Genomic DNA, 288,358 nt, shown 5'->3' with positions numbered 1-288,358 from the left:
TCATTGAATGAGAGCTGACAATGCATTACTGTCAGACTGTGCTCATGACTGTGTGTGCGCTTGGGTCTCTCCCCAAATGTCAACTATTCATGCATGTGTGTGTGTGTGTATATATATATATATATATATTGATCAATCAATCAATCTATCTATCTATCTATCTATCTATATATATCTATCTATATATATAAGAACCACAGAGACACAGGTGTGTGCATGAATGCTTGTATACTGTATACTTGTCTGTCTTTGTGTGGTATTCTCAGAATATGGTGGCCAATATCAGTGTGCATATTGCAGTGAAAGGTTATGTGGGGGCCGTCACTCCCACAGGTAAAGACAGAGCAGTCCTCCTAGCCACTTTCTAATCTCTCTTTTATTAGAAGTTAATATCTCGCCTGCTCTTTCTCACTCCACACTCCCACCTGCTTAGAAATGGCCCCGCTCCATCTTTTTAATTCAATTATATTAGCCACCCTCTCTCTCTCTCTCTCTCTCTCTCTCTGTGCCCATAACTCTGCAACTCACATCTCTCTCTCACACTCAATCTCTCTCTTTTTTTTCTCTCTGTCTCTTCCCATCTCATCCCTCCTTCCTTTGTCCTCAAACGTTCCATTTCTATTCGTAATCCTAGATGGAGGATAGACTTTGGCCAATCAAGGATTTGTGCAAGCCGCTCTCCCTTTCACCTTGTTGGCAAAAACATATGATGGCTAGGAGGAGAGAGAAAAAAGGGAAGGAGACGGGAGGAGGAGAAGAAGAAGGAGGCGGAGGGCAGGACCCCAGGGGCGAAACTTTGATTGCTAAAGTAATGAGACTTGATCAGATTGAGGTCTCTCTCTCAATAGGGGCTCTACTAATATGAAAGTCCAAGGCTTAAGCACTTATTTGAAATAAAATCACAAATCTGATATTCTTTCTTCCGGACTTCCAGCCAAGGTCCTATACTCCCCCACTGGAGAATTAAGACTTCACACAGACCACATGGGAACTTTAATCATCTCTGATGGTGGCAGATTTGGAGATGAGAAAAATCGCCGTAATGTATTAATTATGTAACAATATTATGGAGTTCTCAAAGTCAGCGCCATAAAGACCTTGGACTATAGCAGGGATTTTGACAGACATTGGGCTCTTTAACTAGCTGCCTGGTGGATAGATCAGACAGGACCTATAGTGGGTGCAATTATGAAAATGTTAATAAACTGGGTATACAGATTATTTAAAAAGAATATTAAGCAATGCAACCGTTTTTGTTTTCGCTAATAATAATGTGACTTTTATGATCTGAACATACTTTAGTAAGTGATCATTTCAATGATGATTTAGAAACTTTTAAGACCATAAATATCACATTGCTAATAAAACTCAAGACATTTAACTTTCCACGGGAGAAAAAAGCAACACACTGTGAATCACTAGCTGACACGGACAGACAGTCTAAAAAATCTTGAAAAAAAGTCCCTATTTTATTAGTCACTTTACTTTGCAGTTACTTTTGTCCTGGGTGGGAGGTGGGGGGGGGGGGGGGGGCAAGCACACACTGCTGCATCAGCTATTGACACATTAACTGTCTTATGCACTTGCTCGCATTAGTTAGCTTAGCTACAGCACATCATTTTAACTAAGATGACATAGAACAATCAGTATATTTATTTAATATTTTCTCTCCATTTACTTTTATACATAGTTAATACATAGTTAATACATAGTTCAAATCTATCATGAGCTTACTGACCTAGTTAATGTGCCAAATGGTATAGTACATTCTTAAAGCATTAGACCTGCTTAACGGCACGTGTTTATTTGAAATACTCTGATATGTTCTTTGACTCTGGTCCCTAGTCTACAAGCAGCATATTTACTACACACTATTTCAGTAAATCTCAAGAGGAAGTTGAATTATCTCATTAAACCAGGACACAGAATATACTGTAACAATGAAATAGCCAATTGCGTACCAGTGAATAAAAAACATGATATGATGCTGTTTTCCTGAGTGTTTTTCATTTTCACTGTCATGTGCATAATTATTAGTAGCCCTGTGTGAATGTGAATTGATTGAATTGTTAACGTTTCAGTTACGCCTTCATTCTTTGTAGAAATAACTTGACAAATATGACAAACAAAATAGCCGGAGAGTGCTACACACTAGACACAGTCACAATATATTGCACAAACCTCAAAACAACATGTTTTATGACACTTGGGCTTTATGTAAACATGAAAAGAGAAAAGAGAAACAATCATGTCATTTTTTTTGGATGTGTTATGCACAAAACAATGCATACAGGGTTTATCAAACTGTGTTCCTGTAAATGTTGTAGCAATCAGGTAAATAATGCCAGGGTTTTAATATGCAAAGTTAACTTAGAGGTCATCTTGCATGAGAAGGTTTGTTTTTCACAGAGTCGTCCTGCTTTCTTGTGAGCATTTGCAGTCACTGAGCTCAGAGTTTTTCAATCCTGCAAGTACCTTAGACTTAAGCTTATTTTGTTTAATGCACATCCTCAATTATATGCTTTGCACACTTTAAAAAAAACATAATGATGTGGATTGGCAATACAGTGATATGATGGTGGCAATCAAGGTTTTGGATATAATATTTGGATATACTGCATATGATTTCCTGTTTTTGGTCTAATGGAATGAACTGCAGTCAAAAGTAAGTACAGTAAAAACAGTTGCAGTAGCTGAATTTTAGTAAGATGTAATTTCTTTAATGTAGTTAAACATTGATGATTATGAAATCAATGTAGCAAATGTGCTCTTTTGCTTCATAATCGTTTTTCATCTGAAATCCCTCTTGCACTATAGATGGGTTAGCATAAAGAAGACGAACTTTTGCCCACTTTTCTAATACATTTAACTGCGCTTTTGCAGTCTACTTGGCTTTAGCACTGAAATCCACACATTATTGTCTCAGTTTTGTAAAACTTATTTTATTTCCCAATAGTGACACTAAAAGTGGTGGAATATCCAGATAAAAGAGTAATTTTAATTCACTCTTGTAATACGGCCCTATTGCTTATAATTGTTACCATCTATTAGCCATGATGTGGATGAGTTAACTCCATAAAAGACCACCTTTAGCTCACTGTTACAATACGTTGGATGATATATATACTGGATTGTCTGGAGAGCTTTCTAAAAGAGGCAGAGGAGGCCTGTGTCAGTACCAAGGCACATGTCCAGAACCACAGTCTGCTGTTAGAGGAGACAGCGAGAGAGTTTAAGAGATTATCAGCAGTTAAGAAGAATACTGCACTTTAGGAACCCTCTATGTGTGTGTGTTTGAGTGTATATTGCATGTGGTTATATCTTAAATCATCTAGTCTGACAAAAATGTGTAACGGCGTGGGTACTTGCGCATGCATGTGCATATAAAAGTGTGTATGTGTGTGGGTATGTAAATGTGATTGTGAGTGTGTGTTTACATGTGTGTGTTGACTGTCTGCGGAGTCTCCTTACTAATCTAACACAGGGCTCATTTAACACAGTGCTAATGAATAGGGGCTTTGATTTGGCAAGGGGTTCTGAACCACAGGCCCACACACACTCACATTCATGCATGGGGTGAGGAGTTCATCCACTGTCTGCTTCCTTAGAAATAATTAGTCTCTTTCCCCCAATAATTAATCAAGCACAATTTATTTACAGTAACACACAACAACAGTTATTCTGTTTTAGTTTTCAACTATTTATAGATAATAGTCATGTGCTTTTTTCCATGGTTCTGCATACATGCATAGATTGTGAGTTACAATTTCCATTTTGGAGGTTTACGATAAGCGTATGGGTGTGTCAGTTTTAAACAGACACCATGAGAGTTAGACTAAAAGATACTTTTTCCAGACGAAATGCCAGAGACCTAATACGCATGATAAAACATGTTGAGGTTTTTCCACTTTAAATTACTGTATCTTTGGTACATCTGCCAATATTATTGGACAGACTATTGAGATCTGGTGCACACAAGAGACCGTCTTTCACAAGATCTTTGGCACAAGCATATTTTCTTGTACACACCCAATGGATTGCAAGAAAACAAGAAAAAATTAAAGGGGACGTATCATGCACATTTCCAGGTCTATATATTTCATCTGGGGCTCTACTTGAATACCTTTGCATGATTTACAGTTCAAAAAACTCTTTATTTATCTTATAGTCGCCCTTTACCTAGCCCTTCAATTTAGCCTCTGTCTGAAACAGGTCGCTTTAGCTCCTGTCTCTTTAAGACCCCCCTCCCAGTCAGCCCACTCTGTTCTGATTGGCCAGCTGCGTCTCTGCAGACTTCAGGCAGTTCTGGAGGCTACATAAACAAAGCCTTATTTTTTTTCCTACCTGCATTCTGCGAAGACCCGCCCTACTCTGCCTCTGATTGGCTAGTACTTTTTGCCTTCTTTGGTTAGGTTTGTTAGGTTGGTTAGATTTAGGCATGAGGAATGGGATGGTTACGCCTGGGACACACTGGATGCGTGAACCTCAGCAGTGTGTGTGCGTCGCTGAACTGCTGCGTCTCTCACGCTTGCTGCGTCCACATTGGAAGCGTGTCTGCTGCGGTGCTTCTGCCACTAGCAGCCCTATCTTTCTCGTTTTCCCTGTCTATTTCTGCTGAGAACTGCGCGTGTCACGCGGAGAAAATAGGCGAGATTTCGAATCTCTAGATGAAGCGACGCAGCAGCCGGCAGTGTGGCCGCTCTAACCTGTTAACATGAACACCGAAATGAAAAGCAAGAGGTTCCGCGACGCACATGCATCCAGTGTGTCCAAGGGGTTAGGGTTAGGGCAAAAATATCAGAGTCAGAGCCAATCAGAGGCAGGGAAGGGGCAGGTCTTCACAGAATGTGGGTAGGAAAAAAAAATAACGCGTAAACAAACAGTAGGAGTAGAATTTCAGTATTTTTCTTGTTCTTTACATGAAATGGAAACTTCTCAAATACATCTGTACATGTTCAAGCCTGAATCTAGTCCAAAATGCGAGTGGACAATGTGAACAACCCATATAACAACCTTAGCCACAAAGACTATGGAACATACAGCCGCTTGTGAGCATGCATGGACAATCTGACATCATCATGAGGAAGAAGTAGAGGTAACATTGCAAACGAAGTGTTCAGAGAAGGCTGAAGCCTGGGCTTTTGACTTTCAGGGAGCATTTTTATGTATGTTCACCTCAAGTTTTAGAACTTTAACCATGTCTAACATAGGCATCTGACATCATAACAGTATAAAAAATAACAAAATCACAAAAATCATGACATGTCCCCTTTAAAAAAAACAATTTGAGAGGCTCTGTAGGGGGCAACCATAGTGGCCATTGTACAAAAAAGCGATATGAATTTCTCCTATTTGAGTCATGAAATTGTAAGCAAAATGTGAAATCTATGAAGTAAACATACTTTATTTCATTTGATATTTTGACAATTGTTCAGATTCAGTGGAAGTACTAGCTCTACTTAGCGTAATCTGAGGCATGAAATTAATAATAAGGTGAAAAGATGCATCCAAGAATACTACTTTTATTTGCCCTTTTGGTGTTTGCATAGACACAAGGGAGGTAAAATCTACAGGCTTTAGTATTATTAAAGACCAGGAAAGGAATGAAAATAACGTAGTGTATACTAATTTGTGCCTTAACTGTATATGTGCATATACTGTACACAATGTTCTGCTATGTGTGTGTGTGTGTGTGTGTGTGTGTGTGTGTGCGGCACATGCCAGATGAAAGAAAGAGAGGAGCATGTGAGGCACCTGGACCAGGATGTGGTTGGTTTGCAAGCCACACAGGACTCTCTGAAGAGAACCTTGGCTATGAAGGAGAAACACACACAACAGCTGGTCCAAGACAACACACAGCTCGAAGACAGCCTGGCTGCACTGCAGAGCAAAGTAGGTGACACAAACACACACAGGAGGTAAGCTCTTCTTAAATAAGGAACAGAATTGGGCAACCTTCTCTAAATCAAATCCAGTCAGGTACATCGGGGAATTCTCCTCATTTTTTACTTCCTTCACAGTTAATCATCCGTCTTTCTTCCCCTCCTCCTCTGCCTTTCCTCTCTCAACCTCTCTCCATATTTAATAACTCATCGCCACCATTTTACCTCCACAGAGGGTTGGCTCGTTGTACAATAAAGAACCATGTTCTTATGAATATCACTTAGCCAAGAGAGGGACTAAGAGTGGAGGAGGGGGGTTAAATCTTGTTCTGTTTCTCTTTTGTTCATTGGTTATTTTTCTTCAGATCATTCTTTCTTGCTTTCCTTCTTTATTTTTTTTTCTTGTCTTTCTTTTTCTCTCTCATCTCCCTTGTCCAGTCTCACTCTCGCCCCCAATGAGAACCAATGGTAATGAATGGGAACATTAAAGAGTCATACGCATGATGAATGGTATGGCCTTTAGGTTTTGCTCGTTGTCCTTTCTCTCTCTTTCTTGTGATTCTGTCCCTCTCTCTGTCTCACTCCGACTGTATTTCTTTCTCTCTCCTTCTCCTCCTCCTCCTCCTCCTCCTCTCGCCCCTCTAGGTATATCAGAGCGGCGCGTGGCAGTGATGTGTTTTAGGTTTAAATTAACCCATTTACTGTGTCCTTGACCAAACCGAGTCATTCATCTGCTACTAGTGTTTTAGTGATGCGAGTGCTTGCCAGGCAACTAAATGAAGTACATTCAACATAAAAGCATGTTACTTGACGAGGGAACATTCGAAACACTTTCTCATGTGCCGACTTTGTGCTCTTACTTTTCTAACACTAACTTAATTTCCCTGTTACTTAATTGACATTAGTGATGTATTTGGGACACGGCAGCAGTTTAAATGTGATCATTTTAAGATTGTATTCCCTCATATCTTGATGCACTGGGGCTGACTTTGCATACTTGCACTGTCAGGGATTTGAGTCTGACTCAAATTTGTCTTTTCCTTTTCCCAATAAAAAGCTTGTTTATATCAGAATCCAAATTAATTTGCCCGCACAAGAAATTTATATTGGAAGGATTGATTTAGTAGGTGATGCACAGGACCAAACAGGTCACATATAGTGCTGACAAGATGCACTGAATGATAATAGACACCATCATTTACATATACTTTCACCTCCTAAGTATTATCACTGACACATCGATATTTTAAATAGCTTACACTGGTATCCATTTGAAAATGTACTTGGATCTGTTTGCCTTTCCAGGGTTGTGTATACATAGGCTTTGAAGCATGATTTCATTGGACAGGGAAAATGTAGTAGCCTAGCTAAACATCTAGAGAGGGAAGGTAACATTAAAGAAATATGGTGTTTTCCAAGGACCCGTGTTAATCAAAGCATATTGTTTCTCTTGTCTGATGGGGAGCCAGTAGAAAAAAAAGACAGCAACTCACGAGCCTTGCCCCAAGGTTTAAGAAGCACTACGGTAGTCTAAAGTTAGTGCCCTACAACTTTATGATTTGTAGACTTGCAGTTTTATTGCTCCTGAGTCAAAGCAGTAACTGTAAGGTTCCCCAGACTGGCACAATGCCTTTATGATGTTCCTTTTCAGTGCCATGGAGACAGAGAAGAGGCAAACATCCCTAAATTATACTCTCATCTCCTTCTTGTTGTAGCTGTAACGGTTCACCCATTCTTCTTCTGTGCCTCTCTTCCTTGGCATCAGTCTCTACAGCTGTCTGTGTGCCTGCCTGCCCCTCTCTCAGCCTTTGGAGTAGGTTCAAACCATAGACAACCACACATACTGAACTTATTCTTCATCTCTACCCCCCTCTTTATCTATTTCTGCACACCCCTCAGTTACAGACTAGTGAGTACATGGTGAGTGACATAAGTGAGACCCTGGATCAGGCTGAAGCCAGTCTGAACGTGGAGAGGCAGCAGAGGCAGCAGATTCAGGACCAGTTCCACCATGCAAACAAAGAGGTGGAGCGTCTGCAGCAGGAATTAACTAATGCACGTCGCACCACTGAAAAGAAGGTAATTGCTTTCTTACTCAAGACCTTCATTCACATATTAAATACATAACCACTTTATTGCAATAATTTAACTGAGACAAGCGCATTTGACTTCCCTGTTGTCGGCCATGTATTGTTGACACTTGATACCAGCGTTATCAGCGAGTTCGCTGCCTCACAAGGTCACAAAACATTTTCTACATAAAGTGGACAATGCCAAGAGAAAAAAAAAATGGTTAAACTAAAAATACGCAATTTCTACAGGATGGAGATGAAATATAATATTCACTTTAATGTAATGCATTGTCTTTTCCCACAATGGGACTGATAAGAGGGATCGCACAGGTGAGGGATTCATTTAAATGTTCAATTTTCAAATGTAATATTCTCTGTGACAGGCATTGTCTATTTCTACAATAGTGCTGATAATAAGGTTTTAGATAATGGGTAATGGGATGTTCTGATATTTAGAGCCTTATTAAAAACACACACTTTTGACAAAGACAGACAGAAAATTTGGGATTATTCTGCTAAAATGGGATTTTTTCCCCCCCTGCTAGGGCTACAGTAAAACTAAAAAAAATCACATGCTGCAATGCTTTTTAGACCTTTTTATGCTCTGCCCTTTTTGTGATACAGTATGCCAAAAGCATATGTTAGTGGTTTGTATTTAACCTTCAATTAACCAGGTTGGAAAGATACTTTTCACAAAGCTATTGGTGAATTTCAAGGGCTTGGATTTATCAAAAAAAAAAGAAGCAGCCCACGAGGTTCAGTCCTTTTCACTGGCAAACCTCTTCACTGACAATATTCATTTTCAGAATATTTTTCTGGTTAGGGTTAAGGTCAGGATTTTGTTGGCTATCACTGAGGCTATTGTTACAACAGTCACCCAGTTATAGACTACATGGTCTGTAGCTCATGTTATATGAAAGTGAGTGGCCTTTGCTAAAATAACACGTTTTGATTCAAAATTTTAGAGCATATTTTAACCTCTTGTCATTCACTCTCGTGAATTTAGTTGCCATCCAGCAGGATATAACCAAACTGTTGAATTGGGATTTCACTCCTTCAAGACAAGCCATTATCAACTGTGTAAGATGGTCAAATGTGTGTTTGCACCCATGTTTGCGTGCACCCAGGTGTGTTTTTCCTTCATGTTTTTTGGTGTGGATGAACACTACACTGCATGCTACTCAGTTGTACTGTATTTCTTTGTGCATATGTGTGGTGTATTTGTACGAGAGAGTCTGCATGTGTCCTTCATGTTTGGATCGGTTAAGTCAGCGGATGGACCATTACACTCCGTCCAGGGATCCGGTTTCTGCTCCACATCTGGCCCTGCTTTATACACCAAAACTGCTGTTTCTCTGATCTGTTACAAGCTCTCTCTCACACACACACACACACACACACACACACCCACACACACACACACACACACACACACACATATTATTATTGTATGGACAGTTGTAGTAGTGTGTGTGTGAGAAAGAGTGAATGTGCCTACTCCCACTTGAATATTGTGAAACTGAGAGGACTTTCTATTAAGTATTTTCCTCCGCTGCTCTAAATGTCCTAACATTAGCACAGCTGAACAAATACTGTCAAGACTCTCTCCTTCATCTGAAATGTACTCTGCTGATTCACTCTCCCTCTTACTCTCTCCTCCTTTCACTTAGACTTCTTTGCTCAGAAGAATAGGAAATCATTTTTGCCTTTTTTCTTTGTAGAATGAGTAGCCCACTCACTATTATTTCTAGCTTATTCACTGGAGCTGCTGGGAAGTCGACAGGAACAGGGAGCAGAGGAGAGGAAGAGGCGGTCTGACTTTAGTCCTAGGGGGTTCCACAGGACAATACTTGACCACTCAACTACCTTTGAGCATGGGTTGAATTTCTTTTTTTTTGTTCATAAGGTTAATTCTGTGAGAGTCTACTAAATAACATTAGTCAAATCAGTGGTAAATTGGTGCATCCACACAGGCTTAGATACATGTAGAGAGAAAAGAAAAGGGGAGAGAAAGATGGATCAGACTGAAAGGCTGCATTTTACATGAACAACAGTACATTCCAATTGTTATTCTACTTGGTTATAATATAAAGTAGTGTGTACTGTACTGCTGCTATATACATTATTTTAATTAAATTCTTTGTTTTTTGTTGTATTTTAGAAACCAATCAAATCACGTGTCTATAATTTTTTTTGTATTATCATTTGTAGTTTTCTTGACAAAGCAGTGGAGGAAACAAAAATAACATTTGAAATTCACTAAATCAAAGCAGATGTTTCCTCTTTTTTTGACCAACAATAATATTTTTTAAGCACAAAATACTTTTTAATCCCTTCCTGGTTCATCTGTGTGTCTTTCATCTTTTACTCGCTCTCTATCTCTATTAGTAGTTCTCTCCATCTCACTGACTCACACACATCATCGTCAGGCAAATGGCCACATGTTGCTGTAGTTTTAACATGTGGTTAAAGTGTTACGCTGTTCCAAACCGCCCCATTGAGGGACTTGAAAGTATAGTGAAACCATTAACATGACAAGAAGCTTTGTTTCTGGGATGATCTGCTTCATCTTCCCAGGACCAAAAATCTCTCTCACACACACACACACACGCACGCACACATACGCGCAGTTCTCTGGAGGCTCTTCTTTTAAATGTGCAGGTCATAAATGTACACAGGAAGGAGTAGAAGACGGAATGAGACAGAGGGAGGGGTTTTGTGTGAGAAAAGGGGAGAGAGGTTGATATTAAAGGGCATCCTTTGTGATCCAATTGGTTGTGTTATCCATTCACAAAAGATTGAACTATGGTCATGAGAATCATGAGATTACAGTAGCCAAAAATCTATGTCATTGTGCTTTAGTTTTGTTTGGGGAGGTCACATTTCTCATATCAAAAAGGGTTTTTTGTCACGTGTTTGTGATACTGAATACGCTAGTGTGAGCTGCTCATTGACTTAAATCCTCATGGAAACTATTTAAAGCAAATCAAATTGTGTGTGAAAGAGGAGAAAAATTACTGTAAATATAATGTTTGGGATATTTGTTCCATTTAGTTGTGGCATAAGAGCTTGTTGTGTTTCAATTCTGTGTGCTTACAGGATGCAACATGAACAAAAAACAACAAAAAATCAGTGAATGTTAGTCCAGTGTGTGATGTCCAACCTTTTTATTTATTGTGAAAGGGAAACTTAAGGATTTTTCAACCTGGACCCTATTTTCCCATCATTTTGTGTCTAAGTGACTAATGGGGACAACAATTTTTGAAATTGGTCCAATATTGAGCGAGAGCGCTTCAGCTGGCAGCCATGAAAAGGGCAATGTAATCCTTTTGGGGCAATAGCACCCCGTCAATGTATGTCCACTAAAAGTGCTGGTTTTTGCCACTGACATGCTCAGGTTGTCATTATAAGTGTCTGACAACATTATAGAAGGATCCCTTCAGAGAAACAGAACTTTTTTTCTTTACCTTTCGCTTGATCCGGTCTTGTTGTTATTGTATCTAACCAAGTCTCGCTCAAGGAGAGGTCTCACTCTGATGTCTTGCGAAAGTGGAGTTGTTGTAGGAAGACAACGGTGGAAACGCGAGTGAGAGTAAGAGAGAAGAGTGCTCGGAAGAGTTTGTGTGTTAGAGTACAGGAAGCATAGCTGAGTGTTATCTAAAAGATTTTCAAAGTCATGGCTGAATATTTAGCTGTTTATTTAGGTGTATGGTCCTTTCCATAATGTTGCCAGACACTTATAATAACAATCTGAGCCTGTCAATGGCAAAAACAAGCACTTTTTAGTGGACATACATTGGCCGGGTACAATTGCTCCAAAGGATTACATTGCAGCCTGTTTCGCGGCTGCCAGCTGAAGTGCATGAAATTTCAAAAATTGTTGTTTCCATTAGTCACTTAGACATAAAATGATGGGAAAATAGGGTCCAGGTTGAAAAATCCAGACGTTTCCCTCGCACACTCCAGCATAGTGTTGCCTACAGCTTCCCCACTGGGACTTGAGTTTAAAAGTATGCACTCATAGTTCTTCTGTAAAGCGCATTGGGAAAAAAGAATTCAAATTGCATATTATTTGAAATGGACAAGAGCGGCTGTGGGGGGGGGGGGGGGGAGGGGAGGGGAGAGTGAGAAAGCAAACAAGAATGAAAGGAGACAGAAAGAGCAGTACAGTGAAAGGTAAGCAGTATTGTGGAAGGTTGTTCAAGTCTTCAAGGTTGGACTTGGACAAACATCGGTCCTGCTCACAATGCTTTACAACCATCAGAATAGCTTACTGATTTTTCTCTCTCCCTGCTTTCTTTCTTGATCTCGCTTATTGCTCATTTCTTTTCTTGCCTTGCCACTTCTCTCTTTCATCCCCCTCCCCCCCCCCCCCACCCCCCCCCCCCCATCACCAACCCCACCCCCGACTGTTCAAATATTATTTCTCCCCCTCCTGTCGTCCTCTCCCCCCTTTTTTCTCCCTCTCTTTATCTTGTCATTGTCTGTCAGTAGGGATTCTATCTGCGCTGAGTGTTGTGTGCATGCGTACATGCGAACACATTGAGACTGAGATACACTTAAGAGCTCATTGATTTAAAAATACCTTCGATATTGGAGGTCCCCCTCCCGCAGATTCGTTCAGGAGCTTATCACACACACGTAGACATCCACATAGAGACATGCATAAACCAAAGCTCCACTCCAAAGTTTCTCCTTAAACTTTGTGATTGACCTAGTTAGCGCGTCGTTTTTGACAAGTTGTCTGTTTTGACACGACATCCTCCGGTGTTTATCAACATCCATTCTGCCTATCACATGCTCACATTGGGAATTCACACGCACACGCAAACACACACACACACACAGGCTCAAAGATAAATCAAGCTAAGATTTAAAAATTGGCAGGAAGTGAGTGTTGTATTTGCTGTGGGTAAGTGGAATGACTTGTATTTGTAACATGAATAAATGATCTGGTCATCCGTTTTGTTTCCACAATGTGTGTTGTATTATTTTATCTGATGTCTATAGATACTGCATTATAGCTGTCCAGGGTACTACATCTATGTATGAGTGTGTTTTACATGAGCATTCATTTGTGATTTCGCCCGTATGTGCATGGCAGTATGTATGTAGTGTTTTTTTTTTTTTTTTTTTTTTCCTTACCCCTTGCCGTAGCTCAGGTTTAGTGTGTTTAGCGAGCCTGGCTGCTGACAGCCAGAGGTGAGAGGTCAAAGAGCCAAGTTAACTCCATCAATCCCCTCGGACAGTTACAAACGAGCCCTCAACTCTGGTCAAAACAATCCCTGGATCATGCAGGACGGACTGGAGGTGGGGAGGGATGGAGAAAAAGAGAGTGAGCATTTGACTCAATTTGGCATGAAGGACTGTTGTATATATAAATAGAAAGTGGTAGCTGGGTTTGCATAAAATGTATGAACCAGTAATAAATGTGCAGCACAAATTAGACACAAAAGGTACAATGGTTTTATTTCTTTCCACATTGTGGAGTACGACAAGGCTGTGATCTTATTTCCATTTTATTCAGTATCTGTATACAGTAAATTAACTTGTATATATTACAACAGTCACATTTCTTGCATCCAGATGCCTAGATATGCAGGTGATGTGGTTCTCCTTTCAACCTCTAACAGCAAATTCTGAACATCTTAAAAAAAAAAGTAGTCAGACATGAGCGCTGACCAAAAAAAAAACTCCAGAAATAAATTAGAAACCTTTTTAACACATGCTGGCAGATACCTGGCCATTTTGACTGACCTCAAACAGAGAAAAACCTTGACAAGATACAGACTCGATGAACTCAAAAGAGAAGAGATAAAGAAGTCGATAACATTTCCCCAGCAAACTTGTGAGGACTCACACATGAAAGCACATGCAGACTTGCACGCACACACACATGGGCGCAGAACTGAAGTGGGTAATTAGGGAAGGTCACCAAGGAAACAGACAAACACAAGCAATTGTCAGGCACACTGTATACTCAAGAGAAGCATAAACAACCGTTTCTTTGTACTGTACGTATCATCATCCACCCACCACCACAGTTACCTTAAAAACAAATCTGATAACAAGACTGGAATATTTTATCTCAAGTTTTGTAAACAGTGACCTAAGTTCCCCAGTTTCCTGAGATACAGTTTGTGTTGACAATAAGGCTTGACAATAATATTACATTTTCAAAATATAATCTAAAAGAGCATCTGTGTTTTGCAATTAAAGAAGCATCTTGTAACATCCTTAATCTGTGAGGGAAATGTTTTTGTCCTCCAGATTCAGAAGAGGGAGATTAAGATGTGCGCACTAGTCAAGGAGCTCACAGAGAGTAAGACGCAGCAGTCTGATTGTCAGAAAAAGGTAAAGACAATGACTTCACTATTCAGACTGATTTTTTAAATGCTCATAATTCATACTGATTCTCTTCATTTAAGTTAATATTTATATGATAATCAAAATCAGAATCAATTTAATTAAACATTTTGTGTATATTACATTAGATAATGCTGAAAGGGTTGTGTGATCTTATAATCAATATTGTTTTATATGTTTGCCACCTATTATCTTATTTAAAGTTCATTTTTTTGTTTTCTGTATGTGTTGGTATTGAAGTGCTCTGATACTGCAGCAGTATTTGAATGGCTTATTTTTCTTGTTTATTTTTCCAGTTGCTGGGTAGAGAGAAGGATTTGGAAAAGATACGTGAGGAGAGGGATGAGCTGAGAGCCCAGATGGAGGACAGGAGCAGGGAGTGTGTCCACCTCAACCAGACCAAAGAGAGACTGGAGGCTGACTTGGCTCTGAGCCATGAGAAACTCCACACCTCACACCTCGAGGTTCATCTCTCTGTGTCCATATATCTGTGTGTGTGTGTAAGCGTATGTGCTTTTGAAGGTCCGAGCTACACAGAAAATGAACTAATAATTAATTAAACTCAATGTTGTCCACTACATATTTAAATAAAGGAAAATAATGGCCACAATGCCAACATATTTTACTGAAGTTATGCAAGATTTACTGGAATTTTCTGCATGTTTAGGTACGAAGCAGAGATCAGTTAATTCTGCAGTTGAGAGCTGAAATGAAGACAGCTGAGCAGAAGCATCAAGGGACACAGAAACAGGTGTGGTGGCTTGTTTGTGTTTTTCCTGTCATTTTTATTCATTTATGTCCTTAGCGGGGCTTATTTGTCTGTATTTCTGTTTGTGTGTGTATGATTTGAGCATATTTACATGTTTTAATATTGCAATTTTGACAGATTTTATACTGTACCTGCTGAACAAAGTACAATTTATTACATATCGAATGTACCTGTATATTTTGTATGAATGTTAGAGTGGACAAAGACAACAGATAAAAGCTTGTTACTTGTTAAGGGCCATGGTGTGCAACTAATTTAATTTCTCTCCCTTTTCTTATTGCCAATTTAACATCTTCCAACTATGCTCCATGAGAAATAAGGGTTTTACAAATTTGTTTCCTTTTTTTTTGGGTTTAAATTTGTGTTCAGGCTTTTTAGGGAGTAATACAAGGGTCCTTAACCTGTCTTTCTATTTTTTGTTTTTCCTTTCATATGCTGAGGCTAGGCTGAACGAGCACCCTTGTGTTGTTGTTTTTTTTTTTCCCGACAATGCCCTGCTTTACACCCACATCCACCCGAGGGAAGTGCCCAAACCAACTGCAGTCTTCTACCGTTGGCTACTGAGCAGCTCCATTAGAGCAGTGGGAGGCGTAGCACCTTGCTCAAAGGCTCCTCGAAAGTTGGAGCTAAGGAAAGGGGAATCGTTACTCATTCATGTCTGCTGTGCCCACATTTTCCCATCTGGTCCTGAGACTAAACTGGGAAACTCTCTGACTCAAGCCTGATTCCTTCACTTTTAGGCTGTTGCCGCCCCCTCGCTGTCTTTTCTGTCTGTCTGTCTGTGTGTGTGTGTGCATGTGTGTGTGCTTTGTATACCTACATAAAGTTTCCTCAGTTGTTCCATCCCCATCCTTTTCACTTTTCCTCTCCCTCTCTCATCTTGCTCAGGTGATAGCACTGGAGGGTGAGGTCAGACGTTTGAACCAAAAGATCAGAGGTCACAAGGAAGAGGCCTGTCAGTTAAGCAAAAAAGTCAGAGATACTGAGCGTCTTAAAGATCAGAAGGAGAAAGACCAGCAGCAGCTACATGATCAGCTCTGTATTAGTCAGCAACAGGTAACACTCTCCTCTCCTCTCATCACCACCTCCCCTACAGGTGAAATCTCTAGTAAAATCCATAGATCAGTTGAACTCTGACCGGGAAACTGTGAAACAGGCTCACAAGATTGATGCGGAATGCTGGAGCCACAGAAGTGTCCTGCTTCACAGCCGATTGAAGCAGAACAACTCTGAGCTCAGCCAAAAAACAGAGCAGGCTGAAGGATAGAGAGTCGGAGGTCATGGATCTCAAGGACAGTTTTAATCAGCAGCACACAGCCACAGAGAAGGCAAGTTTTTGTGCGTTCAGTTGTCAGTCATTTGAGCCATGACCCTACAGTAAAACAATCTACTGTGTTAATCCGGTGAACATAAAAAGCAAAATCAGAGGCACTAATGCATCTGAATGCGTGTGATCTAAATCACACTAGACAATCAAATAGTCAGTCTTCTGCCAGGGACAACAAACTGACCCGTTTACAGCAGACAAGCTTTATTTTGCAGTCAACTCACATATATCCCCGTCTACATCATCTGAATTACCAAACAAGACAGGATGACCCCTCTGTTTGTCAACCTCTCACATCCAATTGGTCCCAAACATTAATACAGAGAGGAAAAGATAGACCGAGAGATTCAAAAAAAAAAGAAGAAGAAGAGGAGAATAAAGTTATTATCAACCAAGGGCGGTCATGTGACAGCCATGAATACTCGGCAGGCCAAATGACGTTCATCAGGTCATGAGGGTCAAAGCGATGTGTTTTCCATCATATTTAATGAGGGTTGTTTGATTCCCCAAAGCACAAGCTCCTGATTATGGTCACAAGAAAGCCATGGTGTTCCCATTAAGCCTTGTTATGAGGCCTTTCATCCAGTGACAGAAAGAAATGCTAAATCCACTAATAGTGTGTGGACTGTTGGGTAGTGGATACATTAAAGGGAAAGAAATACTGGCAGAGAGGGAGCAAGTATATAATATACGGCTATAATAGGTAAAGTTGACATATGACACCTCACTTTATGTTGTGTATGTGCGTGTTACCTTGGGTAACCTTGGGTAAAACATTCACCATTACACTTTATTAAAATGGAGTGTGCCTAAACATGAGCTGAGTCAATGGTTTTAAACATTCCACGCACAGGGTCGTACACCTACACAGGCTGTTCAGTTTTTGAAAGTAGAGAACTAAAGTTTACGGCGCACCTCCATCCTCTCCTCTCCTCTCCTTTCCTCTCCTCTCCTCTCCTCTCCGCGTCTCTTTCTTCCTTTGCATGAACAGGTTTTCTACTCAGTCATGCTACCATCCAGCAAGTGTTACTCTTAGATGGGGCCGAGCTAATCCATGGTTAAACCAAGCTGCGGTGAACCACTGAAATCTAACTAGTTGGCTGTCATTAGTTGTAAACCCTCATGTTCTGATCCAGATTACAGCGGGATTAACGTGGATGAACTCAAGCTGAGTGTTAGAGCGGGTTTAACTTTCTCAACCTCTCCCCTTGAAAGGTGAGCTACGGTAGGATTCCTAGTGTAACACCAGGATTAAGCCCGGTTTCACTTCCTGGGTTCCCCTTTCATTATGACAGAGGTTACTGTAGAGCAGCACTGTGTGTTTCACCATGTTAGGCAATGTTGTATACTTGGTATACTTGTTTTTTTAGTTTTACCATATGTTTGTATACTGTATCTATCTCTTTATCTTTTCTTTTTGGCACATAGAGTCCTGATTAAACATAACGTCAAGTACTTTTATTCACAAGTCCACTCTAAGAGAATTTAAGGCTACAGCAATTCCACTAAATTATAGAGCAAAGATTTACTCCCATCTACATGCATACTACATTTGGCTGTATTTGCTTTCAGATTGGAGCATCTGAAGAGAAGCTGAAAAAGCAGGTAGTTGAGCTGGAATTCCTTCATCAGCAGCTGAAAGGAGCCAAAGAGGAGCTGAAAGAGGCCAGTTTGCAAACCCAGGAGCAGAAAGAAACAGTTGCAACTTTTAAACAGAAGTACACAGCAGCAATAGAGAAGGTGCATAGGGTGCAAGGGAAGGCTGAACTTTTAGAAGAGGAGCTACGGTATTCACAGCAACAGGTAGATAACGTTTGATACCATGTAGATTGTACTGTATAGTAGCACCATGCTATTACCATGATAACATTTTTGCTTTATATCTATTCTACATTTTATATCTTCAGTCCTGTGAGTGAAGCCGCAGTGTAAAAAATATTTCATTGCTCTATTCACTATGTTTAATTGGCAGCTAAGAGAGTCCCAATTAGCAACTCATTCAGTGAAGGAAGAGCTAGCTGAGCTGGAGCGGCGGTACCATGAAAAAGTTGGCCAATGGGAGAGCTCACAGGAGTCTCTTGACCAGTTGACAGATGAACTCCAGGCCAATCAGAATCGACTGAGGGAGAGCCAGCAAAAAGCGGACCACTACAAAAGCCTGATGGGTACCCTGCAGGAGCAGGTGGACACACTCAAACAACAGGTCAGGCCACACATGTACACACATCACATGGCATGGTACAGTTAATCATGTAGCTCTCTGTGCAGATGCCAATTTGTTTGTAGCAGTAATGAACAACCTTTTTTCAAAGATCACTTAATGATTTTGGAATACGCCTGTTGCTACACAGTTTAAAACTGCTCAAAATGGTGTTTTTCGGGTTATTTTTTCAGACATTTCTTACATTTCCGTGTAGGAATCAACAAAGCTGCTGCATGGTAACATAGAGAGATGATGTGGGGGCAGTCTTTCATTTCAAAACTGCATATGTTGCACATATTTTTACAGTCTTCACAGCGGTGTTATGTATTTTTTAAGAATGCAGTTTTTATGGATCCCCACCCTAGTTCTGTCAAAGAAGATTTGGATTTTGTATATAACGTTAATGTTAATTTGTGTCTTTGTGTGCCCTCATGTGTGCCCAGGTGCTTCCCAGCTCCATCACTGTGTAAGTGGGTATATGCCTCTGTGTGCACATGTCACTGTACACGTGTGTATGTGTGTGTACAAGTGTGCGTCGGTGCATGTGTGCACTGGCGCGTGTCACTTAATATTTTCTCCTCTTTCTTTCTGTTTTATATTTACTACATCAGGCAACAAATGAATCATCTTTATTACGGAGAAATTTAATTTGGATGAACTTAACTGCTGCCGCCAAGGTCAGACGGGCAGAATGTCATTTTAATCCAATCAACTTTAATCTGTTGGTTATAAAAGAGTTAGGCTGTTGAAGAATGGCTGTATCTCAGGCCCTTTATTACACTGGCTAATGACTTTGATTGTGAGGCGCCTATCAAGAGGTTAGGAGTTCTTATGGAGCTTCACGTCCTGCTAATTCTCTACCTCATGCCACTGTTGGGCTCAGCTAATCCTATGATCACTGTTTACAAGAAAATCTCAAAAGTGAAATATTTTTATAAATTTAAAATGAATATTAAATTAATGTACGAGTGATAGCAGTTCATACTTGAGCAAAAATGGAAATAGAAATGGAAACCTGCACAGTAGCCTGAGTTTAGTATCTTGCTCTGCTATCTCAGTTCTAGTCCATTTGTATTCTGACTTGGGAATATTTCACTCCAACATAATCCTATGATGATGTCTACTTTTGAATTAGTTACATAATTTTGCCTTTATAAAAGACAGCAGATAATAGACCAAGATTGAGGGTAACGATGAATTAAGCTTTTTTTCTGCACAGTGAACATGGGCAACATTCTTAGCAATGAGCTACATTGTCTTTTTTTGGAATTTGTTTGTAATTAAAGGAACAATGCTAGGATCCTAATGTACTATTGGCTGTTGGAGTTTCCCAGACTAGATTCATGTGTTAATGTTATGCTAATTGTGTTGAAGTTTGTCATCTTTGCTTGGAACATCAAGGCCACATTTCTCTGTGCTCTGCAACAAATCAATACACAAATGAGTGTAATACATAACAATGTGTCTCCTTAATGGCATATCAATGTCATTGTCATTTATTAGTAAACCAAAATGCATATAATCTGTTGAAATTAAATTCATTATATAGCAAATCTACCATTTTGTGACTTTTCTTTTTGAGAACAATATTTGTTACAGTTTTTAGATCTGCTTCTGATTTCAGAGGCTTCACAGATTTATAACTGAATTCCTGCTGAGAAGGATTCTTGTTTTATAATGTGAACTACTGATATTTTTATCAACTGTGCAAAAATCAGCCCACCAAAAAACAAGGGATTTTTACAGTATTATTAAGTTTACCAACTACTAAACTACCTTTTCTTCTTTTACCTTTCATTTGCTCTCTCTACTTATAGAATCTGATGTTTGAGTGTGACCTAAGGCTGTATCAACAGAGTCATTCTCATTCTGATGAGGAGTACCTCAGCCTGCTAAAACACAGACAGCAGCTAGAGAAGGTAAGGCCGTATATTTCCTACACATAATACATTGCTCGATTCTCAGATTATTATATACTAAAACAATTGACTCCATTCACTGTAAAGTTATATTGAGAGATTTGGGAATTTGTTTACATTTTAGCTACATTCAAAAGTAACACAATCCATAGTTTATGGGTTCAGATTCACACTGACACGTAATGCATAGGCTACATTCCACTACCCACATTTTCTGTGTGCGTATGTGTGTGTGTGTTTCAGCGCTGTACTGAGCAGGTCGAGCGCCTTGCGGAGTGTGAAAAGGCTATTCTTCAGATGAAGTCAGAGCTGGAGAGACAGTAATAACGGAGTCTATAAAACTCTCATTCTCCTCTGCTGATCCTGGTTCTTGTCCTTGTCTCTCCTCTCATGCCCTTCCCCTCTGCCTCTACCCCCCACTCTCTTTTTCATTCTCTTAACAGTCTACATACTAAATGGCACATAGCAACTTTATGTTACATGCAAAATTTAACATAATCTATTACAATCGCTGATTTTAATTTAGTTGATATAATTAATTTAGTCATCCTTGTTTAAATTTTGTTGTGTTGAAGACCTTTTTTCTTCCACTGCGTTCATTGGTACTATGCACTGCTGTATGCTTACACAGCCGTTCGGACAGGCCATCGGACAGTCACTGTTTGCTCTCCTCCCCATAGAAATCAGGAAAAGGTGGGTCTGAAGCAAAGTCTTGTTGCATCCCATCATACACTCCAAACCAATCGCAGCCAGCTGGAACAAGAAGTGACACGCCTGAATAAGGAAGTTACACGCTTAGAGCTTGAGCTGGCGGACACCCAAAAGGTATGAAAGTAATGTATATCTGCTGACCTGTCCTTTAATGTAGTGACAGCTCATATTATTTTGACTCTTTCCCCCCACTACTTTTACATTCAGGCACATCCATTGTTCTTAAATATTGCTTATGTATGCATCACAGGACAAGAGCATGAGCTGGAGATTCAATTCAAGTTTCTATAGAGGAGTACTCAAACCACCTCCACCTCCACCAGCATCACACACCCACCACTCATGTGACTGTCCCGTGATTGCCTGGCAGAAACAAATTGCCTTGCCATTAATTAAAGCACCAAACGGTGGCAAGGCTGGTGAAATTGACTCCAATTAAGAGCTCAATGGGACACTAAATATTCAAATTACTCAAAGTGGTGACTGTAGCCTGGCAGAGTGCCAACATTGCTGGCAGTCATAGACACATCCTGCGTGTGTGTGTGTGTGTGCGCGCGTGTAGCCTTGTATGCGTAGGTGGAAGTGGGAATATTTGAGTTTACACATTAATTTGTGTGTAAACAAGTGATTTGATCGTGCTTACCAAGATCATATGCATACACAGATGTGTACTCTCACAAACACATGCACATGTAGGCAACCAGAGTATATTCTCTTCTCGTTGTCAGGTCTTGTCCGTTCAGTCAGTCATCTTCCCTGTGGAATTTCACATAATGAGTTTGTGCCATGTAAGGACACATGTATAGAAGGCTACATCTATATTCGTCACATGCATTATGCATATACACATTATTAATCTTGATCATTATGCATATATACATAATTATACAAGAGTTTAATGCTTTGTGTGAATGTTCAGTCATACATACTCCGGCTGAGTTCAGAGCTGTTGACAATAAAAGGTTTTTGAAGGAAACACAAAGAGGGCAATTAAAAAAACATTTACATAATATGGCATATTGGATGAACCAATCACAAGTAGACAAGTCTTAATACATACGTGAACACACAGAATACATATGGGAGTACGGTTGCTCAAGCCACATTCACAAGTGGTCAGTGACACTTGTTTATACATACAAAACAGACTATATATATATATATGGGTTTTTTTTCATTTTATTTTAAAGTTTCAGTCAGTTCCCCATGGATAAAAGCAAACGTAAGTGGGAAAGCAAAATCTAATAATAAATATTCACTCCAGGTGTTAAGTGCATTCTAGACACAATCTAGAAAAGATACTGTGTCTGAACAGGTCCACGAAAGCAACATGTGTATACACATTAAAAACACAGTCACTCATTCTCTGTTCATCTTGGCCCTTACTTATGCTGCAGGTACGTGTGATGCTCCTCAGGCAGTCAGAGGAGGAGCTGAAGGAAGCCAGGCGAGAGGCTGCCAGAAGGTGCAGGGAGGTGGATGTTCAGAAAGGAGAGGTACAGAGACTTCAGGAAGGGTTACAAAAAGGGGAGGAGAAGGTGATGAGCGCCCTCAGAGAGAAACAGAGCCTGAGCAGTCACATCAGGCAGCTGAGCCAAGAGCTTGAGGAGCTGCGCAGCAAGCATCATCTGACAGGTAGCAATCAGTCAATATATCCATCAGTCCCTTATGTTATACATCCTTTCTAGTCTTTCCATTTATGCTTCCAACAAATAACTTTTCATCCAACCAGATACACATGTAGAGGGTATACACATTTTTTTCATTCATTAGTCAAACATACAATTATTTTGCCTCTATTTGATAGTGATTGTAGAGACAGTGTGACAGAGAGGAGAGACAACATGCAGCAAACCAGGATCAGCATCTTAAACCCCTAAACAATCTGGCTGGGCAAAACCATTTATTTTTAAATAAAGCTAGCATTTGACTGGTGACCAGTGAGGATTTCACACCAGTGAAAACAAGTGGTGCCCAAGCAAATAGTTAATAAATGTATGAAAACTGAGATTTTATGTCAGTTTAATTCACTGTTTGCTCTGATTTTCTTGTTTGGTTGCTGTTGAACTTTTGGTCAATGTTGTCCATCAAAATCCCATCGCATGCAAAAGGAGCTACAGGAGTGTGCCATGTCTTTTGTTGCAGAACCAACCACAATGCTGTTAGCTCAATCAGTTAGCTTAAATTAGCCAGCAGTGGTACAGCAATGTGGTGATTCAGTTGCTAGCTGTCTGCACGCAATGTTAACTCAGACACACACACACACACATACACACACACACACACACACAGTAGATAGAGGTTTGATTTAATGGCACACTGCTTTAGCTGTATGGTAATGATCTGGTTTATGTGTGTGCGCGTGTGCACGGTGGTGGCCTTTGTAGTAGTGTGTCAGTGCAGGAATGGTGATGGCTGGGTCTCTCTGGGCACAGAAATGTCTCATTAAGAATTAACGTACACATCTACGGTCACGCCAGGCAAACACCTCACATACACACACACACAGCCATTTCTCCCAACTCCCACTGCTTTAATTAGCACATACACACTTGCTCTCCGAGGTACAAATACACACACACACACACACACACACACACACACACACACAATCACCTATTGTCCGCAGAGAGATGAATCTGAGGTCTCTCTCTGTGGCAGACAGTGGCTGGCTCGCTCGGTGAACACTGCTCATTAACAAGATAGAGACAGAAGGACAACGCTGTGTAGCTTGGCCTTTGTCTGTGATCAAAACGCATTCCCCCAACTCTATGCTCCACACAAAACCACATATTATTCAGCTTTTACCTTCAGCAAATACAATCCAGCAATGTAGAGCCTATTGTAATGACTTAAGAAGAATAAAGATGCATTATTATAACAAAGGGGGCATTGTTTACCTGGATATAGCAGTGGCCTGAATAGACTGGGTGAGGAGTCAGCTTGAGAAATTACTGTCATGAACAAAAGGCCTTTTTATTAACATGAAGCCCTTGTCGAGGTTTTTCTGTATTATGAAAACATCGCCTTGAGTGGTGATGATTCTTTTTGTTGCTTGATAACAGCAGATCTGCTCCAGTTGTAGTATTGAAGTAGTAGATTTTGAAAATGAACAGGTTAGAATTCAGCCTGTTAGAACAGTATGGACAGACACAAAGAGGTATAAAATGATTAGAAAAAGAAAACATGCGGAGGAGTAGACACTTATCACCAAAGTATATAGCTACAGTATCAAAACCATTTAAGACCCTACTGCATAATTGTATTTATTTATGCACTTTGTTAACTTGTTATAATGTCACATAAAGTGGGTATCCAGTCATTCATCTATTCGCTTTTGGCATCCTGTAAAATTACAGAATTATTCATCTGGTAAATAGAGTAGCAATGAAATATTAGCATGGTAACAGCAAATATCAGCTTAAAAAATCATGGTACCATTCCCTTATTATTTTTACTGCTGATTAAGAAATTGGCATCTTCGTGATCTCTGTCACAGCATTCCTACTTGTAAGGCGACTTGTCAGGTAACAAGAAAACTGGCAACATGTTACCTGAACCCTTCAGTTAACTGGGTGTTTTTACATAACTGTCGTTGGGATGTGATGGATATTATATTAAAAGGTTGCTTTGGCCAGATAGAGAAAAATTGTCAGAGAAGGAAAGAAACAGAGGATAGGAGGATGAGTAGGGAACCAGGGAAGTGTCACAAGGATGAGATTGAAGCATCTGAAGGCAGCTGGATTCAATCAAACTGTGTCAAGAGAGGATGAGGAGACGGGAAAGAAGGGGGTGATTAAAAAGAAGTTAAAAAAAAAAGTCCTTAAACATTGCGCATGACTGTATGTGTCAAATTTATCATCGCTATTTGACAGCAGACATTTTTTGCATGATTCTCAGTTCAGTAGATATCCTGTTTCTTACAAAATACAGTAGAGTCTAGAAAGTAAATCATGCAACACTTAATAAGCTGCTGTATATATGATGCTAAAAGTATACCACTGCATATACTGTAGACAATGTAGCGTATATAGTGCAGTATACAGCATGTGGGTAATTAGAAATAAATACTTGATGTACATTGCAACAGACATGCTGAATTCAAAAGAGAACGGATCATTTGTGATATGATTTTTTAAACTTAAGAGCAGCTGTGCAGAAAATAAATAGAGAAGTGTAGATAAATAAACTGTGTTCATAATCTGTATTATATAAAAATGTACGTGGTAGATTCTAAATGGCTGGTTAATTGTTTTAGAAAAAAAAGTGTCCTTAGCACCTACCTGTGACATCATGTTTAAAATATTCAAATGATATGGCTGATAGTGTCATCTTACATCTTAAATAAGACGTGTTGTAAGGTTGGCTGTAATGTGAAATAAATGTGATACTGTGTGACAACAAATGAAATAACCGCATAAACAAAAACACAATATCCATATTTCCACACTTGCACTAAAACAGAAATGTGATATTACCACCCCTCTGTGCTGCTGATGTGCATCTGCCTAAAGATGATGAAATCATTATCGTGTGCATGTGTGTGCGCGCATGTATATGTGTGTGTGTGTGTGTGTGTACTTCTATCCAATCTGGATCCCTGGACGCACACGTGCACAGGCCTCTCTCCTCCAATTCACCTCTATTACTAGCTATAATCCCATTTCACACTCTATCGATCCCCAAAACTGTTGTTCACCGGAACCAGCAGCAAACACTGGCATTTCTCCCCATCATTTCTACACCATTGTTCTTTATTACACAAAGAAGCCCCCCTTTGTCTCAGAGCAAACTCAGCCCCGCTGAAATATGAATTATAAATGTATGGCTAATAAAAGAGAAGGGGGAAAGGAGAGAGAGAAGGGGAGAGAGATAGAGATAGAGAGAAGTGGTTGGTAGAAACATCAGAGAAAATGACTCCTTTACAAGAGTCTATTGATCAGTTTCTATCAAAGGGGGATGTCAGACATGAGATTACCTGGCAGTTTGAGCATTAGGTGCCGTGTGTTATAGCCCCGGGCCCTTGTACCGCTGCCAGAGGATTGTAAATAAAGCGGAGAGGAGAGAGCAGAGGGGAGTGTGTTGGGGTGTATGCGTGTGTGAGTTTTAGATTCTATGTGTGTGTGTGTGTGTGTGTGTTAGTCTTTGTGAGTGTTCACTGTTGTGTGCATATTTTTTTTTCTTGTGGTGTATTTGTGTGCATAACGTTGTGCGGCTGTGTGCCTACACCTTTTGGCTTATACCCAAAAGCAGTGTTGCAAGCCCATGAAACTTCAGAAAGAGAGAGAAAGAGTCTTGGGAGGCTTTGGGACGTCTCTTGGGAGCACCTTAGCCCGCTACGAATCCCGCAACAAAGCCAAAGGAAGCCCCTATGAAGCCTTATGAAGCTTTTATGAGGGCCAGGCAGGGCCCAGCCTAGCCCCAACTTCTGATTCTGGGTTAGCCGGGTTTTCATCCTTCTCATGTTAAAGGTTAGCTGTGAGAGCAGGGTAATCTGACTGCAGATCTGTGATTACAGGCTGATGCTGTATGATGGGCTTTGAAGCTCATATGAAGGCGTTGAGAGGGAGAGATTGACAGAAAGTTAGATTATGGACTAATGTCATACCTTAAGTTGTGAAGCCAGTATAAAAGGGTCAAGAAAGTGAGAGAGTAAGGGACCCAAGATCTTAGATTGTGGACTAATGTCATAACTTAACTCATGAAGCCACTAAAAACAGGTTGTAAAAGACCCCAGACCTTAGAATATGGACTACCGTTCTACCTTAAGCTGCTATGAAGTGTTGAGAAATCCAGAATCTTCTGTGGATCCTCATTTAATGTGGAAAATTGTTGCAGTATTTGGTCATCAATCCCTTCTAAGCTAAACATACCCCCCATCTTATCTATTTTTCTAAAGTAAACATCTGGTGTGTGCATGTGTAAGTGCTGCTGTTTGCTCTCTGCTTTTGTGTGTCTATCATTTTTTTTTTATACCTCCAGAAATTTTAAGTTTTAGAGCAAGCCGTCTGCTTTTCCACTTAATTTTTTTGTGTGTGTGTGTTTCAGTTGTGCGTGTCTGTTCCTCTGACTATGTGTGTTTGGGCGCAAATAGAAGTGTTTGCGTAATCGGTCAGTCTGTGCAGCTAATTGCTCTCTCAGTGGTGGGAGGTGTCACTGAGGTCACCTCAAACTAATGCCTTGAATGTGAATTTGATCCCCACCTCAAGTTTTCACATCTCTGCTTTATTGATTATTGAGATTCATAGCAAACTTTCACCTTGAGGTTCAGTAAAATAGCCAATGTAGGATGCATACATACACACACACACACACACACATTCACACACAAATAAAAGTGTTTGTGCATCGTTAAATATTTAGCAATTTCAGTTACAGCTTCAATTTTCCTAGGGCTTCAGTTTAAACAGTTTGGATGCTGCAAAACCATAAATTAATCATAGTTTTATTAAATGTAGATTTTCTTTTCTGTATTTCTTCCTTTCTGGTATTGGTTTTAGCTTCCCCACCATTCAATTTGTCCCGCCACTACTATAACAACGTGGTGCGTGGCCCTAAAAGCATTACAGCAATGCCCTAAACATTTCTCTACTTCTATTTCACACACTCAAATACACATGCACGCTCACAAAGTCAAGGTCCGTCCTGTAAATATTAAACAGAGCCACACACACACACACACACACACACACTCAGGAGCGCCCACACCTCTACATATTCAGTGCACACACCTTCTCAATATTCACTAGCCTTGGCCACCGATGGCTGACAGTTTATGTTATATTCAATGAATACTGAATTTAGTGAAAAGGTTTTAAGAGCTATGAAGAAACATTGACTCACAAAACAGCATACATAACAAAAAAAGGGGGGAAGGAAGCAAATCCTAAATTTTAAATTCAAACTGAAAAGGGTCTGCAAAGCAAACCTAACCAAGGAACCTGACTAGTGGTTTATTATGCACCCGCTCAATGTGCTAAACTAGTAAGTGTAGGACAATGGGGTTTTATTGCATGTAGACGGAGGAGAAGGCTGAAAAGTGAATGTGATTGAAGGGCTGCAGTCAGGAATATGAGCTCAAATGGCCTGCTCAAGGTAAAGAGTGCCATCTATTGACAAAGTTGGGGAGCGCTTCTTTTTTTTTTTCTCTCTCAACAAAAGGACTGTTGCCCCGTCTAAGTGTAAGCAGTGCAATACGTTCACTCCCTCTTTCTCTGCCCCTGAAAGGCATTCAGTGCCTCCTCTGTGGAGTTCTTGATTTTGCTTTGAAGGTGACTCACAGTTCATATTTTCCCACTCATGCTGAACTTGACGAGAATCAATAATCACCTCTGTGTATACATGTTGTGTAAATTATTCTATTAACTTCAGTCTGATGGATGATGTGAGGTATTATGTAAATGTTTTAGATAGATTTCCTTTAAATACAGTTAAAAAACAAAATCAACTCGGACACAAGAGCTGACACTATTTTATTAATATCTCAACTGGAAATTTTCTTTTCTTTCTTGCCTTCTGGCCATTTGAATTAGGCCTACTCTCTAATGAATCTTAACCAAGAGTGTCTGAAGTGAACTGTTGCTCTTTATCTCACACTTTTCTTTTTCTGTCTCTCCTCTCTCTCTCCTGCTCAGTGGAGGAGTTGGCAGCCTGTGCAGAGGAGGCGAGGCGGATGGCGGGGTGCCTGAATGAGGGAAAGCTAGCAGAGGAGAAAATAAGGTAAGAAGGGAGAGAGGGAAAGAGGCTTCCTCTCTTATCCCATTTCCCATCGTCCCCTGTGTAAGCTCAGTAATCAAAAACATTTAGATTTTTTACGTGCAGTGTACAGTAGGCTGTTTAACTGAACATGTGTTGAACAGAGCAGCCTTAAGCTTGAAATACTTACATTGTTCAAGAGGGTGTACAAAGCAAAATGCGTAACTTTTTACTCTGTCAAACATTAAATGATCATTTTTGGAAGATTTGAATATCAGATGATGTCAATAACGACCAGTAATTTCTATGTAGTTTATTACTGAACAGAAATATCCGAATGTGTATTGATGGGACACGGTAGGTAAGCAGATGTTAGGTCGTGGAGTTCAGAGTTCAGAGGTGAGACCCCTGGTTGACCCCTGTGTGTCACCAGAGCTGCGGTGATGACATCAGCAAGCATGTATCACCCAGTAAGAGTGTGTGTTTGTGTGTCTGTTTGTGCATGCATAGTTGTGGTTGTGGCTTTGGCTTCGACATGACCTCACTGCAATGGTCTCCGTCTCAGGGAGTTTCTCGGTTAAGTTGAGCCATGGAACATTTTCATCGTCAACCGACAATTTAAAACTCGGCATGGAGACTTTATAGGTTACATTCTGAATTATTACATTTTATTACATTTAAACCAATTTTAGGTACTGAATGGTAAAACAATCGCTGTGTCTGCATATTATATCCATTTGCAGAATCATGCTGTTTACTGTTAACCCAGTATTATCTAATAACTGCAAAGACATGAAAGGTTTTTAAGCAACAACACCATACTAATGGCTTCCATCTGTGCTGTGGGAAATCCCCTCCTTTCTCCACAGGATGCCTCCTCTCTTTCTTTCCTTTCTCTCTCCTACTCTGTTCATCCTATCATGTGTTCTCTCCATGGACCAATCTATCAGGCATTTTCTTTCTTTTTTGTTTTGGCTGTTCTGCTTCTGCTTCAGCTTTTACTACCAACAAGTTATTCGATTAGTATCTACAAGTTCACTGCTGAAACATTTAGTTGATGTGTTTAGACACACAAAATAAGTCAGCTGTAATTTTTTTGGGATAAAATATTTAGAATTAATGGATTTGTTCTTTCTTTTTAAACTGCCTACACAACTTGTAATACTTTTTCTCATGTTTTTTTTTTTTTTTTTTTGGTGAATATCTTGAGTTTTTGATTAAAGCAAAAGATGTAGCATCATGGAGGTGGGTGTACTAGTGGCCTCAGCGTTTAAGATGCTGAACAATAAAATTGCAACGTCCCCCATTCCAAGTCCAGCTGGGGATCTTTGTTGCATGTCATCTTTCACACTGCTCATTTCCTTTCAAGCTTCTACTGTTCACTATCTAATACAGGCAAAAGATGCCCCAAAAATACTAAAAAATAAAAATTGAGCATCATTTTTAAAAGTAAAAATATTAATACTTGGTAGTTTTCTTCATTTGCTCTCATAGTAAATTTGAATACCTTACAAAATACCATAAAAAACAAGCATTTTGAAGGTGTGACTTTGTGCTCTGGGAAATTTTGATGGATATTTATTTTTCACTATTTTTGACACTTTTTAGATCAAACAATTGAGGATATAATCAGCAGATTAATCAGTAATGAACATAATCAGTAGATGCAGTACTAAAAAAATGTAGGATCCAGTATTTTGTACTACAGTTGGTCTGTTTTTACATTTAATAAACTGAACAGGTAACTAAAAAATAAGTAAATTATATATAGACTCAGAGGGATAAATATTGGACTGTGCATTTATTTTCTGGGATTTTTTTTTTGTATTCGTCAATTTAACAGAAATGCCTATAAAAACTAATGTTCAAATACTGACTTTGTGGTCTTTTTCTGAGTAGTTATTAGTTTTAACTGTAAAATCTATAATATAATAACTTCAGCTCACTGTTCCAAAACTTTTGTCTGTACAAGGCCCAAATATTTTTCTATTCATAAACTTGTAATTTCTCATTTTTATATTTGCTTTTAAGGGTTTGGGTCAAGAGTGGGGGTTGTTTGTTTTGGTCTGTGAATGTGTGTGTGTGTGTGTGTGTGTGTGTGTGCGTGTGTGTGTGTGTGTGATGGGGGTTGGTGGGGGTGTTGAGGCTCACTGAGCGGCCGAAGTGAGGCTGTGGAGGGAGGTTTGTGGAAATGGTAATCATTTGTCGTATTGATCCCGCTGTAGCCAGGGCAGCCGGCACACACAAACTCCCTCACACACATGTACACGCACACTCGCAGACACTAACTGACTCACATACACACAGACGCACAGTTGCGTGGCAGGAATAGACCCCTTCGTATTGATCCCCTTCACATTCCCTTAGCTCGGCTGCCACACACACTCACACATACAGTACTTCCACACACACACACACACACACCCACACACATACTCACACTTTCTGAGCCCGATGTTAACCGATCTAGATTTGCTAAAAACTTGATACTGGAATACTGGAATTAAATATTTTAAATCTTTAAGGTAATAATGAATATAAAATAGACTGATTTAAAAAAAATGCATCTAAATATCAGGATGACTGAAATCGAATTACTGATTTTCAATAAATGTTAACTTTATTTATAGTGATAATAATGCCATTGGTTTATTTGTGTGCAGGTCAATGGTTGTGAGGCTGGAGACGGAGATGGCAGAGCTCAGGAAGAACCTCCAGCAGGCTGTCGATCAGAAACTCAAGGCTGAGAGAGAGAAACAGGATGCACAGGACCAGGTAAATAAATACACACCGGGCCTGAGTGACATAGCCTCGGCAAATACTTCAGAGTGTTTGTTTAAACCGGCTTGGAGCGCAGCACGGGTGGGGTGTTTGCCATCTGAACCATTCAGATACTGTCAGGGATATTGTTATACTCACAGAAAACTGTATCAGTTTCGCCTCCTCATAACATTTAAATGTAATTGTCAGCCTATTGATTTTTGTAGCTGACCATACTCAAGTTGGTTTAAATATGTGCCATTGCTGTGTGAACCGGGTCTGTACTGCACATATGAACATAAATACTCATACATATATGTTAAGGTGATGTTGGTGAACTAAACCCTTGCTGATCCTCTCCTCTCCTCTCCTCTCCTCTCCTCTCCTCTCCTCTCCTCTCCTCTCCTCTCCCATGCCAAGGTCTCCCTCAAGGTCTACCACACCTCTCCTTCCTTCCTCTTCTCTCTCCCTGCACCTCCTCTACCTTTTTGATGATTAGTGGCATATATCCGGTGCTAGAGCCCGGATTATCTTGTCCAAGAGAGGGAGGGGTGTATGCGGGACCTAAACCTGGCAAGGTGATTTGGAGCGTTAATTCCTGGGTGTAATATTCCCTGATATTCCCTAATGTTCTGGCTGGGAGTGGGGGGGAAATCTCAGGGGAGAGCAGTTGTCAGAGCTGAGCCGCCGCTGTACAAAGGCAGAATGGATAATTAAGGGTAAAGCCAGGACGGGAAGTGATGTTCATTTAGATTCGACAAACTTTGAATTCTGTCTTAAGATTCTGTGCACTGTGCTGTTCTCTTGGATCTTGATTTTGCATTGCTTTGCTTTGCCTTGCCTTAAACTTTCTAATTTTCTGTCCTCCTGCTTGCCTCTGTTTCTGTCTTTCTGTCTCTATTTCCCTGCTCTCCTTTTTTCCTCTTCCTCTCTTTCTCAGTATTTCTTTTATATGTGTTTCCCAGTCTTCCTATCTCTCTCTCTCTCTCACCTTACTCTTTTTCCTTCATTCTGTCCTCGTGAATAATGCAGCCTATGTAGCGTGGTTCTTCTTTTTTCTCTCAGCATTAGTGCACCAGGGTTTGACAATAGTCATTGCCCAGGGCCAGTAAGACACTGACTTGGGTCAGTTGATTGGTCAGTCAGTGGCCAAGCAAAAGGAATTCTCCATCTTTTTCTCGACTGTTGAAAAACCTTTAATCTTTGCCTTCGCTGTGCGACTGGCCCTCTTTTCTTTTGCTGTACATTTTCTGATCAAACATATTGCACGACATGTCAGAGTCAGTCAGGGGTCTGTCAAGTCAAAGTCTTGCATGGAGAGAACGTGGTAATGGCTATAGTGTATGAATTATCAAGCATAAAGCATAGAACTGTTGCTTTTAATGGAAGCAACCCTTTCCTTGGGCTGAATTGTTGATTTGATTGCAATCAATGTCACAATATTAATGACAATGTTTTTCTGATATTGATATATATTGCAATATGGCAAAATCTAATATTAAAATAATCAACTTGATGTTATTTTCATTGAACTGTGTTCCACTGTTATGAATTACATCAGGCAAAAGTCTTCAGGCATGTAACACAATAACATTAAGAACTAATTTAGTTTTTAATTACGTCTTGCTTTCAGTAATTAATTTGGGTTACAGATTTTTTGAAAAGATAACATGATACGATTGTATCATCACAATACAATCAAACTATAATATTGAAAAATTGCCCAGACTTGCCTTAAAATAGCCTGTTTTCACTATTTGCAGGCAATCTCCAGATCACGTTTCCCGTTTCCACTCTTTATGCTAAGCTAAGCTAACCGGCTTCTGGCTATAGCTTCATATTTAACAGACAAATATTAGAGTAGTATAAATCTTCACATAACTCTCGGCAAGAAAGTTAATAAGCGTATTTCCAAAAAAAGTCAGACTACTCCTTTAAGGCAGTTATACCACAAACGGATGCTTTAACAACAGCAGCAGCATCTAGTCACTGATGATGGTACAACCTACATTAATTTAGCAACTCACCACTGTCATTTTGTTTTGCTTATTACGATTTAAGAGAAGCTTCAGTTAATTTTTGAGTTCTGAAAACTCTGTATGAACACTGTTTTCAGAATGAGGGCCATTTGATAGTTGGTCTTTTTAAAGTTGGTATAATCTTAAATCAATCAATCTCATACATCTTGTTCTTTTGGGTTTCTTTTAGTCTGTATTTGTTTGCTGTTTTCGAAATCTGTGCATGTACTTCTCTGCGTGCGTCTGTGTATCTGTGTATTCGCTGGCTGGCTCCTGCACTCGTACACAATCCTTTGCATCTCCCCTTTGAATTCTTGCGGTCTTCCATCATCTCAACAACAGATGAACTTTTCAATGAATTTGACTCCAAACAGTGTTTAAAAACCAGTGTGATGGCCGCTCTGACTATGACTCCTTCATTAGGTCCCAATCTCTGTTATTGACCAGCAGAAGATGAATTATCCGCTGGTGAAAAAAATCAAAGGGTTTGAAATGGTAAATGGTACACTACAGTGGCCTATAGAGGAAATCTATATTACAAATTGCCTCGGTGCACAGTAGCTGAACCTCAGATAGCTCTGTCTTTCTGTATGTGTACATCTTTGTATGCACAGCGTGTATGATTGTGTGTGTGTGTATGTGTTTGAGGTACATGTGTGACACGTATAGTTATGTTTGTGTTTTTTTTTGGTCTGTTTAGTCTCTTCTTCTTCTCTATCTTTTAATACGAAGAAAAGGATGCGCATGTTAGTCATGCCAGTCAATTTTGTGCCTGCGTGTGTCCCGTTCAGCACACACGCAGACACACACATCACTCAATCCTGTCCCTCTGCATGAGTCCAGTTCAAATACAAGTCATCGTAAACATGAGGCATGTTTTTGTGACTACTGCTTCAAACACACACCATAACCGATCAGATCTTCTCTCTCCCTCACTCTCTCTCTCTCTCTCTCTGTCTGCCACACACACACACACACACACGCACACACAATCATAGTCATTAATGTGTTTACCTCAACTTCTTTTAGCATGGAGTAAAAGATTTCAAACAGCTTTAATGAGTATTTGCAGAGAAGTTTTCAGAAAGCAAAAGTTTATGAGCATGTTTTCATACTCATAAACTCTTCTTAGTTCCCCAAAAACTTTACAACTATTGATGTCATCCTATAGAAATACAATTAGACAGTAGCTTTTAATCACTCTGTGTCAGTAGGGTGCCAGCCTAGCGATTAGAGAGACAAGCCTGGTATCCTTGAGCCCTGAATAACAAAAAACTCCAATAGACTGTTTTATTCTGTATAGTAGTTAGACATGGAGGTGGGCAAAGTATAAATGTTTCCTCAATTTTCTTGACCACTCCAGCTGTGATAGACAGTGGTTAAGCTGCCTAATGTAATTACTTTTGGGTAGGATACACGTATTTACATCTTTACTTGTTCAGTTAGTTTCTGCGTTTGTTTTTAGTTGCGTGTGCACACACAGAAACACAGCTGTGTGGATGCCCTCCGCAAACATGAGCGTGATGTGTTTTCATTTCGGTGATGCGAGGGAAAGTTGGTCTCTGGAACGGTCTTATCTGTTCATTGATCTCACTCATTATACCTGATAGAAGCCCCAAGCCTGGCCTAATTAGCTTAGAATGACCCACACTAGATCACCGTTTTTACACTTACACACACACACACAGCTTTGATGATGGAGAAATGAGAGCAGACAAATGAAGCTCATTTGTTTAGTTGATGAATAAAGAGAAGTGGTCCAATTGTCTGACTGTTTAACCGTGGAATGGTATTTGTTCAATTCGTGTGCACGTGTATGTGCATACATGTGTGTCCCATCACTGTCCCACACAGCTCATTAAGCTACAGTCCTGTAATTCATTTGAGAGATGGGATGGACAGTCGAGCAGGCAAACTGATCTCTGTCTTTCTCCTGTCGTGCTTTCTATATAACTTTCTGTCTCCCTCTTAGCTGTCACGCACAATTTTCCTTAACCAAAGGACACACTTCTTTGTTTTCTGTGTGTGGATGTAGATGCAAGTGTTTTCTGTCACTATGTATATTTTTAGTGTGTGGAAACATATGTCAGAGCAAGAGGTGCGCTTCAATCAATTAGTCAGATCTACTTCAGGAAGTCAGGACAAGACTTTGAAAGAATCCAGCGTGCAAAGGCTCATGGGAGGGGCTTTGTATTTGTCTGTTTAAAATTAATGTAGCAAAAGATGGAAGAGGAAGAGGGGAAAAAAAAGAATGAAACTCACAACACAGATAGTTAAAGGCGGTTTCTCTCTCATTCTCAGGTCATGCTTAGTTTTATTTTATGGATAAAGGGATGAATTACCAAAACCTTTTGTTCTCCAAATGCTCATAATTTCTATTTACCTTGTTAGTTTTGGAAAGATGCTAATGAAAAGATAAGAAACTCATATCAGGCAAAGTTCTAACTCTTCACATTTATACATTTATACTGTGTGTTGAGTGTGACTGTGTGACTGTGGTGAAAGTTTACAACACTTGAGGAAACGAGTCACACCTGACATTCTTTGAGGAGTGTCTAATTTATAAAAGTAAGTGAGAATGCTATCACCGTATTATAATTATTCAAGGTTAACCTTTAATCATCTCACTTTGGCTGCAGGTTTTACTCTACTAAAAATCATCTTAACCAATTCCAAAAGAACTGTGTAATATCTCCCGATTGAAAATTCTTCCTTTTGAAAGAGAATAATCTTTCCTGCCCAAAGCAATAACTTTCTCCAACACCTCTACAACACTTCACCTCTGTCTAACAGAGAACTCTCAGAACTCTCAGCTGGATAGTTTCTTTTTACTCCTTCAATAACTTTGCATGTGATGAATTTGCACATCTTTATACTCCTACGCTACCTCATTTTTAAAATTTCAACAACTAAGCACACTTGTCTAATGTATATAATATGTTACCCTATGTTTATATTTTATATTCTATTATATTTATAGTGCATACTTTTTTTTCTTATATTCTTGTAATGAGCTATTTTATTTTATCTATTTGCTATGCTTATTTTTCTATAGATATACTGTATATTTCTCTCTTCTAGTGCTGATATGTATATTTACTGTGTATTTACTGTTCCCCTGCAATACTTGCTGCTCTATCTATCTATCTATCTATCTATCTATCTATCTATCTATCTATCTATCTATCTATCTACCTAAAACCTAAAAGTGATATGATTAATAGCTTCGAAAAATTCTAAAAGCGTGGGTTCATTTTTTTCATTTTAGCTTTTTTTCACAGCAACATCCATTTTTCCTTGTGTGGCTCACATCTCTAATGAATGCTTCTATTCAAGAGAACATGGAACATAATACCACAAGTGAATAGAGCGATGCTCAGTGTTGACCCAACATTGCTGATATGTGGTCTGCTTTACTGTTCTGTACAGGAATAGATAAGACATAATATTTAAGTGAGGTGAGAGCCTCAACACATCTTTACAGAAACTGTGTCCTATAAATCAACATACATGGAGGAGAAAATAAATAATTAGAGTTAAATACCTGCCACCACCACATGATGTTTTTCCTTTACATTTTACTGAAGTGCTAAAAAAAAAAAAGAAATCAAGTAGAGAAAGCAATGAACACAGCGTTGACAGCATTTCTCAAACTCCTGCTGTATAAGCTGATCACTAAACAATACAGCAACAATGGAAATCTAAAATTGTAAAATGTTCTTTTGTGTAGCTGCTGTCTGCTGTGCTCTGTTGCAAACCAGTCACCTAAACATCAGTTAGTCTGCCAAATGGGAATCCTTCACATCCAGGACATATTTATGGGGTTTTACTGTGGGAGAGAGGTTTATAACAATTGTAGCAGTCTTAGAAGCAGCACTACACGGGTTGCATGTTTTGCCAATCCTGGTGCACTTCTTTAACCACAAGATTTAAGTAAAAAAGAATGAAGAGCTAATGGACTAACACAATGAAATCCAGTCACTTCGAAGACTGGGATTTGTATTAAATTTGCTAATACGATACCTACGGTTTGATACAATACCAAAACCAAATTTATTTATTTTTTACTTTTTTTCCATTTACAAAGTTTTTTTTAAAATTAAATTAATAGTTATATAACAATTTTATTATAACTATGCAACTTAAAATGTTCTCTGAAAACAAGCAGCAATACAAAAACGTCGCTCAATTAATATACAGTATACAGCAAATATAGTGTCAAAGAAAGTAAAAAAGTACAAATCTTATCAAGTATTCAACGCTAGCTTTTGGTGCCTGATGGTTTTTCATACTCTGGGCTATGAACAAATTTCTGATGGGTTGTTACAAAATGGTTTTGAAGTCTTCTGTATATACAGTATTAAAATGATACCTATTAGATGAGAGAACTTCATGTACCTGGGAAGTGGTGGAGAATCTTGTTCCAAGGCTGTAGTTAATGTAGTTGTGCTCATGCAGGCTAGATGCAAGATAGGGGACTTCAATAATGGCAGCCGCTGATAAACAACTCGGCAGCATGCGTAGGAGAGTGTGTGATGAAAGGACTCAGGGAAAAGGAGTCGGGCCATGCAGCAGCAGACGAAGGTAATTAAAGAAGCCATCATCAGCATCATTAATATGCTAGATCTGCTGTGGCCCACTGACTAGTCTAATGGAGAACATGTCATCATCGTCACCATTAGGGAGAGTGGGACACACATAAACACACACACTCACGGTCTTAATGTTGGGTCACGCCATGATTATCACCATTAAGTCTAGAGTGAGAAGACCTGCTTAGGAAACCTCATTCTCTAGTGCCATCGTACATGCACACATACAGTACACACACACACACACACACATACACACACACGCTTGTAGATCTTTAATTCAGACCCTGTGAGTGATAAGTATGCATATTTAAGTGATGTCAGGCCTGTTGGGTCTTTTAATTAGACAGAATGAATGAATGTTTTATAAAAACGTGTTTAACAATAAATGTGTTCATTAATTTGATGAGAGGATGTGCTCTGATGAGCTGAGTGGAACAGAGTAATGGCTCATATTCAGCTCTGGCAGTTTGATGATGATGGTGGCAACAACCAGGCAATCTGTTTCTGATTTTGTCCTCATTTTCATCTTCCTCTCTTTACCCAGTGAAGTTTACTTTGAATTATGTTTATCCCGTGACCTTGAGCAGGTTGGTCTGTTTTAGTGAAAATGCACTTCTGTCCTGTGCAGCTAATGTGCAATGTGATACTAGTCCACAGCTCCATGGAGAACAGAAAAGATGGAAAATCCATTAACTGCTAAAGTCCCCACAATCATTTTTTTTCTGTCTGCAGGTAGGCTTTGAGGATTGTCATGAAAAGTTCATTCAGATGTATAAGTTCAGAAAGATTGTGTGAGTCCACAAAGTCCATCTTCCATCTTTTGTCAATGAAAAATGTGGAGTGTGGACTAGACAACTCTGCCTTCTTTGATAGAATAAACTATCAAAATGATAAATACTGTTCCAGCAGCTGTAAAGATTCCAAATCCTTCACCAGCACCGCATAGTCAACTCGTATTTTCTAGCATATAACAGAAAGGACCAGTGGTATCACTAAACTTGGTTGTAAGTGTGTCCCAAATGCATTTTGTTGCCCCTTTTAGCCCCCATCATCTGCTAAAATATTTGTGCAACAAAACCAATCTAAATGTTAAGCAGGTTTGCTACTTTACTCCTCCCCCTGCTTCGAATCGCACCTCCTTGTCCTTTTCCCTTTTTCTCTAAATGTCCCTCCCTCTCTGTCTCTCTCTCTCTCACACACACACTCTCCCCCCTCTTTTTCACACACCCTTTCACTACCTCCCTAGACTCTGGTGGAAACAGAGTGATGGTGTGTAATTTAGTCCTAATCACAACATCAGACTTGCGCTGCGATTTACATCCCTCCACCAGCAGAGCCAGTCAGACAGTCAGGAGGGAGATGTTAATGTGAGACCACAGGTAATTACTGTCATTACAACACGCCACAGATCCTGCCAGTGTGTGTGTGTCTGTGTGTGTGTGTGTGTGTGTGCAGATGTATTGTGAGTATGGGTGTGTTTGAGCTTTTGAATTGTACAGTTTTATGGTTTTGTGTATATAATTAATAATGGTGTATTATTGTTTGGTTTTGGCCAATAAGTTCACAGCAGAAGTTGCTTCAAGTGACGGTGTGTCGATGCATGAGACAAAACAGGAATGAAATCCCAAACAACAGGGGATTCACAATATTTATTTCACCATTGATAAATGTAATTACGATTGATGCCCTGACTCAGTTTATTCCTCAAAATTCAATGATTTGCTTGATCTAATTTCATTCTTCCCACACTTTTTCTTCATTGCTTTATTTGTTGAAACGCAGTGCTTCTTTAATCCAAATGTAATTAAAAGCGTAATTCTTCATCATGTTATGCAATTTGAATTATTGATTATGTGCCACTTTCATCTTCACAACTTCCTTTCACATCTAAGGCTGCCTATTCATTTGTGTTGATGAAGAGTAATTCTCCACTTGAAATGCACTCACATTATTTCACTTTACTGTGACAACTGAGAGTTTCCCCGAGTCGCATGCTACATCTCACAGACTTTGTAAATATTGGACAAAGTCGGACCTCACGGTTTTTGTTTTGTCCAAATCTGTCTTTACTGAGAGTCGCCTCCTCACTGCGCCTTATACTCCTGCATGTCAGCATGCTGATTTGCACTGGAAGTTCTGTTTCTTTTGTATTTCTCTCTGCAATGTGTCCATTTATCTGATATCAAGTATTAGTAAAACAGGTACAGTATTTGCTCATTTAGCAGTATTTGCTCATTTAGTGTGCACGCCTTAAACATTTGCAGCCAATGTTAGTATTACACTGTACATTATGCTTCAAAAAACATAGGCAAAACCCCTTGTGTCCCACTCCTAGATCATGTGACACAAATGATGTTCAACTTTTGCACCGTTCAACTTTTGAACTGGCTGTCCTCTCTGTAGCCCAGGGCTGATGTGGTACAAGTTTAGACTGACTCATCTTAGGTTAAGTTGTAAATAACTTAAAAGCTTACATCTCTCCAGCCTGGCATTTAGCTACGGGCCTCTTTTTTTACCTCAGGCAACTAAAAGCTGTCATATAGGGGGATGCAGAGGGAGCGGTCCTGTAGCCCATTGCGGCTAACATATTGACACACCGTATTTCGGATGTTCTGTTTAATCACAAACAATCACCAGATCAACAGACACTTTATAAATACTACAAACATTTCATAATTCTCTGTGTTGTCCTGTTCACTGAAGGCATTTGATGATAAAATGAAGGATAAGGGTCTTGTCATACACTCTTTTTCTCTAAAAAAAAAAAGTCATCAGTAACAACAATACTCCAGGTTACATCTGTTTTTTTCATTCAGCTCTGCATCGGCAAAGTCTGCTGTCTCTTTATCTCTGTCTTATATTTAACTCTTCTAGATGCATATCAACAGAGAAATATTTCGTATACATGGTATTCAAAATACACACGCAGACATACACACACATGCACAGAATTCATCTCACAAAGCGGTTGATTTTCTGACATTTCAGGTTAATCATATGACATTTTTGGATACTTAAATCATGGCCCACATATTGGAAACTTTTTTTTTTTTTCATGTTTGCCCAAGTCTTTGTGGGTAGATGGTATGGTATATCAAGGTGTTTCCATGTCGATAAGGGTAATGTGTCAGGGTCCCCAGAGTTTAGGCCTGGAAAGGTCCTGACTGATAAGCAGAATGAAAAAGTCAGCAGTTTGTCCAGTGCCATCCCGTCCCTGTTTTTCACCCCACACCAGTCTTCTCCTCTCTGCAATCTTGTCTTCAGTCTTCACCCCCCACCCCCACCATCCACCATCTTTCCTCCTTTGCACCTGCTTAATACCTCACCCTGCTATTTATACCTGCATCTGCAAATGCCATCTGCTTCATCCCCCATTATTCCCCATTTAACTAATTTTTCTCTTGTATTGCTATTATGCTCTATTTTTGACATTTATTTTTGCCCTTTATTTCCTTCCCATCTATTAGAGCCTCACTTATCCCCCTTTTTTACCTTCCTTTATTTCACACCTTTGGCTTCCTCCACCCCACATTTATATATATATATTGTGTGTGTGTGTGTGTGTGGAGAGAGAGAGAGCGAGAGGAAGACCTAAATCCCTTCTAAATGAAGAAAGCCAGTGTTAGATGTTAATATTTTCCTATATATGTATTTTTATACTGCAAACCTTAAGAGTACATATTAAATATGAATAGGGTGAGAGTTGGTCTTGCAGATTCTGTGCTCCACAAAAACACTCAGAATAGACAAATGGTTTTTAAATTTAGGAAAATAATTAAATAGAGGGGAAACATGAAAAAGCTATGCACGGCATTTTACATTGTTTGGCGTATTGCTGGCTCTATGTTGCAGGTGGACACACTCAGGTCTGAACTTGAGGTGATGTGGTCAGACAATGCAAACCTTCGCCATGAGAGCCAGCTGGTCATGGCTAATGTCAACCGTTGGATCACTGAACAAAAGTATGAACATACTCACCACGTGATGTGTTATAAAAAGCAAGTTGCAATATTGCTCATGTTTGCATCGGTACTATTTTGCATTTTTTCATCTTTTTTTGTGCATTTTGACGTCAAAAACAACTACTGTAAATGAATTTTAGTGTTCATTAATTAATGCTGTAAAATACAGTATAGTAACTGGCAGGAGTATACAGTATATCTTCTTAAAAATGTTACCTAGTGAAGTTATTCTCTTTCAGGGCTTCCAATGAGAGCCTCACTGCCCAGATGAAGGCCCAAAACAAGATGCTGCTCATCATCACTGAAGAGAAAGAGTGAGATTTTTTATATTCACTCTTAATTGGTTCATTTTTGTTTGTATAATTGGGCATCTGTGTGTACATGTATGTCTCAACCCTGTGCAGTATATTTGTTTACTACAGATGACTAAAGATGTGGAAAAAAAAACATCTCAGCTAACCATTACACCTGCAATAGGTCACCTTTCTTAGCAGAAGTTTGTATGTGTATGTGTGTGTGTGTACCAGGTGTTCCTCATGTTGTGGGGACATAAATCTGTTTAAACAGTCATGTTGTGGGGACTTGACTCCCCTATGAGGATAAAAGGAAAGTCCCCTTAACATAAATCATTGATTTTAGGGTCTAAAATAAAAAATTAAGATTAATTTATGGTTATGTTAAGGTTAGGGTAAGGGTTAGGGTTAGGCAAGTAGTGGTTATGGTTAGAGTTAGGATAAGACTCTAGGAAATTAATGTAAGTCAATGTAATGTCCTCTGAAATGATGGAAACATGACTGTGTGTGTGTGTGTGTGTGTGTGTGTGTGTTTTTATGTACAGCATGTGTGTCTGTGCATGTGTTGGTGTGATTCAAGTGGACTCTTTAACATACTTGCACCTGACAGTCTTTTCTGCATGTGTGCATCATCATGACTCACACAGGCACACACACAATACACACAGACATGGGCGTGCCATATTCCTCTTTCTAGAGATCAAAGTGGTCTAGCCGTCTTCTGTCATCCCACCCCCCTGTGGTGCCATACCTCCCCGAGGCCCGCCCAGCAGCACCACAACTGTCTGTGTGTCTGCTTTTTCCTTTCTCTTGAAACTTTCGTTGTGTGTGTGTGTGCGTTTGTGTGTGTGTGTGTGTGGGGGGGGGGGGGGGGGGGGGGGGGGTCTTTCATAGGCTATTTTCGGGGATACATTTCAGACTAAAGACCAGTTAATTGGGAATGGCTTGTCCAATTGGAGACAAAAGCCGTGTCCCCCAATTGAGAAAAAGCTGATTTTAGTGTGTGTGTGTGTATATGTGTGTGTGTGTTTTTGCAATGGTAACCTGTGGCAATAGTAACAGACTTTATACACCTGGAACACAAAGGTTACATGCAGTTATATCTCCTCTTATACTCAGCACCTTCCCTGAATATGCAGAATGTGATATTTCTGTGTCTGCTCTGATATTGTAAAACAACTTCATGCTTCAGATCTGCAATTTAATAGTACACTAAACATGTAAATAACAACTTCTTTTTAGTAGTTCTGGAGTCTGAAAATTGGTGGCATAATAAATAAGTAAAACAAATAGCCACAAAGGTAGGTGATAAATAGCACCAGAAATATAGCATTTCATTATAATGGACCATGATATGTGTACATGTGTTTGTGTGTCTGAACTGCTGATAATGCCTGAATTGCTAGTTAAAGGCTCTTCTCAACACTGAGAGACATAAGCACCATTGCCGTTGTGTGGCGGAATATTTTGTCTGCCATGTTAACAAGAGTCTCTTGATGATAATAGTGTCTTGTCTTTCTCTGTGTGTCTGCCTCACTATGTATATTTCCCTGTTTAACTCTGTCTCTGCATCTCCCTCGCTTTGTCAGACATCTTCAGGAGGCTAATGACACACTTAAAGTGGAGGTAAAGAGACTGAAAGAAGTGGCGGATGAGAAGGAGAGAGAGATGGGACGCTTCAAGGTGAACAAGTGCAGAGGGGAAAAGCAATGAAGTACAAATAGGGAGAGACAAAAAGAGAGTCGATCACAAACAGGTTTGTTTTTCATTTTATAATTGTTTGCAGGCCCAGATCCGAGACCAGGGCACATGGCAAGACGAGAGAATGTGAGTCATCTGTGTGTGTATGTGTGTGTGTGTGTGTGTGTGTGTGAGCGTGTGTGACTGTACATATAAGTACATACATTTGTGTGCATCCACCAGCTGATCAGAGTTTAGCATTCACATCCAACAAAAGCGTTACCCACCATGTTTCGCTCTTTCACACACAATCTAGCCCAAACAAAGCTGATGATGATAATAACAGCAGGAGTGCCAAGTTGTGAATGAAACACCCCCTGGGCCTAGCCACCTGTGTGTGCCTGTTTGTGTGTGCGCGTGTGTGCGTGTTATGTCTCTTCTTCAATCTGAATGCGTTATTCATGCTGTGCCTTTAACAATGATTACACTCCAATCAAGGGCCCATCCTCTCCTGCTTGCCACCCCCATGGCTGTCAAATAGCATTCATCAATAGAGAGGAGATATATTTATTATGTTCATTAAGGCAATGAAAATGAATGTGGCACAGATGGGATTGGGTGTAGGATGGAGGTGAGAAAGGAGGGTGTGTGTGTGTGTGTGTGCGTGAGAGAGAGAGAGAGAGAGGGTGTTTGTGGGGGCACCTGCCTGCAGCAGTACTTCCCATACCCCCAATGTGACCCCCTAAGGTCTCCCTCATTAACAACCCCCCCCCTCCACACCTCACCCCCGTTTTACACGCATACGCACACTCGTGTTGCGCCCCTCCCCTAACGAACCACCAGGCTCTGTTTCCAAAACGGATCAGATTTGTTTTGACTGGGGTAGGTTTTCCAATGCTATTCAAAGCTGTCAGTCATTTTAATGATATCATTAAGGGGCCGCGACAGAAAGATGAATCGCTTTTCTTTGTCTTTCCCTCATATGCGAATGAGCGAGAGAGAGGGACGGAGTGAGAGAGGCAGTTCATATAGATGTATGCATAAGAGGGGTTTTGATTGAGCCGAATATAATAACATGGAATGAGATAAAAACAGTGAATGAAAGCCTCTTCCATAGTGTCTCCTCATCCATTCTCTCTTCTTCTTTTTCTTTATTAGGAGGATTCTTAATTTATTTCATTTCATTATTGTACCCCCCCACCCCCCCAACACACACACACACACACATATACACACACACACACACACCCAAAATGCCATATGTATGAAAATCATACATCTATAAGGCAACAGATATGTCATGATATTTGCATGGCAGCCATATACATTCAGTGTGTAAATCTCATTACTGGTGGCAAAGGGGATATCTTCACAGTGTCACTATCACTGACAGCAATCAACACGGTGTGAAGGTTTTGTCATTAGATATGCCTTTATTAAAGAAATTTATTATGATTACATGGCCTACTGTTCCATAGCAGCTGGAGCTTCATGGCTTCACATTGCGGATGGCATTTTGTACTAATAAAACCCACAGAAAGCTGAGGAGAAATTTAGATTGATAAAAGAATGAGGTGATCTTGGAAACAGCGGTTAGGTAAAGACTCTCACCACAAGCTTCCTTTGATAGTAATACTAAGAGGACAGTTGTGATGCATTTGTTATAAAAAAAATACAAGAACATTTGTCGGGATTGGCTTGTATATCACAGAAGAAAATAATGTAATATTTTGCTTGAGAACAATACTTTGTAGCTTTAATATCTAAAAATACATGGCAATAAATGCACAATGAAGGCACTACCTGGTGATCAACAACCCCATCAAAACCTCTCAGATCATGTTCATGTTGCTCAATGTGCCTGTAAAATCCTTCTCCAAGGTGCTATGTGTAGCATGGTGTGTTTTCACTCCTTGTCTTCCCTCCAGAAGTGTTTAATATGAAGAGCAAGAAGAAGGATTAACTCAGACAAACAGCCCTTACAATGAAAAAATGGATCCTGTTTTGTATCACGGAGCAATGTTTGTGCTGTAAAGCAATATACAAGGATTGCTCCGAAATCCAAATGGCAATTATACTGCAGTCTCAAACTAATTAAATGATTTGCTATCAAAATATTTCTCGTTTCACCTCAAAGTATCTCAAATAATATCTCAAAATGCTAAAATACCAGTGCAAATTGAAATTCAAGCAGTGGTGGAAGCAGAGATTGATGATTTTCGCTGCCGGCACCACTGACTCAGTGACTGTGTGACACAAGCCATCTGGGGGAAGTGCTCATAAAGCATCAGGCATCATCAGTCGCACCACTAACGATGTGCTTCCAATTAAGAGCACCCAGTGATCACAGCAGAGGATTTGTACAAACACAGAGAACTGAAGAGACAGAGAAACAGAAAGAGGAGATAAGAAAGAGACCGTGTAAGGGGAGAGTCAAGTCTTGCATAAAATTTACAGCAATATGAGAGCAGTAAATAAGAAAGATGAGAGCGAGATTGGAGGAAGAGAGGAACCATGTAGTTTATTGCCTGGTTTAGAGAGCATGGCAGCTTGGCTTTGACACTAATGACTGTAATTATACACACACTGATTGGGTTAAGCCACTAATTACACACATCCATGTTTGCGTGTAAACACAGGAACACATGTTTACACAGGCGTCATGCCAAGTGCTCAGCGCATCGCTGCATGCCTTCTCACATTGGGCGCATAAATCTCACACAGTTGTCTCAGTGGTGGTGATGTTTCATGATCTGCTGAAGACCACATTACCATCTACGAAAGCGTTTAAATCATGCGAGGGATCTTTATGTAGTTGGCTCGTGCTTTTGAGTTTATGCGTCTTGTTTTTTTCTTCGCTGTAGCAGTAGAAACTCGTGGAACACATATTTTAAAAGGCATTTACAATTTAAATGATCAAAGGAAATTCCAGAATTTCTACTTATTAATGTTCTTTGTATCATCATTATGGTGTGAAATTAAAAGATCTGGAAGGGTCAGTTGCAATTATGTTCAGTTTATGAATGTCATTTTCAGGAAATTAGGTTTCTTTAAAAAAAAAAAAAAAAATGCTTACATTGGCCGGGCTAAATGAGTTAGTTGTGTAATGGGCAGTGATTCAGATTATGGTCTGTCAGATGGTGTATGTATGGATTTTTAAAAAATGAATAATGTGGTCCATTTTCTATTTGTACATACAGTCAAAAGTTTGGTCATACCTTCCCATTCCCTTCAATGAGAAAGCGTGTCCAAACTTGAATCTGATACTGTATGTGGAAAAAAAAATAAGAAATATAAATATCTTTGTATTTGTCAGAATGTGCTTTATGAAAATAACTGTGTGTTAAGTGACACATTTGACAACTCAGACAAATCACTGGATCATATTCATTCCTTGAAAGACTTTTTTACTGAATATGAACTATGAGGGCTGCACATCAGTGCTTCACTACTGGTTTTGTTCTTCTTCTTTGGTTGTTTAGAAGAAAAAAGTTTTTTTTCAAGTGCTGTCACTCAAAGTTGCATCTTTTTCCATATCAGTATCTCAAAAAATTTAAATGCATCAGTATGATTGATCTGCTCCCAAATCAAAAGAGAAATAACTGTGTAGAGCTGGTTGGGATAGTTGACTGGATAGCGTTTGTAGGAAGTAGTGTTACTGCCACTGTTGCTTATTTTCTTGTTGTCTCTTGGTTGAGGTTTACCATCAGTGGTTACAAATACATGGAAGCTGAATAGTTTCACTAAAATGATTCTCATAAACTTTTCAGACAAAAATGTCAGTTCATATATTAGCATTTCCTTCAAGTGTCTCCTCGGATCTTAAATGTTTTAAGTTGTGGCTAATAGGGCCAAAAGTGTGTGTGTGTGTGTGTGCGTGTGTGCGTGCGTGCGCGCACATCTCAGCTCACACACATCTACAGGAACAATGATGCCATTTATTAGCGTTTCGATGAGCGTGTGCGTCTTCTCAACTGAAGCAAAACGGGACCGTCTTTCCATCCGCTGCTCTGATAGAAAATCCCAGCTTGCTTTTTTACAAGAAAATTAACATTGGGGAGGTACAGTGGTACTTTAATGGGCTAAGAAGTCTTCAATAAAGTATTTAGAAGGTTTTTCCGAATGCTAACTGGACAGGTTCACTGGGGCGTGAAAGAAAGAGCGTAAAGCGGGGGCAGCAAGCTCTTCAGCCCGTACAGAGCACCATTATCCACCGTCATTAATTTAATAGACATTCCTTAGTCAGCCCTGGGTCTGAAGATAGCAGACCCTAACATTTGTTTGTCATTTCCCAAAACGTTTTTAATAAACAGTTAAAATCTTAAATGGCTTCTTGTACTCTTAATGTTCCCTGGCTGCGGTTGTGTTCGTTTTGTTTTTGTATACGCTTTCATATATAATTTAATGATTTCTGGAACCCATTTGCTCACCCATCTTTGAGTTTAGTAATAAGTTATTATGAAGATGGTTATAATGAAGATGATGTACGCCAACGTCTTTATGCCCCAGATTTTGAGGACATTTGATTGAAACTGTTTTGCAAGGCAAATACATATCATTATAGTAGAGTTTAAAAGTTTACCTTGATGCAAGCAAGTGTATACTTAATATACTTTTATGTATTAAACTGCACATGAACCAGTTTCTCTTAGTCTTTAGTTTTTATCATTCTGCTTTCTTAAACTACTGCGGGATTTAAAGATGTCAAAGTTAATATCTCATACATGGTTTTTTTTGTGTGTGCTTGTGTTCCAGCGTGGAAAAGCAGGGTTGTGTGGCTCTAAATCTTAGCAAAATCGAGGACATGCAGACCAGACTGCGAAGCAACCTGGAGGCCATCGGAATGCTAAATCAACAAGTAAGAGCGCGTGCGCACGCGTGTATATAGACACACACCGGGTCCTGACAGTCCTTTTACCCGACAGATACAAACACACACCCACACACCGGCCCACCTGCTGTTGAGCTCACACAGAAGAGGAAGCTTTCATGCGTCCAACTTCAAAACACACACGCGCACTTACACACAGGCGCACACAGACATCCATTTCCTCTTCCTACGATAAAAGTGAAAAGGCGGCAGCGGGGTGGGGGTGTGTGTGTGGTGTGGGGGAGGGGAGGGGAGGGGGCGGGGAGGGGAGGGGGGGGACAAATTGTATCGGGAAAAAGCAGTGACGTTTCTTTCCACTGGTAAATGATTTCCCTTTCATGAGACTAAGAGAGGGATGTATATCAATACAGCCGTGCTGATCTCTCCATGACAGCGTAGGGAAATGGCCCGCTGTGATAAAACAATGTGGGGGGAAAAAACACAGAGGAATATTCTGAGGAAAAGCTGACATTTTTTACTGTGTTGAACTTCACAAGAGTCAACAAATCACCAAAGGAGAAAAGAATCAAAAGTACTCTTCAGCCCCCTCAGTTCTCCAAAACTCCTGGGCCTGGGGAACAGCTCACCCGACTTTTGTTAGTTTGTGAAATAGCCCGCTGATTGACAGGGTACGACGAAAGCTGGTACTTGTTGAAGTTTGAATATAGTGTTGTTTCAGTGAAAAGCAAACGGCATCAGCTATATATATGTGTGTGTGTGTGAGAGAGAGAGCAAGAGACAGAGGAAGGTGGTGCAGTGGAGAAAGAAAGAGCAGGAAGACGAACAGGAAGAAGAGACGTGTTGTTTAACAGGTCGGGTGTGTAATAGCACCTCTTAATCTCTAGTGTGAATCATTACACACATCGATCCAACATGGACAGTCTACGCACACACAAGCGGAGTCGGAAAGGATAGGATATAGACAGTTCATTTACACAAGGCTATTCCCTTCACTGTTCACTGGACACACACTCACGTACGCACTCACACACACACACACACGTACAGATATCAGTAAAGAAGCTGAATGGAATGTCTCAGTTTATCTATGAGAAAGGCGTCGGGTTATAAATCTGGTCTGTGTCTCTGCTTTGGATCAGTTTCATTTACTCATAGTCGCAAACTGGTTTAGTGTTCACCCACAGGCGCATGCTATATTAACGCTCCGTATACAACGTACGCACACACATGAGCCACATTTCCGTCCAACTGTCAAGCAAATTTCATGCAAACTTTGAGAATGTCACGCAAAATTAAATGCAAATTAAGTGAATTTCCATCAACTGGGATGAAGATGAGCATCAGAGGGGGAAAAAATGATTCTTTCAGGACTTGATTAGCATTAGAGAAACTGTTATTGTTCTTTAGCGTCAGCTAATGTCCAGATTCTTTCATGTTTTCATGCAAAGATGAAAAAGGAATGGATTAAGCAATGGACAGAACGAGACAGGTATTGCACAGTATTTCCAAATTTCAGGTGCTCCTTACATACAGTACAGCATAATGGGTTTCAAACAATTTGGTGGGCAGATCGTCCTACGCCAACTGAGCCAAAACTCAAAAATAACTGAATTGAAAAACTTTTTTGCCAACGTGGGGAAATTTCCTTTTTTCTTATTAAGCTTTTCTAGCTCAGTAATTTTCATAATTTGTATTAAAATACTTGAATGGAAACCCAGCTATACAAATGAAAAAGTGCAAACACACTCATTCCCTAGCATTAAAACACCCCCTCTGTGCCTTTCTGTCTTTCTCTTCCACCCCACCCCCTTCTACCCCCCCCCACACACTTATACACATCCTTTTCATCCAAACATACGCACACCAGTTCACCCACAGTATGTGAAGGTTGAGGAGACAAGCTGTGATTTTTAATTTCACCCCCCTCCTTTGCAATTAGGAAAGCATCCAGAGCCACCAAAGACGAGGAAAATTAAACAGGTCCCCTTGAATATACAGTTAATTATAAATGTCAACCTCAATGTTTTTCATCTAGAAATTCTATTGCTTTTGGCATAATATAAAATGAACACGTTTTCATATGTTTGCCTGTTGAAGATAGTAAATACTCTTTAAGCGTCTTAGGATAGTTTTGACACATCGACATGTCATTGGCTCTTCGAGGGTTAAGCCTAAGACCCAGCTATTTCTAGTCATCAGATGTAATACATTTGCTCAGATTTATTGAGCGTGTGTGTGTGTGTGTTTGTGTGTGTGTGTGTGTGTGTGTGTGTGTGTGTGTGTGTGCATGGTGTCTGGAAGGGTAATGTTAGCGGAACCATCCGGAAATGTGTCTGTCTCATCTCCGTTTGTGTTTTTCCCTCTCCCTCAAACACACACAAACACACAAGCACACACACACACACACACACAGACGTATGCATACACATGGCCAGACATGTCGATGTGACATCATTCTTGAACCGCAGCTTTCACACAGACGCACACACACGCACTAAAAAACAGATGTGGATGAGTGCAACTGTCATTACCCGACATGTCTCTTTGTCTCTCCATCCTTTAACTTATTTTACTCTTCATCACAGCTAAAAATACATTATTTCAAATCTTTTATACTCTTTTATCTGCCTTATTACAATTTTTAGACTGGCACATTTTGCATATAATTACCACGCTTTACAACAAATGCAAATGCTTTTATTTCTTTTGCATTTAAAGCCACTTTTTAACTCACACTCCTCCCCTGCCTTTACCCAAATGTCCTTGTCAAAAAATAAAACACCCTCAATTTAGCTAGTCTGTAATTGTGTTTCAGGGAGTCCAATCATGTTCTGACGATGTGCGATTTGTTTTGTGTCACGGATGATTTTATGTCAAATCGACCTCTAATGATCGCTCAAATTGGTTGTTTTCATGTAGAAATTTACACCGTCGCATGACTCCCACTTGCAAACATTTCAAACTGTGAACAGAATACTCTCCTGAAAACCCCTTTGCAATTTTCCATTTGCATTTCTGTTTCAACAGGCATGAAAGCAACTGTGAAAGATGAATTAAGCACATAATGGGATGTCGGCTACTTCATCAACATGATAGCTGTTGACTTTTGATGATTGATATTTATTGGTAACTTCCAATTGAGTTTTGTACTTTGGTTGATTTAACTTAATTGTGATATTTAAACTCGCCGATTTTCTTACTTGAAACTTCCCCAAATATAGTCCCTCTTCCCCCCTCCTTCAATCTGTTTCATGATCACCCATGAAGGTTCTGTTTCATAAATATTATTATTCTCTTTGTCCGTAAAAGTCTCTCTCTGTTTCCGTATCTCTCTCAATGTCTCTTTCTTTCCCTCTCCAGCTAAACGCCCTCAGCAGAGAGAATAAGCGGTTGCGTAGGCAGCTGGAGGAGGAGAGGTCCATGCGTAGACAAGTGGACCGACTGCTCCCTCCTCCTCCCACCTCCCAGCACTCTTCCTCCATTCACCTCCCCCATTCCCCAAGTGCCCACCCACCTCCTCTCTCCACCTCCTTTCCCTCATCCCTCCGCCTCCCTCATCCACTGAGCCTGGACCGAGCGACTGGGGACACTGAAGGGATTCTAACCCAAACTAAGCTGAGCCGAACTGGGGTAGAGAGACCAGGTGAGTCCCAGGCTTTGGGTAAAGCGTTCTGGACGAGGCCGACTGCAGAGCGCTCTGTCTCAGCCTCTCTGGAAGATGGTTGGTCTGGGAGGACAAGCAGGGATCTGACCAAATAAAGCCCCCAGAAGACTTTGACCTGTCATGACTTTTTGACCCCCATCTCCTCACCAGGGAATGTACTCAGTATGAGGTTAATGTCCTGCAGGTCAAAGTCAAGTCCCAGGGTGCCTTTTGCCTGAGGGGAGCTCCAGAACCAGAGAATAATGGAATTCCCTCAAATCTTTCAAAAAAATCACCTTATTCTATATTCTTACTCTATTCTTATGTATCTTACTCTACTACTATGTCATGAAGACTTTTAGATTTAAAATCTAATACTTTTTACTTGAACTACTCAAAAAAAATCCATCAATTGCGTCCTCAATGCTCTGAGCAACGGTACCTGAAAACATTAGCATTTACTTTTTTAACGACAAAACTCTAGCACTAAACACTGAAACTTACTTGAAAATGGAGACAGCTCCGATGAAGTATAATCAATATAAATAGGCAAATGAACTAAACAGAGGAAGTGACTAACTGAGGATTCTTTAGTGTTGATGAATGTGTCTTACACTGGAGATGAGTCTCACTGTGGATAAATGAGGGACGGCACATCATCAGTATCCACAGCCATACCTCAGATGTTGATCTGAATGGCTGTAACACAGTCTCTGATTACGCTGCAGCTGTGCGCCATGTGTCCCGCGTCTACTGTGGTAAATGTGGCCGTGTGTCTTTATGTGTGAGTACATTATGTGTCTGCGTGCTTCTGTCTCTCTCTACGTGCCTGCGGGCCATTGTGTGCTCGTGCAACTGAGTGCATTAGGTGTTTAATATTGTAGATGTTTTATATTTTGTTTTATACTTTTTAAAAACTATTTATTGATGTTTCCCTGTTGCTATGTTTGAGCCCATGTGTTGTAATGACAGAAAAATAAAAACAGATACATTTGTAAGCGGTTGAACATTTCTTCCAATTTTTATTCCATCTGTCAATAATTTCTGCCAGTTGGATGCCTGTAACAGCAAGCTAACAATGCTACCTGCTTCTCTTTCTGCTGGTTTGCATGCCATATTTAGGAATTTTTACAATTTTACATGACTGCTGAGACAGAGAAAGATGTTGACACAAGTAACAACATTGCTAGGCAGCAAAACCTTTTGAATAAATAATCTAAATGTGTGCTTGAAGCAGGGATGACAGAACACATATTGACCTGCTGTCTTCCCACGTGCATCTACAGGTGATTCATGCCTTTCTTTATACACAAGAGCATTCACACCTGCAAATTTACACAAGCAAAGACAAGGAAAAGATGCATGCAAATATCTGAACTTAAACAGAAAAGGCACCATTATACTGTGATAATGAGAACTGTGGGGAAAGCAGGTCTCAGACCACAATTGGCTTCCTCATCTTGCCATCACCCCCCCTCCCCACACACACACACACACACACACTCCCCCACCTGTCTTGCTTTTTATCTTTCATTGGTTCTGTATAAACATAACTGTTATATAGCTGGTCATGATGTCGTAGGCTATATTTTAATGATTTTGAGCAGAACTGCATGTCCTTGTTAGCTTAGTTTTCCTCATTTGCCATGTCACACTCAGAAATACCCTTCTTTTATGTGCAAACACACATGCATGCACCCACTCACACATCCACACGCATTTATATTCTTTTGCAAACACACACACTTACACAAACGGCACAGTCATTAAAAATGAAACCACAGGCTTTTTGAAAACTCCCAGGACTGAGGGAAAAGTCAGCGGCGCAGCGGTGAAAAGAGTCCCCCTGGAAACAATGAGGAGAATGATCATTTGTTGTTCTTGAAAACCCGGTGAGGTTTCACAGAGGTTAAGCTTCCCTTTGATGTGTTTTTAACTCGTTTCAGGTCTGTGGAGGGATTAGTCAGCCTCTCACACACACAAACACAAATGCACACATTCGCACACACGAGCACATGCAGGCTCTTAATTTCCACACCGTGAGCTCTTCTCTCACAAAGAAGGAAAAGCACAGAACAGACTCCTTCCTAACCTAATTTCATCAAATAAGCGTGTGTGGTACTTTGCTGCAGTATGTGTGGTCCCTTGGAAATCTGCGGTAAACCAGCAAAATATTGCAAGTCAGTATTTTCTTTTTATCCCAAATTAGCGTTGGGCTGTTTGTGAACAGTGTGGGCCCCCAACCACGAGAGAGATGGAGAGAGAGAGAGAGACGGAGTAGCTGTTGATCATCACAACACTCATTACAGTGTTTACGAGGCATTATTTGATCCCTATTTCAAGATACAAATGATTGGGGTGCTTGTGCCCATGATGTGTGTTTGTGTATGTGTGTGTGTGTGTGTGTGTTATCCGCTCGAGTCCTGGCTTCCCTGTAGGTCTCTGTGTGGTTGCCCATGCTAATAATCACACGAAAAGCTTGCGTTCATAGCCTGTGTCGTAAGCAGCTCTGCAACAAACAGTGAATGCAAGTGATTCTTAATGTTTGTTTTTAACTAACTTGGAGTGCAGTCTATCTCCACCAGATGGGTGCATTGATAATAAACTCACTAATAAAAAGTTATTTTATGTTTATTTGTTGTATCACATCCCTATAATTTGCTGAACTTGTTATCAGCTGTAAGATTCTTGCAGAAACTCGTTCTCTGTCTGTATTTGGTGTGCTTGAAATCAAAGCAAAAATCTTGTTTTTCTTGATTTTAGCAAACACCAAAATCTTGATAAGTGGTAAATGGTTTGGCAAAACAGTTGTCCAGGACCTCCAGTCTATAAGAATAATATTTACTACTTTATACAAACTGATGGTACATTGTGTTGACATAAAATCCATCAGTTCTTGTGCATCTGAGAATTATTCCTTGGGAAAAAGACCTTACAACAAAAACTTTCACTTAAGGAATTTGATAAATATTGTTAATATAAATAGCCATTTTTAAAATTGTCATATCATGACAACCTATATATCCAACACCTGGAACAGGCCTTTAGTCATGTGAAAAATGGTTTAGCTGGGACTAGCCCAGTATTCTGCCACTGTTAAAAGGACTTTTAATGGGAGGGGCGTTTCTGTCACACCATGAGCAGAAAATGACAGAACAGCCAGAGAGGGTGAGAAAGAAATAAAACTGACAGGAGTGCTGGCAACATATCTCCTCTAAAAGTTTGGTCACTCAAAAAATGGGCAAAAAGAAAAAGGAGACAGTTATTCACACAATGTTTCACTGTAAAAAGGTGGGTTTTTGTTATGTGGTTACTTTTTATAGACTGTACGGCTACAGAAAATGCTGACATTCTGTTGGTGCAGTTGAATTTAAACTGTAGCTAGAGATTTGTTTTCACAATGACAAAATGTCCCTGCAGGAGCCATCAGTTCCCCAACTATTATCTAAATTTTTCATCTGTAAACATATTTATATAGCCTCTAAAGTTAACAATAAGTAGCATTAATCCTGGGCTTAATTTTAACATTTTCTAACATTTTCTTAAGTCCTGCTCTACTTTAAAGATGGGAAAATAAGTCCAATAAATTCCAATGGTTTTGCACTTTTAGCTACGCCTCAGTTATTCATTCAGTTGCTGCTTCCATGTCACAATTACATTCATGTACAAAATATCCACCCATTATATTCTATAAAGACACAAACAGGTGGCAGCGTTTACGATGTGGCAAAAGTAAGATGCATTAATGTTATGAAGAATAAAAACTAAAGACTAACCACCAGTGCATTATTTTTATTCAACAGTTACAATAATGTGATTATAAATAAAGCCCAATTCAGTATAGAAGTGTGTAGTTCATTAAAAGTGTTTTTAACATCCTCAGTTTACATGGTTGCATACAGTAATGATTTAATTTGCAGCATGTGCTGGCCTAATGGGAATTGAACCTTTTGCATTGCCAATGCCATGCTTATGTATATTACATTAAACAACACAAGACCACAACATAAACTCAAATATCCCAGTGGAGGACTTGAAGCAGCCATAACCAATACTACTTATTTAACTCCCATGGCCATTACAGAGTTGTAAGAAAAATAAAACAAAAGTGAAGAGATATTTTTCTCATTTGTAAAGAGAAACTCTCATATATTAGCCATTAGGAAGTCTTGAGGTTCACTGTGGTGTAATTGTCAGTTCTGTTGTTGTGAAATAGGATGCGGGTACACCGCCTACTGGAGTCTAACTCTGATTGGCTGGAAAACAAGAACACAATGCTTCTGCATTACACTGCCTGGCTGTTTAACTGGCTGACTGATTGGATCTGTCCTCTTAATTGGCAGGATAAGGCTATTCTCTGTATGTAGTAATCAATTTACTGACTTTTTATATAGTTCCAATATCCAACTGTATTTGGCAGGCAACAGTGCAGATACAGTGAATCTTTTTTTTTTTTCATTTTGTTGGGTTTAGTAGTGTTGGGTTTGTAGCTCAGACACACATGAAACATGAAGCAACATAGGGAAAAAGTATAGAAAAGCTTTTGAGCTGATTGGAGGTGAGGGAACACAGTGGGCGAGTCATGAAATGAGAAAGGAAAGGACAACAATAAATCTGAAAGAGTTCACACATAAAATGCAGAGACTTTACCCAGAGGCACTTGGAGTGATGGATGGACAGCGCCAGTGTGAGATAGTTGGAAACTAACAATCTGTGATACCCCTCTGATCCCTGTGGGGAGGTGAGACTGCAGGGTCGGCAAAAAAAAAAAAAAAAAAGCCTACTCTATCGATAAAGGAGCATGAGCTTGCTGACACTTAAAACAATACAAAAGCAAAAGGTTTGGCAGGATACTGGCCAGTTGGTCAACAAACATGTTAAGTAATGAGAACAGTTGATATAAGAGGTTCAAAAGTTTGTTTGGAGAGCACAGTTTTATATGCAATTCAACGTGCTGTCAGACTGATGACAGCATTTTAAGAATATGCACATACACAAAATCAGAGTAAACAAAATCACACACATTATGTGTCTTCTTTGAGCCAGTGTTAGTGGGTAATATAGCATTATCACAAATGAGAATTAGCACAGCCAAACCAAATCTATAGTAAATGGGGAGTAGTTGTAAATAAGATGTTTGTAAAATTAACACAAAATAGATATATTGAACTTTGGTTTAACCCTGAGTTTTACAGCTATTGCCCATGATGTAAGTACAAATAATGTTGGTTAATTAAACATCAGACGTTAAGCTGTGCCTTAAAAAGACAAGGCCAAAAACCATTCTTTTAAAAATGAAAATGAAATGAATATTTTTGATTATTACTGTCAGATGTTGTGCTCTGTGAGTGAGAAATGAGAATTAGTGTTTTTTTCCAACTCTGTTTTCACTTTCATTGCCGGGGGAAATGGGTCTTAAAAAATCCCACTTTTAGCTCATAAATGAACAGGATCATAAATGTATTGCCATGCAATCAGAGTGAAACAAGAGAGGAACACACTGTCCTATTTTCCACTCACAAAGTACAGGGGTGACTGATAAAGATCAACACATTGTACTCTAATGGATAAGTTGACCATCAGGCCAATCTCTCAAAAAACATGGTGTGTTCCCTCAAGGAGTAGATGAGGAGGTAAGAAGAAATGGGAAAATGGTTCAGTTAAGGACAGTAGGAAACCTAGATGGAAGAAGAGTTTACAAGACAATTTGAGAGAAAGAAAAAGAAAAAAATGTAGTGGAAGAGTTGGGGACTACAGGGAAAGAGGAAGTAGTGAAGCAATGAAAGAGGGATGCAGTGGGGGAAGAGACTGAAAGAACGTTGTTGGGGATTTAGGGAATAACTTTGGGAATGAGGGGGAAATAGCAAAGTGAGAGACAGATGCAGAGGGGAGACCGACAAAAGAATGAAGGGAAGGTGGTGTAGTGTGTGATTTAGAGAGTAGAGAGGTTAAGATGGGAAAAGGAGGAGAGAAAAGAGGCAGAGAGTAATGGGACATTTAAGGAAAGGTGGTGAGATGGAAAGAAAAGTGAAAGGTGAGAGGAGAATGCGACGGGGCGGGTGGGGGGGGGGTGGAGGAGTGAGGGAGAGACGCTGGAGATTTAGCGAGAGAGAGTGGGGAAAGATGGGAAAAGAACAGAATGAGAGAAAGAAAGAATGAGAGAGTTGTGGGAGATTTAGGGTATATATGGAAGAGAGAGTGCCAAAGAGGAGCATATTGTCCTTATCGGCCTGCTCCAGAAAGCCTGCTCCCTAATGGGGCCGGTGTGAAGGGGAAATGAGGACTAGGCCTGATGCTACCTGATTAGCCATCGACTCAAACACACATCAAAGGCTGGGAGGGAGGAGTGCAAGGTGTGTGTGTGTGTGTGTATGTGTGTGCGGTTGTGGGATGAAGGTGAGTCACCATCACCTCCTTCAGCAGGACCACGAATGAAAATCACTCTCACTTTCCCCATATACACAGACACATGGCCATTTTCTTCAACCTTGAAAGGGAAAGCTGCTCTGAATAAGGAGATCCTCTGAATGGGGGTACGGAGGAAGAGGAGGTGGAGGGGGGGGGGGAGAAGGAGGGGTAAATAGACAAAAAGGCGGCGGGAGGCGTGGATATGGTAGAAAAGGGAGGGAGCGGGGAGAAAGAAGAGAAGGGGAGGGAGACATCAAAAAGAGTCATCATACTCCATATTAGAGAAATAATGAAATTTGCCTTTTAGCTAATGACGTCTTGGGACAGCTCTGTTAGTTTTCACATGAATTACAGCAGGCCGGACTGCGTCTCTCCCTCGCTGCCTCGGCACAAAGCCATCCACACAGGCACACACACACACACACACACATCTATGCCTGGACACAAGGAAAACACACACTCGTCCAGAGCGATCAGTGGCACAGCGGCGACCAGTCACTGTCCCTGTTTGAAATTCAACACTCTCAGAGACCTACATCCCTTTTCTATCCCACACCCTGAATTCATTACTGTCACACACACACACACACTGTCGCACCTATAATCATATTCATCATACTCGCCGGAGCCTCCCCTACCTCACTCCCTAAATTTCTATCCAAGGGAACCCCAATATGGCTGCTGATGACCTTCATCAGTCTCCCCTTTCTTTCTCTTTCACGTCTTACCTACTGTATTCATTTTTCATCTCTCTCTCAGTGTATGTGTTCACAGACATGTCCTCATTTTGTTTTTTGTTCTCTTTCTTATATTTTTTGTCACGCTTCCTCTCAGTCACACATTTTCAAACACTTTGTTTCATGTCCCTTTCGCTCACATACTCTTTCATACGCCATTTCCTGTGCCTTTCCTTCAATTTCTCTCTTTTCTTCTCCCTCTTTTTTTTTCATCTGTCACTCATTTCTCATTACTCCCTCTCTCTGTTTCATTAGCATACAGAGTAAGAAGATGGCGCTGGGGGTAATCTGCGCGAGTCGCCGGTGACAAAATGGAGGGCGTCATCAGAGGTCGCGGCGCTGTCATCAACCGCCAAACCTCCGCTGATGTCTGCCTGTCACACGCACACACACACAGACTCATGTATGCATCACACATATTTGCAGTGCATGAGGGAGAAAGAAGGAAACATGTATCCATAAATAATCAGGTGTGACACATCACAGCGTAAATGCTCCAATCTCACCTGACAGAGACGTACACACTCACACACATGCGATGTTTGCGTTGTGGACCACCGCGACAGAAACAGACATTGACAGGTAGCTGAGTATATTCAGAGATGTACATAACAGCAGCTTTAATGAATACAATACAGTTTGTTTTGTCTGGGTTGTTGAATTTCTGATTTCTTTTTAGTCTGTCAGGTAGTCATTTTCCATCTTTAAGTATCACTGAAGAATCTGCTTGGTAGACTGATGGTCAAAAAACTGCTTCTAATCAGTTTACTGAACATCACTTGCATCAAGATCTTTATAGTTAGGACATCCTTTGTGTTCAGCAACTGACAGTATATCTGTCTTTTATCAAATACACATTTATTTAATGCATGTTACTTTTCTCTTTGCCAAGGAACATGCTTTAAGGTACATTTACGTTTAGGCTACTGTAGGTAAAACAGGTTAGTTACACACAATATGATTACAATATCTACATAGATCTTATCTTGAATATACAGTATGCATGTAGACAGATTTTTATAACAAGTTGCTTCTCTTGATTGAACTGCAGAAGCATCACATCATCATGAAATAATAAAAAATGGCTGACAAAAAATATGTTACTGTAATTTCTTCTTCTGTCTGGTGACTCTTGCCACTTTAGCTAAACTAACTTGAAACATTAAAGCTAAGCTATGTAACCTTTGCTGAATAACAACCACTGTAGCCACAGGTGACAATTACGGGATAAAAGGAAATGGTAAAATGTAGTGTAACAGCAGCGCAAGTGGAGAAAAGTCATAAGTGATACCAGTTACAGAGCAAGGGTGTATTTTCAAACCCTCAAACCACAACCCTTAAGTGTCCGCATTTTCATTCATGCATACATGTATGCGCTAATGCACGCACCATAGGTGTTTTCATCAGGATCGGGGACAATTATTTCAGCGCTTAGCACACCTACGGAGCACACCTTTCAACACCATGGACAGTGCCTCAGCAGACGAAAAATAATGTTTTGTCTCCCAAAATCCACCAAGGTATTTGTCAGAGTGCACAAATGCAGGCTGCCAGCCAAATGGCTGACTGTGACATATTCTCTGCTAACTTTAAAAAAATTTTTTTTTAAACAAACAAGGTACAAATCTCATTTTAACCTATAAATAACTTTATAGGCTGTACATAAAAATAACTTTAACTTACATCTCCACAACACTATTCCAAGAGGTGATCACGAGTTCACAAAGATTATAACGTCAAAACATTAAATCACAATTGCACCTCGTTAATAACAAAAACTGAGAAAGACACACACACACCACCCTTTTCCCAAGTCCTGAGTTGCACCTGTCATGTAGAAGAGATAGAACCTTATGAACGGACAAGGCGTAGACCAAAACGCTGTCGTGCATATGTCCTTTCACACTCATCCCACTGAATAAGTCCATAGACACTGCCACACCATGTGTTGAATGCGCTTGGACGACACTGGGGGGGTCCTTACCCATCTGCCTGTAAGCTTGGGAGATGAACTCACAAAACCAACTAGCCAATCCCACCTGCATCAGCCTGTCCCTCTCAGGAGCCAAGCCTGGAGAGGTTGGCCCGATGTGGGCAGTGTGCCTATTGAGCCAGCCACCTGGAACAGAGCCCCCCATACTTGGGATAATGGACCAGGGCTGGACATCATCTAGGTCACCTCTGCATACCACAGTGCTGAGCGGCAGTCTGGGGCTATCAGGATGTCTCACTCTCTCCAGCAAAGGGGGAATGAGATGAAGAGGGGGAAAAGGGTAAAGCAGCCTCCTTGGCCATGTGCAAATGTGTCCACTCCCAGAGGTGGATTGTCTTGTGTTGTCAGGGAGAATCAAAATGAGCAGTGGGTGTTGTTTTGACTGGCGAACAAGTCCACCTCCATCCTCCCAAACTGGTTCCAAATCTGCTGCACAACCTTGGGGTGCAGCATCCATTCATCTACCAGAGGGCCACCTCTTGACATGAGATTGGTGCCCCTGTTCCTTGGACCCGGAATGTGGAGGGCTCTCAGAGACAGGAAGTGTTATCAGGCCCACACCAACAGGTTCTCCGCTATCTTCAACAGGGCTGCGGATCGGACTCCTCCCTGCCTGTTGATGTAGGTGGTGCGGTTGTCTGCTCTCACCAACATGTGTCTCCCCTGAACCAGAGTCAGGAAGTGTTGGAGAACCAGGAGCACTGCCTGACGTTCGAGGAAGTTGATGTGTCATTTTTCCCCTTAAGGCCACACACCACCTATTGCTCTCCCCAGACAGGTGCCAACCCACCCCGTCAGGTAGGCATCTGTGAACACTGCTATGTAGGAGGTCACTCGACCCAACGGTGTTCCTGACAACAGATGTTGTGGTGAACCCTAGTAATGCAGGTCCTCCTGCACTGATGGGGGAACATTCACCAAGCGGTGCTTGTGCCTCTTGGGATGCAAGTGCAGACTGGCGAACCACCATTGCAGGCAGTGCATGTGCAGGAGCCCCACTAGAATGACTGGATGGCCTGCCACCAATAGCCCCAATGCCTGCATGACAGTCAAGCTGTCATTGCCACTCCCCACCACAGTCTGAGGACCACCTGCTGTCTATCTGGGTTCAGACAGAGCAGCCTGCAGCCTGAGTCAAGGATGACTCCCAGGTACTCCATCTACTGGCATGGCTGGGGGGTGTTCTTCTTCCAGTTGATGGCAAAACCTAACCAGGTTAGGTGCAGCACCAACCTGGCTGTGTGGAAAATGGCCCATTCTCTGGACCTGGCCATGACAATGAGGTTGTCTAAGTAAAAGACGACCCTCATGCCCTGGTCAAGCAGTGGCTGCAATGCCGTGTCCACACATTTGCTGAACATGCATGGAGCCTGTTGTACTCGTAGGCTATCCCCTGGAAGGCGAAATGTGGATCTTCCTGTGTTTCAGCGCCACCTGAGGTGAAATAAGTATATTTCAGGTCGATGGTGGTGAACCAGTTGCCTGGTTGAACCAGTTCCAGCAATCTGCTGATGGTTACCATGTGGAACATCTTTCTGGCAATGCATTGGTTCAGAGTGCGGAGATCCAAAAGGTCTTCTTGGGAACCAGAAAGTATGCGGAGTAAAACCTCTTCTGTCTGTCATGAGTGGAAACGATTGAGAAAGCCTGTTTCACAAACTGGTACTCGATCTGGACGGAACTGGTTCTCTCTGCATGGTCCTGTCCGAGGCACTCGAAACAGAGGAGATGCCCACCGACAGCATCGGCAATGAGACCAGGGCATGACGGGCAGGAACGAGCTTGGAGCAGTGACTCCATTAATGGAGAGGTAAGATCAATGAGCTAATTTCACCATCGCTAGAGAGAAAGGGCTGAGAGTTGCAGTGAGGTGCTGCCTTACATACTGTTTGAGACACACGGAGTCGGTAGGTGCGTCCTGATTTGCTGCCTACGTACATATAAATTTCAGTGGGCAATTTCGTGCGTGTGGTTGGAGGAGAGTATTACCTATAGAATCCAGAGGAGAAGTAGAAGGAGTAGAAGGAGTAGTGAGATAGAATGGGCTCGCTATACATACTGACCAAGAGGATAATGTGGTGTGTACCATTCTGTCCTAACATCTTTCCATATGATATCACTTGCAGTATCAGTTTTTGAAAAGGGTGCTTTTACACAAAATGCAGGTAACATTTAACACTTTTAGAGAACTCTGCATGCTGTCAATTGGTCATAGCGTTTTAGTTCTGCAATCAGCAATGAAGTGAGTATGTGAAAAGTTTCATTTCTCTACTAGTTGTATCTGCAATTGACAGCACAGCACAGCACAGCCATGCGCCACATTTAGTTTGGGAAGTTATGACCAGCAGAAGACTTTAAGCAGAATAATACACAACTCACCCAGTCTGACAATACTATCTGTGTAAACTGTACTTCTGAACTGATCAAATGCATCAGCATTTTATAGTAAGTCAAGCAAGAACTAAATTCATCCTCCGACCTTCATAGAAACAATGATTTTCATTTATAAATCCTGTCATGTTTTAGCTTTTCTTCCTGTAGCAGGACAATAACAATGAGTGTGTTGATCAGTTGATGGCCTCCTACTCTGTTCTTTATTAGAAATTGTACACATATTAATATTTGTGCTTGCTTGACAAACCAACAAAGTAACTCGTATTGGGTTTAGAGAATAAGAGGGAGAGTGTCTGTATAAGAGGATGGAAGAGAATGGAAGAGAATGGAGGAAAGGAACAAAAAGCAAAAGAAAAAAATGTTATAAAGAGTGGTAGCCATGGAAAGGGAGAGAAATAGGAAACAAGAGGGGAAAGAAACAGAGAGGACAAACAGAGAGTGAAGGATGAATTCCCAGGAGGCAGTGTTAAGTTGTATTGGTGTGTGAGCTTGTCACTAATAGTGTCCCTGCCATGGTTATGAGAGCTGGAAATACTTTGGTGCTAATAGACAGATTATGGAAAGAAACGAAGCATGTCCTGAAATCCTCTTAGCAAGACTTCACCTTTTTATTTATTTATTTCCTGCCATATTCCTTTCTTTCTTTCTCTCTTCCCCTCTCTACCTCGGTGGCCTCGGCATTGTCTCGTTGAGCGTTTCATGTTTTGTCTGACGCTTGGCGGTTAGTGTTGTCTCTCTCTCTCTCTCTCTCTATCTTTTTCTGTCTCACACGTTTTCAAAAGGCACTTTATTTATTGTCCCGGGGGAGTACTACATTATGCATTAACCTGTTCAATTATGCATTCATTTATGCAGCCGTTGCCTTATGTAAATGCACTTTATGATTAAACAAATTGTTTCGCTGTTTGGCCGTGTGTTCCCCACATTGAGTGTTTGCCAGTGACATCATGCAGCAGTAGCAAGAGACTCCATGCCTCTAGTGTGTATGTGTGTGAGTCCTATTTGTGCCCTACTAAACTGGTGAAGGGACCCTAGAGAGTGCAAGAACACACTGTGGGCTTTACAGACTGATACTGAACAGAACAGGGAAAAGGAAAGGTTTCCTCAACTGCTGTCATTGGTGGCCTCTGATCTAGAAGGCCACTAAAGAGGCCAACTATTGAAAAGGGTACATGTTGGTCCTTTATACTGCATTAATACAGAGACATGAAGTATTGTAACCCATAGTGAGGTTGTATGCACTGAAAAAGTTTTAAGAATATAAGAAAGCTGCATTTGAATTACACTATTTACTACTTTCTTTAATTAATGCAAACATTCAGAAAAGACTCATTAGATGAAGAGGGCAAGAGTTAAAAAAACTGTGAAATTCCACCTCATTTTATCAGACCTTATCTACCTGAAAATGTTTCATAAGAATCATATATAATAATAATAACATTTTTCTAGATTTGAAAATAAACACACCAATATATGTAACAAAATGTGCATAATGTACACTCTGATTAAATGTCAGATATGTGAATTCCCCCCTGCTGTGTAAGTCAACATGAATAAACAAAAGGAATTTCTTGAAGAGGAGACAAAGAGGAACATGTTAATCTTTTGAATACATGTACCTTAAACCTGTTGCGTGAGTGCATGATCAGTTTGATGTCACCATTAACATTTAGAAAGGTTCATTTATGACTCTTGCTTTCTATAATTACAAGCACACCTTACAAACTTTTTCTGAAGTACATCATTGCAGTATTTTGCATAAAGTGTCAGAGTTTGCACTTTTCTCGGCTTCATTTTTGTTATGAAACAGTTAAATCATTATGGGTACCTCCAGCCAGCCAATATTTATACTTTCATGAGATCAACTCAGCTGATGTGTGCCAAAGTATGAAAGCAGTATCACAGAGTCAAAGACATGCACTCATATAAGAATGCAGGACCCTGAAACAACAGCTAATTTAAAACAAATACCCTTAATAGGCAGTGTTACAATGTCAGGAGAGGCCTTGGAAGTCTCCTATTGACTAAAGACTAAGAGAGTTGCTCCAGACATCTTAATCACAGCTATATATAGCCTTTCCCCTATCTGACAAGAGAAATGAGCAGCCATTTAAGACAGATGAACTGTGTCTGGATGGCGGGTAGACTTATCTAAACCGCAGCCACACCTTTGATCTACTCCAGAATCTCCCATTGGTTTCCATCTGATACAGGCTATCTGATTTACTCACACCACTGAGGAATGAGAAATTGTAGAGGAGAAAAGATGAATGGAATATGCATTAAGACACCTTGACTACAGTCACTCTATTTTTCCGCTTTGGTTTTCCCCTTTTTTCTTCTCATATGCAGCCATTCCTCAATCATGTGGTTGTAATGCTGTGACTGCACACCGCTTCCCTCCACCACCTCTTTCCTCTTTCTCTCTCTTCACTTCTATCTCTCCCTCTCTCTCTCCCTGCCTCCTCCCTCGGTGCGCCTCACTCTCTCCCCGTCTCTGCCGTGGTGTGAGTGAGTGATGGAGTTTTAGTGGACCCTGCGAGCGGCCCTGTGGTTTTTCAGTGCCACACTTCAGAAGCAGAGCATTAGCCCTCTGCATGCTTCAGGAGTTTGGCTTGGCAGAGCACCAGGCCCTAACTACCTCCTCTCCAGCACTCGCTGCTGCCAGCGCAGGCCAGACAAACTACCTAAGCCCCTTTCGCAATATACATGAAATTATGCCCATGTCCCACTGTTTATATTTATATTCATTAACCTTTATAAGGACGTATGTGTGTTTTTATTACATTCATTTTCTGAGTGTATCCTGAGTTTATATTGGCTGTTTTGAAGGAAAGTGTGTCCCTATCTGCATAATATACTGTAAATCTTCATTATCCAAACCTCCATTCAGACTGTACAGACTGAATGGTTGAAGGAACAAGCGTAATGAAGAGAATATGCACAGCAATGTAAAGTTATAGTCTGGTAATTTTGTACATTAATAATGAAGCTACCTGGGACTTACATCTTAGAGCTACTGTATAAAATTACGTGAGCTTTATAAGAAACTCGGTCCTGGTGGAGTTACTGGACCAAAGGAAAAACGAGAAGTATAAAAAAGGGATGATAAGGCTCGTGATGGTGTGTGATTCATGTAGTTTCACATGTGTATACACTGGTGACTTCTGTGTGTGAGACAGAAAACCTTTTTCAAACCGCCTGCAGCCTCTCGTGCTGTAACTGTAATTAAAGACAGATGAAGTTTGAAATCTGGTTTTATAACACTGCAGGTTCATATTAGTATATGAGTGTTGGATAGAATCAAACATAAACATTCATTTATTATTTACCACATATTAGTGAGGATTCTCTATGTGGTCAAAACTGCTGCTTTGACAATTCTAACATCCGCTCTGATTGCAGATATTCCTAAAGTTGATTTTATTTCATTTTTTTTATTATTCGGTTTTATAAAGCAGGGGCTTTGTAACTTTTTTTAACCATGAACAAGAAGACATATATACTCACCCTTGGACCCTGGGTCATTAAAACAAAGTAGAAGTCTTCTCATTTGGGGACCCACATGAAACAAGCCCCTGACATTTTTTTTGTCCTGAGACATTTTTTAAAAAAAACAGCTTTATTGTGACTGACGGTCTGACGGAAGACAGAGGGCGTCAGGAGTCACTACGGTAGACAGATAGCCTCAGGCTGTGCCACACACCGCCAGTGCTGCCTCTGCTTGTTTGTGTCCGCTGGCGTGTGTGTGTGTGTGTGTGTGTGTGTGTGTGCGCATGACTTTGTGTGTGATTCTGCAGACTTACAGCCTATACTACATGTGTCAATACAAAACACATCTCCAAAGCTTGAATTTTAATTATGCTGCTTTATTAAATAGTAATCATTCAAATGCTACATTCGTATAATTTATTACATTTCTAATGGGACAGGGAAATATGCACACTCCACACATCATGTTCCAGCTAATTCCTGGACATTACATTCAGCTATTACACATTTGAAACAGCTCTCTGGTGGTGTTGCAACAGAATAATTTATCAAAACAAATGCTCCATTTTATGCTGTCCCTCAATTGAATGTGACCAGCACTAAAAGATGCAATACTTGAGTATGCAATATGCATGGAATTATGCTAATGCACAACACTTGCATTCATATATATCTGCATATGGGCATATATGTGTATTTTTATTATTGGTGTAGACTGATATCGAAAGATTCACAATAAAAGCAGACTCAGCACCTTCCTGATTACTTTTCATCAGCGAGATTGAAAACATATTAAAATGAAGGACTAGTGTAAAAAGTAACACATACACAGAAGAACTTCATCAATCCAAATTCAGTGAACTGTCCAAGTGAATTCTGTGGTTTAAGAAGGAACCATTTTATCAGAATATGCAGCGATGCAAAAATATACTCAAGAATTATTGGAACCCTTTAAACTTCTTGCACTGCACAGAGAGATTTCAAGTTTTTTGTGGATGATTCCTTGCGGTTCAAATCAATCAAGCATTTCAATATGCAATTTTTTCATGTGTAGTGATCTTTAATATTTCATGGCTTCAATCACCTCCAGCAAGATTTTTTTTTTTAGCAATGATATTTAGCCATATTTATATTGCTGCATTTGAATCAATCATTTAAATAGATGCAAATAACAGGAATCTATATCTGAACAGGAGCAACAACTTCGAAAGTATCAGTATCAGTTTATCAAGTCAAATGCTATACCTATATGCTATTTAATACTGCTTAACTGAATGTTTAGTAGCACACACACACACACACGCACAGACATATTGCAAACATTTAGTATGCTGGTGACACCTCAGTAGTCACATGCTTGGCTATATATCTATGATAATGGTTACTATGCTGATGATCAGAGCTATTTACTTTAAATGGGTCATTATCAGTAGAAGACTCTACCTTGTGATGGTGATGAGGGTTTTGACAGATATATTGCCAAGCGGGAATAGGTGGTGATGATGAGCCACAGAAGTGTACTACTATTCCAAGCTTTCATTCTCTCCTTGTGTCTCTCCACCTCATCGTCACTTCACCTCTTTGTCCTTTGGTTCAATTTTCAAATCACAAGTCAGGAGCAGTCAAGTGCTGCCATTCCGCCGCACAACGGCGTGTCTCAGAATACTAATAGAAGACAGTGAAAATGTATTAGTTACACAAAGTCTGTGCTGTGTTTTTATTGAATTATGAAGAATTTATGATAGCAATTTGATCTGGTGTATCACTTTCAGCTCGGCTCTTGTTCTGCATGTTTAAGATATAGTGCAGCACTTGAGTATCTGTCTCTTTGGGGAGTTGGCAGGGAGCAAAGCATGCTGTGTGATGCTCTGCTCATCCCAATCACAGCTTTGAGTCTTCAAAGAAAATACGATGACTCAAATTCATATTTGACATGGTAATAATAAAACTACTTAAAACTATAAAGTCTCTCCCAATTCCCCCATTTTCATAAGCCCATGTTTATCTCCCCGTTTTAATTAGTAAGTGGCATTAATTTCTGCTTTTGCTTTTATCACCAATCATTTACAAGCACAAGGATGATCATGTTAATATTACCGAATTATGGAATACATTCCCTAGGTTAATTAGGTTGTTCTTTTTAATTAGAATGTAATTGTGTGAATTGGTGTCTTTTCAAGGGGAAATGCAGGCAGTATAGGCGGTGCAGACTTTTAATGTGGCTTAGACTGTAGGCAACAGTGCCCTCTAGATGTTAAAAAGGGAACCACATTAATGTTACTGTGTGCTGAAACTGGCCTTTTTTAGTGTTGGTAAGATGGTTTTGTGAGCATGTGGGTGTTCGTGTCCTTTAATAAAGCGTGTTTTTTTTGTGTCAATATGAAAAAAAGATCTAACAAAATCATTGAACAGTGAATCACAACACTCATAATAATAAGAAAATCTATTTTCAAGGCATTTTACTTGGATATACTTAAAATGTGAGGGAACAGAATTTTCTCTGCTAAAAATTGATGTTGGATGTTTTGTAATGACAATAACCTTTGTGTAAAGTGTGCTTGTGTTTGCAGAGCGGTCTTCCCACAGAACCAAAAAGACAAAATTTCCATTTTGCTTTAGAAATAGTTTGGCTCTTGCACCGTCTTAAATCCATCTTAGAACTATTCTGGATTTGTTTGATGGAAGTTGAATTCAGCCAGCGCGCGTGTGTGTGTGTATGTGTGTGCATGCATGCGTGTGTGCGTGCGTGCATGTGAGAGGGAGAGAGAGAGAGAAGGGATGGCAGGTAAGATGAGGTTTCAGGGTTTAAGCTTAAGGGTCAAATTAGGTTTTGGAAATATTAGGGTTAGTTGATCATCAGAATTTGATTTTAGGGTTAAAGTTAAACTAAGAATTCAATTTAGGTTAAGTTTTTGCTATTGAGAACACCTTGGTAATGTGTTTGGGACTGGTGGATTTAATCACAGGATTTCGACTTCTTACTATCTATGATCACACCCATATTACACGTTATTCTTTTATGACTGATTCTAATATTTTAAGTGTAAACACCAGGCAGTGTAGAAAACACTTTAAAACAACATTTAGACCATAATGTAAAGAGAAAAAATGAGAAAAATGGAGCCTTGTGGTAGTTCAGGCAGGCACAGATGTTCCATACACCCTCCAATCATGTATGTCCATGATCTATCTCTCACAATAGGCAGTTGACATAAACATTTTGTGCTCATTCAAGCTGTACACAACAGCGCTGAGCTCTGCGTCCTCGCTGCCACACTACTGTCCTCTTTCAAACGCAGAACTCCCTCCACCTCCACAGATTCTCTCTGTACTTACATATTGTTGCAATAAATGGTTAAAACTTGACATGAGTAGCCTTAAATGAATTAATAAAAAGTGACATTTTATGATTTGTTTTGAAATACCCAGTCTTTCTAAAAAGAACCTCACAATTCCTATCATGTAGGCATGTTTGTAAGGTAAAGATTGGGGTTTAAGAGTAACATACAGTATGTGTTCAACAGAAGGTCCTCACACGTTTTGTGTCTATTCATGTGTGGGCGTTTTTCCTTACCTTCATCTGTCTGTCTGTATACCTTTGTGGGTTTGCTTACAACTTACACACATCTGCTACCAACTTAATCATTCAGTGCAGCCTCTCTACCTCCATCACACCCACAAACAGCAAACATAGCAGGCCACAGGTAAACAGCTATCTCGAGGCCAATCCCTCACATGGGGTAAGGCAATTACAAACTCTGCATGTCACCCCACCATGCCACTTACACACACACACACACACATCTATGCACACACTCAGAGACACACCCCTTAGTCTTGAACCACCCCGCACTCTTTCTCACTATTTCATCTCTCTCTCATTCCCTCTCCCTCCCTCTCTGCATGTCACTCTCTGTCACTCGCCTTGTGCAAAATTGCACTGAGGCGAGCTGCCACAGTATTGAGGAATAGTGTCATATACTGGCAATTTCCTCCCTAGGTGTCAGGCATACTTTACCTTAATATGTCTGCAGCGACTCTTAATAAAACAGTCTTGTCTATATACATATCTCTACCACAGCCTGGCCTGTGCCACACTGCACACGGCACTCAATAGCATGCTGTTAAATATTTACCTCTGCTGAATGTCAATGGAGGAGGAGTAGGTGGAGAGGAGGAGTGGAGAGAAATGGAAAAATGTGTCCCCGGTTGGTGTTTTAGCTGTCTGGATCTGTTGCAAGGCAGTCTGGGAGAAATTCCATATCAGCCAGCGGAATGTTTTAGGATATCGTGATGCCATATCAATGTAGTCTGCTTGCTTGAGTGGGAAAAAAAAAGATGGTGAGAATTGGAAATTGAAAAAATAGTTGAGTATTTGTGAGTCAGACAAGAAAGAGAAAATATTTGGATGCGTAGAAATTTACTGTGCCTGTCTGCCTTGTGTTCATGATCTTCAAACCTTGTGTATTGTGTCAGACTTTAGTGTACTGACAAGTCTCTGACTCAGAAATGAACAGTGCTGTAGGTCCCCTGCAGAGATCCTGGGCAAAAGTTATCAACACTAAGCAAGCATGACTGTTGTGGGTTGGGAATAAGCCATGTATTGCATGATTTCACTGCTAACCATAGGTTTTCTACATAGTTTGTGTTTTTTATTTTTACATCCCACATCTGCAGAGCTGTATTTTGTTTGCAGCTGCTAAGGATAGTCTTGAAACCACAGTAAAAAAAAAAACTGCAGGGAGGAGTGACACAAATAGACATTTGACACTTGACCTTAACTTCCAAGGTTCTGACAGGCATGTTTGATGTCACCAATCTCAGATTTGTCTTAGTTTATGGCTTGTTTTAGCTGGACTCTCTGGCTTTCTTCAGTGCTGTCACATGTAGAGAACTGATAAGAATGCAATACACAATGTGTGTTATATTTTAGTAAGATAACACAAGCAGTGCTGGGTATGTGTCTTAGCTTTCAGAGAACTGGTAAGCTGAAATAATCCTGCTCTACATACAGTAGTTATCCTGGATAATCACTAATACTGTGAATTATCAATCCATTCTGAGTATTTACTGAACATTAGCCACATGAAAACTGAAAAATCTAGTGTCCGTCCCCTCAAACTTTATCACTTAGCAGCAGTATTCATTTGAGTGGAAGTTAGAAAAGTATCTCATGGATGTTAACTATGTGGCAGGTGATCCTGATAATAATCATGAGCTTGAAGGAAGGAAAGCTAACATCTCCTTTAAGTGCAGATCCTCCATCTCAGACTTAGAGGCAGAAATACTCTCAGTGAGGGGAAACAGAAAAAAAGGAAGAAAAACGGCGGCTGGGTTTTTAATGACTTTCTGCACATTAGAATAATCTGTCATTTCAATTAGCAGGATTGTCATCTATGAGATGTCTCCCGCTGCACCCACACATAGACACACCCACGTGTGCGCACATACACACACACACACATACACACACATACCACACATACCTATACCTTGAGGTTGTCATCTGTACCCCTCATGGGAGAGAAGCAGGGGTGTCAAAGCACCCCCCCCCCCCCTCCCTCACCACCACCATCACCACCACACACACACCACCAACACCACCACCACAACTACACACACACACCATCTCTAAAAAACAAAGCGAGGTTTCAAGGGAAATTGCTTGACAGCAGCTTAAAAGCCAGTCAGGAATAACTTATCAGGCGAGGGCTGCCATCGTGCCTCGCGGGGTCATTTCATTACGATTACCTTACCCTCCTTAACTCAAAGAGAGTGAAGAGAGAGAATGAGTAAGAGAGAGAGAGGGGGGGGGGAGATGGGGTGCAGGTGGTAGTGGTGGTGATGATGGCAGGGAGGGGGTAAACTCTTCAAGAAAGATAGATAGAAAGGAATCCGAAGTTTCAGGAAATGCTTAACTTTTACTTTTCTTCTTTCTCACTCTCTGGTTTTTAAACTTGTCTCAGTAATGAGCTTACATCTTTTTTTTTTCTGCTCCCCACCATATACAGTATGTCATCTGCTGTTTCCTCTCTCCTGCAGGTATTATGGGATGTTTCAAAAACCCAAGCTGTAGAAATTAAAAAAAAAAAAAAAGAAAGAAAGGTGAACAGTTTATCTGTTTCCTTATATTGTCTGGTTTTTAAGGTCAACATTTATATACAGTGGAACATATTTGACCCAAGACCTTATTTCCCTGAGGGGCTCTTACAGTGTGTGCAACAACAGGGATTTCAAGCAGAGAAATAGAACTTGCCCTCATGTCCAGTGCAGTAACTTCATTAAACTTTTTTTTTTGTTTATTGAGGATTACTTGACCCACTTTTAAGCTGTTATTACTTCTATCTAATTATGTTTTCTAGGGTAAGGAAGTATGTATTTCTTTTTTTTCTTCTTCTTTTGTACCTCAAGGCAATTAAGTGGCTTCCAGAAAATAAGGCAGTATGGCATGTAGGGATGATGTTATGATTGCTAATTATGCTCTGATGCGGCCCTGAGAAATGCTCTGTGCTCTGGCTTTTGTCCGGCCGGCTTTGCCAGGCCCAGATAATATTTATGAAATGTAGACATTCTTGGGGCTAAGGCAGAGTCTTTATAATGGGAGACAGATGGGGTCTGCTTCGGATTAAGAACATCGACTCCACTATCTGTGGGAACACCTTCTCTCCCCGTGTGTGTGCACTTAAATTTACGCGCATGTATGCCTGAGCGCGTTTGCATCTGTGTGTATGCGCGCCGAGGTGCTCGCTCATGTGTGAATATGTGCGTGTGTGTGAACGCAATTGTCTTTGACAGCTGCAGCGTAGTTATTTTTTAATGCATTTCTGGGTTATGATAACCATCGCACAGTCTGCTCCTTCCAATGGCTTATATATCTGACAGTGGAAATGGGAATAATAGTACAAAAACGCTTCTCAATAACAACAAAAAATCCCTTACAATTACATAGTTGGAATTCATTTGAGCCAGAACTTTGTTATTGCCAACAACCAAAGCTATGTTTCCTAGTAAATGTTTCTCCAATCCTGATTCATCAGAACCAATGAACCTACAGTACCTAGTTGAGATGAAGAGATATGCAATACAAAGGCAAATTGCAGATAATATTCCCCTGACAAACAACACTATACACCATAGTGTATTGTTTATACTGCTAACATGCCATCCTAATGACATCAAACTAACACACTAATGATAGCATGATAATTCCAAATGCACAAATGATCTTTAGACTAGTTCAGCAGGCAAAATGTTCTATCTGTGTATCATTTGCTGTTACTTAGATTTAATTATAATGATGTAATTCCCAAAAAGGGTAAAAGCAAGTAAAGGCATCATGTAATGTTTGGTGCCATGATCGAACTGTATTATGTTCATTAGATTCCAGAGTAACCATAAAATCAGATGAAGTATCCATATAGGTGTTTTCTGCTGGCACTGATGATAATGACAACGTGTTATGGCTGCCTTTCACTCTTTCTCCTTCTTTATCTCTGTCCTTTTTCTGTCCTTTCCCCCCTTGAGTCTGCATGTCTCCCTCTTTCTCACCTCTCCTTCTTTTTTTCCCTTTCTTTTCCTCTTCCTCTAACTCTCTTTCTTCTACTCCGTTCCCCTCTTTCTCTTCCTTCCTCTTTCTATCTCTGCCTCTCAAACACCTCCCCTCCTCTGGAGCGAGGGTTGACAGGATAAGAAACATGTTTCAATAAGACAGGGAAAGGAAGGATTGATAGTGAGACAAAGGAAGGCTTTACTGCAGTATATATATATATGAAAACACATGTGTGCACGTTCAGTATATGTGTGTATGAGAGTAATCTGACATGCACGTGCTCCCGTCTGAGCCGGTCTTTCAGCTAGAAGAGACAGAAAATGGAGTAAAACTTGGATGATTGCATTACCATTGAACGAGGCTCAGATTCGACCAGCAAAACACTGCTTCCATGAAATACGTTGGCTGAAATTCATAAAGACACTAACACTCCAGACCTGAGCAAAGTAAATCAATATTTTTGAAAATATTTTCTCTTGTTTTAACTACTTTAGGAGTGCTGGACTTCACTTTTCTTACACTTCAAGATCCTAAAAACTCAAAACCTCTCTTCTCATTTAAACAAACCACACATGTTCGTGTCTTCAACTTCTCTGCTGCAGTGACTGCTTTAATATGCATTTCTAAGACACAAATCTCCAGCTGGCAGTTTCAAAGACAAGAGAAACAAGGTTGAATCGAGTCTCTCTTGCCCCATATTAATACTCATCCTTCGCCAAAATGAGCAGATGGAAATTAAGTGAATCTATTGAGGCCATATTAGTCCCATTTGGGTAAGTGTCATTGAAAAGATAGTGAACGGAGCTAAGTCGAATGACACTTTCAGCTCAATGAATTAGGCACAGTTAAGGATTAGCCCACAATGGAGGTCAATTGATTAACAGTGCTAAATGTTAAAGTTTGAATAAAGAGAACACAGAGGGAAAGCGAGGAGGGGGGCGCAGATGAAACTTGAGAAGCCTTTGTTTTTTTTGTTGTTTTCCTATCACAGGTCAGGTTTGCATAATCTCACTTTCCCAACTAGTATGTTTTCTCCCCTGGTGAGACTCTCTTCCAGGAGTATCAAAGCCTTGGATCTTCCCTCTTTCATCCTTCCTTCCCTCTCTCCTTCCAGCCCTTTATTCTTCTCCCCCTCCACCATATCTTTTCTGTCATATCCCATCTTTTGTCGTTTGCCTGGTTTCATCCCCCAACAATGGGGGTGAAAATTACATTTTAGCTGGAACGTTTCATGTTGCAAAGCACCAGCCGGTGTAATCTTTTTTGCAGAGGTGAAAACATCAGGCTGCATTTGCTGCACTTCATGTATGTAAATCAGAACAGTGATGCACACCTTCCGAGGCCGGCTAGACGATGTGTTTAGACTGCTTAGAGAGACTGATACAATGTAAGCTCTCTGTGTGTATGCGTGCAAGTGTGTGGTTTTGACTGTGCATGTGTGTGTGTATGTGTAGGCCTGTGTTTATACCCTTTAGTGACAGCTTCAACATAATCTGGGCTTGCACTACAGGCATGGTGGGATGATACTTCAAAGTAAGTACCTGCTAACAGACATTAGTCCATGTAAACAGGGCATACTCTACCTAAGCTGGGTGTGTAGTGTGATGTGTGTGTGTTGGCACATATATCTTGTTTGTGTGTATGTGCAATGGCATATTAATGTAATTATAAACTGTTGTGTGGTGTAGGTTTATGTCAGTGTGTGCAGTTGTAAAATTATGTCATGCTGCGGTGGACGTTTTGTGTGTATGTACGAGTGCTGTATGCGTGAGTGTGTGTTTGCATGTCATATTGCCTCCGCGATGGCAGGTGAGGGAGTCAAATGTAATGAGGCTCTCTCCCTTATGGTTTAAACATGAGTATGGAGAGATGGAGACAGAGAGAGAGAGAGAATCAGTTTAGTTTCTGGAGGCACAGAAACACAGAGGGACTGAGCCTTCAACTGCGGAACAGTTTACCACATTTTACTGCGAGGAAAACCCTGTGGTAAAAAAAGATGCATTTTTATATCTTTGCATGGATTCTTTTTACAGACTGTTTATAGCCTGTGTTGGAGTACATGGGGCATAAAAACAACACAACAACAAATAAAAACAACAACTCAAACTGGATATACTGTAAAGGAAGGAGGTCCATTAAGATGGTTTGGTGTACAAACCACAGGACTTTGACTCGGAGAAAGTGCTTCATTTCCGGGGTTTTTTTTTTTTTTTTTTTTTTGGCTTTAAAAAACCTAGTACTTGAGGTTAGGAAGGAGAGTGGTTTGATAGAATATTGAAAAAGCCATGTCACTCTTCAGGATGATTTTTTCAATATTTAAACAATACCACAATCTTTCATTAACCTTAGTCATAACCACAAAAAACTAATTATGCGTCAGTTGAAGATATTGTAGGGAAAACAAATGAAATTATAGTGAATGTTTTGCAGATATGTTCCATATGACCATTTTGAATGAAACATTTTGGAGATACATATAAATGTTTGCTCATTATGGTGATAAAAAAATGTAAATAGAAACAGCATGTTTCTTACAAAGTGCATTTAAAAAAGTGAAAGTTAATTGTATATGAATGTAGTTTTTAGGGGACAAAATATGGCAAGATACAGCTAATCTGTCCAATGTAGTACCATCACAGATCAAGTCAACAAGAAACACAATCCTGGATCAAGAGAAGTAATCTGAGTAACCGGATCAGAAACAAATCATATGATCTCATCCCTCTGTCATTTATTTTCATTTGAGTTGATTCAATTTATTTTCACTTTTTTGTGTGAGAAAATGTGACACAAAGGCTCTATATGATTCACTGACTTAGATTATAAGTTAAGACACACAACCTCCGAGTCCAACACCTTTACCCTACTTCCCAATGTTGCAGACAGGATATATATCAAGTGGACTTATAAAATACCATTATCACACCTTCGGATGCATTGATGGTTACCTAACTTGCCCAAACCAGCCAATTCATCCCTCACCACATCACCACAGCAGATGTTTTTTTTTTTTCACTGATAGAAATGAGAAAGCAGATGGGAAGAGGGTGTAAAAAAAAATTACAGCGCAGACATCATTCCCACACTGAGACCTTTTTTTATGATTTGCCTTTGTGTGTGACTTCCATCCAACATACTTTTGCACTTTCTCCTTTCAGTCCCTCCTCTGTTCTTCTTTTCTGTCACTTCTCGCTTCCCTCCGTGTCCCGGCTCGTCCCTTATCACTGCATGTTGAACACAGACTGTGGGACTCCTCTCCCTTTCTCTGTCCTCCCTCTCTCCTTTCCCTCCTCTATCCTGCCAAGACAATAGGTGAGCAGGATAACCCCTTACTCTAGAATTAATTATCTGCCCCTTTAATTCTGGGCCACGCTGATTAGCTCTGTATGTAAAATGGAGTCCATATTAACATAATATTTGGCTATCTCCTCTAAGCTGAGGTCCCTTGACCTTTTCAGCCTCCTAAGTCTCTCTCCCTCTCTCTCTCTCTCTCTCTCTCTCTCTCTCTCTCTCTCTCTCTCTCTCTCTCTCTCTGTCATCTTTTACTCTCAGGAGGTACCTGACAGTCCCAGCCTATGAATGTGATTTGAAGGGGTAAATTAGATTTTGCTTCTCTCTCTCTCTTTCTCTCACGTTTCCCATCCCTCCCTCCTCTGTATGTGTATGAAACTAACGACAGTTCATTTCGAGGCCCGGGTATAATTATGTGTGCTTTTTTTTCTCTATCATTGACTTGCTCTGATGGCAAGGCTGATATGCTGTGTTAATATAAACGTTTAGCCGGGTTATTATGAGCCCTGAGAGTCGTAAAGGACAGCCAACCTGCACGCTGATTGTCTCCCATACAGGAAGTCCACCTTCACTGTCGGCGGCTATTCTTCCCTTTATCGCTGTCCCCCGTCTCTCTGTTCTTCTATTTATCGCTATCTTGTGTCTTTTTCTATCTTTGTCTATGCCTGATGTAATGTGTCCCTGGCAGAATTAGAGAGACTGCAGAGTACTTTCAAATCAACTTTCTCGAATGGTCATGACTTAAGGTGGCTGCTGTAGGACTTGTGATAATGTCATTTGTGGAAATGAACATTGGCGTATTGGCTGAGATCAGGCGAGCTGACTTGCCATCATGGCATATTCGGGAACAGGAAGTGTTTTAAAGAAAAATCCAGCCAGATACTCTTTAACTGTTAGATATTCCTTTAAGATGTCTGATGTAGGGCTGAAGCCAATGGTTTATGTTATTGATTAATTTGGCAATTTATTTCGCAATCATTTAAAATGTCAGAAAATAGTGGAAAATTCCCATCGCAACCTCCCAGAGCCCAAGGTGACATCATCAGATTGCTCGTTTTGACACAACCAACACTTCAAAATACAAATATATTACATTTACAATTATGTAAAACAGAGAAATGCAATCCTCACATTTTAGAGGCTGGAATCAGGGAATGTTTGCCATTTGTGCTCAATAAAAAGCTTAAAGGATTAATCGACTATCAAAACTGCTGTCGACTTATTTCTGCTCATGAAGTTCTTCATTAATTGACTCATTTTCCGGTTCAGTGAATTCTGTTACATTGTTGGCATACTTTCCCACCTTTGTTCGGTGTCTCCACCCATCACTCACATAGCAGTAGGTTATATGTGTTTATGATCTTTTGACATTGTCAGTGGAGGCATTGTCTGTGTTTTCTAAAAGACTGCATACCTGACATTGCTGTTGTACAGCAGGACATTACCTTGTGGTGGGAAGCACCTTCCAAAGCTTGACAGTCAGCTGAACAGCTGTTTCTTTATTAGAAAAACTTGCTAACTTCACAGTGTTGTTTTTCTGAAACCCAGTGTGTGCTTTTTGTTTATTTTCTGGATTTGATTATCCATCCATAAAAACAAGCTTGTGATTAGAATGACTTTTTGGCTGTCTGAGCTTTATACCAGTACTTGAACACATAAAATGGGATTGACCTTCAGACATAGAACTGGAATCAGAGAATGCTGTTAGGCCATTTATCAATTAGTCAACTTAATGTTGCTATGTTTGCTACTATGTTTGATTTTATTGTAATTTTTTTTTACATATTTGCTCATTGATTTTGACTGTTCATTTTGACTTTGAAAACAGCATTTGACAAAACAATCACCACTCAAGGTCCACTTACTGTACTCGATTTTAGCTTACTTGTAATACAATTTGCTTCTGCTTTAACAGCAGTGTATCCTATTAGCTGTTGCAATGACCCACTTTTAAGTTTCACTCAAATGTATTTAAAAATCTTTTTGTGAACATTATTAAATGCCTCTGGCAACCCTCTTACAGAAAAGTATTATAGTCCCCCTGGAAATTCAGTTTCTCTTAAACGGCCCAATGGTCCAGAATGAAGACTTTGTCAAAATGTTGGACAAATAGTTGTTTTGGTTATACTGTATGCACATCAAACTACACACATAACCATGCTTAAAGCTTTTTACACCACTCACTCTGTTGCTCACTCACACAGAATTAGCAAGCTGTTACAACATCCACAATATCAGCCAAGGAAATAGAACTTTAATTGCCCAGTAGTGTGTGGGAGATTTGCTGTGTGTGTGTGTATGGCTGCACTTTCTTCCTCCTCCTCCTCAACCCATTAGATATGGTGTATGTTGTTTCAGCTCTGGGCAGGTAAACAGTCAGAGGGACATTAGCTTCCAATCAGCCTGCACTATATCAACTAGAAGTTTAATTAATTTCAATCCATAGGGCAATGCAGTGTATGGAAAGTCTGCTTTTACATATGCGTGTATGTGTTTGTGTGTGTCTGTTTCCATTTGGACTCCCTTATAACCCTTTCACGGTTAGGGTGTCTAAAACTGCTGGAAAGGTCAGCACATAATCACTCTCTTTAGCCTGCCTCACATTTTAATTGACTCTATCCCACGCGCTCTCCCCACGTACACAAACACACACATGTACTGTACATACACACACATACACACACACACACACACACTCCCCCATCATTATGGTGGGTATGGATCCCAGTATGAATTGATGATCTCCTATCTAAAACCTAATCACTCTGCAGGACCTTAGGGAGGCTCAGTGATCCGTTTCCCTCTACTACTCCACAGGAAACTCACACTCACACGCTGAGCCTGTTGATGAGTAGAAAATGAGCATTCTACCTGGTTTAATATTGTAGTTCATCACAAAGTCCTGTGGAATATTGAAACGGACATAAAATGGCACTGGGAGACAGGCATCAAGATTGGAAAGATTGGTGGAAGTGAAGGATTAATAGTAGCATGCAGAGGCAAATTTAGATCAAAAATTCCATGATGATTTGCCTCTTATTGGCAAGTAATCATAAGTAATAAGTGCATATAGATATAAAATCTGTGAGGTAATGTGACAGAAAGACAGACTGACGTGCAGTTATGTAGATCATGAGTTGGCTTTGATCATCCACGTTAAAAGATAAGCGATTTGTTAAACCAACTAAGGATACATTTATGGAAAAAATATATTTATTCACTGAAATGTAAAAAAAAAACCCCACACATTCAGTGATTAAGAATGAACATTATTTGTAGGTTCTTGTATGCAGCACATTGCAGGTCATTCTGTGGTGAAAGCTGCCACATTCTCCACTAGTTAACTTGCAGAGGATGAAGATCTTTGTCCTTACAGGATAAAGCTGCTACTGTTTACAATGGTCTCTTGTGTGTTCAGTGCAGTTTTGGCTGGCTAGGGAGTCAAGTATGGACCATCATCATTATACTTTACTGGCAGACGCAACGGGAGAAACAATTAGGCCAAAAAAAGAGAAAAGATACACCAGTGAAGGAAAATGAGGGTGAACATGTGGTATGTGTTGGCTTTGTGGGTTCTGAGGATGGACAAAGGACTTTTGAGTGACAATAAACTTGGCTATTTTCTGTTCAACAAGTTAAATAAATAAATGAATCATTCATAATTGACAAATGTATCATTTAAGTAATCTGATAGGGGACAGTATAGTCAAAAAAAGGAATTTCTCTCTCTTTCTTTAAGTGGAAGAAAGAACGATCAAGGGAAATACATTTTAAAATTACATAGTGCTCCTTTAAACCTTGTAAAAACAACATATAGATCAATCATTGTTTTTTTTATGTTTAGTTGTTAAGATGATTGAGATGCAGACAGAATTATAGAGACCTAGATATATAGACAGACCCTGGGTGGCAGCTATTCAAACATCTACATAATGCCCATTGATGCACCATTTCCTGAAGGAGCGAGACAGGACTTCTACATACACACGCACACACACACACACACAAACAAAACGGCAATAACACAGGCCTGCTTTTGTCTCAGCCTTTTGGAAGTAGAGAAAAGGGGAGTGTGAAAATGAGTGAGCGAGAGAAAAGAAGCCCAGGATGAGGTGTGTTATTCATTCTCACCACAGGGGGTTAGGACAACTAGGAGACCAGGAGAGTCTGCCCATTGTCCACACATGCCACACACAAACACACGTACGCACACGCCGGACAGAAAGCAGGCTCCGCCACGGCAAAAACCCAATATGTTGCAACATTTGTCAAAGAAAAGTGAAAATGAGTGTAAATTGAGGTTATTTTCTCCACCTCTCCCTCACTACCTCACACTTGTTATCCAGTCACCCTCAGCTGTGACGGGGGTTCATTCTACACCCCTTTCTGTGTCTGAGGTTCAGCACAGCCATATGCAGGTGCCACCAGAAATGTAAGTAAGGAACAGGGAGCTGGAATTACTTTTTGCTCAACTTACTTTCATTCTGACATAGATTTCTCATACAAACTTCAAATAAAGCAGCCGATTGCCAGCTTGTGATCATCCTTTGTTTGCATGGTACACATTAGACGGTCAATGTCTCACTCATGGACGCTTCACTATATGAAGAATATTCTACTGTAATCTCTCTGACCACCAGGCTGCACTACTGCTACCAGAGGTATACAATATAGTGCCATTGATCAATGACCATTGATCCATGACCAACATGTTAGATTGTTTAACAACAATGACGGCAGCATGTAAGAGTGAACTGTTAATCATAGATTGTCTGTTTCAGTCACATTTGTAAGGATGCTCAACTTTTAATGTCTTAATCTCAACAGGACAGGCTAGTGGCACGTTCATTACTGTAAGCAGTTGTATAATCAGATTTGATCTTGTGGATTTTACCACCTATTTAGCAATCTTTGCTATAGCGCTACATTAAAGACCAATTTGCCTGCTCAGGAAACATATAATCATTATAAATTACAATATCTTTCCATTGTAAGTTTAATATGGTACCTGAGAGATGTAGTTTGAGTTTTAATGTAGTTTGAGTGAAAAAAAGGCTTTATTAATATATTTCCACATTTTTAATTTTGATAGAGACATGTTGGAGTCCTTGTCTCAGCTGCTTAGGAATAACACAGTTGCTTGCCAAAGTGTTTGTGGCACCCTTTTATTCCACTTTTAAGACAGTCAAATAAAACCCCCTCTTGGCAACAACCTCTACGAAAGAAAATGCCAGGTTTTGCTTGTTGGATTTGGCTGTTCACGCATTGCTACAAACGTGTAAATTTATAAGTCTGACAACTGATTTAGCACCAACCACATAGGTAAAACTCCAATCAGTCTTTGAAATTTGTCTCAGTTTGTTCAGTTTACTTTCCACAGCTTTCCATTTCTGGCAGTGGTGAGAGTGTTATATTTTTCACTACGACTTGAGATATTTTGCATTCAATAGCAACTCCAGATGAGTAATAACTGTGAATAAGAAACCTACTGTACAATTGATTTTAGCACTGGTGCATTTAAAACACTGATGAGACAGGAGCTGGTGTCTTGCATCAATACACTGCTTGTTAGATTTTTATAATCTATATAAAACAAATAGTATAGACATTCTTAGCAGTTACTGTATGTTAGAAAATATTCATATAAATTTTATCTCAGAGTAGATTATCATAACATGGAAAAAAATATATAAAATGATGAATATGAGAAACATTCTTGGCAACACATTCTAACTATAACCAGATAAAGTTCTCATGTTCAGCTAGAGTCACAATTTCACACTTGGAAGAGTTCTCGCTCTTACACACCTCAGTGTCACTCTCCCCATGAGAATCAATTACAACCAAAATATTGCACCTGTTAGTTATGGGAATAAACACAACCACATCATGATTCATTATAACATTGATCAGTTCTCATAGGTTTGGTCTCTTTATTTCATACATGTCATTCTGTGGTAGCACCACAATAAACAAGTACAAACTGTGAGGTATGAGGTACTGCTTTTTGGAGGATGTTGATGGTGAGATGATGAGAGTATTGAACAGAGGAAGTGATAGAAGAGGAAGTTTGCTGAATAACAGGATAATTCTAAATATGATGTGTTATATTTTAATGGTTGTAAGGGCTGTTAAGGGAAAAAAAGTGATTTTTTTGGGAAGTCATAATATTTAAATAATAATAGCGTCATTTTGTTGGAATAAAGTCACAAATTTTCTAGAAAAAAAGTCATAATAGAATCAAGTAGATTGCTTTCAGAGCAAAATGGTCTTATGTTATGCTTAAATAGTTTGAATGGATCACATGTGCATGTTTTAGCTTTTCCTGACAGTCCATACTGTAGCATACCATTATTATTTTTACTTGTGGTTGGACTGCAGTGCTGCTATGTCACCTCTGGTTCCCCCTACTGCAATGGAGAATGAAAATCTAGTTACATTATGATTTTTTTTTCTTATAATATAATTACTTTTTTCTTTTTTTCTTCAAATATTACAAGTTTGCTATTTCTTCATGATATCAATACCCATGTGAACCCTGAGGGGTACTAACTCCCAGGTTGCTCAACAAAAATACATCATCACATCATCACATTTCATTACACGTACTTGTATGCATATGTGACCAATAAAATCTCTTGAATCTTGAATCACTGTGTGAGAAGCAAAGCAGTTGTCTGGTGTTACAAGACTAATACAAATCAACACATTCCAGTTGATACATGAAAATTTGCTGTGCAGGCTGTTTGTATTTTGCCCTGCTTTGGCTTTACAAGTAGAAATAAAATAATTTTGTGCTCCATTACTGCTCAAAACCCTGTTTTGCACCTCCAAAATCATTATTTGTAGATTTTGTTTTGCGCAGACTTGTGTAGAGGTCAAAAAGAATCCAGAAGTAGCTGATGCATAGTTGTTTATGACACATGATACAGTTGATCTAGGCCTGAGCATATTTAATAGTGTATTAGATGTACTGATTTTTGTGTCATTGATAGTCATGTTTCAAGATAGTCTTTAAAACAGGCTTTTTGCTCTCTGCCCTGCCAAAATTCAGTCGAAACCAAGTGTGCAAAATATTGGGAATGTGTGCTTTTTCCCAGAGACAGACTGATCAAGGGATTCCACTTGAAAGCTTCGATTCTTTATTGATTTCACCTTTTTAAACTGCTTCTCTCTTGGGGATGAGATTCTGATTATGAGAAAGACACGGGTTAAAAAAGGATTTGCAAATTGACACATGGATTGTGAAAAACCGTATGGAAGTCATTATTAAAATGCCATTCCTAATATTTTGTACACTCAGTGTTTATTAGTGAAGCTGAGGTCCCAATTTTAACTGTCTTCATGCATACATCATATTACAAGACACAAGATCTCTTTTCCTTTTGGTGTAAGATACCCAGTACAAAGTGGGGACATGTAACACATCTGGTTGCTTTGAAAAAAAAGTTGATATGGGTTGATGATGATATAGAGAACTACAGTAGAAACTGTCATCATTTGTTCTTTGTGTAGCAGCTTCCAGTCTCACAAACTCCAAACCAGAGGCTCTCCATTTGTCTCCAAGCATTTTGATCATTCAGCTTTATCAGTTTCAAAGACAATATTGCAAAAACGTGTCACAGGAGCTAGGCAATTGTGACACCTGGGAGAGAAAAGATAGAGCTCTGATGAAGGTGTTCAATGTTGTTTGTCTGTCTGTTTGTGTTCTCAGTCTGTGCTTTGCTGGTGGTTTATTCCAGCTGGTCCAATGCTTTAAGTAGGTGAATACAATTTGTAAATGTTGACTTCTGTCAGGTAAGTTTTTGTGTGCTTTCACTAAGTAAGAAAGATGTCTTTGAGCTGCAGCTATGCAGATTTAAACCTCAACAATATATATATTTTTATTTTCCATAAATTATTGAAGGAAGTGTAACACAAGAAATGTTGCATTTGTTGACTCTGTATGTGACAAATTGACAGTTTTAGTGTTCTCTTACAATGCACATGTACATTAATATATACCACATACTTATGTTCTATCAAATTATTAAATTCTATTATCAGAATGAAAGCAAACTGCTTGCAGGAGGGACACAAAATCGCTGCTCAAGAATACTCCAATTGGTCTGTGACATTATGAGAAAAGAATATGTGACCACTACAACCCAAGTCCTCATCATTTCACATTACGACTGTCACTTAAACTGATGCACAGCCATTGGCTGGGCAAATGTTCCATAATGTGCTTAACTGTAATGTGTTCATTATAGGTTGATTTGTGAGAGATGGAAATGAGGAGAGGAAATCATGTTCAGAGAGAGACCAAACTGAGATGCTCAAGAGGAGAAAAATGGTGATCAATCAATCAATCAAACTTTATTTATATTTTATATTATTTTATATTATTTGTATATATGCAATTCATACATCAAATGTAACTCTAAGTGCTGAACATAAAAAGAGTTAAAAAGAACATTCATTTAAATAAAAAACATTTAAATGAGTAAAGTATAATGTAATAAAAAAAATAAGAGATAAGAGTACAGTAAACACACTCTCTACCCCCCTCAGGTCTTCTGGCAGGTCTCCAAAGGCTGGGGCCATGGTGGCTAAAAGCGGCCTCGCCATGGATCTTTGACCGCACCATAGGAAAAACCAAGAGACAACTACCAGAGGACCTGAGGGATCTAGTGGGTACATATCTTAAAACAATGTCAAACAAGTAGTCAGGAGTGAGACTATTTAGGGATTTTTAGATCAATAAAAGAATCTTAAAATCAATTCTAAAACTAAAAGGTAGCCAGTGCAGCTATTTTAAAACAGGTGTAATGTGCTCTCCTTCTGGTCCTGGTTTGTATAAGTTGAAGTTGATCTATGGCATGTATGGTCTTTTTTGGTGGACCAGAAAGGAGAGCATTACAATAATCCAGTCTACTAGTGATAAAAGCATGCACTAGTTTCTCAGTATTGGCCTGGGAGAGAAACGGATGCACTCTGGCAATATTTTTCAAGTGATAAAAGGCAGATTTGGTCACATTCCAGATGTGGACATCGAAGGTCAAATTGAAGTCTAGGATGACACTTAACTTTTTAGTCTGGTGCCCGGGACTAAGTGCCAGTGACTTCAGTTTAGAGGTACTCTGTTTTATCCCGGCTGAGTTGAAGGAAGCTCTGAGCCATCCAAGCATTAATGTCTAAAATACACTTGTGGAGAGCATCTATAGGGCTTGTGTCATCAGGAGACACAGCAATATAGAGTTGAGTATCATCGGCATAACTGGGAAAATTGATGCCATGTCTCCTGATGACACTGCCAAGGGACAGCTTATAAAGACTGAAAAGGACCAGACCTAGGATCAAACCTTATGATATGCTACAGTTGATAACACATTTCTTAGAGGAGTGTTCATCAAATTATGTAAGATGTAAACCACTTAAGAACAGTGCCAGAGAGGCCTACACATTTATGAAGTCTGTCTATGAGAATATTGTGGTCAACTGTATCAAATGCTGCACTCAGGTCAAGGAGAACATGGGCGGAGAGTTTTTTTGCGTCTAGGTTAATTCTAAGGTCATTCAAAATCTCTACAAAGGCTGTTTCTGTGCTGTGATGGGCCTGAAAACTTGATTGAAATTTTTCAAAAATGTATTTCAAGGTAAGAAAATCATTTAGCTGCTTAAAAACTAATTTCTCTTAAAAATTTTGACTAAACAGAACATAAGAAATTGGTCTAAAACTGCTAACAAAAGATGAGTCAAGGTTATTTTTCTTCTGGAGGGGTTTCACCATAGCAGTCCTAAGTGTGGATGGAAAAACACCTGTCTGTAAAGAATAGTTAATAATAGCTTGGATCTCATCTGATAAACAGTTAAAAATTGTTTTAAAAAAGGTGTTGGGGATGGGATCAAGAGGGCAAGTGGAAGGCTTAAGCTGTGATACTACCTTCAGGAGCATTTCAGCGTCAACCTGGGCAAAAGACTCTAGGGTTATCTCACATAGTGAGGTATGGGATTCTGGGGTATCATTCCTTAGCTGAGTAATACCAGACCTGATAGTGGTTATCTTATCCCTGAAGTATGCTGCAAATTCTTCACATCTGGATGTGGATGAAAGATCACCAGAGTCTAAGGGGATAGGGTTAATCAGACGGTCAGTTGTTGAGAAGAGGATTTCTGGATTATTCTGATTATCACTGATCAGTTTGGAGAAATGAGCTTGTCTAGCATTTCTGATTGTACACATCAAGATGCTCCTGGAAAACGTCATGGTGGACATGTAATTTAGACTTTCTCAATTTTCTTTCTGCTGCACAAGAATTTCTCTTTAATTTAGTAATTTTGTCATTTTTCCAGAGGACTCTCTGTTTGGGGTTGGCCTTTTTTTTGTTTGACAGGGGCAACAGTGTCAATAGTTGACAATAGTTGAATAGCTGAATAGTTGAAAAGTTTGGTAGTTAGGTGATTTACCAGATCATCACATGAGGAGGGTAAAATAACTGCTGTTATGCTTTCTAAACAGATCATGAAATTTGCAACAACCTCAAGGGCAAGACAACATTTTTTAACAAGGCTTTCTGTATTTTCTGTGCTGTGCAGGCTAAAACCAAAAAAAATACACAAAAATTATTAGACATGTCCATATCAACAATATTTTTTCCATGATATCAGACACCTTAATGCCTTGAAAGCAAAAAATCGCCGCTGATTTTCTCATAATGTTCCTCACAATTTAGTCTCCACGAATGAGCGTGAATGGGGGGGAGTGGTTGGTGGAGAAAATTTCACCCGTGATGACAGAATGGATGGAGAGCAGTGGACAGAGAGGGGGGCAGGATGTCAATCTTTTCTTTAATTGTCAGGAATCAAGAGGTGTGTGTGCGTGTGTGTGTGTGTGTGTGTGTGCGTGCGTGTGTCTGCATCTGCACCTATATCTCCATATACTCCATCACACATGTGTGTTGTGTGCTGTATGTTTATGAGCACAGTGTAATGATAGATTCACAAGCTGCTCCCGCTGGACTGCTGCGCCTCTGACCTTTGACCTTGAAATCTCCAGTCAGGTTTAATGATCCAATCCTCTCACACCCAGGAATATGTTACTGTGGAAACATAGCCTTTTCCCCCACTCATAATGCAGGAGAGTTCTCCATCAGTGTCTAATTCAGTCTCAAGCCAAGTCGGTGACCTCTGAAGAGATGTTTGCATTCTGATCAGTATATCCACAGATGTACTGTTTGTCTTCCAGAAGCTGATGTTAGGATTTCTTCAGGTTAAATACTGCAGTTAATATAATCGTCAGGGACCTCTGCAAAGATACCCCATGCAAAACAATGTTCTCCCATAAGGCTGAAGCTGAAAAGACTTTCAAAGCATTTATTATATGATTAAAAAACATCTTCAAAATAACTGTTTTTTTTATGTCTGTTATGTTATTTTTCTATAAAATGTTTTACCCCGTTGAATATTTAAAGGTAAATTATTTTAGGGTATAACCAGCGACTCTGGAAAATTCTAAAACTGAGCATTTCAAGTCAATGTGTTGGCATACTGTGTCACTGCTGAAACATCGGCTTAAATGTGATAAACACATTGTTCAAAAATGGTTTCTCTCAAGTTTGATTCATGTATTTGAGAAGACAAATAATTTGATTATTAATACTAATGTCCTCTTGCACATAGCTGCATGACTTTAAATCTACATATTGCAGATTCATATTACCTTCTACATTAAGATGGGAGCAATTAAAGTCAGGGCAAACTAAATGTTAGCCAGATAAAGTTAACAGTGTATGGATTCTGCATGTCCAGCTATTGGGGAGGAGGAAGGAATGGTCCCTTTTAATCAATGTGAGTAATATTTGCGTCTGTGAGCTGGGGACCAGCCACATTATCATGTCAAGTTACAAATTAAAATGCCCGGCCGCTAACAGGCTGGGGATATAAATGGGCCATCATGGCCATCTAAGTGTTCTAATGACATTTTTCGCCTGCCAGACAATTAATTCTATCAATCTGCATAACCTTTCCCAAAGCTCAGAAAACAATGGCATTTTTATGGCTCAAAATGAATGGAGTCCAACTGAAAAGTATGCTTAGGCAATCATTACATTATTTAACAAATGTATTTAATTGGATTTTGATGCCTGGGTGTCTGTTTCTGGAGCGCCGGGGCCAGCGCGCTGACTCCAGCTCTGGCTAATTCAATAGGCTAAATGGAATCACTGGAAACACTCTGCAATCATCACTGCATTAGGACGCTCATTCCCATCATGTAAACATTGCTTTTGAGCTCTTGCCATTTATCTTCTGGTCTCTCTGTCTCTGTTTCCCCTTTATTTCCACCACTTCTCAAGACATTCTTTCATCCGCCGTTTAATGAAAGTTGAGGTTGAGTTCCGTTTTGGACTCAAGTGAATTCACAAAAAGCAATTTACCAAAAAGCTAGCACTTCTAGACATATGAACTGCTTAGCTCCTCACTTTTTATGAATTAGGGGTGGAAGGCTTCCATCAGACAGGGTCTCAAAGGGATTGGGAAGGTGCTAAGCACATCTGCCTTTAACGGAGGTGAAAAACAGACTAATTCATTAAGCATTGATCACCCCAAATGACAGCAAAGTGCTTCGACATTTAGCGGGCAAATAACTGACAAATTGGCACACAATTTTTGTACATTTCCAACTCTTTAATGGGTAAAGTATGGAGCAAAAAGGCAATAAAAATGTTAGCAGACAACCCGATGAACCCACACCCAGCCCATTATGTTCACCACTCCTTATGGCTAAACGCCCTTAATGTCTTAAACTGTGGGCAAGGGCTGCCCTAATGATGCATTTTGGTGAGTGTTTCTTACTTTTTGATAAAAATTACATGTTTTATTTGATTCTTTTAAATGCAGTTTGTAACAGGAGCCCTATTATGCAGTTGGGGAATGGACCCATTATGAAGGGTTAGGCTTAAAGTACCTGAGTATGTATTTGAGTAAATGTGCTTAATCTTGGATGGCCTAATATAATTTCTATCAACACTGCACCCTGTTCCGGCCTGTGAGATGAATACTGATATGACCTCATTATTGTATTATCATTGGTTGGGCTTCATGGCTAGCAGACACACACAGGCACACACACTTTCACCCGCCGACTAACAGAAAAATGCCTCACGCAAGCAAATCAAATGTATAAAATTCGGCAGTGCACGTATATGCAGACACATTTACAGATGTATAACTACTGATTCTGTATTTTTAACTGATTCGGCCTTTGGAACAGCTTCTGCTCAAGGACAATTAAAAGGGGTTAGGCCATGTCAGTCTACACAAGAATGCTGGCAGACAGCAGCGAACGTGTGTGAGTGTGTTTTTGAGAGTTTGTGTGAGACTTGAGCTGTGCTAGATGAGCAGTGAGCTGACCTGAGCCCCAGCCAGACTTTATTAATCAAGGCAGGAAACGTGTGTAACCTCTCAAGCTTGGCCTAAAGACTTTGCTTGCTGTCTTCCCTGTGATGTCTGCTTCCCCGTCTCAATGCTCTTTCTCTGTTTGTGTTGTCTGCCTTTTTCCCTCGTTTCTCTCATTGTGCTGGCAATGCCAAACTTACTGTCTCTCTCTCGCATGCTCTGCTGATAAATTTTGTCTCTGAGAAGATCAGATAGCAGTGTAGGCATTTCAAAACAATACCTCTTCAAGCAAGGACCCTGAAAGGTGGTAATGATTTACAACATTATACCTGCGGAGACTCAAGAACTCCTGTGTCTCCATGATTCATCTGTTTCATCGTCTCATTACATGGCCACAGATGGATTGATGCCCTATTCCTCTTCCCTTAAAACCTTGTTGTTTGTGGTATTCTGAGCTAAGTTGTGCTCATTTGCAGTATTTTGTGGTTGGTTTTGATTAAGCATTTGTGGCTACCTGTGGCTATTTTACTATTTGGTGCTTATCAAGCTTTTTTTTTTTTTGTGGTATTTTACAATCAGTTGTGGTCGTTTGTGTAATGCTGGTTGTATGTGGAAAAAATCATGTTTTCCATAAACCCTTGCTTACTTAAACAATGAACTACTTTAACAACTCCCCTATCCTTTCATTGCTTTGTGTCTGTTATGTTACTATTTTTACTTAAAAGAAGGTGATCAGTGCCAACACTGATGTTAAAAGGATGTTTCTAGTAGATTTTCTATAAAATCTTACCAGTGACACATAGATTCAGACTAAAGGCTGCTGGAGACTGTCACTCCTCTCATCAGTAGTTTCATTTGTACATGCTGATTATAGGAATGTTTTAAAATTAATTTGGTTATAATTTATATATATTAAAATATCAGACAGAAAACCTTTGGGCTTAAGCTCAATGCAAGACCCCATCTACTTTTCCTCGCTTTTATTCACAAAGAAACCTCATCGTCAGCCTCAGTAAAATAGATGGAATAAAGAGAAAAATAGCTTTGAAAAGTCACTTTGTTTGAAACTTTGAGAAATCTAATGGCAGTTATCAGTGACTATTGCTCTTACTGAATATTACTGACATGATTTGAATAGTATGCTGTCAAAAGAATATGTTGAACCAGATGTAGCTGTGAAGTACATTTCACTTGGGGGGTCTGAACATTCTTATACCAAATGATGCAAATAAGGCAGAGAGGAATGATTAATGTGATTGCATGAGTGATTGCAGGATTGATTGATGGTTGGCCTCTTTTAATAAAAAAGTTTGTGACAAATAATGTATTTTTCGTCACAAGAAAAAGGAGCAAAAGTATAGCAGAGTTGGAAGGAAAGTACCCCGACAAGTTGGTGCAATATTGACTGTGCCATCTGTGATGTGTGTGACTTCAAAGCTACAATTACTTTGAGCGGTTTTAAGACTGATACCTGCTCATGTTAAGAGGCAGCCTCTCACCTCCGGAGAGCTGCCTGCCAGACGAGAAATAATTCATTTTTAAGAAACTGAGGCAAGGGCAAATTCTGCCAAGCAGCTCTCTTCACATCCATCTTCAAAGAGAACCAAGTTCCTATATGAAACAATGGAATATTTGGCTTCTTATTCATGTCGTGGGGCTTTTTGCCAGTGCAGGGTCCTTTAATTCCTCTATTGTTACTGACAGGCCCTACTGGGAAGGCCTAAGAGGCTTTTTGGACCCCACTGGACACCCTTAAACATAGACCAATCAGAATGCACAATAACAAGTTGAACACTCATTCCAGAACTGCAGGGATTTTGGTATCGGGATGATCTCCATCTTTAGAGAGACAATAAAAAGTCCCAAAGACATCCTGGGTGTTTCCACGAGAGGCCATTTTGTTCACTGCAGCTGTTTCCTCGTGTCTCTTAAATGACAGCTTTGCTGCAGCCATTAACATGCCTGCCACTGAAACAAGTATTATAGTTTAATTCCTACCATGAAAAGCTTCCAGAGGCATAAAAACGGAGCCACGATATGGAGGGGGTGAGCAAAGACAGACAAGCTCCAGAGGCCTCATTGCTTGTGTGTTGCGTTGACTTAATGGCAAATGGATGTCATTCGAATTTCGAGCGAGGCAGCAAGATCTTATCGTGCAGATAAATGAATTAATATTTTACACTTCAGCTGGATTTTTTTTTCTGCTACAAGAAGGCTAGAGTTGAGGGGGGAGTCAAGTAAATTAAGAAAAAAGAAAAGAGAATGAGAAAGAATAGGAGAGAAATAAGAGCTTGGGATGTGAACTCTCCTAATGTTATTCAGAGGCAGTGAGTCATGTAAGAGAAAAGGATCTTTTCTTGTACCAGTCAAGGACATTATCTGCTCCTGCTAGCAGTTATTAGCATTAGCATTTATATATTCAATGCAATTTTGAGGTCTGGTGATACTCTGAGGGGTCAGGAGAGAAAAACGAAATGAGGGAGGAAGGATAAAAAAGGTCTTTTCTCTGTGTGCAATTGGCGCTAACCAGGACAGAATAACCAATGAGGTAAGACACAAGGACATTTCATGCTGGAAATCATTCTGTGATCAGAGCTCAAATTCTCTCCATCAACAGGAGGAAGCCGCACCATGGAACAAAGCAGAAATGATATGGACAATTCAATTGCAGTATGATCAAGTGATGGCTACTCACAATCTTAAAAATCACGTGCATTAGTTCAATTAAAAAGTACATTATGCACTTATTAAGTAAATGATAGTGTATAAATATTCTACCTTTAGCAAGTTAAACTTAAGATCTTCACATTAGATGAAGTGATAACATTTGTGGGTCAGACTGCATTCGAAGCAAATGGTTTGAATAATTGAAGATTGAGTGTTAAATTGTGTTGTCCATGAAAGAAAAGTGGGGGAGGTGATCCAGTTGATGGACGCACGCACACACACACACACACACACACACACACACACACACACATACACACACACACACACACACACACACACACACACACACACACAAAGGCTGGACATAGTCAGCTAATGGGTTATCCCCCAGCACCAGAGGGTCAAAGATCATGAGCTCAAGCACTCAGGCGGTTTGACGCAGTTAAATGCATCATCTGTTCAATTTAAAGACAATAAAAGACAATCAGAATTTTTCAGAATATACAGCTTGATTTATAGATCCTAAATAAGAAAACCATCCTGTTATTTGTTTGAAAAAAAAAACCCCATTCAACCTGTCAGGGAGAGCTGAAAATACCAAAAAAATATGTATCTACTTATACTTCAAAAATACACCTTCAACCATATGATTTGCATTGTTCTTTTAGGCTGGCATGATTTTATTTAATTAACCTATAGTAAATTGTTGTTGTGCATTGTGAACATGCCATTTCAATTGCCTAAGCACCATTATACACTGTACTTTCTTTGACTTGAAAGACAATAGGTACTCCCACTTCAGTGATAGCTCCGCATTTCATGCACCTACATCATTTTGAAGGCAGATGGGATGTAATGCCCATCATTTTCGCTGGCAATGTGCATTAAGGAAGAGAGAGATATGAGCTCTGAAAACAATATGGGCTTTCTTTTTCTGTAGAGACAACAGAGCTGAAAAAAAAGGAGAAAAAAAAACCTTTGTGACTAAAACAGCTTCAGTTCTTCATTTTAATATAGAGCAGGGACAGATTGAAAGAGAATGAGAAGCTGCAATCCATGAATCTGTTATCAACATTTATATTTCAATATAGCATTATATACCACCTATGTGAAATATCATCTTTACGTAAATGCATCCCTTAATGTGTCCACAAAAGTCCTCTAATCTCAGTTATAATGAGTCTCTTTATTCTTATCATCTTTGTGTTTGTTCCATGAGTAATTTGGGGGGCCCTAAGTGTCACAATTTGCAACCCCCCCACCCCACCTCCACACACACACACACACGCAGCCCACCTTGTCCTAGACAGTCATTGTGCAGTTGTATTAAGTGGTAGGGGGCAGAAGAGAAGGGGATGGGGCACAGTGAGGGGGGCACATTCTCTTCTGAGGCTGACTTTGAGATTGTTATTATCATTTTCAAAGCATCAAAGCTTTCTCTCTCGCTTTCTCTCACTCTCTCTCCATCCAAGCTTAAAGAGATGAAAGTTTGCCTTTGTTCCATCCCCTGCTACATTACCTCTATGCATTAGGCCTCCTCTTTATCCGTGAAATTACCTTTTAGCTTTCTCATTCAGCGCAGGCAGTCTGCATGCGACGAGATGGCTCGCACTTTTTCACCACATCATATCCCCCCTGCACACACCTCTCTCTCTCTCTCTCTCTCTCTCTCTCTCTCTCTCTCTCTCTCCCTCTCTTCAAAAAAGATTGTTGCATTTACAGTTTGATTTTGTCTACACCTCTCTCTCTCTCCATTTCACTGTATTTCTCTCTCACTCTCTCTCTCCACTTCATGTAAGGTCCATCTGTCCCTTCATTATATGGTTAGTGTTGTTCTTTGATCGTTCTATCTCCAAAGCAAACACAGGGGTCTGTGTTGTTCCCCCCATCACGCAGATGGCTCGGAGATGATGGCTGAGATGCTTCTGTTCTCGCTGCTGTTCAGAGAGCCACTTTCCCGGCCTCTTAAAGCGCTCTTTGAAGCTGACAGGAAGCACTCTAAGAGAGAAAAGTTGCTTGATCGTCATGCAAAAACACTTTCCTCCCCGCTTTCTAGTTATGAGTGTTTTTATCCCTCTTTGATTGAGCTGATCTTTGTCTATCTATCTATCTATCTATCTATCTATCTATCTATCTATCTATCTATCTATCTATCTATCTATCTATCTGTCTGTCTGTCTGTCTGTCTGTCTGTCTTTTTTGCTCCAAATGTTTCTTTGAGCCTCTAAACTAGTTGCGGTTGAAATGACTTTATATGACGTTTGTATTTTACAAGCCACAGTAAAATATTCTAAAAACTCCTAACCAATAGCATTACAAGCAATGAATAGGACATAGTGTAAGGGTCAACGCCTCAACAACCAGCGCCAAGATTTACTGCAATAAATGTTCCCCATCCATAAAATATTCGTATAGGAGTAGCCGGTGTGTTTGCTTTGCAAAGCAATACACGTGAGTAAAACTCCTTTCCACACTCATAAACTCATCTCCCGAGAAGCACTTACTGGGCATTGTTTGGCCGCAAGACAGAATTAATATACAAATGAGCAAAAGTGTATATTTGTAAGGATGGGAGACACACAGACGGAGATACACACACATATTCTACACAGCTGGAATGACTCTTCCGCAGACTAATGTAATTAATAGCTTTTTATCCATGTAGAATTTGAAATGAAGATGTAAATTGTTCGTTTAACATAGCCATAGGACATGGAGGCTTCTGCTGTCAAAGTCAATTACAGACTCAGCATAGTCCCAGACTTTATGAAAACCTAATCAAGATGTGGTCTGCGTCTGTGTGAGTGTGTGTACGTGGATGTGTATGAGTGTGTCTGGACATGGAGTGCGAGCTTGTACATATGCATTTGTCTGTGTGCGTGTGTGCGTTTCTGTGTGTAGCTTCTGTCTTAGTACAAGCAGAATGTTTTACATTGATTCTGGGCAGTTACGCTGATATGAAAAAATATCTACAAACTAAATCTTATCAACAGAGATAGAAGTTAGTTCTGTTTTAGCTTCTGTGATGGAGGAGGGTTATAATCTTTAAAAAATGTTTTGACTTTTACTGCCACTGGAGCTGTATTCTAGTCAAGCTGCTTTTTAATCTGTGTAATGTGAGTTTAATGGTTGTAGCAGTATATGTACTATTGTACATTCACCATATACATTGCAGTTCTCTATTGAATTGATGTATTGTGCAAAAATGTGAATGCCCGAAACCTTGCACGTACAAAATAAAAGTAAAATATATAGATTACATATGTTATAGTTGTTTCAAGTTGTTATAACCTTGTGCATAACAGGTAATTTGCAGTTATATTGTATACATAAGTGTTTTTCTATAGATTCTACACTCACACAAAGCCACTGCATTAGTAAAATTTCATCTAAATTTTTAGATGTTATTCAGTTTTTCATCTGCTGATCATCAACTGGAACCCATTTTTCACTCGTTTTTCTATTTACCAGTACAACACTGTTTATCACTCAAAAAGTCCAAAACCTTAGTGAAAAATCTTGTCAAACTTTCTAATGCAACTTGTCATGCCAATGGACAACTGACACAAATTCTGTTGACAGAACTCAAATACCCAAATGAGCTCAGTGGAGTAAGCCATGCAGGCGGAGGTTTGCTTGTGTGGAAAGTCATTTATAAACGCCAAGGGTAGCCATTCATGCTCAGTGATTTAGGACTTTCAAAACACATTTCTAGCTCATTTGAATAATAATGGTCATAAAAAACATTGCCTGAGGCGCAGCAAGCATACATCAAGCAACAACAAATGCCTTCTGAAGTTGTCGAAAGGCCCACAAACACGAAAACAATTAGGACACACAACTTAATTTGCGAAGGGTATGTTTCTCTGTTACACCATGCTCATTTTAATGAGTTTGAAGGCAGTAGTGTCCTGTAGTTGGTGCTGCTGATTGATTGACTGCCGCAGCCATACAGAGCAGGCTTAGACAGACCTCTATTAAACCTCAGTATGTGTATGTAGGCGTACACACTTACGCCTGTTTACACATGCACACACAAGAACACATTCTGCTCTCCCTGATTCCTTATGCCTGACTTAATCGCATCAGGTAGCTGATGATAAGACATTCAAACACCCACATGCACAGAAGCCACACAAAGATGGATCAAACAAATCTATCCACTTCAAACAGATGACCTCATGATTGCCTTACATCAAAACTAGCATGCAATTAAGGCTGAGTAGTGTTCATCAGCCTTGCTTTGCTTTGTCCAGAGGCTTTTCATTGTCCAGCACACTTAGCAGCAAACATCACTGTAGAGAATCAAAAGATGAGTGCAATTACATATTGTCAGTGTCCTGTAAAAAAAAAAGAAGCAACCTTTAACTCCTGATTAAAAAAAGACTTTGACATACATTTTGCCATGTTTTTGTCACTATTGGCTTGACCTTAAAGACATGAAACATGAGAAAAAATATCAATTTGAGCTACTACACAAAATAAACTTCTATGATATAATAAAACTGTGTTTATAATATGACTGAATTGGTTTGAACAGTTGAATGCAATGGAGGTGTATTACTGTAATTGAATCATCACTGTGGCTAAATGTTAAAAACCAATGTTCAGCATAAACTACATCCAAACATTCAATCACAGAGACACTACATTATTTTGTTGTTTTTTTTTTACAAGTTTTGAAAATGAGTCACAAACTCAATAATTTCATAGAGAATCTCACCACTCATGCTTGTGCCCAAAAGTGATGCTTCAGACAGTTACATGCCCCAGTGTTGTACTGTTGCACTGTTGAGTCATAACTATCATCACCTCTGTGAAGTCATTATAAAAAAAATTACATTTGATAATCACTTGTCCTGATATGTATGTTTAAAAACGTACTGTTTATAGGTAGTGTCTTAATCTGTGTTTGATATAGAAATATACTGCAGGTATTTACAGATCCATGATTCAAATGGGAGTGAGAACATTCTTTATAATATTTAAGAATTTTCTTTGAATTATGTGATCTGTTTTTTCTTTTTTACTTAAAAAGGACCATGATTCCTCTTTGCGGTCTCTTATTTGTGAATATAAGCTGAAGTTAATTCCTCACAGTGCTGCATTTTTGTAGTTTGGTGATGTGCAGTGAAAATATAATTGGCTGACCAGGTATTGTGATTGAACTTACTGAAATGCTCAAGTTAGACGCTGTTTACATTGTCAATCAGACCGAACTGGCAATCCTAATCAACTGCTATTCATTCTGAATAGCAGTGAATGTTGAGCATCCCTAACCATGTTAAATATGCTGAAATTTTTCAATGGGAATGCTTAATTCATTTTTTGCACCATGCCAAAAATGTGCATTTTCATTTATGCTAAGTGGAAGAAAAAGGAATGTAAAATAATGAGAAAAGCTTGAGAAGCAAGGCAACATCTCATAATCATGACAATAATTTAGTTTCCACAAGAAAACATGGCAGCTTGTTTGTCAGGTGAAAGCTGCATGTCCATGGTTTGAGCTTGAATCGCAAAATGATGATTTTCCTGTTCCATAACTTGTCATACACAGAGGCCTCAATGATTGGCTTTTATTGCGTGTGTAAAAATGACAATTCACACATTGTCTGTCTCCGCTGGAGACCATGTACATGCATCCACACAGTACATGCATCCACACATAAAACGACATATGCACATACACTCACTACGCAAAGAGGATAATACCCACCGCAGCCTAGGTGAAACTGACACAAACAAACACGCACAGCTCACTGACTAAAAAAGCTCCCAGCAAACAATGCAAAGTGAAAAGAAATTAATATTTAAATAGATCATTTGCAAGACTGGTATAATTAGCGGCTCATATTCATGTATTCACTTCAGGGATATCACATTGAGACATGTCTACTTATTCAAATAAGATGCAACATGTCACAGAGTGCATATATGCAAATGCACATATGCCGCTAATTACACATTGCCTGTCACAAAGAGAGAGAGGCTTTCAGCAAAAATGTTCAAAGTTTCCTATGAACTGTTCAACCAGGCTGCTCAGGCTGCTCAGGTCTAATTAAAACATGCATGTCCCCAAGGCCTTATCAAAGCACTGTAGAAATATGTACATCTCAAATAGAGGAGAATTAGCTAAATAAAGGACCTCCCTGGTGCTTTTGTCCTGCTCAGAATCCAGGCTCTGCACTAACAAACTTTATTTCTGATTGATACTGATAGTCCACCACAGGGATTTGAGAATATTTTGACCTGAGGCGGGGGACTTTCATTTTGACATCTCCTCCCCTGGCAAAATCTCAGATTTGATAGTCTACTTGACACCAGCTGTACTGAAAGCTGTTATGATGGGGATTGTTATTTTAATGAGGTGGAAATGAGAGGTAAACCTTTTTGGAAGTGTTTTCTAATTAACCAAATGATTTGGCCTACAGGACTGGCTACTGACAAATTATACATTGTGTACTGCACAAGACTGATAACAGTATTTATCTTAGGGCATCAAAGAAAATCTGAAATCATTGGGTTCTTTACGAGAGTAGCTCAAACTTTTGACTTACTCTTAATGAGAATATCATTTCAACATGGTTTGATTTGATATAATAGACTATGGGGAATCGTTTATTTATTATTTTTGCATGATCAGAAATTCTTTTGGTATCAAAATATTTCCAAATATACCTCACCTGAAAGTGGACATATTTATAGCACATATAGTTTTTCCACCTTGCAGCAAGGTCTGCAAGGAGTAAAAAAGTTTCATAATTGCCAAAACAGCTACTTAAGTATCATTTCATGCATTATATGAATAATAACATGGTTGACATGTTTACGGCTGAACCAACAGTGGTTAAAACATCAGCCAGGTCTCACTATTACTCTTTTCATTTTGTCCTTTCTTTTTAATCAACTCATCTCACTTATTTACATGTTCAGTGAGTGTAGATTAGCAGACAGTTTATATTTCCAAATTAGCTTTTTCTAACCTAACATGAAAAAACAAAATAATTTGAGTGGATTGTCTAAAAGCTGACAGGTGTAACAAATGCCTCAGTCAAAAATGATTGCTGAAAAAGGACATTTGTGTCTCACTCTCATGCTTTCAAAAATATATCCATTTATGTTAACGTGCATTTGCATTTGCACACACACATACAAAAAGGCCACTCTGGAGAGCTCACAGTGCAGAACTGTCCAGAAGGCTGTCTGTGTGAGGAAAATGTATGCAGCTCAAATCAAAGTGATGTTGCACACAGTAATCTTTCTCTATTAAGGATGTCACTTTTTGCAATCTTTTTGCAATTGCGGCCTAATATCCTTTACCACTCCACTGCTGGGTTGGTGAGCTTCTGCGAGCACACATACACACATGCACTCACTGTTTCATCACACACATCCACGGTGTGTAGGTATCCTGCTGAAGGAGTCAGTCATGTGTGTCTTTCAGATAGGAGTTGAGAAAGCCCTTGATTAGGACAGGAAGTCATGTGTGTAAAATTCACACTTTTTTTTAACCACTGCTGTCTCTCTATACATAGTGTAGGCAGTGTGTGTGTGTCTGTATGTAGCGCACACGTCTATAGAGATCATAATTAACTGACGTAAAGGTAAATAGTAATATAAAATTAATTACACGCTTACAGTGAATTCCTTTGTACCTTTTAAAGTGAGCTCAGTTCTAATTTCGGGGTAAAATAATTAGATCCGGAGCTGTTTTGGAAATGAAACGCCTTGCCTCCGCTATGAAAGGCAAATTATTTACACTTGGTTTGTTTCTGATGATAAATTTCAAAATGGGAGACCCAACAGTTGTGTGAACTGGAGATAAAAGTGGCTATTGTCTAATTCTACTGATCTTCCTCAGGTGCATTTACATCTTTTTTTCTTCACTTGATTAAACTTCATTTACTCAGAAAATCCCTTATTCACCCTGATAGTTCCACAACATCCTAATGTTTATCAGTAGCTGCCTCTGCTGAAGCAAAAAGTTCACCCCAAGATAATCTAAAGCATTTTTATACATTTATACATTTTCTTTTTTATAACCTGCTTAACCAATGTCTTTTATCGACTTTGTACATTTCCCAAAATGCCATTTAAAAACCAACAGAGAATGTGCTTGGATTTGTTGCATCTAGCTGCTGGGTCTTGTGTGTGGGTGGAGGGAGCAATGAAGATGGAAAGAGCAAGAGAACAAGCTTTTCCAGTTGAGAAAAAGTGAGGGTCACCAATTACTCAAGACACAACATGTCTTGTGACTGCATTATCACATTATGGACTATTGATGCGACTGTCACAGGAGAAATTGCCACCTCTGCCTCTTCTGTGATGGATTTCTCTCTGATTGCTGAACATGAGAACGCTCAATCTGGAGAGAAGCCCTTCCTCTTTGATTCTCAGGGCCTGACAACAGATATCTAATATTTGAAGATGATGTTTTAGATTTTTCAGTTTTTTAACTCCATTGTATCTGTGCTGGAAACATGTTATCATGTTGTTTGTTTTTTATCTGCAAGAATAAATTACATAGCACTAATCAAACTTCACCCATAGACCAATGAAAGATATAGGGTTCTGTTTAATTCCCACATTGATATATAATATGTCTTTTTTTGCCATGCTAGCTCTGTGGGTGGCAATGTTGGTTTGTCAGTCAGTCAGTCCACCATCTTGGTCAAGACTGAAATATCTCACCAACTATGGAACGGATTGCTGTGAAATTTGGTACACACGTTAATGACTTTGGTAATCCACCATTAGGTTTTGTGTGAGACATCATGACAACTATTATGATACTTGGCACAGACATTTGTGTTTCCCTCCTAAATCTGGCACCATCATGTCAAAATATCAGTTATCCATTACTTTGCTGTATGACTAAATACCTGCAAAATTTATGGTTTTCCTAACAGCCTCAGCTTTACTAATTTGCAAATGTTAGCATGCTAACATGCTTAACTATGATGGTGAACATGATGTAAACATTGTACCTGCTAAACATCGACATGTTAGTATTGTCACCATGAGCATAATAGCATGCTGACGTTAGCATTTTTCTAACTCACAGAGCTTAACTAAAACATGAAATGCTAACTGAAGGTCACAGGATGGACTCCTGCATTAGCCAGTTTGTCCAATCCTGTTAAATACAGGCTGTTGGGTCTGCTACTAAATGCTCATAAGCAGTGGGTCACTTTGAGTGTGAAGGTTGTCTGAATGAAACATTACACCATCTTATTTGACTGAAAAACACAACTTTGACCGAAAAATTGGGAGTAAGAAGCAAAATCAGCTGCTTGTTTGGTTAGACTGAAAGCCTGCAGACTCTTTGGCCTGCATGTCACATGGTGAAAAACAACTGTAGCGAAGGCATTTTCAGAGAGAGGTATTTGGGCATACTTTGCTTTGATTCCATGCTGCTTAGTGTATAAATAAGGGCAGTATTCATGCACCCTTATTACTGTTTAATATCACCTCGTATGGTGCAAAACACAGCCCACCTACACGCAACAATTTGCAATACATTTACTGTTATTGACCAAGGTCCATAGGCGCCCTATAATTTAAAATACCAAGCACGGACTTTTACTGCGCTTCACTACAGGGTTCCTAATATCCTTTGGATTGAAAGGTGCTTTAGTTTACACTGCAAACCAGCAAAAACATTAGAGGGGTTAAATGGTAAGCATTTCCTCAATGCAGATGGCGTTATCTGAAATCATGGCTCTAGTATTCAGTCCTTCTCCCTCCCCTTCTCCTTCTTCTTCCTCCATCTCTCCTCTTCTTCTCCTTTTCTCTCTCGCCCCTTCTTTCTCAATTGTGTCCCTCGCCTCTGGCAAATGGGAGTCATTTGTTTGTGTGAACTTCCCATAACCCGCAGCGCGTGAGACACTTATCATTCAGAGTGGGGCTGCTTCGTCCTGAGTTGTAATACCTCTTCTCTTCTCTTCTCTTCTCTTCTCTTCTCTTCTCTTCTCTTCTCTTCTCTTTTCTCTTCTCTTCTCTTCTCTTCTCTTCTCTTCTCTTCTCTTCTCTTCTCTTCTCTTCTCTTTTCTCTTCATCATACATGAGTCCCCATCTTTCTCCAGTGTTTCACTCCCTTTCATGCTCCCAGCTCCCCCATTTCCCCCTCTACAATATGCCCCTTTCTCTCTCTCTCTCTCTCTCCCTCTCTCTTTCTCTCTCCCTCCAATCTCCTTCCCCGTGTAATCTCGGGGTACACAGGACCGTTTTCATTACGGCACTACTCATCTGATCATCCAACCTGTCATCTCCTCTGTCTCCTGTCTTTTTTATATTCCTATTCCTAACAAGTCTGCATCTCAGAAGCCATCAGTGGACCACCCCTTTTCATTTCCCTAATGTACCCCACCAAATACGCGCACACACACACATCAACACACGCACCCTTGCCTGGCCCTAACCCCTAATTTCATTCCCCTAACCTGGTCCCCATCATCATAATGTAGAGCACACACCCTGGCTCCCTGCAACTGTGTAAGCCACTGTGTGTGTATGTGTGTATACTCCTCTATGCCTTTTAAAATGTGCTATCTGTGTGTGTATATCTCTGCAGGCAAAATCAGTATAAAGAGGAGCAGATAACCTAAACAGAGAATGAGAAAAAAAAGGGCAAAATGAATGAGTGAGGCAAAAATAAAGATGGAGACAGAAAGAGCCACGCCGACAGACAGAGAGAGGAAGAGAGTGATTTTGAGGAGGGAAAGCTGTCATTGAAGGCCGAGGTGAGCCCTAACCCTCTTGCTTGCTTTAATCCCTCATTTATGTGAACTCAGCTTTGGAAATGAAGCTGTCACTGTATTTTCCTTCCCTTCACCCATGCTGTGGTATAATCAGAAACCGCACACGCATGCGACACGCACACACACACTCACTCACACACACACACACACACACACACACACACACACACACACACACACACACACACAGAGTCACAGGACGGAGACAAAGAAAATCACTCAGGAGAGGTTTTAAATTCATTCCAGAGTTGGAGGCAGAGATTCATACAACCTCACCTTGTCTCCTAGAGGAGGAATCATCGGATATGTTGGAGACAGAGGGGAATTATGAGTAAATGCACTGGTGAGGAATGATAGTCTGCAATGTCCGGCTCTAATATGGGATCGCTGACACATGCCATTCATTTCAGACTGTACCAATATTCCCCCGCATGGTGCAGAGTCTATATGTGTGACTTTGCAATCTTTCTGCCTTTTTGACCCAAAAATCTATCCAAACACTTTACCCAAAATGACTGGAAACGAAAATGTAAACTTAGATTAAAAATGACTGAAACACGCTCATTACCATTATAATCTTCTTTGTTGTTTGGCTAATCTCAGTGCAACTTCCTTAATATGTGCGATGAACTGCACATGCATGTAGTCATATTCTATATCTTAAAAACATGAACCATTAACTGTACGTCAGAATGTTTCTTACTTATGCTAAAAAGATTTGAAGAAAAAAGAAAAGATACACACTGACATCTTACCGTAAATGTTGCAAGTAAGCACTTAGGAGATGCTCAAGGCATCCAAATATGATTAAAGGTGTTTTAGTTATATTTAATTTTTTTAAAAAATGACTTAGAATGGCAGAGGAAGGGCAAAGTACATTGATAACAGCCATTAAAGGGCAATTTGTCTATTGTGAATCCACAGACTTGTACTGCCATCTAGTGGTTATCATAATTATGATATGAGAGAAAGAGGATGTGCGGATGGATGGATGAATGAATGAATGGATGGATGGATGGATGGATGGATGGATGGATTGATCAGTTACTTTAAAACAGGTGGAGAATGACCCCAAAGGTTGAAATACATTTTTACTATCAAGGTCCAATTTTGCACATTTTGCTCACTTTTTATCATGAGTAAATAATTCATGCAAAATGGAAGTTAATCAATACCCTGATAGCTCGATAATATGAGTAAACTTACTTTAGGAAGTGAGTGAATGTCTTCAACAATGTAATTTCATTAAGCAGATTAGTTGAGAGTACATTAAAGCCTCATGATATCCTGAGAATTTATTCATCATTATATTACTTTCAACTCATTTGCACCAGTTTCAAAATTGAGAAAACAATGCACAAAAGCACCACACAGCTTCAGTAGAAAATTGTATATTATTGGAAAATACAGCTTTAATTAACAAGTAAAACAAAGGCACAAAAAAAAAAATTTCATATGCTTGTCCATCCTTTGCCCCTCCATCCCTCTATCTCTTCATCCCTCTATTTCTCCCCCTCGTCGTCCTCCTCAGGTGGAGCGAGCGTCACACTGGTGTGTAATAGCGTGCTGTCAGTGTGGGCCGCGGCGAGGTGCGGGGAGGAGAACGGTGCGTCTCAGATGAGATATGTGACTGGCATGCTAACACACAGTTTTATCTGAGGAAAAAGAGAGAGACAGGGCCCCCACGTCTCCTCTCTATAGGCCTTTGATTAAAGCTCCCTGGGTACACACACACACACACACTTCCAAAAACACATATATAGAAGTGTACACACATGCACCGGCACACGTTATAAATAAATTGCAGGTAGGAGCATACACACACATACAGTACACACACACACACATCCCCCCGTTGTGGGTGGTGTTGTTTTGACCTAAGCCAGGTAGCTTGTCCATTATGGAGTTGATAGCAGGATTTGGCCATGTTGATTCTAGACAGCATCATCTCCTCTGCCATAAATAACCTGAGTGTTTTCTCTGAGTCACACAACAATATACAGAGAATAAGAGCTCTCAGCTTTATCCCCTGGTCTCATCCGCTGCACATAAATGCTCACACACACACACACACACACACACAAACACACACACAAACCCCAACAAAATGATTGTGTGTGGATGGACATAAAAAAAAAAAATTTAAAAGTACAGTTTGCCCCAGTACACCTCAGTTTCAGCTTAAATTACCGTTTTACATTCCTGCTTGGCTTTAGTGTTTGTCTCAAAGTGTGTTTTCTCAGATGGATGGTGAAGGAAAACTAGTTTGATTTTAGATGAGCAGCAGCATCCGGCAGTGCGGTCTCAATAGCTTGCCAATAAAGCTTTGGATAGAAACTGTATATCCCTGACCAATGGAACTGTGTGGGAGCATGATGACTTCCATGAAGGAAGTAATGGACAAACTACTCAGTGTTATTGCATGTGGAGAAACCATATTGAAATACATTTTTTGTCAATTTATCATTATCTGCCTGTCTATATTGTGTTCCTTTCAGGATCAAATATGAAAAAAAAGTCAATTTCCATTCTTTTTAGCAATATCAACAGAAATGATTTGTTGTGGCTGTGTAGCAACAGATAAATGCTTGATTGGAAAGGAATTTCTCTTTTTCCATCTCACACTTTGTTTACTTTTCCCTATTTTATAAACACAGGAAAATGAATGAATACTCATTTCATTCAGTGTAGTGATGCATATACAACATATACAGTAAGTAGTTCATTTATATTTGGTACCATGTTGTATTTTCTCTCTTGACTGCAAGAGGGTGCTAATGTACCACACCATACTGAGACTTAAATTCATTCACAGTAATCAATTCTTTGAAATAAAATACGCAAAAGATATTCAAAATTGCATTTTAATCAGTATATAAATTTAAAAAAAAACATTGGTTCTGAAGAAACATTTACTGTCAACACAAACCAAAATAAAAATGCAAAGCTGATTCAAGAAATTCCATAAAGCAAGATCATCTTAATTGATGATCCAAACCTGAATGATCCATTTAACTATATACAGAAACTTTTAAAATATTACAAATTATCCACATTAGCATTTAACATGAAGTATTTACACTGTATAAACTTCTTATAAATTATATTATTATTATTATTATTATTATTATTATTATCATGTTGATCTTGGTCACCAACTACTGTACCCCTATTCTGTTAAAGTTTAACTTCATGTAGCCTATATTAAGAATATATATCTACCATGTTATCTCAGACCAATTTGCATATACATTTAGTTCTTGTAATGCATACTACAGTATATAAATAAACAGACACTTGAATTTTAATTTGATGGCCAGCTGTGATGTTTTGATAGTGAGCCTCAAAGTTTTCCATCGCTGTTGCTTCTGTAGCTTACTCATATGATTAAATAGTACTTTATATATTTACACACTATCACAACTACTCACTTGATATGCACCACTAATAAACTGTACACAATGATCCATAAGGACTGGGGGCCCTAACTGCTAACAGCTTTCTAACAGCATTAGAATAAAATATACAATTCATTACAAGGCAAAGGTTTGGGATGTTTTTTTTTTTAAAAAAAAACTGAGAGTGAAAGGATACAAAGTTGAAAACCAATCTATTAGTTTTAGGTGACCGCAAAAATGTTCAGCATGTTTTTTTAAACCCTTGTGTGGTGTTTCATTTGTCCACTTAATTTGAAAACGACATTCTGAAGTTTGGAATTGCTGCATGTAGCCACTTTAATTATGTCTAAGTTACTGTTGCAACACCACCAGGAGTCACAGGGGAAAGAAGCAGGGTAAAGTCTAACCACAGACACTGAACAGCTTTCATAATTTTTATGTCGTGACCATGATGATGAATATGGGGCTGAGGAAGCTGATCCCACGAAAGCTGCTTTTTTAGTACAGGGAGCAGTCAGGGGTCTGTCTGTGTGGAGGAAGAGGGGCTTGCTGGAGGACAAAGAGGCTGGGAAAAGTGTTTGTACATCTCTGGAGCAGGACCTTGCGGGGGCGATGGGATGGGAGTGTCTGGAGAGGCTGAAGGAAAAGAGGCAGGGACAGAGAGACGTTTTATATTAGTTTTTGCAAATTTTGTTTAAAAAAAAAGCAATATAATCATTTGTCTGTAAAATGTTTCCAACATGACCCTCTAGTAATGTTATCAGGATCTGCAGTTGGTCATATACATACAATTCCCATCAATCTTATGTGTCCATTAGGTGGTGTAATATTGCCGAGTGCATTTTTTATTTTCAAATGAAAGTGTACAATATGGCCAATACTTATCAATTCTTGTAAATGTTACTTTTTAATGGATTTTTCACGTACAGGATGCCTATTTATTAGTTTCAAGTTAATGGAAATGCATCTTTCTCTCCATCTTGAAATGCAACTAGCACACACTAATGTGACATTTCATGAAAAGAGACGAATTGTACATGAACTTTAATATTTCTTGTGTGTGTCAGAAGGTTAGACACAAACTAGTATGTATGTGTGTTGTTGTTTCTCAGGTTGTTGAGTATGTGGGTCTTACCTATCTGTGGAGTGTGTGCAATAGGCATGGTGCTGATGACCAGTGTGTGTCCAGTCACAGGGTCCTGGGCCAGCTGGGTGTGTGCTGGATGGTGCAGGTGTGAGGGCTCTGATGTTAAGCCTGGACACAAAACACAGCCTCACGTTAATTGAACTGTGAACTTCAACAGATTGTGCAAGTTGTTTTTACACAGTAAGATGTTTTCCTGTATCTCAACAATAAATCTGTTATTTGATCAGGTGACATTTAAGGACTCACACACAATAAAATTTTCCAAAACACAGATTTCACCTTGCACATGGTAGCATCTCACCTAACAAGCCCTTATCAGACCAAAGAGAACTATTGTAGTTCACTTTGCATATTTTTTTCACTAGATCATCACTAATAATGATCTGCAAAAAGCCAATGAACTGAATGATTTTTATATTAGGTTCAAAATGCAGGACTTTTCTTTGGAATGTAATAATGTACTTGAGACCACCTCAACTACTGATTTGAGCTTCAGGCTAGTGGTTGATCCACACAAGATTCAGTCACTTTTTAGACATGTATGCACAAAGAAATCCACAGGCCCAGATGGCATCTCTGCTCTTCTCTTAAAGACCTGTGCCGAAGAACTCACCCCAGCTGTCTTCTAGCAGTCTGTGTACTCACACACTGTCCCTGCCCGCTGGAAAAAATCCATGATTATTCCAGCTCCAAAAAAACCTTGTCCAATTGAAAATAATGATTATAGACCTGTGTCTCCAACTTTGATTGTGATGAAATGCTTTAAAAAATACATGGTGTCTGTACTCAAAGCAGAGGTCAATTCTGTACTAGATCCATTCCAATTAGCTTACAGGCGAGGCTGGGCAAGGATGATGATGTTAACAGTATCACCCTTTTGACTATTAAGCACTTGGAAGACCCCGAGGCCTATGCACACCTGCTATTTGTTGATTTTAGCTCTGTTTTTAATACGCTTCAGCCCTGCTAATCTGCTAATCCCGAAACTGAAACAGATGAGTATCAATCCTTTTATAACCAAGTGGTATTTTTCCTTTTTGACCAATTGAATCCAGCATGACAGGGTCAACAATACCCTTTCAGAACCCAGATCAGGTACATTATACACAAATGAGTGTACAAGCAGCCACCCTATGAATCACATTCTAAAATTTTCAGATGACACTGCTATCCTCAGCCTACTGCACAAGACATAAGTCCTTCAGCCTATTGCACTGAAACAGAGTTTTGTGCAATGGTGTGATGCCATCCATCTAGACCGTAGGTCAGTGGGAGATCATAGTCCAGTGGCATTACATGATGAACCAATCAGGTCCGCTCCTACAACTACCTTGGCATTCACTTGGACAACACCTTCAGCTGGAAGGCCCATGTTGAAAGTTTGTGTTCTTGTTTACAGCAGAGATTATACTTTTTACGCAGACTCAGAGTGCATGGGATAGATCAGAGTATTGTGTTTTTATTCTATCAGGCTGTATTAGAGAGTATAGTCACGTATGGGATGTCAGCATGTTATGGCAATCTCTCTGTACAGTCAAAATCTAAGCTTGCTCATCTGGTTAAGGTTATGGGGAGGAAAGAACACCAGTCCCCCCAGTCAATATATGAGCAGTCGGTTCTCAGGCAAGCACAGAGAATAGAGTCTAATCCATCTCATATTCACCATGCTGAGTATGAGCTCTTACCTTCAGGAAGATGATATAGCGTACCCCATTGCAAACTCAGCCATTTTAAAAACTCATTTGTGCCTACATCAATTAATTTTTTAAATAATGTTGCTTGAGGCTGTAGGGTTGTTCAGTAGCTTCATGGTATGATGCGAGGGGTTGTGTAATAGATATTTGATATAATGCAAGGGGTTGTGCAATGTGTTGCTTGTTCTTATCACTGGTTGTGTAATATGTGCAATCTATGATTGTGATGTGCTACAGTATGCGTTACTTTGCTTATATGTTGTTAATTTTTTTTATTTTTACTTCTATGGAGGAAGTTATATGATAAGAGAATATATCATATGTGCAGAATTTGAGTTCAAGAGAAATGTCTCTATGGGGAAAATAAAGTGTATCGTATCATATCGTATCGTAAGTTTATAAGTATATTTGACATTACTGTATGTTGCATTTTTGTACTTTATCAGTTGCACATGCACATTTGTAAATAGAACAGCAAGACTGTTGTTGTGTTAGTTCCACATCTCTATAGAGTGTTGAAAAATAAGACAAATGCAACTCTCTCTTTTCCCTCAAGTCAGGTTATCATATTCAGGAGTTGTTTTTAGTGCACAGTGAATAAATGGAAGACATTTTTGGAGATAACTTATTTCCACACCTCATCTTATGCTTTAGTTGTTTAGTTTAGTTTAGTTCTATCATGGCCATTCTTAGAATATTTTATGCATACTTGCTTTAACTTTAGACTTCCCTATTCATAGATATTATTGCAGACGTTATGTTTCAGATGTTTTCTAGCGGCATCTCATGTAGCAAGTTGTCTATTTTGGCTTTTCCTAATATATAGGTTGATTTTACAAATGTATTCCATGTCTTTGTAAAATCTAGCTTTCTCCCCTCTGCACATATCCTGGAAAACTTTCCAGAGTATGTATACTTTTGTTTTTCGGCATTGCTTTATGCACATACGGTTCCCACATTCACCACTAACGAGCTCCACTGTTGCATTGGCAACCTAGTTGAAGGTCATCCTATTTTTCATCTTTCAGGTTTATAAGCGCAGACATGGGCCCAGTCTTACCTCCCAGCAGCATTTCATGCAGCAGGTTGTCTATCTTGGCCAGGCCACAGAGCTTAATGAACTGGAGCTGTTCGATCATCTGCCAGGTGATGCTCTGCAGGGTGGGCAGCAGGAGTAACAACTCTCCAAAACGACCCCTGGAGTCATACTGACGGTCATTAATGTAGTCTTCCAGACTCATCTGGACCTACACACACACACGAACACACACACACACACACACACCACACACAAGGCCAAGTCTCCATTAGTGTAAGAAAACTGCACAGTTGTCGTTGTACATTGACTGATATATCAGTGAAATATGTGTAAAATACATAATATACTGTTAAGTATAATAACCAATGACAGTATAAATGACCAGACTAGAAAAGAAGTTACAAGGGTCAAATGTTCTACCTACCTGCAGACGCATGGCCTTGATCTTCGAAGGGTCCCGCAAAGATTTTGCATCTGCAGATTGGGAGGCCAAGTGTGGAATTGGGGGAGGGATTGAAGGGCAAGAGGGTGAGGAAAAAAACAGAAAGATCAAGGATGGAATTGAGGATATGAGTGGAATTGATGGAATGATTATGGTCAAACTGGGGCATGAAGGCAAAATGAGGGGATTTAGTGAAGGGGAGAGAAAAAGGGGGGCAGGTAAAAGGAAATGGAAGCTGGGATTCTGGTTACACTGGGCTAAGGAAGGATGGAAGGTTTGTGATTTAACTTGAAGTGTAACCAGATGCAGGATATGTTGGAAAAAGGGACCTGGGCAGAAATTGTGAGGGGTTTCAGACAAGGTAGTGTTAGCAGAAGTGTTTTGTTTGCAATTTTCAATCTTTTACAATCAATTGCTGAAATGTTCACATTGTTTGTCTTTTTCCTGATCAATCTTTTACCTTTTTATAAGTTTTAAGTCTCTTTGTTTTTGTTTTTATGCTCTATTTTTAAATATAACATGGTCACACGTATGTCATTTATTTAGTTGCAATTATTTATTCAATTAATTGAACATTTTTTGAACTGATAACTTTGATAAATGTGTGTGCCATTATGCAACACCAACCCCAATCAGCATATCATAACACGCAATTAGGTCATAAAACTCTGAGCCAAGGTTATCACTGATACTAATTTCCAAAATCCTGTTCTAAGAAGTACCAAGAAGTAGATGTAATTTCCTCACACGTGCCTAAAAATACCTTACCTAAGCTTACTCACGTACTACACCAACCAGAGAACCAGATAAAATTTCTAATTACACATACAGATAATAATCCCTGAATAGAGAGGCAAGAGTGAGCCAGAAAACAGGGTAACCACACATGCCCAAGAAGAGTAAATTAGTGACTACTTAACACCAATAAGGTTAGTTTTCAAGTATACAAGTCACAAATCCCCTGAGGGCTGGTGGGGTAATAAACTACTACTAAATATTATGTTTAATTGTTACCCGGGTCAAAGAAGATGATGGCTTTGAGCGCTGCATACTCGTTGTCATCTATTTGAATATCCTGGAAGGGCTGGACCAGCTCATCCAACACTCGGTTGGCTACCCGGCAGATCTCTGATTCAGTACTGTTCTTGTGGATCACACAGCCATTACCTGCAGACAAAGAGAGTATCAATGAGTGGCTGTGTTGAAGGGAGTCAACAAGGAGGAAAAGGTATGTGAGTGTGTATGGGGATGGAGTGTGGGAGTATGCTTGTGTAGAAGGGTGACAGGAATAGTACTTTTAGCCTTGAGAGAATGATAAGTTGAATGTTGTGGACTTTTGTTAGGCCTATTTAAGGATTTCAGTCAAGGTTAAGGTAAAGGCACGTGAGGAAGGTCCCTGCAAAATGTGTGTTTCTGTGTACTCGGGTGTGAGTAGATGACAGATCTGCCTACAGTACAATGTTGGGACATACCCCAGTAATGAGTAATGCAATTTATTAGAGACACTTTTGAAGTCACAAAGAAAAAGAAACCTTTAGTTAATCATTCTCAGCTAATACAACATTTGATCAGTCTTCACACTTGAGTGCTGAACCACCTTATTGCACCACATATAAATAAGATGCCATTCTACTGGTCAGTTCATACCTAAAAGCAGGAAGTCCTTGAATGGCATTGACCTTTTGGCAACCCCAAGCAAAAGGTGTTCACCTGCATGAGCCCTGAGCAAGCTCACCTGGAGACAAACACACGCAGGCATGCACGCACACACAGTTAAACAAAGAACACAAACAATGCAACAATGCATCCCTTTTGCCCTTACATACATCACACAGCGGCCATGTTTAGAGTGTATTATAGTATATTAAGCAGTCTCTGTATGCTAATTTAAAACAACATCTCTAAAACTCAAGTTAATCATTGCTTCAAATGTTCTATGACCTATGTCTGCTTTTGGTTAATTAAGAAGGTACTTTCTTCCATCCCAACTTGACCAAAAAAATGCTTTGTTAGAGCACCAAACACACTCAGACCCATATAAGCTAAACACAACCAATATGGAAAGACAGCACTTCAAAACTGTATTAAACAGAAGTGCTTGAGTCGGAGAGATGCTTTTAGCAAGCATGAAATCAAAATATGCAAGAGAATGACTGTATGCAAGCAATAACATAATCAGAGATCACCCATAATGCACCGCAGCTCTATTACCTGATCATCCAGTGGTAGTTCTCCGAAGGCAGGAATGTATTTGGCCCATTCCACCAACACCAGTAACTGTTGTCTCATAGAATCGCATACATCTCCAACAGTGGCTGATTTCTGCTCCGTTACGTCTGCTATTCCAACTGTAGCAGTGATCTGGAGGGAGACAGAATATAATGACTTCCTGGCTCACCATTTGTTAATTCAACCAGCTCACATATACAAACAGTAGGAAAATAGGAAATTCACAAGGAGGATTGTCACCTGTTGGGACAGTGATTCTGCTTGGGCCAAAATAGTGATGGGTGGCACGTCTTGGGAGTCAGGAATACTTCTTCTTGAGCTGATCCGGTCTCTCTCATTCTGTACAGCTAAAATATAACAGACAGCTAAAGTAACTGTGTGAAACAAAAAGAGAAATTTAAAAAAAGAAGAGGGAGATGACAGCACCTCCTTCTTAAAAATCAACTAATTTTCAAATAGTTGTGGGTCCATTAATCCTAATAATATTAAAATCTATTTCCTGGTTCAGCATTTTAAAGAAGTTACCCCAAGTTGTTATTTATGAGTGGTAAGTGTTGGAGGGGAAATCCTACATGCAAACTATGACAGTGGATACCAGGGCAGTTAATATTTAGGAAAATAGTCATACAGGCTGGCATCAGCAAGCGGAGTCAAACGTTAACCAGTTCCAATCCAGAACAACATGTTTGAATAACACATGATTACGTGTCATAAAACTCTGTGCCAAGGTTATACCCCTCATAAATACACACACACACACAGGCACACTAAGTAATCAACTACTTTATGGCCGAGCCAATTTCAACCATTTTGAAGCAGCTTTCAGATTCTCTGATGACAGCCTTTCCTTCAATGTCACTAGTTTTAGGCTCATACCTGTAAAATGTTATCTCTAAAATATATAAATGTAAAGTTTACTGACAATATTTTTTTCTTTCTATTTTTTTTCTTTTTTGCACATAAAACTAACACAACGTAAACTAACAATTATTTTCATTATTGATTAATCTGTTGATCATTTTCTAGATTTATCGACAGTCTTTTGGTCTTTAAAATGTCAGAAAATGGTAAAAAATAACGATCATTGTTTCTCAAAGCCCAAGCTGCAACCTAAAAAGTCCACAACCCAAATATATTTAGTTTACTATCATATAGGACTAAAAAAAACAGAAAATATTCACATCCAGGAAGCTAGAACAAGAGAATTTGGGCATTTTTTCTTAAGAAATGACTCAAAACAATGAATCTGTTATGAAAATAGTTGGCAATTCATTTTCTGTAGATTAATTAATTGACTACTCGTTGCAGCCCTAGTCTCTACATTTTAGTGCAGCTTCAATATGGTCAGTTTGTCATGTCGTGTAACAGTTTTTCCTGGGTGACAGGAGAGAGGGTTCCCTACCTTCTTTTTTCATGCCAGCTCTGAAACATTTGTTGAGTCTGCAGAAACGACACTGGTTCCTCTTATCTTTATCTACAATGCACTGTCTGTTAAACCTGCATATGAAGAACATACAATTTGATAGTTTTACAGAGCAAGACATATAACAATACAGTGTACTGTAATGTAACATAATGTAATGTGACATTCTATATCATGATGACTGGACTGAAAAGGTACTTATCAGTCGTTTAAGAGTATTTAGGGAGTATATGTACAAGAGGACGTTTATGTGCTTGCACATCATGTATGTATGTGTCTTACAACTTTCATATGTTAGTAATGTAATTTTATGCCATGAGTACAGCATCTCTCTATTTATGTTCATCAATAATGAACACTTGGGCATTATTTTGTATTTAAGTGCATGAAGTGTCTATAGATGTCTGTAGGTGTGATGTCTTTGCATGTTTTTAGGTGTGCTTTTTTTCCATGTGTTTATGGGTGCTCACGTAGTATGTTCTTGTTCTCTGTACCTGCAAGTGTAGACATGGCTCTTGCGTATGGAGCGTCTGAAGAAACCTTTACAGCCATCACAGCTGGAGGCTCCATAGTGTTTCCCGGTGGCTTTGTCTCCACAGATGGCACAGTTACTGCTGACCCCGTCTGCACCAGGTAGGCTCGGCTCTGTTGGCATGTTGTCTGAAACATACAAAAACACTCACCCAGGTAAATATACAGTACCTGTATGTTCACACACTCAAGTGCATACTCATACATCTATGTAATACATAGACTGGAATAGACACAAATACAAAAACAAAACGGAAGCAATGCGTTGCAGTATACATCCAAAAATCGTCCACTATAATAATTCAATTATTTGCTAGCCTGGAACCACAATGCAAACTGTTCACTGCACTGTTTTATCTAATTGCAGACACTTTTGTAGAATTTCTATGTGATGATAGCATCTTTAAAATTATTCTGATGGTAAAAGGTTTTTTGTGCTAATTCTGTTTGCGCTCTAACCACCTGGTGTATGTCGCACACTGATAAAGGCCTGATGGGCAAAAACGTTCTGTGACAGATGAACATTTAAATCAAGTGAAAGATATATTTTTGAATGCGTCCCTCTTTCAACACACTTTCCACAAAAAAAAACTTTTTTGTGAAAAGTGTGTTGCCTTCAGCCTATTCATCTCAGTCTATATGGGTCAGATCTGTAGAGTGCTGCATTGCAGTCTGTCACAATTTTTACCATTGATTTTTTTCCAAAAGTTGTACCTATTGCCATATTTTTATGTGTTGACAAATTGGCAAGAGCAGCTGTTAGCAGTTGCTGCCATACCAGGTCAGAGTTGCTCAGAACATAAAAAAGTAAACTAATTCTAGCAATTGCCTCTTTTATGAAGTAAATGTTGTTTAATGAGTTGACCGTTATAATCATTATTGAGGGAAAAGTTTAGTAGAAAGAACACTATTTCTAATAATAGCATTCTATGTATTCTATGTATAGTCCATACTATAACTGCAGAGGTTTGTTGGGGTTTGTATAACTGCAAAATCACTTGTGTGATGTTGGATTTGAACATTATAGTATATGCATCTGCAAAACCTAAATCGGGAAAAAGAAACATGGCAGTTCGATCGCTCACCAACCATATTAAATATTATTGCTGATGTCTTTCATCATCATAATCATCATAATCATTATCATGATCATCAGCAGAAGCTTCATCACCATAATCAAAACTATAATCATCATCATTGTCTGCATATTTACTGCTCTATTACAGCCTACCAAATAGAACACAACATGAACATGACATCATAACATGTAAAAATTCAAGAGACATCAACACATCCCTCCACACGCACACACACACACACACACACACACACACTTCTCTCTCAGCCCCCACACCAGGTAGTGCCACGGGAAGATGAGTCAGTGTTCGACTAACTTTCTGTTCACATGCTGAGGTGACATCAGTATATCAGTAAGATGCGTGCTTGCCCCTCAATAAAACTTCTTTATGACACATACCAGCAATTCCTGCCTAAATAGGTTTATAACATTTTGAGTTTTTACAACCTCCGCCTTACCCTTTTCTTTTCTCTAACCACAGCTACAGGTATCCTCTTGCATACAGTATAGGAAATAGACAAGTGGAAATAATTTTCCACAATCAGTGTTAACAGAGAACTGAATACACGCACTATTGGCCAACATCAAAATGTCAGAAGTTTCCCCAGCATTTAATTTAGACATGTGGAGTGTGTTATGTAAAAACTAGGCCTTACTGCTTTCCCGTTCTTTAAATAGCAACTCATTTGCTTTCAGCTGGTCTCACTTCTCTTCATCAGCAAACCTCTGTCTTACAAACTTAACTATATACCTTCTCACACAGTTCTGAGGCAGATAACCGCACCACCTTCTCCCAAAAAGATTACATATTAATCAGTAAGGTTACAGACTCCTCTCATTTCTCTGTCCATTTATGCCATTTTGATTGTGGAAAATGTTTGTATTCGCTCAACAATTTTAATTGTTTAAAAGTTAATTGTTAATTGTTTAAAAGTTAATTGTTAATTGTTTAAAAGTTATTTGTTAAATAGAATAGGTCCTGCTATGTGCAGTAGGTTAATATGAAGATAAAGGTGACAATGGGTTTAAAAGATAGGAGTCCTTATAACATGCATGAGAGCATATCCAACTTAACATTCATTCTGAAAAACAGACATTTTGTACTTCAGTTCATGTCTGTTGAACATGTCTTGTATGTGTTTGCATATGGGTGTCTGTTTGCACATGTTTATGTGTCTGTATGCACACACGCTTACCTCCTCCTCCATAGAGTACCTCTGCATTCTCAAAGCCCAGCGTATTGTATGAGGGGTCCAGGCCTTCACAGTAATTGGCTACTTCCATATCTAAGAGAGATTTACTCTGAAGAGCAGGAGGATACTTCATTCCTCTTTTAACCCAATCTTCTCTTCTCTCTTCTCCTCTTGTCTTGTCTTCTCTTGTCTTCTCGTGTCTTCTCTTTCAGTCTCTTCGCTCTAAAGTCTCTCTTTCTCTCTTTTTCTTTATCTGCTAGTCTCTGCTTCATCTAATTCTTACAGACATGACATGGGAGATCCCTGGCATAAAAGATATATAATCCCATCTGATTGGGCCAGGAAAACAAGGAGAGGGGAGGAGCTGTGACTAAGACTTCTCACCTTATTGTACATTACTTATCTGTCCTTCTCCCTCACACTTATCACAGGATGGATAGATAGAGGTGAAGGAGATATTTCCCTTCTCCCTCTCTCTACTTTTTTTTTTTTTTTTTTTTTTACCTGAGACAGACTCTGCAGGCATGATGATACACACACATTTATGAATGTGTGTGTGTGTGTGTTGTGTGTGTGTGTGTGTGTGTGTGTGTGTGTGTGTGTGTGTGTGTGTGTGTGTGTGTGTGTGTGTGTGTGTTTGTGTGTGTGTGTCCTTCCCAGGCCTCCTAATCTAATCAATAGAGGAGTAATAGCACCACCAACTCAGCAGATATAATCTATAAAGACATAAAGTGAAGTGGAAAACACCAATAACTCTTCCACAAACACACTCCTTGGGTTTACATCCAACCCTCTGTTCATAAAACTTAACTCTATTTCTAATTTTAACCTTATACTGTAAATATATCAAAGGAGATTAACCTCACTGACTGCAGTCCAGTTGAAGCCTCACATCTTGTGTTTTTGCTTGTATTTTTGGAATGTTTAAATTGCGCAGAGTGTCATTTTTTTAATCCATCAAAATAAGAAATGTATTACATTTTCATTGATTGCGATTAGTGCTATGGCTTATGATGAATGAGAATTCTCAGACAGGGTGATATATTTATTTTAGTCTTTGTTGAATAATGAGACAGTCTGCTGTGTAAAAATACGAGAGATACTAACGCCGCCTAAGAAGCAGCTCATGTCAAGATAACACATTTTTATACTTCTCACACTTTTCTGTCACTGTAGAAACACCCAAATAGATTTCTTTAGAAATTAGGACATCAAAAGTGGAAGTCAAAAATACAAGTTCATCCCCGAGCTGCCTCCTCCTTCGAGGCAAGAATGCTGTGAACACACTCTAACCATAAACCAGTTAAAATGTCCCAACCCACCCATTTTACATCAGGGGTTTCATTGCACTAAATCTTATTGTGTGGCTTAAAGGCAATCAGTTTGGGGCATTGTGTTGGAGAAGGTTGTAAATGATAAGAGGCAGTAATATGGGAGATGCCCTACATCAGTAACGAGAGAGCCAATGAGAAAAGCACCTACAGAGTATGAGCAGGCATGTGGGTTATATATCGTCACTGTAGGTACAGTATATCAGAATGCAGATTATTTCTAATTACCTACTAGACTATTCATTTCCAGCCATAGATAGTTAATTCAGGAGGCTGAGATAAAGGGGTTGAAAGATATAAAGGAGAGGGAGGAAGGGAAAGAGAGAAGTGATAGAGAGATTATATTTTAACCATGCCGTGAGGTCAGGCCTCCTGACTCATCAGGTTTGTATAGAGTGAAGAAGAAATGACTCTCATGTTCACAAACACTTAAACACAAAATGACTGATGCAGAACATTGTAGAGAAGATTATAAAGACAAATAGATAAAGGTTAATTAAAGATAGCTGGGGTAGTGCTTGTATATAATATTGTATGTAAGTAGGTCATTTTATGAGAGGCTACTCATGAGAGATACTGTTTGGTTTAACATACAAAAAGAAAGCAAAACTGTATGTTTTGGTGCTTTTGGTCTAGGCATGCACAATTGCAGAAAAATCCAGTATTCATTGAAAAGTGCAATGAATCCCCCTTTTAAGTGCAAGGACAACAAGCTGAGTAATTTAAGTCTGCATTGATCATTTTCTTTCCACATTTTTGAATACTTGACAAATCATACCCTCCTCTTGATTTATTTGGATAGTGACACAATATTCCAAACACTGAAGCTGATAAGATGTTTAGAAAGCAAGCCCATGTTCACTTGGTTTGTTTACTTTGTTCACCTCACTAATACATTGAAAACACATCTTTCAACCATGCTTTGGTGCAATGATGTAAACCTGCATTCAGGTAAGTTCACCAGCTGGGTATAAGGAAACTCCAGCTCCTATTTCATTGCATCTACTGGCACACACATACTGTAGAAGACCACTGCTTTAACAGTTAAACATAAAAATATATTTTAAAAAAATCCATATGAATTACACATTCATAGAAACACAAAAATTTAGTGTAAAAGGTGTTATGACTTATTCAATTGAAAGCTAAGCAGGACATGACTGAGAAACCTTGCTTCCGCCTAGCAACCAAAAGCTCTTTGCAGTCATAAAACCCAGAGTTAAGAGGCTATCTCTGTGTGAACTGGCCATAATACTGTCACCACTATTTAGACTTGAGTTTTTAATAGTCACAAGATGATGATCAGCCACCCAACTGACTCTAGTAAACCGTCACTTCCTAAAACCTGAGCAACTGTTAAAAAATATACAGTTCAGCAGAATATTATTCACTCCTAAAACTCCAAAAGTTTATCTTCATTTTAACTAGTCAAAGATCATCATTACTTGCATATTGATTTGGTGCAAATGAATAGAAATATGTGAAATTCATCATCAGTTTAACTTCTACAACACTCAACAGAAGGAAGTTTCCTTAAATTTTAGAGTTACATGCAGACCTGGCAAAAAAAACAAAAACAAAAAAAAACATCTTTTCTATAAATCCATAATCCCTACTGGCATTACTAGTATTTTAATGTGTGTCATACTCATTTATTTTTCCATATTTTCATTTTCCATCTATTGCAAAGTCTGAAGTTTGGTTAATGACATTCATCTTTGATAACAGAGCTTATGTTTTACAAATGATTTGTCCAGCTGAATTAGACTGTATACATCAACTCACACTTAAGCCTCAAAAATCAACTCTCTGGCACACTCAACAAAACTTCACCATTGCAATTTTCACAAAGGTAGAGTTTATTGTAGGGCCATTGTTTTGGATTGCATTGTATGGGACGGGTGTTATGTCCACAGCTTGTATATCCAATGTTTTTTTTTTACACAGTCTGTAGTATACAATATCAAAACTCATGTTTCACTGTCACAAAGTGGGGGTGTTAATTGCCAATTACACTAATCAGAAAAGTGACATTAATTGTATAACTGGTTAAGTTATTTTAATGTGCATTCAGTGGTAGCAGTGGTATTGCATCAGGGGAGAAAAACAATGCAACTGTAATGGATCTTTTTCACAGCAGACATTTTGACTTGTCATAGTAGGAAAGTGCAGGTGGAACATTAACAATGGATCTCTTCCATTAAGTGTCCCAGTGAGCAACTCCAGTGTGCTAGCATGCACAACAGCAGGGCCCTTAAAGTGGCTAATCTAAATGGAATACTGTTGTTATTAATGCCATTGATTGAGCTGTTTCTGCTGTGACATGTCAAAATGTCTGCTGTGAAAAAGGTCTACACCATCTTCCTGCTTAGCGATTTGTTGCTCCGAAACAGTGCTCTTGTTACAGACTAAGTCCTTGTACAGAATATGAAATGGGTTATCACATGATCTTTACGGCGCAGCATGCGTGACAAAGTGAGTCTATCTTATCTGCTTTCACAAAATGTCTGCGGACAGAGGTGAGAACACTATCTTATTAAACACACTCGACAAAATGCAAATACCACATACTGTATCCTGCCATTCAAAAGTACACCACCTCTGGTTACAGGACATTTAGCAGCAATTGAATTGTATGTGAATGGGGAGTACCACCATATTACCACCAAAATACAAAACCACGTGATTTAGCAGAACATATCACTATGCTAAACTTCTTTGAGGAACTACTTAAGGTAAGCTTAATTTCCTCCACAAATTCTTACAGCCACTGTTAATATTTTGCATTTCAATAACAATATAATTCACAGAAGTTTGACTTACCTGTGTTTCTGTTTCCGTGTGGGATGTGCATTTATCCAGGTGTACCGTTGTATTCCGGCAGTGAGCAGACCTCAGTGTGACATTAGTCTAGGTGACACTGAGAATGTTAAAAAGGTAAAGGTGTTCGACAACATTAAAAGCGAAGGTTGGAGAGCTGAGCGGCCTATAATTCATGGAGCGACACATTGGATGGCGCCACCATAGCCCTGTCATTAGATCGATTTACTAAACAAACTCAAAGTAGGGTGGGGATGTTAAACAGTAACCCAGTGCCATAAAAACCAAAAGGAAAAGGATCACCAGGTGTGGGTGTTTGTGTGCGTGTGTGTAAGTCAGCTAGGGCCTCTGCTTCAGAGGGCAGAAGGTAAGAGATCCAAGAGGTTTGAGGTAATGTTTCACAAAATAATGGTAGAAAAGTAACAATTTTAGACATTTATTTCTCTTCTCAGCTTTGGAGCTGAACACTTCAGCTATGTACACAGAGGTTAAGTGTTAGCAAATACAGTGAAATAAATATATATATATATATTTTCATTTCCAGCCACATACAATTGAAAAATGAGTCTTAACTTTCAAGCCAATTCCACCATATAATATTACAAATAGCAAACTTGAATCCTGTGTAGTTTACACAAGGACCAGCAGATGGCAATAGTTCATTCATTTTGAGTCAAAAGCAAATAACAGTTTCCAGTCAAGTCAAAATCTTTCAATATTTTCATAGAAGTACAATACGGTTTTATCATTCAGAGCATACATAAATTTCAGTTGACTTAACAGTTATAGGATTGATAAAGCAGAGCATGGGATCTGACAGAGTTTAGATGGGAGCTTTGGCTTGTCTACCTGGTTTTGAAGATAAACAAAAATAAATGATGATGACAACAGCTCCAACAATGGCTACTAAGTAGCCAGTGATTAAAGATTATTTTGTTTCACTACTCTTCCTTAGGTCAAGAATGACCTTCACACTCTCAGATAAACTTTCAAAGAAATAGTGGTTGATTTTGGAAACTGAAAGCTAAATGAATCCTGAATCCTGATGCGGTTGAACTAAGCTCTGTAGGCTCATCTGTGCATTTTACACTGCATGTTTCAACAATCATTTTTTCATTATATGCTTTTATGTCTTTTTCTGAATGATTGTTCATTTGAGCTTTTTAATTGTTGCTGTTATAACCTGTCTGCTTTTATGGAGCTGCACCAAAGCAATTTTCCTATCATAAACTCTGACAAGGCAATAAGGAACTGTAAAGTAAGGCTTAAAAACTAAAGCAAATTAAGTCTCTGACCCCCTAACACAAACTCCCACCCATGATTTTCAAACAATCTTTCCTGGGAAGCACCTGGAGCAAGTTCTCCTCCCCAAGAAGGTCAGCATGTCCAAGCAGTTAAAAGTGGTCAGACTCAGAAACACCTCATTGAGATTCTGCAATTCCGAAATTTTTGCTACGTAATATATCCGGAACACGTGGTAGGGAATGAAGCAGATCACCATGATGAGGGCAAAGCACAGGCTCTTCAGCTGAGCCCCAAAGTCCTGCTGTGAGGTGCATCCCTTGCGATGCTTCCGGTATAAAACCCGCAGGACATTGGCTTGGAGGGCTGTCAACAGAATGGCCACTACTATTATCAATGTGCTTATGATGTGGTTTAACACCTGGACGGAATCATTTATGTTTTTGCCAAAGTGGAAGCATTTTTCTCCATGTGTGTCACCTTCCTTATCTTTGCCGTAGTAAAACTCTATTACGCAAGGGGTTGTGACCAGCACCACCATCCACACCACAGCACTGCCAAGTAGTGCATGAACCTTCTGCATGGAGGCCACCTGCTCTGCTTTGCAGTAGAACGTCATCAGGCGCGTGATGAGGATGATCACATAGAAGATAAAGGACATGTACATGTGGACGTGGATCATAGCACTGATAAATTTACAGAACCAAGGGTTCAGCCCCCATCTATTTAATGCATAATAGTAAATCCTGAAGGGCACAGTGAGAAGGAAGATGAAGTGGGTGAAAATGAGGTTGAGCACAGCGATGGAGGTGAAGGAAGTCGTGCTGGACTTCATGATGTGCATCATAAGGCTCAGGCTAATGGTACCGATGAGCAGAACCACAGAGTAGATAGCTAGGAGGACTGGGTGGTACTGTCCGTGGGTGGTACTGTTATTGGAGGAGTTGGTTGTTGTGGAATTGGCCGTGGTCGTGCACAGGGTTGTCGTGGAATTCATCTTAACTAAAAAAAAAAGGGGGGGGGGGGGTGAGAGAGAGGAACATGTGAATTAATGTGAGTAATTGAGTAATGGACAGAAAAAAGTTAAGAAATAGAAGTAGATCAAGAAATTGTATAGTAAACATGTGAGTAACAGAAATAAAAGGAAAAGAAATGTAGAAAGACATAAAAAAGTAATACATGTCAGTAAAAACTGGCTTATTTTTTACTCTAACACAACACTACATTATAGACATACTTTACTGATACTAGGTTCACAGTTTTACAAATCTGTCCTAAAACAATAGTCAGGTGACCAAATAGACATTGACACCTGCTTTTCTTGCTGTAATCATTTCTCCTTTGTATACCAGCCATTAAAGATGCAATCTTTATCTGAGTTTCATGAGCTGTCGGTTCAGGGGCGGCTTTCTTTTTTTGTCTCCAACTTTATTAACGTCGCGCGCATTTGTTCTGATCTGAGATTCTGGTGCTGGTGCAACATCTAGTGGGGCTGAATATTGTATATTGCACCTTTAAGAGATCCCTTCATAATGTGTTTTCAATGTAAGTGATGGGGGACAAAATCCACAGCCCTCCTTCCACGCAAAACTATATTTAAAAGTTTATCTGAGGATGAATATCTTTCTAAGTTACTGTCTTTTTAGCACCAAATTCCCTCTTTTTGTTACAATCCTTCAACTGAAACTGAACAGAACACTGTCTGTTGAGACATAAAGAGTGAAACTGTAACTGAGAATGATATCCACTTTATCTGATGAACTCAGATGGCTGAAACCTCATATTATCTTCAGATAAACTTTTGAACACTTTTTTGCTCAAAACTGTGGATTTCCTCCCCCTTCACTAACATTGTAAGCACATTTGGAGGGGATTTTCTTATGGTCAGTATGAACAGGAGGAATGATTACAGCGAGAAACCTTAAATCAGAGTGTAATCTTAATCTGACACAATGTTTTGCATATTTTCAAATAGCTTCAAATTTACATATTATCAGTTTAACAGGAAACAGGACTAAAACAGCTACATAAGACCAAACACCTCAGATACTCTAACTAAAATGAAAAATACAGCATTAAATACTTAATACAGCATTTAAATATTTTGAAGTTTAAAAAAAAGAGATATTGTTCATAGTTTAATCATTACCAAGAGAGCAATGCAGCAATAGAAGTTGAAATATGACTGAACAAGTCAAAGCCAGAGGGTTTACTAGTAGATTTACTGTACGTACCTTTTGGTCAAAGAACAGCTGGTTGCCGAGTTTTCTTGTGTGTGCAAATAAAGCTTTAAACGTTGTGAACGTCCTCTACATTACATCACATTAACTCCAACACAACAATGGTTAGGCTCTAGTTAAGTTTACGGAGAGACCGAGAATCTTTGTGTGTGTGTGCCTCCGTTGCTGCTTGGATAAATGTATGCATGTGCTTGTGTGTGTGTCCTCAAGTGCGAATGTGTGCCAACTTTCGAGAAGTTAAGGTTAAGAAAGTAAACTGTGACTGTGTTGTGAAAAACCACAGTCCAGTTTTGCATATTGTGTGTGCCCTGTGTGTGTGTGTGTGTGTGTGTCTGTGTTCTGTCAGAAACAGGAGGTGATTGCACACACAACACAACCACAGAGCTGGTTGCTTCCTTCTTCTTGTCACCTCTCTCTACATACACCCATTATTGATTTGCTTAGTCTCAGACATCTAAAAAAAACATCTAAAATATACAAGTACACTAAAATCCAAACTCTCAAAAACAATGGAATGCAATGTGGTAAATTACTTAAGAGAGAATGATTTATAGTCTCTAAGCTCATGAGGCGAACTCTTACCAATACATCTCCCCCATGATCAGGACTCAAATATGCAGTATACTGTTTAAATAGAAGCACATTTTATTTAAGTTCAGTACACTTTATACCATCACATCATTTGCATCACAAGAAAATAAAATACAGATTTGATAGATGCAGATGCATTGCCAAGGCCAGCAGCTTCTTTCGCATTTTAGCTTGGAATCTAAATACGAAGTTTAGCCTATTACCTTCAGGTTAATTTTCAAAATCTATTTTGTCACCTTTTTTTTGGAGTTGTTAGAAACGTCTCTCACTAGCTTCACAATTTTGAAACTGACACATAAAAGTAGACAGCCAATAGACAATAGTCACACTATCTAGTCAAAGTATTGGCTAACTCAAAAGAGAAGAAGTGAGAAAGGATGCGGTGTTGCTAGCTGTGATGTTGACAGAGAGGCTATGTTAAGCTCCTATGAACATCTCAGCAAGCATGAACTTATGTGGACATACTGCAACTCCAGTTCATGCTCATATGAGAGGATTCATTGTCTTAGGAAACACCTTGACTACAGAGCAAGGTGACAATATTTATTTAAATCTGTGAGTAATAGGTTTGAAATTCGTATATCAGGCTGGTCAGTAAATTCAACAAACATTAGACCACTATATTATCCGTAGTGATGTCCTATGGGTTGATCTTTTGGAAAAAGAATTGTCACACGTTAGAGCAACAGTTTCTTTATTCTCTGTTCACAGAAAACATACTAATCGCCAGCTTTTTGTTTTTCTAAATCCAGTCCATGGCTGCAGTTACTCTGATGTACAAACACAGAGCACAACTACACTAGCACCTACTTTAATTTGGCATAAGTACAACTAACCCTTTATGACCATTTCCTGTTTCCATTCCAGTCTTTCTGTTTTAGTGGTACACACCTAGTCACAACCATTTACATCCCTTTTCCTTCTAAACAAAGATACATTTTAGGCTGCTTTACTGGAAATAATGTTACATATTCAAAAAGTTATAAAGTTACCCTTCTTTGGTGGATCATAAATCAGCACCCTTGGCAAAGGCATAATTCACAGTCAAACATTCAAGTAGCATTAGTCAACTGATCAATTATTAATACAAAAACAATGTGCCTCAAACAGAGTGCCAATGTTCTTGCACAAAACAATACAGTGCAAACAGTTCCTTGCAAAAGTCTTGCGCCACTTTTAAAATTTCTTATTAAAACCATTAGCATAAGTAACAAAGGAAGTCTTCGTTACATTGTAAAATTGAGGTTAACACAAACCATATGAGGAAGACAAGTATTAACAAGAAGAATGTGGTATTTTATAATGAGAAGTACTTGTCCATTTTCGTGGTAAAGTCTTTAAGCTGTCCTGAGAAAAGAATTTAAAGCATCTGACTGATAAGTGAAGGGAGAGTTCCTTAACGCCTTAATATTTACTTTGTCTATTAACTGTACTATACTTAATTATAACTTCAGCCAAGCAGTGTAAGACTTCTGCAAAGTACTATATTGGATCCTAAAACAATATCTCAAATTTTATATAACAAACTCTGGTTTCATAAGGCATATTCTAAATGAAAAGTATCTAAAAGAGTAAAATAAATACTAAACATTTGGTTTAACCAGTATATATGTGTGTGCAGGTGTTTATTTAGGGAAAGTGCATCTTGGGTCTCCTCCACAGAGTGAATCTTCGTGAGGTGAGGATGTGTGTGACCACACTGAGCAGCATCAGGAAGATGGTCATTGACATGACTATCACATAGTGGCTAATGCTGCAAGATAGAAAGAAACATGTTTAATACAAATTTATGTGTGAGTTTATGCATCACAGATACTATATCCTTGTTACATTACCTTGTACCAATGTCCAACCAGCTGCCGTAGTCTTGCACCAGGAAGAAGAAGTGCTGAGGAGAGGAAGAATGAGTAAAACAAAAAAAAATATTGTGTGAGGTACACATCAGATCTACTTGCTGTAACAGGAAAAGACAGAAGAGCAAATTATTTTCAGGAAGTATATCGCAATGCACCTTTAATCCAAGTTTTCAACCTGATAGGAAATGTCTTACCAGAGCCATCACATCAGAGATGACCAGGACAATGAGGAACAAACTGGAAAAGAAGATTAAAAGACAAAAAAACAAAGGAAAGAAAGCATTACAAAAAAGATCTTTAATATTGAAACATCCACAACAACACATTTACTTCATGTGCAGCACGGACTGTAGATTTACACACTCTTCATACACAACGAATCAGAAATAGTGCAGAAAAGAGACACATGTTGATACTGGATAATTATTATTTAGATTCATGTCTGACACAAATTCACTATAAAAAGCATATGACTGTATAAAACTGAATAGTGTGACGAAAACCAAAAAAACATCCTCCTCCTCTATGAGGCAATCACAGATCTGCCACCAAGAGCAGATTACTGTGTTTACATGCACTGAACTTAAAGTGCATGAGCCCAACAACCACCAGAGCAAATCATATTGATAAAAGGAGGACACAAGGTTTGTGACTGAACCGATCTCACAGTAGATAAGTCTGAGATTTGCTCTGTTATCTTTTTTTTTCAAAGGCTGCAGCGAGGAGTTACCTTCTTGATGAGAGCTGTGTTGCAACTTGGATGGCCTCAAACGTACACATTACTATTATGAACGGGATGATAACCTGGAAGAACAAAGGACAAGACATTGAATATTTCATGAATAAGTCCAGAGAAATATAATTTGTTGACAATGCTGCTGCTAATGTTGCTAATTTGTGCTAAACAGGCCACTGAGTAGGTCAGCAAGGTGAAAGTTGGTGGCTACAGAGAAGCAATATAAGAGAAGGGGAACATTTCAGAATATTTCAAAAATGTTCAAGTGTGCAAAAGTGCAAGACTACTTCCCTTTTCTGGAAACTTTGCTTAATGGGGAAGGTATACAGATACGCAGTGTACACCATAGAAAGAAAAAGTTGAAAATACAGTACCTTCCACATCATCAGTGCTCCCATGATGAAGGGGTTGAAGACAGTGAGGAAACAATAAACAGACGCTGGGTCAAAGCTAGAGAAAAGGAGAAAGAGGAGGACAAAGTGACTGTAGACAGATGGAAAAATGGACTAAATATTTGGTTATTCAGTGTAAAAATCTAGCTTGGGGATACTTGTGTGTAAATTTCTTGACAACCTCCAAGTGTTTTATAGTGCAGACTGACATACTGTATGTGGTGCAATGTAAACAGCCTCACATCCAGTAGAGAGGCTCAGTCAGCAGACTACACAATAGATATGCTGGTCCAAACAATGCAAATAATGCAGACATAAATGAGTCAGTACTGTTTTACACAGGACATATTTCCTTCCTGTGTTCAAATGATGCATTGCTAATAATGAAACCAACCTCAACGAGTCTCATACCAGACACTGACTTTACCCTCACTGACTTAACCCACACTGACTTTACCCACACTTTACACATGGCCATACCCCCCCCCCCACACACACACACAGAACTGCCATTTACCACACACAAACAGACATATTTGTGTCTGTTTATAGTATGTATATATATATATATATGGATATATATATGGATATACATAAAGACATACACACCTGTTAATGGAAGCTATGTTCCCTGTACCGAAGAAAGCTGTTATTATAAAGAATACCTAAAGGAAATATATAGTCAAGGAAAGGTCTGAAGCGACACTTGCACACTGTTGAGTGCGTAAGAAACACCTACTGATGCAGATACTATGCACATTTTCTTTCTGCCCTCTTAGGTGGCAGTTAAACACAACATCGAGTTAACAACATCAACGAGGATACAAAAAAATAAGATCTTCTGATGTCATCCAACTTCAGCTGTCGGATCTTGGTGATGTCGATGTTTGCGGAGAAATCGATAGTGGAGAGCTGGAAGATAAGAAAAAACAAACAAAAAAAAAAAACACACACACACACACACACGCCCATCCACACACATGCAAAGACACACGCAAAGTGCATACACATAATAATAATCAGTCAATACTGAGGTGTGATGTTCATTATGTAGAGCATGAGAGGGGATTTCCTTATTTGTTTAATAAAATCATTTGGTATTAAAGGGATGGATGGTAAATAGAATTTAACCAGAACAATTCAGACCAGATAAATAGACTCCAGAAATATATATTTAGATACAATCTTAATATGCCTCTATGTGACCAACCAGAATCATTAGCTGTTGTAGAGACGAGAAGCCAGTTGGTGTTCAAAAAAGCAACAGATGCCATCTAAATTTCATACTAGCTTATAATAAATAGACAAAATGTTTTCTCATGTAGTTTATACTGCTCTACCGAGTCTGGGAATAGAGACACAATAGTTGTACCTCTTGCCTTCCAGAGACACCCTGAGCGATCATAGCTTCCTGTTCAATGTTGATCCACACAAACATCAACCAAGATAACACAGGGGGGAACAAGGCCTCTGACCTGGGCAGGAGAAAACACACATTTGATAAGGGTGCAGTTTTGCCTTGATGATAAAGCTCCACGTGAGACATAGTATGGTCATATATCATGTCTTACCCAGTGCTGAGCAGTAGGTATGTGGCTGTGAGAGACAGAAATATGCTGAGAAGTCGATGGAAAAGACGTGTAGAGCTCAACAATGGAACCAGCATAGAAGATGCTGAGGAAAGAGCAGAGACAAGAAAAGTTTTTTGGGTCTTAGAGCTTGAAGGGAATCTAGTCCAAGATGTGTCATTTTAGACAGGGCCCAAAATAATTAAATCTTTAATCTTGAAACTTAACATTAATGAGGGATAAATGTGATTGTAATCTCCCATGGAAATGCCCAAAGAGCTCGTGCTCTCTCACACCCACCTACCTAATGTGATCCAACTGATGATCTGATTAAGAAGTGGCAGGCCCTGTTTCTGCTGCAGGCTGGAGTGTGTGAGGGAAGGCACATACGCACACACTGCCACATGGAGCATCTGTTGAGTTTGACCCGTAATAATTTAATTTTAGAAAATGCAATAACACAAACACAATCACATACACACACAACATGGCATGTACTGCAGTTACCTGGGTGACAAATTGTTGCCTGTCACTAAGGTGCAGTGGTGTTCTGTGTCGTGATGACCAGAGGTAACAGGCTGAGGTGAAGAGAGTGAGGAGACCTGCACAGGTCCTGAGCAAACAAACATCATGTTATATTACCATATTATTTTAGACATGTCCATAGTGTACAGATACATTTTGCACATTCATGTTGATTAAAGATACTGATGTTAATTAACAGTTTATTTCAGTTTGATTCTCAGATTCCTCCACTGATCAATTTTTATACAGTATCATGAAGTTTTTGACCAGTTAGTTGACTGAAATAGCTCATCGATCACTGGATGGATTAACATGCAATTTTGTACAGAAATTCATGGTCCCTGTGAGGTTGACATTTATGGTTTCAACAACTATTTGATGGATTGCCATAAAAGACTGCATAGAAGATATTCATGTTTTCCCCTAAGGATGAATCGTAATCACACTGGTGTTCAACTGACTTCACATAAAGTGCAATCATCAGGTCAAATTTTCAATTTGTCCAATACTTATACCTGCATAGCTAATGACACCCATCAGCCTCAGCTGTACTTTTTGGTTTGTGCTCATTAGAAACTTTTAGCAAGCTACAGTAACACGCAAAAATAAGACAGTGAATATGGTAAACAATACACCTGCTAAACATCAGCATGTTAGTGTCTGTTACCATGGTGGTGTTAGCATTTAACTCAAAGTGCCGATGTTCCCAAGTAGTGGCTGTACCAGAAAGCTTTACAAAATGTAGAATGATTCCAAACAAACTATAATTTAAAACTAACAAAATTAATGATTTAAGTTTTTGATTTAGCTGTGTGAGCCTTGTTTTATAATGTATTGCAAAACAGTCCAACACAGAAGAATTCCATTGTACTTAAAGCTGATTTTGCATACATTTGCTATATTTTCATACATGTACTTTATGTTGATATGGGAAAAAAATCTTAATATTGAAATTGATTTTTATCACATGCTGTAGAAATGGGAACCCTACCTGATAACTAGAAAACTAATTTTCCACTCCACTCCATGACGAAGTTAATTATTTCCTAAGTATAGAGAAACAAATTACTGAAAATGACTGACCTGAATCTGAGTTTTTTTTTTTTGTGACGTGACTGTGGTAAACTTTCTGATAAATGAAGGCAAATAGAGGAAGCACTCACACCAGATGTATATTAGGCTCTCGTCCCACAACCGGCATCAGGGGGAAAACGGCCAAACACAGACAGCTCAGAAACCAGCTCAATGAACGGAACTAGACAGGTACAGGGTCAATGAGTTCATTTAGTTAAGATATTGTATTTGAGTTCATAACTTAACAAACCAGGTGTTTGTCTGACAGTAGGCTGATGATAAAGTGCAAGCGAGGTCAAAACACAAGCATGAACTAAATTTTGCAAAATGTCCTACATTTAAGGGCAATTAACTGCCACCTAGGTGAAATGTACTTGTTCCACCACAAACCACTTTGTTTAATTCATTTTTGTGCATCAATGTTCAGTTGAATAATTTTCTTTATATTATTTTAGTGATCTGTCTTTTGTGCCATGTTTCTCGATGTTAACAAAAGTTCCAGCAAAACTCCTGATACACCTTAAATGTTACAAAAGACAAATGGAACAAGAAAAACAATTTTAGGGCTCAAAAACTACCACAGCAAAGGACTGTTTATGGCTATTTGTTTTATGTCAGATCATCTAAGAAGAGCAAGATGTTAAAAAATCTAAAAGGCAATAATAAAGAAATATAGAAATAACAAAAAAATAATCTATTTCATTTTTTTATTCCATTTTCTATTCATTAAGATTAATTAAGGCTATTACACATTTGTGTAATATGTAGTCAGATTGTGTCAAATTCCAATATAAATGAGTTTTATTTCTTAACAAACCATCCATGGAGTAGCTAAAAATCATTCAAGACTTCTGTTATATGGAAATTTTGCTATTTTCCATTAAAGGAAAATCCTCATAACTTTCTGGACACACATCATTTTTAGTGTGGGATATGAATATACAAATACAAATATCAATGATTTTTCCTGGTGCACTGTGACTGTAGAAGCCATAATCTGTAACATGTTTACCTTAGCCTTGCCAAAAAGTCCAGACAGCATGGGCCAGAGAGAGAGGACCACCAGACCCACAGTCAGCATGGCACGATGGAAGAAACTCACCACCTGGGGGCAGCAAAGGTAATGCGTCATCCACAGTACAGTAACCCCATAGTGTACATGAGGGGACCTAAACATTGAGAAAAATGTGTAGCATGTATGTGGAGGTCAGCTAAAGACTTATGAGTGTACTGAAGCACAAATATGCCTCTAGCTGTAAATTAGAAGACATTACTGACTTAAAGACACCTACCAGTAACTCAATCCCAAACGCCACCAGCACAAAATAGCCAAAACATTTCCACAGTGGCAGAGAGGGAGCTGAGCGAATCAAATCTGTTAGAGTTCCAGATCTAAAATAGATAATTAATGAGATTATTCTTTGTTGCAATGAAAGGGAAAAAAGAACAAAAATTGCATACATCACCCTTTTATCAATGAGAAACATGAGTGTGTACAATACCACTTCAAAATGATCTAATTAATGCCTCAGTGGGGCTTTGTCAGACATGCATCAACAATTATGTGAGGTGAATTTGATCTGCTGAAAAACAGCTACATTCTCTGAATGAGTGATCTCCCATTGATCTGGTTTGGTATTTACTCCTGTGTGGTGTTCACTCCACCACTCTGAGAACACAGAGGAACTATACACATTTGTTTGATTAGACTGAACTGTATATGTCCAGATATATATTTCATGTATTAATCTATTCAAAATTTCCTTGACTCTGTGTGATACTCACTCTTTAAGAACAGAGTACCATACAGGTACAGGCAGCAGGCAGTAAATATAGTAGGTGATGGGACTTCTTTGGATAAGCAGGAATATGCTGATCACCATTGTGACACACATACACAGCCTCACCAGGGAACGGCTGGGAATCTGCACACACAGGGGTAATACCAAAAATGTAACTTAGCGAGACAATCAAGTTTCATAAACTTGTTCTGGTAGCAGGAATCTTTAGAGGCAAAGACAAAGAGGGATCACACTACATGATCTGACCTGTTTGAGGACACTGGGATGTCTGTTGAGGCTGGCATGAGTCTTCAGTATGATAAGGATAACGTATGAGGTCCAGCCTACAAATCCCAGCACTACACTGCAACCCAAGAAAAACCTGTCGTAGGTGTGGTAGTAAACCAGGCCCTCCAGAGCGTGGGAGATCAGAGACTGGCACAGAGAGATCTAGACAGAGGCAGACAAGGGGAAATCAAAGGGAGTGCTTCGGCAAGAGGGTTTGGCATAGATAAAATGGAAAGAGGATTCATAAGTAATGAATGTAAGGGGACACAAAAAGAAACTTGGGAGGAAAGTGTAAATTTAAATCCTAACAAAGAACACAGGTTTGCTGTAGAGAGCATTTACCACAGTTGAGCTAGTTGGGGCTAACTTTTTACTGCAACATCAGCTGAGTAGTATTATTATGCTCCAGTTTGCTGCATCATCACAGGTCTCAATGATACATGTTTTACTTGGAAACAAAGGTTTGAGCACCAGCTTAATGCATCAAAGTACCCAAAAATAATTCTAAAACTTGACTTAAAATCACTTGGATAGCTGTTAATTCACCTACAGACTGCAGATTATTCTAATACGATACTCACAGCATCCTCATATTTCTCCAGACGCATCAGTATTCTGGCCTTGTGAATGAATTCTGCTTGTTTTGACTCAGTAAGTAGTCTGAGAGGACAGAGAGACAAAGCAATAAATACAGAGTGTGTAAAATTGTATTTAAATGTGGTTTTAAATAGGTTAACGGATGCTTTGTTTGCCTTCACACTTTCAAAACCACAAAAGCTAATATAAACAATGCATTGCTTGCTTAAATTTTCATAGGCCAGCAATAGGTAACTTTGTAATATGATATTTTTCCTATGTTTCTCAGCATTTATTGCCTGTTTAATGTTCTTAATAAAATGTATCTCCAACACTTTCAAACTTTGTAGATGACATGAATTGAGCACAATATGGTCCCTTAATAAGCATGTTTTCTCAAAAGTGATAGGTAGTGATAAAAAGAAAAACTCACACAAACTCAAGGTTATTATGACTCATTAACTGACTTATTGTACTTACTGGTATGGGGTAAACAGAAAAGACAAAGTTGTCTCCTTTTTTTGGGTCATTTTCATCTAAGAAAAATAGATAGTTCAGTTATCATAGATTTATATAACTGAATTACACAACCTGTGCAGTAATATGCTTTCATCAAGTTAGAACTTAAAAATCGCTTGGCATTGAAAGCTATAAATCAGCTAATACTGTCACTCATCTATTACAATTAATAATTACACATTTGTCACTTCCAACAACAGTGTTCTTTTTCTTTATGCATGCTGGTTTTACTGGTTTCATAACATACGAATGACAAAAGCATGTCAATAATAGCAGAGCTGCATGCTGTCACACCTTGAACTGCTCCAGTACTTGAATAGCATTAGTGTACATGCTCTCTGCCTTGAACTGGTCACTGTTGTTGAGGTAGAGAAGAGGTAACACACCCTGTAGAGACATAAATACACACAGTGATGATTATAAAATAGTAAAAATGGTATCATAATACTTACAGAAAACTCTGTACAGTGAACATGTTCAAAAACATTTTTCTGTTCGTTTACTGATTTTCACAACCATTGAAGAGTTATGCTGTACTTGCAGAATCCATTTTTGGTAACTTGGTAATACACTGAACACTTACATGCATATAGTGGATTATACAGTTTGCAAGACATTTGACTACAGTATTCTGTATTAATTCTTTCTCCTTTAACTGAGTGTCTTAACTTACAACAGAGTTGACAGGAATGGGAACACCAATGAGAGATGCCATGAGGGGAGCAATATCAGCCTGCGGAAAACAAAAATAGAACAATAAATTATATTTTATTGAACTACAAATGCCTGTTGGTCTTTTAGCTACTGTATATTAATGGTTTCATACACAGTAAATTTAGGGGCAGGAATTGATGATTGTAACAGCATTAAAAAGCGCCAAGCGAATAGGTCTTACCTGATTAACATCAACCCTTTGGAGGTGCTCCAGTTTCCAATCTGAGCGAAACAAAAGAAATACAGATCATTGAAGCAATGAACCTGTAAAGTGTAAAAATTCAAAAACTATTTTTTAAATAAAATACAAAATTTCACTCTGCCTAATATACTGCTGAAAAATAATAGCCTTTTGTGGTTGTAGGTAAACTTGGGCTCAAGCTAAAGCATCTTGTTGAGGGACATTTAAGTAAACAGCTGTGAGAACAGTACATGAGTTTAGTACCTTGTAAGTACCCATCCTTGTACAGTTGAGGTTCAGTGACTCTCTGGGCATTATGAACACCGGCTCCCCATACCACTAAAGGGGTAAGAGTCTCAGAGGGATGGCCTGCACCGTGGGAGCCTGGAGACACATGCACACAAACATATGCTAATGAACAGATCATTTTTTTTAAATGTTTAACCATCAGACGGTACAAATAAACACATAAACAAGAGTCTTACCCCAATCGGTCATGCCATGATCAGAGGTAAACACATAGGCCGTTCTGCCATCATAGCCAAAGAAGTCTTCTACCATAGACACCAGCTCAGATACACCAGTATCTACTAGACCAATATTGTCTAGGTACTCCCTGGACAAAAGACAAATAGCAACATCTTAAAAGAGCCTCAAAACTAAGAGTATTTGAGATTCAGATATCACATTTGTTTTTTGTAGATAAAGACACCACTATTGCAGTCAATGCTGCTTTAGAAGAATATGATCATTTTATTTTAAGAACTATAGTATATTATGTAGAGTGTATCACACAATGATCACATATAATATCAACGGCAAAACAAGAAATTCTACTCACTGTGACATTGGTCTGTGAGCATGTCCGTTCGTATCGATGCCCAGCAGATGCAAGAAGAGAACATTCTTGTCCTCGAGTAGACTGGCCCTCAGAGTAGAGTTTGACTTTGCTGCTTGAAAGAATGACTAAACAGAGAAAATGAAACATAGTTGGATTTAATCAAGAAAGAAATGTGGAAATGATAGTAACAAGAGAGTCTGGTAATATTTACCCTCTATTTCCTGATAAAACTTGTAGCAGTTATACTATAATCTACCGTTCTGCCAGAAAATGCATTATTTGATCATAAATAAAACACACATTACATTGTAACAAAAAGTGGGAAATGCGAGCTATTGTTAAAAGCTCCTGGAATTATTTTTCAAAACATTTTTCTTAAAGACAAAAATGTCTAGTCCACTACCAATGCAAGCCTTCTAAATATGATTTATAAACACACAATGTACAAAAATCAGTTATGATTTCGTCAATTCATCATAACATTATAACTGCAAAATTCATGGTTATCTTTAGCATTTCCACTATCATACTTTGACTTGAGTGAACACCCAGCTGTCCAGCCTGGATGCATCTGTGGAGGCAAAGTCCTCCTCCACAGCTGGATATGTGTGGGTGTACACATGGTCTCCAGTAGCACCTGGAGGTAACACAGCAGGAAATGACCTTTATTTAAATGATTTTTTTAAGTTTTAAGGTTATTAAAATATCTCAGCAATAGTGTAAAATAAAGTGTCATGATTAAAGTGCATTGTGTTCATGCTCACATTAGGACCAGACAGCCAGACAAAGGACCAGAGTGTAAGATTTAGTGGCATCTAGTGGTGAAGTTGCAGATTGCAACCAACTGAATACCCCTCCCCTCCACCTCTCCTTCCAAGCGTGTAGGAGAACCTACTGTGGCTGCAAAACTCGTGAAAAACACAGAAGGCCCTCTCTAGAGCCAGTTTTTGGTTTGTCCATTCTGTACTACTGTAGAAACGGCGGTGCAAAATGGCGGGCTCCATGGAGGAGGACCTGCTCCCTATGTAGATATAAAGGGCTCATTCTAAGGTAACAAAAGCACAGTGATTCTTATTTTCAGGTGATTATACACTAATTAAAACATAATTATGAATATTATATTCCATTTCTACCATAACTGTTCCGCTAGATGCCACTAAATCTTACACACTTGTCCTTTAAGTACATAAATGTATCACTTAGTGTGAAGTCTGATTCAGACACAGACTTTCTCTGGGAATTTCCTTATATTGAATTGACTTGTGTAGGTGTATATGTGTGCTTGTGTACCTTTGGCAAACATAGGCAGAATATCAGGGCTGCCCCAGCACCAGGTGTGTCTGCTCTCATTAAACACAGAGTCAAACTCTACAGGATTCTCCTTCCATCCTGAGCGCGCACACACACACACACACACACACACACACACACACACACACACACACACACACACACACACACACACACAAGAGGTCAATACACTTGCAGTCACAAATACACAAACATGAAAGTAGTCATCAACATACACTTTCACAATGACACAAACGCAAACGTATCCAATACATTAATTTTTTTGCATTGTTATTTTCTGTGTTCAGCTTGTCAACACAACCGTACACACACACACACACACACACACACACCTACCTTTAGCAACAGCACTAACATCCTCATAGAAGCCAGCGATGAGAGCAACATGACCGGGGCGAGACTCAGTGGGGACGCGTGTGTGTGACACACCCCAGGTACCTGTCTCTTCTATGATGCTCCTGGTATTGGGAAACACACACATAAACACACAGGTCTTACACTGTATATAAAGACCTATTACTTTGCAATTCTAAACATACCATGAGAAAAAACAACATACAAAAACAACCTAATCTCAGCCATATATACTCTTTTCTGTACTAAATTAATAGCCACATATACACGTACAAGCCACATCAGTGCTCTGTATCAGTTTCCCAACCTCAAGTATGGGGCCCTGGATGAGCCATTGGGGAACAGGGTGAAGAAGCTGTCTGCTCGAAGTCCATCGGCCACCACTAACACCAGTCTGGAGGCAGGGGGTGTTAGTGGCGTTGTCTGGGGTGTCATGCCATGGACCAGGGGAGAGGTGAAATAGATGTCAAAGATGGAGAGGAAGAAGACCACATGGACTGTCAGTCCAACCAGGAAAAAAGTGATCATCCTCATTTTGAGCGATGAGTGTCAACACCACGCTGGGTCTGCAACACAAGCAGGAAGGAGAAAAGAGGGATTTCAAGTGAGTAGAAAAAAGGTTGGAAACAAAAAGAGAAACACAAAGACAGAATAAGTATGATTGAGGAAACACTGGACAAACACTTATACAGTCAGTCTAACCTTGCATTCAGTGTTAAAGGGTTAGTTCAAATAGGGACAGGTACAGTATATTACAGTCTGGCTAAGCCAAAGCACAGACCATGTAAAGACCGCTTAGGAGTTATCCCTCTGTCACCATATGTCATTGCAAATGAGCTGAAATAATGGCTTTCATAGTTAGTTATATTTCAATGGTACGCATTTCTGTTTCACGTTTGTTTACACGAGAGTGACAAAGAAAAAGAGTTGTTGCATTTTTGAGCCCTTCCAAAAGTCTTACCTGTATGTAACGTCAACGGAACCGAACCATAAAAATGAATGAATGGGCGAGCAAAACTATCAACTACCACTTCACCCATTCACCTGTTCAGATACACTGATTTAGTTTACGTTTTATCTTCGGAGATTACCAAACATACATCCAGACAACCCGACAGATCAAGGCTTTCTTACACGAAACAAGATTGACCTAATCTTTAAAAGCGTGCTTTTATAAAAAAAACAGCGGTCCCTCTTTCTAAGAAGATTAGTACAAGAAATTCAGGCGCTGAGCATCCACTTCCTTGTTGTGACTTTGACGTTTGACGTTGACGTTTGTGCTGTGCAACTGAATTGTGGGTACTGTAGTTCAGATGTTTGTTTCCCAGCAAGCTTTCTTTCCAACAATGCATCCCTCTTAAATACGTTTGTTGATTAAAAAAAGAAATGGCGTTGTATTTCATTACAAATTTACTTGTATTACAGTACGGTTTCACTGGAGATTGTTATTTTCATAGATTACGGTTCTTTCACAACACAGCTGTCAAATGTCTGTCCAGTATCCAATCGTTTTGTAGTATTCTATTAAAGAGGCGGTCTTTAGGATAACTGTGACCAATCACAGCCTTGTATTCTTTCTCCTTGTCAAAGCCACCTACCAAACCTTTGCTAGCTTAATATCCATTCAGGAAGCAGCAGCAGCCTAGCTTAAGATTGCTACAAAAAATCTTTATAGTGCAAAAAATGGCGTCGGTCAACCCGTTTAATCTAAGTGATTCTGAAGAAGAGGCAGAACGGCGCCCAAATGAAACAGTTGACACAGAGCGAAGCCCGAGTGACGGGGCTCCAGGGCCGCCGCCAGGCAATCCTTTCTCCCCGCCCGCGGACGCCGAGCCTCCGACGCTGCTGCTGTCTAGCAACCGGACAAGCCCCAGTGGCGAGGGCATCTCGGTGTCGGCCGCGGCCACCTCAGCTATGGCAGGCAGCGCCGATATACGGGTATCAGTGGATGTCATTGCTGCTCAGCTATTACGGGACCAGTACGTCCTCACGGCCCTGGAGTTTCACACCGAGCTGTTGGAAGCAGGCAGAGAGCTTCCGAGGCTGAGGGATTATTTCTCCAACCCGGGCAACTTCGAGCGACAGAGCGGCACTCCACCCGCAAAAGACCAGGTACTCGGACCTGGCGGACCGCTGAGTAAGTAGCTAGCTGCACCCCGGTGCTAGTCACGTAGCTGCCAGCTAGCTCTGCGTTTAATATTGCATTATACAAAGTTAACCCACTAGCTATCTGCATATCATGAGGTATCCGCTTGCTTGCACCTGCTCTCCCGGACCAGGGCCCACAGCCAACAAGCCGGGTTTTTTTGTGGGTCAATTGTGTTGGCTGACATACAGATGAAAGAGCATCACAGAAATGTAATTAGGCTGTTCCTCACTGTTTAGTTGCTGGGAAAAAGATGAAGTGTGGAAGCTCTACAGTGAGTGACCACCCTGATGTAATATGTAGCCTAATTGAGCCCTGTAGGAAAATACACGCTTATCTTTTTCCTCAGGCTACAGGAAGGTCAGAGGTCAGACATTACTGTATTTAACTATGGTCTTGCCATTAATGAAAAACTTTAGGAAATGTAGTGTGTTGCTAAAGAGGACTCAACTGGGAATTATACATCATCAACTGGGTTTGAACTTACATCATCTGCCTTCAGTGCTTTTGTTGCTTGTGTCACTTGTTTTTTCCAGACCAGGGAGATAAAATACTGTAACGTTTTACAGCTCAAGACATGGGCATATACCTTAAGCACTCTCATCCATTTACAGTACTTCCTTTATGGAATAACCTGCAGCATTGTGTAACCTGTAGTATAGCCGAAAAGAGTCCGGGCCCATAAGCAAACACGCCATGCAAATGGTAACGATGGTGGCGGTCACAAATAAAGCCCGCCACAGTGGAGCAGGAGTAGTATTACCATAAACTTTAACTCAATTGTGGCAAAGCGTGACAGGGAGCTGGACATTTAAAAGGAAACAGAGTGAGTGACAAAACCATCTCTTGTAGTCACATTTCACTGTGATGAGTGGAGCAAATGTATTCACACCAAACGTTCAGTGTTAATACATTTGAGCTCTCAGTGGTCTTGGCTTACCATGGAGGACTGGGCTCCTGAAAGCCTTGTATAAGTGAATGAAGAGTTAGGGAATTGTGAATTGAGAGTGATATAAAATGCCCTTGTCTGCATATTTTTAAAGGGGATCCTCTTAATGAGCATTAGCTTTTCATGGAAATGACTGAGCTTGATATTCTTCTCAGTGGTGATTGGACTTGGCTTGTCAGAGTATATTTATCTTAGATCCAGGAGAGAAAGGATACTCATGATGTCACTGACCCACATGAGTGGTTACACACCCACCCTATCTTTTAAACGATCTAATACACATAAGCAGGAAGGACTGTAGGCTGTGAAAGGACTTAAACCTACCTTCCTTGCTCAGTACTCTGATTCAGCACAAAGGAACAGATGTTTACAGGGGCTTCCGCCCTTACCCTACCACTAAAAAATAGGGTATCTATTATTTATTTGTATTAATAAGTTTCAGCAAAAGTAGATACTCTTTGCATTTTGTTGGTTTATCCAAGTGGGATATCACACCAATCAGAAGTAGCTTCAAGTAAACAAAGTAAATATTTCTTTCACTCCCTGTCAAAATTGGCTGCAGTAAATTGCTGACAGAATCAAAGCAGAGTGAAGAGGAAATGCAGTGTTTACAGTAGATAATATAGTAGATGTGCATGTGATAATTTTGGTTATACATTTGAAGCTTTCCTCCCCAGCAATTCCAGGATTGGTGTTCAGTTTAAGAATGGGTATTTACAGTATGGTACCACACTAGTAATTTTTACTTTTTTGGTGCAAGCTTAGCAACAAGGCCAGATGATGAATTTTCATTGTATTTATTTACATTCAGCAATTTTCCAGCTGTGGGAAACACAGTGTATAAACACACACGGAAGAAAAAAGTTGAGTGGTTTTATAACCCGAGGAAGATTTATTTTCCTTAATTTAGATGCAGTAGAATGGACAATGACCTGATATCTCAGGAGACTGCAATATATTCTTGAGTGTGGCTCTTGGCAACTGGCCTGAGGCTAGCACCGGTATATAGCAGATGGCAGCCAAGTCAGATTCACTGCAGCATCCATTGTCTGTCGGCATGACACCACCCTGTAGAATTAAATACTTAGGTAGACTGACTTTCCATATACCATATACGTTTTGGAGACCACAGCAGCAAAGGACTGTGAGTTGCGTGTTGTGGTTGCTAAGGTCTGGTGGTTGCATTATCATACAAACCCCCAAAAGGCTCAGAGCACTGTAACAGAATAAATGTTTTATGATGGTGTCTTCCAAAAGCATGACAGGACTTGACAGCTCCCCTGTTCTGAAACTGACAGGAAGGTCGTGGAAAAATTGTAATCTCAGTCTTAGCTATTGATGAGAGCAAAGGTTCATATAAACCTGAAATCCTTGAGGAAGCTCAAACGTCAAATCTACCATATGCAGAAAGAACAAACGAAGCAGCTGATGGGAGTTGAGGAGGGGAAAAGCACTAGACTCAGCCCAAGACTAGGTCACTCTTCTTTCTACCATAATCTGATAGCCAGGACCTCATGTGATCATTGGAATGATGTTTTTCCTCATGTTTGAAGGACAGGTTTAGGCAGCCAGTTTCCCATGTGATTTTTCACATTAGCAACACATTTAGTACCTTGCCTTTGACTGTGTGATTTCTAAGGATTGTACGGTATTATAGCCCTACAAAAGAAACATCTCTAACTTTTAATTTACTTATTGTGTGGGAATAAATTTGGTTTGCAGAATGTTATGGCCTTACAGGGGTTTGGAAGGGTGCAAGGTGTGTATGGACATGGCACAGCATGATAACCCAACAGTTAGCCCAGCTAGTCAAAAAGCATGATACAAGAAATGATACGTCTGGTGGGTGTGATCATAGTTTGCTTGGCTTGTCTGTGCTTAGCCTGTCTTGTACTATAAACTGGCTCTGCAACTAACCATTATTTTCATTATTGATTAATCTGTCAACTATTTTCTTGATTACTCAGTTACTTATTAGGTCTATAAAGTGTCAGAAAATGTTGAAACATGTCGACCACTTTTCCCCAAAGCCCAAGGTGACGTCCTCAAATGTCTTGTTTTGTCCCAAACAACAGTCCACAACCCAAAGATACATAGAAATCAGAAAATATTCACATTTGAGAAGCTGGAATTAAGGAATTTGGACTTTTTTTGTCTTAAAAAAATTACTCCAAAGTAGAAATCGATTATCAAAATAGTTGGCGTTTGATTTAGTAGTTGGCAACTGATCTATTAATCAACTAATTGTTGCAGCTCTACTGTAAAGAGCACTTTAATTCAGATGGTTGAGTTCTGCTTCTGATAATCTTCAAGTATCCGTCCGTCATCTTTTTCTGCACCTTTTACAATTGCTGCAAAATATAGCATACAGCATTCAGCTGACCAACCATAGTTGTCATTGATCGTATCATGATAACCACTGACAGTCAGCTGTAAGCGGTTGAATTGCACCGTCCATGTGTGTTGATAATGACCTTGTTACAGGCTGCATCATATCTGCAGCTGTTGCTCTACATACACCACGTGACACATCAAGCCTTCTCTCACCACCTTGCTAATTACCAGCAAGGAAGCATGAATGATACCCTCTCCACTCCTCATTGGCTAGTCAGGCAGTTGTTTGCTCATACCGAATGATGTGAAGAGCTTTAATATTAGCATGCAAGTTACTGAAAAGTTGACAGTAAACTGCTACATTTAAGAAGTATGTGTCTGCCATGCAAGACATAATATGAGATACCAGAAAGTGTCCATACAATATAATCCCAGGACAATAATTTAAAAGTTAATTTGTAGTTACCGTCATCTCTCATCTTCTAGTTCAAGTCGGCCAAATAGTAGCTTCAGATAATATGTTCTAGGTTAGGTTGTTTGTAACCAGTGTTAATGTTCTCAGCTGTTACAAATCAGTAGCACAACAGCAATCCAGGTCAACCACAGAGCACCCACACTCTGCAAGGTTTATAACACTGCTAAAATGTGTTCAATCAAAGACCCTTGTAGACCCTAGTAGCACTACTTACATAAGGCCAACCTCTCTTACTTGCTCCTTCTCTTTTTTTCTCAATTTTTGGTCACTTTATAATGTCTTTCCATCCCTTCCTCTGTTGGTACTGTGCGAGAAGGTGATTAATGATATTGTTGAAGTGCTGCTGGCCACGCTCCATGTAGCTCTGGACCTCCTCCGACTGGCTGCCTGTTCGTAATTCTCTGCCTTTCGCTCAGCTGCATGTGTGTGTGTGTCTGTGAATACATGCAGGTGGTTCTGTGCATGTGTGTGTTTTATGTGGAAGTGCATGTTTCTTACTGGTGTAGCAAGTCACAACACAGGTTTGTTTTTGTGTGTTAGTGTTTGACTGGTACTATTAAATGCAGTAATAGTGGTAATGTTTCACAATTAGCATTATACTAAATATTTTCCATAGTGTTATGTTACTGTGTAGTCACACCAATTTTGCTATTATCTACATGCATGAAATTGTTTATACATAGGCTTGTTCGTTGTTACATTTCATGGAATATATACAGACAGGTGACAAATTAAAGGTGCAGTGAATAGAATTTTGTGGCATCTAGTGGAATGGACTTGGCAGAAATGGAATATAATATAAGTATGTTTTAATTAGTGTATAACTCCATGAAAATCAGAATTGTTGTGTTTTTCTTACCTTAGAACGAGCCTTTTATATCTACATAGGGAGCAGGTCTCCTTCCACAGAGGCTGCCAAGTATCTACAGTAGCCCAGAACAGACAAACCGAACACTGGCTCTAGAGAGGGCCTTTTGTGTTTTTCACAAGTTTTGCAGCCATCCTAGGTTTGCCTACATGCTTGCAAGGGCAGGGGTATTCATTTGGTTGCAATCTGCAACATTAGTGCTAGATGCCACTTAATTCTGCACACTGTTCTGTTAAAGGAAAAACCTGAATAAATGAGTGGAGAAACATAACAAATGCAGATGTTTCCACACAGGTGCACTGCATGGTACGGTTTAGCAATTAACATCCAATCATGCTCTGTAGCATATAAAAATGCTCAGCAGGCCCAGTTGATTCTAATTTTATATCAAGATGGCAAGAGGAAAAGATCTAAGTGACTTTGAAAGCAGGAGCTTCAGTCACAAAGACTGCTCAACTGGCCGCTGTTTCAATAAGAGCAGTGACTCAAGTGACATTTGCATTTAGATCTGTGGGAAAGACATCAGTAAAAAGGGTCGGAAATTGTTGTCAACAGCGCACATTTGATGACCGTGATAGTCGTGCACTGGAGCAATATCTAAGGAAAAACAGAAGAGCAACTTATCCTCAGGTGACTGAGAATGTCAGTGCAGGATGTGATCAGACTGTGTCAGCAGAAACGTTTGGCTCAGCAGCCACACATTTCTCTGTTCTCTTTTTGTCTGTTTAGCGTCATCAGGTTAGGCTAACCTATTGTTGCTAACTTTGCGGCTAACCCCCTTCACTTTTCCAGCAGTTGGGGAAACAACAGATGAGACTTTTCTTGGTCTTGAGAAGCCGCAACATTTATTAACTGACACACTGTAGCCTGTACTGTACATTCACTGCCAGACTGACAACTTACTGCTAACCTTTTCCTCTGCCCCGCTTGCATTCACTGTCACTTTTCTGCCACTTGCTCTCTCACTTAACCACTCACTTGCTTACACACTGCCCTATTCCTTAAAAGGAGATACGCTAGTTTCCCAGGCAACGACACAGATGTTGACTCACGTTTCGAAACAGCGCTGCTCAGAGGCTCCCAAATGCCATTGATTTCTGAATGAATGGGTATTTGCCATTTTTTTGGCGTTAAAAAAAAAATTTTTTTTTGGCCTGGCGAAACACTGACCTTTATCCTATGATGAGACATTTCTATCCTGATGGGAGTGGTCTCTTCCAGGATGCCCCCATCCATAGGGCACGAGGGGCCACTGAACGGTTTGATGAGTATGAAAATGATGTGAATCATATGCAATGGCCTTCGCAGTCACCATCTCAACCCAATTGAACACCTAATGTGAGATTTTGACAGCACTCTCCACAACCATCATCAAAACACCAAATGACGGAATAACTCTTGGATGAATGGTGTTCATGCCTCCAATAAAGTTCCAGAGACTTGTAGAAATCAATGCCAAGGCACGTGGAAGCTGTTCTGGCAGCACGTGGTGACCCAACACCTTACTTAGACACCTTATGTTGGTTTTTCCTTTAATTTGTCATCCGTCTGTAGCTAATAGTTTTGCCTCAAATAAAAACAAGCTTGTTGGCTGTCTGCTGACCATTCATCCTCTTTTGTCTCCCTGTCTGTATTTGTCTTAGCTCTTTTTAAATGTAGATCTCTTTGTCCTCAGTCTTAACTCTTGCACTTTCTCTGTATCGAGTTTTATCTGCTTTGTTTTTCTACTTGCTAAAACAGAAAAAATATCCTTTGTCATGTTTGTGCTTTCTCTAAAATCATCTCATCGACCACCTAATTGTTATTGTGAGGTTTTTTTTTTAAATCACAAACTAGTATAAAGTTGAAGAGGCTTCCTTCATTTAGCTTATTAATAAAGGTTTATTTGTAACGAGTGACTGAATGTGAAATGGCGACACTCATGTATTCAAAAGCACAGGGAGTGACTGTGCATGGATTTGTGTGTGTGTGTGTGTGTGTGTGTGTGTGTGTGTGTGTGTGTGTGTGTGTAGCAGAAGTGTAGTGCAGGAGTGCAGTGAAGAGATGACAGTCTGAAGTGTCAGATTTATCACAGTCCAGACAATACACGCTACAGGCACACAACTGAAAGGTCAGCCGGGAAGAAATACTTGTTTTTTTGTAAATCAGACACACACACACACACACGCCAACAAAAGAAATCTGTGCACGCTCCAGCACAATGTGGAATTACAAGTTGTTTTTCTCTCACATCATGTGCAAACATACAAACACACTATTATCCACTGATTCAGCAAATGGATTGTAACCACTTATAGACAATATCCTCACACATCATCAGGGAGTGAGGACAGTTGTAAGTGTTCTCCACAGGAAAATGGGTTAAATTGACGTCAGCAGGACAGAACAATGCCATACACACTGACAGCCAGTGTAGAAACACTCACTTTACAGTCACAGGACTGAGTGTGTGTGTGTGTGTGTGTGTGTGTGTGTGTGTGTGTGTGTGTGTGTGTGTGTGCTCTGTGAGGCTGCATGGCCATACATTTGAACATGTGACACACACGCTGCTACTTCAAAGATATAATCAGTTAGGAGGTTGGAGAATATCCTAAATAATCAAGAAAAGAAACCATAAATCTCAAGTTTGTGGTTGCTAAAATCTAATGTTTAGCAAAGGGAACATATTTATGTCTGTCAAGCATTACATTTTTGCCTGTGTGAAAGGTCTTGGTCATATCTACTAAAAGGATACTTTCAAAAAAGAGGGGAGCATTGATAGTATCTGCTTCTGAGGCCAGCAAAAGGTGATTAGAAACATCATAAAACTCTTATACAGGATTTCTTTGAGACAAAATGCAGTATTTTTTCAGGTCAAACCCAGAAAGAACTGAGGTCAGTAAAAGGTGTCATCTAATTAGGATAGACACAGTGGTTCTGTTTTTGTTTGATTTTCCTTTAATGTGATCTAAAAGCCACAGGTCTTGAACTGCGAGTTGTTTTTTTTTGCCTGATCTTCAGTCACTGCTTCAAAGCCTTGCTAAACTAGGCAGACAAGCCATTGTTTTTAAGGCTAACTAAACTACATGCTACATTTGGCTTGACCTTCTACTGTATCTTGATATCAGAGAACAAATAGGCCAATCTTGCACTTGCATTGCAGTGGAAGGAAAACTAACACCATCGGCTAAACTACCAGGACAGCCTAGCACAGTGAAATAGGAGTTAACTTACGTATCAGCATTGTGTGTTGTTTGAGTGAACAATACTCTCAGCGTTCATACACTCAAATGTAAGGTCGGTGTTAGAGGTGTTAGCTTGGAGAAAAGGTCTCAGCAAAGTCTTAACATGTTATGATGGATTTGTTTTCCCCCAAGCGCAGTGACTCAGATGTTTCTTGGCTAAAGCATAACCTTCCCACACAGTTTTTCTCTGGGCTCAGCTTTTAACTACATTTCATAGAGTTTCCATGTGTTTTGTGGAAAGGTGATAAATTGTTAGTCACCATTCTTTTGACTCAAGCTTCCAGCCTGGTTAAGTGTCCTTTACCAAAACATTTTGAATCCCTACCGCAGTGTGTAGGTGACCCTGACCTCTGACCTCCCTTCAGAGGGAAGCACATATAAAGCAACATTTCTCTAGGATCAGTACATTGTCACGTTACTAGGATCTGATATCTGCTTGACAGTGGACTCATCTAACTAAATGCTGTCTCTCACTGTCTTTTATTCAGATCGCGCAGGCAGCATCAGCACCTTGGACTCTCTGGACTTTGCCCGTTACTCAGATGACGGCAACCGAGAGTCAGACGAGCGGGTGGCAGGTAAGATGAACCATACTGTCATGGCTTGAAGCAAGAGACCCGGCTTGCCTCGGGGGGGTGGGGGGGAATAAAAGATGGACAAAAATCAGGAACGAAGCAGAGCGTGAGAGGGTGGCATGGAAAGAAAGAAACACTTGACAGCCGCATCAATTGATGCAATATTCATGTTAGTTTAATCTAAGATGTCAAAAAAGATGAATTATATCCTGATGTTGTCACGGTGACACTGCTATGTAACAGATGCTTTAGTATTCGGTGCCTACACTAATGTCATAGCGGTTCTCAACCTCATTTGTGTTTTCACCAGTATCATAATGTTTTATATCATAATGAATCAATACTGTCTTTGTCAACATATTCCCGCTTCAGACATTTCTTTCTTTAACTCGGTAGAGGTGTCCTCGCCTCCTCCTGTCAGTTGTCACACTGTTGAGTCAGTCTGTGGTATTTTTAGTACAGGACCTGTCTCAGCATTGTTTGAAATCACACTCCTTTTCCCCTGTGGTTCCGTCGTGACACACCAGTAGACGGTTTTAGCCAAAAAACATTAACGGTTGAGTCTGGCGCTGATGTCACTTCATCACAGAACACCGGTTTTAAGAGCAGCTGCTCAGTTACAAGCAGCTCGCCGGGTTGCAGATGTTGTGTAATGATTATGTTTTTTTTTTATGCTGTTGACTAAAGGAAAATAAACACATTAATAAGCCTTTTTCTTTAACATCTATGCAGAATATACTTTACAGCCATGCAGGAGCTATAATATGTTAAGTTGTCTGCCTCTTGTTTTTATCTCTATTTTATGATTGCCAACATATAAGCATTACTTTTGAGCTCTGCACACTATGACATAGAACAGTTAACATTATCCATTACCACCTTTCTGTAGTCATCCACCCATTTGGTCGGTAAGTGTTAGTCATTAAATCCTGAAAAGCCCCAATCCATAACTGCAATATAGATTTATGGAACTGTGCACAGATGTTTCTTAAAATTATAGCATATTTTGTGTTTTATGTTTTTTTCTTTCTTTGACAGTAAATCATCTGAGAGAATTAGAGTTCTTCCTACATTGATTGTTTACATTTTTATGAATTGTAAATGTCATTAGATTTAATGTGTATTGCATTATGAAAGTGGAAAGAGTAATACTTAAGTAGTTGTAAGTAACACTAGCTTGCTGGTGGTTTGGGGCTTTTATCAGTTGGTGAAAACTATAAATTAATATTTTAAGGGCGCAGTTAAAACCATGCAGCAGAGATTTTGGTTCCACGCTCCCAACTACAAATTCTGCATCTTTTTAAAATGACTGTCATTCAAACACTGCCCACTTTCCCAAATTGGCACCTTCCCCCTCCTTTGTTCCCTCTTCACCCACCCCCTCCACTCTCACCCCCCCACCCCCCCACCCCACCCCGACCTCTTCCTCTTGCCAAGATTGCCTGCCCCCAGCTGTCTGACTCTGGGTTTTCTGGCTTTCTCCTGACGTTGATCAAACCCCAGTGAACAATACTGGACAAGTCACTCCATCCAGACTAGCTTTTTTGCTTCTTTCTTTTTTTTTTTAATTTATTTTTCCTCTCCCAGTTATTGAGTTTTTGTTTTTCCATTTTGTTTACGCTTGCATCCTGTGCACTATTGATCTGCGAGTAAGGATAGGGATGATGGAGTCAGAGTGGGTGGATTTTTGTCAGAAAAGTCCAACTAGCATGTTGATGACATTTCTTCTCGCAGTAATCTTAAGCTGTGGAAACTGAAACTTAATAGTGACTTTAGAGGAAATTGTAAAATACAGCCTTGGTGTGTTGAGTCCTTAAATAGAAATGAGACCTACCACAGCACCCGTTAAACCACAATGGTAGACATTAGATTACACCTCTGGGCTGATATACAGGGTCACAACATATGGCAGATTCTCAGTGCACAGCTATGCAACATAGTTTTCCTGCTCCATCGCTTCTTACTTTTTGCGTGTGTTTTTTTATTTATTTTTTTTTAATCTAAGGTGTCTAAGATCTTGTGTGTTCTTTTTCTTTATTCAGTGTTAGCTTAGACTCTCAAATTTGAAAAACTAACGTGAATTAGTCACAACGAACAAATTAACAATTTTCATCTACATGTTTGCTGCTTCTGATTGTGTAAGACATCAGAAACCGCTTGCTCACATTATTGTGATTCATGTTTTCGCCTAAATAACATTTTGACTCCTCATAGCTTCATAGTTTAGATTGTGTTGTTCATAGTATGATGGTCTAGTCTAATAAGAAATACAAAACCTGAGCAGTGCTGTCCTTTGAGTGGCTTGAACCCAAATTATTTAATTGCTTTTTAGTAAGGCATTTGCCTGGAAAAATCCTTTGTCAGACAGCTCCTAGATAATCAAGGCTACAATTCAGTAGCTTTAATAGATTTTCTCACCTCAGCTACATTGCATTTGTTATGCTAATAAAACAACTGAGATAACTGGATTCCAAATTAAGTCAGTGCTATTAATGGGAGGAAAACAAGGGCAGGAAATCCTACTATTAAGATGTGTCTCAATGCATTACACACACTCGTCAAACAGATTGTCATCCAGCTGGCTTTACCATGATCCTCTGCTGCATGCGTTCCTTAGACCCCATGATTTGCATGCATCCTTTTTTTTGTTTTGTTGTTTTATGACTCTTACGATCTTTTGTGTAGTTAGTTTTGTTTTTCATGCCCATCTTTGTTTTATTTGTTTGTTCCCTGTCTTTGGTTGGATGCACTTCCTGTGTGTGTGTGTCGTCACTTCCTGTCCAGTGCTGGAGTTTGAGCTACGGAAAGCAAAGGAGACCATTCAGGCTCTGCGCGCCAACTTGACTCAGGCAGCAGGTGTGGCGTACTTTTAACTTCTTCTCCACCTGAACCCTCTTTTGTTACAGCTTTCTCTCTTTTTTTTTTTTTTTTTTTTTTTTCTAAGAGAATTCCTCTTGATGAATAACGGTCAACATCCTTTTCGAACTCATCTAATATCTTCTCCGTTTTCTCAGAGAGCGAAGTGCCCTCTCAGGAGAGAAAGAACTTCAAGTCAAGTCCCGAAATTCAGGTGGGGAGTCTTTTAAGTGTTAGAAAGATTATTGAATTTACCTCCTCTGTTCAAATGAATCAAGAGATAAAAATGTGTTGCTTTAAACCCTGTGAGGGTATCACTGCTATGCTGAGTGAATCATTTTACAGCTGCTTTCCTCTCTACCTCAGGAGCCTGTACGCCCACTGGAGAAAAGAGCCTTAAACTTCCTTGTGAATGAATATTTATTAAAAAACGAATACAAACTCTCATCCATCACCTTCTCTGATGAAAATGATGATCAGGTAAAGCTTTTTCCGGCTGCCACTTGTTTTAAAGACAGAACGTCAAATGTCTGAAGGGAGTGACATTTTTTATCATTTATTTCTGCCTGCTTTTAAATACACAGTAATTAAGTTAATAAAACAAAATAGAAGGTATCAGACTTGTTTGTATGAGGGTCATGTGACCATAAATAAGTTCAGCACCTTGGATCAGCCATCCTGTTTTGAGCTTTAATCTTCTCCTCCTTTTTCTATGCATACAACTTAACTTACTCATTTAGTTTTTTTTATTTGTTTCCAGGACTTTGAGTTGTGGGATGATGTGGGCCTCAACATCCCCAAACCCCCCGACCTACTGCAGCTTTACAGGAACTGTGGCACTCCCCTCCCTTCACCTCGGGACACAGCTGATGTGGCAGTGGGGGTGGATTTGGGTGATCTTCCAGGAAACTGCATTTCCCAAGATCTCCCAAAGAAGCCTGACCTTTCACAACAGGTGTGTGTGTGTGTGCATGTGTGAGTGTAATTTAATTTATCAATGTACTGTTGTTCATCAGCTGAAACTTTTAGCCATGTTTGGGCTCAAAGTAGAGATGGGTAACCTCTATCACGCCGCTATTTTTCTCCCACTCTTGACTTTTTGTATTTGCATGATTTAAAGTTATGCAGCTGGCAGAATCTGGCTGAAACCAGTACATTTACACACAGAGGCAGTGCCAATTTGCTCAGAAGGTCAACTGCTTTGACGCATCACAGTAAAATAACGAAGGTTGTCCACAGAACCACAATGGTGATATTGAAAAAATTAATTGCCACTTCTGAATTCACATTGTTTCAGTAAAAAGACTGGAACTGCATGAAAAAGTGGCTGTTTCTTTTAATATCACCAGCACACAAAGCGTTTTGGGCTACTATAGCACCTGCTCTTGAACTGAGGTTGTCAAGTGTCTGTGATTTTTTTTCTTTTTTTTTTTCTCCTCTATAGCAACAGACAGAAGTCGTCCAAGAGTTGGAGTACCAGATCAGTCTCCTCAACAATGAGAAGCAGAGCCTAGCTGAGCAGATCAAGAAACTGCAGAGGTGCGTGTTATACAAGTGTGTGTGTGTATATATATATATCTATATCTATATATATATATAAGTCAATCAGTCACTATATATGACTTGGTGTGACAGTGCCTAAAGTTGTTCTATGTGTCATATACTATATGTCAGTATTCTCTGATGCTGCTATGATTTCCACCAATTATGCAACAGTTGCATTCCATTACAAAAAAAGCATTCACCACTGTTGCTAGGATAAAATGAGAAGCATCCATACAAATCTAAAAATGTTTTCAGCACTGCAGTCCACATTATTACCATAACTGTGACCAAAAGAAGTCATGAGGTGGAGCCAGTATGGAAATATCCCCGAAGCGCCACTGCTGCATGAAATTACAAAAGAAGCCCTGCTCTGATACATGAGAGGAACTTGAAGAGTTCAAGCATTAGGTTTATTCTTCTTCCATGTGGAATCTTGAAATGCCACCATCAAGATTCAGACAAATTTGCTCTACCACAATCCAAAGTTGTTCCTGGCCAACTATTTTATGAATAGGAGTCATCCAGTGTTTTCTGACAGGCTGTCTCCTTCCATCTACCCCACAGTGAGATTCAGACACTGAAGCGGACTGTCTCCTCCTCACCTCCGGCCACTCTGGATCTGGGCTCCCAGAATACATCCAACCCCTCCTGCTCTTCCACCATCCCCCCCTCCACTGATCCTCTCTCTGGGGTATGTGGTCAGATTTGAATGTGAAATGCCCAGAGCTAATTTATGCCAGTAATAAACAGTATGTATGCACATTTCTTGATGTAGTTTCACTAACTAGATCTAGTCCAACCCTCAGCCCCCTACAGATAACGGCCAGTATCTGGACATCCGGGGTGTTTCAGAGCCTGAAACTGACCCAAACCCTCCCTCCACTCAGAACACATCACAGACCCACCCACAGTCCCACAGCAAGCTTAAGAGTCGGCCCCCCGTCCAGTTTGACCAACCAAACAGGTGAGTAGACATTCACACACAGGAAAAACTTTGAAAACGGGAAATGAAAACGATAATGAAAAACCAATGTAAATATTCAGAAACATTTATGATGTCTAACTATCCTGAACATTCTATAAATAAGAAATATACACTTGAAAATAGCAATGCTTCCGTTATACCTTAATATCTGTTCTCACAGATTTTGCTGTGTGGTACAGAAAATTACATTCAGTATATTTATTTCCTGTGGGCAAACCACCTCTATGCTGTCCAGTGTAGTTACAAAATTTATCCACAAGATGGAGGCAGTTATCAGTCTACATAGCCACAATGAACCACAGTATACAACGGCACATGTTAGACAAGTCTAAGACATGTCCTCTTGAGTAAAAATGTAGGATTTGGCACTGGCTTTATTTCCCCAGAGCACACAGCAGTTCTAGTGGGAATTGAACTTTGGACTTTTGGTCATGAATAAACATTTTTTTACCACTATCCCACCATGCTGTAGTGCATCAACTGGTGAATCATCTGGTCAAAGGAATACTGTGTTTCATTCATATCCTCACATATATCACTCAGATTTAAGTGCCGCTGTAATGTCTTGTGGCTGAACTTTATCTATCTATAGATTTTTTTTTTTTTCCCACTGACATACACGGTCTTGACATGGGAGAGTGGTAGCACTAAGCTCTCTGGAAGGGTGGTCCAGTCCAATCCTCAAATCATTCAGTGGTCAGCGAAATCTCCAGAGTTCTTGCGGAGCACAGATCAAGTGGTGCAGACTCCACTAACTGTTTTTGGTTATTTGCCCTATCCCAGGAAGTTATCCCCAGCCTTCCAGCAAGCCCTGCTGTCCTTCTGCAGAATGTGCTCTGATAGCCGCCTGGGAGCAGAGGTCAGCACACACACACACACACACACACTTAACACACTTTAATGCAGACATACAAACAGTACACTTATGACAACATACACAGTGTAACGCCCCTCTCGTTTTCAGGTGTCTCGTATAGCAGACAGCGAGGAGAGCGTGATGTTAATGCTGGGCCGCTGCCTCCCTCACATCGTCCCCAATGTCCTCCTCGCTAAACGAGAGGTAAATCCTGTTCAGCTGCTTCTCTTGCTCATCTTCTTCTCCTCTATGTACCCCCTTTCATTATTGTCATTATCACAGGTTCCTCTTACTGTCCAATAGATACACACACAGCAGCAAGGCTAAGCAGGGCGGAAATTCTTAAGGTGTTATGTGTAGCATTTTTATCAGTGACGCCTTAAAAACTAGGTAATGGTTAAGATATATTATGTCATTCATGTTTCAGTTTAGTGCCAGATTCTTCATTTTTCACAAATCTCATAAAACACTGGATGCTGTAGCTTCAGGCAGAAGTTTTCTTAGTAGCTTTTCTGAGCAGCATAAACATATTGAAGTAATTTTTCTGCTGATGATTCACACCATCTACTATTGTGAGAAAGATTTGGTTCTGTTTGCTTTGAAAGAACGCCACCCTCATCTTGGTTTGTGCCACAAGACATTCCCAAAATTCAACTAAATTGCAATGTAGTGTTCCACACATTGTAGAGGCTGTCAGTATTCTCGGCAGTGCCCTAATGTGTGTAATCTCTGGTTTGTTTATGATAATCATGCTAATGCCTCAAACTTCAATTGCTAATGCAACACTTATCACCTTTATCTTGTGGCCCTTTGCAGATTTGACTGCATCTTCTGCCAGCTGAGAGCTGATTAAGAGATTTGCAGCGCTAACAAGAGTAAACATGGGGCTTTTGTAACCTGCAAATACCCAGCTGACTTGTGTCTATCTATTGATTGAAAATTTCACCTTCTTTCATGATGGCGTTTGTTTCCACCGGTGTCATCATCTCCTCTAGTGTTTTGCCCCCCCCCCACACTCACGTTTGCTGTCCTTTTGCCTTCACTGGTTTTATTTTTATTCTTCTCTTTTAGTCTCACTCATTCTCTCACTCTCATGCATGCCTCTCCTCTAGAGAATGGTTGCGCATCTTTGCCAGGTGAGTCTTTCACGCACTCATCTGCATGGTTCTCACGTAACCAGACCAATGATATGTAACTAATGCCCAGCTCCTGTTGGTTACAACTGCTGTAACTTAGGCACTGACTTACCAGAGTTATTAATTTTTTTAAAGAGCAATAGCTCTGTCTAACAATTGTTATGTTATCTAGCATTGTCATGAAAGAAAATATGGAAATTCATTCCTAGCTAACGGAGCACTGAGAAACAAAGACCTAAGATATGCAGTTTTAGCCTTAGGTGGGTTATGTACTGTATGTCTCTTAAACCCAGTGTATCCTTACTCTGTCCTTTTTCTAATTGGTTCCCCATCTGTTTCAGTGGCTGCAGCTCTAATCATTGCCTTAATGGCTGCAAGTTTGGAGTGATTTTAATTAATCTGATAACATTTTTAGCAACGTATTTACAAGTAGCTTCATGCTGTATTTTAATAATTAAACCAAACAAATTTGTATTTTAAGTATTTGATATGTGGGGGATGTTTGTGTATGTTTTAATGTAAGTTGAATGTAAATTTCTTCTTAGGAATGAAGGAAGCAGATTAGAGAGTATATTAGGCAATAACAAAATATTACCAGCTATTATGCAGAGACACCTGGTGCTCTGTTTACACATAACTGACCGCATGCAATTTGTGTCTATGTGTGTCCGTGTGTATACAAATACTGTGCACTTGAATTTTGCACCCAGTGTTTAAACTTGATAAGAAATCAAGAAAAAAAGTGTATTGAAAGAGGTTAGTCTGGTTGGGGTAGTTCTCAGCCTGGCTGCTTTGCATATCGCCATGGTTATGGTGTTCTGATCAACCACAAACAGTTATGGAGAACTTAATCTCTTTGCAAAATCAAGAAAAACAAACTGAAGGCAAGAGTGGCAAAAAAAATAAGAAAAAAACAGCAGAGTATTGAGCCCTCGGGGTCCTACTTGAGTGGTGTGGACTTTGTACAATGTCCGTTATATCCACTAGCCATGACATACAGTACATAAATACGCGCAGCTGCTCCCATTTTCATCTTGCAAGTTCTCTAACCACCGCAAGCCTGGAGACACACCTTCAGTTGTTTGATTGTGCCACCCACTTAAGAACAAAAGGTGTTTGACTTGAAACGGCGGAATGATGTATTGAAGCTCTGCCTGCCACCTGGCTGTATTATCAGACACTGTAAATCATTAGACTATTCCTTCAGTACCCTGCTGCACTGTTGCTCAATGTGAAGTGTATTGTTTGTATAGCTCTGCTTTGTTTGTATTTTTCTTTTCTTTTGGTGAAAAAAAGCTTTATTTGTGGTCATTCCATACATAATTTTGTTCTTAATTACAGTCAATATACAGTAAAGAGGGGTGGGGGTGTTAAGGCTTTGGAAGTGGTATAACTATAAAGAGAGTAAATATAAGCCGTAATGACTGATTTCCTTTTTCTACTGGTCAGATAAACTTTTTTTTTTATGTTTTGAAAAGTTTAAATTTGAATGAAGCAATGAGACACAAACCTTTCAGAGATAAATAATAAGAAGACTTTATGCTTTAAGGTATTATAAAAGCCCAGATCCTTGAATGTAACACATTTGTTTCTCCCTGGTAATTTGAAGAAGAAAAAAACAAAATGTCCACATAGCTTTATATTCTGTTGTGAATGTTTTGTACTTGGGCTCTGGTTTCTCTAACAATGCAATAGAGAGTCAGTGTGGATAACAAATACTAGGAAAAAGACACCCACGGGGGACTTATGCATTCCATTTGATTATCTGTGTGTCAAAACAGAAAACAAAGTTTTATAACTTTTACTAACAAACAAAATGTTCATAATAAATGAATTATTAAATATTCATATGGTGGAATTTCAATGTAGGACATCAAAATCAACAAAATAGTTCTTCATATGGATGCAGACACTTTCACATGGTGACCCTTGTGCAGAAAAGTGCAGGAGCTCTGCTCTTTGAAATAAAGCATCAGGACCCCGGGCCTCTGGGTCCTGGCGTCGAGCTGTCCACTCTACCTGCCCACAATGTTTACCCAGCACTGGTCAGATGCTTAACCTCCTGAAGAAGTCTTCACATCAGAAGTTCACACAGAAATAGAACACGGTCAGCGTGGGTTCTGGCCTTTTAGATGTGTGCTCTCTATGAATTCATTTATTTGTTTTATCAGGCCAGTACTGTTGAGTTTCCAGAAATGTCTCTTTTGAAGATGTTTAGCATTTTCAGAGGTCAGGGTAGATGATTATTGAATGTGACAGTTACATTTGGCTGAGCTTAGTTAATTTTCAGGTTTTTGCTGCTTTTTTGACGCTTGAACTGACTTCACCCAAAGTGAACTAGTCATGTAACCACTTAAAATGACCATCTGATACTTAAATGTGATATTTTTACTTTTTAAAAAATAACCATGGCACTTACTTCAGAGGATTGGGCCAGTGTTGAGCGAGTGACTCATTACAGCCTATCTTTACCCAAAGTCTCTCTGTCAGGTCCATCTGTCCATCCAGTGTTGGGGTTTTGCTTGTTCGTCCAGCACTTGACAGGAAAATATCATATCTTCCTGGAAAAAAATAGAGTTTGGAAAAAAAAAACATATTTTTAACTCTGTATGCACTCTCTAATTTGGGTGTGTGTGGCGGGAATGTAGGGCTGACCACAATTTGGCCATGGAAGCCCTGTATCAAGGGCAGCTGAGCGCTCTCCCCTCTGGCTGGAAGGTCCATGAACTCTGTCTGAACTCTGGGATAGAGCTGTGTTTTTGCAAGGGGACTAGTGCATTATGTACATGTGTGTCTGTCTATATGCAGCTGTGCCCTGGTGTGTCTGGGCGTGCACATGCATGATTTTAATTTCTATTTTAATTTAAGTATGTGGCTCTAATTGTGTGTATGTGACTAGAACCAAATAAGTCAAGGAATAACACCAACAAGGTATTAAAAGGTAAGCATGTTTTCACCGGTGTTGACGGACTCCTGTTGGTTTCAGTGTTGACCCGCTGTGTTTTTTTTCCCCATTTTCTCTCTCCTAATAAAAGCCCTCTCCCCCCACTGCCGTCCCCGCTACTCCATAGACTTCCTGGCCTGCTTGACTGCTACGACCATCCTTTCCCTGTGTGTTGTAACCTCACGCTACTTTTGCAAAATCATCTGAACTGATGCAACTTGTCTATCTGTCTCTTTTTCTCGGTCAGGAGTTGATTCCTCTCATCCTGTGTACTGCCTGCCTTCACCCAGAGCCTAAAGAGAGAGACCAGCTCCTCCACATCCTCTTTAACCTAATCAAGAGACCAGATGATGAGCAGAGGTGTGTGTAGACCGTTTAACATGCATATAATTAACTATGCTGACTGGTCGACCTTTTAACCAAGACATCAAAGATACAGAGTGAAACTATGAGTTTATGCAGCACTTTGTTCTCATATGTTTCTCTGTGTGTGTGTGTGTGTGTGTGTGTGTGTGTGTGTGTGTGTTTCCAAAGACAAATGATCTTGACGGGGTGTGTTGCGTTTGCGAGGCATGTGGGTCCCACACGTGTCGAGGCTGAACTACTTCCTCAGTGCTGGGAACAGGTACAGTACATACACCGCAGATGGCCTGAGTTATTGAATATTTCTGCATTGCTTCACCCACACCTGCTCCAAAATGAAAATCAGCCGTTGACCAACCTATGTGCTACAATAGGTTTGCTCTGCCAACTATCTCCGACATCTCAGACAAAAGTTAATGATTGCTTTTCAATTGAGACACATTATCAATCAGTAGATAGTGTATCACAAGAGAACAAGACAGTGCTGTATATTAATATTTAATCACATAATTACAAATTCAGCTTGTGCATTTATTAATTCATGCTCTTTTATTTAAGTATTAGCATGACAAATTCAGATTTAATGAGTAAAATTCAAATGCAATCTCTGATTGCAGTAATTTTCATGGCATAGAAGATACGATGTGACATTATGTCACTTACCAAATCTTCCTGTGACACTGTATTTCTACTTTATGGGGCACGATATTAGAAATGCAGGTGCCTCTTGCTTTTATTGAGCGTACCATTGAGTGTTGTTGCAGTCACATGTTCTGATTCTGAAAATCACTGTTGACACTTTCACTGTGTCCCTGACGTATGTGATAGCAGTTTTGTTTTCATTGCCACCTGTGTCACCTTATGCAACACATTTTTTGATAAACAAAATCCGCTGCCATGGCAACAACAGCTGCCAGCAGTTTAGAGGCTGAGAATCTGTCTAGAAAGACAAATAGCGGTTTCCACAGGGTCAGCATGTTGATGATACTCGAGTTGTTTCCATTCCATGGTGGCTGCCCTCCTGTCTCTCTCTGTCCTCCTTTCAATTTATGTTCCTCTCTTTCTTTCAACATTTCTTCCTCTTAAATTGTGTTGTATTTCTCTGCAGATTAACCACAAATATCCAGAGAGGAGATTGTTGGTGGCGGAATCCTGTGGAGCCTTAGCACCATACCTGCCTGTAAGAGGATGTGTATACAGAATTAAAAAGGGCTGTGCATGTGTGTGTATAGATGAATATAATCTAGATTAAGTCTCTGCCTCTATTTCTTCCATTCTTTCTCTACAGAAGGAGATTCGTAGCTCCCTGGTTTTGTCCATGTTGCAGCAGATGCTAGCTGAGGATAAGGCTGACATGGTCAGAGAGGCTGTGGTCAAGAGTCTGGGTATTATTATGGGTTACATAGATGACCCTGACAAATACTCCCAGGTATGTATTTTTAGAGTAGAAAATGTATCAGAATTTGCTAACGCTAACACTACTTTCACTCTTACTTTTCAAGTAAATGTGCCACAAACAGCTACCAGCTTGCATGTAGGTGTTATTATTGCTGCAGCATTTTGCAAGAATTGTTCTCGCTTGTGAAACCGTGTTGCAACAACCATGTGGAAATTACAGTTAAATAACCGTGGGTTTAATATCGCTGCTTCTCTACAAGCTAGCGGGTTAGTCTTTACACCTTTCTTTTGTGCATGTGTTTGTCAGGGTTTTGAGCTGATGCTGTTGTCACTTGGGGACCCATCAGAGCGGGTGGTCAGCGCAGTCCATCAGGTCTTCATCCCTGCCTTTGCTGCCTGGACCACAGAGTTGGGCACCCTGCACACTGCACTAATCCCTTCTCTTTTGGCACGCATAGAGAAGCTACTTCTGGTAAGTGTTCGTTCTCTTTACATACATGTACGTGCGCATGCCCGTCATTTCCGGGCCCGTATCTTGGAGTTCTTCACTTCTGCTGTCATCATCGCTTTCTCCTCTGTTCCTACCTTTTTGTAGCAAGGAGAACATGGTCTGGATGAACACAAGCTTCACGTGTTCCTGTCAGCCCTGCAGTCTCTCATCCCTCCTCTATTTGCTGTGGTGCTGCAGAACGCACCCTTCACCAGCAGAGCCAAACTCCATGGAGACATACCGGCAATAGAAGGTAGGACAACTACATACACACAAAGGTCACCATTAGAAGAGATTCACTCATTCTGATGATGTGTCTTTGTCCCCGCAGTGACCCGGTTCCCCAGGCCAGCTTCTCCCCTCCAGGATGTGGCGACCATCATAGGCAGCAGGGAGATGCTGAGTGCCCTCCTGCTACTCTACGACCACCAGCTAGAGCATGAAGGAACCACCGGCTGGGACAGCCTGTTATGGGTTGTCAACCAACTGTGAGAAAACACACACCCATAAATAAACAGTTACAATATGCATGGAAAAAGATGCACACATGTATGCACAATTCAAACAAAAAGCTTTGTACATAGTAAAAAAAAAAAAGTAAACAAACATGCACATAAGCTGATTTCGACATGTATAATCTGTCTCCAGGCTTCCGCAGCTCATAGAGATCGTAGGTCGCATCAACGTGACATCATCAACCTGCGTCCATGAGTTCTCTCGCTTCTTCTGGAGGTTCTGTCGCACCTTCGGCAAGATCTTCACCAACACTAAGGTAAAGCCAAAACCAGCAACTTTGGTTCTTAGATAGACATGTGTTCTTAGAGTTGGAGTAGTCTCTCTCACTTCAGTTAATCTCAGCCCCACCCCTCCACCCGAATACGCAAACATTTAATCCCCGTTTACAAGTGCACCATATTCCTTTTGCTCCAATTTCAGTCTTTGAAATTTATGTTAAATGTATACATTATGTAGTGCCCTGAAAAAGTCCCACAATAGAACAAAAAATATCACCAAAAGTCTCACAAAGCATTGCTCGACCTTTTGCTCCTGAGATGACAAATATGTAAATTAAGTTTTGCGATACTACGCCCCCACACAGCTGTTGCTACTTTATTCTCAACAGTAGAACACAGAGTGGACTTTGTGTTTATCAGGCGTTAATTGTTGAGTCCAAGAGCAGTGGTTGTAACCACATTTTCTCTCTGTGACCTTGTTAAGGCTCTCATCAAAAACCCATCTGAAGTATTAGATGCTTAAAATAGCACCTTACAGTGAATGTCAAAGGCATTTATAAATAATTTTGTTTATCCTCTTGACCTTTCAGGTTAAACCACAGTTCCAAGAGATTCTCAGACTATCTGAAGAGAATGTTGGTGAGTGCAGATCAAAACTACACAAATATGTGCAAGTGTTGCAAGATTTTCTCAGCTCTCTGAAGAGAGTGTTGGAAGGTGGAATTCAGACAAAGACGCTGTTGATGTAAACAAGTTATTTGGAGTCAGTTATGGGTGTTCCCCTCTTTTTTCTTTTCATTCCGGACATGTTTCTGTAGTTATAGGACATGCTTGGTCTCAGCTGGCTGCCAAGTGATTTAGCTTTGGTATTGTGGTCATTTATGAAATGTGTTTAGTGTTGAGGTCCAGTCTGTGTTTAGGTCATTGTGACCTTACATTGCAATCGTCCTATCCAGTAGATTTTTTGTAAAACCGCAATGATTTAATGAATGCGGTTGACACATTGTTGCAGACAGAGTCATGTTATCAAATGCTGAGCACAGTTTGATAAACTGTATCCTGTTATGTTCTATTGTATCTTGTTATATTTTAATTATTGATGAAAATTGATGATAATTCACATGATATTAATAGGATAAACACAGAGTGAGAAGAGTGTGAGTGTAGCATCTTGACTCATAGTTGTGCATAGAGGAAAATGTCAATCTCAGAAAAGGTGAAGATGACAATATGTGTTGCTGCAATTAATCAGCAGCATCAAAAGACTATAATACAATGCAACCGCAAGAAAGAAAGGTCATGGCTTGACACAGCAACATGTTAATGTTTGCAGCTGGATTTTCAATGTAACATTTCTTTTGACCTACTTGGTGTTGTTTTCATCCGTGTCAGATGCCTCAGCAGGGAACGGTATTCTCACCAAAGCCACAGTCCCCATCTATGCGACTGGAGTGCTGACATGTTATAACCAGGTAACTTGTCAAGTGCCTTGTCCGATAAGATCTATATTGATAAGTCATTTAAGTTATTTCCTCTGTATAGTTGATTGTTTTTTTATATACTTAGAAATTACCCTTGTTCTCTCTTGTGTTATAGTATTTATTTATTTACTTATTGGAACCATGAACAGTGTTAAACATAAATGTTACCATTTGATGTACTGTACCAGAGTTAGCTTATAGCTCAGCAGGTCACAATTAAAACATATAACAGCACAATAACAAACAGTACAAAGCAAAAAAAAAAAACCCACAAAGGACACATAATAGAAAATACAATGCGACACATTCAGCTAATGTATGCTTGTCAAATTGAAAGCAAGATCATGAGATAAACTGTGAAGTCAGTGGTTACAGAGTTTAGTCAAGTGTGAAACACAAAACACACCAAGCAGCCACATGTTTTTGTTTTTAATGTAGGTTCACAAAATGATGTGACACTTGCAAAACAAAGTGGAGCGCAGGAGCGCTGTGTTAACCTTCAACGCAAAATGTCAATATAAGATATTTAGGACAGCCTGATTACTCACTTGTTTCAACTGCAGCCCGACTGATTTGTAGAAAATAACACACATGTTTACATATTCAAATGCCAGATTTAATTTTTAACCTTTTCACTATATATTCATGTCCGCATGATGTTACTGATGTACACATCCGTCTGTTGCAGGAGGAGGATCGAAAGTTGTTAGTGGGTTTCCTGGAGGATGTTATGACAACGCTGTCCCTGTCTCATGCACCTTTGGACAGCCTAAAGGCCTCCTTTGTGGAGCTCGGGTGAGACACACACACACACACACACACACACACACACACACACACAAATTGACCCCCTTATGGCTTGTGACACAAAAAATTCACCTCTTAAAAATATGACTCACTGTATGTTGACAGGTTTGTCTGTCACAAAATTGAATCACGATTAGAAAATCAGCTATCAGTCCCCAAAATTTTGCAGACTCTTTTTTTTTTTTTGACTTTTTTTTTTTTTTTTTCCTCTCTCTCTTTTCAGTGCCAACCCAGTGTACCACGAATTGTTGCTGACTGTTCTGTGGTACGGTGTAGTTCATACCTCTGCGCTGGTGCGGTGTACTGCAGCAAGGATGTTTGAGGTACAAAAAAAACACACACACACACACTCACTCAGACACTGTGTTGACCTAATCACAGATTCTTAGATTTTTGATCAGACATAATTTACTTTAATGCTACCTAAAATGTGCCATTGTTGACAAAATTGTTCTTTTTAAAAATTGTGTTAAGACATAAGAATAAATGACAAAAAGAAATGTTACTTTACTGCAAATTACCAGTAGAATATAACATGGCTGCACAAATATAGATGAAATAGTGATCCAATTAATTTTTTCTGTATTTTGATTATTTGTAATTATTTAATCATGGCCTTATTATGAGTTAAACTTGTCTTGTGCAATCATACATAATTTTGCAGTATATTATAGATTCATCATATTAACCTTTTTGCTGTACATGTGCCAGCTCTGCTTGCTATTGCTGCTGTTTAACATGCATTTAATGTTTAGCTGCTCTGTTCTACAAGTGTGAGTAAAGACTCCTAGAACCCCTGTAGCACTAATCAGCGCCCTGGTTCCAACTGTACGACTAGACCCTCCTAGTGTTTACACCAGACATTTCACTGTGCGCTGGTCTCAAAACCGACTACATAAATATCTGCAGCATGTCAGAGAAAGGCCAAAGTCAGCAACCTGAAAGATAGTCAAAAGAGTTCAAGGTCTGATCCTTTTCAGTGTTGTTGGAAAGTGTAATTGAATCAGAAATGTTTTCTCATGAACGTTTTTTTTTTTCGTTTTTTCAGTTTTTCAGGTCTTGTGGAAATATAATACTAACAGTGTTTTTAAAGGGAGACTGCCATTTCCCTGTTTTCTCCCTATTTTGTTCCACTGATTGCATCCCCTTTTAAACCAGTTTCCCAAGGTAAAATTCCTGGCCTAAGCCATGGGAAACAACCACAATAAATCACACCTCCCTGTCCTTTGAGATCTGTGAACACGTTCAAGTCAAACGTTGAGATGAGAATATATGTGTAACAGTGGAACCAGGCCTATGAATGACCTAAACTTTGGGGGAGGAGGAGTGGTAGGCTGTATCCATGTTCCCCCTTGTTCCTTTACTGTGAAGTACTTTCCCCACACACCTCACTGTCACCATTCCATAGTGTTTAGCTGTCCACCATTGTCAAAACTGTGGGTTTAAATGTGGTCTTCTACCACAGTTCCCAGATCAGATTAGCATACTATCAGTTATTTTATTGATTTTAAAGTGGATGAAATCATAATCTGACCTGGAGTCTGTGGAAAGAGCCCACAGCTTTATGCTCACCTTACTGTAACGGTATTTGTGCAGTTTTTAGCATTGTTGGCTTTGCCATTTCTTCTGCATACCTGCGTGTGCATGTGTGTGTGTGTGTGTGCGTGTGTATGTGTGTGTGTGTGTTATGTGTGTGCGTGAATGTGTGTATACACACGCTTGATACATGCAGTGCCGTTCCGTGCCTTGCAGCTATAGTTCTTGTCATTGTATATCACTTTCTTCCTATCTTTTTTTGTGTTTGTTTTTTTTCTTTTTCCCTCCCCTTTCTGTTTTGCTTTTTTTTTTTTCTTTCTTTCTTTCTTTCTTTTCTCTCTATCTATCTATTGGCGGTGTTGCTCGCTCTTGTCCCAATGCCCCGCCTACCTCTGTGACATCACGGCTGGCTCTGTCCAATCCGATCAGCTGCTGGTGAAGGGGGTGAATGAGACGCTGGTAGCTCAGAGAGTGGTGCCGGCTCTCATCACACTGTCTTCCGACCCCGAAATGTAAGTGGAACACCAACAATAAACTGCGCCGCGTCTCTCTCCCCCCTTCTCTTTGCCGCCTGAGAACTATCACACTGGAACAAGTCTGTGACTGCCAGGAGCAAATTCAACGTAACTCTAAAATAATGTATAGTAATATCGTGATAATGATTTAAATTTACAATTTTATGTTCTTCAGATTCTCCGGTTAAATTTCTAAGATTGCTTTATGCTTCATTTTGTTCTCTACCTTTATTACAGTCATAACCAAAAGGCTTAGTTGTCAGTGGTTGTGTGGAAGTTGCTCCTGTATAGGATCTGGCTTGGCCGTGAGGTGGTTCATCAGCGTAACCACTGTTAACACTAACAATATGCATGTCTGCATCATCAATCTGCAACAATAATTCATGCCAGCTCTCGTCGCCTCATCATCAGTCTGCAACACTAACCGTTATTCACTCATGTTGCGTCTTCTGCCAAATCTGTGCGTGCACATTGCCTGCATGCGGCAATAACACAACCCCCAGCATGCTCATCCGTAACCCGTCCCCCTCCTCCTCTTCCTCCCCACCCCACTCCGTTGAAGCAGGGCCCCTCCTCCTCCTCCTCCTCCTCACCAACCCGTCAACCAGCGGTTGGTTTTCACCCCGACTTTCTCCGTTTTTCCTGTCACTCTATTTTTTTTCCCCTCTCTCTCTCTTCTACATCATCCCCCCTCTCTCTATCTTTCTGTCTTTTCCTCGATCTTTCTCCTCTCTCTTTCCCGCTCTCCTCCTGTCTCTTGTCTGTCTATACCTCCTCCCACCCTGCCTCTCCCTCTCTCTCATCCTGCTGTGTGGTGGGTTTGCAGTTGGTTCTCCGAGGCATGAGTGAAGCATTAGTAGATCGCCGGGCGGCTCCGGCCCTTATAACTCTGTGCAGTGGGCCTGAATTGTGAGTCAATCAACACAAGAAAACCTTTCTGTGAACATTGTCATTTTGTGGGCTGCATCCTTACAGTGTCCAGCAGCGTCTACCTCACTGAGCTAGAATGGGTATAAAAAAAAAAACCTTGTGTGAATATCTAGCTGATGTGGCAGCTTCCTCAACAACCACAAAAATCCAGTGGAAAGGGAAGTAAGAGCCTGTAGTCATTCGTGTCTCTTCCTGTATCCTGTCTTCAATATCCACTCATCTGGAGCTAGTGAGCCATAATGATTGGCTAAACATTTGAAATTGGATGAGTACTTAAATCTTTCCTCGTGTCACACATTTTATGCTTTTCATTGCAGTGTGAACAGGGGACAGACTTGTAGCCATGCTTTGACAGTTATTCAGAGAAAACCTCTTTGATCTGCTAGTGTATATCCAGCCCTCATGTCTGTTATAAGACAAGATGATGAAAGTAGCAGCAACACTGTTGGAATGCAGCCCTTTTCACCTCATCAGTCTCTGTATTGAAATACACATGCTAATGGGCACACACTTGTAGACTCAACTTATATTGATTTTTAAATCTTAACATGTGTTCTGGGGGGAGGAGGTGGGGGGGGGGGTTGCCTTGATTAATTTTAGCATGAGGACCACAATCTGTGGAGTAAGAATGAATGCTTAGAGTTAGAATGAGAAATTGATTTTTAATCTCCAAATTCCAAGATGGCCCATGTGTATCTTTCGATCTTTCCTGCTCCTACTGACAGCGGAATGATTATCTAACATCACCCATTAACCTTGCTTACCGCAGTTCATACCAGTCAGATATTTCTAATACGCATCATCGTGTTTTGCATTATTTTTGATTTGCTGTGCCTTGACGATCATGAATTTGAAAAGTAAATGATCGCTTTGAATAGTAAGTAATCTCTTTTATTTTTGGGGATTGTCAAGAGTTATACAGTACTCAATTGTTAATGAATAGATTAAGTTATAAAGTAGGAAAAAAGGCAGACAGATATATATCTTGGTCAAATATCTATTGCAAATTTTTGCTATTTTTGCTTGTCATCATGGAATCAGATACTAGGACAATAAATACCGAGCCTACCAGTTAAAAAGCAAAGTCAACTCTCACAGTCTTCCCAACTTGCGGCTGTTGGCAAATATAATTGAACTTGTCATTTTATGCAGCTGGCATCTATAGTTCATTTTTGATATTTTCTTTGAATTTCACAGCCTCTGGTCATGTAATAATGTTAGTTTGGCCCGACGAAGACCTGTAGTTGGTCGAAATGTCTTTAATAAAATCAAAAGGAGCTGTGTCTGCAGTGTGTAGGTACTCTCTTTGTATTGTAAATTTATGGAATAATTTAAGCAAGTCAGAGCTTAAACTTGGCAGCACAATACACGTGTTTCAGTCATTACTGTGGTTACTGCCATGTCATCACTATGTAATCACTGTTTGGACAAAACCTTGAACAATGTGTTAACCTAAGTAGACCTATTTCATTGTGGTTTCAGTATAACTGCTTACTGGGAACTTGATGTGCCATTATAATCGAGAGTTTGCGTAAAATGCATAGCTTCAATCAATATTTAAAACAGTTACCAGCATTATTAAAAAAAAAACATCTGAAAATGATATCAGAAAACCTGATGAGTACCTCCCTAACGATGTCTTAACATGAGGCCATCTGGTGATTCAAACATGTAGAAATGAACCTGATAAATTTTTACAGAGAATATTTGACTCATTCGGATTCTTTGCCAAAGACGCACTCATGGAGAAACTAGTAAAAAAAACAACAAAAAAGACACAGTGGCTATGAATGGTGAAACCATTATCTTGCTTTCCTGCTGTTTTTAGCTCTGTGAGGATATCCACTATTCCTGCCTTCGGTACCATCATGGAGACTGTCACACAAAAAGAGGTAGGAAACTACATGTCAGACCGTTCACATGACTCATGTGTTTTAATCAAATAATCTAAAAATACGTTTTTAACTACTGTCAAATGTCTGTGCATGTGTGTGTGTGTAGCTGCTGGAGCGTGTCAAAATGCAGCTGGCATCCTTCCTGGAAGACCCTCAGTATCAAGATCAGCACTCTTTACACATGGAGATCATCAGGACGTTTGGAAGGGTCGGACCCAATGCAGAGCCCCGCTTTAGAGATGAGTGTATGTAGAAGACAGACATTTATTTTTTTTTAATCTCTGCAATAAAACCATGTCTAAACTCTTTAATTCTTTCTCCAGTCGTGCTGCCACATCTTCACAAGCTGGCTCTGGCTAACAACAGCCAGGCGACGGAGAGTAAGAGGATTGATATCGCCACCCAGCTGTTCGAGGCCTACAGCGCCCTCTCCTGCTGCTGTATCCTTCTATAGGTTATGATTAATAAGGTCCATAGGAATTAGCATACAGGATATTAATCAGCCTGGATTTCCTTTTAATGGGAGGACTGTTATTTGTTGTCCACATACTGGTAGCAGTTTGACCTTATGGAGAGGTCAGCTCACTCATGCTTTTTGTATCTGCTGCATGTATTTCCAAATGATTTACCAGAAATCAACATCAAGGGTTGGCTAGGGTTCATGGTTAGCTTTCATAACTGTGAGTCAAAGGGAAGGCTGTTAAAATAACTGTTCAGACGCTAGCTGCACGGGTCAGATGTGCTCCTGATCATGCCTGTGTATCTGTATGGTGTGTATCAGCGTGGCCCCGGTGCCTGAGTGTGTGTGGTTCAGTGTGTGTGTTGGCAGAGTTTGTCTGTCATTTGGCAGGAGGAGAAAGGGAAAATAAGCTGCCTCCATTTCGGGGCTAGAAGTAATTACAGGGTTGGTTAAGCAAAGGAAAGGATGAGAAAGAAAGAGAGAGAGCGGAGGAAAGGAACTGAACATCAACGTCAATCCTTGGTTACAGTTCCCAGGATGGATCTCACGTTTACATTACCTCTGCCTCTGCCTCTGCCTTCTTTCTCCTCTTACTATTTCTCCTTTCTCACACTTTTTCCTCTCTCTACTCCATCTCTCATCTGCTACCCCACCCACTTCCAACACACACACACACACACACACACACACACATACAGAGGACAGCTGGTCTGAGGTTCATTTCTGTGGATCTTTGTCAGGCTGTGATTTCACAGTGCAGCAGTATCCAGGAGGTATAGGCCTAACCTCAGAGGCTTTACCTCCCAGTGCACTCTTTTCTCTTGTAATCAGTGCGACAAGCTCTGAAATTGTACATTCCCATATCTAAAAATATAGATGCGTTCGCTCTGTGTCCCGTACAGCTTCACTGGCTGTGACAGGTGGCAGAACACATGCAGTCCTAGTTGAAGGAAGAGCGTTGAGCTGGAAAGTTTGTGTCAACCTCCTATGGTGGAGTTTGCCATATAGCAATACAGGGACTTTAATCATTTTAATGTAAAACTTTAAAATTAACTCCACATTTCACTTTCTTAAACCTGCGTGGCAGCCTGGATGGTGACGAGTTAACGTCTTTTCTCGCTGCGTGCATTCAGTAATGTGTTCATTTGTGATGCTGCAAGGTGCTTTAGTTCGAGAGGTTTTCATCCAACCTTGACTTCCTGCACAGTCATTTCCGAGGAGGTGATGGTCAACCACTTCCTACCTGGCCTCAGGTGTCTCCGGGCCGACATGGAGCAACTCTCACCGGAGCATGAGGTCAGCAGACGCAGACATGCGTCCACGCTCGACGCGTACACAGGGGGAATTTCATGCATATATTCAGACGCTGATGATATCAACAGACGGGCAAACTCACTCACTCACTCACATAGTACAGTATCTCACCAGCGTTCTTCGGCCAGACTGTCTCCTTTTTTGCGTCTCTAACTCCTAGGGGATCTCACATAGTAATAGCAAAGACAGACAGTCTGACTCTTTACCTCATTCTCAGACACACTCATACACACACCTCTACTTGATTTATTTGTGTCTCAGAATCTATTTCATGTGAGCAGTTTCCCGAGGTGACTAACGATCAGCTGACTGTTTTCCTCTCTGCAAATCCATTCTGTCTGTTAAGTCAACATACTTCATTCAAATACGAGAATTCTTTTTCCAAACTGAGCGAACCGTCTCATTCAGGAGTTGACATGCATTAACACATACAAATACTGTCCTTATTTTGTCATGTCGGGACTGAGCTAGGCTAACCTCACGTGCTTTGTACCAATCCTGTAGTTAAAGACAGTCATATAAGTGTCATACAAACAGCATTGCATTTTGTGCTTTGTGAGGCTAATGTTTCAGCTAAATCTGTCTCTTTCTTTCCCTCTGCAGGTGATTCTGAGTTCTATGATCAAAGAGTGCGAGATCAAGGTGGAAAACAGAGGAATCGCAGATGCACAAGGGTGAGAACAAACACACGGTCCCATTCCCACCATCACAGCTTCTGAAATGATTTGCAAAGCATTGTTTTTTTTTTTTTTTTTTTTATTGCATGGGAGGCAGTGACAGGAACAAGTGATGGCTTGAAAGTGGTAGTTAAGAAGAAAAAAAGAATCAAGATGGGGGGAAGAAGTTGTCCTACTGTGAGGAGAGGGGTCATTTTAACAGTACTGGGAGTGGGCCTATATTGTGGCTTTATTCCCCGGAGGAGAGGAGAATGTAGGAGTATTGTAACCGCGCTCATTATGTGGGTATCTTCACAGAAAAAGAGAGAGCAGAAAAATGAGAGGAGTTGTTTTGGTAAAGCTAAGAGAGCTGGAACACCAGCCACACTGTGGGTGTCTTTTTAGAAGATGTTTCTCTCATCTTGTTAACATGTGTTTGGGGTTCATTAAAAAAGAGATGTAAGTGTGTGTGTGTATGTGTGTGTGTGTTTCCGCATTTGTGTGTGCACATAAGCTCAGATTGTGGGTGTGTTCCCCAAAACCCTCCATTAAACTCTCGAGGTTAAAATCTCTGTGTTTGTGCCGAGAGATTTTTTTGTTCCTCTTTCATTTTGGTCTGTCAAGTCTTTCCTCAGCTTCTCTCACTATAATGGATGAGATGGATCTTTATTTTTATAGCGTGTATCTTTTAAGAAGTTTTGACCTTGAGGAATGTAGATTTTTTTCCCCCCAAAGTTTCAAGCCTCATTTAATTGGTTAGATACTTCCTGGTATGAAATATTACCCAAACCCTGATATTTGTTGCTCAACATCAACTTAATGACCTTTTGAACTTGCGTCACATAACTTGTGCTCCAGTCTTTTAAATCTCACTTTTTAATGCTCATACACATCTCTTCGGAAAAGGTTTCCTCCCTCCCTTCCGTCTCCTTCGTGCCATTAAACATTCTTCTAACAAATTCCTCAGCGGCTCTCGCACGCTAGAAATGATCTAGGAGACATGTGATCATGCACACGGAGTCTGAACTCCCGAAATTCATTGATTTTAGATTGCCGCCTGCGCTGAGACATGTTGTTTGTCCTTCTGTTGAGCAATATAGCAGCTTGGCAGAAGGCAGTAACGGCTCCGTTGTCTCAGTCTGACTCCTCGCTATCTCAAAAGAGGAACTGATGGAGCCGTTAGACTGTAAAAATCAGGAGGGCAAACAGCATTTCCCTTCTGAAGTGGAGTAAAGGCTGTCTGAAGCTTGTCAACAGATAATGGGTGATAAGAAGTGGGCGATAGAGAGATTGTTGGCTAAAATAACCTAAATCTTTATATATTCCCCCTTATTGAGGATCTTTTTTCATACTATGGTGCTTTTATTTATGGCTGTCCTTCACTCCGTAGATGTTAAAAGAGCTTAACCTTGTTACTTCTTTAAATTCAGCCTGTTTTTGTCGTGTTTTTTTTTCTATAGATCCATGTCCATTGCATCCAGTTTGGTGGGTGAGGATGCCAAGACCAAGTTCCTGAGCAAGATGGGTCAGCTAACCACCTCGGGCGCCATGCTGGCCAACGTCTTCCAGAGAAAGAAGTGATGCTGCAACACACTGACTCGATCGACCGCTGTACATCTACAGTAACTGACGACCCCGCGCCGTCTTTGGGAGCATTTCATTTTTACTGGAAAAAGCATTGATTCAGCTTAACATAGATGAAAATCGAGTGTATTGTTTATTCATGTTAAAGAGATGAAGGTTTGCTGACAGTTTTGTCATGACTTGATATCAAACATCCAATACAGCGGGACCACCTGCTATTTAAAGAGCAGCAATGTTTTTTGCAGTGAAAGCTGAGGTTTTCCACTCTGCTCATACCCTCTCCTTAATTCTTAATCGTGACGAAAGCCTCGTCGAGGACTAGGGATTTGCTTTTATGAATCAGTGTCGTTAACGTTTCATTTCAGAAAGAGGAGAGAGAGCAAGAGGAAGAAACCGAACAGTATTGAGATTCACCCAAAGTGATTTAAAAGGGACGCGTTTCCTGGACATTTCTGGACTTCAAAGTTTCACCGAATTTCATTTAATTTTAAGTGCAAAACACGTTTGAGAGAAGAGCTTCACTCGTGTCTTGGAAAGAAAACTCTGAGCACGGCCTGCTGGATTTCATTTAGGATTTTTAATGGGCGTCATTTTGGAGCAAAGGGTTCTAGGAAAGTTTGCATTAACTTGCATGTCTGAGTGAAATTATACTGAAGGTTTGAACCACAAAACAGCTCTCAGAATGCCTCTGTACAGTGTGTCTGTATGGCTCAGAAGTATCGCCTACTTGAAGCTATAAAAAAAAAAAAATGTCTTGCCTTTATTTCTTCAAGGTCTGTCTGGTTTCTGTTTTGATAGCTTCTATTTTATAACTTATTTATGTCTTAATGAAGAAGAAACATACTTTATTCCAACTTCCAAAGAAATTTGCACTTCACTTTACTATTTGTTTGTTTTTGTTTTAATTCAGTCTTATACACATTGAACATTATCACTACTGTTTATGAATTTCTTTTTTGTTTATTCATTTTGGCAATGTGAAGTTGAAGAGAACACTGATCATAATTATTCCCTCTCTTGTCCGTTGCATCTTGTCTCTCTGTGTTGCAGTGTCTCTGATAATTGTACTGTTTTTTTAATTTCTAAAGTGGGTATTTGGTTCTCGTTTTGTTTTTTTTGTTTTTTTTGGATATGCTCTAAGACAAACAGTAAATAACTGTATCATACACTGAACTGAAGAGGATGGTACTCATTATGTATATTTGAATTTGGTGTCATGGTGTAATAAAAGATGGAGATCAGTTGTGTAATTAAATGTACTTCTCTGGACGCCTCATTGAACGTTTCTTGGTGTATGTGTATGCGATGAATGGAAAGCCTCCAGAGTTCTGATTATGGTTAAGTGTCGACAGGTGTTGGAGGTAGTAAAACAAAGTCATTTCACAGACAAACACATGCCTCTGCTGTCCCTGCCCCTCACGTCCAACTCTTTGATGTGAGCTATTGTCTGCTTAACACAACAAACCAAAGTCCATGGTATGGGACATTCCCAACAACTTACCCCAAATAAATCTAGAAATAAAAGCTCAGATGTGTCATCAACATTACACTGTCTCTCAATCGATTTAAATCATCAAAACGAGACAAGGATTCTCTGCCAAAGAAGTTAGATTTTAACAGCACAATCTATCTTTTAGTGACAAGAAAAAGCAAGTAAATAAACAGAAAATGTGGTTAAAACTTCAGTATTATCACATTTTGCACAGTTCTGATTGACCTGTAGTGGAATCTAGTACATTGATTTGTGTTTAAAATAGAAATAGGTTAAGCAGGCCTGTGGAGTCATGCTCATTTTATGGTTGAACATTACATGAGTTAACTAACACCCTTGATAAAGAACATAATTTGCATATTCAGGCTAATATTCAACCATCATCACTGATAACTCTGCAGGTGGACAAATAATTGATACGCAGCAGGGGCGTAACTGGGTGGCATGGCAGCATTGTGTGCGTGTGTTTGTGTCTCGTTTCTTTGTGGGTGTGCCTGCGTGGGTCCGTGTGTGTGTAGATATGTGTGCAGAGCCACATGCCTCGTACATGATTTGCGTTCAAAGTGGATACTTGTTCTTTGTGTCCAAACAGCCCTCTGCTATCCAAGCCTGTGTGTGGCCATGCAAATATGTGTACCTGCATGCACATCTGCATGTGTGATCCAGTATTTTCTGTGTGTTTATTTGCATGTGTGTGTTCAAGAACGCTCGTTTGGCTTTTTATTAGTGTAGAAATGGCGTCAGCCGGCAGCTCTTACTCACAAGAGGGACTTGGGTGACTCACAGATCACATCTGTTTCCAAAGAAAGCAGAAGCAATGCAGATCCAATCCTAAAACCACCGGAACATGGTGGCTAAGATTTAATGTTATTATTCCACTCCGTTCTGCGTGTATGCGAGGGCCAAGTGCATGTTTTTCTACCCTGTGTCTTTTTCAGTGTGTTCAAGAGAGACGGTGCCTAACCCTCGAAGCTTCCTTCCAAAATTATAGTACCACAACAGACTGTGGCTGTTTTCTTCTGTGGAATGAGTGTGTCTTACATTAATGGGAACCATTCAGCAGGCCTATATCCTGTGTATGTGTGCATTTTTGTTTATATGAGCTGTTTGGAGTACTCTTCCTTCGTGAACTTTGACTTGTAAGTGATGCTAAGCAGCACGACCCACATGATTACAGAGGTACACGGTCTTTGCTCGGAACCAGGTTATTTGAAGTGTGATGCTTGTAAACCAGCGTGGTGTCCGCCTGCAGTGGATTTACATTTTTATACATCAAAACAAGCTGCATCATAACTTCTGTGTTTGAAGTGGGGGTCTAACAGGGATGTCTTTATGTGTGCACTTTAGTTTGGTTGTTAGGGAGTGACCTTGGTGTGAATATTCAGAGTCAAGCTGAGGTTTCTGATTGCTACAGTAAAAGAGTCCAATCTGACTCTTTAATTGCTACTGTGCAAGCAGCAGAGGCCCCACCACAAAACAGCTTCTCTCAGCATGTTTTTACGGGAAGAAGGGGAGAGGGAGGACAAAACCCATTACCTTCACTGGCTCAGCTTAAAATCCTTGTTTTACTTCCTCTTTCCCCTCTGTTAAACAGCTTATTAAGAGTCTTGTATTTATCCACTTCCATTCATTGTGGTGATGATCAGAGGATGAGTTGAATCTCGGTCATACATTGTTATGCATTTGCAGGATAATTTGTATGCTCATGTTTCTGAAAACATCTGGAATGTCATTACTTCAGAAACTGTAACAATGTGTGCTCACCACTAAAACAAATATCTGAATAATTGTTTTAAAGTAGATGTGTTTATCTCTTTTCAAGGATCAAATTTCTTTGCATCTTTTTTTCCCTCTTCGCCTCTCTTGTGCCGAAACACCCCTTAGCCTTATCCATTCCCATGCAATTTAATATTTGCATAACTGTCACCTTGAAGAGAACATATTCTCCACTCTGTCAAACCTTCCCTCTCTTGGCTCGCCAGAGTAGGCTGGGCCCAATCTTTCATGCAAATTCAGAGGGACATATAACCAGTGTTTTGTTTTTTTTTTCTCACACCCTTCCCTAAGAGCAGAGAACAACTATTTCCTGGAGGCAGTCACTAATGCTTTTAAATAAATGACTTCTGTAGACTGTAGATATGGTCATGGCTGTTCCAGCAGAGCCCACGCTCCAGGAACTATGCTGGAACTGGCCTACTCACTCCCATGATGAATGGCAAATGTAGGAAGTGAAATCTATGAAAGTGACCACATGTTTTGCCTACAGTTTATAGGGTAATACCTGAATTTTATTATAAATTGAGTATGAGGTCACATATCTTGTTGGCAAACTGAACTCAGAATGGATGTGCAGGCACATCTGTGTTTTGAGCAGACTATCACAGAAACATGTAATGACAGCACATTTATAATTCCAGTGTATATAGCTCATATTACCGGTATAATCTTACTGTGCATCATAGCAGATTAGTGCATAGAACCAGGAGGGAGAGAAAGGGATGAACTTTTGTCTTTACATATGACAATGTGGGAGGAGTTCCCTCCCTCCCTTAAGCCAGTCAGTCAGTTTTTACAAGCTGTTGCACGCAGCACCTTCCACAAAGCGTGGGGGACAGCAGAAGGAAGAGAGGAGAGGAGAGGAGAGGTGGAAACCGCAGCTGCCTTACCGGGTATAAAGGCGCAAGAATGCCCTGTGAATCGATGTGGAGGCTCGGCCACATTTACGCACACAAGAAAAAGAAGTGATTCACTGTGAGGACGTTTCAAGAGGAATCTGGGAAATCGGATATTTGCTTTTTTGACCGTGAAAGAAAACTTTGTCGAAGAGGTGGTCTTCATTAACCAGCAAAGATGAGACTGAACTTTTCCACGAGTTGGATATTCCGAGGCTGGATAACATGCGTCCTTGTCACCTTTTACGCACAGGTAAAAAAAGATGTTTCTGCTGTTAAAGTTAAGAGTTTTGCACTAATAACACAATTATTGAGTGTATATAACAACCAAAAGAATTGATAATTACTTTATTGTATGCTCTGTCTCCTCTGCGCTACTTTTAAAACGCTGTCATATTTAGTTAGAATGAGACAAAAATACGCAAAAATACAGATGACGATTTGTTTTTCTTGAGATGATGGGCAAGGAGATATGTAACAACAAACCAGAATATGTGTCATCAGATCTGATTATTTGTATAAACTGGATAGAGTGAGAAGCGGGGGGGAGGAGGGGTTGGATTTTTACGCACGGACACTGACTGGAAACAGTTGTGTTTGGATCAAGTCCACCTCTCCTGTTCTGACCGCAAAAACGCCGCTGGCGGCTGGATGTTCTTCTCCCTCCACCAAGCATTCTCTCCCGGTCCAGAGGGGATCGGCGCGGGCCAAATGGCTCATCAGGAACCTCATTAGCTCTGCCAGAGGAGAGGTTTTCAAAATGAAGTGCAGGGGCCACTAAAAAGAAAGGGGGCAGGGTGTAAAGGTTTTATACCTTTAAATGCTGCAGGCATTTGATTGTATAGGTGTATTAATCATGTTGTATGTAGCATACAGAGCTCTATCATTTAAATTTAAATTTTTTTTTTTTTAATGTTATAGCTCTGTGATTTTGTTATGCTTGGGATTTTTAGGGTTCCCATTTAGTCCTGATTCTATGTAATGTCTCAGCTGATCCTCTGCCACAGTTAAATTTGAGGGAGAAATAAGTGAATGGCCCATGATATGTTGTTGTCCATGTTGTTGTTTAGTCCAAGGAGCTAACTCTGTCCAGGTGGAGTAGTTTATAAGATGTGGTTGTAGTGGTGGGACTTCTGGGCACCAGTGATCTATCACTGCCTGTTTGCCTGCATTACTGTAAGACAGCATCGTTATGACTTGACTGGAACAGACGCTCTCTTTGTTTTTCTTTCTCTGCTTCACCAAAATAGTGTTGCAAGAGATAATGCTTGGGAGGGCACTGCATCTTGCCCATGCTGTCCAACAAGTTACTTTTTTTTCCAAATAGTGGCAACAAGAGTGAGCAAACAAAGAAACGATGCCCGGAAAACTAGTCAGTGTGTGGAGATGAAGAGATATTTTTCATCTACGTTTTAAGGTGACACTGCAAACCTTTGGCTTTGGTTTGTTCTCACCATGCTCTTGCCATTACTGACTCACAGTATCCCTGAAGAATTCCCCTTCATTTTCTTGGTTTTCAACCACTTCGTCCAAATCATTCGAAATTTATTTCAAACTGTCTGTTTGAAATTGAGCAACACAAGATTACTTCAAGATGTTGAGAGATTTAAAAGTCAATATATCATGTGTGAGCTGAGCTTTGTTGGATTAATTTACTTGCTTATCCATGTGCCTCCTGTTTTTATCAACCAGCTTCTTTATCCATCCATGTATTCATCCCTGTATGTACACACTCATTCAACTATAAAGCATACTACCTCTTTCCCGACTATTCATCTGAACCAATTAGCCTCCTTCACATCCGTCATCTTCTTCATGCTCTTCCTCCTGTAGCTCCATCCATCCGTCAGTCCATCCACCCACCACAGCATCGGTAATCAGTGTTATGTCTAACTCAGCTTGAGCAATAACACTGTATTGCCTCAGGCCTGCAGATCCAAACTTGATTTAATGGTGCAGACAACAGACATTCACTTGATAGATGTTGCATCCCTTGTAATGACAATAGAGCTTTGTGTTCGGAAAGGAGGATAATTTACAATTGCCTTAATACTTTTAATATGCCTCTAACATCATCAGATTAAGCTCTGTCTAGTTCCATTGAGACTATTAACACTGATTATGGTTGACTTGAACTTTTTATTCAGAGTGTGTGATCTCTCCTGGTCAGTATCATTGTTCTGTGTAACTGTCCAGCTCTTTTTTTATATTCCAAGGAAGTCACCTTCCTAATGCAATTACGAAATATTCTAGTTCTTGTGCACCAGAGGATTTTTCCCAGGAAAAACTACAGTAACAGTTACTTGATACTCATTTTTATTAACAAGGTAGCAAGGAATTACAGCCAGTTTGTAAGAAACTGCAAACAAAAGGCTCATATTGTTCAAAGGTTCTGAAATTATTTATCAGGGGTATGAGATTATGGGAAAAAAAAAAAATCATTTAACACAAGTAAAAACCATGATTTGTGCAGGTAGCACTTCAAAGGATTTGTTTTTATGGCTTTCAAAAAAAAACAATCACAGGTGCAAACATTATACAAAGATTCAATTGTTGTGCAATATGCTTTTACAGCACCTTATCATGGATCCCTGAAACCCCTAGAGGCCAAAAAGCCACACTGTGCTTCTCTTGGCTTGGAGCCAATTACCGTTATGCAAATTCTCTGGTACCCTGACAGTAGATGGAATGCACTGCGTCTCACTCCTGTTTGATAGGATCACATAACTGCTAAAGGTTTTTAAAAAGATAAACAAAAGAGCCAAAATATATTTTTACAGTTTCTGTTGGGCACACATACACACACACACACACACACACACACACACACACACACACACACACATACACACACACACACACACACACACACACACACACACACACACACACACAGAGTTGTTTCCATCACTTCAGAGGATGTTACGTTGACTCACATTCATTTCCTGGAGACTAAACCTAACCCTAACCCTAACCTTAACCATGACCGCCGCATGCCTAACCCTAACCCTAACCTTAACATAACCCTAAACCTACATTAACTTCAAACCAAGTCTTCACCCTAAAATTAATGATTTACGTTAAGGGGACTTACTTTTTGTCCCCATAAGGGAGGAGAGTCCCCACAAAATGACACACCCACATACACACACACATATTCATATACATAACTTAGCTTAGTTAGCTTTGAGGTTGGATGTTCTATCTTGAACTTTATGATAACCTATAATCATATAGGGTGGATCAGCTCTTTTCGTCTTACATATATATTTAGTGAGTCAAAACGTACTACCTCGCATAACTCAAAGCCAATGTTTAGATGTGGCGGTAACAAAAATACAATTCCCAGCATTCTTTTGGCTTCCTGTGCCCTCTGTCCTACTTGTGGAGATTGACCACCACTCTTATAGCTGTGCCTCCACATCTGTATGTATGTATGTATGTATGTATGTATGTATGTATGTATGTATCTATCTATCTATCTATCTATCTATCTATCTAAAGACACGGGCCTCTTAGCATGGGAACCTTTCCTACTTCTGTCACTTCTGTCTCCTGCAGCACATGGTCCTCATTAGTGCTGCGGTGCGAGCTATGAGCACTGTGCATCATTATCCCTTCGGTTAGATTATAAAACAAAGACTGGCTGATGTGTGAGAAGTTGAGTCGAGGTAATTAAACACGCCAGTGTTCATGTTGTGCTGTTGTTGCCTGAGGCAGGACAGACACTGAGACTAAACAGAGTTTAAAACGGAGGTATAAGAAAGAGAGGTAGAGAAATAACAAGAGGGAGAGGAGGAGATGTTGTTATGTAAAGCCAATGTTCTTTACCACCATTATTTTTGATCGAAATTGATAATATTGGTGTATTTTTAAATGTTCAATTTGGTGCTATGAAAAACAAGTGCCTCCTGGAAGCAATTATGTATCGAGGTTTTAACTAAACTAAAACTTCAACTATGGTAAGAATGGAATTTGATGAAAACAAGCTTGTTCCAGTGCTTTCAGTGGTATCTCACGGTCTTCCAAAGCACAGTTTGCTCAGCTGTGATCAAGAAGCAATTGTTTTAACAGGGTTGGCAGCTTTATATGCCAGTGAAGCCCATTCAGTGGCAGGAAAACCTGGGGATACATAAGTCTTTAAATGAGGAATCAATTATGTAACATATCATATTTACAACAATGGACTGCATGGGTATAATGCCCAAAGTAAATGATATCGAACTGCAAGATGAAGAGACTGTACTCAATTTGGAAGCTCTGAACTCTATACAGAATTTATTTCTTACTGTTGCCTGTGGGCAAGGCAGGAGGATGGATTTGTCAGTCTTCACTTGACTGGCTTTGTACAGGACTAGAACTCTCCAGAGCCAGTATTTCTATACAATACAAATTATAGGATATGAGTGATTAAGTGTGTAAACTCATTGGAAGAAGGAGCTTGCAGAAGGGCTGAAGAAGTAAAAGAAGGAGGTTGGTCCAAGGTCAGAGTGCAGTCAGGCCTATAGGTTGTATTTTTTTACATTTATATATAGATGCTGTGGCTTTGGCATCGTTTTTGTCATAACAGCCAGATTCTCTAATTCAGCAATGTGGCAAGCCCCTAAGTTAGGGTGGCTGGAGGGTGTGTACAGTATGTGTCTGTCCACATGTTTTACCTTTGTGGCCCCTTTCTTGAATTTCCATTTATTGTTTAAAACATGGATTGATCTAACACTGTTCACTTCCCTGTCTCTTGTAACAAGAGCTCCCTCCCTGCTAATGCAATAGCACACACTGTTGAATGACAACAGGAAACATATAGTTAAGCCTGACCTTTTAAGAATAACATTACTATTTAGCTTAACGGCTGCCACAGGACTTTTTTTCTCATCACTTAGTTTAATGGGCAGGTTAACCAACAGGTCATCTTTCCAAAAGCTAGTAATTATCTTTAAATGGCACAAGAGTGGGGATCAGGAGACCATTTGCAGCCAAGACGTGTTTGTTAAGTCGAAGCCAACTGGATTTGATTGCATTTAATTCCAGTTGGTTCTCCTTATGTAACTGGATACTATTAGAGTTTGGTTTGCTGGTTTGGAGGGTGCACAGCGCTGTGGTCAGGTGCTTCTGAGAGTGTGGAAAGAATTCCTGGGCATGTCTTGGAAATGTTTTAACCATCCTCTTCCTCTCATTACTCACCACCATCTCAAAATATCATGTGTAGATTTAAAAGATGATCTGAAGAAGGAGAAAGATGGGCACTGTAAAGTATGGCCTACACTGAGGAAACCATGAAGCACTGACAGGAAAATTGATGTTTCTGATTAAGCAAATCATGATGATTTCATCAACTTTAGAAAATATGACAGATCTTGTTTTTTAACTCATATTTTCTTTAAATATATGTTGTTATATATATATATGTTGTATATATGTTGTATAAGGATATAAGAAAAAAATTCTTCCTGTTTCCCTGTCATATACAAAGCTTAACTAATGTTGTGTCTTAATATCTTTTAGAACGGAGTCTCCAGATCTGTCCAATGTGACGAGAAACAGTACTTAAAAGGCTCCAGATGCTGCAATAGGTGTAAACCAGGTAATAACACACACACATACATACACAGGAATTTAAGTATGACACAAGAAAGTAGTGTGAGAATATTGAATGTCTAGTTTACTCAATATGGATTCAGCATAGCATAGAAATAGATTTCCATTCACAAAGATCCTTAATTAAAAGAGGAAGGATGTTCATAAATGGAACATTTTCTGCACACACAATCTGCAGTAACATTTGACCCACTAGAATGAGCCACCACTTTGAAAGAGTAAAAAGCCTCTATTTCCTTCCTCTTTTCTCTTCTTCAGTTAGGTTTTTAGTGGCTACTGTGATATACGGGTTGTTAAATCCATCTTTATTCTCTACCCTCCCTCTGTGTCTTTTTTTGTTTTTTTCTTAGGCTTCCGTGTGTATTCTGACTGCAATGGTTCCAACCACACTCGGTGTATTAAATGTCTCCCTGGTGAATACCAGCCTGGCTGGACTCAAGAGATGCGCTGTCTTCAGCAGAAGTTCTGTGATCCGGGTTAGTATCTGCAGCTGGCACAAGGATGTCAAAATCTTGAAAGACCATTAAAGGGCTTTGCTACATATGCCTTTACTATACAAATGTCCCAGTACACCCATTAAATACCAGTACAGCAATAAACTACAACCTCAGAAATGGCTATAATGTTCACTTTTTGTATTGATCTGCAGGAAAAATGCAGTTGTTTCTGTAAATGATTTTGATGAGGTGAGCTCAAAATCAATTTTTACCTAGGAAAGTGTCCTCTGAATGGACTTGTGAAAGTGAAATTGCATCAATGTGTGTTATTATCAGTTATCTCTAAATCCTTGTAACAAAGTCAATCCCACAAACTGTGACATAATACAAGACTTGGTCAAAACCTTGTATATGGCTGGACTGTGTATGGTCAATGTGCAAAACTGTGGCCAGTTTGTCATGGGGATAGTCATTGGTAGTGTCTATAATGCGAAATCCTGGATATTAAATGTTCATCTGTAATTTTTTGTAGTGGTCCCAGTAATATTTGTTGTTAAAGTGTACTGAAGTAGCATATCACATGACATGGTTAAGCAATGTTATGAATGGCTGACATTGACAAAAAAAAAGGTTATGAATGCAGTTGCAATAACAATACTTTCCACTCATATCCCGGGATGTTTGATTTGAAAGAGAGCTTATTTAATTATAACTATTCTAATTATCTGTTAACTCCCCATGCTCTTTCATCTGTTTCTATCTGTGGATGCATGTAAACATATGGTCTCATCCATATGCATTAGCATGCTAGGTTATCAGTCAGCTTTGTGACTTTATATCTGAGCACAGCTATTAAATCAGAAACACCTTATTAATATACAGTCTATGGGCTACACACAGCACGACATGGCTATGTTAACAATGCTAGCCATGCTAACTAGCTCCTAGCCGCCGTGCAGATTGGTAAAATTGATATCAGTGGATTGGTGCTCCTGTCAGTGTCGGAGCCTCCGTATGTGTCGTGGATGTGTCACGTACAATGGGGCTGTACTGTAACACTTTGGTCAGTAAATGTGTGTTTTTAAAACTTATTTCTGGGTTGCGGTTGGGGCTCCACTGTAAATGGCCCCTGAGGATGTAATTAAAACTGTTTGTGCCAATTCATTTTCAACACTGGGCCGGCCGACCAATGGTGTAACCTCATCACTCAATGAGTCAGTCAGTGACAGGCTAGGGCTGGTGGGGGTTATGGGGCTGGTCTGTGGCCAGTACAGCCAAAAAAGAAGCCTGTCATAATTTTCACTAAAATACTACCTTATTTGCCCTCCAGGTAAGGGCTTCATGCCAAGGCCTGAAAACCTTGAGGCAGAGGAGCCATGTCGCTGCAAAACTACCTTACAGTGCCATCCCATCAACTGCGAGTACTGTGAGGAGATACCCTCCTGCAGTGCTGGATTTGGACTTGAGTTGGACCCTGGTAAGACATTAATCTGTATCTCTAATAACAGACATAAATCAAGCAATTACAGAGACATGACACAATCTATCTTTTTAATTCCAGAGTCAACTAACGGAAGGAAGATTTGTGTTCCATGTAAGAAAGGCTTCTTCTCTGCTGACAGCAGTGCTGAACAATGCAAACAGTGGACTAAGTAAGTGCACACACATGCTCATACACACACTTTTTCGCCTGGAATATTTTGACATTGTGAGGGGAAAATGCAGTGGGGTAGGTGTACTCACCACCTGCCAGCTGTTATGAGTAATGTGCACACCACTTCCCTGGAACCCTGGACCAGACACCAGCTTTCACTGCTGGCTGGGTCTGTAATGACGAATGACGGTGGAGAGACAGAGGGAGGATTTTGTTTTCTTCCCCATCCGTCCTTCTCTTTCTCTCCACCATTACCACACATGTGGCCAGCTGTAAAGGCTGGTACACTGGCTGGTAAAATATAGAGGGAAAAAAAACCCACATGTACAAGTATTCCTCTTTACTGGCCTCATTGGGCTCATCTCTAGTGGTGATGAAACCGCCTTCAGGTGGGAAACTGACCATCCGGTGACTTGTTGCGGACAAAACTTGGAACTCAACACTCTAAAGACAGTGGAGGTGGTTGTGAATATCAGAAGGACCACAGCCCCACCCGCCCTCCATCACCCTGTGTGACTCCCCAGTTGACACCATGGAGTCCTTCCGCTTCCTGGGAACCATCATCAGCCAGGACCTAAAGTGGGAGCAGAACATCAGCGGCCTCACCAAGAAGACTCAGTGGTTGATGTACTTCCTGCGGCAGCTGAAAAAGTTCAACCTGCTAAAGTCAATGATGGTGCACTTCTACACCACCTTCATTGAGTCCATCCTCACCTCCTCCATCACCATCTGGTACGCTGCTGCAACTGCCAAGGACAAGGGTAGACTGCAGTATATCATTCGCTCAGCCGAAAAGGTGATCAGTTGCAATCTGCCATCCCTCCAAGACCTGCACGCCTCCAGGACATGGAGGCAAGCAGGAAAGATCATGGCCGACCCCTCCCACCCTGGACATAAACTTGTTGAAACAATCAAACAAACAAGAAGCTGAGGTCTGTCAAGACCAAAACCTTATGCCAAGAGAACAGTTTCTTCCCATCTGCAGCCAGCGTCATCAACAAGGCCCGGGACCCCCACTGACACAGACTCTATCCCACCCATTGACATTACATGTTATGTTGATGTAAAAACCCCATAATCTTATACTTTCACATCTCTAACCTCTGATCTAATATGGCACGTTACATTAATGCAACTTATATTATTATTATTATTATTATTATTATTATTATTATTATTATTATTATTATTATTATTATTATTATTATTATTGCACACTGCATATACTGTTCTACTCCTGGTTAATATTTTGTACATCTCATTTCATTCTTTTCTATTTGAAATTTAAACCTGTAGCATATTGTAAATTCTTTCTTTTTATATTAATTAGGATTACCTAATTTTGTGTGTATTTCATCTTCTCTCCCAGTTGTAAGGCTGAGGGCAGGAGTGAGACACGGCCAGGCAGCGCTCAGGCTGATGCAGTGTGTGGACCACCTGTCTCTGGTAAGACATGGATGCATTTATTACAGAATATCATGATCATGCCAATTTAATGCATACTGTATATAACAACTACATGAGAATACCTGACAGATGTAGTATATCTTTGGCAGACTTTTATGACTGACAGTAGATGCAGAATAGAAAAGCAAGCTCTGAACTTGTCTGTCTTTCAGGTGCAGCACCCTCCTGGGTTCTAGTTTCATTGCTGTCAGTCATCACTGTTCTCTGCCTCCTCATCCTGCTCCTCTTCTGCTACAAGGATAAACTGAAGTTACTCTCTGGTAGGTTACAGCCCTGTACTAATCTTAAAGTCCTCCCTTAGCTTTCATTATTGTTCTGATTAAGATTGCTGCTCCTGCATTTTAACCAGTATTAAGGTACAAAATGTTGTTTTTTTGTCCAGTAAATCTGCGCTCCTGTGTTCAGAATCTGAAGAGGACAAGGATACAGCAGGTAAGATGAAATTTCAGTTGAAAAGCCATGGACACACAGAAATTTTGCACATAATCTCACCTACATATTAGATTGTTTATGAAATATATGACCAAATGGAAGAATTAGAAACAAATAAAGCACTTGTGTCTCTTACTACATGGATTGTAATAATCATATATTTTTTACTATTCATGCATTCATGCAAGTAACACCTGCTTACAATGCTTTTTTAATGCTTTAGGAGACCTTGGCCCCTCTTTACCACAGCGGAGTGGCAGGAGGAATAGGAGGAGGCCCAGGAAATACCAAATGCACACCATGTGAGACAACCAAACTCATCTGTCAAGCCCCCCAAAACCCTGCTGATGAGCCCCCATGCACCTACCCCACCACTGTTACCGATGTGAAGGTGTCACTGCCCCTAACAGTGAAAGAAGAAGGGACAAAAGGAAAGACAGTGATGGAGGAACACAGCGAAGGGTCCGGGGAACCTGAGGAGGTGTCTGAAGAAGAGGAAGTTGTGAGTGTGTCTCCGCTGTTGGCAGGTTCTTGTCTGTGTGTCATTCCGGTACGTGAGCCACTGGAAGTAGGAGAGAATGAGGACTGTAGTCAGGCTGTCAGCCATGGGACTCCCAGAATCTGCTTCTGTGGAGGGCTGGATGGAGATGAGAGGGGGAAAGAGGAAAAAAGTGAGAGTGAAAGGGCAGACAACAGTGGAAAAACGCGTGGCAGGGACCAAGAAAAGGTTATTCTGTTCAAGAGTGAGACAAGCGCTGCATCTCTGGTCTCTCTGTCTCCTCCTTTCCTCCACACCACCTCTGTAATCCCACCAGCCAGCCCACATCCTGAACTCTGCCTGCCGTTGTCCCAAGCTCAGGCGAGGCCAGAGTTCAAACCTCACCCGAAAGACAGGTCACTGGTAAAACAGGAGGAATTATATAGACTGGCAAGCACAGACTCCACCTCCACAGAGAATAGCAGCCCCAGTGCAGCCTCCGCGATGACCTCAGTTAGCCCTTTGATGACATCCTCATCTGTCGGAGATCTCTACCTGGACAAGCCCCCTGAGGCCTCCAGCCAGGAGCAAGGCCAGGGACTTTCCTGGGGAGACAGCAGAGGAAACAAGCTCTCATCAGGGGACTCAGAGCTGGAGTGCTCACCTGAGAGCCTCCAGAGCCAGCTGGCAGAACCAACTCTTACCTCAGGTAGGTGAAAATGTAAAAACTTCAAAACCCATGTAGCCCAGTATGGAAGCCCATTTCTGCCAAAAAAGGACAAATATTAATGATATATTAGGAATGACAAAAATAGAAATACTCGTGATTACTCAAGTCAAAATTATATATACTAATTTAAAATTATGACTTGTTACATCAAAAGACAGAGATTCTTTGTAAAAATCTTTCACTAGAATTATTAGAGTAAGTCAAAATTCTGAGTTAGCGGGTCAAAATAAGTGAGTTAATACTTGACTTGTAATCTAACAATTACGACTTACTTTCTTATAATTTTAGTAAGTAATACTTTTAACTTAGTATCTTATAATTCTTACTTACCATCTCAAAATCATGACTTCATATGTCATAATTTGGACTTAAAAGTCCATTTTTATTTATTTTCTAATAATTCTAAGTTAGTAATTGTGACTTACAAAGTCTAAATGACTTACTATTTAATTATTTTCACTTAAAAATCAAGTTTTACTTATAATTACATATTTTTGAATTGGATAGTCAACCTTGTTATTCTGACTTTGTATCTCATTTTCACTGACTATTACCATTCATGTTTTTACTTTTATTATTACCAAACTTCTTATCCATTTTTTCCATGGCAGAAATGGGCTTCCATACATCTCGTAGCTTCCCAGAAACACAAGCTATTTTTAGCTCTCCTGGGGCAGTACAAAGATGCTATGGAGCTGGATATTTTTGCTATGACTACTCATTTTATTGTCAATGAAAACTGTATGCACAGTGGTTGTGTGCTTTGGGGATAATAGCTCATTACAAAGACTGTGGGACCACAGTTGTGTTTGCCAGGTGGATTCTTTATTCTGTGTTTGAGTAGGCAGTCACCACTTTATTGCCACAGAATCATACCCATACATGATTTGATACACTAGCAGTGTTCTGTTCCCGCAGAATAAGTGGAACAATCCACCAAGAATAACAGAATGAAATTTTAGTCGGTTTTAATGGAAAGTTTTACTGTCACATGGTTGAACTTGTATTGTTCTCACTGAGGCCTTTACAATGCTGCCAAAGAGAAAAATCTCAGAGAAACATATTTATGCATTGTGCCTCAAACACCGAGTGGTTATGGTTAGTTTAAAAGCTGTATTATTAGAGCAGTCTGCGCAGGACAGTGGTTAGCTCAGTCTGGGGTATTATTAGGTGAACATACTGAAGACAAGACAAGAGGATTGGTTTCAGCATAAGAATAAGAGGTTTGTGTGATTGTTTCCAGGAAATATGTTTTATCAACGCCAGTGTACCAAGAAATATGTTTTATGAACGCCAGTATTGATAGTTGGACCCCAAATTTGGGGGGACCACACAGAGAGCAGGAATAGGATATGTGTGTGTTTGATGAGTTAGTGAACCACTAGAACCACACTCTAACATACACTGTTGTGTGTGTGTCAGTGTGAACTATGCCATGTACAATGCTCCTGTTTACCCAGAGTTCCATAGGGTTGCGCAAAGTGACCACAGCTTTAATTGGAGCAAGATGTGTGCAGCTTGAGTAATACTTTTATAACCCTGCCCACCCAACAAAAACACACACACACACAAACTTGTGAAGACTTTTTTGGACTCTCACTGATGACTGGGTACTTTAATTACACGCTTGCTGGCATGAAATGAACACCATTTCCCATCATGCAGTAATGACAGATGATTAAATGGATTTCCCACACATGATATTAAAAGGTCAGAGGTCTCACCTGTGTACATAGTTTTTAAACGCTTCCTTTCCACCTGGAAATTAAAACATGATAAAACATAAGTCTTACCTGTTGGTCACTCGCTAGAGCAGTTTTTAGGGTTAACTGCCTTTAGTCAGGGGCACCTAAAGAGTGCTAATTACCCAGACCTATTCTGGTATTCAAGTTCTGGCAGTCATCCAGATAAAATAAGCAAGATTTTAGGCAGATCTGTATAAATGTGTGGTTTGTCTTTGAGATTAAACAGGAGAGATGTTCCACAAGAGTTCAATTTTAGTCCTTGGTTTAAAACCCCTGTCAGTAGATGATATTGCTGCTGTTGTTGGGCATCCAGAAAAATCAGCTTGGTATTAAGAAAGGATAAACAGAGGAACCCAAGCAGATTCCATAGAGCTTTGTTTTCAAAGTTGTGGTGAAATGACATATTTTCAAGCCAGACCTCTCAGACTGGTATTCCGGGAAAGGCTCTCAGATGGGGAACACAGAGACACACTCTCTGAGTGTGTGAATGTGTGAGTCTGTTTCTGCAGCTTTATGGGGCTATGTTAGTGTGTGTGTGTGTGTGTGTGCATGTGTAAAAGTGTCTGCTAGAGTGTGTTTACTTACATTTCACTGCTGTGTGTGTTTGTGTGCGCATGTATGTGTGAACAGATGAGGCATGAGCTGTGAGTCACGGAGGGTCTGCTCATTCTGTAGGCTGGAAAGTCAGACAGGAGGCTGGATAAAAAAGGAACCAGAGGCTTAATATGGTGAAAGATGGGTTATAAACAGATACACACAACTGATTTCCTAACTCACCTGGTTCGCTTTGATCCTTATGTGAACAGTAAGAAAACAATGAGTCAATCAATACAAATGTTTTTTGAATGCAGGTTCACAATGTAGAGGTATAAATGAAGTTGAAATAAGTCATGGAAAATTCTCTTTGGATAAACATGTTGTTGGACAGAGTTATAAAGAGTTGAACAGCACTTTGTCTGCATTTATTCTGCCATGTGTGTAAACCCTGAACCTTTAACAAATGGCTTGTTTTCAGAAGTCTTGATTTTCTCACGCTAAAAAGTGCTAGGCACTCTGAAACAAGGGCAAAAAGGATATGATATGGCGGTCCCTGTCGCCATGGCCTCTCTGTGGTCATCCTGCATGGTCATTACACCCACTGTCCATTTGTCATCCGAGGTTAGCCAAGATTTAGCCCCTTCTTCACTTGCGTCATGAATAGGGGAAGCTCTATCTGCCTATGTATGTGAAGGTGTCTTACACAACCATACTATATATATATCTATACATACATATTTCTATACATTACCCAATAAGGTGTCATTGCACTGCCATTTCTTACAGCATCTACAAAGGGAAATATTCATTAATTTGTCATAAATTACCCCTACAAACCAATGGTTTTGTCACGCTACCACATTTATCGCACATTGTCCATAAATCTTGCTGCTTCACTTGTGCCTCCATCTTGTTTTTTTTTTCTCCTATTTCTCACGATCTTCTTCTCATTCTCCCTCCCACATCTTTCTGTTCAGGTCAGGTGTCTGGGAACCACAACACCACCTTCATCTCCAGTGGCCAGGTGATGAACTTCAGCAGCGATGTTATCGTTGTCTATGTCAGCCAGACATCTTTCGGCAGCGATGGGGCAGAGCTGGACGATGCCTTCGGCAGCCCTGTCCAGGAAGAAGCCAGTGAGACAGCTCAGTTTTTCGAGAGTAGCCTGAGGTCACCAGGGGACTCCATTACCCACAGAACCTTGCAAGAAGAGACACTGCTGGTCCGAGAAGTGATGGAGGAACGGCCACATGGAAAGTGAAACCAGTGGCTGTGTTTTATGTCAGTACAGTGATCATCTCCATAGTCCCCAACCATCAGTTAGACACTGAAAAACTGGCCTTTGATGATTTCTGTTGCCCTATACTGTACCTGGTAGCTCTTTATGAAATTATTGATTTATCTTCAAAGACATCCCATTTCCCACATAAGTCACTGATCCTTGCCTCTAGCATCTCTATGTGCCTTTTTTCATTTTCCAGTGGAAAGCTGCAGGCATTTTTTAATGGAAACTCCCTCCTTTCCAGACAATGATGGGGAATTTTGTTGGGAGCTGGATGTGGAACTAGAGTTCAGACTGGAGGAACGTCATGTTTTTACTGTTTGCATGGAAATTGCAGCTGGGTTCTCATACAAAGAAGTTACTACATTTTTCATTCCCACATTTTATCATTAAATAGGATAGGTTAAAACTTGTACACTCCCCTGTATGAAAACACCCGGCCAACCAGTTTTTTTGCCTTTCTGAGTTTGACATTTGGATGATTTGAAGAGTTTCCTCACAAAACTAAATATCCACCATGTGGAAATAATGTGCTTCCCCTCACAAAAATCATATCATTAAAGTAAATATTTTTATGGTAGAAAATGTAATCTATCTAATCTAGCTAATCTTGTGAGGCAGAATCAAAGTTTATTCAAAAATAATGATGAATATCTGGCATTTCTCTGAGTGAATTTTCCCTTTTTTTTGGTGTGCAGGGTCTAAAGAAAGCTTTGTTACAACAAAGTGACACATCCAGTTTTGGTACGATGCTTATGTGTATGTAGACTTTTTAAAAATTCTCTTCCTACTGCACCATGTGTGCAGTTTGTGTCTAAGAAAAATGCTATGCATTTGATAAGCTATTTTGTTACTGGTTTGATCTTATTTCAGTATGTTTTAACATGCAAGCCTTAATGAAGAAAAGTAAAATGTCCGACTGTTTATAATAATTTGTTTTAAATAATTTTACATAGTAGATTTTTTATGTATTATTTCAGAATTTGCATATGTGATCAATGTTTGTATACAGTATATTTCAAAAGACAAGAAAGCATAATGTATTTGTGAAGCGAGAATGAATATTCCTTTTGTGCTTCCTTTCATTTGATTTGAGGTGTGGATATGTTAAATGGAGCCATTGACAGCAGGCACACTGTAGGAGTTTAAAGGGACTGTTCATTTACAACCTCACCAAATGTATGCAGCCTTACAATGATTATGTACATATCAATCAAATCTATCGCGATGAATGACTGAAAGAATATTTTGATTGAAATTAAAAATGTTTTGCATCTAATCCTTTCAAAGATAGTCGCCATTGTGCATTCTGTGGTTTCTCTCTTGTCAACTTTGCTATTCTGGGATCGACAAATTACAATGAAAGAGCCGTTTATCTTCTCAAGATGATCTATAATCTTTGTGAAGCCGAGCTAATTACACATGTGGCCAGCCCTCTCTGTCTTTGTCCCAGCGTTGACAGACAGGCAGCCTTTCATCAGGCTTAGGGATGGCGAGCAGCTGTGAGGAGAAACGAATCTAGCAGTCAGACGAGCTAGCGTCACAGAGAGACCACATGAGAGGAGCTGGCAGCACTCATTTAGGCCTGGTTTGGGTCAGCAGCAGTATGTTTATAAATGTGTGTATGTGTGCGCATTGGTGTGTAAGTTGTTTGTGAAAACAGGAAGTTATGACTGGCTTTCACATGGTTTACATGAGACCTGGCGAGCTGGCCAACACAGGACCTTACTGTAGATTGAAATGATTTCAGCCTCCTCATGTGAGAAAACATTTTCTCATTTGACGGTAGACATGTAGAAAGTCCTAAACCACAGTGTGGTGCTACAGTCCACCCTAGTGGTAACTGCATGTTAGGATAAGAAACATTTCAAGTGGAAAATTCTTTAAAAACGAGTGCAAGACCAGGTGAGGCACTGCTGGTCACGTTTTCTATCCTAAGTTGACCAAATTTAGTTTATGGTCTCTTTAAAACATACACATGCAAAAACGAATCATAATTACACAAATAAATTATACAAATAAAAGGAATAAAGATCCTCAAAGAAGGGGAACCCCACTCTTGAGTAATGATCCAAGTTCAGCTTTTCTATTGCAGCACTTTACAGGATCAAATAAACTGCCAGTGTCATCCCAATCACCAATTAGTCTCACAACATAGCTATGCGATCACTTAAACCCTCCTGTGGAAAGCACCAGAAAATCCACGATGGCGAAATTCTGAAATTACAGTCGTCTCACCTGTGGATCCGGGTTTTGAATTTCGCCTGCACAGACGGTTAAATATGATTAGGTAGTTTTCACTAACAGTGATTCCTCCTTCTGCAAATCTTGCAAGTAAGATATATGATGAGTTAATAAATCTGATTAATTGCTTTAGATCAAACTACAAAAAGGTATATGAAGTAATTTGACTAAGCAACACCTTGATCAGCAGTTGCAATCTTATAATACTGTTTATAGGTTAAAGGACAGTCAAGTCTGTCCTAAAACAATAGTCAGGTAGCCAAATGACCATTGACACATGATTTTTTTTTTGCTGTAATCATTCCTCCTGTTCATACTGACCATGAGGAGAGCCTTTCATAATGTGCTTTCAATGTGAGTGATGGCGGACAAAATCTGCAGTTCTCATTCTGTGCAAACATGCATTTAAAAGTTTATTTGAAGCTAAAATGAGGCTTCAGCCGTCCAAATTAGTCAACTGCAACTGAGCAGAAAACAAAGAGGGGATTTTTATACTGAAAAGACTGTTACTGTGGAAAATATCCACTTTATTTGACTAACTCAGATGGATAAAGCCTCATATTGTCAACACAGTTTTGCTCAAAATGAGGATGTCTTATCCCCCCATCACTTCCATTGTAAGCACATTTGGAGGGGGTCTTGTAATGGTCAGTATGAACAGGAGAAATTATTAGAATGAGCAAAACCTGTTATATACCTCATATACACATACCTTTGCCACTTGCAGACACCATGGAAACTTGCAACTTTTGAGGCAGAATACAGATGAGAGACAACGATACATGCAATCACATGAATCTTTTGCATAACAATTATTCTACTCAGTCAGAGTCAGCTTCAAAAAGTTGGCAGTAAAAACATGAATAGTTCTCTGTTATTTACTAAGAGCCCTTTTTGAAATTCTGCCTTAACTGATTAGTTACAATTACAGACTTTTAACAGAGGAGGATTTGTGTCTAATACTGACTTCCTGACATATAACCATTATAAGGTCCAATACAGTGAGGCTGTCGTTCTTCTCTCTTTGATTTCCGTGTCTTCCTCTCTGCCACATCTCCAGACCTCGGTCTTGAAGCAGCATTTAGGAAATAAGGGGCCTCACAAATTTGTGGAGGATCATTTTGTGTCATCAACTACCGAAATGCAAGCAGTCAGGTAAGAGTCTTCTCATTTAAGACATCACCACCAGAAATAAAGAGGATAATTAGTAACATTCTACCTGTAACAGAACTTTGAATTTTAAAGATTTGTTGAAGTGTTTTAGGAATACAATGTTGTTTTAGAACCAAATGCCACATATAAACCAAAAAGAATCTGGGAAAACAAACAAACAAAAGCCTTTTATTCATGCCGCTTTGAGTACTAGCTGAAGGAAATTGCTACTTCAAGTCAGTTCAGACAGAAACTGAAATATAACTTAAGTTGCCAAGTCAATTCAAAACCTATGACCTTTAAGGTCTTATAATATGATGACTGTGGATTCTGACATTCACAGTTTTGTATTATGTGGTAAACCTCACCCACCTTGTAATTTCGTTGCTGTATGTTTATACCAACATGTTGCATAAACAGTGATGCTTACTTACTTTTTTAGTAGGTAAAATTGGGTTTCAACATTGTGTTTGGTGTCAACATTCCCCTTAACTCTCTTCTAATCGCTTCTAACCCCTCAGGTCTCTGATTATCCCCAAGTGGTCTTCAGATGTGCATCTGGAGGGGAAGACAGCTATAGTAACGGGTGCCAACACAGGAATAGGCAAAGAAACAGCTAAAGACCTGGCTAGCAGAGGCAAGAAAGACAGAAAAAAATGAATGCTGAGGCTCTTATTATTTCTGACAAATTCTTCTTTCAGTGTGACTCAGATTACCTGTGTGGAAATATTTTAAGCCTAATTCCTGCAAGGATAACTCATATGATGAAGTGGCTTAAGCAATAAACTGTTGAATGTATTGAAATGAATAATGTTCAGAAGCATAACCATTGCTGGTTTTAATAAAAGATAGTTAAATACATATGAGACCAGAGAATACCGCCACTTGTAAACACTGAGACGAAGATAAATGTTTAAAAAGTAAGATCACCACCTTACCTTGTTCAAATTTCAGCATGCATGTACATGCAAACACACACTTCCCCTATTAAGAGGTAATAATCTCTCTAGGGGCACGGGTGATTTTGGCATGCAGAGACATGGCAAAAGGAGAGCAAGCGGCTCGAGACATCATGAGGGAGGTGAAGGGAGCCAAGGTTGTCGCCAGGCAACTGGATCTGTCTGACACCAAATCGATCTGCCTGTTTGCTGAGAATATTTACAACAGTGGGTGGCACATGCACACACACACACACACACACACACACAAATACATGATTGTAATCCATCTTTTAAAGATTAAAAAACATGGATTTTGTTTTCCAGCTGAGAAGGCTCTTCACTACCTGATTAACAATGCAGGAGTGGCGATTTGTCCTCACGCCATGACAGTGGATGGATATGAGATGCAGTTTGGAGTCAATCACTTGGGTACGAGATGAAAATGTTGAAGAAATACAGCAGGTTTGGCAAGGAAATTTGGGGCCTGTTTTTGATTAAAATAACTACAGAGTTTTTTTGGGTCTCTGCCAACTGCCCTCATTACTTTTTACCCTGCAGCACTAGAACAAATGATCATATTCTTCTAATCTTCTCACACACTCTCACCCTCTCCAGGTCATTTCTTCCTGACTTTCCTGCTACTTGACTTGCTCAAGCACTCTGCCCCATCCCGGGTCATCAACGTGTCGTCATCAGCTCACTTCATGGGCAAGATCCAGTTCGATGACCTGAGCGGTGAGAAGGACTACCACCCTGTCAGGGCCTATGCACAGAGCAAGCTGGCCAACGTACTGTTTACCAGAGAGCTGGCCAAAAGGACTGAGGGTACATAGGGTGTGTGTGTGTGTGAGAGAGAGAGAGTGAGATTATGCACTATGTATGCTTGTCTTTATGTCTCTTTCTATGCCTCTCTGTCTCTCTCGCTGTACATAAAAAAATGGATCTGCATCTTAAGCCCGTGTGAGAGTCTCATGCCTCAACCACAACCGCTGTGAGCAAGAAACAGAGCAAGGAACAACATGTTTATAGAAAAAAAAACCAGTCTTTAAAGAAATAATTATTGCTCTACTTATCACACCTTGTCTGTGTGTCTCACTATTAATCTTACTATCAATTTCCACAGAGGTAATAACAGTACGAGTAAATTATTTTGTTTTATTGTCATTTGTTATCATCAACTTACCAACGTGTGGATTTTATTCATATGTAATTATTGTATCAGGGGTTCTGATAATAAGCTAAATCATTTTGTTGTTTAAATTTGCTGCATTATGTAATCAGTGTTTGATAATTGTTAGGTTGTTGTCTGGGGTTTTCTTTTGAACAAAACAATATTAACAATATAATAAGATAGAAAAGCATTCAAGGTTTTGAGAAGTTGGCGTCCACATCGACCCATCTGAAAGAAATTCAGTTCGTGGTCTCAGCTCTGTGCTCAGTTCATCCCATTGCTTCCAGTTGTAGGTGTGATGGCTTACTCGGTGGACCCTGGCATGGTGAACACTGAAATAACAAGGCACATAAGGCAGCCCCTTGTCGACATATTCAAAACCTTCGGTTTTCTGCTAAAGACTTCGGCAGAGGGAGCCTACAGCATCATCTACTGCACCGTAACTCCTGAGAACCAGCTGCTCACAGGAGGATACTACAAGTGAGTCTGTGGTGTTATTACACAAGCAGCAAATTCTCAAATGAGTCAAATCAGCTGCCCAAAGCCACTTAGGATGTGAAAACAGAAGAAGCAGCATCGCAACACACATTGGAACAATAATGCCAGTGTACTTTAAGTAATGACAATAATAGCCTTCTTGAAAAGATGTCAGATGCAAAAAGTGTTTTGTTGGCACTTAGTAGGATTCTTCATCATTGATCTCCCTTATTTATTCTGTACAAATCACAATGGAGAAGGATTAGATAAAGAGAAGCACTTTAAACTCAAATTTATACCATGCATATGAGGTAATGACTCAATCTTTCCTTTCCTTTCCTTTTTCCTTTCAGGGACTGTGCCATTACAGAAAGCTCCAGGGCAGCTCAGGATGACGGCACTGCCTTAAAACTGTGGGCTGTGAGCTGCCACCTGCTCGGCATCCGCTGGAGATGAACTCACGGACTTAAATACGCTCCTCTGCATGTTATGAAGCAATATATGCATGTGCATGTGTGTGTACAGTGATACCCTTAATACTACAAATTATAAAACGCATGCTTCTAAGTTTTACTCAATGCTGAGAATGTTATGTATGTGATGGACATGAACTGTGTAAGCAGGCACACAGAATATCAAAAACAGACCTTATTTGGAGCTGAAACGGTAAAAGTCGGAAAGGCTGAGATGCTAATAGATGAGTAATGGAAATGAATGCTGATTCTAATAATAAAAAAATACCACTGATATCCCAAACTGATGATTATTCTCATGTTTTATTCTTTAACTCAGATGTCTGTCAGATGTCTAAATGAGTCATTCGGTATATTTGCAACATATTATAATTATTTTTCATTTATTTATTTATTTATTTTTACAGCATAGCTAATTTTGGAAATCCTCATGACTGGATTAGGCATTTAGTAGCATGGTCCATCTGACCTGGGAGGACCTCAAGTGGCCATAAAGCAATATTGCAATACACCATAGTCAACTGCTACTACTGTTGCTGGATTTCGACATATTCTTCTAGTAATAGTAAATTAAGCATTTATTTATATCATCTTATGGTTTTGTATTGTTTTTATATCTATACTTTCCAAACATGCAGGTATGTTTGGCATGCTTGAGATTTTGTACCACTCTCTTGGGGCAGCTCAGCTCATAACTTGTGTTTCTCCGACAGCAGGAGGCAGCAGGAGAGCCTCCTGTTTCCCCAGCCTGGAAGTTGCAGCTCGCTCCTGATTGGCCCAGCAACGATATTGTAATGACAAACGCGGCGGGGCGGGGGAGAGAGATGACAAGCACGACACCAATTGATGAACTGTTGTGAAGACTGAAAGAGCCACATTGTGCATTTCTCTCTGCTGAAGTGTCTCACTGGTCCTGAGGTGGAAATTTGTTGTTGCTCTTTGAGGAAGGATGTACTGCAGGTAGGAAAAGGAAAAAAAAAATAGGAGCGGTAACAAAAAGCAAAGATTGGGTGGTTTGCTCTATTAATAACAGGAATTTTAAGTAGATTACACCACACCGTGCCACCAGATTTGGCACTAGATTAGATGTGTGTAAAAATCTTACTATTAGTCGAACCAGTTTTTTTTTTCTGTGCTGATAAAACATTGTTATGCGAACTAATTAAAAAAGCTGTAACCACTCCACTGCATGTGTGATTGATCCTTATATTCTTGCAGGAAAATATCCAGGTATTTAACGCACCCAGTTCATAATCAGGCAACATGAATATTGTATGTACAGGAAATAGCAAACACTAATACGTGCTTTAATCAAACACAAAATGTATTTTGAATTCCTTCAGTAGTTTTTGTGAAAGAGTCACTGTAACTATGGATGAATTTTCAGCATGCTTTTGTCACAGTGGTTCCAAAAATTTCTTCACTTTTGTGGAAAATCTCACTAAAGATCAAAACAGTGCTGTGACACGTTTTATGCAAGTAAATCATGAGCAGCAGTGCCAGTAATGATTAGAAACATGGACAAAATGATACAGTTATGAATATGTGTTTTTCTTTACAACGTGGGGGATTTTATTTTCTGATGTTTGACTAGTTGTGTGTGTTTTTCCAGGAGTGTGTGTTGTTGTAACCGCTGGTCATCTGAGGACAGGTTAGATGGGAAAACAGTCATCATCACCGGAGCCAATACTGGTATTGGCAAAGAGACAGCCAGAGACCTGGCAGGAAGAGGTACTGCACACACTTGTCTGTCCAGCTGTGTGTTTAATTGGCTATCTGTCTCCCATCTGTCTCACTCTATTTCTGGCTCAGTCTTATTGACTTGTTCTTGTGTCTTTGTTGGGTTTTTTTTTCCCACTTTTTTTTTCTTCCTTTTTCACAAACTTTCTAACTCTGACTTACACATTCCACTCCTTTCCATGGAATTAAGAGCTCCTAATGCTTGAGTGGTTTAAAGCTATAAAGCATGATCTTTAACTGGGCCCTCTGTCCTCAGACCTCCACCGTAGAATCCTGCTTACTTGTGCACTTATTCAATGTGATTATATATGCAGCTTTTAGTGGGAAAATCAAGCTGTTTCTAACTTAACCTATATGAGTCTTCTTGTTTATTCTCTATCGTCAAGCGATTTTATTACTTCCTTATAGCTAATTTAACCTTTTACATATATTTTATTAATTTTCAAGAATGCATCCATCCCACAACTAATACCAGAGGCAGATAGGAATTTGTGTTGACCAAAAGCATGAGCAGCGTTTTGCTTAACACTTCACCAACTGAGTGAAAGACAAATAGCAGTGAGGGAAGACAGACGAGGCATCAAGGGGACAGAGGGAGCATTGTGAGGGTCTGCTCCCCTCCCGAGCCAGACAGGCAACAAAAGAGAGATGGGAGGGTGCACCCAGCAGTGCACACACGCACACACACACACACACACACACATGCAGCGTGTGTGATATGAAAACTGGTTCTGCATACATGATTCAGTTTGTTCATTCGGCTGCACTCGAGAGGCTCAGCATGGCATCTACCTCCTCTTTTGGAAAACAACCACCATGCATTTGTGTGTGTGTGTGTGTGTGTGTGTGTGTGTGTGTGTTTTTTTTACATACATGTTCAAAAATTTGCTTTGAGGGCAAGCAGGGATCATGTTTTGTCATATGTGACCAACAAATAAAACATGAAATAAAATTAATATTGATACAGAACAACATGAGAGATATGAAAAGTAAAAAAAACAAAAAAAACCCAAAGATATGACAGAAAGAATGATCACTGCCAGAGGAAAGTAATAACACTGTGGTTCTTGTTTCTGGAGAATTCTCTGTCAAATTACGGCATCACCTTTCAGTAAATGGGATTATGTAATACACTGATGACAACATAATTAGATTTGCTTAGAGATTTGTGAGAAAAGTCGGTTGCCCTCGGGCACAGCATCCTACCAGGGATATCAAACTGAATCTCAACCTTTGTTTTTTAGGTGCATTTACCATGTTGACCAAGTGAAATATGCATATTACTGAAAATGAAATATGCATATTACTGAAAATGAAATATGCATATTACTCATCCATGAAAAAAGTTGATGTTTGATTATTGAAATGAGGGGGTGCTATCATAATTACATATTAATAAATGTTTGAATTTTCACAATATGTGCAGGCATGACTCATGTCATTATTTGCATTTTGCCCCTATTTGCACACTGACATTATTTATACATGCATGACACTGTGTAATCATCTGATGGATGATCTTTAACTTGACTCAGTGTAACCCTCCGTTCTCGCAGTTTGTTTACTGTTTTATTTGACTGAGTGAACTTGGCTACCGCAGAAATGTGGGAACAATTGGGTTTTCCCACATGGGAACAGCAGGAGAGAAACAAAGACACTGTGATGGGATACAGACGCTATGCTCCAACTGATTAATGGCTCTCCTCCTCCATAATTGCTGTGCACTGCTGCTATTTTGTATGTGTGTGTGTGTGTGTGAGTGTGTGGTGTTGAGGTGGTGGGGGTGGGGGGGGAGTTGTCTGTCTATTTGTGAGTTTGTGTGGGTATGCATGCGTGTTTTTGTGTGTCTGTGGGTGAGAGAGGGAGTGAGTGTGTGTGTGTGTCTCCTCAAAGGCCCCTTTCTGGGCTCATTAAGGAGAATGCATCGTAATTTGCGTCAGAGGCGAATGAGAATGGGAGAGTTGAGAGGGACTTGTGCTCATGTGAGCGGAGCGGTTGGCTAAATGAGATGCTGAGTGAGTTCAGAAAACATTAGAGGATGATCAGAAGTACACTGAGAGATTTAGGTACTTCCACTTTAATTAACATGTGTAGCTCTGGATGCCTGCAAATGAGGAAAGCTTTAGTACTTTTGAGGTAATAAGCTGTGAAGGATTAAAAGAATATTTACCTTAATATATGAGTTTATATGAATGGTATAACGGAAAAGCTGTAAAAATATCTGTTATCTTTGTACTGTGATTTGTCATGATTGAATTGCAGCACAAATTTAAAGCCTCAACTAAAACAATAACAGAGCTCACATGTCCAGCTGTCCATCTTCTGTATACTTGCTTATTCTTAGTGATTCTTATGTCCCCAGTCTATTATGGACACTTGCAACTCGCACTGTACTGTGGATGCAACTTGAAATATATTATCTCAACCATTCTCCCTTGTTTCTCAGGTGCACGTATCATCATGGCGTGCAGGGACCTGGAGAGGGCAGAGGAGGCCAGGTCGGACATTTTGGAAGACACAGGAAATGAGAACGTGGTTATCAGGAAACTGGATCTGTCTGACACCAGGTCTATTAGAGCCTTTGCTGAAATCATCAACAAAGGTAGCTAACAGACCATTGATATCATTATTTTTTTGATGATTAATGTATTTGGTTGGCAGATTTGCTTGCTTCACAACTCAAAAAGTATTTTTTAGACTCATGCGGGGCAGATTCAGAGGGGGAGGATATCAGCTCTTGTATGGTCATTACTGTACTGCACATACGTTGATGTTTCTGGGAAATATTTTGACTAACTCTTCACTATATTGCAATGTTCTTTTTAGAGGAGAAACAAGTGAATATCCTGATAAACAATGCAGGCATCATGATGTGTCCCTACTCCAAGACTGCTGATGGGTTTGAAATGCAGTTAGGAGTCAATCATTTGGGTAAGTCATTTTGGAAGTTAAATTATTTTACAGTCTATCTTTGAGTGTTTTTATTTGACATATTTTGTGGTATTAACAAGCTGCACAGAACATGTACAACCAAGCTGACCAACATATCAGCTAGGAAAATGAACCAGAGTTACTGTTTTCTTCAAGCTGTCAGTATTTCCCATGTATTGGACCATGGCATTCTTCCAAATGATCTTTTCCTCGGTGGTATTTTTGTCACAGGCTGACAGAGACAAGAACACGCTGTGCTTGAGCATGGTCACCCACACACATATGCGCACACACACACACAAATACATACACATACACATATATATGTGTACAGCCACGAACTTCCTTTACGTGTATATATGTACCTTCAATGGGGATAAACTCGGCTTAAGTCAACAGTAAAACAGGAAACAGAGAACAATAGTGGGGAGAACAAAAACACTTAAACCAAACCCTAAAGTGTCCCTCCATATGTGACGGTTGTGGCACTGTGAATCCTACACAAAGTCAGTCTTTGCAAATATTTTCCATTGCTTCATTTTATCTCAAGTTAGTCGGTGTATGAAATGACATACTGTGATACTGTACTTATCCTATCAGTAGGAATAAATTGTTAGATAGAGTGAGTTGTTGATGACAATTCTAGCCAGCTCTATGGGTGGCAATTTCCACCCATAGAGCTCATAATGAGGCTGAATGTTTGGCAAACAAGAGAATTGTTTTGTGAGAAACAGTAGGCAAAGAGATTAAGCAGTTGCACCAATTGTACATGCAGGACATCAAGATAAGAATGACATGTTCTCTATGTTAGACTTCAAATAGTTGTTTTCAGTCAGCTTGCCAACTCCATCTGTGCGTGTGTGGTCATTATGACCATCTTATCAGCATCATAGAATCACATGGAGTCAAAAGTACACCACAAACTAAAGATACAGCAATATTATCATGATGTATACCTTTAACCCTGCATAGAGAGTGAGAACGCTGGTCGTGGCGAGAGATCAGAGGAGACCACTACAAAAACTGTTACAGAGAGATCAGACAACTTTGACCCTGCATGTTTCAGGAATAGCTACACAACTACAGTATAACAATCAAAACAACTGTAAGAAGCAAATTAAAGCTGTGCATAATGTGCACTTTATAGGAGCTCTCTGTAATTCTGTCTTTTTGATGAAAAATTACATGATGTGGTGTGTTTTTTTCAGTTTCTGGTGATTGGCTGGTAGTAGGACACACTAGTGTATGTCTCCTCTCACATTTGAATAGGAAAAAATGCCAACAGAGGATGTATTTGGTTGTGAAAGTATCAACTACTAAAAGCCTCCTTCTTTTTCTCTTTGCACGACTTCTCAGCACAGGAAATGTATCAAATTATTTTGTGTTCAGTGGGTGAATCACCCAGTCATATCTGTTTATGCTTGTACTCCAGATATACTCCAGATTGGATTATCACACCTCCTGCGGTGTATAAATTGATCACAGGGTGGTGTAGTCACCTCACTGTATGAGAGTGTGAGACAATAACCTTAAAATATCTCCTGACTTTCCTAAGGTCACTTCCTGTTGACTTACCTGCTGCTGGACCTCATAAAGCGGTCAGCCCCGGCCCGTATTGTTGTTGTGGCATCGGTGGCCCACACCTGGACTGGGCTTCACCTGGACGACATCAACAGTGAAAGGAGTTACGATACCATGAAGGCCTACGGACAGAGCAAGCTGGCGAACGTCCTCTTTGCACGTTCACTAGCGAAACAATTGCAAGGTGAGAAGTTTTCAAGGAATAATCGCTTATGTACATGTCACAAAGAAGTAAATAATTAACTACAGATTTTTGTTTTAAGTATGATTCACTAATTTGTCTTCTAGCCACAATGTAGGCATAAACGACTTAACACACAAACACACATAAGTGTTTGTGCATGTTAAATTGTTTTTTTTTTCTTGTTCTGAGGTTGCACAACAATTACATATGAATCTGATTTTCACTGGAAACGACTGAGCCATTTTGTTGAATCCATTGTTCTTTTGTTTTGTTATTTTAGCTTAATGGCCAAGAAATGAAAGAAATTGCTTTAATATGACAACTCAGCAGTGAGTCAGTTCATTCTCTAGACCTGGAATTTCCAAAACTGAGTCCATTATGATTTTAACTCAGAAACAAACAGATGAAGAAGACATTAAAGGTAAAATGTAAAAAAGTTAATATGGCTATTCTATTTTAATTTACAAATATAATGGTGTATGCTCAGTCACTGAAACAGCTACTTTTTCAACAAGAGGCATGTTTTGCACAGAACTATGTGTGAATTGTATGTAAAATTATAGGAGAATATGCAGATACGAACTAAAACTTGTTTGCATGTGTTGACATGAATATGTGTGTAGGTGGTTATGCACATACTTGTATGCGTGTTGCAGGTACAGGGGTGAGCGTGTTCTCTCTGCACCCGGGTGTGGTGCAGTCTGACCTGTGGAGGCACCAGCACCAGTGTATCCAGGTGGCAGTGAAGATCTTCAGGGTTTTCACCAAGACAACAGTGGAGGGAGCGCAGACCACCATCTACTGTGCCGTACAGCCAGGCCTGGAGAGTCAGAGTGGAGGGTACTTCAGGTACAAAGTGAATTTCAGCTAACCGACAATTGGTTATACAAGTGCTTTAAGTGTGCTGGCTTCATGCTGCTCAGTATTTCTACCTGCTGACAAACAAAAGGTCATGCTGTACTGTATGTAGTTGAGAGTTAACAATTTTATTCTTATTTAACAAACACAATGGAGCACACAGTGAGTAATGGCCATTCTCTGTCCTTATGTGTGTTCAGTGACTGTGCTCCCGCAAGCTGCTCAAGAACTGCTTCTGATGATGATTTGGCTCAGAAACTGTGGGACATCAGCTGCAACATGCTTGGCATCACCTGGCAGTGAATAGCTGCAAATGAACTATACAGGGAAGCATATTGTATGCTACTGTATGTATACACATCATCATTCAAACAGCACTGTTAAGCACTTTTATAGAGACATTAATGTTACTGTTACTGTTGTGGAAAAGATGCACAGTATTTTATGTCTTTAAGTACAGAATAGTCCAAAAGATTTTTGACCCACATGACAAACTGTTAGAATTCACTGGCAGTATTTTTTGCAGAATTTGAAAAATGTTTAAACAATTTTGAACTGTATTTTTACTGACTTTCACTATCTGAAGTGGGCATTCTTAGTTTAGTTGGTTTTGTATCTTGAGTGCAGATATTGTCTATCTTTTAAAGATGTTAGCTTGATAGGCTCACTTTATGTCTGCAGTCAGTTTAGCTCAAGTGTGACAGTGGGATAGTTTTTGACATTGAAGAGAACAGTGTGGCTTCAAACTGTCTCCAAAATGACTTTATCAAAGAAATAACTAAATGAAATACTGTACCACATGGCACACGTATAGTATTGTGATTGACAATTGAGACATGTAATAGGAAGTGAGTACATTTCTGCTTTTAGAATAGCACTTAGAAAATCTTAATGTAGATTTATTGATTACTAAAAATGAATGAATTAATGTGCTTTTGTTGGACAGTTTTGTGTTATGCAATATGCAGTTTCAGCTGAGGAAGCTTCAGACTAACAACATTCTCTATGATGTGGCTGTATTGAGGTGATATGTGTCAGCATGTTGGAGTTTTCAGCACAGCTGAATATGTTAATGTGACATATCTTCTATATACAGTGGTGGAAGAAGTACTCAGATCCTTTACTTAGGTAAAAGTACCAACACAGCAACGTCAAAATACTCCATTACAAGTAAAAGACCTGCAAGAAAAATCCCACTTAAGTAAAAGTACATATGTATTAGCAGCAAAATATAGTTAAAGTATTAAAGTAAAAGTAGTGGTTTGGTCTCTCTGACTGATATATTATTATATATGACATCATGAGGTTATTAATACTGAAGTATCAGTTTGTAAGCAGCATGTTACTGTTGTAGCTGCTGGAGGTAGATCTAGTTTGAACTACTTTATATACAGTTCGCTAGTTTAGTCCAGTGGTTCCTAACATAGAGGTCGGGTCCCTCCAAAGGGTCACCAGATAAATCAGAGGGGTTATGAGATGATTAATGGGAGAGGAAAGAAGAAAAAACAAAGTTCTGATACACAAATCTGTTTTCAGTTTTTGGACTTTTTCTCTAATCTTTGATTTTGGTGAAATATTGGATCATTTGAATATTTATTTAAATGAAACCATGTGAGAAGTTTAGAGGGAAAAATGACAGTTTGATGATGCCAAAAAGGTTGGAAACCACGGGTTTAATCTTTATCAATGTGTTGTATTTTAAATGCTTGTTATATTATCCATTGTGTCAAATCTTCATTTGAAAAGTAACTGAAGCTGTCAGATAAATGTAGTGGAGTAGAGAGTACAGTATTTCCCTCTGAAATGTAGTGGTGTGGAAGTATGAAGCAGCATAAAATGAAAATACTCTAGTAAATTGCAAGTACCTCAAAAATGTACTTAAGTACAGTACTTGAGTAAATGTACGTAGTTACTTTCCACCACTGTATACTGTCTACAATTTGTACATAGTGTAAACAATCAATCATACAGCAAAGTTCTGCTTTTTTTGTTACTTTTAAGAGTTACTATATACAGTATGTGGATTCTGAGTATATTTATGTGATGTTACCATTTTCCATGTTCTTGGGTTGACATTTCCAGAAGCAGTAACATGTGATTATGGGATGCATTTCACCTTTGAGGGTGAAGAGATTAGGTAAGCTTAGTGTATTAATATTTAGAGAATAGGGGTCTTAAAGTCTTAGCCAGTACCACCCAAACAAATGACTGAATTGTAATGTGACTTGCTCCATATGATCAATTCATTAAAGTGACAAAAGTAAAAAAAAGAAAAGAAAAGAAAAGAAAAAAAGAGTTTGGAGACTTGTGTTATGTATGCAAAGCAATGTTAGGTTTTATTCACTGGTCTAATAGATGGATGCCTCATTAATGAATGGTAAACAGTATGAAGAATGCAGTGGACTGCACCACATGGACTTTTTTGTACTACTTTGGCACTTTTGAGTATTTATTTTGTGGAACAAAGATAAAGAGAAATCATCTAATTAGAAACCATATCTTAATCTAAATCACATGAGGGAGTATGTAAGACCAAAGGAATGTGGCATGAGCAAGTGGAGTGGCTACAGGAGTGTGACCAATGCTCCCTCAGAGTGTGGGATTAAGACTAAGGCCTAATTGATCACAAATAACTACCCGATCAGTCATCAGTCCTTTGTTCAGTGAAATGTACTCTATTTTCAGAAACAGATTTGAAATCTGTTACATGACAGTTAACGAACTGACAATAAAAATATTGCTTTATTACATAGAATTGTATTATATACTCTGCACAAGTGCATTGGCTGACTTATAAGTGTAAATGTCATATACTTATTATGACAACCAGTGGAGGCAACAGGGAGATCAAAATATAAAAAAGAATATTTGATTAAAATAAACCATTACCTAATGTCAGTATTATTTATAAAATATTTTTTCTCTCTTCTTTGGAAAAAATCCATTATTGAAATTCTGTTTAAAATGCTTCAACAGCGACACCTGCAGGGCAGGAGGAGAAAGGGCAGTGTGTGTGAAGTGGTGGTGGGGGAGAGTGGGGGGGCGCTGGGGGAGTGGGGGACAGAGGAGGATGGGCTCATGCTGTCCTCCGCAGGGCGGGATCTCTTACATGGATTTAATGTACTTCATTTTTTTCATGCTAATCTATGATTGGCCAAGATACTCCTAACCAATCACCAACCAGAATGTAATATTGACATCGCGTTAGTCCAATGATAGTTTCCAGATTTCATCTTCAATTCACTCCACTGTAAGGTAGAGTAGCAGCAGTAGATAATGAGCAGTGGATAGCACCTTGTGTTAGCCAATGCAACAGTTAGCTTGTTGTAGCAGCCTGAAGGAGTCTTCATACATCCATGGAAGGACTGTTAAGGACTATTGTTAAGCTAACAGTAGGATGGATTTGGACTGTGCAGCGCAGCAGCGGGAGGACGTCGCCTGGGAGGCTGGAGAGAGAAACAACCGGAGAAACAACCAGGAGAGTTAGCTTGTTTGTCGTTGTAGCTAATGATATCAGACTGGTTAAGCAGCAGCCATAAAGTTCTGTTAACTAACAAACAAGATGACCAACAGCTACAAATGGACGTTATGACATGGTTACTTAATCTCCATGAAAGAAAGAAGAAGACGTCAGATACAGCTTCTCTCTCTGTGTCCCTTTGGTCGCTAATTTCATCTCTGATGGTTAAATGTCTCTATGGCTGTTGTGTTAATTTATCTCCTTAACAAGAATGCAGCATATATATATATATATATATATATATATATATATATATATATATATATATAATGTGTTGTGGGTAGTTTGCTTGTTGAAGTTACAGTGAGCTGTCTGGACTCACTCATTCATTTGGAATTGATTCAGTTTTTAATTGAGTGGTTGTTCAGTCACCTGTTGGTGTTGTGTGATTTGTGATTGAGTGTGCAAGAGGTCTGGCTCCTTGTTGAGACAATTTTTATCAGTTCGTTTTTAAGCTGAGTCGTATATTGAGTATTGAGTAAAGTAACTAGAATAACAAGTGTTAACTAGTGGTGTAACGGATCGTAGTTGATCCGTGATCCGTACGATGGCCCCACACGGTTCGGCACCCATGTGAACTGTGGATTAATTGCAAAATTTAATGTCTCATTTAAGACAAAGAAAAACAACTGCTGTAAGTACAAGTCATGGACAGACAGCGTGTCGCTAATAGGGATTTTTAAGAGTGACGATCAAACCAGCATCTAACGGGTCCGAGGTGACGTCTGCAGGTATGTTTACCTGCTGTTTAATGTGCTGCAGCTGAGCAGCTAATTAGCTACGTAACGTTAGCTGCTAATTGACGTTAGCGGTGCACTTTTCCCGCTGAATGTTAGTTTTGTGGCTCGGTCAACAAGCTGCAGGACAACACGAGTGTTCATGTTTCTAAGTTATCAAGTTTTGATGATGTGGACAGAGGCTGTTTCATTCACTAACGTGTTTACAAGAGGAAGGTATCATGCTTCATATTGCAATTTAATTTAACAATAATTGAGCATTGATATTTTATATAATTTAAGATTTTATTTAAACATTGGACATCTTGAATGTCATTTTCATTTCAAGACCATGGGCAAGAGTTCCTTGCTGTCCCTTGCTGTAAGTCTGTTACAGAATAAATGGAAAACAACATTTTATTTGTCTCTCCCCCTTTTTTTCCTTCTGATCCTTAAAATGATCTGATCCGTGACTCAAATCCGTGATACGATCCGAACCGTGAGTTTTGTGATCCGTTGCACCCCTAGTGTTAACATGTCAGCTTTGTATACTATATTTTGTATGTCGTCCACATAGATAAGAGTGTGTAAGTCATGTATTTGATACATGCATTAATACTTTCTGATGTGAACCTACACTTCATATATTTCTGTATACTAAGAAAATACATAGGAAATATGTGTAAATCATGTGATATGTTGTCTGTTTTTGATGAGAACATAAATTTGTTGTAACAATAGAACAATACTATAAATTTGAATTTCACTTTGTTGGTAAAATGACACTTTCTGAACCACTCCACCAGCTAAAATGAGCACTTCTTTGTTTAGAAACAATATGTATAAATGTCTTTAAAGAAGCAGCCTCAGGGGTTTTTGTTTTTGAAAGCAAATTGATTTATTGGCATATAAAATTGCCCCCTACGCCTCCGATTTCATCAGGTGGGGTACAATGATATAGTTTGATGCGGTTTATTGTAAGATTCCATGTTGGTTTTCCTCCTGTCCTCCCCACTTTTTTGAGTCACCAGCTGCCACTGATGACAACTGACCCTAATATTTACGTAACATGAGATGCTACGAGCCCTTCATAGAGACAGAAGATGGTCCTCTAAATTTTCTATTTAGATAAGAACCTACATAATATACATGTGCATCCCAAAAACGTGTAGAGGGAAGGCATTTTGATTGTACAAACTAATAGTGAAATAGTTTTCTATTCATTACACAAGATATTTATAGAAGCCAGGGATTTTGGTATTGGGTAATTCATTGCCATGTGAAATAATAGGTAGGCAACATTTAATCCACTTAATTCTCCATTGGGTGGGATAAAGAGCAATAAATGTAACTTTTAAATTGACAACTCCTGTGTCAGAACAGAGTAAAATTAGTTAGACCATACCAAGAAGCATGTGTCTGTTAGTAACCTCCCAGTCTGTAGGTGTCAGTGTGGACAATTATTCAAGCTCAAAGAAATAAGACAGAGACGATCCTGCGCATGCGCGTGTAAAGTATACGTCAGCTCTTCTCCATTAACCGTCTTCTCAGAGCTACGTGGCCCTCACTCCTCGGACTGTCTTCTCGTCAAACACGACCTCAGACTCGGTAAGTGCCACTCAATTAAATATTGTTGTATTTTTAAATAAAAGTATAACCCACAAATTGGTGTTAGACGTTGCCTTTCATTGGTTTTGTTGGTTGGTTGTCCAGCGAACCCTAACGTTACGTCGACATGATAGCTTTTCTTACAATAGCAACTAGGAAGGAAAGAGATGCTATCCTAACTATCTTCAAATCATGATTTCCAATGATAAGAGCACGTTTCTTTTTTATATACTGTTTAATATTTGTTGGGAAAAGAGAAAATTCACGGTATATTTGCGATTATAAGGTTGTGGGAGTCATAAAAAAGCTCTACGTCAGCACTGAGAGCAGTCCAAGCTTGAGCTTTAACACTGACTTTGTTTTGTTTTTCTTATTGCTTGCAGCCTAAACACCATGGATCAGGTAATGCAGTTTGTTGAGCCCAGCCGGCAGTTCGTCAAAGACTCAATAAGGCTCGTAAAAAGATGCACAAAACCCGACAGAAAAGGTAGGTTCATACTTTGGCCCAGTCTTTGTTCAGTCTAACTACTCACTGTCAAGTCCTAGCTGCTCGGCTAACACATTTAAGATCCAAAGAGCATGATGAGTAATTGTCTCCATGAGGGGTAATTTGATTTTTGTTGTAGTTTAATATTGATTGTTTCTGCCCTTGTCAGAATTCCAGAAAATTGCCATGGCCACAGCGATTGGGTTTGCCATCATGGGCTTCATCGGCTTCTTCGTCAAACTCATTCACATCCCCATCAACAACATCATTGTGTAAGTAGTAGAAGTAACACACACATTATTTACAAGGGGAATTTTATCCCACAGTTGTTGTCTGATGTTATTTTTACAGTTAATTTGTTAAAAATGGTGAAATAGGTAGTGTTAATGATGTATTCAAGAGAAACAGTGACGAGGTGGCCCTAGAAGAGACAGGGGTTTGTCTTGATTAGATCACTGCTCTGTCCAGGAAGGCTTTTATCTAAACTTCTAACCCCAAGCACCTCACTGATATTAGTGGTGATTCCTCAGACAGAGAGTGATTTACTAATTTATGTCATTAATTATCCTACCTGCTCCCTCTTCTCTGGGAGTGGGTAAATGTCTGTACCAACTGACTGCAAAGATACACAACAATCAAATTGGATATGCAGGAATTGAATACATTTTATGTTTATCCATCTGTGGAGCAATGTGGCAAGTTTATTCATCAGTATTTTACACACTATATAAAAATCCATGTATTCTGTTATATGTGTAGTCTGATACTGGTCTGAAAAATTAAGATTTTAATATTTTAAAAACCATGTATTTATCTGAACAGGTCTCTAGAATCATTTAGATACTCTGTTTTATTTTCAATAGGAAAACCCACCAAAGTGTGACTCCATAATGGCAGCATTTTATGAACCTTAAATTTTGTATAGTGTTAAACCTCTTGCCCCAACGCTTTACAGACCACAAAATACAGTAAATTTAAAATGTTTATACTGTTCCACAAAAGCAAACTGCAGTAACTACACTAACAATGAAACTGAGAAAAATGGCTTCATTATCTATATAACCAAACTATTATTACTCTGTACTATGATCAGGTTAGCTGATAATATATGGATAAAGTAAGAGTTCCTAGCAGAGAACACAAAGATTCTGTTGTTTGGATTGTCCTGAAAAGGGCATTAATTAACAGTTTGGACAGCTGTTGCAAAGCACAGCCTGGTTTTTGGTTGGATTTTGTAGTTACTGCAGTTTTTACATTTATTTTCTCTAAGATAGAGCAAGAATTAAATTAGACAATTTGTAACAAGATAAAACTGATATTTAAAAGTCCAATTTCTGTCATAACTCAATTTTGACAAAAATGTAGTCACTGTTTTTTATTTTTTACTTTTTAGCCTCTTATTGACAAAACTACCAGCAGTGATAATTAAAAATTATAGCAATTTAATGACTCTGAAGATAATCCACTTTTGTTTTTAATTAACATGAGCACAAACCATTGTTTTTATATCAGGTTTATCTTTTGCACTATTTTTTGTACATAAATGATCAAATGAAACTTATCAAAACAAAAACCATGAATGTTTGGCACATTATACAGTAGGCATTAATACAATGATGAAGTCATTTTCAGAGCAAACACACTGTTTAAATTCATGATTTTACTTGTGTGCACAGCAAGAGATAACTTCAAATTCCATGCATTTAGGTTATTATAATAACCAGATTATCCAGTATCACAAAGTGCGTTTGGAGTTGATTGTCTGTTTTCCAAAGAAAATTATGGTATGATGCAACATTTTATACTAACACTGCCCTTCTGTTTTCTTCCAGTGGTGGTTAAATCCTGGTCAAACAAGAACACAAACTGCAAAACCCGGGGACAGGAGACGATGGTGAAAAGTGTTTATGGGGCTGGTGTGACAGGGGACTGAAGGGATGGCATTTTTACATTCTGTGCACAACATTTATATTTCGCTGTGTAAATAAAACAATGGAAACCCACAGACTGATTTGTCCTGTGTATTCCAATACCCTTGCTGCCATAAAAATATGTCTGCAATGGTTGGTTTTTATTCATTTTTGACTCTCAGAAGTACAATATTTACCCCTCATATAAAGGCACAAATAGTTTGAAACTGATTGGAACAGATTGAGGAGGACTATAGTCCAAGGCACATAAGTTATGATCTGCAGGCTCCCACAAGTATTGAAAGGAAGACATCAGAGCTTAAGATGATCTGTATGTAGGTATGGTGATCAATCTTTCCTGTAATTATCTTAAATTTGTCTGATATTAAATTATGCAGTTTTAATTAAAGAAACCAGATGTTGGTATGAAGTAAGGCCTGGTGTTCTCTGGTCAGTATGAGGTGCATATTCATTTGCAGGGATTAAATTCTATACAGTGAATTTTGAGTGTAACCTTGAGAAAATGAAGAAGCACAGGATGTCAAAGTTCTATAAAAAAAAAAAACCCAAGTGTTACTTGAATACAGTAAAAATAGACATCTTTGACATAGGTGGACAATATAATAAAATAAAAAAGGCTCCTTGGTCAGTTTTAAAATTTGCACCAGTGCTTACCAAGTCATGACTATGATAACATTTCTTTAAAGAAGTTTTATCATAGCACAACTGTAGAACAGCATTACATGTTCTAACAAGTCAAATATTGACTCATTAAAAGGATCCTCTTCTGTGTCATTCACTATCGTTCTGGATGCCCATGCTCCAAAGCAGAGGCTGGTCTGTGGTCACAGTTACAGGCTTTCTGGGGTTTCCAGGGGCAACTGGCTCGTAAGTGTTGGAGGTGCTCACCAGCTTCCCAAACTGCAGGACCTGGTTATCTGGACAAAGGAGACAGAGACATAATAGCCATTAATGCAGCAGTGATGACCGCCTGCTGAGTGATAATGTAGCATCACATTACCGACACTTTAAATTGTTAAACGATTTAGTGAGTTAAATAAGGTAATTAGTTTCCAATGTAATTAGTTATGTTGTAGATTCACATAGCCTTTGGTAGCAACTGTGTGTCAAGGCCTCATTAGAGAGGATGTGGTCTAGAAAAGTTTGTATCCCTGTGTAGCTGAGACGAGGTGGTCCACATGACTTTGCTTTGTGTTTGAGCACAGAAATTTGGACCTAGCGAGGCTGTCTGAGGCCACACAAGGTTCACAGCCAAACTACACACACACACACACACACAGAGAAACTCAAAGGCTATTATGCTAAGGCCACTGAGCATACTCTCACTTTGTGGTTACTGAAGTGCTAACAAATCCTCTCAAAGCGAATCCTTCAGCTGCCACTAACAGGAAAGATGACCACTGAGGTGTGCGAGCCACATGAGGCTTCTTTTTATTTGGCATCCTTTATAATGACAAGCAGTGATTGAAGGAGACAGTGGCCTACAAAAAAAGGAGCAGATACACTTTTAGAGTAATTTTTCACCCATATGATGATCATAGATGAAATTTTAAAAGATTTAAATATTTCTTTTATTTCATATATTTTTCAATGATCGGGGGGGAACATGTTTTTCTCAGTGCCTATGTCCACACAATGAGACATGGTCAGTAGAAGAGAATTTGTTAACAGGACATTCAGTGTTATTTAGCTTTTATAAAGCTGCATAGAACAACCTGGATGTTCCAAAAGTTGAACTGAGGGTGAACTGATTGATTCAGACCTGGAGGAACACCTGACCAACACTGACCTCCAGTGGTCAAACCAGGAAGCTCAGTAATATCTATAAACAGGGGCATCTGATTCTACCAGTGTGAGTCTCTGTGATTTGTAAGATCAGTCAAAGGACCGCTGTTGAAAGAACCTTCAAAGCTTTGAGTTAACTTTGAAACAACTTCACAACTGTTTTTGTGAGGAATTTAGTCATGCAAAATAATGAGCCTTTAAGCAAAAGTACAAATCATTAGTAGAAATATGAATTTGAGTGCCATTTTTCACATTAACTGTTACATTTATGCACGCATCATTTGCTCTGAACAAGCTGAGCTGACAAGCACCCTGGGAGTGGAGCTGTTGCATCGTGTCTAATGTGAAAAGGGCAAACCTGCCATAGAAGATATTCACCTGAGGCTTTCTGTTGCAACCATATTAATTCACTTTTATCTCTGACTATTTTGGTATGGTCTTACCATCTGCAGCGAATTAAATAGTACAACATTGCTAACAGATTTTCTAACCATCCAGGGTCAGCAAATCTGCCGAATTTTGCTTTAGTTGTGTTCAGATTTTCTTTTTATCAATTCATGGAGAATCCAAAAAAGTTCTTCTGTAGCTGTTGTCTCTGATTCAAGCAAGTTTTTTTGTAAGGCTTTCATGTGTTTGTGTCTCAGCAACTTAACAAACCAAGATGCGCAGTAGCTTGTTTTCTTTTTGTGTCTAAAGCACTCGAGCAGTGGCTGTTATTAGCACTGACTTGATTTTTTCAGCCATTTTGATCTAATTATCTGGTTTGCCTGCTTGGTGTCAGCGGGCTTTGAGCAGAATTTGAAAGTGAGTTGAAGGATTAGTGCTCTGAGTGGCACAAACCACAGTTGTAACTAGTTTACACCCCATTAATGGCTCTATTTTATTAGAATTTGTGAGACTAATATTATTATCAGCTCCACTGAAAACAGTGTGCCTGATTATTGTTGCTATACAGATAAAAGAAAATCCTTTTGACTGGCTAGGTAACTTGAAAGAGTTGTTTTACATGTGAATATAGTACAGTACAACATCCTTATAGTGTATGGGAAACTGTGTATAAGGTACTAAAATAACATTCTCTGTGTACAAAACATTTATAATTCAAATGTGTAACTACATAAAATTGTGATAGATTAGTAAGAGTAAATTTTCAGAACTTGACTGAAGACATTTCTCAAAAGCATCACTTTAGCAAAAGTAAAGTAATCATTAAGCTGTAAGTTTGGTGCTGTTCAAAGGGCCAATTTTCCTCCAATCTCAGAAAATTTGGTGCCAAGACAACTGTGGTACATCATTAGTGCAAAATATCTTACATTAGTCCAAAGTATTTCGTGGGTTTTGTAAATTTTGATAAAATAAAAATGTAACACTCTGCACTGAGACACATGAATTCTTGGTCTGTCAATTTTATAAAAGTGTTCCATCGTTTTAAGTGCGCCAATACAGGAATAATGAACAATTCTTGAGACATACAGCTGAAATATCTATTCTCTTGTGAAGAATAAAGAGACTAATTAATCATACAACCTGATTTAGCAAATGCTACGCCTCAAACATCAGAATATTGCATACTATTAACCCGACCCAACACTTGATAATTGCATTGTTTCAACAGCCTTCTAGAAGAGACAAAACATGAAGCGCATTAGAAAATAAGAATTTTATGAATATGCAAAAGCAGTTTTGGTGCAATCACTTCAAGCAAAGGCAAAAATGAACACAAAGGAACAAAGACAGGAGAGAATGAAGCAAATCATTTGTCCACAGGCGCCTGCACGCACATCAAACAGGGACAAAAAGAGCCTATTCTGCTTCAAAGACTGCCAAACAAGCATGGTATTAAGACCAGCTTGACTCAGAGCAGGCAAGGAAAATAAGTTGTATGTGAAGTTATGGTACTTAATAACCGAGTGAGCATTGAGCCAGAGTCACTATGCTTTGGGTGTATGAGAATTATGTCTAGCCTGAAGTTGTCTCCGTTTCCACAAAGTTCATACCAGCGGAGCCAAAAGGGTCGTCTGAGAGCAGAGAGAAGTCAATGCAGATATTGTAGCATTTTGCCGTATGTGTGAGTGGGCGCATGAACTTTTATTGCTCTCTTTGGGAGCATCAAAAAGTCCTCATGCATTCAAATGAACATAAACAAAAATCTCTGTGTGGATTCTCATAAAAAAAAGATGAGAATTTTAGGTTAGTAGTCTTTGTGTAACATTTGGATTAGGGTTCCCATAATTTATTAATAATAAAACTTAACAGTATAATTAGAAAGCATAATGCAGTATTTTGCAACTAGCTTCTAAGAAGACACCAATTCACCAGCGTGCTGCTAACACGCTGCACCAGGCTGCAAAAACCCTCCATAGCAGTTAATAAAAATGATTTTATTTTTATTAGTGTGATATTAATGTGAAAGAGGAAAGTAAATGCTAAAAAAAGATGTAGCCAGGGGGTGAAATAGCAGTGGTAGATGTAATGATCACAACTAACACCAGAGGCAGCAGAGCACTACAGCACAGTAACAAGTGTTTGGAGTCTTGTTCAACAGGATGGAACCCACATTTAGTAACACGCATTATCTAAGTCAGCCTCTCATACACACATACATTTACAAACAAACACACACACACACACACACATGTGCAAAGTCTTTACCAAGCACAAAAGGCTTTTCAGACGGCTTCATTAGTAATCCCCTCCTCAAAGCTGATACCGATCAATAACGGCCCCCATTGCAGTAGGGGACCGAAATGAGCGTTGCACCCTCCAGTGATAACAATGGAGATGTTTGCTGCCTGTAATTGCATTTCCAGCGCCACAGCCGAAAGGGCCCGTCAGCTGTAAGTAGACCGTATTTACACAACAAATTACCCAGGAGAGAGGGTGGGCGAGGAGGGGAGAGACTCGCAGACACTCGCACTGAGTGGGCAGGTAGAGAGGTAGAGGAATTATGGGTGTTTGGGGCCTTTTTTTTTTTTTTTTTTAAAAAGGGAGAGAGGACGGTTGCTGCTCTATTCTTGTCTCTCAATGGGGTTTTTTTGTGTAAAAACATGTTAAAGGTGCTCAAAAAATAGTGCCAAATTATCTGTGATGCATCAGTATACTGTAATCACCAACAGGACCACAGGCAGGGTAAGTGGTAGTCTCTATTTAAAGCCAGTGTACACACATAGTTAAAATGTGTGCATTTGTTTTACTTCTATTTACTGTACAGGTTGAAAACATTTCTCTATCCAGCTTTCAGTCTTGTCATCAGTGATCCTGTTTATTGATGCTAATTTTACTGATCACTCACAGGATGTAACCGTTAATTGAAAGGAACCCATTGCACCTTTAAAATATCATCTAGCAAGTCACTGCGCTCCCAGTACAAACCGAAACAGATTATTTTCCCATCATATCTGAATGTGTTTAGCGAGGAACGCGTGTCCCCTTTTAACACGACTTGTCATCCAGAGGCAAATTGAACTCATTCAGTCAGGGCGTTAGATGCTTCTCTCCTTTAGACCAGTGTGCTATCAAATTTCATCACGCTTCACAGTTCGGGAGAGAAAATCATTTTCTATAAATCATGTTTGTTCAATACTGAGCTGTCCAATTACTAAAATGAGGTGAATGTACGACTGTGTTTCGCACCAAAGTCTGCAGCTGGCTCACCATCTTCAGAGAGACACTGCATGTAATGATAATAACTAGACTGTAAAGAATCTATACTTGTTTAAAGTGAAACTGGAAAAAAGTAATAAGAAAGATATTTAATGGGGTCAAGTCTGATCTAAGACCTGTTTCATCTTAGATCTACCACACCATCCTGGAGAATACACTGTTATCTTTAGAAAGAACTATATATCTTTCAAAACCATGAAATGAATAAATTGTAAGCTCACAATTGTCTGCGGTTTGGAGAACAGGACATGAAGAAAATCCTGATGGGTGTTTCTTCCTTTTTCTGGACAACTTTTTGCTGGTTGAACCATTCAGATGCAAAATAACGTGTTTGTGCTGTTGAATCGAATCGTTTGGAGTGCAACCAATACAACACCACTCCATGACAAACCCCAACCCCCCCCAAAGAACACTATACTGATATTATCTAAAATGTACAAATGCTTCCAATCTTTGCCATGGTAAAATTAGCTAAGAAACATTATAGCAGAGTGCTTCATATCATCCTGTGATTTCAGCAGTGTCCTTCTTCTCTCCACCTGACATTCTCCTTACATTTAAAGCTATTTATTGGCAACGACATAAGCCAAGGCATGCGCTAGCACTGTTAGCACCATCTGCTGTGCAACGATAGTCGCTTCCATTAAATGTTTATGATGGCGCTGCTGGGTTTGTCTAAGAGTGCGAGGTGACAAACATTGTTCTGGCTTAAGTTGACCTTCAGATAAGGAAACTGCTTTCTGCTGGGGAATGCGGTATCAGTCAGTCTAGAAACAAAAGTGCAAAGAGACACGGCGGCAAATTATATATTTTGATATCAGAGGTTGATTGTGGGGGAGAAGTCAATGTTCTTGTGTTTTGCTTGATGGAAGGGTTGAGAGGCTGATGTGTTTGTGCAAATTAATATCATGTCATGAATACTTGAGTGTATGCATTTCCATACATGCGTGTGTGCACTCCTCTCCTCTGCCTCCTTGCTAGTCTGCAGCTCCACTGGAGGTACGAGCAGTGGCTCACATCAGGTCGCTCTTCACACCCCCTCTGCCCCCCCCCCCCCCCCCCCCCCCCCCCCCCCCGTGTGTGATGTGCACAGCGTCAGAAATCTACAAATCCGTAAATAAAACCATAAAACAGCAGTTTTCCCTCCCGCTGCCACGCCGCACCGCTGGAGCTGGAGCAAAGGAGAGAGGGAGGAAATGAGAGGGGCGGGCGGGAGAGAGAGAGAGAGAGAGTTAGGAGAGAGGAGATGAGGGTGGGGGTGGAGAGGGCAGCGAGAGGCGGCGGCATTATGTAGAAAGGTGTAGCAGAGGAAGAGAGTGGAGAGAGAACATGTGTAGAAAGGGGATATGAAGGAAAAAGCAAGACAGAGAGATAAAAGAAGAATAGATTAATTTCTTTAGACTGAATCCCTGCAAGAATGAGACAAAAACACTAGGCGAGAGAACAGATAGAAAAACATAAGTGGGGAAAAAAAAAACAAAAGAGATATGAAAAGAATAGGAGAATGTCAGAGTGCGTGTTTGCATCTAGAAAAAAAAGAAGGAAAAGGAGAGATCTTACAGTAGAGATGTCTGCCTCTGGCAGGGACACTGGGTAAGACCTCATTGAACCAAGTTTGTCAGACACATCTATCTGTTTGACTACAAGATAAAGTACATTGCTTTACCCTCCTTTGAAAACAATCTTTAGAGTGCTTCCTGAATACTGAAATCTCAGGCTGCACACACTGCTTAAGGCGTAAGCTCCAGCGCTTCATCTCAGCAGCAGAGAAAAACTCTAAAGGCAGTGCTGTCAACATATTGTTAGATCTATTGATTCTGATTTATTTGAAAATGTTTTTTTTGTTGCCTAACTGTTTCACATTTAGAATGGGATCCTACTTTTCTAATAAGGTTTACAGCACAAAACCTCACCTAAAATTTCAATACAAGGAAAAACCCCTGCTGCTTTAGTCAAACGAGTATTTATTGATAAAGCATGAGCTTCCTCTTGTAGCAAAAGGGGCCAGTAGGATGGCTGTCTGCATCTATTTTCATCGCCACCTTCACATTTACGTCAAAGGTCAGGGACAGTAGGGGTGTCATGATTCTCCAAATCCTCGATTCAATTTGACTTTTGATTTTAAGGTCACAATTCGATTCGATTTTTTTTTTTTCAGCACTGACGGCTACGCTGTCTATCAAGTCTGTTAGACTATCAAGTTTTAATTTGTAAAGGTCAATAGATCATTGGTTTTATGCCAACTTCCATTTACATTTTCAAATTCTTCTTTAAAAAGATAGGCTACATGGTGTCATGTGTGATATAACCGCCATTTTTTTTGGTATGTTCCACACCAAGGTGTAATGGTCAAATTTAAATAATTTATATAAAATGTAATACAATAACTTATTTCAGTAGTCAATTGGGAACAAAAGAAGAGCCACTAGATGGCAGAAGGGTACTTTACAACAACAGCTGTAAAAAGTGAAAATTAGGATGTAGCTCATTGTCTACCTTACTACATTAGGAGAGAGGCTTTGTTTGTGTTTTAACAGTTGTTGATCCAGGAAGTTTGAATCTGTCAATATATTTCCAACTTTACCGTGTAAGTGTGTAGCATAACCTACAAACTGTAATTTTTCTGTCAACGTCGTGTTCTTTGTTTACACAACTCACGGTGAAGGCAAAATGTTTCCATGCCGGTGACTTCAGGGAAGTTGTTTCTCCATCATCTCCGACTCCAGCAGTAGCCACGGTGTCTTGAAAAGTAACGCAGCTGCAGACTACTGGTAAGCTACGCTGTGTCATCTTTGAAATGTTTTGGACACGCGCAAGTAGGCAGGGGTGAAGGAAAAAAAATACAGGGAGAATCACCGATCCTACTTTTGATTTCAAAGGTCGAAATCAAACGCTCTTTTCGATCGATTTTTGATTAAGAACTGAAATCCTGACACCTCTAAGGGGCAGTTACAGAAAAGTACTGTTCTAGTCTGTTCCAACAATGGATATATCTAATTAGGCTACATGCTACTCAGACTACTCTTTGACTCAAAACTGTCCAAATACTGCATCACTATAAATTTTCCCTGTGATTCTTTATGTTCAGAGTGTAACCAAAAATATGGAACATGTAGATTCCTTATTAAAACACTGTCTCATTTGCATGCCGAGGTGTTTGTGAAGGCTTACATTTCATAGAAAGCGTGCTCTCATTAACAGTGAGGGCAAGCTTTCTAATCTTGCCCAAAGTTTACTTTTAATTACGATTTCTCAATTGCTTCGGCTTGCTGAGAGACTTTGCCGCCAAAATCCATCTGTGTTCACATGTTTGCCTTTTATCAAACTCAGCACCTGCCTGTGTTGGATTTGTGCACGTGTGTGTCCATTCGTCTCACGCTGCACCAGTTTGTGTGTTTATGCGTGCGTTCAGAGGTGCCGGTGCCTTGAAATGTTGCGTTTGTCTTTAAGTGTGTGTGTGTGTGTGTGTGTGTGTGTTTCTTTGTGCAGCGCTGGGAGAATGAGTTTACAAACCCCATCTGGTGGGTCATTTGAAGGTCCTTTACCATTCTGATGACATTTTAAATACACTGCTTCACTGTGTTTGGAATAGCTTGTATGTACGTGTGTGTGAGTGTTTGTGTGTGTGTGTAGGTGAGGCTTTATTTGTGTATTTGGAAGGGTTGGAGAAAGAGAGAGACAGTGAGAGGGAAGAGATGCTTGTGGATATGTAAAATGTATTGATGGAGTGTGTGTCTTTCTGTACACCTGACTCAAATGAACACGTGTCAGATTTTATGTATTAGAGGTAGCCAATAAATCTCAAGTCTTCTATCATAATTTATGTAGTGTTAGATTATGATAGACACTGTACTGCGTATAACATGATAAAGTACATTTAATCAGAAGAGAATTTGCATTGGGTGATAATGACAAACACCTTAATAAACACCTTGATATCACTATGTAATGCTATACTGTAATTTATGATGGAACTATGGTGACAGAACAAGTGGATTTACTGTTCATTTACTTAATTAGGTCTAAAATAAGCTCAGAAAATTCTAACACAGCCTTTCTTTAGATTTTAATTATATCAGACTTCATTTTTGACACTATTTATGGTGGGCATTTTCCAGCAATAGCCATTAATAAAAATGTAATTGCCAAATTATATCGTAGATTTCATGGTTCCTGTTCTACTTGGATTCAAACTGCGTACATGCAACACTTAACGGAATGTGGAGATTGCGGAAAATTAGATCAAGAGTTCAGTTTGTTTGAGTGATCTCGGGTGAGCAGAAACCCACTTGCAGTTACCACCAGTAACCACAGCTGTCGCCAAATCAATCAGGAGTGAAATGTTAAGGTTTGTAAATTTAAAGTGGCTGTAATTGATATTTTTTTATAATAACTATGTATCAAATGACGATGTGTAATGTAAAAGGCGTCGCTTGTAGTGATGAACCTGCAGAGAATTACCACCTGACTGTGCAGCTCCTCTCAGCTTTATGGAGCTTTATAGTGAGTCTCAGCTCATTGTTTAGTTGTCTGGCTACAACTTAAATGTTTTTTCGCTCTCACTGCTTTCATAGTGTCGTTTTGACTGCAGCAGGCAGCTGTTTCTATAGCAAAAGCTATAAAAAAAAAACCCCTATATACTACTAATTAGCTGTAGATTAGCTGGTGAACATAGTGGAGCATTTAGCTAGATATTTCCCTCAAGAGTTGATAGAGCACAAAAAAGAGCTAAAGGAGAGTGAATGTTGGAGTTACATTCATTAGGTGGACAGAAACATGACTTCAAATGAATGACAATGTTGCTTTGTGTGTAAATAACCAACTGTTTGCTAACTGGTTCGCCATATCAACTTAAAAGGTTATGATATGACAGTGTTGTGTTCATCATTTAATGTGGGTTTTAAGACCTGGAAAGACATTTTCACAAACATTTAAGACATACATCCTGATAACTACATAACTATATTGAATCTTATGTCATAATATCAATATCAATTGATTTATTGTCCAGTTCTAGAGTCAACATGTGTTTGTTTCAGTGTGTGTATGAGTGTCTTGGTGGTGAATGGATGTATGAGCCTGATGATGCTGAAGTCATACGGGACAGGGTAGGAACCAGTGTTGTAGAGTACTAGCAGCTTATTTGCATATCAAGCTGAATGGAAACCTTACAGGGGAAAGCCTCTGACAGTGATTGTTCATGGTCTATAGAAGTTTCTCACATGCCTAACACACGTTTATATATATATATATATATATGTATTTGTATGTGTGTGTGTACCCACACATAAAAGGAAACAAGCAGTGAAACACAAACAAGAGCACAATGAACAATGGAAACAAGTGCACACACACACACACATACACACACACACACACACACATATGCACTCCCACTAAAACAAAACACAAGCACATAAAAGAAAAGATACATTCATACTCGCCCACCCACACACACGCTATGTGAGGAAGACTTGGTTTGGGAATGACAGCTATTCATTATGATCCACGCTAAGCCGAAAACATCATGACGAAGCAGGTTTTAACGCACACAATCACACACACGTACACACACATGCCAGCCAGAAGCCATAACTCAGAGTGTGTTGCTGCAGGATGAAGGGTTTTTAATATTAAGCTGTCAGATGGGAGAGGGCTGAGTCACAAAGAAATGACTAAGGAGGTTTTCCGCACGCCAGCACATAACGCACACTTGGACACACACATTTGATAGCAGAGTTCTGTCGGCCACCGACGGAGAACTATTGTGTGACTGACCTTCATAACTGTAATCGTCCATAAGGGTCTTGCTTTTTATTTGTTGGAATACAGTTTTTCGGTTAAAAGATTCAAAAGTCCTCGAAATGCACACTTGGAGGATTTTCATCTGCTGACAATAGCTCTTGACCCCCATTTACTTCTTTGGAACCCAATAGATGGCGGCATATGAGAAGCATAATGTGAAATGAGTGTTTAAAGACACAACGAAAAGCCCGAGGCGTGTGTTGGCCGTTTAAACTGCAGCGGTTTTGACTGAGCTCCACATTGTATTTCAAAAGTGCTGGAGAGATGCTTGTGTGTGTGTGTGTTTAGTTGAAGTTCTCAATTCAAAGTCTCAAAATTCTCTGGCTTCCAACGTGACAAAATGAAAAATAAGACATTGCACATGTGCAATTCCTAAAATATTAGAAAGTTAATTGGAAACATTAGCACAAAGTCTCTTTAACACCATAAAAAGAACCACACTACATGATACACTACATTGATCAAACTAAATATTGCCACATCTTCAGATAGGACTGTGATACAACATTATTTGGATGTAAAATCCAAACTCATAAAATCATAAAATATCATTATATTGTCAAAGATCATAAGAAGATTTCTGATGTTTATGACTTGAACAATGTAATTTTCACTCTAAACATACACAAGCCATTCATTAAAGCTATGGAAGATTGCCATCTTAAACCATCATTCAAAGCCAGAGGCAACAGATTTAATGTGTCTCCCATTTAAACTGAGTACAATGTGCTTGATTTAAAACATTCAGTCATCTTCTTAAAGCCAGACAGTCTTTGTCATAACCGCAATTCACAGTGCATGTGTCTGTTTAGCTTGAGTTCTTTTGTAAATGAAGGAATAAGGTTTTTACAAATCCTTTTAATGACTGCCATGGACGGTTTTATCTCTTAAAAGTAGCCTTCATATCACTAATGTTAAAGTACTGAACAATTCTACAAAAAGCAATAACTATAAAAGCAAAGGAGAAAATTAAAAATTAAGCCAAGACAGAACCTTCTAACAGGTTCTGGCTTTTAAAAATAGTTGAGAATTTAAAAGTCCAACTCACCCGAAAAAGTTATATGTATCTCACTGACACAGCAAGTGCAAGCAAATCATCCTATATTTTCTACATATACAGTACCAGTCAAAAGTTTGGACACCTTCCCATTCACTTGAATGAGAGAGTGTGTCCTCCAATTTTTGACCTCCTGTAACCAGCTTCTTCCTGTTGTCTTCCCCTAAAATCCAACCTCAGCATGACGCCTTGGTTTCTTTTTAAGTCAAGGGATAATGTTACCTTAAAATTTCAAGCAGTGAATATCAATGCTAGGGCAGTTTACACTGTGCATACATACTCTACATACTATAGGCTAATTAGTTCAACCTCTAACTGATACATTATGCTGTTAGTGAGTTGATACAGGGATTCATAAGCTGTTCAAAAAGTTATAATGTCAATAACAGTGGGCCTTAGTGGGTTAAATTTCCATACTTCCAAGCTTTGAATGTGCTTCTCATTAGACTTTATCTTGAATCTGTGTGTATTTGTTATAGGGATATGCTGTCATTAATTGTTTGCAGAAGGTAATAGGGGATCTTTGCTGCATACTTATTGCACCTATGGATGCTGCTGTTTGGTCTTCCTAATGTACAGGCTTCAAGGGAAAAAAATACTGCAGCAATGTGTAGGTGTGCGTTAAGCAGCATAATGACCTTGGATTCATGGGTTAGCAACAGTTCTTTTAAACGGTGACTAAACAGGGATGAAAATTGCAGAAAATAATACAGGTCATTAACATCCCAACTACAGTGCTTAGTGGCTTCAGTATGAGATATCAGTGTGTGTGTGTGTGTGAAGCTTGCAGAGCTGAATATGATTCAGACTCTGCAAGATTTAATGCCAAACACTGCTTAACATTATAATCAGTGTAAATAAATCCATAATACTAGAGGGAATGCAGAGCATACCCCGACCTCCAAATAACTGTAGGCATTATGATGGTCGAACATTCACACATTCACACATGCATTAGCACAGTATGATAAGAGGGTCGCTGTGCAGAACTTATGCATGTCAGTGGTTTCCACTGGGTTCCTCCTCTGCTACTGTCATGGCTGTGGAGACTCAATGACATCCCTTTATGTCAGATTAATGTTACAGTGGATATTTGCTGTGGGCGGTCCACTGCCTCCCTTTCATTGCGGGGTAGAGCAAGGGCAATGGGATGCACAACAGCAAAGAAAATGAGCAAGGGGAAAGTATTAGTTAGGGCTACTTTATGCAAAGAAATTGGCAAGGGTCTTAAGGTGTTACTGTAGGCACCACCAATCAACAATCGGAGCTTGGCCAACAAAAGCTTGGTTTGGGTTTATGTACCCGGGCATGACCAATCAAGAGTGCATCCTTATTTTGCACAATTGTTGGTATCAGCGACCCGGTTTCAGTCTGCTATTTAAGCCTGCAACAAAGTGCAATATGTAATTTGGAACTAAATGACCATATTTAACATGGTATACAATATTTTGCTCACCATTACGGACCCTGTTTTCCTTGAGATTTTATCTGTTATTCCTTCTTGCAGGATACAGTGTACTAAAGCGCTGGACTGAGTGACACTACACTTCCATTTTTGCATGTATATCAAAAAAACAGCCAGTGGCCGAACCTCCAAAGTATGCATGTGTGAACAGTCAGGTCTCTCTCACGCCGACTCACGCCATGTTTCATTTTGAGATCTGATTGAAATGCGTCATGTGAAATTGAAAAACCCCGGTACCGTTTATGATTTGCATTTACAGTGTTAAACTTAAAGATTGCCAAACATGAATTCTATGCAGGTAGAACAGGCACATGAACCTAAAAACAAACATCAGGATGGCTTCCACAGATGGTTCAAGTAAGAAACACATGCACTGCTTGACATTTTGAATCAGGACAATTTCGCAAAGCTAGAAAATGTGCAGCACTGCTGGGAGCAACAGATCAGTAGAGCTAAAAAGAACAAAGGCAAAAGAATAAGTTTATAATGAGCATGTAACTACTGAGAAGTAGTTGGAAAAGAAGGATTGGCCTCCCCTGAGTAGAGAGAGTAATATGAGCAGAGGTTGATGGATTAGGATGAATACAAAAGCAAGAATAAGAAATTTGAGAAAAGTTATCATTGGAATATTGTTTGCTTTCTCCAAATTTAAAAGTTTTAAAGTTGAATTTACATATCATAATCAAGATACACACTCCCAGAATGGCCAGCAGTTATCAAGCCACCAGTCAGGTTGACTAGGAGAGAAGTGGAGGCTAACGGCTGTATTGCTGTGTAAGACTCTCAACTATGAATTGCCAGTTAATGCTCTCCAGTCTGTACTATTATTTTTACATTTCTGGTTTAAAAACACATCAGGAAACAACAATCACTGGATAATAGAGATCATCTCACATCCCACCTCTAGGTTGACTTTTTCAGAGCTCCAAAATGTCACAGATTAAGTGGAGCCAGAAGCAGAAGCCTGGAGTGTGTCCAGAAAGATGTGACAGGCCACAAGAAAACTGCTGCCACAGTTAGACGACGGGGCGGGGGTGGCGGTGGGGGGGGGGTTTGCAGCATGAAAGAGAAACTATCCTTGAGCACAGGTAATCATGTCAGTCTTAGTGGTGTTGTTTGAAAGAAGGTGGATGTCTGGTTACAGAACAAATGCTATAAATATAGAAAACTGTCAACAAGCAGGGGAACAAAGATAACTTCATAGAATTTCCTTTTATTGTTTGGCAAAACTACAGAGACTTAATGGAAAATATACTCTGCAATCATATTTAAATGTCTCAGAGATTGAAGAAGAAAATTTCATGGTTGCAAGAGCAATAAGACGGCGCTATTACCTACTCTAGGGTTACAATACTAATCTTTTTGTTATTGGAGAAATCTGTGTTCACTCCATCATATCAAAGCCACGCAGTGCTACACCCATTGTACCCAGGTCAAAAACAGGACTGCAAATCCAAGTTGGATTGCTCAAATCTACCCATTACAACAAAAGACAGGTTTACATGCATCAGTCAGTGAGAAGTGTGTCAGGGGTCTCAACAGGAAGTGGGTATATAATAAATAGTACAAGGTTGGGAGAAATGAAATAGGAAAAATAAATAAACTGGATGAAGCAAGTTTTTTTGCCAACATCTTGGCAAGCATCTGCCACGCTGAAGAGTCCTGGAGAAAGTAACTTAATTCCTCCAAGCCTGTCTGCTGTACAAATTCACTCTACTGTAACAACACCTCGCCAGTGGTATCTTCTGTAATCTGATATCAAATAATTGGAACAATAAAAGTAGTAAGAACAGAAGGGGAGGATTAGATGAGGGATCAGGGTACAATAACTTCTTGTACAAAAAAGAAAAGGAAAGAATACTTTATCGCAAACTGGCTACATTACAGCTGAGTTTGTACTGTACGTGGCTGTACTGTATGTGTGTGTATGTGTGTGTAGGTGTATACAAGCTCCCGCTAAAACCTCCAACACACTTTTCCAACATTTTCCGTAATCCCCCATTTCCTGATGTGTGTCAGCATCCTCGTACATCAAATGAACGCGATGCCTGCCTTGTCTCTTTCTCATGTCATCTCATCATAACATTCTCACTTCTTTCTCCAAAGCTCTTCTTTCCCTCCTTTGCTTTCCTTTTTCTGACTCAACCTGTCAACCTGTACAGTACCTTCATCTCCCTCTACCACATCTTCATAACATTTTACCTCACTCAAGCATTTATCGCTTCTGCACATATATAAACAAAAACAAGCAAGGCATCGTTTTTGCTCACATGGCCTACAGAATCAGATTCAGCACCTGCCAAGTTTTCTGACTTTAGAACACATGCTGACACAATTCACTGTCACAGGGGTAGGCAGATGGTAATTTAAACTGTTGTATGTATATACAGTATTTACACATACAGTACAGTAAATTCTTAAATAGTTATTATTTACGTCAACTGCACAGAAACAAGAACAAACAGAAGCAGGCTTTCACCCTCACCATTTCTGGCAGGTTTTTAATGTTAAACAGGTGCAGGAAGTTTTGAGTCGGTTGAATAGGTTAACACTGATGAAAGAACTAAGAAGTACATAGAGAGTGAACAGTTTTTCAGTAAAAAAAGGAAATATGATATGACTCATTTGCTGTGCTGATGGAATTAGTGCTATGGGGAAAAAGGATGAGGGATCAATTGGCCATAAATTACTTTTCCTCACAATGCACATGAATTCAACCATGTAAAATGCTTCCTTAGAAGAAACATTATGACCATGTAAAAACATTTAAGACTATATATTAGTCACCAAAGATGAGACAAAGAGGTTGCATTCAGTTTCTTTGGGCTTGTGTTTTCATCAGGGTGTTTCTGTCTTAACATACTGTGTGTTTCCCTGGCTAGATTACATGGACCTGCAGATATTCTAGAGACATCCCTGTGTCTCCTTATCATATATAACTGGAAGGGTGGAGTGTATCATGTAACATGAATTTAAAAGATCATTAATGGGAAATGATATCATTAAAAAACAATGCCATGAGCTATGTTGTGCAAATTCCACAGCCCACCTTAAAATACCAACATATCCTCATAATTGAATGACAATATAGGTCTAAAATTCAGCCGACAAAAAAAACCTATAGTTATGTTTATGCCATCTAGCGGCCATATTAATGCACTTCAGAACGATGAAGACGGTACAACTTTACCCAAATAACAAACCTTGGGTCAACCCAGAATTGAAAGAACTGCTTAACCAAAAAAAGAGCTTATTCAAATCAGGGGGCAGTAAAGGGGAAGTGAAAGCTGTACAGAATAGAATTGAGAAGAAAATAACAGTGCAAGGCTGCCTGTAAAGATGAAATGCAGTCACTTTTTAACCATGATGCTAAAAAGCTTGGCAGGAACTACAAATTATTACAGGCTATAAACCTAAAATGCACACTATGAATGTTGCTAATGATTTCTGTCTTTGCCAATGACTTCAACTGTTTTTATTGTAGATTTGACACTGTTGACTGAGGCAGTTGATAAAGTCAGAAGTTTACCAGTTAGTGACATCAGAATTACCCTGGATGAGGTTAAGAAACAGTTTTTACATGTTAACACTGGCAAATCTCAGGGTCCAGATGGCCTTGGCTGTAAGGTCTGGGCTGCAGTGATGGGCTGATTCACTTGCATCTCCTTTCCAAAGGCTGTTTCAGTGCTGACTGGACACAGGGGCACTCCCTGACCAGTGGAAACAGTCTCTGATTGTACCGGTACCCAAAAACAGTAGGCCCAAAGAGATGAAGGACCTGTGGCTAGTTGCTCTAACCTCAGTACCTATGAAGTGTTTTGAGAAGATAGTGTTAAAACATCTCCTCCCTGAAGTCTCACCATTCTTGGCTCATTATCGGTTTGCATACCACGCAGAGTGGGGGGTCGAGGACGTACTGCTGACAATTACCAACAATATATACGAACACTTGGAACAACCTCACAGTCTTGTGAAAATTGTGTTCGTTGATTTTAGCAGTGTGTTTAACACCATCCAACCCCACCTGCTGGTAGGCAATCTGATGGATCTTGGGGTAAATCCAAGGCTCATTCTATGGATTAATGATTTTCTCCTGAATCGTACCCAGCAGGTCAGATTCAACACAGCTATTTCCTCCCCTAAGTCTATAAATACAGGGTCCCCACAGGGAGCTTTGTCTCCTTTACTGTATTCACTGTACACCAATGAGTGTAGAGCTTCAGTCTCCACCCACACCTTTTTTAAGCATGCAGATGGCACAGCCTTCGTGGGGTTCCTAAAGCCTGACAACTCATCTTTGGGTGGTTTTGAGGAAGAGGTTGGGAACTTCATTAAATGGTGTTCTGACAATTTCTTTGAGGGTAACATAATTAAAACAAAGGAAATGGTAATAGATTATAGATGTTGAGGAGAAGTCCCACTCCCCAATGTCAACAATGTACCCATTGAAAGAGTTTGTACTTATAAATACTTAGGGATGGAAATTGATGACCAGTTGATATTCCATGAATGTGCTACTGTGAAGGTCAAAAAACTGAAATAGTGAATATTCTTCTTGCAAACATTGTACAGTTTTAATGTTGATCCGTATTTCCTGCATCTGTTTTACACTTCAGAGCATCTTGTCCTTTGGCCTGATTTGTGTGTTTGGTAACATGCACAGCCAAGACTAAAATAAGCAGTGCATAATCAAGATGGCAAGAAGAGTCACTGGGTGTGACCAGATGTCAGTTGCTTAGTTTTGTAAAGACCTCATTATGAGTAAGGTTCAGCACATCCTCAGTGACCCTACTCACCCTGTACACAACAGGTTCCAACTAAGCCATCGGAGCAAAGGAAAGATTCGGCAAAGGAAAATAAGAACAACCAGGTTTTGCAAGTCCTTTGTTCCTTCAGGACTGTTAAATGAGAGGGACAGTACAAAACATAGGATTTAATGATGTTTTGGCCAGGGTTATATGCAACGGTAGTCCTTGTGCAACACTTGTATGGTGTGATATATTTTATTTTATCTTATTAGTTGGTTCTAATCCTGATGCAGAGTTTGTTTCGCAGGGATCATGTAGTATTTATCTGTCTCTACGTTAGTGTGTATGTCAACTAGTGTCTACTAGAGTGAGGGTGCTTGGAAATGCTCTGTGTGTGTGTGTGTGTGTGTGTGTGTGTGTGTGTGTGGTAGGGAGAAGGAAGGGGGGACTGCATATTGTATAGTTGTATTATATATATGATATATATATATTAAATATATCTGTTTTTTGACTGCTTTGTATACTTCTGCACCTTGACCACCTGAATTTCACTATCTGAGATAATAAAGTTTACCTTGACCTTGAATATTCTTGTGAGGATGGGCTGTAAAATACACACATGCCAACTCAGACACATATGGACACATAGACACAAGCATCAGCACAACAAGACACAGTAAGTGCACACACACGATGACAGTATTTACTGACAGTTTCCTAAGGGGGGGATTTACAATTGATGAGTGAGTATTAATGTAACATGTAGAAGGTGATAATTAACTCAGCTGTCACGGCAACTAATAATGAGAGGAAAGAGATAGCAGGAGTGAGAGAGAGAGAGAGAGTAAGAAAGGATGACAATGACAGCAAATTAGAAGGTGAAGAAAGAACAGAGTGGAAAAGGACAGTAGGAATGAGAGAGAGTGTGAATTACCACAGCTAGGTATGTGAGTGACAGCAATGTTACAAATACTCAGAAGTCCAGACATTTTTCTAGCAATCACATTACATTCACATCATTATACACATTTAAACCCTCCTGTATTACTATTAGCACATTGCAGTCACTTCATTATAAAATTGTAGACTTGCCTCCTACATTGTTACCTTTGCTACACTGCAGTCATTTCATTATTTAGTGGTACACTCCCCTCCTTTAGTATCATTACCGCAGTGCAGTCCTTTCATTAGACAGCAGTCTCAACAAAGACTCTCTTGAGCCACGGCCATCCATGGGCTCTCTCCACTGTCTCAGTGATGTTGCAGATGGCTCTTCTTCTCCTCTCTTCCTCACTGCCCACTACAGTTTTTGTACTGATTAAACAAGTGAGATATAACATGATAATTAGTGAGCTTTAAAGGTGAGGGTGGGTGGGTTTTGTTTCCTTTGCACAGAGCCAGGCTAGCTGTTTCCCCTTGTTTCCAATCAGTTATGCTAAGCTAAGCTAATTGGCTATTGGGTAAAGATACACATTTACCTTACAGACATGAGAATAGTGTCAATATTCTCATCTAACTCTTCTCATGTACTTTTTTTTTTATAGGCACAGCCCTGGGAAGCAGCTAGAGAGGCTTTTATTAACATACTAAGCCAGGTTGTTACCCCAACTGTCTGTATCTATACTGACATGAAAAATTAGGTCAATTAGTTGCACCCACTGTCGATAACTGCTCTTTTGGCAAGTACGTGGCTCTAAGAATTCACCCAGCATCACCTCATACTTAGTTTCTTTTCAAAGGCCTAATCCAAGTGTTCTTTCTAAGCAACTGTCCAGCCAGATAGGCTTATTAGTTTCAGATAAAATCGTACAATGGTGGTGAATAGAATTTTCTTTGTGAAGGAGGTGTTTTTTCTTAGTTCCCAATGAAACCATTCTAAAACAGAGATAAATTAAAACATGGTTAATCTCACTGAAATGCATTACAGTATGAGATTATAAATACCAAAGAATATGTATATGTAATGTATGTTTTTAAACATTTTTGACTTTAACTAGTTGAGTGAAAGTGATGAGAAATTAGATTTCATGTAAATTTGGTTCAGTGATTATGGCCAAATACAGTATTAGTATTAAGATATTTTCATGCTGTTTATTTTGGTAATTTTGCTCTCTCCTGACCGACTGTATTTGAATGATACCATAATTTGAAACCAAGAACTACTTTCTCATGCACAGGTTTAAACTTTTATTGGGCTTTTTCTCTCTCACATCTTTGCCACTTCATTAGCTATGCGTTCCACACTGTTCCAGAGAAAACCTTAATAACAGTAACTCAAGGCCAACTTTGACAACAACTTGATAAGACAAAAACTTTATCCTCTCCCTGAAAACTCAAGCTTAGCTCAGTGAACATACATGTGTACTGAATCTTATCTAATTTCACAACAACATAAATAATTGATGAACTAACATAAAAAAGTGAACACACAATATAATTAACCTGTGTCAAGGGTATTTCAGCTCATCCTGCACACTCCCTGAGGACAACGACCAGAAAAAAAAAAAAAAAGTTTGCTTAATAACTGACTACTCATCCCAAATTTACACTTTGGATAAAAACAACACAAATCTTTGCAGAATTTTATTCTTTAAAGCAAGATTTAAACAAGCTCTGGATGCCAGCAAAGAGACTCCTTTGGGCCAGCAAGGCTGTAATAGCTGACAGCCCAAAACTCTTGCTTTATAGAAAGATCATATATTTTTCATCACAGACAGGCTTTGAACACAAGTGAGGAGCATCATTTCAATGGACTTCTAAAGAGTCTCAGTGTCACGCGCAAGTGGCAAAGAGCAGATCTGGGCTTCCTCAAGTAAGTTGCATTGAAAACCGTTACACAGAAATATAGTTGTGCAGTAAAAACAAAGGCGTCAGTGAAGATTACAAGATGTACCGTCTCTATAAGCAGTCATACATGCAGCAGTCAAAACATGAAAAGAAGTGATATCTCTAATTTTTGTTTCATATTCTTGTCCTTCGTCCCGACCCCAGAGGGAAATCATTACTTCCAGCCTTCTAAATATGCATGTCATTAATTATGCGTCTTGTTATCACTGGCTAATCTGCATAGGACTCTCATGCATAAAGTCCCTCTCATTACCATTCAAGGCCACCTCACAGGTGTGCTGAGTAAATATACAATACACTGTAGCTGATCAAAAAACACACACACAAACAACAAGTTAATAAACAAGACTGGAAGCGCACACATGCATACGGACATGTTTAAACAAGCACGGGCACAAAAGCGTGCTCGCTCAAGTGTACAGAGTCCCAGAGAAACATACACATGCACACACACAGACACTGAGAATGGACACCTACCGAGAAGCAGACACTTTATGCAACCCCACTGACAGAAGGTCCAGGTTTCCCTCGTACTGGTGGCAGTTTGGTCTGTGCCAACTCATTAAGAACACAGCTGGCCATAAGGCTTTGAGTGGTGTGAGACCACAGGGGTCCACAGACGAGTGTCTGATTAGATTTTCACACAATGTTCAAGAATATGAAAAGCTCATTGTGGTATGTAAGTGTTTTCAATATATGAAACCTGCTTAAACCTCAGCTTCATTATGACTGAGCAAATTAAGCATCTGTACTTTACTGTATCTTGTTACCTATTGTTGAAAAGTCAGTGGAAGTTGTTGGTGAACATTAATCTAAAGTTGGGTTTGCAGTATTGGCAGCTAACTGTTATTATTTGTAGGGAAGGGAGCCGCTCTTTTCTCAGCACTCCATGTTAAATTCGCCATGTGATACCGGTGAGTCTCTGGATATTGAGAACTTTTCCTCCCCTACTATATACATGAAACCCTTATCTTCCAACTACATCTTGCCATTACTCTTACAAACATGTATCTTGGTTATTTTAGATTTTGGTTGGTTTCACAAGCAAAAAACAAATCAATTTATGTTAATATTTTCTTTATATTAGGGGTTACATCCACCGTTTAAACCTTACAACATTTTCCCATATATATTTTATGTACGTTTGACAAAAAAAGTAGATTCTTTAACTTGTTTCCAAGTTCAGAAATGAACTTCCATGCTCAATTTGTTTATATTATTTGTATTTGAGGAATAGATGACAAAGGATCTGCTCTACTGAGCTGATACAAAGTTTAGTAACGAGGAAAGTTAGAGTCTAATTATTGGCTGTGGAGCATCATTCAAATGCTAAAAATGAAAAAAAAAATGACTCACTCAGGTTCCATTTGAGTCCAGTGGTGATTGTTTGGCAGGGTCCACCCACTGGAATGAGGCTGCACCAGTCACCCTCCAGACCAGTGTTTACCCCCAGTCTGTGGCTACCCTGCAGACACACAGCATGAGTGTGAATATGAATGTGTTCGTGCGTACACCTGAGTCAGTGACGGCTGGAAACAACAAGATAGGAAAAATTAAAAGAGGACATAAATGCAGAGGCAAGACTTCTTAAACTTTTTAAGCCCCAAATGAGGAACTTGGCCTCTCCGCCCAGGGACCACGGCTCATTAAAATAAATTATTGCTCTTGTCAAAGCTGCAACCCATTTTCAGTTCCTACCCTCAGTTAAAAAGGAAACCTTGCCATTCTGAATTATAGTCTATTTTTACTGAGTGTCATAAGGAGTCAAAAGAGCTTTGCACTGACACACCAGAACAGTTCTAACTACTGCTTTTCACATGAAAAGCAAGTTGTTACTGAATAAACTAATTGTTATGAATACCTCACTTGAGGTCAATGGACAATGTAAACTAAAATTTTCATTACTTTAGAAAGAACAGCATTACGAAATCTTCTTCAATAGCGTCTGAGGGACATATGAAGAAATGTTTCTGAGGTACAGTTAAGTATTTTTCTAAAGTGTTCTAGAAAGAAAATAAACATGAACAAAATTTCAAAATGTCACAGTATCCCTTTGAGAAACTTGTGCTGGGAGAAAAAAGGCAAGAGCATCATACAGTGTAGGTCCAAGGCAGTGTCAGACTCTTCAGGCTGAATAATGACTTTGCTCTGAATACACTGGATATAATAAAGGCTGATGCTGGAACATAAAAAGGTCAAAACAAAGTTTCTTTCATTCACAGTGTATATATTTATTTTGTAGAGAAGCAATGCATCTGCAGGAAAACATGAAATTTGATAATTATGTATCATCAACACTTTGAGTCAATCTGCAATATACCTAAGCAAAGACAAAAAGCACTGACAGCTAGAATTTAGATCAATCATCTAAATGGATCATACACACACAGACAGAGACAGCAAACATTGGCACACTCACTTAAGAGTTTCATTTGCTTGGCTTCCTGAAGTTGTGGAGCCAACGGGGAAGGAAAATTTTAAGCTTTGGAGCTTTTGGTGTTCAGGTAACATCCCTCAGGTTGTTTTCTACACATAAACACCAGTTTCTTTGTGAAAGTGTGTCAGAGTGAGTGTGTCTATGAGGAACAGAGAGAAAGGAAAACAAATGTATGTGCCCTTACACATTAAAACACACAGGCCACATCAGGCCGGGAGCTGATGAGAGGCTCAACTTAGTGTAAGAATATACCTTCCTTTGGTTGTAGAGCTAGCTGGTAGGTTGGCTGTGGTAGGAACATTTTAGCTGAGACATAGAGAAGAAGAGGGATAAAGATGGAGCTCTAGAAGTGGCCTGGTGACTTTTTGAATCTGCTCAAAGCTACAGAAGTATGAGGCAGAGAAAACCTATTAACACATGTGTTATAATTTGTTTAAATGTAATCATATTTCATTGTGTTAAGTCTATGACAATTTGGTCGTGGATTGAGGTCCAGTTCATTTTTTTTTTTTTTTTTAAATGTAAAATTTTGCATTTAAAAAGACAAAGGGCAGATAGATTATTGTTGCTACCAATCAAAGTAAATAAGTTTGTAGGTGGTGTGATATGTAAACAGGCTTAAGTGTATAGTAATAATGGAGAACTAGGAATAATAAACATAAAACAAGTATACAACCTTGCTAAATGCTAACGTCAGCATACTAACATGCTCCCAATGACAGTGCCAACATGCTGATGCTAAGCAGGTGTTTACGATTTTCACCATCTTTGTTTATTTTAGTGAGAGACATATAAAATATTTCATAACATAATTAAGAGTATCTGTATATGACATGTGTTTTCCTAAAAATGTTGCATGTGTATGCGATCTGGAATTAGAATAATTACCATAATCATCTATGGTCCAGTCTCTGTGAAAATACCATCTGCTGAGATACTTTTCAGCGTGTCTTTGGGTTTCTAAGTGCAACAAGCATGCTGCTGAACATCTGAACCTGACCCTCTGAGAAGAGGAGACAAGAAAACAACTAATTATTATGTTTGAAGCGAATAAGAAAGGGTATTAAAGTCATTCCGGAAATAATTTTACTATTTTTTTCTATATGATTTCTAGAAACAAAGTTGATACTTTCTCCTCGCTTTTTACACTTTATTATTAATTTCAGTACACAAGAGACCATCCTGTTTTGGTTCTTTGCTTCATATTTATTTTATGTTTGAATGCCACATCTTTCCAACTTCCTCCAATGCAGCAGAAGTTGGGGTGAGTTAACATACCTCAGGTGCTACACTTAATCATTTAAATCAGCTCTTGCACTGACAAGTTTCACTCCTCAAAAGGGCATCAGGTAAACAAGCTTGTACATTTGACCTGAAGTGTGTGTGCTTATAGAATGATTTATAGCACAGATTGGGCTGACACAGTGCTGTGGATCGTCTATCGCAACACAGAGAAGGCTTTCACAGAGGCTGGGATACTAACTAGACTAAGTGTAGCTTTGCTTTGCCACATGATCAAGACTCGGTAGAGCAGGCAGAAAGAGAAAAACAAACAAAACAGATGAACTCAGCAGAAGTTTCTTTTTTTGTTAGATCTATATTGAGTAAATTTAGCGTCACCTTGGGACCTAGACTGATTAAAACATCTTCTTGTTGTGTAAGGACAAAATAAACAAGCCTGAAGCTCTTGCAGTGTCCCCACCCATAATTTAATAAAAGAGATGAGAATTATGCAACGCCCTGAGCCAGCTATAGAAAAGACAAGACCTTTGCATATTTCCCAAAGATAGCATAATGATGCTTTGACACCTCGTCTGGGACACAAAAGCTAAAGCAAACAGGCACAACCCTAAGTTAATCACTGCATGTCTGTGACACTGTGAGATAAACACACATGTTTGACTCTAAGCTGGTTTTTTAAAATATGCAGGTTTCATTAAATATTGAATTTAGCTTTAAGACTATATATTGGATATATTTCCAGGTGAAATGTTCCAGGTGTCAGATTAGCAAAATGGACAAAACTGTTAATTTAGCTCCAGTCTTACTTTGTTGCGTGTGTATGTGTCAGATTGCTTACAGAACACGAACGAGTCTGTATGTTTTGATTGTACCACCGAAATCCCGAAAGCTGAGCACGTAACAAAGCCGTGATTGCATGGGATACGGGTGGTGAGTATATTTGGCAAAAGTTGTAAACACTTCAATTACAGATGTAACTTGAACAAATAGCACTGGGCCTTTCGAAGGTTACGTTCACCTTCATGTACAGGCGTCTGTGTTCATCAGCCGCTGGCGAATTGGAGCTGCGTTGACAAACAAGCTTAATTTACCCTCACTGAAGTAAGATTAATTGGAGGTGTCGAGGTATGAAGCAGCAAATGACAACGCGCCTTTGGAATAATGACAAGAAGTAGGGAGGGAGTGCTTGAGAGAGAGGTTTACTTAACGTATTACAAGGTGTCATCAGGAAGTGTGACAGTTTGTCCTGAAGATCTCGCAAATAAACAACACAGGGGGAAAAAAAAAAAAAAAGAGCAGTGTGTGTCCCAAATGGCAGCTCCTCGGCCCCACTTGTAAACTCAATCAACTGTGGAGCATGAGAAAGTGGCTGGCATTGAGGAAAAACAATTTGGGAGCATCAAAAGAGACTCACTCTCCCTCATGCAGAACAGCAAATTGGGGCACCATAAGAGCAGAGAAGTGTGTGTGCCTATGTATGTGTGTGTGTGTGTTCTTGATTACTTAACGCAGAAACAAAGTGTTCGACATTCCAATCAAGGTGGAAGCAGAGCAAGGAAAAGAACATCTTTTAGAGAGTACAGAAAATGAAGAGAAGGACCAGGAGAGGGATGATTAGAAAGGGTGGGAGATTTTAACCTCTTAAACTCCATAAGGATACTGGGGTCCTCCGCCGACATTTATGTCTTTCAGAGGCTGTGGCAGGCTTTTAAACCTAGAGTGAATATTCTGGCATCATATGAAACTAGATGACCAAAGATATCCATTGGTATCAACCGTGTCATGCTAGCTTGTTGGCAAGGGGACTAAATAACGCTCCAAAGTTAAGCTAAATTTTGTTGAGGAAAAAACTGGCATGGCCATTTTCAAAGGGGTCCCTTGACCTCTCAGCTCAAGACATCTAAATGAAAATGTATTCTATGGGTGCCCACAAATTTCCCCTTTACTGACATGCCCACTTTATGCTAATCCCATGCAGTTTTGAGCAAAAATCATGCAGTTTTTTTGCATGCAGTATAAATGTGTTATTTTCTATTTTCTATTCTAAAAATGGTGTATTTGAATATTTCTGCATACTGGGGTCTCTAAACAGTCTTGGAGTTGCATAAATTTGGTATGACTGGAAAGATGAGACTCTTGTGGATTCAGTGAGCCCAATGGTATGTCATGTGTGATGATGTTAGTCCCCACAGTATTAATTTCAATGTAGTGAAAAAATGAAACTTGGCCTCACTGTATAAAATGACCTATTGTGACCTCTATGATAATTCATGAAACTTTACAACCACAAACTAGAGGCCTAGAACATTCAGGGGATGTGTGGCTTTCCTAGGTATATTGACAATACGGGGGTTTCTGAGCAATTTCCAGAACAGAAGTGCTCGCCATCCAATCACCGAAAAAAGCATTTCTTACAGAAATCTCCATTATCAAAAGTTTTTGATACCAAATCACAGCATTTTATGATTCTATGGTGATCCTCAAGGGGTTGGTGTCTCAATGTGGTATTTTGGATTTTTGATCATTTTTAATCAATTCTCAAGTGGCCAAAAATGGTTAAATTTTACACCAAATCTGTCTAACTAATGGCATCAATCCAGAAATTGCTACAACAACTTATGAGACATAATTGAGCATGGGAGCATGTACTTCTATCATAATGTTCTAAGCCCTTATACACTCTAAACTATCAAAATTTGAATAGGTGCCAAACCAAAACACAATGTTTATTACAGATTTATGACTCAAAAAACTTAACACACAGTGCTGAGCTGCATCTCATATTAATCTTCAGGTTCCCAGCTTTCAGATGATGTAGTCTATACCACTTCTACATATGTGACATGTACTGCTGACCTGCTATCTCACCTTAAAGATCCCCTGTCCCCCACCCCTAAAAAAGACAAAAATGGGTTTATGGTAAGGAGGGGTGGGGTGGAAGAGGTTAAGGCAGGAGAGCAGGACTTTAGTCTAGTGTTGTGAAAATTAACTGTGGGCTTGTGTGTTTGTGTTTAGCTTTTATATAGTCTTAAAAATATGGATATGGCCCACCTTCAACTTCACCCAAAGTTAACTACCAGTGGACTGTCATTTGTTGCTGCAACCAGTTTAATCAGATGTGTAACGACATTAAACAGAACACAAATGACAGGACAGAAACAGATTAGCTGCACAGTAGGAAACATTGTATGTCTACACATACATGTGAAGGCTTAGAAGTTTGTGTTTACAATGCACTCACAGGTCTTAGTAGATATGCCAGGCTGGTCCCCTGGATGATCAACAGGGGGAGTTGTGTCATGGACAGGGCATGGTGGAGGGTCTCAACAGATGCCATGGTCTGGTCAAATCTGCCCCCCAGACCGCCCAGTGTCACTATGGCGTCCACCTGGATAGACAGAGTTTAATAAGACACAGAAAACTATCATGGTTTGACATACTGGGCTGGTTCTCTGGCAGGATGCTCTTGATTGTTTCACTGAAGGAAAGTAACAGTTTCAGTTTATGGCGAGGTGACAAAGGTGGCTGCAGAAAGAGAAAGAAGATAAGGAAACAAAATTTTAAAAAAATGTTTGTGCATCAAAAAACTGCATCATACACATGGTGATGGACGAAATATGCTGATGATGGCCCCTTTTTTGGAGAAAAAACATCACTCATGACAACTTAGTAATGACTAAATTTATTGTACTTCTATGACCATCTATAGGTGAAATGCCATAAAATTTTGCAACATCGCCCAGATGAAGTGTGTGTATCTCTCACATACTGTAAATTTGGTTGCAGTTGCACAATGAGTTTTTGTGAGTTTGGGTATAGCATGTAAAAACCCAAATGAATTGCTTTTGGTGGGAATTGGTTGAAATTTCTATGTATATATGTTATGAGCAATATTTATAAGTGAAAATGTAAACACATTATGATGGAGGCTTAACAATGGTGATGCTAGATGCATCAAAAACACATTGTAATCATCATTAAATTTTACTAAAAAATTTTTTAAAAATCTGTTAAATGAGACTATAACCTTACTGTGTTAACAAAGACACAAATTAAAAAAACAAACAGGAAAGCACAACAACACAAGCCATTTAGCTTCATTCAAGTATTAAAAAAAAAAAAAAGAACAAGGACACAGCGCTTAGAGAAAGAACTGAGATGGAGAACAGATAAAAAATCTGTGGTGGATGAAAGACTGAATTTGGGCCATTACAATAATGGTAAAAAATCTGACTTTTAAATTAAGAGGTGAACATGTTAATAGCAAATCAAGTAAGCTAAGTGGATTACTTCAACTAATACTATTTTCTGCAACCTTAGAGCTAAGATAAGGTTTTTCTTAACTTGGAGCCAGCAATTGATTCAAGTACAATATTTACAGCTCTCAGCACTTATAGGAAGTCCCCTAGCAGTCAAGCACCAGCGTTGACAGCCTTAAAGCCCAACAGAGTCTAGTAGCAGAGGCGCTGTCAGAGGCTGACGACTGACAGTCACAACAGCACAGGAAATGAACCCAAATATAATCAGTCATACACACTTCACTTCAATGTTTTCACTACAACAACACGTCACAAATAAGTAATTAGACAATATATAAGAGGTAAAATGACTCTAACTAGAATTTACTACTCTTACCACAACAGCTACTAATCAGCCAGATCATATTGCCTACAATAACAGCTGTGTATTTATGAGCATGCATCGACACATTTAAATTACAGCACAGAAAACTCCAGCAGGTCACATACAGTAGCTGTAGGGAAAAGACCCCCCGGGAACCTGGATAAACCACCCTCCCTTCTTCTGCTAGCTTACCATCTCTTAAGTTTTTTAAAGCACAGTAAGTGTCTGAATTGGTGTGAAAATGCTAATAAATGTGCAAACTCTTTACTTGTCTAACTCATGTTAACTTTTACTGTATTTTAGAACTATTAATTAGTTTGATGTTTGAAAATTTGTTAATTATGAGTCACACATATTGCATTTGATTTATTTGATATTAACCAGTGCAAGTGTATTATTTAGCTATGGTTCGATTGCTAGGATAATGCTTTCTTGATAGGTTTAAGAAAGTATTATCCTAAACCTGGTCTGAAGTAGGATTTTTTTTCTTCACAAGGTCTGGCAATTTTGTCAATCCATCCAAACATCAACCGTTTTAATTTCTGTTGTCCTTCCTGCCTTTGTTAATTACAGATTGGGAATTAATGGTTTATTGATTTTATTCTGTATTTTGTGGTCAATCAATATTGCAACTTCTAAGTGTTTTCTCACTGGTTCTAATGATGTCTCAGCATTGACAACAGAATGAGTGAGTACTCAATTTGCAAGCACATATAGTCTTCAAATATTCTATAGGACTAAAATGATCTCTTTATTTTAGGGTCAGTTTTTCTCTCCACACAAAGGAATTAATTAATAATTAATGAGGTCCCTCAAAAGAGCGCCAAGCATCCTATTTCTTCCAAAACCCAACTATATGAAGTTTTACAACTCTTTGTCTGGGGCAATTTTTCTGCTTTTAATTATTAATTAATTAATTAATAAATTAATCTATCAATGGAGGTGGTGCCCCTATCTTAACGATTCTTTAATTTCCAAGTGTAGTAATACTTGCTCCAATGCATTCTCATTTAACCTTTATTACTTCAATAACCAGCTATCACTTCAATATATTCAAAATTTCCCAGCAGGTAAAAGAGCTCAGATCAGCCATGTACTAGAGCTGCTTTACATGACAGGAAAGGACTATTTACCAAAGAGAGCACATCATAACTATCTTCCTCCCTCAGGGGATAGAGTTAAAACAAAACTGAGTGCAGAGACTGAGGTTATTTCAACATCTGGCTGACGCCCCCACATGCACACGCAGAGGCATTGCCTAAACTGTAAACAACACTTGGTATAAAAAAAAAAAAAACCCTTTGCAAGAGAGAGGGTGAGAAAGAAAGAGAGAGAGGGTATGAAGAAGAAAAATGAACATCTTACAGTCAAATACTTTTCTGTGATTTAATAAAAAGTGGGAATACGCACTCACTGACACAAAGAGCTCCATTCGTATATTACTGCAAACAGGTGGAAGCAAACACAGAAATGTCTTTCTAAATATTTCCTACCTAAACCTAGTCTTATGTAGGATTGGCCATTTTGTCAATCCATCCAAACATCGAACATTTTAATTTCTGTTGTCCTTCCTGCCTTCATTAATACTTCCCCAAGAAAAAATTCTTATCCACAAGGATTCCCTGAAAGGACCAAAGCTGCTACCAGAGAGAGAAATAAGAGAAGGGTGGAATCAAATCAGCAGTGAACGGAATCAGTGCAGAGTATCAGTCAGTCCAAAATTCACAGCAAGTCACCAAAACCAGGAGAGAAAAGATCAAAGAAAATAAAGGATGCTGAGACAGAACAAGGACCAATGACTAGAAAAAAGGGTTTCGGGTTGCTGAATCTTCCACCTTCCATCAACACTTCTGTTGTGTCCGCCACGCATAACAAAACCCTAAATAACTGTTCGTATTTGTGCCTATTTCATATTTGTTTCCTAAAAAAAATACAAAAAAAACCTAGCAGGGCAAGGAGAATCTCTGACTGAATGAGGAATACTTAACAAGCTGGCTCAACAGATCTCCCTCCTTATTGGCTAAGGGAACCAGAGTGAGGGACACAAGCACGGAGATCAACACAAAAACTCACATACAGTTATTGGGGATGATGAACAGATAACCAGAGAAGGAGAGAAGAAAATGAAAACAGTGGTGCTCATTATAACTGCAACAGTGAACAAAGGAGAGGGAAGCTAACTAGGACAGAGCAGCGAGAAGACAAGCAGACAAACACACACATATCAACAAGTACCCAGAAAAACAGATGTAAACAGGTACTGTTTGCACACACACACACACAAGCCAGCCTTTACCAAATTCATGCATGATATAGATAGGCAAGTATACATAGACACTTTTCTATCCACACACACTCAGACGTGTATACACAAACACACATATATAAATATATATATATGTATATCCACACAAACACATCCACCCACCATAATCCTCTGATACTATTCTTTGGGATTTCACCCAACACAATATGAGATAAATTCTCTAAATCAAGCGCTAAGCTGTGTGGAGGAAAACATTCAGGGGCTAATATGGTGAATCTTAAACAGCCCAAACGCAAGCACAATGCTCAGTAACCTGCAAATCACCCAGTTATTATTTCATCTATGTATTTAATTCATTTATACAGGCTAAGTGGATGGAAATTAGTGAAGGTGAGCAACAGGAAAAATGCCAAGGCATGATATTAAATCATTAGAAAAGTTCCGCTTTCATATAACCTTCGCCCATTCCCAAAGTGCTGAAGGGAACAAAAGTTCAAATAAGAGTCATAGTGGGTAAAGAAAAGTGGAAAAATCCTGGCAAACAAACAAAAAGTCATCATCAGCAACTCTTATAGAGTTTCAAAAACTGATTGCAAGGCTCCTATCTCTCCAAAGCAGACAGACAGACAAACATTCAGAGTAAATATTGGCCAAGCTGGGAAAAAGGGCCCATAGAAGGAAAGACAAAGTGTATCTTCTCTTAGCTCCTAAAAACAGAGGGAAAGTGCGCAATGTGGCAACCTGTATGCATATGAGATGACGTGTATGTTTGTGTGTCTGCAAGCATCTTCTCCATGGTCTTTCATCAGCTTAGAGATGTGAAGTGATTGGGGCACTCGGCACTGATTGGAGCTACACTCAGCATGCAGCTTAAAAATTCTAATAATGGAAACAATAGAAAGATAGAGAAAGTGAAAGAAAGAGGTGAAGAGACAGACACACAGAAAACAGATAACTAGACAAAGATACATAGATAGACATAACTATTCCCCATGACACTTAATGATATTTTTTTGAAATTAAAATGACACTGTTTATTAAATTACATATTTTTTTTCTCAAGTGATGTACATTCTGTGCAATTCAGCTGACATGTTTTGAGTCAGAATAGAAATGGAGTCAATCTCTGGATCAGATCACTGTGTGTGACTGGCTCTGCAGCAGCTGGCTGGGCACAGAGCTTTGCTCTAGCTGGCAGCTCATTTCTCAGTTTTGGATATTAGGTTGTTAGGAAATGCTTCACACTTTTAAGATCAAAACAAAAATGAAATATTTCATTTTAAAAACAGGCAAATCAGAATTACATTATAGCATTTTATGTGTGGCTGAAAATGTGGATAATGTCCCAAAGATATTTTCAACACTTCTTCATTTCTTCAGGGAATGTTGTGTGAGCATGCATGTTCTTTTCCAGCAGCACAATGTTTTCATATTCATACACCCACACAAACACACACCTGGGATCTGCTCGCAGTCAACCACAGTCCAACACTATTGACCTCTGATCAGCTTATCTTAAGCAGCTGAGGACTGAATGCCTTGCTTAAGGCACTAAACTTTCGCTGGCTGAGGGAGAGGAGACCTTTAGTTATTCGTTTTACCAAGTGCTACATTTACTGCTGTATGGGGCTAGAACAGTGACAGCTAAATTTTGGCATCGAAAATCAAATTTGGCATTGAAAACAAAACCTGAACTGAAAAAAGGAAACACTGGCATTGAAACACTTGTACTGGAAAGTTGTATTGGCACTGAAAAAAGTTCCACTGAAAAACAAAACACAGACATAAAATATACATATAATTCTATACATAAATAAATATATAAAAATACATATAAAATTACAATTTTACAACCTTATTATCTTATTTTATTGTGATATTTTTAAAGTTTTTCAATGTCAATCTTCAGATTTTTCCTTTATGTCTGCTTCTTTCAGTAACAGGTTTTTTTTACGCTGTCAGTTTTTTTTTTCATTGCCACTGGTTTTCTGTTTCAACTTTCCATTCCCTATTTTGGCGTAGAGAAGAGGGCCCTTGCTGGGCCTACATTACCCAGTATGCCATGTGGTGATGAAGATATCTGAGGGAAATGGCATCATGGTGGAGATTTTGAGCCAGACTGTTCTAATTTTCGCTGTAGGACTGTTAATTTTATTAAGATTTAATATTTTTTCAGGCAACAAAGTAACCATGTAGATTCCCAAAATGTGGTTAGTTTATCTGAATAACGCCTGTTTGTAAATCTGTTGCAATGTTTTGGAGCCACTCTCTGGGTGAGACAAGCGTCATCTCGCAGCAGCCCAACTCCTGCGTCATCATCCTGGGACATATTGGGAATCTACATGGTTACTTTCTCCACTGAAAAAACATTAAATCTTGATGAAGTGACATGATGCCATTGCTCTCAGATATCTTCGTCAGACCGCAAGCCACACTGGGTAATGTAGGCCCAGCAAGAGCCCTCCTCTCCATGACAAAACGGAGAGAAAGTTGAAACTGAGAACCAATATTTTGGCATTCTTATAATACTATAGGGTGCCGCAGTCGCATTGCATGATGTACATAATAAACATACAAAGCAATTTCATTCAGAAGAGCAATGTTATGAGGAACACTGCCCTGATTAGGTATCAAACTTAGAACCTTGTAATCTAACAGGGAAACTGACCATGAACAGTGCTTAACCACTGAGCCAGTAAAGATACCTGAAACATAAAGCACAAATTCAAATTTTGTTGAGGAGTAATTTATTTTCCTAAAATGAAGCTTCTAGCTCAGAGATTTGAACATTATTAGTGGCAGCAGGACTAGCTGAGCATGAGGATGCATAATATGTTTACATAGTGTTTGAAGGAAGAGGGAATCTGTAAGTAAAAGCTCTCACTTTGGACTAAAATCGCTACAAAAGTACAAAAGATATCACAACACAGAACACAAATTTGAAGTTTTGTGAATGCTTCAAAGTTTGAATGGGGTCTGTAGGATAAGGGATGTCTGAGCAGTTGAGTTTCAAATTGACAAAGGTTCCAACTGAGTTGGGTCATTCCTCCCATTGACTGCCATTATAAATTATGATGTTTAAACAATCCTTTTCTGTAAAATTAGCCTAAAACGCCTAACCAAGGCTGTTCATGAACCAGGAGTACATGCATAGTTTTGGTCTCTTTTGAAAGGTAACACTCTGCAGTTTTTTTCCCCAACAGTCAGAATCACTGTTTGTGCTACTGGCATTGAGTAACAAGTTTGAACACAATGAAGTAGAAGGTTTTTATTTCTGCCTAAATATGTTTTTGCAAACAGATGCCTACAGGTGGAAAACACAATGGGACTACAGCATTTAGCCTTACCTAGTCCAAGTTCAAATTTAATAACAAATACCACAGAAAATGAATATTTTACACATGTTTTTCTGGGGTTATTTCTAGGTGTCTTCCAAAAAAAGGCCATTTACAGACACCGAATGACCCCTGCTTCAGAGTCACTGAAGCATAAACACATTATAGTGCTTTGTTCCCTTCTTGAAACTAAACTTTGTGCATATAAAAGAGTCAAAACAAGTTCTATGATGGAAAAGCAGTTCATATAAAAAGTAACACAGCAAACTATTTAAATTTACACAATTTCCATGTTGTGGCTTTATAGAAACCACTAAAGCTGCATACGGTCATTTTCGGATATTCATTAGCTTTACAAAGCGCCAGTCATCAGCAGAATCTGTTCCTATTGGCTCGGTCATTACACAAAAGAAGGCAGGCACTTCCTTTCAATGCAGACTTGCTGACTATTGTAGGCTGTGAACAGGACATCAGCGGGCTAATTTGAAATGATGCAACAGCCATTCGTGAATATTTAGACCATTTTTGTCAGAGTTTGATCACTCAGTGGATTAATATGAGCCTTCATTGATGAGTTGTGTGAATTTTGTAATTGTTTGTGTGTTTGTTGGTAGTCTGACAGAGGCATTGATTGTACCTGCTGTCGGGATTGTATTGTAAGACAAGAGTTGTGTACATAGCATAGTTGTGTACAGTCTGACAGCCCATGGTCGAGCCGTTGGACCTTTAAGGGGTTAAAAATGTATATAACATCACTGGAATATGCTAGAAAACTTGAAGTAATCAGCACACATTTGCTGAATGAGCTGCACAGTTTGACATTTGAATGGTTTTTCTGGCACAAAGTATGCAGCAGTTGAAAAGGTCCAAAAAACGTACAGAATGCAGAAAAAGAATAAAACGTAGGCGGAATAATAACAAGCGAAGAACAGTAACAATGTTTCTGACACTCATATGCTAATTAAAATCAACTGCATAACAGGAATAACTCAACATTCTAGGAAACAAGCCTATTCGGTCTCTTGAGGTAGATGACAAGAATGATACCACTCTAGTTCCTGTCCGTCTGATATAAAGCTGGAGCCAGGAAAAAACTTAGCTTAGCTTAGAATAAAGACTGGAGACGGGGGGAAACTGCTAGCTTGAAATAAATACAAACATGAAGCAAAAACTTGTGCTGTAATGGCATGAATGATTTATTGTAAATAATTGCAAGAATAATTGTCTCAGTTTTGTTTGCAGAAATCAAACATTTTTTAAAAACTCTTACAGAAAAGTAAAACTAATTTTGAAATGACTTTAGGTTGTTTTAGATGAGACAGATGAATGTTGTGTTGTTCTTCTCACCTAACTCTTTCTCAAAATGTTGAACTATTCCTTAAATAATAAAAATTACAGGCATGAATCAAAATCATGTGAGAATGAGACTGTTACCTGTAACTGTCGTCTCTGAATCTCCTTCACCATGATGGCTAGACACTTGGTGAAGTCTGTTAGATCTTGGTCAGTTGTTTCTATCAGCCTGCACCCCTGCACACACATAAAGAAAATGGAAACACATTCTAACAGGCAACAAAACACAGTCAGATAGATGTACGCATACACAGATAGTGAAACAAAAATGCAGGCAGAGATAAGGGATGGTGGGATTACAGAGTGCAGAAAAACAGAAAGAGATAGAGAGATGGAGAGAGGTATAAATCAGTGTTTTAGTCTTGTCTGGCTGTCTACGGGCTCTGTTGCTGAATAATGTAAAAGGTTCCAGTCAGTGGCCCTAAACTACAGCATCCAGGTAAACAACCATGCTCTGGGTTTCTCTCCCTCTGTCTCTTTCTCTCTCCACACACTGTCACTTTCCTTCTAAAACACACCAACTTCCCAATTGCACACACACACAGTGCAGTCAGTTCACACAAACTTGTTCGCTGTGCTCTGTTTGATCCCATCCATCCTCCCTCCCTCCCTCCCCTCCCTTCATCCCTCCATCCCCACCTCCCCTTGTCTCTCTCCCTCCCTTGTGGATGCTCTTCTGTTCTCTCCCTTCCATTTATGCAGAATTATTCACCGTTTCCGACAAATCTCTGAAGGAACGCCTCAAACTTTCCCATTGTTCTGCTCCTAAAGCATTACCATAACACTCTGTTCTCTCTCATGGAAAAAGGTATTGCTCATTTTTAAAGGCAACCTGCTGAAAATGGACTAATATTACAGAAAGCTACAGAGGGAGGGAGAAAGGGTGAAAGGAAAAGAGGAGAGTGTCACAGCTGAAGGCATCCCATATCTCTGTGTGCAAGTGTACAATCACGTGTCAGTGTATGTGTGTGTCGAAGGTTGCATCCCTGGTGAAGTAGTGGATCTGCATTTCAAACTGTAAGCGCAGTGTGTATCACTGGGGGTCTGATCACAGTAACACACAGAGTGGTACAACACCTACTGTAGATCACACAGGAACGACATTTTCTTTTCTCTAAAGTGTTTGTGCATGTGTATGTGACACCTTACACTGTATTTATTATTTATTGAACAAAGCCTCACCTCTCCTCAAGTGTTCCAGTTTGACATTTTGCTTGTTATAAACAACACAAAGTCCACTTCGCAGAAGAATTTGCATTTTATTTTTATGACCTTGGATAGTTTAGCCTAAATTTGTCTAAATTAATAATTCTCTTACACAGCTAGGCACACAGGGAGCCAAGACTATGATGTCATCAGAAGACTCTGGAGCAGTACTGTGTTTATATATAATTTAAGCCTCTTTCACACATAGTTCCTGTTAAATTACAGGGATAATCTTACAAGCACAGCTGGTGACTTTCACTATTCCCACATGCAGCTACATTCAGGAACATTTCCGTCTTGCACCTTTTCACACATGCCATGGCAATGCCAGAATAGACAGGGCAAGAGACAGTCCAGCAGATGGCGGTAATGCAGAACTTATTGATGCCAACCACCATAAAACTCAACACAATCAGATGAAGTTAGGGCAAGGCCAGATATGTGTATGCGGTGGACTGAGAGGAGCTCCCTTATTTCTGAATCTGTCCGGTTTCCAGCCATTCTTGAAAAAAGGAGCTTGTTTGCAACAAAAGAACTTGTATTGCTTGTTGGTTATCAAATCACCCGTGTAAGCATTGGCAAGGCAACCGTAAACAAGTTGCGGATTCAAATACATCATCAGAGGAGTCTTGTGATTGGTTCGCTCACTCCATGTGAAATCATCTTTCGTCACACGGACGTAACCCTTTACGTGCTTGTCCCTGATATGTTACTGCTTTCATTCACATCACAGCTGTACTGGTATTTTCTCTGAAATGTTACAAGGTCTTGAGGTGGGAAATTGGCAGTACAGATTCCCCTGAATATCGATCTTGCTCTCATTCACACATGACCCCATGCAGGAAATGTTCTCAACATTTCAGGGATAGACTGCATGTGTGAAAGGGTCTTTGGTTTAGAGTTGTGAATGAGGTTTAGGCTTTTAGCAGTCTGACAGGCTCAACTGCAATAAGTTTGCCTGACTCTGGGTGAGCAGAAAGTATAGAAACTATACCTGCAATACACAGTATGTGACTCTGACTATCTCCAGAAGTGCTTTGTGGTGATTGGATCTAAATCCACCTTGAGTGCACTGACAGTTGAAGCCGTGTCACACTACACACTTGTGCCCGTTTTTATGATTCAGTCTGCATGTTCTTGTCACTGCAGGTGGAGCTCCTGGAGAGTCTCGAGCATTAACCCCAGTCAACTTTGGATAGTCACTTATCCACTCAGGCAGCTTGATCTCAGCTCTGTAACCCTGACACACCACTCATGCTCTGAAAGCAAGATGTTTTCTCAAACTCAAGCTGAGTTGATAGTTGATCTCATGTCGAGTTGCTGAGAGTTTAGTTTGATAAATGCAGTGACAGTGTCAAGGGTCATTTTGGGAGAACATGTATCTATAATAATTTCAGATTTCACTGTTCATCTTTTATTAGTTCATTCATTAATTGTGAATGTCCAGAAGTGTCCAGAAATGGAATCATATTCATAAGTATGTTTTTATTAGTATATAATCACCTGAAAATAAGAATCATGTTTTCGTTACCTTAGAATGAGCCCTTTATATCTACAAAGGGAGCGGGTCCTCTTCTACGGAGCCCACCATGTTGCACCGCCATGTTTCTACAGTAGCCCAGAAAGGACAAACCAAACACTGTCTCTAGAGAGGGCAACCACTAGATGGCACTAAATCCTAAACACTCCTTTAAGGCAGTAGCATACTAGAAACATCTATCTTACAAATGAGCAAAGGAAAGAAAAACACATATGGAGTATGATCTAAACACAACTCTACGTCTTAGTAAAATTTCCTGTATGTCAAGGTGGCTAAGGAGTCCAGTTGTAAGTTTCAGACTTAAGATAGTATACTCATCTTTTGTCCAAACTTGAAAATTATGTCTGCCTAAAGCACTTTTTGTGTGTGTGTGTGTGTGTGTGTGTGTGTGTGTGTCTGTGTCTGTGTCTGTGTCTGTGTGAGCACCTGTAGGTCTGAGAGTGTGTGCAAGCTGTGTTTCCACTCACCTTGTCTGCATAGAAAGCTTTGACCTCGGCAGTAATGGAATCAAAATCCCCACTGATATAGTCTGGAAGAAAACTGGATGCAAGAATAGAAAGAGAGGGTGAGTGACAGAGGGAGAGGGTTAAGATTGCAAGAAAGACAGGGAGACAGAGAATATGAGGCAGAGACAGAAGAGAGGAGGAAAGGGAGGACATTGGGACATGTGTCAACTCTTTGATCTGTGCAGCGAGGGAGAGGAGTGATGGCGCCGGGGGAAGACGAAGAGACATGGAGACTGACAGGGTGATTCTCTGTGGCACTGAGCCTAGCTCTGTTTCTCTCTCTCACACACACACACACACACACACACACACACACACACACATACACACACGGCTGACTGCTGAGATACATAGATTGATGTGAAAGCACACACACACACGAAACGTGCATGGCAGCAAGAAAAAAATCTATGTTTATGCTCTGATAGTTACATACATATAAATAAACTCAAACTCATAAACACAATTGAGTGATAACAGAACTCACAAGCATAGATCACACACACACACACACACACACACACACACACATACAGAGTATGATGTACCTCAAGTTCCTCAGATATTGACCCGTCCTATTACACTGACAAGATTCTCCATTATAGAGTTGAGTGTTGGTTTGATTACTACAGGTCATAGTGCTATTTGATGTTTTGTGCTCAAGCAATACAATATGCTGTAAGAGTAAAAGGTGAAATTAGATAATAACTCATGCATATTTTAGGAATGAGTTTATTTATGTGGACTACTGATATGCATTAGAGGACAAAGTAAAAACAACTGAGACTTGTGTGCTGCAGTACACTAAACTTTTTGAATAACATGGTCACAGTCAATCAAACAACACTGACAAGCAAATTCTGATACTATAAGCTAATATCATAAAGGTTACACAAGTCAAATTGTTTCTGGTTTTAACAATACATTCACACAGGATCATACATTGTTAAATGGGTTAAAACTAATTTTATGGAGCACACCAGTACCCGAATGGTTACTGCGCATGTTACAAAACCACAATGTCCCTGGTTCAAGTCCAGCGAGGGACCTTTGTTGCATGTCACACCCATCTCTCTGTCCTTGTTTCCTGTTAAATTCTTCGCCATTAACTGTCCAATAAAGGCAAAAAATGCCAAAAAAAATTATCTAAAAAAAGTTAATTTTATGTCCTGTGCTTCCAAAACACATTGTGCTTCTTGCTGACAGTTTACATATTCAAAACTCAAAACATGCTTCCATTAATAGGAAGTGAGGAGGGAAATGAAGAGAAAATACAACCTGTGTGCTTTAAAGCAGGAGTGTGGGACTTTTGTCTCCCCCTTCTGGCAGTGAGAGTAATTACAAAAACAATGTCAACACATGCTTACGTAATAGGCTCTGTCTTAGCCTACTCCGTCCACTGTTGTGGCTGTAAAACGGTGGATAAATTGTTGTGAGCATCACACGACCCCCCGCGAAATCACTTGTTTCACTATCAGAATTTGATCCGTTTGGTCCGATAAAATTTGGAAAGTCTAGAGGCACAATTAAATTATTTTATCCCCATTCAAGTTAGTGGAGGGCTAAATGGAAGTTAGCCAGCTTGGCCGACGGAGGTCTCTGGGTGCGCATTCAAACAGCCCGAGCGGGAATGTCCTGACATGAAATTTAAAAACTCTGTATAATGTGAAATACAGAGAAATTTATCTGGCCGGGATAGGCTTAATCAGCATTGCGTAAACTCGTTTGGCAAGGGCTTGAATGTATCTGATGTTTATTTATATGTATGTAACAGTTCCACACTGCAGGTTTAAAAGTAAAAGAAAAATTTTAAAAAAGCAAAACTTTGTATTAAGATTGAATTTTCAGCTATTTTTAAATTATTAAGAGAAAATAAATTCTCAATTTTTTAAGGAAAAGCTTAAAAGTAATAAGCCTCAAGTATATGCATGTATTAATCTTGACAGCTCAGTATTTTGGGGTTAGTATGCATCAAATTAATATATGTTACCTTTGATGTTTACAGGAACATGTGTGCCAGCAGATGGAAATGAACCTGAACTGCTATTGCCAATTTGCCTTAGTAAGACTACTCTGGTATCAAAAATCAAAATGCTATTTATTTGCATAAAAATTAATTTACCCAGCCTTCTTTTCGCAAGGTTTTTGACTATCATAACCCGGATTTGCCTCTCTGAAAACAGGCACAATGATTATAAATTCAAGTAATACAGAGAATTATTAGTTAACTACATAAACCTGTCAGAAAAACAATGTTAATACATGCAATAAAGAGGATTACAGCTGCAAATTACACTGGGCAGGAGGTTTGGGAGTATATGTGCATAGAGGCTTTGCATTCTGAATACACATTTCACAATATATTTCATTCATCCAAAAACAAAGTGTTTTGAGACAACGTGCATTCCCATGGTGTAGGAATTAACAAGGTCTGTTGCAGCTATCAGCCAAAACAGCTAAAATCTACCAACCTATTTATTCCATTTGTATATGTGTGTGTGTGCGTGTGTGTGTGTGTGTATGTGTATGTGTGTGTGTGTGTGTGTGTGTGTGTGTGTGTGTGTTTACGTGTAAGGAGTAAGACCACGCAGGGATGCGGTTGCTGCTATCTAGAGGCATTAACAGGTCTGACATTATGATTTCATGGTTGGTTGGGTAGTGTGTTTTGTTTGTGTGCGTGCACGTGTTTGTGTGCTCCACAGCAAGCGGCGAGAGCGATGTTCCGGTCGGTTGAAGAAAGAGATACAGAAGGATTATTCCCTCCCTCCCTCCTCAGCGTTCCCATTTACACCAACAAGATACAGCAAGACAAACAGAACAGCAATTGTATGCTATCTGCTGCTACACGCACACACGCACACACAAACACACATAAAGACAATTGAGCACAACCCTACCTAAACTGGCCCCAAAAAAATATGGCTCGGGCAAAAACTTTTTTTTTTTTTTGCAACTGAGCCGATGTGCACACACACAGTATGCACAAACTTGCACGTATGCATGTACACACAAGCACATGCACTCTTCTCTCTTCTTTTAATACAGGAAGCCACGGGACACATCTCCATTCAGAAATAACCTTCATGTGACAGATGGGACGGGACGTGACACTGGGCCTTATCAGAGCTTTACACACACAACACACACACACACACACACACACACACACACACACACACACACACACACACATACACACACATTCCTTTGTGACCTTTGTGCATGACTCCATCGGCTGATAGTAATTGACCAGGCGAGATTCTAAATTCTGTATTTGTGTCTGCGTGCGTGAGTGTAAATGCTGTTTGTGTGTGTTTGTGTGTCTGACAGTCTTCACTTCCACATTAATATTAACTGACACTTTAATTTGGATGGGAAATAGAGCATTTTACTGCCAGTTTGTCTGAGTACCGGGTGGCGGGGATGGCTGTGTGACCTTTGCCTGTGTTTGTGTGTGTGCGTGTGTCTGTGTGTGTATAAGTGTGTATGTGTTTGTCTATCAGCCTGCCTGTGCGTCTCTCTCTGTGCATCCTCTTTACCTGCTTTTTTTCTCCTCTCCATGTCCCCACCACCCACACCTGTCCTTCCCATGCTGCCTTCTCCTTTACATCCTCCTCTGATCTCGTCTCATTTCCGCTCTGCAATGCTTACTTTTCTAAGTAATTAAAGTAACATCCCCCCCATCTAACCACTTCATTAAGAAAAAGAGACATTCTCTTCCATATATTTTCATACCTTCTTCATGTCTGTTTCTGTTACTTAGCAAGACATCACCCTTCCATATGACCACTTAATTACAACAAACTGTTGTTTTGTTTATGTTCTCTCGCTCTTCCATATCTTTCATCATCTGCTAAATCCCCTTCCCCGTCTACTCATCACTTGAGGAGATACAACTCTGATTACTCCTCTCATCCCTCCCATCTCCCAATCAGAGAAAGAGAGCCAGTGGAGGGGTGGGTTTTTTTGGATCACATCATTAACCACCCATACACATAAACAAGCCAAAGAGACGCGCATTGAGCTCTCTGACTCATATGAACATTGACATCAGCTGTACACAGACACACGCACACACACATACAAACTTTGGACAAACAGCAAGTGAAATCACTTGTGAGAGTCTGTCCTCATCAAAAAAACAACATAATTGCTTGTTCAAATGATATCTCTTGTGGTCACGCGAATGATGACTATCCACTCACAGATGCAAAAGGCAGGTGTGGGCCAACATGACAATGTTGTAGTGTGAGGTGGTAGATGGTGTCTGATTTGGCAACAGAGGCCACAGTTTGCATCCTGTCTCCTACAAACAGTCAGTGTTGGTACCTTTTACATAAACTTAACCAAGTAGTCTTAGTTTCCTAAAGTTAACCAAATCTTAACATTTCAGAAAACGATATGTATTATTTTTATATGAGTTAGTTATTAGTCTGTTGTTGTGATTTGTATTTCTTTGTGGTTTTGATGTACCAGGTTCCATAATAAAGCAATACTGCAAAGATGGGCATGAAAAACGGCCACACAGGTCTGACGGAGATCTTATTATCCCACTGCGACAAAGATTCTAATAAGCAAGACCTCAAGGTACATGAGAGTGAGCTTGTTCGAGTGCTGATGTACATGTGTCTTCAACAAGCTTTTTTCATCTGTATTGAAATAATAAAAAAAAAAAAAAAAAAAAAAAAACACCTGTTAGCACATGGTTGGATGTATGATTGTGCTGCCATGTATGTGTGTATGTCTGTACCTACATTTGTTGATGTGTGTCAGAAAGTTTCTAATCCCAAAGTTAATCAGCTAAACTCCTGTAGGCTGTGAAGCTAATAACCAGACATAGTCATAATTAGTTTCAAATGAGTCATAAATAGTCAGTCATAATTCCACGCAACACTTACACCCAAAACACACACACAAAACGTTATTATCTCTCAATATTACTCTTAGGGCTAGCTAGGTATGAGAGAGAGAGCGAGAGGGAATGAGAGATAATTGTAATTTTAATTAACCTTAATTGCTACAATTCTACAGCCATGCTAGACTTTCCGAGGCTGTGCACAGTCACAAGAGTGTTTTTGAGCTAAATGCTAACATGAGCATCCTAACATATTCACAATGATAATGCTAACATGCTGATGTTAAGCAGGTATAATGTTCACCATGTTTAACATGGTATGTAATATAGTATATTAGACAGAGATAGCTGCATAAGTACAGCTTATGCAGCTATCTGATTATAAACCAAATTACTGGTTATATTTCACCTGATAATGGCACTACCTGAAAGGTTAAGGTATCACCAAGGATTGTAATTACAAATGATCCTGGAGGGGAGGGGTAGTCTGAACTGAAATTACGTGGCAATTCATCCAACAGTTGTTGAAACATATCACTAAAAGCCACAAATGTGAGCGTCACAGTGGCGCTAAAGCTAAAGTCAAAGAGAATTTTCAGCCAATTCATACAGTAGATGTGACCTGCTTGTGGTGCTACAGGAAAAGTCAAGGGATCACAAAAGTGAGTGAAATATTTCAGGCTAGAACAAAAGGATGGACTGAAGTGAAAATAGTATAACACATAACGTGGCCCAGTTCCCCACGCTCATCATCTCAACTCAGCATGTCAACTTCCAACATGGAACAATAAACACAGAGGGGCATTTTCAATCAGTCTACAATACACAAACTCAGTGTAGCAGCATAGCAAGTGTAGTGAGAGAATAACTGGAATAGTCTGAATATGAGTTTCTTGTCTAAAGATGATAGAATAATGAAAAATACAATAAAATAGCAGCTTATTACTGTAGGTTAACGATTAAAGTTACTCCTAACTGAACAGACAGTATTGCAGTAACATTACAAACCAAACAAAGAATATACTCACTCACCACAACACATCTCTGTTGTAAAATGAGCCAGTGGAATGGACTTGTGAAGAGTTTGAAATTAAAAAAGAAAAGCAAATTTCAGACTACACAAAAAGCAATTAGGAGGAAGAAACCATAACTTACCAGTCATCAGCGGGTCTATGAGTCTCTCAAACCCCCTGCTCGGTTTAATTCGCAATGTAATCCTCTTAATTGCTGGCCTATGACTCCGTCTTTAGGACACACAATTCTTGATACCCCAGCAATTACACAGTTCCCAAGCTGTGCGAATTTTATTACAGCATATTTGAAGGGAACCTCAAAGGGATCATATAATGATTATAATATATTTCAAACAGATTGAAGGTCTTTTAAAAACATTTGAAACTAATATCAACTAATCAACCTTAGAAATCTTTGCCAGACCCAGCAGTCACCTTATCATGGGGTCCCGACCCCAAGAGACACTGACTTAATTAAAATTCTATAATAATCACACATAGACACAGACCACACCGTTGAGCATTAAGGCTGGGTGTCATTAATAAAATTGCAATACCAGTACCCTTAAAGTGATACCAATACCAATAGAGTACTTCATTCGATACCTTTTTTTTCTACTTGATTTGACAGGCGTGTAGTAAAGCCATACTTTCAAACATTTTGGTGGCATCTCGGCATGTTGAACTGCCAACTCTATCAAATACACTGTACTTGACTTCACCACCACAGACTGTATGGGTTGTAGCTGCTGTGGTAGAGGGCCAATCACACATCGCATTAAATCCAAGAACGCTTGTAGTGATTGGCTGCAAACAAAACCACACAAACAGTAATTTTTTTCTAGGTCTGAGTACAAAAAGGATCGAATGCAGGTAGTGTTTGACTGGAGAAGTTTCAATAATACTAGGTATTGGGTTATTTTGGTCAATACCTTAAAGGTATCGAGTACCGATACCAAGCACTAGTGAGCATTAATAATAAAAAGTGTGAGATGTGAACAGAATAGAGAAAAGGTAAAATGACAAACAGAGAGTGTGTCAGAGATATCTCTTTGCCACTAAGTCTTATAAAATAAAGCAGTCTGGCTCTTGACAGCTTAATTTACTGAGGCTGACAGCATTATCTTCTACAAACCAAAATGCATACACAATCATATGCTGACACAACCATGCTCTTCCACATACACACAAGCTTTGTCAAAAACTGGCACATGCACACATCTGCATCTTCCTGTAACTCTACACACGCACACACAGCTGCAAATTTTATAAACTCTGCTTCTGTACAATTACCTCCTCCCACATTCGGCCTTGCCCCCCCACTCCCCCCCCTTTTTCATCAGTCTCTTAACTTTTTATCTTCTCAGAGGATTTGATTAGACGCACAAATTAGACGAAATGCAATTTTCAATTAGAAACGGAGCAGATACACACAGGGTTAGATTTACAGGGGAGCCGGGGGTTGTCAGCTCCGCACACCTGAGCCCCTACGAAAACAGTTTTAGTGCAGGTATATAATACTATACTATTTAAATATTATTATTGCAGGTATACTATACTATTTAAAAATTGTAAGGCAAAGGCTTTATATTGTTGACTGTTGGTCAGTTGTCTTGTTGTTAAGCTTAAAATGTTTAAAATATCAGTGTGTTCATTTTTTGAGTGTGAGCTGTTATGTGCATTTCTTTGACTGATGAGAGTTCAGTTGATAGAATGAAAGAAAGTGTCCTAATAATGCACACTATAGGGTAGCTGTCTACAACTGTATGCGAGTAGACCAGTGTCCTTGTAAAGTGAGTTATGAAGAAAAAAAAGGAGAAACTGAAACCATGATGTATTCTCATTTATCAATAATGTCTGAAAACTGAACACACAGTACTAAATGTGTACACACACAGACTTGACTCACAGTGGCAGATTCAGAATAGATGGAGCCAATGGCTTAAAAAGGCATATACATTACTGAGAATATATGTATGTATGTCATTAATGAAACTACCGTTTCTTGCCTGGTGTTAACATAGTAAGAAGCAGATTCTGAGTAATGAGATAAGAGGGAAAGACAGCATAAGAGTCAAATCTATACAGAAAAAAAGTGTGAGTGGATGAGCAACACTTAAACAGACACAATTCCAGGACTTTGAGCAATGTCATGCAAATATATAATAAGACCACTTGAGATTTTGTACCAGGAAAAGAATAATAATGATAAGTGACCCAGATTTCTAAGAACTGAGTACCTGCTTGAAGAGAGTGACAAAGTGCATATATGTGAGCCATGTACAGTGTATATAATAATCAATAAATATAATATAATATAATGTAATACAGTATATATAATAATCAAAGAACAGAATAATCTGAATATATTGACATTTTTAAAAAACCATCTGTCTGACAGTGAAGGTGGGAAAATGCATGATTGTCAACAGAACTACACTGGAGTTAGCTCGAAGCTAATTTGCATCCGTAGTCCCCCACAATCAAAACAGACAACAGCACAACAACAAACAGTACAAAGCAAAAAAAAACCACACCATACAAAATACAAAGCTACACACAACAGCACATCACATACACCCACAATGTCAATTACAAATTAATAATGTAAACTTGTCAAATTAAAAGCAAGACAACCTGCGCTAATGAGAAGACCATAGATGGAGTGGTCACAGAGCTGATTGGTCTTAAGTAGATTTTTTAATTTGGCCTTGATTGTATTGATTGAACTACAGTTCTTCATATCACCAGGTAAGGCATTCCACTGAGTTTTGGCTTTCACACAGAAAGCTGACTGCCCAAATGCAGTGCGACGAAATAGTTCAGTACAATCTTGTATAGAGGATATTCTGGAGGATCTAATAGAACTTACTGAGCGAGTGTATACAAAGTCACATAGTGGAGGAGGGGCCAAACCACTTAAAATTTTATACTCTAGGCACAAATTTGAGAATAATCTGAAATTCTCAAAGCTCAGTAAATTGTATTTCTCCAGTACCCTACAGTGATGGAAATGCATTGGCTTTTGTCCAGGGTTTTTAAGAGTTTGTTTGTATGAGGACCAGCCTGTCCCCAACATGTGATGCAATAAGACATGGGAAAAAATCATAGCATGCATAAATATCTTGGCTGCGTCCGAAGAGAGACAGTTTTTAATATGCCTAAAATTTGCTAAGTTGTACTTTATGGTTTTAACCGTATATTGTATATAGTATATTTCCGCCACTTAGCAAGTCGCTTCTACATAAGCTGTGAGAGACAGTTTATATGGATACAAATTCCATTGGATCTTGAGTGAAAATACAAAAATGTACTGCTTGTCTTCTAGCACCCCATATAGTGAAGTGGAATAATTGTCACTTGACTCCTCGTGAGAAGCAAAAAGCCTTAGCCTGATGCGCCCCGCCTCTCTTCATCCCTAATGACTACCATTAAGGCTGTTTTGACAGAAAATTACATGGCACCTTTCTTTAAACTGTTGGAGGCAGTCCACCCACTCTGTTCTTGATGCAAAGCAGAAGACACTGGAGACTGACCAGAAACTTTAATATTCTCATTATTTTTCAATGGAAACATACACTCACAGGCAGACTAGTAAGCACACAAATACACGCTAATGTCACCTCATACATTAAGGCCATCTCTTTTTCAGAAAGGTTTGCCATCATTTACATTTCAAAGAGTACTTTAAATAACCGTGACACTATAAATTTCAATTTTGGTTCACCCTTCATAATGCCACCTCAGACGTGGTCTCCCTTCGGGCAAATGAAATACCTTGGTTCTCTCAACAAATCTGACATAACTTAATCTTCACCTGCACAACTGCAGTGGAATGTGGTCAACTTTTGCACTTTTGCTGGCTTCCCATTTAAAAAGCCGATGTGTTCCCCTGCAGTGAGGCGGCACAATTTGTCAGCATTACTTGTAGGAGTTTGGGGGGGCTGATCCTTTCATGATGTTGTTTAGGTGTAAACTACAGTTTAGATGTGGGTCCTCTCAGCAGGCGCTGCTCTGCATGTATCTGACAAACAGAAAACCTATTTTTGATATTTTCAACTTAAGTTTGTAACTCTGATATCTGGGCTGTAAAAATTGTCCTGGTAATGATTTCACTCGCACACAATTAAAAGCCCTAAGATGTACAGCCACACACATACAGAGAAACTGAAAAAAACACACACAGAAACGCATACATACACAACTCTGCTCAGCTATCTACAGTATTACATCTTTATCTTGGTTTCAAAATGATATTTATTAAGCAATCTGTCTTTTTACCTCATCTTTTTTTGTGTTTGTTTTTCTTCCTGTGCATCCCCCTCTATCTGATTATGTGGGATACATGGGAATGGTGCTGTTGCCAGTACTGTTAAGATCTCATAAAACTTGGCTTTGATTGATTGCTTGCATCTCCCTCTCCCTTCCTCCCTTCCTCTCCCTCTCTGTAGCCCATTAGTTATGGTAATGTTGGGTTAAATACATCTTAACTTGCTGGTGATTGATTTACAAATCCCCACCCGTAAACATCCCCTCCCTTCTCTCCTCCTCCTCTTCCTCTCTTCACCCTCCCACCATCTTTCTGTAATGTATAACTTTTTGGGACAGATGCTGTTTGGGTTGGAAGCGGCTGGGTAATAAGGGAGGTCTGGCTGTCAGCTCCACTGTGTAGGCTGCTGACAAAGCTTGGACTGGAGGGTCAGAAGATGAATCTGCTCTGTCATACAAACAGAGAAGTATGAGCGATGCCTCTGCAAGCATGCCTAACATCCTCGAACTCATACTCTGAGACAGAGATACATGGCTTTACTTATTTTGAAAATACAGTGACAATACAAATATGTGTACAAGATTGCAAACAAACAAAACACATACAAGTTTGTCCAATTGTGCTGGTGGAACTTTACAGTGACTCATTCATTCCCTCATCTCTAACAAAAACTGTAACCGTCACTGAGCTCAAACCTAATTCTAATCTTAACTGTGCAGCCCCATGTGTTTGTGTGAAAACGGTCACAGGAGGACACGGAGGGACTCACATGCACTAATGTGAGCACTCACAAGCACTAACGTACACGTGCGGCCGGACCAGCTATCGAAACAAAGAACAGAGAGGCTCGGATTACAACACATACAGAAGGAGTGTGACTTCATTCTCTGCTCAGGACGCCATTACTCCACTATATCTTTACATAGCAAACAGTTGTTTGTGCTGACATCTACTGGGGCTGAATGCAGTATATTGCACCTTTAAGCATTTACACTATTGTGTCAATCTGAGGTAAATTCCTCAGCAGAGTCATCACTGCAGTGATCTCTTTCAGATTAAGTTCTTGACTGGCTGAGACAGACTATCCTCCAAACAATTTTTGATACCAAACTTTTGTAATCATCATTTTATAATTCCCACTGTGGTCAAACATGAATTTTTTGTCAGCAATTTTAATAAATTTATAGTTACAATTAAAGCCTGGCCAAAACTAGCTTTTTGAGGCAGATTTTTGACACTGTACTGTTTCTAAACAGTATGTTTCTGTTTCTTCTGAAATGCAATTTCTTGTTATGTATCGGCTGACATATACAGTACCAGTCAAAAGTTTGGACACACTTTCTCATTGCCTTGAATGAGAAAGTGTGTCCAAACTTTTAACTGGTATTTTACACCAATACAGATATATCTGCATTGAGCTAATACAAAGTTATCCTCATTGTGCTACCTGGGAAAGGGCAACAAAGCAGCCATCCTTAACTTTCTACTTTTGTTTTCTGCTTAATTTTTATCAACCTTCTGTGGTTGAGAGTTCTGGAAAATAATTGTAAGTGGACCTTCAATCAAGATTTTTATCAAACTTAACTTTCACACTCTTAAAAGTCAATCCAGCATCTCATGCTGCTTTTGTGTCATTGATTTAGATTACTATCATCGGTCTGCACTGCAATTTCAACTAATCAGATAAAGTGTACCCCAATATATAATGTTCTGAAGTGGTAACAGTAAATTGTTTTGACTTTATCAGTTGGACACAACAAACCCAGCACAGTATGTAGGGTGAATAAAACCTCAGTAAATGTACCATACAGAATCATACAATGATATATCATTTATGGAACATTATGGAATTCATTCAAACTTAAGACCTAATCTCAAGGACTAAAATAAACTTGCCCAACGACGCAGTGTGAATGAGCCCAAATGATGTCACTTTGAAAAATGTCCTCACCTCAGACGTCTCCAACTCAAAATGGTTGTTAAAAATATAGAAGTCCAAGAACATACACACATCACATTCACAACCTGACAAAAATACACACTCATGTTCACACTCGGGGTGTTAATGTGAAAGCCTCAACACTTCAGGGACCCAGTGAACCCCGAATCCATCTCTGTCCTGACAGCAGTCCTCCATTAGCCACACACAAACATAACACACACAAAAATATGGTTGCTGAATGTGCCCTCAACAGCAGTGGTGTCATCATGGTTTTTCATTTTTTTGTAAGAAACACACACAATGCTAAAAAATAAACAAGGTGCATTTTGTTACCTGGGAACACACTCACACACATCCAAACACAGGGTTGCTGAATGCATAATCAGAAGAAAACACAATGCCATTAAATAAATAGTACACGCATTCTCCATATACTCTCTTTGTATGCATATACGATTCCATCCACACAGACTTCATAGAGGTTAAAACACAAATTAACAAATACAAATGTGCAAGATAGACTCACCTGTCTCTATCACCAGCAGTGATGTTATAAAGGTGATTGGCAGCTCCATCAGCACATGCCCTCAAGAGAGCTGCAAAGAGACAGAGATGAAGAGAGATGGACATGAGAAAGACAGAAAGACAGAGCAATTACTTTTGAATTTAAGTGAATGGGACCCCCCTTCTTTCACTATATGACCTATTTGCTGTTATATACAGCCCAGTTCAAACTGGTTTTAATGATGTGTAGTGTCACCATATGCCAGTTGTTTATGCAAAGGTATATTTAGGTCAGGTGTGTCCACTTCGCTTCAGGATATGTCAATTGTTGAGTCAGTTTGTATGTTCCTATCTATATGCACCACCTGAGTCTGGTCCAACTTGTGGCATAAATGTTTAATTTTCTCGACACACTTCACTAACGTGATTTTCCCCAAAAACCCATCACATTCAGAAAGCCTCACTGTAGACATGAAACACCACTTATGATTAGTTCCACAGGACTAGGACACAAACAAGAATGCCACATGCTAATAATACTAAGCACTGGATATGACATACTTTGTGAAGCAAGGAATTAGGCAATGTGACCTGCCATTTATGAGTGCAAGTTATAACAAGGATTTTTCAAAGAACTTGCTGTCAGATAAGGTCTCATATCCGGAGATGTGCTGCTTGTAAGAGCCATTTCACACTTCCTTCCAGTGTTAATCCTGATAAATATACTGCGTGCTTTATCTTGTGGTACTGTTTCACTTCAAAAGGTGTCTTCTTTATCTTGCTGGCTTGATTCTTTAAGGCAAACAAGGTTCTTCACTGACTTATTTTATGAGGCACTTTGGCATTGTTTAGATGAGCTGTATACAGTAATAAAAGGTAATGTTATTACATGCTGATACACAAAGATGAATGTTCAAGGGCAGATTCTATTATGCTGCAGCTTTATATATCAGACGTTAAGAGTGCATAAGAACAAATTTATCGAAAAAGGAACATTAACAATGTGTGATTTAAACAAAGCACTAGTTTGGACTATACCAAAACCAAGGTTTTTCTTTAATAACTTTATTTATTTCTATTCCTGCAAAAATGAATACACTTTGAAAAAGGTCTAAAATCGTTAGAAAGAAACCACCTCTGCAACAGAAAACATAAAAAGTAACCCATTACACAGACACAATTATAAAATTTATTTGACCTCAAAAAGCAAAGTGAGTAAAAGAGCACTTACCTTTTCTGATTTTAAAAACAGACAAAAAAAAAATGGTATGCAAGTTCTCCTAAATCAGATGCAAACTATTTGCAAATGTATGCTCTTTCATGGCCTCTATTCTATTCAAATTGAACAGGCAGCCTATTTTTTTAAGAGCCCCTTTCTGTTTGGGGCTGTTATGGTGCACACAGGGGAGAGACTTCAAACAATCAGCTGTGGTTTTCTACTTGCACCTAGTTTAAAAGGAACTAGAGACTGCACCAAAGAGACGGGCAACACTGGTACACGAGTTTTCTGCCTCATCGGATTTCTTTCTCCGACTGTGTCCAATCCCCAAACCCATTCTCGCGTCTACAAGTATTTGTGTGGATGCCATGCCAAAAAGTAATACAGCAGGATATACTGTAGTGAAAAATAAGCTGAAATCACAACTGCTTATAACTTACACATGTGGACTGGGTTATTGCATGTCGACGCTCATACAAGTCCTGGCAAGCAATGTGGGAAAGTGTACTTCAAGTCAAAAGTGTGTTTTCACCATGAAATGAAAATAATGAATAAAATGCTTCTGCTGTACAGGATAGGACCCTGGGTTGATTTTAGAGCTGCAAAGATTAGTCAATTAATCAACAGAAGATCAAGAAAATGAATCGCAACTATTTTGATGATCAATTAATAATTTAAGTCCGTATTCAAGCAAAAATGGTGGTTTGATGTTTTCAACTTTTTAAATGAGATAATATCCTGCTTATTCTTTTCTTAACACTGTAGTGCATTAAATATCTTTGGGTCTGTTTGTGGGACAAAACATTTGATAACATCACCTTTGCTGGTTTTTTACAGTTTTCTGATATTTTATAGACAAAACGATTAATCAAAAAAATAATCAGTAGATTAACTAATAATTAAAATAATTGTTAGTTGCACAAATACACAATAATACAGTATCTGCAAATATTAACATTTAGCTTAATCAACGCAACAAATAGAAAAAGATCATGAACCTAACCAAATTGGTGCTTACTACATGGATCCCACCTTGTATTTGAAGGTGTTTAATTATAAATGAAACAACACTGATAACATGTACCCTTGCGACTTCCAACCTCACACTTCAGAATAAAAGAAACATTTAGTCTTTCTATTTGTTAATGGATTTGCGCACCACATAGATATGAATTAAATATCAAAGTTTGGACTTCTGTTCTCCAGGGAAGGAACTGTAACAACAATGTAGATGCACAACATCTAACACATTATTACCACTGAGACCTCCAAAATATGTTTAGCATGCAGCAGTACAAAGCAGTGAGTCACATCTACATACTGTAAATTCACATGCACACACAGACTCCCGCATGCACTAAATTAAGACTCTATTTCTCGATTCCTCACCTTGAGCGCTTAAAAAGTGAGATAATACAGATGCGTTTGCACTGATGTAAATGAGACACTTACACTCAAGGTAGTGCTTTTATTTATAACCCCCACCACCTGCTGTCAATGTTTCACGTTAAGAAATGCTTGGAATGTAAATAACTCATTATCTCTGACAGAGTGCAAAGGCTGAGAAACTTTTCAAATGACAACTTGAAAAACAGAGAAACTCTTCCTTTAAACTGGTGGCGACAGACTGTAAAGCTATCAGTCATAATATGTGTATCAGTATGTGCGTAAACACCATCACACACACACACACACACACACACACTGAATAATTTTCAGACTTACAGTTCTAGAACAGTTACTTCTGTCAATCATTTGTTCAGCTCTGTTTGCAGGCATGCCATATTAATACACACACAAACACACGCAGAGAGAGCTACAGTAAATCTCAATGGCTTAATGTGATTCTACAAAGTGTATCTCTCAAGTACCAACATAGTAACAATCTTTTAAAATGATCTACTTGCATTTTTATCATTTAATTTACCATTATATGCATGACCATTTGCCTTATATCCATCCTGTAATCTTGGGGTGAATTTACATTACAGAGTTTAAAAAAAAAAGGGATTGTGGGAGGCTTCTCTTTGTTTTGGTTTAGTCCTGATCTCATATATATCACTGAGTCGTGATGTTCAATATTCTGTTTAGGTAACAATTTGATTGGATAGTCGTCATTTAAATCTCTTTGAAAATAATTTTAAACTGCCCATTTTTTAATTATATTCAGACTAGTGGAACCAGTTATATAATGATGGTGGTTGGACAACTGAGTGGGCCATGGCATTCAGCTGAAATCGCCTATCAAACCAGTTGAACCAGCCACTGTAGTTTAGCCTGAGCAGATGCAATGCAGATATAAAGTCTGGGTTAAGTTTTCTGATATAACTTTGGGATGATGGCTCGACCACTGAGCAAGACGTGGCATTAAGATGATACAGCCTGTCAAGCCAGCGGTCAGCCACGGCAGTTTACCCTAAGCAAATACAATGTAGATACAGTATAAGGCTAGGTTAAGCTGCCAAGTTTGTGCTCTTTGCTTGAGTGAGAGTAGGATTGAAAGGCAGCTTAAAGGTAAATTGGGTCAGGGATAGAGAATTGTGTCGCCTGTCATGGGGCCAAGTAGATTTATGACAGCACAGCCTGATACCCACTACGGGGCCTCTTGATAGGTCAAAACATCATTTAACATGAATACTGCCCTTCAATAGGAATGCTCACCCAACTTTTGGGTCATTTTACTGTTTTGATACACATACAAACAAAAAAGGGGACCTACTCATAAAAACATTGCTCCATAGCGCTATTTTTCCTGCTTTGTATTTATTGGGAAGTGTCTTTAGCTTTATGTTTTGTAGCTTTAATGGTCCTGGTCTTGTTTGCGCCTGTCGTCATTTTAAGGTTGATGCTCGTGACAAACTTTCCTATGACTCTGAAAATGCACTTGAAACAGGTCAGGCTTATTCAAAACACTATCTTCATTATAAGAAAAAACTTTCACAAACGCCTGTGGGAGGGTGTTTGTCTTTTCTTTCAACATCCAATTTGTCTTCATCACAGTAAACGGCAAAAAGTGGTTACGCTGAACTTGAGAAAGATTATCTCTCCATCTGCACTCCATCCACAGGCGGTGAAGATACAATTACTGTCAATCTCCCACTAAAAACAATGAACTGACGGTTTTGAAGTACGCCACAATTGTGAACGCAACAGTCTAACCAACTCCTTCATCTTCTCCTTCTCCTCGGAGCGCTTGGGTTTAACAAACAAGCTCAAACAGAAAACCAGAGACACACATATAGATGCCTTGTGAATCCTGATGGCGATATGATGTGAGCTGTGTGGAGACAGCAGTCAGAGGAGATGACCTTGTAAATAAACTAGGCATCATAATCCCTCCCTGCAGGCTTCAGTGCCAACTCCTCCTGTCACTCACACTGCTGTATGATAAATAAATATGGTGGGCAGGAGATAATGCACTTCCACGCACAGTACCGTCGTTTCAGTGCTTTTTAATCATCTATGTCGCTGAAGAAAAGGTGCATGCACACGTTCATGCAGAAACGCGTGCACATACACGGCCGTGTGGGTTATTCTATAGCAGGCCCGTATTGATGAGGTTAGTGGGGAGGATTAATACCTGTCAGGTTGGGGCTTTAGCGCAGTACAGGAGAGGGCAAACGGTCACAGAGAGCAGTGAAAAGATTATTATCCTTATTATGATGCCTTGACGCCCTCCCTTCATCTATCAGTACCAACCCCCCCCCCCCTCTCCTCCATCTGTCATCCTGTCTACAGATCCACCCTGCTCTCCACACCTTGGCTCGAATTTGATTGATTTCCCGCACAAACAGCTTATTTTCTTTCTCTCTAGCTCCACACTGTTGTTCTTTATTCTCCCTCACTCTATCCTTCCCTTTGTTATTCTAGGTGGCACAATTTCACCAGCTTTTCTGCTCATTCTCTTTTCCCCTAGCATTGACAATCTCTCAGGAATTTCTTTTTGCTTTCTTTAGATCTCTATCTATCTATCAATCCTCGCTAACAGCTTCTCCCTTCGAATTCTCCCCACATCTATTTACTCTCTCCAACACATTTGCTTAAAGGCAGGAGTGTATTAAGTGTGTTTATGTGAACACCAGACCGGTCTTGATTGCAAGGCTGATACTCCACTGGCTGATGGGGCTGTGTTCACAAACTTCAACTTCAGCAAGCTGCTCCACATCAACAAATGATGAAATGAGACACTTGTTGTAAACACAGGCCCTTTTTTGTCTTGTCGAGAGAGTCACCTTCACTGATTGCTTTATTGATTTGCTTGTTTGTGTGGTTACACAGTGAGTGAGTGAAGGATCTGTAAGTAAGTAAATGAGTGTTACTGATTGACTAAGTGAACGAGTGAGTGGGTGACTAACTAGATGAACAAGTGGGTGACTATTGGACTAGATGAGTGAGAGGGTGCTTGAGTGACATAAGCAGCTTGTTCCCACTTCACAACATCACACTGTGCACCTGTAAATGAGTTTCCCTTTGATCAGCGATGCGCTCTTCCACCCTCCATCGCTCCTTCGCTCCCTGCTGCTCTACCTTTCCCAGAGGTGATGAGGGGGCCCAGGGGCTTCACATCAGAGGACCTGAGAGTGCTGTGTGTGTGTCTGTAAGGGTGGAGACCTGGCTAGGATTCCTCCAGGTGAATAACCATCTGGAGAGTGACACACATTGAGACGCGCTCATGCGCACGCTGACATCTGCTTATCCAATAAACAATATTAAAAATACATGGCATATCAAGTGAGGAATGATAAACTTGCTACAGGAGCGTTCACCATCAAACTGTGAGAGATCTGCCATTCCTGCACCATCATCATCCTGTCAAAACTTCTTCAAGTCCCATATGCACTGCTGCCAAGAGCAAGACTGATCAAGAAAGCTTCCCAATTTCTGACATCCACACTGCAGCATTGCTTGTGGCACTTCAGAAACCACCCAAATTCTCTCTGAAACTTTATTTGAAAAGTAGCCTTATCTAAGCAGGAGCAAATGCCCAAATCTCCCACATCACTCTATCAAGCTGCATCATTCATGTCAAAGTACATCTGATATGTCCATCTATCTCGCAGTGGTCCCCAAACGGTGCAGTTGGTTGGTTTGATGATTTGATGCAATGCTTGCCTTGTAATACTTTTCCCTGTATTAACAGCAAATGTTGTATGTGAAAGCGAAAAAATGGGTGCACACAACCAGCTAAAATAGATGCAATATCGCAATAAATTTAGGGGATATTTATTTCCACCATCAGTTAAATTGCTTGTCTGGTCACGGTTTGGATTTTTAAATAAGGATATTATGCTAAAAATGGCAATCTGTAAACTCTGTTTAGGGTCAGTTACAATCAACCAGGCGTAAAGAATTTATTACCAGTCTAATATCTTCCCATGCTGCTAGTGAAGAGAAAATCTCAGCTGCATATTGAAAAACCGTCTTCAATTTAGATATTGTTTGCCCTGCGAAATTACAAATGGGTGTTCAAATGTATTTCAAATCGTACAACAATTGCTAATTTATGATGTGTGGCAGGTCTAGAGGGAACTTGCCTTTTCCCTTTACCTTGGTTCTACAGCATAAGACACTGATGAGATTTAGTATCAATTAAGTCATTACCTGTGCATGTAACAGGTATTAAACATTCATTTTCATGACTGTTTTGTATGTTTTTCTTTCTTTAAATTACATATTTTTTATTCTTCTCCCTTGACAGACGACCCAAAGAATCTTTATCTTGAGGTGGCAGACAACCTATAGTGTGAAATCAGATGGGGAAATTGCTTTCTCCGTTGTCATTAAACATTTTCCAGAGGACCTTGAGTGTAAATGCAAAAATCTAGAGAGCAGCGTCTATCTAAATGTGTGACTGCAATACGATGGAAAAGAGCTCAGGTGCCTCTTGGGTTTTTGCTAAGTTGATAAGAATATCAAAGCTGTGTTCATTAAAATTCAATCTGTTTTGGTTTTAATCACAATTTTCCCTTCAAAGTTAATTTGTTTACTAACCTTCTTCCATGATTGCATAAGTGTGTCCATTACATTTTAATAAATTAGTGTGCCAACAGTTTTTCTGTGCGTGTGTGTGTATGTGTGTGTGTTGCTGTTGAGAGCCAGTGATCCAGGCCACTTCTTACCATTCTGTCCTTGATAAAAACAACTGCATGCTTAACAAACGCAGCACAGATTGGTTCAAGTTATTCTTCTTCTGTTAGACTCTGCATGTTTCTGATCCATTCACCGGATTTAAAAGAAAAACTACGTTATAGGATACAGGTTGAGATGACACTGTCTGGTTTAGAGGCTCAAAGTCAGATTTGCATATTAAATACATCACAGGCATGTGATAGCACCACTTCTATGCATCAACACATCTTACAAGCGACACCTCAGGGAGCCTGGAGCTCTACTTCCCTTCAAACCTTATTTTTCCTCTTTTAACAATGAGCCTTTTCTGAATGTTTTTTTGAGTTTTCTTGTTTGTTTTTTACTCTAATAAATGGCCTTGGAGTACTCATGAAGCAGAGGCAAATCAAATCTTTATATTCTCTAATGAAGCTTTACCAACAACAAAATAATGGTTGGATGTAGGGGACTCCCTAGGTTCATAAATTGCCTGCAGGGTTCTAACCAGCAGGATGCTGATTTGAAAGTGACTGAGCACAGTTCTTCCCATCTTCGACAATAATCATCGAAACGCCCTTGGACATGACTCTAAAAGTGGTACAGTGGAGCCATCCGGTGAGCTTGTACTGTGTTGAACTGTAGGTCTGATTATGAATGCACAGCCTCTCTCCTGCTTGTGCTTTTCTGCACTTGGTCACAGAAAAATTTCCATGATTAAGCAAGGACTGTGCAACAATGAAAAAATCTTTAGGTTGAGACTCAAATGTGCTTGCAATGCAGGACTGTACTTTTTTTTTTTTTTTTTTTAATCTTTCCATACCCTGGACTTTCCAGACCACTTTCCCTCATTGATGAAAGACTGCAAGAGGCCGCACAGATGTGGGCAATGTCTCAGTTGTCACATCTGTCAGTGCTGAGGGTGAATTTGTTATGACTTTCCGTCACTGCCTGTGTACATAATATTTACCAACCAACTGTCTATCATGAATTTAATGAATGCATATAGATCACCATCATTACTACCTGAAGACCTTAAAATTACCCTCACTAGCGAAGAATGCCTTTTTTAAAAACAGGACATTAAACTTCAATACCCACAATATGAAAATAATGAATGAAATGCACAAAATTGGTTTCATATGAAAAGTGAAATGATCCTGGATATTGAACAAGGCTTTTTCTTTTTATTCTGATTTTTTTAAGTATTATTTTGCAATTCTCTGTGGCATCTGTTCTTCACAGATGTTTATTTGTTGATGTCTATGCCAAACATTCAACAGAAATTCCAGATTCAGAAATCATTATTCCATTAAACCACAATGCAAAAAAGTCAGTGTCTCAGGGCTACAAAATCATGCTGCATATTCAGACTGTGAATGCAATTGATTGTATAAAATTATCTTTGTTTTCAATATAATCAGGTCATGCAGCCACAGGAGTAATAAAAAAGTTACCCATGCAGAAAGGGAAATTATTTTCCATAAAAAAAAAGGAAAAAAAGATGTCATCTTTAACTTCATTAAAACACATCTCACAGGAAATGTGGGCAGAGGGCAGGGAGGGGGCATTTTCAATGACATGGCAGCAATTAAGATTTTGCACAGCGGAAGCTACAAAGGCTAGAGAGCACGGTTAGACAAAAACAACAGGGGGATACATGCTCAGCGTAAAGCGATGCAGATGGGATCTAAATGATATGAAGGGGCTTGTTTGGTCTGTGTTGGTTATAGGTGAGATATCTACCTTTACTCCAGAGAATGTGCAGGTAGTCCTTATCCAGAGGCTGGTTCAGAATGATCAAACAGATCCTCTGTGTGCCTGCAGAGGAGGAAAGAGGGAAAAAAGGAAATTCTATGAATCATAAAAAAATCAGACAGAGACACAGACAGATGATGGAGCATCACGGCCAAAGAACAAAAACAGAACACATCGCCATTTGCATGTTCAAAAAAGACTTAAATACAGATTGGAGGTTGTTTGTTTGTGATACTGAATGTGCTAAATAAAGAGCAAAAAGCCGTGTTAATGAGGTTATTATCATGCTCCACACAGAGACAAAGATTCAAGACTCCTTTATTGTTACATCCCATTATACAATATAAGAGAGTCAAATTCTTGGGTTTCTGCTCCTCAAAATTGCAGCAACAATACCAATAAAAGAATAGCAATAGCAGTAAAATAGTACTAAAAATACAATACAATAATAATTTTAATAATATGAATAATGTATAGTGTGTTTAAAGTGTTGTGTGTTTGTGTGTGTGGGTCCTGCCTTAATAAATGTGCATATGTGTATGAAGTTGTTTGCATGTTTGTGTGCGTTTGTGTATGCACAGCTACACCTGTGTGTGTGTGTGTGTGTGTGTCACAGACAGACAGGCAACAGGCCGTTAGTGTCCATTATTCATAAGCCTGGTTGCTTTGTGGAAAAAACTGTCCCGGAGTCTGCTGGTCCGGGCCTTGAGGCTGCGGTAGCGCTTGCCAGACGGCAGCAGCTGAAACAGTCCGTGGTTGGGGTGGCTGGGGTCTTTAATGATCCTACAGGCTTTACTGATACATTGTGCATTGTGTATATCCTGGATGGAGGGAAGCTTGCATCCGCTGATGATCTGGGCTGTCCTCCCTCTGGAGCGCTGGGGCAGTTAAGGGCAGTGCAGTTCCCATACCAGGCAGTGATGCACCCCACCACGATGTTCCCATTTTTGCCTCTGTAGAAGACCTGTAGGATCTTGGGCCACACATCTTGTGCCAGGTGAGGTCCCTGTGAACCCTGAGGAGCTTGAAAATGCTGACTCTCTATATAACAGACCTGTTGATGGCGATGGGGTCAGCCTCTCTCCTTTAGTTCACAATTAGTTCCTTGGTCTTATCGACACTGATTGAGAGATTGGTCTCCTGGCACCACTGTTTCAGGTTATTGACCTCTCTCCTGTAGACCGTCTCTTCATTGTCAGTAACCAGGCTTATCACTGCTGTGTCATCGGCGAACTTAATTACCAAGTTTGAGCTGTGTGTGGCCATGCAGTCATGAGTGTACAGGGAATAGAGGAGGGGGCTCAGGACACAGCCCTGGGGGGCTATTGTACTATGGGTCAAAGGGGCAGAGATGTTGGAGCCCGTCCTCACCACCTGGCGTCAACCCGACAGGAAGTCCAGGATCCACCTGCACAGGCTAGGGTGGAGTCCTAGGTCCCTGAGCTTGGTGTTGAGTCTGGTGGGGACTATGGTGTTGAATGTTGAACTATAGTCTACATCAGCGTCTTCATGTAAGAATTCCTCTTCTCCAGGTGGGTGAGGGTGGTGTAGAGTGTTTTGGCTATGTCGTCATGCGTGGATCTGTTTTGTTGGTAAGCAAATTGGTGAGGATCCAGGGTGGGTGGTAACATGCTACAGATTAGGTCCTTAACAGGCTTCTCAAAGCATTTGCTCACCATGGGAGTGAGGGCAACAGGACTCCAATCATTTAAGCATGTTACCTTGTTTTTTTCCAGCATTGGAACAATGGTGGATGACAGGAGGGGACCGCTTTGTGGATTTTGACGCGCTAGAATGACTTGCACGTTGGCCTCAGTGACGACCAGAGCGTTGGTCATGTTGGCGGTGATGGTGTTGCTGATTGTTCCATACAGTTCCTTGAGTTGCCAGTCCATGTCGGCTTTTGGCAGGATGTACGTAGCTGTCGCAACAATAGCCGTGAACTCCCTAGGCAGCCAGAATGGCCGACACAGGAGCGTGAGATATTCCAGGTCTGGGGAGCAGAAAGACTTGAGGGAATGAAGGTCAAACCAAGCATTGTTGACCATGAACCATATATGCCTTCCCTTGCCCTTCCCAGAGAGTTCTCTCGACCTGTACGCTTGAAACACGGAGAACCACGAGAGTATTGATGGTGTGGTCTGGTATCTCTTCTGACAACTAAGTCTCTGTAAGGCAGATGATCAATCCTTTGTTTCCTGCTAGAAGGAGATCCTTGCTCTCAACTTGCACAGCTTGTTGTTGTTGTTGGGCTCTTCCCTTGCCTCCGACTACACCTCCGACGCCTACATAGTAGCGCCGCTGTGGTGTGTGGGTCCTCACCGTTTCGAGCGAGCAGGGAATCCCAGTGGAGAAACTCCTGATTAGTGTAAGTGATCATTGAATCTCTTATGTTTAGCAATGTGTCTATATCTAAACTGGCTGGCTTTAGAGGTGAAAATATTGCAAAATAAAAAATAAGCAAAAAGCTGCAAGGTCCGTGAGGAGCACAAAACAAGGTAGCCATACTCGCACCATCTTGCCTTACGTGCCAAGACAGGAAAATAAGAGGGAGGATTAAAAACAGAAAAAAAATTCAAACATGTCACGATATTGAATTTTGGTATCATTAAGGTTCAAAACATTTCCTACTCAATCCAATTAAGCTGCAAGTGATTTGTTTGCAACATCAGAAGATAACAACACCTTACCATAGCATAGATGTCTATCCAAGAGATGCAACAATTTCATTCCAGCTAGAGTACCTCAACTCTCCTTGACTGGGTGACACAATTAATGTCCATGTCCCTGCTGTCTAACAAAGGGAGATATGTCCTCTAGACTCACACACATCTCACTGATGCTCATTTGAATAGCCTGACCTTGGTGACATGTCATCTGTTACTACATGACAACAGAGGAAAGACCTTTAAAAGCAATGCAAACAAAAAAAATGTCATCCTATAGCTTATTTTTTTCCTGTCAGTGTACCTCCATGATTCATTGTCAAAGTCTCTGTCTCAGGGTGCATCATTTCACAAATCTATTTCGCTCTCCCACCCATCCATCTTGCTTTTAGTTTTTCTTTTGCTCTACTGCTAATGCAGATCCCCTGACTAATACTTTAGAAGTCATTTTTCCATCTGCAGGAGAAGAGAAAAAAAAATAGGAAATTCTACATTCAATGACAAAGTAAAAACAGAGCAGTATGAAAAGCCTTAATGGACCAAAGACTAAAGCATAACCTCTCTTCCCTTTGCCTTCACACTTAACCATTTCATTGCTTGCTCATTTATCTTTCCGTCTCATGTCTGCCCTCATGAATGATTTCTCATCCATTATTAAATTTGTTGCCTTTTGCAGCAAAGCAAAAATGCCACATGCTAGCTTAAGCAACATTTCATGATTACAATGCCCTCTCCCCTCTCTCCTAAACTATATTTATGCAAATTCATCTCCATTGGATCCCAGTTTTGGAACAGCATGACATAGCATATCTAATGAAAACTTTGTATCTTTCCCAGTACACCTTCCCTGATACACCATGAATGCAGTGGAAGGCCAGAAGCAGCAACAGCGAGGAAGATAGACAAAGAATATAGTTTAGGTTTCATGAAATCAAGAGTGAATTTCGGCTTGGCTGAGAAAGGGTCAACCCCAGCAGAGTATGGTAAAAAAAGAGGAAGGGAAGAGCAGATAAAGAGGAGCACAAAAGAGGAGGAAAAATAAAGGAGGACACGAGGAGAGGTAGGTGGGGAGGAGAAAGAGGAGGAGTAGATTTGTCTGTCTTGTCTCTTAATTGGCTGGAGGTGTACAGAGAACAAAAGACAAACTCAACCAGCCGTGACTTTTCAGATAACCCTTCGTCGCACAAACACTCACCTCCCCGCATGCACACACATACACAAGGAGGTGCGCTGCCTTTTGTGTACTGCGTTCAGAGAAACATCACCTTGGAATTCTTTTAAAAGTGCCAAACAGCATAAATACAACAAACACATAAATAGACACATATGCAAAAATCCGAGCACATAACCTAGCACCTAGATATTCCAGGAATAGGCATTTATAATTAAAATGGTGAAATTTAAAAGGCTAACTGTGCACACTGGGGATTTTAAAATGCAGACATCCAGGGGCTGTTTTTATATTATCTGCCGAGAGTCTAGATAAGCATATCCTGCAAGAGATTAGCCATAGAAATATAGTCTAAACTTATCTAATAAGGGAAAAAGTGTTTCACTATACTGTGCGGTTGGGGAAAAAAATTGAAAGTGTATGATTCAGGGAATCTTAAATGTGTCTTCATCTTTTACCTTTGATAGCAAGTGACAGATTTATCAACAAAATTACATCATCAGAAGGATGTGTGTGTGCTCAGATTTCTTCTGTTCTGCAGCTGTTCAGGGGATTATTTGCACACCCTGTGAAATCTTTAGAATAAATCTTGGATTTGTACAGAGAGCAAACTCAAGAGTGTGGCATGTAATGCTTAGCTAACACATTTGAGTAAACGTTTGTTTCAATGGATGCTTCAAAACTGCTAATAGCTTCCAATCAGAAGTGAGTGTCTCTTGACTGATGTTGGCCTTTGTGCATTACTGATTGTCAAGCTGTGCAGGCAGGGTGGGGAAATTAACACCAGCCACCAGCCAAATGCTGGTAAAATATGAAAGTGGCTGGTAGATTTCAGACACAAAATAACGATTTACGATTGAGTGGCTGGTGAATTTGAACATTTATCTGTCAGTGGCTGGTAGATGTTCACATTTTAAAAAGTTAATTTCCCACCCTGTGTAGAGGCATAGAAAATCAACAGCAGATCTGTGCAAATCACACCCGTGCAAGAATGTCAAGTATATACAAATGTGCGCACATGTACAAGCACAATTAAAGCAGCCTCTTTAGACTAACAAGATCATTTTAGTGATTTGTTAACTTCAACAACAATCAATGGAGACATAATGGGGGGTAGGTAAAGGGAAGGCTAGCAAGAAGAGAGCAATGGACCACAATGAAACGTAGTGTATTATTTGTATACAAATATACTGCACATGTGCAGCAGTAATAGCCTCGGCTATGTCTCTCCAATGATACACACTATCTGATTAGATCAGCACACATTATGTTTAAGAGCATCAAAAAAAACCCAGCAGATCATATATATATATATATTATATATATGTTTATATTGTTTTTTTTTATTAAGAGTCAAATGCAGATCACTAGAGGATCATGGGCATGTTGTTTTGACATGACACACCAGCCAGCCCGATAAACAGTGAGCAGAGATGTGATGAACAACTTTTTTAAATCAATAGTGCCTTTTTCGTTTTAATTATCAAACTAACTTACCTTCATTTATATCATTTAGTTTTTCAGAGTTTCATGCTCATAATAAATCACCTCAAGACTGCTGGCATTGTGCCTTTCATCCCTCAGCCCATCTTCTTGTTCGGTGGTGTATTTTTCACATTCCACCCAGTGAATGGCCAAATGTAGACGACAAGAGATTCGAGACAAGATATTTCCTGTGCGACTATTGTACAGCTCAGGTTGAAGCAAAGTGTGCAAACCAAACTACAATAGTTCTTAATAAGATATCTCCTGGAATGCAACATCAAAGAGAGAGAGATACTATTAGTGAGAGAGTGGATTTTTCTCATCGCTAAAATGCACACAGTATCCATACTGTATGTTTATAAAGCCAGCTCATCTGTGATTGATTTTCTACCAGAGAATCCAAAAAGGATGAGGGAGGCAAAAGCTGTGACACTGCTGAGCTTTCTGGGGACACAAAGTGGTTTTGGGAATGTGGTTAAGCTCTTTATTCTGTGGGGACAATATTTCTAGCCGATGTCAAAACCCCACAGTGAAATTCAATTTGGACTAACAGTGCATCTATTGTTTCTCAACCAATAGCAGCCCCCTCATTATTCTGTACAAGCTGGTGAGGCACGAATATTTTGTCCTGTAAGTCATAAATGAGCTCTTCTTAAAATAGCTCTCAAAATTACATAAATAATGTAGAAATGAAGAAATAAAGAAATAATGACAGACACAGAGGACTACATCTGCCTGCTGTCTGCGCTACAGGCCCAACTGCTGTACGATCCCCTTGACCTTTACAGCTCTGGGTAAAACCTGCCCCATAGGCTCATAAGCTTTCCTTCCTCCACACACACACACACACACACATACACCACCAGGGAGCTCACACAAACCTTGACCTGAGAGCAGTGGCTAAAGGCAGATATAACCAGCTTCCCTCTCAGGCCTGTGGGCCAGTCAGTGCGGACCATCTGGAGACCAGTTTGTAATTTTCCTTTTTCTTTAAAAAAAATCTCTTAAAGCATCAACAGATACAGAATATATTGGATCATCTTTTGGGAAATCTTGCAACATAAACAGGCCCTTGTAGAAGAGACAATAAATGGGATTTTTAGTCAAATGTCAGATTTTTTTTCCAGTGTTGTGGTGGAACAAAGTGAATTTCTATGATGACAGGGATTTTATTCAGGAGCTAGATTCAATAATCAAAATGCCTCTTCAAAGCCTGTTTTTCCTCCAACGGCAAACATTACAAGCAAACACATCACGCCTTCTTCCAGTAAAAATTCATTATGTACACTGCAAAACAAAACAAAACAAAAAAAAAAAAAAAAAAAGGACACATGGAAGTGCATCTCATACATATACGCGATGCTGTCATGCAAGTGCCAGTGATTTGTTTTGGAGTTTTAATTCCCTCAAGACTGTTTATGTGTGTGTGTGTGTGTGTGTGTGTGTATGTGTGTGTGTCAGGGTGAGTGGGCGAAGCAAAGAGAGGAAGACAAGTGTGACAAGTGTTTTTTTTGATCAGATGCATACGTATCATCTGTGTTCCGGTGTCCCACACACGGAGGCAGTGCGCACTGGTGTATTTGATTGATTGTGTGCATGTGTGTTTGAAAGGCGGTACCTGAGGGCAGCAGGCAGTCCAAAGGCGTCAACTCTTCATCCATGGCAAGGATTCACAAGAGCCTGTCTTCAATCAGCCGACTCACCTGGAACAGAGGAAAAAGGAGGACGGACACTGTTGTTTTTCTTCTTGCTTTTGTTTTGTTCGTTTCTTTTTCTTAGTGAACAAAGACAGTCAGTTAATTTTCAAACTCATCCCAGTTTACCGCCAAATTTCTTCTATGCGTATGATGATACTACGGACGGATCACAGGGTAACAATATTAACACAATTCTTTATAATGACAGGATAAACACAGACATTTTAGTGCAAATCATCACATTATCTGTGAAACTGAAGAGGAAACAAACTTGTAAAGCAGCAACATTTGTTTTAAGAATGATTAGAGCTGAAACAATTACTCAACTAATCAATTAGTAAATTGACAGACAATTAATTGGCAACATTTTTGATAAATGCCAAATATGTGCTAGTTCCAGCTTCTCAAATGCACATTGCTGCTTTTCATTGTCATATAATAGTAACTTGAATATCTTCGGGTCTTGGACTGTTGTTCAGACACAGCAAGCAAATTTAAGTCGTCACTCTGGGCTTTAAGAACGTATAATGTGCATATTTCACCATCTTCAAATCATATGATCATTTACTGCATAAAGATCTTTCTGTTTCAGCAAACATCTATAGATAACTGAGATGAAACAAGAAAGTGTAAGGCGTCTGAACACTTTTAACACCCATAATGCAAAAACAAATGTCGAAAAGCCTGTCAAAAGGCTAAATGCCAGAATACACAACAGTTTCACCATTCTTGTAAAATGAAGGATAAACAACAAAAAAATCTCATGTGAAAATAATATGTTAACACCCCTTTTTAAAAACTTTCTAACAAAAGATTTTGTAAGTAAATTTAACTCACCAAAAGCTTCTGATACTACTCTCTTCTGCTCTCAACCAAAGATCCTTTGGTTAATGCTATGCATGTATGACAATGTGTTCCTCTTTAACACTTTTACAACTACTTTCATACATGAACAACAGAAAGATGAAGCAGAAGTAACGCACCTAGCACAATTTTCTTCTTACAACCCAGCCTGCAGAGTAGAGCAGTGTGTGGATAGATAGCCTACTGCTCACAATATTATAAATAAGTCAACCTCTGCTAACCTTTTAACACCAGGTTAACCTTTAAACGCCATCCAATAACAAAAGGATAACAATCCTTCCCCTTCCCACACACACACTTACAGATGCCACAGCCAAAAAATGTTTTCCAAGACAACTGGACTATATTAATTATTGATTAAAGTATTATTCCACTGGACTGTATTCATCTAGGAAATTGACTGAACTTTAGCTGCCATAAAACGGGATTACATAATCCTCAAATTGTACACAACAGTTCTTGGAAAACCTGTCCATCAGGGCTGCGTCTAACAGTAATTTTCATTATCATTTTCATTATTGATTAATCTGTAAGGATTATTTTCTCAGTTAATCAATTTGTTGTCCATAAAATGTCAGAAAATGTCGATAACTATTTCCAAAAGCCTAAGGTGATGTCCTCAAATGTTTAGTTTTGTCCCGACCAACAGTCCACAACCCAAAGATATTCAGTTTACTGTCATAGAGGACTAAAGAAACTAAAAATATTCACATTTGAGAAGCTGGAATCAGATAATTAGACGAGGGACTTTGGCACTAAAAACATACCATTGAAAGATATCTACATGATTTGACTGATTTGGGTGTCTGGAGCTTCATATTAGCATCAGATAAACTTTTAAATACATTTTTGCAGAGGAGGAGGACTGTGGATTTTGTCCCCCATCAATTACATTGTAAATGCATCATGAAGTGATCTTCTAATGACCAGTATGAACAGGAGGAATGATTACGGCATGAAAAACCTTTTTCAATGTTCATTTGGGCACCTGACTGCTGTTTTAAGACAAAAACTGTGAACCAGTCCTTTAATTTGCAACTGCTGTGAAACACAAACGGATCCCAAGGTGAGAGATAATATTACATTTCTCGACAATACAATCAAAGTATAAAATACAATTTGTTCAAAGTGAAAGTAAAAGGCTTTCAAATTAGATACATTTTTCACTTTCACCCAACAATAATGGTTTAAACACACAGGTAGTAGAGTTTTGCCTGCGCAGGTGACACATTGCCTGAGGCAGGATGAATGCAGCTCATGATGCTTTGCCCCAAAGACCGCTCCGTTAACCACACGTTTTTAAGCTTCTTTAACAGAAACCGGCCCCGTTGACCGTGTCGAGACACATAATAGGCACTCTCCTTTGAAACTATGATTTGACGTCCTCACTTGCAGTTCGTATTTTAACTGCAAAACATTTAAAGCATTTCCCCCGCAGCGGTGTGTAAAGGTGAAGCCTGTCTCCCTCCAGCACGCAGCTCCTAACTAACTGCGATAAAACCGCGTCATTCAAAAAAAACCAACACACAAACCAACACAGCGTTTCAGTAACAATTAACCGACTTCACAGTTTAAAGCTGTCATTGCTCTGCTTAATAAATATTCAATAAAAACTTACAGAATGAAGCGACTTCCCGCATTAATGCCAAACAGTCAAAGAGCGCGTAAAGAGGAGCTACTCGGAAGAGGTGGCCGGAGATTCTTATGGGGACATCTAGAGGCCAAAAGTGGAAAAACATCTTCTTGTGTATTGCTCTGATGATGAGATTCTCAAAAGGAGTCCCAGAGGTTTTTAAGGAGACTCTCCTGCAAATTGAGAGATAGTTTAATCTCACTATAAATTTCATTCATTGGAAATTATCACAATAAGAGACTATTTCAACCACCGCATTTGCTCTTCACTGTAACCATCATTATCTGCCCCATTACATTGTGAGCAGATGTCCAATTTAATATCAAATCAACAAAACAACAATATTCTCCCAATATTTGGACTGAAATGGATTATAAAGCAGGCCATGCAGGTCTAATGTGGTTATATTGTGAACTTTAAAACCCTTAAAATGTCAAGAACACCCAAAACAGATGTGCATTAACACCACTGACTCATATGTGACGGAGCTTTTTTACTGAAGGAGGCTATTTTCAGGTTTAATTCTGATGTAGTTAAATGGAGCATTAACAGTCAGACAATTAGATACTTCCAGTAGTGTACTGGCCATCGGGCATACCGGTGGGCCGATGGACCATCAAAAAAGCCATAAAGTTTTTACCAGCCCTGTCTGTCTCTTTACTGGTCCTCTTTGTGTGCCTGTCATTCGGGGTGCACAAGAGAGCGTGCGTGTTCCTAGACTGGGCTCACTGGCCAATTGCAACCAAGTTATATACTGTAGGCCTACATACAGCATGTAAAACAAGGATAATCATCCCAATATTCACTGTCACATAAAGGTGGGATGATAACAACAGGGTTGAAATCCAATCATTGGCAGTGAGTTCCTTCAAACCAGGCTGTTGCCTCTACTCAGGACACACTGTTTACACACACAGTCTATTGTCTGTTTACCTGTGTGTGTGTGTGTGTGTGTGTGTGTGTGTGCGCGTGTGTGTGTGTGTGTGTGTGTAAATTGATGGTGTATGCTTCAGATATCTTCAGACAGTGCTAGAAGTAGTGTAAAGTGAGAAACCAAATCACTCTCAAGGTGAATCCACCCTAGAGGCTCGTTAAAATAAACGTTCCCTCATCAATCAGCACTTGTCCTGTCTCCCAGACAGGAAATCACACACACATACGCACACACACACTCTCAATGCACAGTTTAGCACAGA

General features: G+C 39.5%; 10 protein-coding genes across 23 annotated transcripts in view; 6 read left to right on the top strand and 4 right to left on the bottom strand.

Annotated features, from left to right (window-relative positions):
* LOC121888464 (trichohyalin-like) overlaps positions 1–53,704 on the top strand; it is a 97,403-nt gene extending 43,699 nt beyond the window's left edge. For 3 of the 5 annotated variants that reach the window (XM_042399976.1, XM_042399977.1, XM_042399975.1), the window contains 20 exons: positions 5,725–5,892; positions 7,782–7,961; positions 14,225–14,308; positions 14,617–14,784; positions 14,988–15,071; positions 15,978–16,145; positions 17,989–18,219; positions 18,389–18,619; positions 20,437–20,538; positions 20,782–20,858; positions 21,219–21,363; positions 22,647–22,884; positions 28,884–28,968; positions 31,608–31,719; positions 42,170–42,279; positions 42,519–42,593; positions 44,162–44,255; positions 44,359–44,399; positions 49,008–49,110; positions 52,444–53,704. In XM_042399976.1, the coding sequence (XP_042255910.1) occupies positions 5,725–5,892; positions 7,782–7,961; positions 14,225–14,308; positions 14,617–14,784; positions 14,988–15,071; positions 15,978–16,145; positions 17,989–18,219; positions 18,389–18,619; positions 20,437–20,538; positions 20,782–20,858; positions 21,219–21,363; positions 22,647–22,884; positions 28,884–28,968; positions 31,608–31,719; positions 42,170–42,279; positions 42,519–42,593; positions 44,162–44,255; positions 44,359–44,399; positions 49,008–49,110; positions 52,444–52,842 (2,895 nt within the window). In that variant the 3' untranslated portion in view covers positions 52,843–53,704. Of the gene's footprint in view, positions 1–5,724; positions 5,893–7,781; positions 7,962–14,224; positions 14,309–14,616; positions 14,785–14,987; positions 15,072–15,977; positions 16,146–17,988; positions 18,220–18,388; positions 18,620–20,436; positions 20,539–20,781; positions 20,859–21,218; positions 21,364–22,646; positions 22,885–28,883; positions 28,969–31,607; positions 31,720–32,124; positions 32,281–39,563; positions 39,904–42,169; positions 42,280–42,518; positions 42,594–44,161; positions 44,256–44,358; positions 44,400–49,007; positions 49,111–52,443 lie in introns of those variants that run through there. The other 2 variants (XM_042399979.1, XM_042399978.1) reach the window with 2 other exon arrangements.
* A 55,282-nt stretch (positions 53,705–108,986) lies between these two features.
* hnf4g (hepatocyte nuclear factor 4, gamma) lies at positions 108,987–119,710 on the bottom strand. 2 transcript variants are annotated; one of them, XM_042399665.1, is made up of 12 exons: positions 119,575–119,674; positions 117,264–117,429; positions 116,749–116,843; positions 115,572–115,693; positions 115,504–115,510; positions 115,329–115,456; positions 114,765–114,852; positions 114,132–114,284; positions 113,100–113,149; positions 112,697–112,883; positions 109,931–110,050; positions 108,987–109,431 (listed from the first exon to the last, which is right to left on the bottom strand). In XM_042399665.1, the coding sequence occupies exons 1-12, from the start codon at positions 119,660–119,662 to the stop codon at positions 109,310–109,312; spliced, it is 1,326 nt and encodes a 441-aa protein (XP_042255599.1). In that variant the 5' UTR covers positions 119,663–119,674; the 3' UTR covers positions 108,987–109,309. The 2 variants fall into 2 exon arrangements, with proteins under 2 accessions (XP_042255599.1, XP_042255596.1); XM_042399662.1 differs by lacking the exon at positions 115,504–115,510 and having other exon boundaries at positions 115,329–115,478; positions 115,587–115,693; positions 119,575–119,710.
* A 4,465-nt stretch (positions 119,711–124,175) lies between these two features.
* Positions 124,176–127,515, bottom strand: LOC121888297 (probable G-protein coupled receptor 141). Its single transcript, XM_042399736.1, has 2 exons — positions 127,199–127,515; positions 124,176–125,966 (listed from the first exon to the last, which is right to left on the bottom strand). Exon 2 carries the CDS (start codon positions 125,959–125,961, stop codon positions 125,047–125,049), a length of 915 nt encoding a protein of 304 aa, XP_042255670.1. The 5' UTR covers positions 125,962–125,966; positions 127,199–127,515; the 3' UTR covers positions 124,176–125,046.
* A 957-nt stretch (positions 127,516–128,472) lies between these two features.
* Positions 128,473–142,910, bottom strand: pign (phosphatidylinositol glycan anchor biosynthesis, class N). 4 transcript variants are annotated; one of them, XM_042398883.1, is made up of 29 exons: positions 142,890–142,910; positions 140,819–141,077; positions 140,494–140,615; positions 140,137–140,235; positions 139,377–139,483; positions 138,847–138,971; positions 138,491–138,621; positions 138,270–138,389; positions 138,006–138,046; positions 137,784–137,843; positions 137,405–137,497; positions 137,072–137,127; positions 136,597–136,675; positions 135,995–136,177; positions 135,732–135,871; positions 135,239–135,338; positions 134,959–135,051; positions 134,036–134,127; positions 132,855–132,960; positions 132,652–132,760; positions 132,351–132,453; positions 132,152–132,254; positions 131,605–131,691; positions 131,389–131,444; positions 130,762–130,837; positions 130,382–130,455; positions 129,846–129,888; positions 129,631–129,683; positions 128,473–129,548 (listed from the first exon to the last, which is right to left on the bottom strand). In XM_042398883.1, exons 2-29 carry the CDS (start codon positions 141,043–141,045, stop codon positions 129,425–129,427), a joined length of 2,802 nt encoding a protein of 933 aa, XP_042254817.1. In that variant the 5' UTR covers positions 141,046–141,077; positions 142,890–142,910; the 3' UTR covers positions 128,473–129,424. The 4 variants fall into 4 exon arrangements, with proteins under 4 accessions (XP_042254817.1, XP_042254816.1, XP_042254815.1 ...); XM_042398882.1 differs by lacking the exon at positions 142,890–142,910 and adding an exon at positions 142,774–142,849; XM_042398881.1 differs by lacking the exon at positions 142,890–142,910 and adding an exon at positions 142,735–142,756.
* relch (RAB11 binding and LisH domain, coiled-coil and HEAT repeat containing) lies at positions 142,096–176,843 on the top strand. Of its 4 annotated transcripts, none has more exons than XM_042398878.1 (30): positions 142,096–142,648; positions 150,996–151,085; positions 153,867–153,938; positions 154,097–154,152; positions 154,305–154,418; positions 154,699–154,893; positions 155,383–155,477; positions 156,048–156,174; positions 156,371–156,447; positions 157,252–157,327; positions 157,433–157,528; positions 161,652–161,764; positions 161,939–162,029; positions 162,876–162,947; positions 163,056–163,196; positions 163,473–163,637; positions 163,761–163,908; positions 163,987–164,143; positions 164,304–164,427; positions 164,980–165,028; positions 165,782–165,861; positions 166,559–166,665; positions 166,901–167,000; positions 168,643–168,725; positions 171,487–171,550; positions 171,660–171,798; positions 171,877–171,993; positions 173,221–173,309; positions 173,931–174,001; positions 175,444–176,843. In XM_042398878.1, exons 1-30 carry the CDS (start codon positions 142,195–142,197, stop codon positions 175,562–175,564), a joined length of 3,483 nt encoding a protein of 1,160 aa, XP_042254812.1. In that variant the 5' UTR covers positions 142,096–142,194; the 3' UTR covers positions 175,565–176,843. The 4 variants fall into 4 exon arrangements, with proteins under 4 accessions (XP_042254812.1, XP_042254811.1, XP_042254810.1 ...); XM_042398877.1 differs by lacking the exon at positions 168,643–168,725 and adding an exon at positions 169,555–169,637 and having other exon boundaries at positions 156,290–156,447; XM_042398876.1 differs by having other exon boundaries at positions 156,290–156,447.
* A 2,831-nt stretch (positions 176,844–179,674) lies between these two features.
* Positions 179,675–195,332, top strand: tnfrsf11a (tumor necrosis factor receptor superfamily, member 11a, NFKB activator). Its single transcript, XM_042400064.1, has 10 exons — positions 179,675–179,984; positions 185,234–185,312; positions 185,677–185,802; positions 187,094–187,240; positions 187,325–187,415; positions 188,787–188,863; positions 189,037–189,144; positions 189,267–189,316; positions 189,540–190,503; positions 193,784–195,332. Exons 1-10 carry the CDS (start codon positions 179,910–179,912, stop codon positions 194,065–194,067), a joined length of 2,001 nt encoding a protein of 666 aa, XP_042255998.1. The 5' UTR covers positions 179,675–179,909; the 3' UTR covers positions 194,068–195,332.
* Positions 195,333–197,473: 2,141 nt separating this feature from the next.
* Positions 197,474–200,692, top strand: si:dkey-73n8.3 (uncharacterized protein LOC100150965 homolog). Its single transcript, XM_042400066.1, has 7 exons — positions 197,474–197,487; positions 198,006–198,121; positions 198,495–198,650; positions 198,750–198,854; positions 199,041–199,250; positions 199,884–200,076; positions 200,427–200,692. The coding sequence occupies exons 1-7, from the start codon at positions 197,474–197,476 to the stop codon at positions 200,527–200,529; spliced, it is 897 nt and encodes a 298-aa protein (XP_042256000.1). The 3' UTR covers positions 200,530–200,692.
* A 697-nt stretch (positions 200,693–201,389) lies between these two features.
* zgc:112332 (uncharacterized protein LOC553712 homolog) lies at positions 201,390–208,911 on the top strand. The gene is made up of 7 exons (XM_042400065.1): positions 201,390–201,506; positions 202,159–202,277; positions 204,733–204,888; positions 205,113–205,217; positions 206,773–206,982; positions 207,639–207,831; positions 208,041–208,911. Exons 1-7 carry the CDS (start codon positions 201,496–201,498, stop codon positions 208,141–208,143), a joined length of 897 nt encoding a protein of 298 aa, XP_042255999.1. The 5' UTR covers positions 201,390–201,495; the 3' UTR covers positions 208,144–208,911.
* Positions 208,912–213,573: 4,662 nt separating this feature from the next.
* Positions 213,574–216,176, top strand: sec61g (SEC61 translocon subunit gamma). Its single transcript, XM_042398898.1, has 4 exons — positions 213,574–213,684; positions 214,068–214,171; positions 214,341–214,443; positions 216,004–216,176. The coding sequence occupies exons 2-4, from the start codon at positions 214,078–214,080 to the stop codon at positions 216,011–216,013; spliced, it is 207 nt and encodes a 68-aa protein (XP_042254832.1). The 5' UTR covers positions 213,574–213,684; positions 214,068–214,077; the 3' UTR covers positions 216,014–216,176.
* Positions 216,177–216,269: 93 nt separating this feature from the next.
* tpk1 (thiamin pyrophosphokinase 1) lies at positions 216,270–288,043 on the bottom strand. Of its 3 annotated transcripts, none has more exons than XM_042398895.1 (9): positions 287,148–288,037; positions 284,587–284,671; positions 277,635–277,709; positions 268,587–268,656; positions 255,942–256,014; positions 252,810–252,905; positions 244,393–244,539; positions 238,829–238,937; positions 216,270–217,019 (listed from the first exon to the last, which is right to left on the bottom strand). In XM_042398895.1, exons 2-9 carry the CDS (start codon positions 284,627–284,629, stop codon positions 216,874–216,876), a joined length of 759 nt encoding a protein of 252 aa, XP_042254829.1. In that variant the 5' UTR covers positions 284,630–284,671; positions 287,148–288,037; the 3' UTR covers positions 216,270–216,873. The 3 variants fall into 3 exon arrangements, with proteins under 3 accessions (XP_042254829.1, XP_042254830.1, XP_042254831.1); XM_042398896.1 differs by lacking the exon at positions 287,148–288,037 and adding an exon at positions 285,503–286,174; XM_042398897.1 differs by lacking the exon at positions 216,270–217,019 and adding an exon at positions 235,183–235,939 and having other exon boundaries at positions 287,148–288,043.
* Between the last annotated feature and the right edge of the window lie 315 nt (positions 288,044–288,358).

This window comes from Thunnus maccoyii, chromosome 21 (genome assembly GCF_910596095.1).
Source record: "Thunnus maccoyii chromosome 21, fThuMac1.1, whole genome shotgun sequence".
NCBI classification, from domain to species: Eukaryota; Metazoa; Chordata; class Actinopteri; order Scombriformes; family Scombridae; genus Thunnus; species Thunnus maccoyii.
The sequence above is the reverse complement of the archived record's forward strand: the minus strand, read 5'-3'. Positions and strand labels throughout refer to the sequence as shown.

What these genes read in the sequence shown, in the direction of transcription:
- relch (XM_042398877.1), top strand. Translation starts at nt 142,195, where the DNA reads ATGGCGTCGGTCAACCCGTTTAATCTAAGTGATTCTGAAGAAGAGGCA. An exon ending in AGCCTGACCTTTCACAACAG is followed by an intron (nt 154,894 to 155,382) that starts GTGTGTGTGTGT and finishes TCTCCTCTATAG; the next exon opens with CAACAGACAGAAGTCGTCCA. An exon ending in CAGTTTGACCAACCAAACAG is followed by an intron (nt 156,448 to 157,251) that starts GTGAGTAGACAT and finishes GCCCTATCCCAG; the next exon opens with GAAGTTATCCCCAGCCTTCC.
- pign (XM_042398883.1), bottom strand. Translation starts at nt 141,045, where the DNA reads ATGAGGATGATCACTTTTTTCCTGGTTGGACTGACAGTCCATGTGGTC. An exon ending in GGCAACAATTTGTCACCCAG is followed by an intron (nt 132,761 to 132,854) that starts GTAACTGCAGTA and finishes CAAACTCAACAG; the next exon opens with ATGCTCCATGTGGCAGTGTG. An exon ending in CATCAGTTGGATCACATTAG is followed by an intron (nt 132,454 to 132,651) that starts GTAGGTGGGTGT and finishes CTCTTTCCTCAG; the next exon opens with CATCTTCTATGCTGGTTCCA.
- sec61g (XM_042398898.1), top strand. Translation starts at nt 214,078, where the DNA reads ATGGATCAGGTAATGCAGTTTGTTGAGCCCAGCCGGCAGTTCGTCAAA. An exon ending in CACAAAACCCGACAGAAAAG is followed by an intron (nt 214,172 to 214,340) that starts GTAGGTTCATAC and finishes TGCCCTTGTCAG; the next exon opens with AATTCCAGAAAATTGCCATG.
- LOC121888297 (XM_042399736.1), bottom strand. Translation starts at nt 125,961, where the DNA reads ATGAATTCCACGACAACCCTGTGCACGACCACGGCCAATTCCACAACA.
- si:dkey-73n8.3 (XM_042400066.1), top strand. An exon ending in GTTTGGAGTCAATCACTTGG is followed by an intron (nt 198,855 to 199,040) that starts GTACGAGATGAA and finishes CACCCTCTCCAG; the next exon opens with GTCATTTCTTCCTGACTTTC. An exon ending in GCTGGCCAAAAGGACTGAGG is followed by an intron (nt 199,251 to 199,883) that starts GTACATAGGGTG and finishes CATTGCTTCCAG; the next exon opens with TTGTAGGTGTGATGGCTTAC.
- tpk1 (XM_042398895.1), bottom strand. Translation starts at nt 284,629, where the DNA reads ATGGATGAAGAGTTGACGCCTTTGGACTGCCTGCTGCCCTCAG. An exon ending in ACTGCTGGTGATAGAGACAG is followed by an intron (nt 256,015 to 268,586) that starts GTGAGTCTATCT and finishes TCTTGCATCCAG; the next exon opens with TTTTCTTCCAGACTATATCA. An exon ending in TGGCATATCTACTAAGACCT is followed by an intron (nt 238,938 to 244,392) that starts GTGAGTGCATTG and finishes GTGTGTCTGCAG; the next exon opens with GGTAGCCACAGACTGGGGGT.
- tnfrsf11a (XM_042400064.1), top strand. Translation starts at nt 179,910, where the DNA reads ATGAGACTGAACTTTTCCACGAGTTGGATATTCCGAGGCTGGATAACA. An exon ending in GTGTGGACCACCTGTCTCTG is followed by an intron (nt 188,864 to 189,036) that starts GTAAGACATGGA and finishes TCTGTCTTTCAG; the next exon opens with GTGCAGCACCCTCCTGGGTT. An exon ending in AGAGGACAAGGATACAGCAG is followed by an intron (nt 189,317 to 189,539) that starts GTAAGATGAAAT and finishes TTAATGCTTTAG; the next exon opens with GAGACCTTGGCCCCTCTTTA.
- hnf4g (XM_042399662.1), bottom strand. Translation starts at nt 119,704, where the DNA reads ATGAAGTATCCTCCTGCTCTTCAGAGTAAATCTCTCTTAGATATGGAA. An exon ending in CAGAATCACTGTCCCAACAG is followed by an intron (nt 115,479 to 115,586) that starts GTGACAATCCTC and finishes GTCTCCCTCCAG; the next exon opens with ATCACTGCTACAGTTGGAAT. An exon ending in TCAAGGCCATGCGTCTGCAG is followed by an intron (nt 112,884 to 113,099) that starts GTAGGTAGAACA and finishes GTGTGTGTGTAG; the next exon opens with GTCCAGATGAGTCTGGAAGA.
- zgc:112332 (XM_042400065.1), top strand. An exon ending in ACTAGCGAAACAATTGCAAG is followed by an intron (nt 206,983 to 207,638) that starts GTGAGAAGTTTT and finishes TGCGTGTTGCAG; the next exon opens with GTACAGGGGTGAGCGTGTTC. An exon ending in CAGAGTGGAGGGTACTTCAG is followed by an intron (nt 207,832 to 208,040) that starts GTACAAAGTGAA and finishes ATGTGTGTTCAG; the next exon opens with TGACTGTGCTCCCGCAAGCT.